The sequence below is a fragment of the Diplotaxodon limnothrissa genome, linkage group LG18 (genome assembly GCF_057381915.1).
Source record: "Diplotaxodon limnothrissa isolate DT_005_m linkage group LG18, D_limnothrissa_male_GT1.1, whole genome shotgun sequence".
Classification (NCBI taxonomy): Eukaryota; Metazoa; Chordata; class Actinopteri; order Cichliformes; family Cichlidae; genus Diplotaxodon; species Diplotaxodon limnothrissa.
The window spans coordinates 10,478,184-10,766,541 of NC_140613.1; the positions used below are offsets into that span (position 1 = coordinate 10,478,184).

At 40.5% G+C, this 288,358-nt stretch overlaps 9 protein-coding genes across 10 annotated transcripts; 7 read left to right on the top strand and 2 right to left on the bottom strand.

The window, feature by feature from the left end:
• The first annotated feature begins 1,509 nt into the window (after positions 1-1,509).
• On the top strand, positions 1,510-86,044 carry mtcl1 (microtubule crosslinking factor 1). Its single transcript, XM_085377221.1, has 15 exons — positions 1,510-2,343; positions 7,066-7,290; positions 7,997-8,155; positions 44,754-44,813; positions 45,449-46,837; positions 52,521-52,661; positions 55,221-55,322; positions 56,273-56,497; positions 59,439-59,609; positions 66,008-66,175; positions 71,545-71,817; positions 74,916-75,257; positions 75,772-75,851; positions 76,301-77,894; positions 85,841-86,044. Exons 1-15 carry the CDS (start codon positions 1,510-1,512, stop codon positions 86,042-86,044), a joined length of 5,967 nt encoding a protein of 1,988 aa, XP_085233347.1.
• A 19,227-nt stretch (positions 86,045-105,271) lies between these two features.
• On the bottom strand, positions 105,272-119,353 carry acss2l (acyl-CoA synthetase short chain family member 2 like). Its single transcript, XM_085377887.1, has 18 exons — positions 119,106-119,353; positions 118,758-118,953; positions 117,125-117,216; positions 116,862-116,965; positions 114,748-114,820; positions 114,045-114,120; positions 113,058-113,142; positions 112,625-112,762; positions 111,892-112,062; positions 111,672-111,805; positions 110,080-110,212; positions 109,167-109,223; positions 108,809-108,889; positions 108,322-108,430; positions 108,101-108,169; positions 107,770-107,946; positions 105,877-105,951; positions 105,272-105,794 (listed from the first exon to the last, which is right to left on the bottom strand). The coding sequence occupies exons 1-18, from the start codon at positions 119,227-119,229 to the stop codon at positions 105,667-105,669; spliced, it is 2,022 nt and encodes a 673-aa protein (XP_085234013.1). The 5' UTR covers positions 119,230-119,353; the 3' UTR covers positions 105,272-105,666.
• A 1,497-nt stretch (positions 119,354-120,850) lies between these two features.
• On the top strand, positions 120,851-129,456 carry ndufv2 (NADH:ubiquinone oxidoreductase core subunit V2). Its single transcript, XM_085377951.1, has 8 exons — positions 120,851-120,973; positions 123,832-123,885; positions 125,835-125,897; positions 126,557-126,673; positions 126,748-126,916; positions 127,340-127,449; positions 129,100-129,176; positions 129,266-129,456. The coding sequence occupies exons 1-8, from the start codon at positions 120,932-120,934 to the stop codon at positions 129,357-129,359; spliced, it is 726 nt and encodes a 241-aa protein (XP_085234077.1). The 5' UTR covers positions 120,851-120,931; the 3' UTR covers positions 129,360-129,456.
• Positions 129,457-131,245: 1,789 nt separating this feature from the next.
• On the top strand, positions 131,246-172,945 carry ankrd12 (ankyrin repeat domain 12). 2 transcript variants are annotated; one of them, XM_085377153.1, is made up of 13 exons: positions 131,246-131,403; positions 156,112-156,226; positions 158,619-158,769; positions 160,052-160,123; positions 160,537-160,677; positions 163,028-163,231; positions 163,460-163,602; positions 164,954-165,101; positions 165,217-169,625; positions 170,443-170,541; positions 170,728-170,871; positions 170,973-171,068; positions 172,336-172,945. In XM_085377153.1, the coding sequence occupies exons 2-13, from the start codon at positions 156,167-156,169 to the stop codon at positions 172,519-172,521; spliced, it is 5,853 nt and encodes a 1,950-aa protein (XP_085233279.1). In that variant the 5' UTR covers positions 131,246-131,403; positions 156,112-156,166; the 3' UTR covers positions 172,522-172,945. The 2 variants fall into 2 exon arrangements, with proteins under 2 accessions (XP_085233279.1, XP_085233280.1); XM_085377154.1 differs by lacking the exon at positions 160,052-160,123.
• Positions 172,946-176,072: 3,127 nt separating this feature from the next.
• Positions 176,073-196,020, top strand: twsg1a (twisted gastrulation BMP signaling modulator 1a). The gene is made up of 5 exons (XM_085378282.1): positions 176,073-176,167; positions 176,858-177,018; positions 188,030-188,129; positions 193,190-193,450; positions 195,683-196,020. Exons 2-5 carry the CDS (start codon positions 176,893-176,895, stop codon positions 195,862-195,864), a joined length of 669 nt encoding a protein of 222 aa, XP_085234408.1. The 5' UTR covers positions 176,073-176,167; positions 176,858-176,892; the 3' UTR covers positions 195,865-196,020.
• A 2,405-nt stretch (positions 196,021-198,425) lies between these two features.
• Positions 198,426-208,776, top strand: ralbp1 (ralA binding protein 1). The gene is made up of 10 exons (XM_085377867.1): positions 198,426-198,488; positions 200,426-200,728; positions 202,832-203,263; positions 203,353-203,702; positions 204,207-204,368; positions 205,127-205,258; positions 205,587-205,697; positions 205,778-205,899; positions 206,758-206,878; positions 207,051-208,776. The coding sequence occupies exons 2-10, from the start codon at positions 200,479-200,481 to the stop codon at positions 207,351-207,353; spliced, it is 1,983 nt and encodes a 660-aa protein (XP_085233993.1). The 5' UTR covers positions 198,426-198,488; positions 200,426-200,478; the 3' UTR covers positions 207,354-208,776.
• A 1,967-nt stretch (positions 208,777-210,743) lies between these two features.
• rab31 (RAB31, member RAS oncogene family) lies at positions 210,744-221,471 on the top strand. The gene is made up of 7 exons (XM_085377903.1): positions 210,744-210,912; positions 213,152-213,231; positions 214,365-214,446; positions 216,498-216,569; positions 216,884-216,990; positions 218,559-218,668; positions 219,537-221,471. Exons 1-7 carry the CDS (start codon positions 210,877-210,879, stop codon positions 219,632-219,634), a joined length of 585 nt encoding a protein of 194 aa, XP_085234029.1. The 5' UTR covers positions 210,744-210,876; the 3' UTR covers positions 219,635-221,471.
• A 2,672-nt stretch (positions 221,472-224,143) lies between these two features.
• On the top strand, positions 224,144-239,837 carry LOC146613133 (vesicle-associated membrane protein-associated protein A-like). The gene is made up of 6 exons (XM_085378219.1): positions 224,144-224,315; positions 231,285-231,437; positions 233,162-233,265; positions 234,250-234,330; positions 237,916-238,095; positions 239,421-239,837. Exons 1-6 carry the CDS (start codon positions 224,258-224,260, stop codon positions 239,580-239,582), a joined length of 738 nt encoding a protein of 245 aa, XP_085234345.1. The 5' UTR covers positions 224,144-224,257; the 3' UTR covers positions 239,583-239,837.
• Positions 239,838-245,104: 5,267 nt separating this feature from the next.
• On the bottom strand, positions 245,105-266,827 carry LOC146613134 (protein APCDD1). The gene is made up of 5 exons (XM_085378319.1): positions 266,788-266,827; positions 258,168-258,351; positions 256,944-257,469; positions 246,562-246,883; positions 245,105-245,568 (listed from the first exon to the last, which is right to left on the bottom strand). The coding sequence occupies exons 1-5, from the start codon at positions 266,825-266,827 to the stop codon at positions 245,105-245,107; spliced, it is 1,536 nt and encodes a 511-aa protein (XP_085234445.1).
• Positions 266,828-288,358: the final 21,531 nt, after the last annotated feature.

Consider the following 288,358-nt stretch of genomic DNA (forward strand, 5'->3'; position numbering starts at 1 on the left):
TAATAGGTCCACTTTAATTCTTCCGTCTTTGTTTCCTTATATGACTTCAAGTGTAGCGCTGTGTTTGTGTTTCGTTAGATGTTGCAGTAAAAGCTCGAGTCTGAGGGTGAGGAAAACTGCTCAAATGAACCGATTCAAAAGGAATGACTTTAGTTAATATTTTCTTGCTTTGTTGTTGTTTTTAGATTGAATTTTTATGTTAAAGTCGAGCTTTTGTGGTAATAAAATGGCACATTATGTATTCTAACAAATGAAAACGTTCATCCCAAAACGGAGATGTTGAAAATGCGATGCCGTCTCCGTCATCCAAGCACATCTCGCAATAAGACCATCAGCCAGCAAAACAACCTTTGAATACAAATTATCAGAAAATTTGGGGTTTTAAAGGTTGTGTTTTGAAATGTTAGCTGAGGATTTCTTGAGTTTTTTGGAAGGAAACATTTGATTTGTCCCTCTTCCTTTGACTTTTTGCATTTCGCACTAACCCTGTGGTCTCTGTTTTAATAGCCCAAGCCTTACTTTACTACTCAGTGTTTAAAATATACATTAAAAAAGTGATTTTGTTTGAAATATGTATCTTTTAAGATGGAAGACTGTACTTTGTATTAAACCTGTTTTTGAGAGGTTTTGGCATGTTTAAAGCAGATTTATGGTATTTATAACTTGTGGCATTCTTGAACTAATGAAATACAATTAAAGATGTCTATATTTATTACCAGATTATGGTCTTGATTTATTTGACTGTCTCTGTTCTGTTAAATTTTGGGTCTGGGAACTTCCAAATGTCGTCCAAGATGCTATAAAAAGTGATGTTTTACTTAATACTAAGGATTATAAACGTGGAGACTTATTGGTCATCTTTGCTCCTCGCGTGAAGGTGTTCAATAGCCAATAGTGTGCGTGCCATTAGGACATGCGCACCAGAGCGTGTCAGACCTGGTCCCGCCTGGTCCCGGAGAAAACAAGGGGTGTGCTTGGGTGCTTGTGAAGCAGCAGCAGCGGCGCATGCGCCCAGGAGAAAATCACGGGCGTCGTGCCTCGCCGCAGCGATTGCAGATTTTTGATGTCAGATTGGAAGGAGTGAGAAGGGGTGAGAGACACTGGGGTCTAACATACCGAGCCCGGTGGAAAAGAGGAGTGGAAACCCGGAGTGTGTAAGAAGAGAAGAGGCGTGTGTGACTCCGACTTAATCCTTTCTTTCCAACTTGAGTCTTACAAGCCTGTCTGCAGATGCAACCTGTCTGTCATCCCATCCGTCCCAGTAATCCCTGTTTATTGCAGCGTTTCCTCCAAAGGGGACTACAATGACACCCTGGTGAACACGCTCAGGATGGAGTAATCATACAAGCACCCAGCGCAGCGCAGGATGCGCATCTCCAACCCGACGACGGAGAAGAAGAAGGTAGAGAAACCTGGCTGTTATTCTGCTTTCACATGTCAGAGATTTTCCGCGGCGCTGTGGATTGATCGTTTCCGTCATCAGCCTTCTGCTGCCGGTGTCGGTGTATAATGGAGAGCTCCAATGGCTCTGGCAGCGACACCAAACCGCAGAACCACCAGTTGGAGAAGAAGCGACTGAACCGAGCGCCTTCACCGGCCAGACCTTTCCTCAAAGACGTGCACACCCGCGGTGCCAAACCACCTGCCATCGTACCGAAATCCCCCAAACTAAGCAAGCAGCAGCAGTCTGCCACAGTGCCCTTAGCCCACCTGAACCGCAGCTCCAGACGCACCCCGGCCGGAGCCAAGGAGAAAGCAGCCACGGCAAAAAGTAACACCAAGTCTGCCGTCGCGAAAAAACCCACCAAGGTGCCACAGCATGCCGCAGCTGAGCCCAAACCCGCCAGCATCAAGCCGGACTGCACCAGCAGTCCGATCTTCGCCAAAGGCAAGAAGGGAAAACTAGCCTCCGGTTCTCCGGGCCCTCTCAGCCATGGATCCCCGATCCGGGTACCGACCGGAGCGCCTCTCGGCCGAGTCAGCCAGACCGACAGCAGTTCAGACCTGTCAGACTGCCCGTCCGAGCCGCTATCGGATGAGCAGAGGCTGGCACCAGCCGCTAGTAGCGACGCCGAGTCTGGTACCGGCTCCAGTGACCGGGATCAGCTGGGAGCAGAAGCTACCGCATCCACAGCTGCTGCCCCGCCGCGCACAACCGAGGCTTCCGCCGCCAAGGGAAGCAAGTCTCAGGCTCAGCTCGCTCCGGGCTCGCACGGAGAGAAACACAAGCAGGAGAAACCCTCCGCAAGCGCACAATCCAAACTGCCAAGCACCAAGCAAGCAACCGAGGAGGACCTGCAACGGGAAATTGAGGACTTGAGATCGGAAAACGACTACCTCAAGGTATGACAGCCTGATTTCAACAAGTTACAGAAAAATCACTGTTTTTGTGTGTGCATTTTTCCACATTCCATCCAGAGCAGCTATCCAATCAAAATCGGTCCCGTCACAGGACATCTATGGGTTCTTTTTAAGTGTCCTTGAACTTCCACCTGCTCACTAATTGGAAGCATAATTACAATCCTAAGACATTTCCCCATGATGCACAGCTGTCATCCCCACGAAATCCCCGCTCTCCATTCATCATGTCATCACTCGTATTTTTTTAACCTTCCCGGGATTCCCTGCTGGTTTGACCTTTATCAATAGGATTACATTGATAGTGGTTTTTATCCTAGTATGCCCTTTAAAATTTAGGTGTTTCATATTGTTGCTGTCAAATCACCAAAGTCTGTTTTGACAGAAAGTCTCAACATCCATTTTCCACTCTGTTGCATTTGGGGCATACATAAGTACATCTGTGTGTGCGCGTAATGATGCGAACACACTGTAATCAGATGCGGTGCAGATCTTATTTCTGCTATTTCTTAACTTTTTGGAGTTGTGTTCAGAACATAAGTGGATGACAAACGAATGCATGTGTCTGCGGATCTAACCAAGAGTTAGATCTCAGAAACCTCTGTTTTTAAGAGGGTGTACGTATATAATGCTTTGTTTGCAGCTTCAGTGGACCTGATTATACGCAGAATCCCCCCCCCCCCCCCCCCCCCCTTAAGTAGGTTATCCACATAATTTGGGGAGGGGGAGGCAAACAGTTAATGCGGCATACACTCTTGCAGCCTTTTTTTTTTTTTATTCAATGTTTATTTGCATGTTACTGATGAGAGTATTATTTCAAAGTTGATCACGCATGTCTGCGTCTCTCTCTGGCTCGGTGGAGACACAAGAGAGTTAATCAGCTTTACTGGCTCCCGCTGTAATGGCTTTATCCCACAGGACTTGATAACAGTCAGATGTCCCATGTGTGCAGGGTTCAAACACCCTCCTGCTTGGCTGTCAGCCTGCCAGCTGGGTCTCTGAGGTCCTTTACCACGCCCCAGCCCCCATGGCCCAAAAATGTATGGGAGCCCTCATCTCTGCTGCATCTTATCCTCATGGAAAAAATGTTCAACATATTTATTTTTCTTGGGAATTTATTATTTCTGATGGTTTGGCAGTTTTGATTGGGGTGAAGGGAGACAGGGGAGATATAGGGGAGCGATATTTGATAAAAATCTGTCTGTTTATACGGTATTTATATACATGACAACATTACATTACTACCAAAAGACAAAAGAGTTTTGTTTTTTTAATTAGAGCTGCAGTGATTAATTGTTAATTAAGAGCAAATTAATCAGCGAGCGATCTGATTGTTGTTTTTCAAGCATAAATGTGGCGGTTTGCTGTTTTTCTACCCCGTTCAATATTATTTGATTTTGGAAAGTTGACAAGATTAAAAAAAATGTTTTTTAAAACCTTTTTATGAGCTTTTTAAAAAAATAAAAATAAATTCAAAGTTAATTATAAAATATATCTGTTTGAGAAGAAGAATAGCTGGAACCTTTTACAGATTATCTTATTATTATTATTTAATTATCTGACTGACACTTCTGGAAAGATTACTTGTTTGGTCTGTTATTAGTCTATCAAAATTACTTTCAGCCCCATCCATAAGTATTTCAAATGTTTATAAGCATATAAAATGTACCTTTTTATATAGTATAAAAATATAGTTATTTTACTTTAAAAATGTACTAAAATTTCAACTTTAAGATCATGAAAAATCAGTGTTGTTGCTGTTTGTTTGGTCTGTCAATCAATTGGTTGTCTTATTGTTTTAGTTCCACTGGCTTTTTAAAACTTATAGAATGAAATTATATATTCATTAATGATCATAAAATTTTCCATCTATTTCGCTTCATGTTAACCTTTATGTAAATCGATAACATTAGTGTTCTGGATTACTGATTTGACAAAGCATGCTAAAAATGATGGTAGTCAATGTTTAAATATGTCTCCAGCTTTCTGGATTGAACAATAAATCAATTACAAATAAAATAACTGTCAGGTAAACTGATACGTAAAATCATCTGTTCCAGGTCTTCACTGATCGTGAATACAAGTCCAAACAAACATCTCCAGCTTTCTTAAAGCAGCTGGTAATTCAAAATATCCACCCTTCCAAGAGAGGAAGAAGTAGTGCCGGTGACCCAGCATGCACACCCTTCATAAACATCAGCGATTATACACATGCTCCCAGGATGTTGCCTTGCCTCTGACTCTTTTAACCTGGCCATTGATTGGCTCGACCCCGTACGAGGTCATTAGCTGCTTCCTCCGGGGCCCTCCTCGTATAACAATGGACTGTGTGCTTTTCCAATCCAAATGAGGATAGATTTAGTTTTCATTAATTGACATACTCATCCCCTCCCTCTCTTTTTTCTCCGTCCAATTGTCTTTTCATCTAGTGGCGCTTAAGTCCTAGGACGAATCGTCTCGGGGGAAATCTACAGAACAAACTGATTCGTCGAGATGGGAGGCAAACTCAGTGGTCACCAAACAAACCTCAGTAGTGCCTCGGTACTGCAGATAAATCTCCCTTTTTCCAGACTGCGATGTTACGTTGATAGGAGCTGGAGAATATGAGTGCATCCAATCCGAAGATAAGATGCTTAGAACCAACTAGTAATGTTACATCATCAGCCCTAATAGTACCTGCATTACTGGAACTCATGTAATCATATAAAAGTATTAGTGTAATCTACCACCGTATATTACCGCAGACTGTATCGCCTTTCTTATATTTTTGTATCACACACCATTTAAAATTGATAGTTTAGGACTAAAATACGTGTAGCTGTAAAACGTCATCTTTTTTAGAGTAATGAGAAGAACCAACAATTTCCGTTTTCATTGATGGTTTTGTCAAGTGTTCCACTTACGTTTTTATTACTCCGAGACTCTGGTCAACAGAAAAATAAACCAAACTATTTTCTGTGACTATTTTCTAATTGGATATTTCAGCTGTCTTGTCTGAACTTTCTTTTTTTTTTTTTTTTTAAGTCCAAGAAGATGAAATCTCTTATTTTGTTCTGAGATGCCGTCTGAGGGAAAAATGACTTATTATTAAAATCTAGCTTAAAGTATGCTTTGAAATTTAATAGTATTTTCTTGCTCATCTGAGGCTGAATATTTTGCAATTTTCTTACATGTTGGTGGTTAATTTATAGTCAACAAAAACACAATATTTTGAGACGATTAAAAAAATAATCCCCCATAGTCTTCTGTTTGCCACTGTGTAGGATAAATCTTAAACTCTAGTCCCTCCTCTGGATAATACAATACTGTCAGCATATTGCAGGTTTAATGTGTGTTATATAATGTAGAGGAGCTTAGATCTGTAGTTTTACATTTCAGCGTCATAACTTGTGCCAGATTTATGTATTTATTGCTGTATCGCAGATGTACTCCTATTGGCGTGCATGTTGTCTGGTACTGGTTTAACAAAATGATGCAGGAAAAGAGTTTTAGGTTGGTTTCGAAAGGGTTTGATCATATTGTTTGTCTGCTGGAGTCGCTCTAACTAGTTTTCTTGGCACTGTCTGCAGCACATGTAGCAGAGCAGCATCACAGCTGATCAGACAGTCATGCAGAGTCAAGCTGGGTCTTTACAGCAGGCTGCTCACATGCATGCTAAACTGGAAGTTATTGTGTTCCTTGCATCATGGAAATCCTGGGTCCATACACATCTTTTAGGTGAGGACTTTGTATGTTCTCACTCTGCCTGTGTGGGCTCTCTCCAGCTTCTTCCCAAAGACATGCATGCTAGGTTCAGCTAATTAGTTATTCTAAAGTGGTCGTATTTGTGAATATGAGTGCAAATCGTTGTCTGTCTTGATGTGTTAGTCTTGCAATACAATGACAATCTGTCCAGGAGCCCCATCACAGGTGGGATAGCTCCACTCCGACCCTGAATAGGATAAGTGATTAAGAAAATAATGGATACAATTTGGAATCAGTGTAAGAGGATTTTTGAGGAATTGGAATTATCTGCAAAAACGTTTTCACCAATAAAAACATCGATATAACTGTAGAACATCTGAAACAGATTATTTTGTCTGTCAGAATTTTTTATTTTTTTTTAGAAACTCAGGAGTACGTCTAACTTTCCAATTCAGCATTGCAGTTGTGCTGGAGCCTGTTCCAGCTGTCACAGGGTGTGAGACGGGCTACACCCTGGATACATCACCAGCCTGTACGCATAGAGACAAACAAACATTCACATGCATGGCCAATTTAGAATCACCATGCATGTCTTTGGATTGTGGGAGGAAGTGGGAGTACCCAGGGAGAACATGCATGCTCCACACAAGAAGCCCCAGCTGGCCTGAGCTGGATCCTAACTCAGGACCTTCTTGCTGTGAGGTGTTGGTGCTAGCCACCAAACCACCATGCCAGTCCCATAACAAACCATGAGAGGCATTTTTGTTTTTGTTTTTTTCTCTTAAGTAACCAGATTATAATTTCTGGAAAGAAACAGCAAGGCTATTTTTTTTTCTTTCAAAGTGATTTTTGGTGCTTTTTGGCATTTTAATTCAGTAAAAGCAAGCATCTGGTAAATGGTGAATGGATCGGAATTCATATAGCGTTTTTCTGCTTTTCTACTCTAAATGAACACTCAAATCATATCAGTATTATTAATGTGCATTATTAACATAGTCGGCCTCTGTTTTCCGTCTTTCTCAGGATGAAGTGGACGAGCTGCGGGCTGAGATGGAGGAGGTGCGCGACAGCTATCTGGAGGAGGAGGTTTACCAGGTACAGGAGCTGCGGAGGGAACTGGACCGCTCTAATAAAAACTGCCGAATCCTGCAATACCGCCTGCGAAAGGCAGAGCAGAAGAGCCTACGGGTTGCTCAGACCGGACACGTGGACGGAGAGCTGCTGCGTAGTCTGGAGCAGGATCTGAAGGTCTGCGAGCTTGTCTGTGTATTTGTCAGTGACCGCAGTAACACCTGTCATCACTCAACACTTTTACACTGACATTTTGTCATGCCAAAGTATTGCATGTGTTCACACATAACGCCAAAGTTATGAAGAAGGATTTTTATCTTTAGGATAATTAATAATCTGAGCTGTAAGTTTATTCACAGCATCTTTTCAGTGTGGCAACATTATGACTCTAAGCCAGTCTTTCTTTTTCTGGCATTTTAAAATTTGGGAAACTGAAAAAAAGTTCAATCCTCAAGCTCTATATTTTTAATCAATCAATAGCAATAAAAAAGCACAACATTTAATTTTACTTAAAGGTCAGTGTTTGCTTTACCAAAAAACCCCATATACCTTAGCTTAGCTTCCCTTCATTATTTTCACAGTGGACCTGCACCTCCCTAGAGGGTGAGATTTAAGTCCAAGAAGTCCAAGTGGAAACTGAAATAGTTCAATGACTGATAGTGTCACAAGATTGATTTAAGAGAGAAACTAATAATCATTGTCATTATCAACTAATCTGTCAGTTTAATAGTAGTAATGATAAAGAAAGTTTTTCCTATAGGGCAGCAAATTATATAATAAAACGTGTGTGGATGTGTTAGGATGTAAGTCAGTAGAGGAGTACCTTAATCAACATATTAACACGTGCATTATGTTTGAACCTTTTGGGACCGTGTGACCTTAGGTGGCCAAAGATGTATCGGTACGTTTGCACAACGAGCTGGAGATCGTGGAGGACAAACGCAGCAGAGCTGAGGACGAGAACGAGCTGCTCAGACAAAAGATCATCGAGGTGGAGATCGCCAAACAGGCACTGGCCAACGAGCTGGAGAGGACCAAAGAGGTCAGAGAATAACAATGCAGTAGTTGAGAGTTTAGTTTGTGGCTTTGCTGTAAATGAACAGCCTGTAAATATGGATTTCCACATATAAACAAGGAGGAATTTTGGTTAATGTGACCATGTTTCAGATGAATGGTGATCACTGACCTGATCAGCGGGAGGGTCACTGCAGTCAAATTTTGCCTTTAAGTGCAGCATCTTTTCTCAAACACTCGCATCAGGATGTGTGAACACGTTACTTTCACTGTATTATTCAAAAATAAGGCCAAAAAACCACCCCTCCCACTCACAGCTCAGGTGTGTGAACAAGTTGTTCCCCATAAATGTGCGTTAGGAAAGAGGTTCAGCAACTTCTTTTAGCCAACATTCATAACAATAAACAATGAAAGAGCTCGTCAAAACCAGATGTCTTGCTTCTCGTGCTTCTCTTAGTTTAGACATTTTGACCTCGATGGCATTTCCCACTACACGGTTTGGCACATAATGAATGGCTACATCCCAAGAAGCAGTACATAACATTTTGATCTAGATGTTATGAGCTTCAGACTAACTAAACTGAAGGTATGTGATAGCTACGAAGTCAGAGAGGAAATTCCAAGTAATGTCTGAGCTCTATTTTTCTAGTTTAGTGGTGAATCTGAATCATGGAAAGTCATGCTTCTTTAGGTGGTAGGAAGTACACTCCCACTTTAACTGCAGTGTACCCACACTCCCAATTTACCCATGTTCTTTAAATATTTTAATTTTGTGTTTTTGCTGCTGTATCAGTATAATTTAGGCTTTTGTTATACTTCAATATCACTGTTTACTGCATCTGTGAAGTAAGGCCGTCTCACAGGTAACGAGATGAGCAGAAGCTATTCTCAGTGCTGCTCAGCTTCAGTTGCTTAGACTAATCGATTCTGACAACGGGAGGTAACATGCCATCTGCCAACAAAGAAAAAACTAGGCTAATACCAGACCGGTCAGTCTGGAGATGTGGCTTTCTTTTGGCAGCAGGATGACACTGTTACTCGTTTCCTGTCGTTATGTGCACTGCTGAAGATGCTTTGATTTTAAGCTCATGCCACATTGTCTCCGTGAGACTTTGCATGCTTCTGCGTACCCTTCAGAAAGGTCTACCACTGGTTCAGAATCTATATTCTAAAGATGTTTCTGACCTTAACTGTCAGTGCTCGCAACATCGCTGTTTTCAAAGACAGCTTATCAGGAACTGACTGAGAGGCAGAATTCATGTCTACTATGGATGTGCTAATGCAGTCAACGCAACTCTTGTTGCTGTAATCCTGATAACCTTTTAAAAGAAAGTTATTGGGAAAGAGCGAGAGTGCAGTGTGAGGAAGCTGCACATTGTTCTTTTGACATTTTTCAGATATCTGTAATGCGGGGCGTGCTGTGTAACTCTGTAACTGTGGCTCGGTGCAGTTTTATGCAGCTCGGTGGTGGTGGGACGATGCATACATTTATGAGCATAAGATGACACAGACTGTCTTGTTCAAAGAGGAGGAGTGGAGGGAGTAGTAAGTAGAAAGGCTGAGACAGCGGCTGCTCCAAATGATTTTTTTGTGTTTTCCTCCGAGCTTTGTCTCAGAAAAACATAAACCGTCTCTGGCTCTTTTATAATACAGCACCCCCAAATGTGTTCAGAGTTGGTCCGCATTTCTTTTTCCGTGGGCTCGCATAAAGTCTTTTGATTGCTTTAAAATTCAGGATAACCATTTCAGGAAATTATTAGAGTGTTTACACGCAATTTATTTGGCGATCAGCTTCAGCAACTGAATCTAAGAAACTGCCCTTTGCTCTCAGAGCTGCTCAGTCACAGAGATAACATCAGTCATAGACAGGAAAGGAGCAACACACTTACTGATAAGAATGCAGCTCAACTGGATTGAGGAGTACTTCATTTCCTTTTCAAATTTAATTACACCTCGTAAACCATGACTCAGGTGTACCGTGACGCAATTTACAGAAGAAAAGGGAAGCACATAATCCAGCACTGCTTTGAGTTTTGTTCTAGTTTGTATGAGTCAGCCCCATTACTTTTCTTAGGATATCTTTTCAGCTCCTTTATCACTAGTGTTGAATGCTAACATACACTTTAAATGCAGACGAGCACCACTGCATGAACAAAGCACCTTAACGTGGGCTTCTCAAATAAAATCATACTGTCGATCAAAAAACCCCCAGTTCAGCTCAAGTTCATTATAACCATCTATTCAAAAGAACTCTTCAGAAATAAAGAATTAGATTAAAAATTTTATACACATAAAATTTACTTTAAATAAGAGCAGAGATGGCTAATCCAAAGAGCATTGGTTGGATCCCTGCCTCCTCCAGCCTGTGTATTTAAGTATCCTTGGTAAAGATAGTGAACCGCAAGTTGCCTCTGATGTGTCCATTGGTGTGTGAGTCTGTGTGAATGTTATATAAGTACCGGTCCCTTTACCGTTTCTATCAATACATTGATCTGTTACATTAAGCATCTTTTAGTAACCATACAAGTATTTATGAAAGCAGGAGTTGCTGCACTGATCCTAAAACACCAAAGTTACACAATAGTACAAACAAACCAACCAGTCGAGACTAACAACTACCATTTTTTGTGGGACCTACAAAATCAAATCGCATTTTATATTAATTGATCTACTTTAATTAAAGTTTTTGTGCTTGCGTAAAAGATACTGAGATGTATTGTGTAATCTGAGAGTAAACATCTTTGTCTCTGTACCTGAATTTGGCTTTTATACAAGGCGATCTAAAGAGCCGTGCTACAAACCTCATGTTTGACACGTTTCCCTAAAAACCTCTAGTGAAACACAAACATTGATATAATATTCTGTGTGTAAAAAACAAAATCAACTGTTTTCTTCCTCATTCTGTGTGTGTACATTTAACAGCTTAAAATCCAGCCATCAGTAAATGTTGTCGTATTTGCCAATAGTTATTCTGATGTTGGGCATATGTTATATTTATACACATTAATCCTCAATTTGTTTTGAAAAAGTATTAGTTTGAATCAGTTTGAATTTTTTCACTGCATTGCTAAAGGTCGGCTAATCTCCAACAGTTTGTGCATCTCTGCCCTTTAAAACCCAAGTCCTCATGTCCCTGCGCCTGTTCTTGGCTATTGGAGGCTGCACAATGTGACGCTGGCCCAGAGATTGGCACCCCAGCATGGATTAATCCAACAAGAAGGGCTGTTATAAAACAGCCTGGCGTTTTTCCGTACGCTCAGATGGGAGGGGAGAGCGAGGGAGAAAAAGACAGAGAGGTATGGGATGGCTGTAAGCAGATGGCCATAGGCCACGTGTGCGTGCGCTATAACAACAGCTTTCGGCCCTGATATCAAACAGTTTAGCAGAGCTGCCTGACGGGATCTTCTTCACTTTAAATTATGGTCTCGTTGCTGGTCAGCACGAAGACAAACTGTGATCAGTTGGGAGATTTTTCATTCTGACATTTGAAGAAAGGCCCACTGATGTGTGTAATGAACTGGAACTAATGAAATGCCAACACGCAGAACACGAGCATCAGGTGATTTATCTGCAGTTCCTGCTTCGCTGTGATAAACTCATCTTTCATTAGGCCAAAGGATAATCCTTTGTGCGGTGGTTTCCCCCTCAGTGACTCCCAGGTATGTTGCACGTCAGATATTTTCATATTGAAGCATTAACTTGACATCAGATGTCATGAAAGCAGTGATCAATAAAGTCTCATTGAGGGTTATGCTGGTAAGATGAGGCTTCTTTTGGAGTAGGCAGAGAGCATTTAAGTGTGATTTTGTAGCGTTTGTTCTGCTGAAGGAGTTCTAATAAAAGCCGTTCACAGCAGTATCTGTGGATTATTCATCTTCTTAATGAATTTGAGTGGAGGACATATCTAAAAAGGAAGGTGACCAAATAAAGGCACTATTAGTGGGTCCTACTATATTCATTTTGATTTAATCGAGTCATAGCGAAGCCCTAAAAAAGAGAATATATCTGGAACTAAGAATCTCTAATCACTTGATCCCAGACCCTGATGTGATGTTTCAAGAAAGCCTTTCTGGTCTGTCAGACAGCCCAAATTAATTTCACACTGGCCACTTTCTTTTCAAATCAAATCAAATCACTTTTTATTGTCACATCACATGTGCAGGTACACTGGTACAGTACATGTGAGTGAAATTCTTGTGTGCGAGCTTCACAAGCAACAGAGTTGTGCAAAAATACAATAACGTAAAACAAGCAAAATATAAGAATGGCTAAATCTGAGACTAATAAATATATGTACAATATATAATAGTATATGCATTACTGGATGTGTATACTAATATGTTTTTCTATATATGTGTGTGTGTGTATACATATTTTACAAATTAAATAGATTAAACAATAAAATAAAATATATAAAAAATATACAGAGTTGGTTGAGACATGTGCAAAACAGTGGCATTAATGTACAGTATGTAGTGCATAATGGGTTTTTTTTTCAGTCTAATTGATTATTAAATAAATAAAGAAAAACATCTGCTGAGGATCATTTGAGATTGAAAGCTGCCATTTTTGGGAAGTGGAAAAGGGTATGTCACCTGAAATATACATTAAAATGAAGAGCATGTGCAGGCAGAATGTATTCGAGTGAAATTGTTTACACGATGCAATCTGTTCGATAAGGGTTGTATTCCAAAGGCTGATTTGCTTCAAGTGCTTGTGGATGCATAGAGTCGTCACCTGTGCTCATTAGCAAGCTTCTGTTTTGTGTGTTTTTGGGGGGTTTGTTTAATCTTTGCAAAGCGATGGTGTGTTTTTCCTTTTATTGCCTTGTTTCATGTGCAGGTTGCAGTGGAGACGAATCAAAAATTTGCAAATGATGAACTGATTTGATGTGCATTATCAGTTTAACTACTAACTAAATGCAACACAACTCTGCTGGTTTTTAACTATGAAAGAGCCACAATAACTGGGTTCACTTATGCAGAACCAAAAATAAAGACTGAAGGTGTCTACAAGAGAAGTTCCAACCTTTCAGTTGTTTTGTTGCTGTGTTTTCCCCACTACAAAGATTTCAGAGGGAAATGCCTGCATTCTTAATAAGTCACATCAACAGTATCTGAGCGAGAGTCACCACAGACATTTGTTTCATGTCAGAGCTGCTGCATCGTTCCCCCCCTTCCTTGGCAGAAAAAGCGTTGGCTTTGAAGAAGCATCTCCTGATCCTTCTGTTCTCCTTGCTTCTCCACACCTCTCTCTTTCACATCTTCCCCCTCTCCTCTCCTCTGCTGTGGTTCCCCTGTTGGAGGAGTGTAAATGAATCTCATTGACCTAGTTAGTATCTTGTGTCTGACTCCACCAATAGGAAGGAGAACAGGCGTGAGGAGAGGAGCAGCGTAGGGACTCAAAATTTGCTGCAGTGACACACATCCATATAAAGCTTATCATCGCGCAGCCACTGTGCAGTTTGCTCAATGTGCAGAAATTCTTCGTAGACGTGATTGAGAGGAGGACGCCATTACTTGCACATTTCTGCTGTTTTCAGGTGGAAACCACATCTTCAGCTCCGATTTAATGAGAACGGCATTAGAATAACACCATAAACGCACGTCTGAAATCAAGGCTGTGCTTGACACATAGCTTTTTATTTTACAACAGTAATGTGTATCATGAATGCCTAAACTGTGGAGTAGTAAATCATTTTAGAGGAGACAATATTGTTACCCTATAGGCAAGCTATGGGAGACCCAAAGCAAGTAATGGAAAATCGACAAGTGCATGAAACCCTGGAGTCATGTGTTACAACTCTGAGGCATTTGGCCTTTGAAGTTAAAACCCTTGCAAGATGGAATTTCTCCTTTTCTATTTATTTATTTATTTTTCATGCACGCCGTCGTGTTGCTCAAACGTTTCAATTTGCAGTCGTATCCAAGCCGTCGTTTTATAATCAGAAAACATCCCGAAGCATTCGCCGTTCCAGCATGAAAGTGTGTCTTTAAATGTCTTCAGACACATGAAGGGGCATTTGAAAGAAATTCAAAAACATATTTGTCGCCATCCTAAGTGCAGTCTTCAGAAATCGTGAGCCTTGGCATGTAGTTCACATCTGATTTGCATTTAAAGTGCTCTTACAGGCATCAAAGCTGGTAAAATACTTTATCTAAAACAGTTGATATTTGATGATGAAATTAAACTAAATGTATCCTGAGTTTTTCGTAATGTCTATAAAATTAAATCTGTATTTATGGAAGCTACCTGGCAACTAGCCATGGCTGGTTGAAAATTCAGATGTTTCCACCTTTTTTGGGTGCCATCATTTGATGTTTATAGTTGAAAATGGGGAAAAATCTCTATAAAGGCAAAGCTAATCTTGCATCTGTGCTTTGAGCTGGTAGGTTAACCCTGGCCCAGTTGGGTGTTTTTGGAGAATGAATATTTAATGTGCTGCGAGATGATTAAGTAAATTAACTATACAAGGGGGAAAAAAGAAATGAAAACAACAAGTCCAAGACAGAGCAGTGGTGCAACAGAAACGTGGCTGAGATACAGGTGCAGTGGTTTAATACAGTTTAAATATAACAAAACATCTGAAAATGCAAATAAAGCAAATAAAGCTGAAAAATTCCTGAAAACATCACCTCATTGTCTCACAGTATTTTGTTCAGCTTAACCCAGATCTGAAAGCAGGAGAAATCCAAGGTTGGTATCATGGATGCTTCTCTTCTTCACTGTAACAAATGGTATTAGCAGTTATATTTAGGGTGTTTGACAGCAGCTTGGCAGGCTGTAACTCAGGCTGATTCATTGTGTTGCTCACCTCTCCTCCAAACACAAGGAACAGACAAGCCATCAGGAAAATAGAGCTCCCACTAGTATGTTGGGGGCCATCGCCTTGAGTGAAATATAGTCAGAAAAAACTGTTCTGGCCTCGCCTGAGGGTATGAAGAGAGACGATGTCAGTTCTGATCTACATTATCCTGCTGAATTGTTTTGGATGCTTCCAGACTATAAAGATTTTTGCTCAAAAAAAAAAAAAAGATAAGGCGATAATCCTGTTAAGGCTCCAGTAATCCATATTTTCACAATAACAAATAATATATATTGACTACGTGTAATGCAAAGTGGGTCACTGGTAACTAAATTCAGACATTTTCGTACTAAGTTTGACTCTTGTAATCCTGTAAGGATCATGTGAGAACGTTTTAACTTTGTTTTGATTCTGCAAACAATTCTCCCACCCACAGCCTGAATAAAACAATAAATACAACTGTAGTGTATCACAAGCCTATTTCATGTATAAATAAAAAATTATCCCTCGACACCCATCTGCCGTTTTCTAACAGCTCTGTTGTCTGGAAGAGCAAACGGGTAAATTTCTTCTGGTGCGTAGTGACCAAAACAATGAGCTAATGCAGCTTAAAGTTATATGGAGAAGAGCTAATATTCTTACTAGGTCTAAAAATTTCCAGATGTTTGAGCTTGAGAGCAGAAAAAGGCATATAGAGTGATCCTGATGAAGCAGGAACTCTTGCCATAAGGCATTACAAGGAGATGATCTATGGTGGCCCAGTGTTACATCTTATCAGGATGCTTACAGCAACTCTGTGCTGGCCAGTTTCCATTTCTTTTACTCCAAAAATAAGCCCAGTTACATGTTCCGTGCACACCTGCAGTCCTACTGTCAAAAGCTGCTTGTAGCCATGTTTATAGATCAGGCTACAGGGACTTTGTGGTGTCAGTGAGCTTCGCTGTAGTCTAAAAAAGTTCATTTGATGAGGCAGCGGTCAGAGATCGCCTGAGTCACAGAGCGCTGTCACCATGTCCTCACCGACAGCAGCAACAGGGCGAGACAAGGCTGCATCAACATAAATGTAAACTACAAGAGACTAAAGTGACTTATGGGAGGATTGTGCAGCCCTCCTGTTGCAGAAGAACACGTCTACTGTCAGGGAAAAGACGAGTATATTATTTAACACGACTCTTGTGCAAGACATTAAGCTCTGTTCTGGCCTTTAACTAGAATCTGTTTCCAGAATGAGTACAAAGGCACATAGAGATGCAATCATATCCAAAAAAATGTTTTCCTTATTTTCCTTGTTGTTATATAACATGTAACATTTCGAAGAATGTGTTGGCTTTTAACATTTCCAGTAAAGCCAGAGAAGCATTATCACTCATTAGGAGTCCTATTTCTGGCACTGGATGAATATAAGTTCAATAATAACACATCTTTTAACTTGTCCAGGTCTCTGTAAACTCCTTGGGGAAATACCTGGCTGAAATATCTAGTTGATAAATGCTTCAATATGTACTTTATACAGTGAGTCTTTCATAGTGTTTTTCACAGAAAACAGCTGCCTGCCACAGCTGAGAGCACTGAAAGTGACCAGAACAGTAAAGCTAGGAGTTTTATAACTAACATGATCATTTAAGGTTCCTGATTATTCTGTGTGCTCATCACTCCCTGCAAAATCTTAATTATTCTACATGAAAGGCTTAGTGTTTTTTAAAAAAAAATATGGCACTATGAATATTAAAAATGCAACTCAGGATATTGCATATGCACAGAAAATATACGGCTACTTTCATAAATAGAATAGCTTGTTTCTTTCCAAAAAGAGTTCGATGCACATTTTGATGTACACATTTTTCATCAAGATGGACTCCAATAGAATCACAAAGCTGTTTATGTTTTTACAGTCCAGGAGTGTATAACCTTCCTGAGAAAATAAAGAGCTGTGCCTGGTCAAGCTTGCAGTATCCAAGTGAGTTCTCTATCATATTTAAAGTGGTCTATTTCAGGCAATGTATTAGTCTGGGGGGGACTGTGTGGTCTCTCACTTGAAGTAGATGGGGCTGCATGTGTCTGAGAACTGTGGGAGCCTATAGATCTGTTTGTGCTTTAATCCACAGTGCTTGTTACAGAAGAAACTATGAGACTGGGAAAGAAAACAGAGGCTGTCACTGCTTCCTCTCCGAGGTTATATGTTGCACGCAAACAGTCATAAGCAAATAATGACTTCGGTGATATGGACAGAGACCTGCTGCATAGCTTGTTAAGACTGAGGGAGACTAAATCAGAAAGCTGTGAAATCTTGGTGACTTATCCCTCCTTTAATTACCTCTTCTATTTGCTTTCAATCCCCTCTTTGTTAAGTACCTAGGGGGTTTTAGTGTAGCTTCCTCGCCCTCCTTTGCTGGCCTTGAATTTCGCTGCACTAATGATGACCTGGAGAAGAACATCATCACCGTTTGACTATACCAACACATAACGAAGGTCGAGGTATTGTAGTTTCTAGAGAGCTACTGCAAGCCTGTCGTTTCCATGTCATGCTGTGATATTCAGTACTAGATGAAGTTGTTTTTTTTTTTTTTTTTTTTTTGAAGCTTCAAACTGCTCTTTAAGCTATCAGCAGTTCACATGATAATGCACATTGCCTGTGAACAACCATCTGAGATAGAGCCATTCTTTTTATGCTTAATTAAGTGTGATTCAGACATAGATGTTTATAGTGATAGGAACGGATATACTGACCGCTAGGCTTTTAATTTTAAGTGAACTTTAAAATACCAATTTTAGGGAGTTTGTACTGTGTTGATGCTTAGATAACATGGATAACATTAGTTTTGTGAGACTTAAAGTTAGACATATACCCCAATTACCAATATATCTCCAATAACCTAATATTGGCTGATGAATTAGCTGGCTCACGTGGTTGGTTTTAAAATACAGCCCTGGAGTTGCAAAATGTTACAGGTTATGAGTGTAAACTACAGTGTTTAGAAATCAAACACTGGTTAACCTTTAATTAAATAAGCGTATCAATGCCTTAGACCCCCTCTAAGGAAACTGAGAAAAGGCAAAGCTCCAGCCCAGCTGAGGGAGGAAGGCGGTCATCCCAGAAGAATCAGTTAAAAGCTCCACTTCAGGAGCTGTGACATGACACAAACAAACACTACCCCCCGACTTAAGCCATCATCTGGGCTAATAACAAGTCCGGGTAACAACTCTGTAGATTACTGCACTCCTTGGCCGCCACCTGAGCTCAGACTTCGTTATCTTGTACAACGTCCTGTGGCAGCTTGGTAGTCTGCTGGGATTTCATAATAGTTCAGTATTTCACCTCTCACTTTGCTCCTTTATTGGTTCCCCTCCTAACATTTTCTGGCCACGAAGCTCCCATGTGTGCAGAGGCGAAAGCCCCTCCTTCTTATTACCAACCTTTTGTGAACCTTTTGATGCACACAAGGGCACAGTGAAGTGCTGGGTGGTGGAAAAGTGGCGCGGGGGTGAGGCCGACCTCATTATCAGCCAGCTGGACACTCGTACGCATCGTTTTGACCCTCATCCCCCCCTAACCTACACCCCCCTCCAACTGTGCGCTCATTCAGGCTCCTTCCATAGATTATAATAGTGCTCTGTTGTATGCTGTGTGTATGGTTCCTATTAGTGAGCAGAGGAGACATGGCTGATGCCTGAGGGAAAGCTCCAGATAAACAGACCCAAGTTTATGATCATGGGGTTGTAAGGTTTTTATTTATCCTTGCTTTGTTACCATAGACACATGCTTGATGGTAACAGAACGAGGAGTCAGAGTCTTGAAAAATAACTTGGTTCCTGCTAATTATGAATTGCAGATGATGTGAGAAGAGGCTGCCGTTCCTAACTACATGATAATCATGGGCTAAAGGATAATAAGCCGCTGATAAGGGCTTAATTGGGCCTGGAAGCTATCTTGAGAAGTCTGTTTACAGAAACAATCAGATGCACCAAAGTCTAAATGGGCTTATTTCTTTTTGCACTGTTGCATTGGAGTAAGATTTGAGGGAAGTATCTGATCTTTTGATTGCACCAAATCTCAAAGAAAGGGATTTTTAGTAACAGGAAATTATATATCGACTGATCTTTTAAAATGCCAATTTAAAAGATTTTTTGTTTTTACTGGTTTTTGAGACTTAACGTTAGACATATATCCCAATACCAATATGTCTCCAATACTCTAATATTGGCTGATGAATTGGCTTGGCTTGGTTGGTTGATTTTACAGGACAGCTGTAACTGGAACAAAGTTTAAATGTCCATCACACAATATCATTGCTGCTATAGCCTAAGTTTGGAAACCCATTGACTAGTCTGCTGGCAAAGTCTCTGAAGACAAGGAGCAATTTTTCAGGGCTCCTGATAGAGCTGATGCGTGTCTGAGCAATGACTTCCTGTTGTATTCAGTGATAGTTGTTTCCAAATACTCAGTTTTGGGCACAACTTTTTTTCTATGCTAAATAGTCAATGTTTTCAAGATTGCATTTCAGCAAATACTCCCCCAGTCTCTCCTTGCTCTTTACACAGAGTGTTTACCTGCACACAATCAAAGGTTGCTTAAATGTGTTTGGTCAGCAGAACTCAAGCTGACTGCATAATGACACCAGAAAACCTTTGCCTGCAGGTTCTACATATTCATAGGCAGATATCTGTTTATGGAGATTACTGTGACCTACTTCCACCATTGTAACCAACCCATTAGGAATGCAGCATGAACTGGTGTGATGATCAGCAAGACACTGGTGGCATTGTGGAAAAACAAAGCAAGCCTGAATGTTTGGACTTTTAACAAAGAGGAAAAACCAGTTCCTTGTTTCTATGATGTTTCCTCAAACTGTGACCTCACTAAGGAGGATGGCCATAAACAAAACCAGTACACGAGTTGTAGCTGTACATTATATTCAATGAGTTAGTAGTTATTAGTAGGTATCTACATAAGTCAACCTTGAAGTTGTGTCCAAGTGTGTTAGAGCTACCTCTCACGATGAAGTAAACGTAATCCTCATCTCCCTCAGAGATTTTGGTTCATGTTGACACAATAGCCTCACACAGTTGGTGCAGAATTGGGCAAAAAATGTGCCAAGAAAATGTCCCTCACCCCACTATATCCCCAGCCTGAGTGGTTGGTTTTATGCTCTCTTGTTGTTCAGTTCTGACCCTACCATCTGAATGTTGGAGAAGAAATTGTGACTCATCAGACCAGGCAATGTGTTTCCAGTCTTTGATGAGCCTGTATGAATTGTAGCTTCAGTTTCCTGTTTCTGGTTGACAGGAGTGGCAGCCAGTCTGAAGATGTTCTTCTGCATACCTTGGCTGTAATGAGTGTTTATTTGAGTTACTGTCTTCCTGTCACATTGAAGCAATCCAACCATTCTCTTCAGACCTCTGATGTCAACAAGGCATTTTTAGTCAGAGAGCTGCCGCTCGTTGGATATTTCTCTGTTTTTTTGGACCATTCTCTACAAACCTTAGAGCTGGTTGTGTGGAAAATCACAGTAGATCAGCAGTTTCTAAAATACTCAGACTAGACCATCTGGCACCATTTCACTACATTGGTGGACCATGTAGTGGAAAGGGATGACTCAGAGATTCTGTTCCCACTAAATGTATGCTGTATGCATGTACACATGAGTAAACTGCACAAGTGAGCAGGTCGTGGATGACTTCAGTTCTGAGATGCTAGAGTTGGGAAGTTGTGAGTGATCTCCAGAGTAGTTCTTTACTTTTCAAGAGTTTTGATGTATTTTTTTTATGTCAGTACAACTTTCTGTTTTTCTCTGTTTTCCATTAAGAAAGACAACAATGACCCAGTTTGTTAATTTATCAACATAAAACACCCACTAATGATATTCAGACAAGTGAAGACTTCCTACTTTTTCTTCTTTTTATATATTCGATCAAAGGAATCCCCCTCTCTGTTCGGCTTGCGTGGGAGTGGGAATGTAATTTTGAGCGGCATCCGTCTAGGTCACGCGTATAATCACTTTTGACTCAAGTAAAGGAGATTTACATGCCAAATTGAAGCAAAGGTTTGGAATCAATGTAATGAATGGTGCTGAAGTGGGTCAGCTATGAGAAATACTGCAACGGGCTACATTTGTTTGAGTTTTTGGTCTTTTCATCATATTTGTTGATAATAACAGAGATTCATCTGTGCGCTGCTTTGGACAAAAGCATCTGCCAAATACATATGAAGGTAAAATATCACCAGCTTTATCCCTTATCCTCCCTTCAAAGATGAATTCTTAATCTCAGCTGCACCAACTGGTTCAAGATGGGTTGCACAAAAAAATAAGAGAGGATCTTTGTGTTCTGCATGTCTGTGCTGGAGAAATTTGTTCTGGCAGGAACAGCATGGGAAATGTAGTATCTCTTTCCATTTCTGATTTGTCAGCATTAATTTGCCCGAGGGCGGGGTCGCCTCCGGTTGAGTGTAACTCGCTGATCTTATCCGTCTTCTCTGTATATCTTGATGAGTGCAGAGCGACATTCGCCTCCCTTGCCTTCTCCACATGGCTCGCTTTCTTTGTACTGCACACTGCACAGCACTGGCACGCAGCCAGTCTGCTTTCCCAGAATACTCGCTGGACCTGCTGAAGAGTTTGGAGGCAGCTGACATGGCAGCTCTTCCCTCCTCCTGGCCTGTCTGAGCCACAGTGTCACTAATAGCTGTTAGTGGGTTGACTCCTAGTGACGCTTTAAATTATTATTTTATATATGTATCCATACAGTAGCTTCACTTAGACTCTGGGATGTTTGGGAGTTCAGGCTTTTTAGGCTGGATGTGCACTGGATGACCTCCAGACAGAGCAGTAGTATGCAGCGCCAATGCCTTTCAGGTGTATTGTGTATTTTTCACTTGTCTCTAGGGAAGAGTTTTGCTGTGTCTGCAGGCTTTTTAAAGCACTGTCCTGCAGCTCATTTTAAGTTACACACATTCCCACCTGGGAGCTGCCCTGTACAGTCTCATGACTTCACCGAGGGCTTTGTTATAAAGGGGTACAAGGGTGTCCATTCATTTTTCTTTGATTCACAGGTGATCTCAAACAAACAGTCATCTAATATTTGTGGGATTGCTGCTGTTGTCCTCAAGCTTTTGTAGACTTCGGCAGTAAGACCTCACAGCAAGAAAGTTGTGGGTTCGAATCTGGACTGGGGCCTTCTTTGCATGTTCTCCCCGTGTCTGTACGGGCTTCTCTATGGTTTCCTCTCACAGTCCAAAGAGATGTATGGGGATGGTTTAAGTGGTGGTTCTAAAGTAGCTGTTGGTGTGAATGTGAGTGTAAATATCTGTCTCTGTGCATTAGCCAAAAGCCACAGCATGGCTTTTATCCTGCCGTCCTTCTCTCACACGTGGTCGTGGCAGATGGCCCCGCCCCTCCCTGTGCCTGGTTCTGCCGGAGGTTTCTTCCTGTTAAAAGGGAGTTTTTCCTTCTCACTGTCAAAATAAACTATCATAGCTATGCAGATGACACACAAATATATATCACAATGTCACCAGGAGACCGAGGCCCTGTACAGGCTCTTGGTAAATGCATTGAGGAAACTAATGACTGGTTGTGCCACAATTTTCTCCAGCTAAACAAAAACAAAACTGAAGTAATAGTCTTTGGCGCCAAAGAAAAACGATTACAGGTCACCAGAGAACTTCAATCTATACACCTAAAAACCACAAACCAGGCGAGAAATTTGGGTGTAGTGATGGATGCAGACCTAAACTTAGAAAAACACATTAAGACAATAACAAAATCAGCTTACTATCACCTCAAGAATATTTCAAGGATAAAAGATCTGATGTCTCAACAGGACCTGGAAAAACTAGTCCATGCATTCATCTTTAGTAGGCTTGATTACTGTAACAGCATCTTTACAGGTCTACCTAAAAAATCAGTCAGACAACTACAGCTCATTCAGAACTCTGCTGCTCGAGTCCTCACTAAGACCAAAAAAGTGGACCACATCAGTCCAGCTCTGAGGTCTTTACACTGGCTGCCTGTCCATCAGAGGATAGACTTTAAAGTTCTGATGCTGGTCTATAAAGCTCTGAATGGTTTAGGACCAAAATACATCAGTGACCTCCTGACCCAGTATGAACCTTCCAGATCCCTCAGGTCATCTGGATCCGGTCTTTTATCAGTTCTCAGAGTCAGAACCAGACACGGAGAAGCTGCATTCAGCTTTTATGCTCCTTATATCTGGAACAAACTCCCAGAAAGCCTCAGATCAGCTGAAACACTCAGTTTATTTAAATCCAGGTTGAAGACTCACCTGTTCTCAGCTGCATTTGAATAAAGCACCAAATCCAAACTTTTAAGCTTAAATTTCAAAACTAACATTTTAACTACTGATTTTATCTGTGTTGATTTTATATACTGTTTTGTTTGTTTGTTAATTAGTTTGTTTGCTTGTTTTAATCAATTTTAAATCATGCTTTGTATTGGTTTTTGTTTCTAATGTCTCTGTAAAGCACTTTGAATCACCTTGTTGTTGAATTGTGCTATACAAATAAACTTGCTTTGCCTTGCCTTACCAATGTGCTTGCTCATAAGGGGTCATATGATCCTGTATGTATTATTGCAGGATCTACCTTACAATATAAAGCGCCTTGAGGTGACTGTTGTTGTGATTTGGCGCTGTATAAATAGATTGAATTGAAACAGATTGGCGATCCATCATGGGGTGCCCAGCCTTAGAGTCACAGGGCAGAAGAAAATAGATGGATGCCCACACTGCACAGTTTAGTTTAGTTTAGTTTTTTGTTTTGTTTTGTTTAGCTGAAAGTTCAGAATAATGACGAATAAAGACGAGTGATGAGTTATGCAGTTAGAGCTAGGAGGCGATTAGGTGCATTTTAAATGTTACTGTAAGGTTATAGAGAATTTTCAAGAGTGTTTATTTTGTTATCTGGTTAATTCATGCTGACATTTCATTGAATGCTAATCATTTTTGTAAATAGACACTTTAAAAGATACTAATTCAGTGCAGGGCAGCCTGTGGTATCTACAGTTACTGTTAAGTTAGGTCAAGGATAGCTACCCATACGGAAAAGAAATAGTAAAAACTTATATGTGATTACTCATGAAAGTGGCCACTTTCTCATTACTTTCATATATTGTTTTAGTAAGTATCCAAAACATACAAGTTTCATTATATAATTTTTCAAGGGATCTTATATCTGTTTTCACTCTTGTATGCTTTTCATACAAGTTTCACACAAGACAGATACAAACTTTATAAGATTTATATATATCTTTTCCATATGGGTAGCATTGGTTTGAAATTAAGCTCATGATGCTCTTTAGCACCATTTGCCAAAATGCATTTTTATGACTTTATGGGGACTGGACATCAGCCATGGCAGCATAATAGTTCACATCACATCTGCATATATAACGCATTAGACTCAGAGCTGCAGCAGAGCAGGTTAAGTTGATCATATTAGGAAGTTCATAGTGAGTCATTAATGTTTCTCCACCTGCCTAATCCTGTCATGTAACATGTCAGTTGTACCATCATAGTGTCAGCACAAACAAGGACATTAAATAATTTCTAAATTATAAAATCAGGTATTAGGCTTGGTAGCTGAGTCTTACAGCAAACAAATGCAGCTACAGCTATGTAGTTTTAGTTCAGATCATTTGTACCTTACTCAAAATGCAGTGTTGACATAGTCAGGCAAACTATAAGAAGCCCTACCTTTGCAGCAGACTTTACAAGAAAGAAAATAACGAGTTGTTTGGACTTGGCACTCCTCTCCAGGCTGGAAATGTGTTCAGAACAAAATTCACTTGTTCTCTGAAGCTGGTTCACTTTGCCAGACTGTGTGCCTTTCATAGCAGAAATATCAATCACCACTTCCCTCCTCTCGCCTTTAGCGGTCGGGTGCAGTCTCCCCGTTCGACTCCACCACCAGCTCTCTCACCGAGCCACAGGGGGAGGTTGCCAGTTCTGCACTTGTCATCCTTCCATAGCAGCGAGGGGGCTAAATCAGGCCCGCAGTCGCTCAGAGTTTATCATTAGTTCGATCCAGTCTGTCAGCTCGCTCTTTTAGAGTCGCAGTGTTTGATGAAATTTTAAGGCAACTCACAGATACAAATTTTGTGGGACAGCGTGATGCACTCTGTCAAAAAAATGTATTTACCAAAAAATAAACTCAGATTCTTTAGAGCGCTCGTGGCAAAATAAATAAGTAAAACAAAACTTGGCTTATTTAAGATGTCCTTTGCAAATATGTTGGTTTTAAAATGTATGAAAATATTCATATTTACCTAACTAACGTACCTTCTTATACCACACTAACTATGAACATTTTTCCATGAGATATAACAAAGAACTACAAATCATGGCACCAAGAGCTTTACAAATAGAGCCAAAAGTGACAGAATGGGAGCAATATCGCTTGAAGTTTTTACACTGAGCCCCTCTGCTTGTGAGAAATACTGTTCGAATAGCAATGTTTAAAACAATATTTTAGATTTGGATAGCTCATTGCTGGAGGAGATGTCTATGGGGTTTTTGTTTTGTGTGTATAATATTATTTTTTTTCTTTTATGTTGATTTTCTTTTGTGCCAGTGATGATATTCATTGTTGATGTCCTACTACTTAATTTGTGTGTTTCTCAAACTCATGTTTTATATCACAGTAAAATTAACAGATAAACCAGAACATTTCATTCACTAAATGTACCTATTAATGTGTCAGTCATTCATGCACAGACTAGTTTTTTGTGGATAGACTCTTATCCACCCCAGATGTTTAAGTCTGATGGCAGTGCGGCTTCACCTGTGGACCCTTTTTTATTACTTGTTTACTTCATTTCAAAAGTAGAGAAGTTTATAATAGTTATAATAAACAACAAAAAACTAAATAAAAGTTAATGCACATGCTCACTCTATGGGATGGTATTTATGTCAATATGTACGCGCGAGCAAAAACATAACCTGAGCAAATAGTTTCATTTCATGGGTGGAATTAAATTCCTCGCACATAAATGCAACATCCACGCCCAGAACTCGGCAGCAGCGTGCACAAATACGCCATCCCACACGCCAGAGCGTCTTCTTTTCACATGCCGCTGCTGTTTCACAACTCTCTACGCTCGGACATAAATTCTGCTCGCGCGAATCGACTCACTTTTGACGTGTGACTGGTCGCTTTGATGGACTCTTCAGGTTACTGCATTAAATCGAGTTACAATGTGGCAGCAACAGAAGCCACTGTGTTTTTTCAAAAGTATTTCTTTACAAAAGCAACCCTGTATCCACAGCTACCAGATAACGATAAGCGGAAGCGAACGGATGGATGGATATTTGAACTTCAGCCTCCACACGGAGTCTCTTCAGCATACATTAGAACTTCTTACTTTACCACCAACCTTAAAAAAAAGCTTCATCGCGTAGAGTTTCCTTTTAATGTTCCACTCAGCCACTGATCTGTTTAGAGACTAAACTGAAGATGTGCTTAATAAGGTGGATGGAAAAGTGCTCACGGAGATAAAACAATAACACAAAACTGCGCTTCTTTTTAAAAGCGCACATTATCGGTTGAAAAACACCTGATCAGAACATTGAGAGCAGGTGCTGTTAGTGTAATTATAACATCCGTCTGTGTTCAGAAGCTCCCGCTCCTTGTCTCACTTCTTCTATTTCCAGGTCAGATTTTTCGATTTGGCTGTCTAGAGCTATCCGTTACCGTGGCAACCAGTGATGGATAGCACAGCCAGCCACGGGTCATTAATTACTGTGAGAAGATTTTCTTGCTTTACTAGCTACTGTTCACAGGGCAACCAGGCGGTGTGTCCTTTGACTGTGAGCCAGCTGAGACATCTTTACCGTGAGTTAGTGGAAGCATTTTTGTTTGATGCTTTGAGGACTTGAATTCTACATTTCCTTATTATCTGCTTAGTATTATGATGATGGATGCTCTTATTACAAATGGTCAAAGCTTCAGACAGTGAGTTCAGTTATGTGCCATTAGTGTGTGAAGATCGAGCTTCAGACTGTTTCAGGCGCTGTTTCTTTTTTCTTCATACTCTTGAACGTGTAAATCAGAGGCCATCTTAGACACAGAGCTCTGAATATGAGATCATAGAGGCTCCGCTGACCTGCTGTTTGACCCTACCAAGGGGCAGCCAGTTAGGAGAAAGCTCTCTTAAAGCTGGTGGTCTTAAAGACAGAGGAGCTACTGTGTCTAGTGTCAGACAGCTGATGATGCTAAGGCTCAAAATTAGATAATCAGGTGATATTTTGAACTGTGAAACATGCAAAGCTACTTTAGTAAAGTCAAGGAATAGAACATGTGGAGGTGAAAATGAGGAAAATTCGCCCACTTTGAGGAAAAAGTAAAAAATAATGTAAATATTCAATAATCTCAATGTCAACCGCCTCATGTAGATCCGCTAGTTCCTGACCTGGAGATCTGGATCCCATCACTTGGCCACAAGATAAACCAGAGTGTCTCAAACTTTTCATCGCATTTCTAATTGTTACTGAGATGTTTGTTGAATTTGTAATCCTTCAACATTTCCCATTTTAAAGAATGTGTCATGTCTGACGTTGGACATCTTTATGTTATTACCTCAAACTTCCAAAGCTCATGACACAGCAGGTTTTTTTAATCCTTAGAGTAAAATACTAAACAGTTGGTAGACAACGTGATCTCTTTGGTAACTTGACCATTTTGAAGCTGAATTTACACTGAAATTAAACATCAGTGTCTACAGAAGCAGCTACTTGTCCCGCTTCTGGTTTCATTATCAGTCTCATCAGTTATGTGTACATGCTGCAGACTCCTCGAGGTTGACAATAAGGAGACTACCTTCCTTTTCTCACTCTTATCTTTCTTTACCTGCTCTTATATCCTCATGACAAAGATAACAGGGGATCATTGCTGCCTGTCTTTGCTATATTAAATATCTTTTCCCCTACTATACTGCTTATAAATCAGCATTGTGCAACACAGTACTCTTCTGCGCCCTATAAGTTTTCATGCTTGGTCTCTGAAGCTTAATAAAGTACTCAAATGAATGTGGCCTGTCTGTGTTTCATGATGGCACCTTGAGGTGAAGCTGATTGTAATTATACGTTTGAGAGAAGCTTCTGATGCTAATGGGAGCACTCACTGAAGTGAAGCCTCTCCTCTCTCTTGTTTCCTCTTACCGTGGGATCTGCAGTGTCAGCACTGCACCTCAGCCATTCGAGAGCCAGCGTGCATGTTAATGTATGACACGTGCAACACAAATGCACACACATAATGACTAATGCATGTCTTACATTGCGAAATCTGATCTGCTTGAGGAAAACCCTCTCTTGCACAGTTATTTTGTTTTGCTAAATAGTTTCAGCACTCGCGCAGTGATTGACATAATTTGGTAATTATTAGCAGTTAATTGCAGTTTTCTGTTGATTTATTTTGAAGCAGCATGTTCTGTTCTGTAAAAGAGATTAGCAGGAGTGTTTCTGCTAAACTTCTGCCGAATTTCTTAATGCCCCCGTAGGTTGTGTCGAACTTGTGTCTTTGGATCGTGCCAGCTGGCAGAGTGGCATCGTGTTTTCCACGAGCAGCATGCCAGGCCGTCGGGTTGTTCAGGGAGATTTGTAAAGCGTGAGCGAGAGCGGTAGTGACATGCCCCATAAAAGCTCTTTTGTGCTTCTCTTTATTGCATGTTGGGTCTCAGACAGAGGTCAGGGACGGCTTAGTGGAGAGCAATATGGGAGTGACCTATGAGGTGCCGTAAGGGACATTATTACTGAAACGCTCTCACACACACAACTGAAACGCTCTCACACACACTATTGAAATTTTAGCTCTCACACACACTACTGAAACGCTCTCACACACACTACTGAAATTTTAGCTCTCACACACACTACTGAAATTTTAGCTCTCACACACACTACTGAAACGCTCTCACACACACAACTGAAACGCTCTCACACACATTACTGAAACGCTCTCACACACACTACTGAAACGCTCTCACACACACTACTGAAATTTTAGCTCTCACACACACTACTGAAACGCTCTCACACACACTACTGAAACGCTCTCACACACACAACTGAAACGCTCTCACACACACTACTGAAACGCTCTCACACACACTACTGAAACGCTCTCACACACACAACTGAAACGCTCTCACACACACAACTGAAACGCTCTCACACACATTACTGAAACGCTCTCACACACACTACTGAAACGCTCTCACACACACTACTGAAATTTTAGCTCTCACACACACTACTGAAACGCTCTCACACACACTACTGAAACGCTCTCACACACACTACTGAAACGCTCTCACACACACTACTGAAACGCTCTCACACACACAACTGAAACGCTCTCACACACACTACTGAAACGCTCTCACACACACTACTGAAATTTTAGCTCTCACACACATTACTGAAACGCTCTCACACACACTACTGAAACGCTCTCACACACACTACTGAAACGCTCTCACACACACTACTGAAACGCTCTCACACACACAACTGAAACGCTCTCACACACACTACTGAAACGCTCTCACACACACTACTGAAATTTTAGCTCTCACACACACTACTGAAACGCTCTCACACACACAACTGAAACGCTCTCACACACACAACTGAAACGCTCTCACACACATTACTGAAACGCTCTCACACACACACTACTGAAACGCTCTCACACACACTACTGAAATTTTAGCTCTCACACACACTACTGAAACGCTCTCACACACACTACTGAAACGCTCTCACACACACAACTGAAACGCTCTCACACACACTACTGAAACGCTCTCACACACACTACTGAAATTTTAGCTCTCACACACACAACTGAAATTTTAGCTCTCACACACACTACTGAAATTTTAGCTCTCACACACACTACTGAAACGCTCTCACACACACAACTGAAACGCTCTCACACACACAACTGAAACGCTCTCACACACATTACTGAAACGCTCTCACACACATTACTGAAACGCTCTCACACACACTACTGAAACGCTCTCACACACACTACTGAAATTTTAGCTCTCACACACACTACTGAAACGCTCTCACACACACTACTGAAACGCTCTCACACACACAACTGAAACGCTCTCACACACACTACTGAAACGCTCTCACACACACTACTGAAATTTTAGCTCTCACACACACAACTGAAATTTTAGCTCTCACACACACTACTGAAATTTTAGCTCTCACACACACTACTGAAATTTTAGCTCTCACACACACACAACTGAAACGCTCTCACACACACTACTGAAATTTTAGCTCTCACACACACAACTGAAACGCTCTCACACACACTACTGAAACGCTCTCACACACACTACTGAAACGCTCTCACACACATTACTGAAACGCTCTCACACACACTACTGAAACGCTCTCACACACACACAACTGAAATTTTAGCTCTCACACACACAACTGAAACGCTCTCACACACACTACTGAAACGCTCTCACACACACTACTGAAATTTTAGCTCTCACACACACTACTGAAACGCTCTCACACACACTACTGAAACGCTCTCACACACACAACTGAAACGCTCTCACACACACTACTGAAACGCTCTCACACACACTACTGAAACACTCTCACACACACTACTGAAACGCTCTCACACACACAACTGAAACGCTCTCACACACACTACTGAAACGCTCTCACACACACAACTGAAACACTCTCACACACACTACTGAAACGCTCTCACACACACTACTGAAACACTCTCACACACACTACTGAAATTTTAGCTCTCACGCACACTACTGAAACGCTCTCACACACACTACTGAAACGCTCTCACACACACCACTGAAACCAGAGGCATTTCTGCTGAACAGGAAGTTGTTTCCTGACAAGGAAACTGATGGAAAAAGTGGTATATTTCAAAACACTACAAGGATTTCTACTCAGCAACCTGCTAGTACAGCAGTCCCCAACCTTTTTTGCGCCACGTAAACAATATAAAAAAAAAAAAAAACGATAAATACCATGAAAACCATAAATAGAAATGTGTTCGAATTTTTGTGGAGGAATAAAACCCATTACATAGAAAGATCTCAGCTTGTGAAGGGATACAATAAAGGTGGTATCAAAACTCCAGAATTGGAATTTATGGTTGGCACCCTTAGAATTAAATGGTTAAAATCTTGTCTGTCACAGCCAGACTCTACTTAGCTCCACATCCCATGATTCTTGTTTAATAAAATAGTATACAGGATTAGACTTTATTTTGAAATGTGATTTTGCGGCAAATAAAATCCCCATAAAGATATCAAACTTTCCAAAACAGACGTTGCATTTTTGGGAAAATGAGATTTACCCACAACTTCTCCCCATAATTCAACCTTATGGAATAATAGGGTAATAACACTTAATCAAAAATCAATTTTCAAGAGTGACTGGTTTGAACAAAAATATTATATTCATAACAGATTTGTTGGATGATAACGGTGTCATTCTAAGTTACACAGACTTTTCAGAAATATATTGTCTAAACTGTTCTCAAAGAGAATATAACAAATTTTGTGAACTGGTCCCACTGCCTCTGCTTCATTTGATTAAAATTTTTATGATATACAATAATTTCTCATCAGTGCTCCCAAATTTATTGCTAGGGCAATGTCAGCTGTTTGATAAAAATGCAATAAGAAATTTGTTAGTAGTTTCTTCAAAGACAAAATATTTCATAGTTACAACAGAATGGTTACATGGCATGGTTCTAATTTAGTTATTTCATATACACTGGATAAAGCATACTAAAAATTTATGAAATAGCCTATTCTACCTAAAGTTAAAGAAACACACTTTAAACAAAACTAATACTGTGGCAGAATTTCTAAAAAAAGAGATTTGGCTTTGAGGTGGATCAGTGTTCTTTTTGTACTGATGAAAATGAAACCCTAGAACATCTTTTTTTTTCCTATGCCCTATCACACAATGTATTTGGTGCAACTTAAAAAATTGGATTTCCCTAAATATTAATGATGTGCCACTGTTTGAATTACATCATAATTTTTTTTATATGGATCATCTAGCATTGGATGTCTCAGACATTATTAACATCATCATACTTGTTGAGTATTGCAGCATCAACAGCGATCAACTCGAAGGAAAATGACGACGGAGGCAAAAATGTCCTTAATATTTTTGGGAACTTTATTCCTCATCAACATGCGGCAAAACTTTTCTCATGGGTGCCATTTTCGTTGTGGTATACTTTTTTTGCAGCATCCGTGCTCTTACAATGAAACAGTGCCTCCTTGTGGTAGCAACTAAAATACTGTCTCTGTTAAACCACAGTAACCATAATGCAGTTAAACACTGTACAACATGAGTACACACAATGAATATCTTAACAATACTTTTGAGTAAATATCATATCCATTGTGCTAAATGGAGGAACGCTAAGCCTTCTCTCCCTGGTTTTTTTTGATGATTTTAAGATATTTTTCTTTGCTAAAAAAAAGACAAAAAGCACATATGCCAAAAAAATAACCAGGATAATGCACGTCTCCCGCTATTCTAAATTTTGACTTATGCTGAGGCTAATATATTGTTAAGTAATGCAGCTGTCTCACTAAGGTTCAGAATCGATTTGTTCCACGATTCGATTCAATTCAATTCGATTTGATTATGGGGAATTTTGACAGTCAGAAATATTATAATTCAGATCAGTACATTTACATATTTTTGTATTTAAAAAAAGGAAGCTGACACACGCAAGACTTTATCAAAGGTGTGAGCATCACAGCAAATGCCTTTGTGTCAAAGTAGCTGAAGATAAAACACATAAAAACATGAAGGTGGTTTTCCTGGCCTGGGATTTTATAAAAAATATTCTGCAGTACATCAAAAACGAAAGAAAACCATTAACATATGAACGTTACCTCTGACGTTACAGCGGTTTTATTAGAGACACGGCTAACGTTTTGCATTTTGCATAATTTTAAAAAGTTTAAATTTATTCAGTATTGAACGGCAGAAATTAGGTTTTCTTTTCGGAAGTATGTAAAATGAAACAAAAAAAAACAGCGGCCGACTGCGCTGTAAACAACAGTAGACTTGTGCATAACAAGCAAGCGAATAATACAGAAAACAGATTTTTAGACGGGAAACTGTTCTTGAAGTACAGAGAGAGAGAAAGAGAGAGAGAGGGGGCTGTGCATGACGTGCGATTTTATCGTGGTGGAAGCAAAACAGTGAGGGAATTCATGACGATGTTTATGTGAAGCGCAGTTTGGATCTTCTTTTGCTGCTGGTTCAGTCAATATTGTTTGGAGAGAGATAAAACTAACAGCTTTAGAATCGGCGCAAAAACGGCGTGAAAACAAAGCGCGGACCTGCCGACAGATCAGAGTCAGCGAGCTGTCGGCTTTCAGCCCCGACCGTGTCCGTGCTGTCGGGTGAGAAAGGCGACATCTCACTGATTCTGATCCGCGCTGTGTGTTTACGTCTTTGTGCAGAAGCCGTGTACCTGCTCTCATTTACTGTCTTAGCTGTTTGGTGGTTGTTGAAATTTTGTGAGGTTTCACCAGAGATTCTGGCATTTCGGGTAAAATAAATTTATATTAAAAAATCGATTCAGGATTTTAATGAATCGATTTCACGTTATCCAAGCCAGAATCGATTTTAATCAATAAATCGATTATAAAAACCCACCCCTAACTAACAGGTTGCTGAGTAGACATCTGTGTGGTGGTTTGTTTGAAATCTAACACTTTTTCCTTCAGTTTCCTTGTCAAGAATTAACTTCCTGTTTAACTGAAATGCCTTCCTGTTCAACTGAAACGCCTTCCTGTTTAACTGAAACGCCTTCCTGTTCGACTGAAACGCCTTCCTGTTCGACTGAAACGCCTTCCTGTTTAACTGAAATGCCTTCCTGTTTAACTGAAATGCCTTCCTGTTCAACTGAAATGCCTTCCTGTTCAACTGAAATGCCTTGGTTTTTCAGTAGTGTGTGTGAGAGCGTTTCAGTTGTGTGTGTGAGAGCTAAAATTTCAGTAGTGTGTGTGAGAGCGTTTCAGTAGTGTGTGTGAGAGCGTTTCAGTTGTGTGTGTGAGAGCTAAAATTTCAGTAGTGTGTGTGAGAGCTAAAATTTCAGTAGTGTGTGTGAGAGCGTTTCAGTAGTGTGTGTGTGAGAGCGTTTCAGTAGTGTGTGTGTGAGAGCGTTTCAGTAATAATGTCCCTTACGGCACCTCATAGTGACCCTTCGCTGCTCACGCGCGACCTCCTGCAGACACTCATCCACAAACATTTACTCACACACACACTCAGGTAGGCATATTGTATTCCTGCTGCCTTGCAGGATTTTGCAGGATATATATATATATATATATATATATATATATATATATATATATATATATATATATATATATATATATATATATATATATAAATATATATAAAGCTCAGCGATTCTCTGCGCGATCAACCTCTCACATGTTTAAGCTGGGGGAGATTTCACTTGTCATGTTTGCGTAGTAAGCTAACGATTAATAAGACGATGTCAGAGGAATTGGTGCACAAATTATCATCACTCACAGATCAGTGCTGTCGCTCTCTATACATAGTTCGCACGATTGCAAAGTGAAAGCAAAAAAACAAGCGCAAATTCAAACGCGACTTCAATATGTCACATATTGACAGTGGATCACCGATGCCAATGACATAATTACCCAGCTACATTTCTGAAAGAATGCAAAAGCATTGACATATATTTTTCCTACAATAGCCCGACGGGCAGGGAAGAGATAGATTTTGGTAGCCCGACTGAAAAAATCGCTAGCTCCGGGACGTCGGGCTAGCGATATTGCAAGCCCTGTATCTGATTGAGGAATCACTCATCTTTGGAAAAGAGAGTTTATTACAGAGAAATGGCTCTTTCCAAAATAAAAGCTATACTATCCGCTTCTTCTGGGCTATATTCTCAGCAGCATAAGGAGAATCATGTGCTAACAGCTGTCTAAATGACTCGGCTAAAGTTAGTAGCATGCTTGCTTTTTTTTATCTGCTTCCACTTGTCTTTGCACTAGGATGATGTCGGCGTAAATGTGCAGTCATATTCGTTGTGTTCCCACTAGTGCTTTCAGGTTAATCTCGTTGAAATGACCTTAACGCCACAACACGGCAAATCTCTGTTAACGAGCTACCGCCGATCGCTCCGTGCATGGAGCTAGACGGCCAACACGTTAACGAGCTAACTGCGCTAACACACTAGTTCACACACGTGTAATTGAGCATTGCATGGCACATCCAACATACTGTTTTACTTTAGTCCATGACTAGGTCTATGTTGCAAGGAGACCTTAACTTCTGTCTTGCTAGCTTGCCCTGCGCTCTTCCTTCTGACTATGCTGTCTGTGTTGAGCGCTCAGTGGATCTGCGCAGGACAGTGCAGCCTAGGCGGAGTAGTCGAACACAGATTCACTGAGCGCTCAACACAGACAGCATCGTCAGAAGGAAAATTGATAAAATAAATTACAAATGTTGTATTGTTCGATACATATGCGTACCGAACCGAAAGCACTGTATCGAACGGTTCAATATCGATACGAATATCGTTGCACCCCTAATAAATATATATATATATATATATATATATATATATATATATATATATACATACTCTGCAAGTCAGCATAGGTTGCTACAGCTACCGGTGGTTACTCCTTTGAGAATTCCTGGCCTGTTCTTTCTTTTCCCGTCTACATGCTGCTGTAGGACCTGGAAATCTCTGGTGGGCATCCAGGAATAGCAGCACTGTTGATGCTTCATGCAGATCGCCTGATCTTTTCTTTTTTATATATTTTAATTTGTCTGCAACATTGAAAGTCCTGTGTTTTTGCTGGAACATGCATCAGAGAATTCCAGTCATTTTAATGGTCTATCCATCCAAATTCTTCCACTTGTCTAATTCAGGGTCGCAGGGGGGCAGGAGCCTATTCCAGCTGCCATAGGGTGCAGGGTACACCCTACAGAGGTTTCATCTCCATCCCAGGGCTAACACATTCACAGTTGCAGGGGTTTGAACCTAGGACCTTCTTGTCATAGTGCTAACCACTACACCACTGTGTCCCCCCCAGGTTACTGTTACTAAAAAATTGATTTCTAGTTTGTAAAATGAACCACAATAGAAATATTTTTAATTCCTTCTGTAGGTGCTCTATTTGGTGTTTTTGTTGGGTGTTGGAATCTATTAACTTCTCTAAATATATAACTTTACATACTGTGTAAAGCAAACAAACCAACATCCTGACAAAGATTGGAAATACTCTGAACACTTTGCCACTGAAAAATATTAGAAAAAGACGACCGAAATCACACAGAGCTGGTTTCAAGTGTTTTGAGCTGAAGAAGATTGGGTAATGCTGCAAAATAAAATAATAATGTGTGTGTGTGTGTGGGGGGGGGGTCATTAAGACTCGGATACAATGAGTCTATCATATTTCTTATAGAAAGAATAAATAGAAATGAATATATGTCGTAAGTTTGCAACAAAAATAAAAATTCTGTACAAAAATCACACAAGAGGGACGTGATGGTAACAACAAGTCAGAGGAAGAAGCTGTTCGTTCTCCTTTTACCTCTCTCTCAAAGAAAACATCTGACTGTACCTGTGAAAAGCGAGAGTGCATTCACCAGAAATGCTGCCTATTTTTTTTGTCTGGTTTGTTTGATAATGGGCAAGTTACAGTTTATCAGCGTTTTGACTGAAAACATCTGTGTCTGTGGCCAAACATGGTACTGAGTAAAGAACAAACCAAACAGTAAGATGCAAAACCTGAACGTTAAGCCTCCAAAATGCTAAAAAGCTTTGCAGGACTGAGGGGACCCATATGGAAAAGAAATAGTAAAAACTTATATGTGATTACTCATGAAAGTGGCCACTTTCTCATTACTTTCATATATTGTTTTAGTAAGTATCCAAAACATACAAGTTTCATTATATAATTTTTCAAGGGATCTTATATCTGTTTTCACTCTTATATGCTTTTCATACAAGTTTCACACAAGACAGATACAAACTTTATAAGATTTATATATATCTTTTCCATATGGGGAACCGCAGGGTTTGATGATACTTTTCAGTGAATTTGTCACCGTGAAGTGGCAACCTCTGAGGATGCAACAATAAAGGCAACACAGAAGGTGGCATTAACTGGCAGCTCCCCGAATGGCAGTTTGCTTGAAAAATGAGTCAGTGCCCACAGACTTCTCCAAATTTAGAGCAGAAATTTCAAAACTAGCTTGTTCTCTGCAGATAATTTCGTCCTTTGTGACAATTGTACATGGGGTGAATTTTTATATGACTCACCCATTTAAAGCATTTGAAATTATACATGATTACGGATTTAATGCTTTGAGAGACAAGTGGATGGTGTCACTGCAGCTTACCAGAGCATTGCCAGGTCTCAGCTAACCTGAGTCACTGAACTGGACCTCTGCACTGTGTTTGTAGTTTTGGCACCTTCTGGAGAAATGTTCATCATTTAATAGTCCCAAAAATGGCTAACCAAGTTAGCCTATAACTTGGCACACCACCCTGAAACTCAAGGTTCACTCTTGCTACACCTGTTTCGTATAGTCAATCTAGTTCACTACAAGCAATTACTTTAATAACACACAAATAAATTTGTTTCATTGCTTTAAAAAGCATCACTGAGTACAGTTTTAAAGTCTTAGCTGATGGTTTTACTTACACCAGCGCCATCCTTTGGCCCAAAACATGCCCACTTGGAATTTTACCAGCTTTATAACGGCAGTTGTGTGCATTTTCTTCCACCTGCCTCTCCTAAGCTCTGCTCCTGCATTCAGGCTATAAAGACCTCTGAGGTGGATCAAAATCTCTGGACAGCTACTGATGTTAAGACAAAGGGGAGATGGAGATGCTTGAAGCTGTTTACAAGATCACATCCGCTGGGGGTGCCCTGACATTGGAACGACCTCAGAGTGCTGCATGAAGCCTGTCTTACTGCCGATTATACGGACAGACCAGCAACCGCCACAAACGCAGTCGCAGCCACAGACGCACCAGGATGCCCAGACAAAAAGCACAAAAACAGGCACCCACACAATAACACGCTGTATGGATGTCTCGACAACGCATGCGTGTGCAGACGAGCACACACGTGCATCATATTGGAAGCCCACTCTGCTAGATTGCTTTAATTCATTTAGCTTTGATTGGTGAAAGGTTTTTTTTTTTTTTCCTCAAAATATCACCGCTGCTCCTGTTTGCAGCAACTTCACTGTAGCCTTGAGGAGGAATGGGTGGCGGTGCACCATTTTCAGCAGCAAATTGAATTTCAGTGGGTTGCATGGTGCGTATTTGGCTGATGGAGCATATCTAGAAGCTGTATATTTAGACTAATGCAGGTGCTGCAAGTCACAGATTGATTACCGGTTTAAAAATAAAACAGCTGTGTGCATCATGAAGTAGCAGGAGCAGCAACAGAAAACACTTGTGCATCAGAATAATGTCCTTGGATGGGGTGAAAAAAATTAAATCAAGTGACAAAAAGAGAGGGCGTCTGACACTTAAATATATTCAGACAAGTGTGTGTGCGTGTGCTGTATTAATTAATTTATTGAAACGGATTACAGTCCAGATTGAGGGCTCATTCATCCAGATCTCCGTAATATAATCTGCCTCTAAACATTTCATAGCGACTTATCTCTCTGAGCTCTCCCGCCGGGTGAGCGATATTTATTCTGTTGTGTCGGAGTCTTAGCTGCCTCTATCAGGGCTGAGAAGGGGTTTATCTGCATCCAGCGGCAGTCGCAGCTGCGTTTGTGCTCCGTTACCACCCCCTTCCCTGCCAGCCCCTCCATCCCGCCCCCCTCTTTCGCTGGTCACACCACACTTCCTGTTAAATCCCATTACCAGAGCCAGACGCCCCTCTCTGCAATGTGTTACGGTCTTTGAGCTAAATCATAAATAGGCCAAGCTGTTGAGTACAGATGCTGCTGAAAATACTCTCGCTGTGTTCCCATTTTTACTCATCCTCCACCCCCAAAATGTTTTTCTGTTTTTTTTCCCCCTTCCCACATTGGGATGTTTGGGGTGATGTCACTGTGTATGTCAGTCTGCACTTGTTCCAAAAATGCCCGAGTGTATTACGCAAACAGGCGTGTCAGAATACTCCATATTGTTGTGCTCCAACACTTGTTCCAAGACTGTAGTGAGACTGCAGCAGCAACATGAAAAATGAAATTTTCTCAGGGAAATTGAGTTGTCAGGATTTTGCCCCACATCTAAAAAAAAAATAAAATAAGATATCGCCAACTTGTGATGCATTTTTAATTCTAAACAAATGCTATAAACACTTGTTGAACATAAACACTGTCGCACACAACTTCTGGGATACAACACAGACGGTAGCAGTTGATCGTTTCTTTATTTTCGAGGGTTATCGTTAGTTCCCAGTGTGATACCATTTTTCATTTTTAATGAGAGAGGAGCATAGACTGTGTAAAAGAATTGCCTTAGCCACAGTGATGCAACTCATTGGTTTTCAGCCTCTTGACCCTCAGCTGAAGAAAGTTTAGTAAACTGTAGGCATTAACTATACATTCAAGGACACAAATAAATGTGAGATACAAGTAAAACACCAGGATTTCACTCATTAAAACTGAAAATACAACTTCTTGGATGGTCTGTACCACACAACAAGCTAAAATATTCATATTACACCGATGATTTGACATGTTAGTTTGGAGCCAGCTCTATGTAAGCATTCGCTAATTGTGAAACCAGTTAGAACGAGTGGTTGTTGTTAAATTTGCAAGTTCAAAGTTGTGGAAGCCTGTTTCTCCACCTGCAAAAAACCAGGGGTCAGTCCTGGGAGGATATTTATGGAATAACTTCAACACTATTCTTATAATGTTAATGCCAGACATCATCTGGCTAATAAGAATTTGGTGAAATGTGAACATACTAACCCGTCCAACCACCAATTTAACATATCAAACTGAAACACTCAAACCCTACATAACTGTTTATCATAGTTTTATTTATTTTTTTATACTGTTTTAATTTGGTTGTACCTACATGGGCATTGTAAAGCACCGTGTGTACTTTGTTCTCGAAAAACACTATATTAATGAACCTTACTTAGTTACTTAATCCAGCAGACTAGTGCGCTGTCTCAGCTGGGGCTATCAAAAAAGCCACAGATAAAGATGGCTGCATCCCAAGACGACTCTATTCACCAATCAAAACATTCCAGAGCAAATTCTGATGATGGGAATTTTTAGAATTTGTCGACTAAAATTTAAAGAAATGTCTCGGGACTTGCTGGATTGTACAGTCCAGTGTACCGACTCACTGAGGGTTTATAAGAGTGGAGATGTTATTTTTCAAAAATCAGCTTTTTGTGTCTTCTCTTTTTAAGAACCTGTCGCCCAAACTCCTCCCTGACATCCTTAAAGTGTCACCTCTAAATTCCTGCCCCTCATATCTTGTGCTAAACCTTATCCTAACTCTGTCATCTTCAAATAAATCAAATCAAAGTTTTATCTGACCTCAAACTGCCAAAACAAATCCTAAATCTCATCTTAGTGCTCATTTATAATCCTTACCCAAGTGAAGCCTTTAAAAGAGATTGAGAGGCTACATTGACCTCACTTTGATGATCTAAACTCAAGGTGCTTCTCAAAGATAGAACGGCCCACTATGAGCACACACATATATAACTTTAGTTGCCACATACATTTCAGATGTCATTCAGGGGTGATTTATGTGGAGCTGGAGTAAAGTAAGGAAATGTGGAAGAAAGAAAGAAGCAAGAAGGGAGTAAAACGGGATTAGGGAGTCCAGGAGGGAGGTACATGAGAAGGCCAGTGAAATACAGACTGGCAGTCAGTCAGTCAGGGCCTGCAGCGACTGCTTCACTCGGTCCCACCAGAGTAACGACTGTGTAACTACAATCTGCTAATCCTGCAGGCTGGCAGAGGTCCAAGTAAAAACCAGCAGCACCAGTAATGCAGCCAGTTCTCACACCAGCTGGATCTGCCTGCCAGACTGCATGCTGCTCCTGCGTGACTGCATGACTGACTCTCACTAACCCGAGCTAACCGGCTGTTCAGAGCACCACACGTGGATGATGATGATGATGATGGGGGAACCTGTGTGCATGTTTGTGCTTTTGAGCGTGCAGGAGGACGAATGTGTGTTGAAGTGGAAGAAAAGCAATCACACAGAGGATGTGAAAATGTGGCAGAGCTTTCAGGAGGCACAATTAATCTCAGTGGTTGAATCAAATTTTAAAAAGTAGAGCAACAGTCATTCACACTATCAGGGAGCAGTAAAAGGTCTTTTAGAGGTGCAGATAATTATTTCCATTATGGAATAACGTGGTGATTATTGGAGCTAAATATTTGGTCTTTGCCGGTCCACGTATCCCACACCAGGTGGGGAATGATTACTGCCTCAGGTGGAGGAGTTTAACTATCTTGGAGAAGTATTGTTGTTCATTTCATGTTATTGATCCTTAATAACTGGAAAATTTCAGCAGGGAACTTTGAGTTAGCGTGATGCTGTAGTGTGGTCGGGATATTGTCTGGTGACGGGTTGTGATTAAAGTTTGAAATCAGCAGGTGTGGAGAAAGAAGTGTTTGCCAGATCTCCGCAGCTTGAAGCTTTATTAGTGATTATTTGCATAACACACCTGAATCTCAGTTCAAAAGGTCTCCACACACCATAAAATTGCCCTGTCCACGTACAGATCTGTGATATGAGTTTTAACACGATTTTTATTTTTATTTTTTAACACAAAGTTTTTGCACGCTCGAATTTTAAAGTGACTACAAAAACATATCAATAGCTGCACTGGCGTTATTTTGAGGATTTGGTAATTTCAGAAGAAGCAACATCAATTTGTCAATTGTAGCGTCGGATTTATGGAACCATGAGTGGAGTGCCAAGTTATCAGTTAAAGTTAGAAATGGGATTGAAAATGGCCTTCATTTATAGGACACTTGGTTAACAAACTGCTCCTATAAACTATACAGGTGCAATGCATTGATACTGATACCTGCTGATGGCTTTGAAGCAACATATAAATAAAATATTACAATTTAATTCACCAAACTTCTGTGTCTATGAGCATGGCTCGCAGTGTCAGATAACTACAATAAAACAACAGTTATAGCCAAGAGGTCAGCTACCTGCCTAGTGGGAACCTACTTGCCAGTAAAAACAGCCATGCCTTTAATAATTCAAAATTTAAGCTGTAATAAAATTCAAATGGGTATTTTATTAGAAGGAAATCAACCTTTATAGTTTTCATGAAGGAAAGAATTAACGAAAAATGTTTATTTATGCTCTAAAGTTGTACTTCAGTGTTGTCTTCTTTCAGCCCTGAAGTTTTCCGCTTCTATGACCCACTTGAAGCCAAAAAACTAACAGCTCAAAAAAAACCAAACCCTGTTACTTCAGTTTTCGTCATTAGATTAGAAGAATAACAATGCCATACAGATATCTGACGTTTAAATGACTACTCACTGTTAATGTAAGTAATATAAGGTCTGTTTGTGCAGTTATATTTGCAAGCGAATCGCAGATGAGTGTCTTTGAGTTACTTGATCACGTTGTTGTTTCTCTGACTCTCACATTGGCTTGTGTGTAGAATAAACGGGGATCCCTGACAATGGCAGTCTGAGGAGCTTTGTACAAGATGCTGTCTAATCCGCTGTCTCCCCAGAGAGATTAGCCCCGTCACCAGGGTGGGGAATTAAACCACGGCTGGTGTTGGAGAGACCCTGAAAACAAAGCTGAAGTGAGACCCGAGGGGCTGTGGGGGTGCAGATGCACAATTTTGATGCAGCTGATCAATAAATAAAGTAAACTATGAATCTGTCAGTAATTGTTGTATTTAAAGAAAATGGATTTCTGAGAAACATTGAGGTCTGGTTGTAGGGAAAGATCAGAAGAGGTGTAGTTTCCTTCAAGGGCAAACTGTCATCTTCAGTCATTTTGACATTTAGCTTTTTCCAGTGTCTAAAAAAATCAGTTTGACAAATTAAATTTAGGGACATATTTAAGAAATCTGTCTTTTTTCCGAGGGAAACCCAGACAGTTGGTGCCACAGTTCGATCAAACAATCAGATCTTGTAAAGGCAGCAGGCCAAGGTTACTCAGCCTATAGAGAAAATGTTTTTTTTTTGGAGAACAGCAGCTCGGAGGTCAAAATGGACTGAGACTGTGGAGAGAGCAACGGGAGCAGATAAAGAAACATGTTGATAAAGGGAATCGTACAGCAGTTAGGAAATGAAACAAAACTATAAAGCTCTTTTGAGCAGCAACAGAGAAATGTGTCTCATCTGTGCCCTGCTTGAACTTCTCTGCACGCAAACCTTATAAAATAAAATAAAGTTTCAAATCAAAACAGTATTTTCATTCAAATTTGTCACGGAAAGCAGCAGACACAGACGTCTCTCTGTAACCGTTGCCGCCTGCAGTTTGGTTATGCTCATTTTTGCGCCACCGTTTCTAAGCGGGCGCTCCCTTCCTGTCGCCGAGCCAGCGACTGAGTCAAGGTCCGTTCTTGCTCTGGGCAAAACAGGTTCTCCCTCACACTTTCCATCCGTCTGGCCATGAATGATTCACACTGTCCTTCTGGTCTGTTTAGGATGGCAACAGAGCTTCTGCAGGGAAGAATCTGCTGTATGCCAAGTGAAATGAGAGTGAGTGAGTGTGTGCTGAAAGAGGAGTAGCCAACACTGATTCTGCTCATTGAGCTATTGCACATCTTTGGTGGGCAGGACAAAAAAATCAGTTTCGTTCAATTCAAATGACATGTTCATCCCACCAGTGAACATCCCTCGTGCACCTTTCAATCTCTGCTACGTGATTCGACATGAATATGCGATTGGTTAATTTTAGGTTAATGCAATGGTTTGCAAGCTTTGGTGCTTCAAACCACTAAAGGTTGGATTTTGATCAGCAGTGGATGAGTGGAGCTAACAGACCATCTCACTCAAGCTTGCAATCAGAGTAAAGCAAAAACAGTTTTCCCAAAAAATGAATAAGAGGAAGCAATATGCTTAAAAACTCTTGTTGCAGTCGACTGCAGTGAGTGACTGTGCTGCTGCTTAGCTCGACCCCAGTGCAGTATTTTTCATCAGTGACCTGCAGTGGTTTATATCAGACAATTGGCACTATATAATGTATATATACAATATGTGCCTTTCTGAAGACTAATCTGAATGCTCAAGTTTTCTGAGTTGAATAAAAGGCAGAATCGTCTCAAGGGGCATTTTAGTTTATTCATATAAATCATATATATTGTCTGTTCAATCTGCCGCTCCATTCAACCACAGAAAGAGTGACATGCTAGCCAGATGTTAGCCTTGGATGCAGGCTATTACCAGGACAGTCTCTGACAGTAATTATGTCATGATGTGCAATGTGATCTAAAGTAAACACTTCCTTATTAGATCTAGCTTTGACCTGATGATGCCAATGTTATATAACACATGCAGATAGATTAATGCGCTTCTTTTTTCCAGAGTCTTCTTCACATTAGGGAGTTGGCATACACATTAGCAAACGCCATCATCATGATTGTCTATATAAACACTGGCATCGTGATTTATGGAAATATCAATAGAGCTGCAGAGATCCTCCCTAATAGCCTTCTTATGTCTTTATCACTCTGCTTTAATGTTGGCATGTTTTAAAAATTTCTTTCCTTTTGTGCAGCAGTGAAGAAGTTTGTTTCTGATGAGGCGTTTCTTCTGTTTTGCTCTTTTACAGACTGCACTGAGGCGACGAGGTAGCAGGGAAACATTTAAAGACAAAAAATCCACAAGTCAGGTAAATAAGAAAAAGATGTCAGTGTTACTCACTCTGCAGAAAGAGAATAAGGCACTTTTTTCAACCCTTTACAGGCGTGGATTAGCAGATTTAAAGAGAAAAGCAGCTTTGATAAAATTAAAGAAAAAAACACATCCTGAAGGTGGAAACAAAGAAATCACAACAAGAGGAAAGAAAATAGAAAAATAAGTGTGAAGTCAAAAGTTTAAAATGAGAAACCGTAAGTGAAGATAACAGGAAAACAACCAGGCTGCAACATTTAAGCTGAGCCTTCGGCAGAACATTTACTGTAGCCCACTTACTGCTTTTATCCAGTTCAATAAATGTACTGTTGCCTTCTGGGCTAAATTATGTATCACAGTGATTTCCAACCTTTTTTTCAGTCTGTGTTTAGTCATTTTGGTACATTTTGTAGTCATACGTCCATTTGAAGGCAGTAAAAGTTACAAAAACCGCAATAGAATAGAATAAGATAAAATAGAATAACATACTATACAACACGAATAAAAATAAAATGCTCTGTTATAATAGGAAAAAATTGCTCTTGGACTGGATTGGAACTTTTATTGGATGTTTTTAGACAATAACAAAAGTATGAGACAACAGCAGCTTTACTGTCATTTTTATTTCATTAGGAGGACAGTGCGGACCTCAGGTGCCAGCTGCAGTTTGCCAAAGAGGAGTCCGGCCTCATGAGGAAAAAGATGGCCAAGCTCGGCCGTGAAAAGGATGAACTTGAGCAGGAGCTGCAAAAGTACAAATCAGTTTACGGGGACGTGGACAGTCCCCTTCCCCTGGCGGAGTGCTCTGGCGGCGGCCCTCACACCACTCGAGAAGCCGAGCTACGATTGCGTCTCAAGCTGGTGGAGGAGGAGGCTAACATTCTGGGCAGAAAGATTGTGGAGCTGGAGGTGGAGAACCGCAGCTTAAGAGCGGAGAATGAAGACATTCGCTGTCAGTATGAAAGAGACTGCTTTGGGCGCGAGCCTTTCTCCAGCATGCCCTCGTCTCCATATGGCGGCGATGCGCTGGAGTCGGCCAGTGAGCTTCGTCGCCATCTCCAGTTTGTCGAGGAGGAGGCTGAGCTGTTGCGCCGCTCCATCTCAGAGATTGAGGACCACAATAGGCAGCTTACGTCTGAACTCAATCGCTTCAAATTTGGTCCAAGCAGCACCTCTGGGGCCGTTGGTGAAGAAGGCAGTGAGGGGGTACTGTTTAAACCCGGGAACGGGGGCACGGGTAATGGCTCCAGTAGTGGGATGTTGATGGAGGAGCTTAAATCAGCCAGGATGCAGATCAACGAGCTGAGCGGAAAGGTGATGAAGCTGCAATATGAGAACCGTGTCCTCATGTCTAATGTCCAGCGCTGTGACCTGGCTGCACACTTGGGCCTGCGAACCGGCAGCCCTCGAGACAGCGATGCGGAGAGTGATGCGGGCCGGCGAGAAGCTGCGGAGGATGAGGAAGCAGGGCGACTTCTCCTCCTCCAACCGAAGAGAGAAGGACCTATTGGAGGTGAGAGTGACTCTGAAGATCTGTTTGAGAAAACAGCGACCACCTCGGGGTTTGGAAGCATCAAACCATCAGATGGCAGCGAGCTCAGTGCCACTGAACTGGCCAATCGTAGAAGGGAAGAGCGGGAGTCATTCGCTAATGTGAAGCGAGAGGCAGAAAGGCTCGGGAAGACAGTGGACCGTTTGATCACGGACACTGACAGCCTGATCTTTGAGGGCAGGCTCCTGGTGACGACAGGAGAGAGCCTCGAAGGCGGGGCAGCCTCTGGATCCAAACCAGACACTCAAGTCCTGGACACCATTAACACCCGCATGAAGGCTTTCCGCACTGAGCTGCACATCTTTATGGAGAAGCTGGACCACATAGGGGAGGGGCTGAGAGAAAGGACAGATGATCTGTCACCCATGCCAAACCTCACAGAGTCCAGCAGCTTCCTGTCCACCGTCACCTCCATGTCTCGTGACTCTCCCATTGGCACGTTTGGCAGAGACCTGGTGACCGACTTCCAGGTAAGTTCAATGGATAGCCTTCTTCTGACCTTTTCAATGCCTTTCTGTACTGTAAGGTGACATGTTTTGGTACACAGAGATGTTCTTTTCACTTTTGTTTGTCCAAAAAGAAAAATGTCTCGTGTTCTATAAAAATTGTGAATAAGAACATCAATTAGCATTAAATCTCCTGATTATTCCAGACAATCTTAAGCTTATGAGAAGCAGATATCAAGGCTTCGTTAACTTGAAAAGCAGTAGGAAACATTAAATTGTCCAAAAAATGACTTTAACTAGCAGGCAAAATTAAGATGGGTACGAGTATACCTAGTGGTATATTGTAAATGTGAGAATTCATTTAGGTTTGAGTTAAATGTCCCTAAGTGTGCATTCATTAGTACACATTTATGGCCAAAATAAACTAAATGAGAGTCCAAGTCAGCAGAAAAAGCATCTCTAATTAAAGGTGCAGCTCTAATTGGCGGCTCATCTTTAGCAGGACACACACTGCACAGCCGTGCCTGTCAAAAGGAATCTCATTAAAGAAAAACGGCGTGAAGGATGGGTTCGGACTTTTTCATTGTCTATCTTCATATAATGCTCGTATGTTGAGTTATGAGAGTGAAGGCCCAATATAATCTTTCAACTCCAATGTAAGAAATGAGGGGTAAAATGTAGGAAAAGTCCCTGTTCTGTGTAAAAATCTGCTTATGAAACTGCGCATGAAAACTTTGGGGAGTTCTGCTGCCGCTGTGGCTGCTTCATATTCTCGGCTCAAGGCTAAATGAGCTGCCACCAGCGTACCACACAGGATGGGTCGTAGAGAAGACACTTTTACATTCACTATCTTGGGTGCATAAGTATGTTCATACTGACAAGTGAGACTGCATGAAGTGCTCTAAAAGTACGTGGCTAGTACTCATGACCGGCATAAAGCTTTGTGTGGAACTCTCGCGTTGGTCGCCACGGTTGCATATTTGGAAAAAGAGAGAATCTTCAAATATTTATCAGACAAACCGAGGACATGTGGGGTTTCAGAAAGGAGATGACAGTGCCAGCTAGTCATTGTTTAATATTTGTGTGTCAAATTGTTTCCTTCACCATAGAAGAATTTAATATTAATTCTTATGTGAAGCTCGACAAGTTGCAAACATTCACAAGACATGACGCTAGACGACAGTTGTGGTCAGAGTTCTCTCTTGTCATTTCCAGTAAGTGCAGAACTTTGTTAAACCCTGTCAACATTCATACAGTGCATCACGTGTCTGCCTAGTAAACTATGCACAGTGTATATATAGTTTATATACTAACTAGGGGAACTATAGTGTCCAATTTGGGGAAACAGTGTCTCTCTCTAATTGCATTAAAGTACTATTTGAGTACTTTTAACTGGTTGAAAAAATGTCTTACGAAGACCCAGTACAGACTAAATTTGATAACGTTGATTCCTGAAGCTTTTTGCATAGAGTGAGTAATGGATGTTATATTTTTGTAGTGTGGTTTGGGTTAGTGCAGGTTTAAAATGGTAGTAAACGGGAGGTAGGGAAAGCAAAAGCCTTCATCTGCTATCTTTGGGTATTTATCTTGTTGATTTTCAGTATCATTGAATCCTCCGGCCTGTTTACATTTAGTTTTGAAATATGTCTTGGAAGGTCAGATCATAAGTGGGCAGTGGTTAGTACCAGTGTAGATGTAGATGAGACGCTTTGTGATATGATAGCTTTTGTGTTTTGGCTAGGCCACAAATCTATTGGCGTATTAATTCTAATGCGTCCTTCAACATTTTCCAAGGCAGAAATTAGGTTCCCCGCTAATTTCAATAGTTGGAACAGTTCGTTTAGCATTTTATTTTCTATGCTAGGACTTGCAACACAAATTGGGCACCTGATTGGTGTACAGGGACCTTTAACCTCTAGTGCCAGTATTCACAAAGTGTAGGCCAATGACAGCCTTTGCTTGGTGCATCAAGATAGGAAATAATGAGCTTCGTGTCATACTACACCAATTCAAAACAAGATTAAGAGAATTTGAACTGTTCTGTTTTATATGTCATAGCACTCTAATCCTTGGTACCTGAATACAGTTGATGTAAATAAATGCCATAGGTAATGAATAAAAAATATAAAACTGTAAAAGAATTGTAATTACAACCATAAACCACCACTCTGGAATGATTTGTTACAAGTAGAGTGAGGGGAGTTTTCGCAAATGTTAGGCAAATATGTAAACCACTACACTGCAGCTCTTGGCTCCCTAAATTGGACCTCCGTCCTTGACAACCTGTTTATGACTTGGACAGTAATAAAACACCTGAGAGGCACATGATAAACAAATGCCCAAGATGGATTTTAAAACAAAGTGTAAACAGGCTCTCTGATTCTTTAGATTAAACACGAGATATCAAAAGTTACCTAAGAGACAATGAGCTTGTTGCAGACAGACGTTTGGCAGTTAAATGCTTTGAAGCATCTCAACTGGTCAACCAGCAACAAGGAAACTGAGCTAAGGGTTAGATAAACTGGAAAAGATCCGAACCGTAAGCTTTAAAGGAAGATTGAGATTGAGGGCCTTAATAAACCTCCAGGGCTTTAGTAACACACAGCGTCAGGCCCCACACTCACCCCAGCTCGACCACACTGGCACCACCGCCACCCCTCCCCAGACCCACTGCCACCACCATTGCTTCCTGCTGCTGCTGTTGCTGCTGCTTTCACATCTGCATCTTCATGCACATCCTCATAGCCAGAAGCCCTGCCTGCCTGCCTGCCTCCCTCTCCATGCACTCACTGTCTGCAGCTGCCCTGCTTTCAGTCAGCCAAGGCCAAAGGAGAGTGGCTGGCTTAAGAGGGTGCTTGAAAGGGTGCTTGGTGTGAATGGAGTAAGTACTAAAGGAGTTTAGCAGCTTCTTCCACTTGGCCCGACTTTCTTGACACTACAAATTGCCGCATGAAGTTCAGTTGGTATTTTTCTCTTTATAGCTCCGCTGCACGATACTATCATTACTGTGACTCATTATGACACAAAAATGGTGTAGCTGTTATGTTTGCACAACATATCATCACGCATACACAGACACACGTGGGATTGGATACTCCATGGTGTTGTCAAGGAGACGAACCATAAAAATGTGTGCACTCACTAAAATAACCTGTGCTAGACCAAAAAAAGAGTCTGAAACGTTGTTGCATGGCAGTGTGAGTTGCCTGTGGAAGAACCTCACTGGCTGGCATCCTGCTTTCTGTCCTTGTTTTATCGCGTCCTTGTTTTATAGTGTAAATCAACATGTCAACATACAGTGTACTCTACCAAAGCAGGTTCATTATTCCTGTGCTGCATGATCAGGCCGACATCTTGGATGTCATTTCTAATTAGCCAGACTGTCGTATGGAATAAAACAATCAGCTCTTTAAACATCTCTCCCTTGAAGAACCCAGTGTGCTTTGTAGAGATAATAGAGTGAAGCTGCCTCCATACTCATTCTGTCCAAGGACTTGTTTCTGCTTTGCTCCTCTGCCTGTAGGATTCACTTGTTAGTCTGGGTGAAGCTGGGTGGGTTAGTTAAAGCTAACCGCTGAACTAACAACCTTGACTTGTTCCAAAAAAAGAAAAGAAAAAAGCCTTCAAGCACTGAGAGCTGCTGAAGGTGGATTAAGCTTGAGAATGTAATTAATGTAGTTAATGTGTGTGTAATAAATTTAAATATGAAGCTCTTTATAAAAGTGCATTCAGAAAGGAGTAAAAATAGGCATTTTCATGTAATTATTTTGTAATTTTTTTGTAATTCTACCTGAAAATTATCATTAAAACGTCTCTTTATGACTAAGTATGTTGTGTCAATAAGAAGCATATTTAATGAATTATACAATTTAAGACGTGTTCTCAATTAAAACATTCATATGTATAAATTCACCCTTAAAAACACTGATTTTTTTTCCTACATTTAAACTAACCATCTCGGTATTTTCTCATTCTCAGATTTCTCTCAGTTATAATTATGACAATTTATCTATTTGAAAATATTTTTATTAACGTGATTTCCAAATTCCAAAAATGGCTCGGCAGTACTGAAATTTTGTAATAACATTGTGATAATGAAACCTCAATTATATTGAGAGCAAAACACTTAAAATGAAAAATGCAGGTTTTGTGATTATGGGAGTTTTATGATATTAAAATGTTATAATAAAAACAACAGCTTAGTTTGAATATATTCTTGTAATAATGACAAAAACCTCATATACTTATTTATGAGGTTCTGAAGAAGTTGTTCTTAACTTAGAAGATAGTTTCTGAATGATTCTCAAACACTCATGGAAAATATTGTCAACATTGCAAGATATAGAAAGAAAAACTATAAGAAATTAGAGCACATCCTGCATTAGGATCGCAACAGCTGTAACACCAATTATATCTCACACTGCAGCCATTTAAAATATTAAATGTTAAATATTCTCTAAACTTATTTGATATATAGAATAAAATGCATTAAAAGAGAGAGACTCTGTGACAGAGGCGTAAAGAGGGAAAAGGACCATGGGCCCCCTGGTGCCCCTTATTCAGTAATCATAAGATGGATCCCATCTATCTTTTGACCCCAGCTACCTATTTATTAAACTTTTGGGAACAACAATTTACAATGTTGCTGCATTTTTGCATTGACAAAACCCAAACAGACAAACACACATGACAAAATTCCCAAAGCTGCATTCGGGGGATTTCCTGCTAAAGTTTCGTTGGCAACGCTAAATTTTCGAAAGACGACACAGACTCACAAGGTGGAAACAATAAAAGTCGCTCTGTTGTAGCATATAAACTTACCATTGTTTTTTTTTTCTTTGATAAATACCTTACCTCTTTGGTATGATGACTTAACTGCTTGCTAGTAGCAATATTACACTCAAAGAAATGTGTGAGCACTGCTACAAAGGAGGCAACTAGCATGTTGCTTCAAAAGCTTGACCGAAGCCTCCAATGACTTCAGTGTATTTTCAATGCTGTACTGTCTGAAAACAATGTGCATCATACAGGCTCAAGATGCAACTTCCCTTTAGTTTACTGCTTCTACGACACACACGGCTGTGCACGGGCATGTGTTGAAAACCTTTAGCGTGCTAGCTCTGCAGTTTGGCGCGGTATCTCTCAGCTGTTGGTTTGGACTCATGTATCCCTCATTGCATGCGCTTCATAACAAGTGTTTTGCATTCTTTTCCTCCCCGATTCCCTCTCTTTGTTCCTCTTTGTGTTCCCGCCAGATGTTTCAGCCCATGATTTTGTTCATCCTCATTCTCGTTCTCTTCTCATCTCTCTCATACGCCGTCATCTTTAAGTTGGTCTTCCTCTTTGCGCTCTTCTTCGTACTGTAGTCCGTTTGTTCTTCTCCACATCGTGTAGTCTGTTAGTCGATTATTACCCCCCCCCCCCCCCCCCCTCGGCTTATCTTCTTTACCCATTTTCTGTTTTTGTTTTTCTCTGCCCGCTTTCTCGTCCCCCTCACACTGTTTGGTGTCTTCTGTCTTTGTTGTCCACAACCCACCTCACACATCTTTCCCTCTCCAATACCACCATCACCACCACCACCTGCACCCCGTATCCCGCACCTGTCACCCATCTCCCTAATCCCTTACACCCACCATCCACACGACCCCCCACCCCCTTTCCCCTCCCTTCCCTCTCCTTCCCTCTCCCCACCCCACGACACTCACAGTCCGGTCAGAGGGATGAGCTGGAGTGGCGTCTAGGACAGGAGCGAGGCGTGGAGCCCCAGAGCCAGGGTGGGGGCCAGGCCCAGAGCAGGGGAGCCACTGGACTCACTAGGTACCACAGGCCCCTGGCTTTAAAAGTAGAGGTCAGTGCCTCCTCCATCTCCCTTCTGCTAAGTCTGAACCATAAATCTGGACAGTTTTTCTTTTTCTTTTTTTTTTTGACCTGAACACTGTTTTTATATTACTCCATTGCCAACTGATTCAAATGCTCCGCAGGGTGAATAACTGTCAAGTGCAGCTCTGCAGGATGAATGTAAACTCCAAACAGCAACTCCAAAACTAACTCAAACATTTAGATCTCAACATATTGATATGTGCAAAGCTTTGAGACATCCTATTTACATATTTTATTTCCTCTCCTGAGAGTTGCAGCTCTCTATCTCCAGATTTTTCTAGCGCTAACCTGACACAGGTATTTAAGATACAATGAGTGCGGAGCTTACCTTTGAAATGGAAGTGATCTGTGCATGCCAGCTGATGATATCTGTTCTGTTACACCTGTGACATTGTTTGGTGATAGTCAGGGGTTTACAGTTTGGAGTTGATTTTTGGAGTTGACTCAAGTTGAACACTTGTACAGGTACAGGTCAAATGTAACGTTCGATTTCACAGATTACTTATAAATTAAAGAAAAAAAGCATAAGTTATGTTGATCCCTAACAAAGGCATCTTACATTACATCCAAATACACTCCAAATTTGGCTGATTGTAAATGACAGTGGGTTAAATTTGAACTGTCCAGAAGGCCTCTAAGTCCAGCATGTCTAGTGACACTCCAGCCACGGTCACTTCTTGATGAACACGATGTCACTTCATCCACTCGCTCTACTTCCACACTAAAATCCACTCCCACGGCTACTGATGTTCAATTTATTTTATTTCTCCTTTGGTTTCACATTTTCGTCTTTCTTTGAAAATTTGTATCACCCCTAGAAGTAGGTTTGATTACCGATAAAAGTTCAAAGGAGCTTGAAAACATTTTGCTCATTCATTGCAGCAGATTTGCTGATCCTGTATGCATCTGCGGGTGGGCGGGCAGTTTGTTGCTCTTTTAAACAGCAGCCGTGTACAACTGCAGTACATTAGGATGACTTGTTAGGCCTGTGTGTGTATTTAGTGTATTATAGCTGAATTTGCAGGCAGTGCACTCTGCAACGATGCCCTCTGGCTCTGGTTCATCACTACCAGTATTACTTTCGTGATTCAGCATATTTAATGTATGTAAAAGTGCAGCTGACACAGGGGAACCACAATACCCACACCCCTCCCCTCACACACACAGAAGATCAAAGACCTGAGCGCTACCAGCACACATCATCTCAGATCTGGTAGCTCGTTCGGTGACTCGGCTGATTAATAAACTGGCTGTGTAATCGCAGGACACCGTGATTCATAATCGCTGCCTCATGTTTGTGCTCATAGAGAAATTGCCGGTTGTTATGTAATGCAGAGCACTGGCAGCAGCGACAGCGATGTGACACACAACTATTACAGTTACAGTTATAGCACATTCGTGTGGATTTCTTTTTATCCCCGCGCTCTCTGCTGCAGTATAATCTGCGAGGTGCAGTGAATGAATGGGGAAAGCAGCTTGGATATGGCAGGATTAGCAGTGCACTGTTGGCCTGTGTGATTTGCATTTGACATTGGGCTGACAGGGAGGCGATCCAGGGTCAGTACACGCTGAACAGCTCAACTCGCTGTTGGAGGGTACAGTATAGTCCCAGCAAAGGATAGAGAAGAGAAATCGCATTATAAATTGCTGGAATTTCCAAATTGTCAGTCTGCAGTTTGGGGTATTTTTAGAGGGAAAGATGCGGATGTCTTATGAAAGAGCTGAAGACCGAAGACAAATCATCACATTCAAAACCATAAACATGGACATATCATTTCCCTAAGAGCATTTTTATCTCACTTGTAGTTAAACAAATTTTGCCAATTCCTTTTGCAGTTGGCATGTAATATTTTAGCTTTAATTTTTTTAGCACCACATTTTTTTCCAGCATTTTAATTATTTTAATGCACTTTATCACTTGGTAATTTTTGCAAGTTAGTTAATATTTAATTGGATATTAACTCATTTTCATATTTAAAGATGCGCTTTCAGAAAACTTTTACACAAAAGAATCAGTTCAACTGCAAATTCTCCATTTATTAGTGCATTAACAATTTTCGCATGTTTAGAAAGATTTATTTTGGAGATAGAAATCATTCTACACCTGCCCGATTAGACGTGAAGCAACTCTTTGGTAATTCACAAAAAAATGAAAAAGTCCAGTGCTTGAAATTTGATCATAAAGCTTTGATGCTGCTAAATAAAGAAACAGTCCAGCCTGAAATGAGCAGCATTAAATCCTAATCATTTCTCGAGATGCTGCTGAAGAAGCTTTAATGGGGTTTTTGCTTGCACAAAACTCGGATCTCATTTGAGGGTTTTTTTTTTCCCCCTCATCTTCCTTGGCGAGTTTTTATTTTGCAGTGGATTGAAAATTATAAATATGATCAAGTAGAATAATCTCGCCCACAAATCCCTGTTTGACTTTCAATTATAGCTTCAAGACCGATCGTGAGACATCGGTATGTGTGTAAATTTATCCAGGGATATGGTTAAATAATTGTTTGCTGTGCTGTTGTGGGTTCAGCTCCGGGACACGCCTGCTTCTGACATCCAGTTTCGTCTGGATCACGAGCGAAGGATGAGGGCGACAACGGAGGAACGGGAGGCCGTCGCTTCTCTGCCTCAGGTACGGTTATTCAGTCTGAACGCCTTCAGAGAATGAGCGCAGGAGCAGCGGCATCACTCTTTGCTGGGTTTTCTATCTTTGCTGGCTGAGCAGAATTTTAAGTGCACGACACCATCTGATGGGAAAGAAAGTTTCAGTATTTTTATTGATTGATTGAATAGTTTTAGACCAACACTGATGTGATACAGTCTTCAGTATGCGTTATCAATGAAACTGCTCTTCATTTGATTCAAGTTTGAGTTTAATTCTACTTAGCTTTGCAACAAAATTTGTTTTTGTTCATAATTTTGTCTTTTTTTCTTATGTTTTGTATTCTTGGTACTTTATGATTCATCCCCAACTGTCTCTTGGGTAATTTGATTCCAAATCATCAAATTTCTGACCATTTTCTGCTCAACTGTCACCAATTTACATATAAACTTCATGGTCCAGAGTTTGATGATATGTACTGATTGGTGTGAAATTTTGGCTTTATATATCAGATACTTTTTAAGATATAGTTTTTGAAAAATTTCCAACACACACACACAGATCTCAAAAACTATTGAACATAAAAACTTGAAGTTTTCACTGGCCTCTTTATTACCATCAAAATGAATCAGGATCCATAATCTGGCACATAATACATTTTCTTTTAAAAACAAGTTTGTGAATTGGCTGGTTAAAATGTGAAAAATTATTCCGATTTTTCAGTGCTGTAAAGCATTCTTGCAAAGCCTCATATTTGACGACACACTAAAGAAAAACTTCACACTGGAAAAGACGACTAGTGACAGTTTCTCAGGTGTATTTTACAATACCATAAAATAAAACATACGTTTTAGCATGCTGGAGTACAAAAACAAAGATATTAGTGGAAGGTCGAATCCAAATAAACAAAGATTTTATATGTATGTATGTATTTGATCTGTTTTGTTTATTTCACTATATGAATGGAGGTTTTTTTGCAGCAGGATGATGAGCGTTTACGTCTGGAGGCCCAGCGTGAGGGTCTGGAGCTGCAGGGCCTTCAGACTCACGAGGTGCCCTGGGCTCAGGAGAGAGCCATGCTGCAACAAGAGGTCCGCCTCTATAGACGCAACATCATCATCATCTACATGAAGCTCAGGTGGATCCTTATGCACTGGAGGCTCGGACGCAAGGAAGACTCTGGAGACGACGCGGTGCACCCAGAGGTGAGTCCGACAGGGGTTTTGTGGACTTACTTTTTACTTAAGCTTTTATCGATGAAATGATTCTCTTCATTTTTTGAGCGCTTTGACTCTTCATTGCACCAGAAACCAGACACAAGTGATGATGAAGCAAAGAAATAATTGTTAAAAAAAAATAATAATTAGGGAATGAAAGGGAAAGGATCAAAGAGTTAAAGCAGGGAAAAAAAGTTTTTCTTCTTTTTTTTAACTTTTGCCCCGCAGCCAGCTGAGTCTGATGAATTTTTCAGTATTTTTCGCTTCACTCTCTTGTGGGGGACTTTGCACAGAATCCAGAAACAGTTGTTGGTTTTACCTTTTGCATCATCCATGAAGATGATCTGGTGCACAGAAGTCAGCATTTTGGATTCATTCCATTACTCTCATCATCCAGTGAGAATTAAAGGTAACCGTGGATATACTGAATAATAAATAAAGTTCCAGGAAGCTGTAGTTCAGTGCAGATATGCTGTCGGAGTAACCCAAATCTCTTAAAAATGCTGCAGATAAGGTGGGTTGTGGTTTAAGTCAATCATTAGGAACAACACGAGGAAAACGACAACAAACAAGTGACTCATCCTGATTCACTTCCAGCCCCGTGCCTCTTACTGGTGTGTACGTCCCACCTGCGATGGTTAATTGGTTGGCCGGCTGATTGAGCGACTCCATTAGTTGCTCACCTTGTTGATTCAGCGGTCGATGTTTTCCTTGTTATCTTCTCCTGCCCCTGGTTGATTAAACTCCTAATTTATAAGATTCATGTGTTTAGTTTTGTTTTTCTTAGATGAATACACTCACTGGATTACTCTATGCACCGCAGCCAGCAGCGATAACTTCTTTTCCTTTAATTTTCTCCTGATGGACAATTTATTTTCTTTCTTCGAATGAGCTGTTTTTGCATAATTCTGTGCTGCTGTTTCTAAATCCCTCGTTTTTTCTATCCTGACTCATCGAAGCCTAATTTGTGTACAGATGGTGGAGCAGCGAGTTACCAGCAGGTTTCTTTCTGTGTGTTTACATCGTCCTTATCTTACCTTGACCTTAAATCTTAATTAAACTTGATTTTTTTATATCCTTTAATCATCATAATACCCTCAAAGAGCTTTACAGTCCTTAGATTCAGAAACCGTAAAGCAAATTGATGCTTCTCACCTTTAAAAAACAAAAAAAGGTTGAAAAAAGAAAGAGCTGCTGAACTTATTTTCGTGTTTAGTCTGCAAAGGCTCAAGGCTGCTGAGACCATGTGTTTGAGATTGCGCTGGCTTTGTTGTTAGAATAACTTCAGTTTATTGACGCTAAACATGATCGGAGAGGAAAACTCTCCAATCACGTGGAGAGAATAATTAATCTACTCAAATTCAAGTAACTTCATTTATTCACAATTCTGTATTGAGAACATCTCATTTGCACATTGTCCTGTGTCAGGACACTTGAAACAAAAGCCATCCTAGTAAGAATAATAAATACACTCAAATTTACACCACCAATAGAAGATGGTGTAGTTGTGAATAAGTTTACTTTACTTTGAGCAAGTTTTACACAACTGTAAATCCTGGATGGGGTCAGCCTTCAATCAGAACATCCACCTGCAGGCTGGATAAGCCAAGGAATGAGTGTCCTCTAGCAAGACGGTGAACCTCAGATTGCCCTGATTGGTGAATGCAGGGTGTAGTGTGAACCATAAAAGGTTTAAATAGCATTAAAGAGCATTAAATATAATTTAAAAAGCATTAATATGGTATAAGTATAACACATGAAGAAATCAAATGAGTCAGCTTCAGTTGCTTCTGCTGTGTTTTTTCTGTCAGAGTGTCGAGAAACATTTGAAATATTTTGGATTTCTTTTGCTTGTTTCTTTTGGGTTTTTTGAGGATCTTCTGATTGATGCACTCCATAGACCTCAATGAATGATTTTTGCCTCTAGGCTGTTTCCCTGGAACAGAAAGCATAAAGAGCACTGAGCTCCTCTAACTGACAGGGAAGGCCATACTACACTTCTGTACAAGTCACACTGAGAAGGCTGTGATATGTAACGTCTAAAGCACAAAGCAGCAAGCACTCTATCCGCCTCTTAATCGTGCAGGGGCATTGTCATTTTAAGTGTGTACAGTCCAATGCCTCAAATACGGAAAGATCTGTAAGTGCACGCTGTTCCTTCTGCAAATGTTCTCCATGATTCCCTTCACTGCTGACCTCGGTCAGACGTATGTCTTTGCTGACATGCATGCAACGATATAGGACGAGCATTACACCACGCTCGATCATTTGTTTTGCTTTCTATCTGTTGCATCAAATTTATTAGAGTTACAGCCGAGACTTTTTGGAACAAGTTCAATAACATCGGTATCTGCGGCGTTACAAAGCTCCCATTTATTAAAAATGCCTTTTTTCCTTTTTTCGTTGGAGTTTTGCCTCACTGTCACCTGGTGATAAGGAGACGGCGACTTATTGTGTTTCAAAATTCTCCCAAGTGTCTCTTATCCTTGGAGCCCAGAGATTTTCATTTGAGGGCTTAGAGTTGTGGAGCTTTGACTGACTGAATTTCGAGGATGTTTTTCAGGTGGAAAATTAAGGAATTAAATGGGTGAAGGAGCAGATTATCCAGCTGTCAAAAAAGGGAAAAAATAATAATAATTTTTGCATAACTTAAGTGTGAGTTCATTTCCTCCAAAATAACCCAGACTGAATACGTGTGTGGTTTAAACTCACGGGTATGGATTTTGAGCAGGACTTGTTGTTCGTATTAGATAGCTCAGATGTGTTGGTGAAAGACTTGGGTGTGTCACTAGCTTCTGTCTGTTGCATGCTGGGAAAGGCTCAGCGATTGTGAGCCTGAAACAGAATGTGTTGGTACACAACAAAAAAACCCACAAACTAAGCGCACGAATGAAAACATGGCTTTTTGTTGCTCTATCATCTGTTCCAGTTTGAGAAGTTGGAGGGCTTCCCAGAGTTGGGAGTGATCATGGAGCAGGCGGAGGGGGAGTCAGACCGAGACGACAGACTGTGTTTACCACAGACTCCAGGGGACGTCCCCGACACCACACCCATCATCCCTCTGCCGTCACCTGACCGTCACCTGCAGCATCAAAGACAGGTACAGCGCCTCTTACAGCAGCTCCACTGTCACACACGCTTTATGAAATGTAAAAAGGCAAACACCGTTTTAGAGACACCTGTTCAGCTGCTCATTAACACGATTAGTTGATTAGCCAATCATATGGCAGCGACTTGGTCTTTCGTGTCATGTAGGCATGGTCAAGACAACCTGGTTTAGAAATCGACGAGTCTCGACTTCTGCTGCAACATTCAGATGGTGGAGTCAGAATTTACTGTAAACATGATGAAACCATCCTGGCTTGTATGAATAGATCAGGTTGCAAGTAGGGCTGTAAGGGTGTGGGGAATTTCTTTTGGCACACTTTGGACCCCAAAGTACCAACTGACCGTCATTTACCTGCCAGAGTTGACCTGAGTATCATGTCCATCCCTTCATGACCACAGTGTGCCCTGATCTCTATCCAGTTAGAGCCTCTTCCCATCTTGAATCCGACACTCATTGCAAATTCTCCCAAACTGAGCCCCAATAATGTTTTAATTTATTGCCATTTTAATCCGTGTGGATAAGATCGTCTTTTTCTGTTGCACGTTTAGGGCAAAGATCTGAAATTGAGTCATTCGTCCGGTGGAGTCTTTCTGGGCACTTTAAAGAGCAAAAGCTTGTTAATGCTCCCTCACATAATGACTCTCACTTACTGTGTTCAAAAGCATGAATTTGGCAACCTTATGAGTATAATATGAGCACAGCGTGCGTCAGAAATGTAATAAACTTGGATAGGATGTCAAGTTTGAGGCACGATGACTGTACGATGGTATTACTGAATGAAAAAAGGGCTTTGGCTGCAGTTCTACTACTATTTGTTTCAAGCTCCATCATCCTTAGTGCAGTTATGATAACACGGTTTCTTTGTTCTTTCTTCAGCACAGTTTTCTGGATGAATGAATTTATATTTTCAGAATGACCGTGAGCTCTAACACAAACAAAAAGGTTCAAAGCTGTGTTTAGTAAAACAGAGTGGAATACAGTAAGATGTAATGGAGACTTCAGTAACTGTAAAAAGAAAACACATCAAAAGTTATACCCTTTTTTTTTTTTACTCTTTCATTGTGTGCAAATGAGTGTTTGGCAGATATTCATTGGAGCTGCTTGGCACAGTATGCAGATGGGAATTTTGACCTACATAACTGGTTAGAGACGGTAATTATTTTGGGTAAACCCAGTTTTATGCTTCTTGTTTATGCAAACATCAGGAGACAAAAGGAGCTTCCTTTTTTTGAGTTTCTAGATCTTTCATGTGATGAAATCTCCTTTCAGTACCTCAGCTGACCCCCCTTAAAGTAAAGAAAGCAGCTAGACATTTTGGGTCGAATGCATTATTAAGCAGCACTAAGTGCTCTACTTTGTCGTGTTTTGATTTTTCCCAGCATCTCAAAAATGGTGTGTACAATGATCTGACATTGTAGCTTCAGTATATGAACAAGCGTGCATAGTAGGTTAACGTGAGGGCAGAAATTCAAATTCAAATTCAAATTTTTATTTGTCACGTACACAGTCATACACAGTACGATATGTAGTGAAATGCTTGGACAACTGCTCGTGACCTAAAGAAAACAAAAAAGGAAAAGGCTATGAATAAGATAGGAAATAAATATGAAAAATTAAAAAGGGTAAATTTAACTAGGAAGGAATAAAATATAAATTAAGGTTAAAAATGAAATAACTGTACAACACAAATTAGAATGAAGGGTAAATTTAACTGGGAAGAATAAGATAAAATATATAAATTAAAGTTGAAAATAAAATAACTGTACAACAAAATACACAATATAGAACTATATAAGAATGTATGAAGAAATCTAAATATAAATAAATATATACACAATAACAGCAGCTGTACAAGTATTAACCGGAAATGAGAATATAGTGACCAGTGTTGTGCAAAACCAAAGTCCAGAAAGTCCAGTGTGTGTGTAAGAACCATATGTGTGGGTCAGTACTGTGTGGTGGTGTGATTGAGAGACCGTATCGCCTGCGGGAAGAAGCTCCTCCTCAGTCTCTCTGTGTTGGTCTTCAGGGAGCGGAATCGCTTTCCTGACCTCAGCAGAGAGAACAGTCTGTTGTTGGGATGGCTGAGGTCCTTCACGATCTTCCTGGCCTTGGTCCAGCACCGCCTGCTGTAGATTGAGTGCAGGTCAGGGAGCTCGGAGCGGATGGTGCGCTCAGCTGACCGCACAACCCTCTCTAGAGCTCGTCTGTCCTGCATGGTGCTGTTCCCGAACCAGGTTAAGATGTTTCCCGCCAGGATGCTCTCTATGGTGCACGAGTAAAAGTTCCTGAGCACCTTGGAGGGCAGTTGGAAGTCTCTCAAGCGTCTGAGGTGGTAGAGACGCTGTCGGGCCTTTTTCACCACAGTGTTGATGTGACAGGACCATGACAGGTCCTGCGTGATGTGAACTCCGAGGTATTTGAAGCTGTCCACTCTCTCCACTGGGCACTCGTTGATGACGGGGGTCTGGTAGTTCCTCTCCTGCTTAGTGCTGAAGTCCACTATCAGCTCCTTTGTCTTACTGACGTTTAGAAGGAGGTTGTTCCTCTGGCACCAGTTCTCCAGATTCCTAATCTCCTTCAGGTAGGCCGTCTCGTTGTTATCAGAGATCAGGCCCACCACGACGGTGTCGTCAGCAAACTTGATGATGGTGGTGGAGCTGGTAGTGGCCACACAGTCATATGTGTACAAAGAGTACAGCAGGGGGCTCAGAACACACCCCTGGGGGGCTCCAGTGCTGAGAGTGGTGGAGGCTGAGACATGTCCGCCCATCCTTACTGCCTGTGGTCTGCCAGTTAGGAAGTTGGAGATCCACTGACACATAGATGAGCTGAGTCCCAGATGCTCCAGCTTGGTGGTGAGTGTGGAGGGAATTATGGTGTTAAATGCAGAGCTGTAGTCTATGAAGAGCATTTTAACATAATTCCCCCTTCTAGTGTCCAAGTGAGTGAGTGATGTGTGGAGGAGATGAGAGATGGCATCGTCTGTGGAACGATTTGGACGGTAAGCGAACTGTAGTGGGTCCAGTGTGTCTGGTAGTGAAGAAATGATGAAGTCTCTGACCAGGCGTTCAAAGCACTTCATCACTACTGAGGTGAGGGCTACAGGGCGGTAGTCATTGAGAGAAGCAGGGTGGGGTTTCTTCGGGACAGGAACAATGATGGACTCTTTGAAGCATGTGGGGATCACCGACTGAGATAAAGAGATGTTGAATATCTCAGTGAACACAGGAGCTAGCTGGTATGCGCAGTCTCTTAGGATACGACCTGGGATGCCGTCTGGTCCTGCTGCTTTCCTGGTGTTCACTCTCTTGAAGGCTCTCCTTACTTCATGCTCGGAGATGACGAGCACGTTTCCGGTGCTGGCAGTATCTTCCTGTCTGCAGCCGTTAGCGTCGCTAACACTAGCATTGTTGGAGACCTTAGCTGCAGCCTCGAAGCGAGCATAGAAAGTGTTCAGCTCGTCTGCCAGAGTCACGGCCGCGTTCGTCATACCGGTTGTTGGTGCTTTATAGTCCGTTATTGTCCTTAGTCCCCGCCACAGGCTCCTAGAGTCACTCTGTTGGAGTTGTGACTCTAGTTTCCTCCCGTAGCGCTGCTTCGCCTCTTTCACCGCCCTCCGCACGTTATATGACGCGGCTTTGTACGGGTCCATGTCCCCCGTCATGAGTCCCGTGTTGTAGGCAGCGGTGCGGGATCTCAGAGCGTCGCGGATGGTTTTATCCACCCACGGCAGACTTGATATAGTAAGCATTTGCACACGTGCAGCAGAGCAAGCACAGATCATAGGTCCTGCAGCCAGAGTGAGATATTAGTGACATAAGATTATTTTAAGATGTGAAAGGGTCATTCTCAGTTCTCAGTGACAACCGGAGAAGAAAGTAGGCAGATTGGTGATGAAGAAATCCTTCATTCCTTCGGGTACTGCAGTTGGCTGTTATGATTGAAGTGCTTAAGCATATATGAATAGCCTACATACGGCAGATAAGTTCTGCAGTCGTTGTGAACTTTCATCACATTTCTGGTAGGGAGAGCTCCTCCTTTAATTAGACTAAGCAGTCTGTGAACGTGGTGTTTTTCCAGCAGCTGAATGTTGATGTCTAACCGTTGACTTCACAGCACTCAGATACTGACGTCACCGGTTTTGGCAACGACGTTTGAACCAGATTGTGGTTTTTGTGTTGCTGCTTAAACATGGGCAGGATCTTCCATTCACTCCACTTTCCTCAGTCATTCATACGAGGTTTAATCGCTGTTTCTGGTTGTTGATGCTGAGATTGATGCTAGAAATTCACTGCTGTTGCTAGCATAATACTAGCTTTAAATCACAATGGTAGATGATGTTGTAAAGTGGCTCATTGTGCTGTGACAACCTACATATTTAAGGGAAAGTAAAGAAATGCTTCATAGGAGCCGATTCATTTCTTTAAAACTTGGCCTGTGGTCCTCATTCTTTATATTAAACTCACTTGTAGAATTTGTTGTGTTTTATAGCGACTTCTGAGTGAAGGTGATTGCTCACTCTTGTAGTTATAGAAATGTGAGACCTGTGAAACCTTGATTGTTTTTATCCTGTGGCCTTACAAGCACAACAGGAGGCAGGCTGTAAAGGCAGAAAGGGAGTTTTACTTCAATAGTACAGGTTCAAGGTTACAAAAACAGGCAGACGGGGAGCACAGGGAGGATCAGGCTGAGGCAGAACCCAAAGTATGAGGAAAGGTTAAGAAAACAGAATGCTTGAAAGGTCAGGCATCAAGATAATCTACCAAAGGTGGAGGTGTATGTACTGAGGACTGGTGGGAGTGGCTGGTCTGAAGAAGCATAGGAGCAGGTCATAAGAAAACAAAACCCAGGCTGAATGATTTTTGCGACTGTGACGTCTGCTAGATATGAGCTCTTCTGGTGAAAGTGATATAAATGGTCAAATGGCCCCTTTGTTTTTAATCTTGTACGGGTGAAAATGTACTACTATGAAAACTGTAACAGCTGTGAAGGATATGAACACACAGGGAGTTAAAAGAGGGGAATAGAAAATAAATGATCGATGAATCTGAATCACAGGAAATCCACCAGCAGGCTAAGCCAATAGCAGCATAACTAAAAGCTGATCAGCCTTGATTAAATCAGACTCAGAATCAGTTCCAGGACTAACTTTACGTGTTATCAGAAAGGAAACTTTTATGTCTCATCCTAAAAGTAGAGAGGGATATCTGTGTCCTAAATCCAAACTGGGAGTTTGTTCCTGATAGCTGAAGGCTCTTCCTCCCATTCTACTTTTAGAAACTCCAGAAACCACAAGTAAGCCTGCAGTCTGAGAGGGAAGAGCCCTATTGGGAAAATATGATACTAGTAAGTCTTAACAATATGATGGAGTCGAGATCAAGATTTTAAATTCAGTTCTGGGGCTAATATGGGAAAAACATGTCAGGTTCTTTTCTCAGATCATTCATCATGTACTCCGTAGATGGGTTCTTCATTAAATTTGAACATTTTTTATTGTTTTACACTAAAAGCAACGGGAAAATTATGAGTTTACTGTGCAAGAAATTCTCTGACATGGCCCACTTAGGATCATATTGGGCTGCCTGTGGCTCATTAATTAAAATGAGTTTGACTTCTGTTATATAGAGTATGCTAGAAAGGTAAAAGCACAGCTATTTATATTCCTTTTATAATGAGAGCCTCAGTCTTTGGATACTTTTTTCATCTTATCTTTGTTTTGGTATTATTTACCCTAAAAACATAAATAAAAAAATGAACTATAGAAGACTCAAGCAAACAATAGTTTGCAACTATTGCGCTCATGTTATGTTCTCAGATCCGGCAGCGCTGTATTGACACCTCGAGGTGATCAGACTCTTTTTGTGATTCACTGCCTCCTGCCAAGACCTGAAGCCTCTCCACAGCAGGACCACCAGAGGCAAACAGCTCTGCAAACACCTCTCTGAGCAGACAGCTCAGGCAAGCACCGCTGTTCGTTTCCCTGTGCTCGACTGGATGCTGCTGCTCATGTAGCCATGAGCCATACGAATCCGAATCCAGATCCTGGATGACGAAAGTTTTTGTTGCAGCCATAATTAGCGCATTGCTCAGAAGTTCTGAAGGAATTTTAAACAGTTTTTTATTCTCACCCAGCTTTCAGCTCTTTACTCGACGAGGTCAAGAAAAGGACAAGGATAGAAAAAAATAGAGTAGAATAGACAAGAAGAAAAGTAAAAATGATTTTATAAAACGCTCACAAAGCAGGTTCATCCCGAGGTGATTCAGAGAAAAAAGGACGCGGGTTGAACGAATCACAGTTTTCAAGATAAGGATTCTGAGTGTGTTCGTTCACAGTTTGCCCAATGTGTGTTTCTGATGATTGTTTTGTCTACATCCTGTTCGTGCAGTTCGGCGAGACACGTCGAGTGCTGCAGGTCTTGCGGACGCTGCTGGAGGAGTTTCGAGAGGAGCTGCGGGAGGAGGAGGCGCGGCGATGCCAACTGCAGCAATCCTACGCCAATGACAAAGCCGCCTGGGAGGTCAAGTGGGCAGAGATGAAGTGCCATGTCGCCCAGGTACAGATGGCGTCTCAGCACCCACCTTTAAAGGGACAGGACACAATCTGCTTTTTTTTTTTTTGCCTTTTTGCACTCAGAGAAAACCTGTTTTGTTTTCCCTTTTTTCTACCTGTGAGCTCACTGCTCCTCTTTGGCCAGTTTTCTGATTTGAAAGTAAAGCGCTGGAATGAATAATAACTCTAAATAGTGTCTTAAACCATATCACATCTGACAAACAAACGAACATTTATAATCTCTCCTCACCGATTAAATTTAAAAAAAGAACCGCATCCAAGGAAATAATGATGAATCACACTCTTGGCACTGCACAATGGATATAATCTGTCTTTGCGCAAACTAATTAATTCAGCTTTGAGCCTAATTGTTCAGTGTGACTCTGTGCACATCTTACAGAACTGAAAACAGCTGTTAAAGCACTCATTCATATTCCTAATGAGATAGAAGTGCTTTGTACTTTGAAAGTATACCATCCTCATCTAAAAATGACATGGCTGTGTGTAACCTGATGTTTGTGTTGGTGTCATAAATGCTGAAGTCTGCTGATATAACAAACACATCTAGTTTTATTTGCTAAAGCATGCTTTCCTGCATCAACTATTAACTATTAAAAAGACCAGTTTTAGTAACGGATCGACGTATCTGATTAGTTTTGGCTAATCAAATGGCTCAAAAAAGAAAACTGTTGTTGGCAAAGCCCTGTGTGATAGCATGGCTGCTGTCTGGCAGAGCAATAAATAAAATGATGAGGAAGCCGTTTACACAGTGCTGTATGCTGTCTGAAACCGACTGTCTGACAATTTTAATGCCAGATTGTGGTGGATTAGCGAATCTGTAAGTGTAAATCTAGTGTGGATTATAGCAAAGACGCATGTGGCTCAGGTCTGCTAATGTCACAAGCCTCCTCAGTCTGCATGTCGGAGTACCTTGGCCCGAGATATTGAAGGGATCGTGTGTGTTAGCGTGTGAATGGGTGGATAAGGCTCGTAGTAAGAAAGCACTTGGACTGCTTTCTCACAAACTAATTGAGTAGAAAAGCATCATGTCAGTACCAGTCCATTTATCATTTTATATTTGCTGAATAATGAGACATCCCAATAGAAAATAAAATCTGCACCTCGCTAATAAAGTAATAAATAATTCTTCCAAAATTAAATTAGATTGTTTCCAGAAGTTAATCTTCGATAAAAGTCTTTGTAAATCTGTCTGTTAGGAGGATTATAGATGGTTAACACTCCTGGTTTAGCTCGAGGGCTAGAATCTGCCCAGCAACAACTCCAAATTTGGCCCATTGGACAGCTTTAAAAAACATATGGAGTGCATAGATTTTGAACTTTTAACTGTATTTTCATATTTTTTAACAGCTTTTTGCATTAGTAAAGACCCCCATCTTATAGTGGAATCCATACTACCCAAAAATACAAGGACATTTTCTGTTACCTTTACACGTTTATCATGTAGCTTCACTGATATGACCCACTTCACATCAAAGTGGCCCGTATGTAGCCCACGATGTAAAACGAGTTTGGCAACCCTGATCTAAACCAGTCACTTCCTTAGAGGAGGTAATTAGTGTTTTATAAAAATGTAAAGGTTTGTTATAAAAGCACTTTTAAAACCAGCTGATTGGTGAGCCACATATTTTCTTTATGACTTGGTGGAGGGCAGAAGCTAAAAGAGCGAGTAATGGACCTACCCCTCTAAAGCAGGGGTCCCCAATCCCAGTCCACGGGGGCCGGTGCCCCTGCAGGTTTTAGATCTCACCCTGGGTCAACACACCTGAATCACATGATTAGTTCATTACCAGGCCTCTGGAGAACTTCAAGACATGTTAAGAAGGTTATTTATCCATTGAAATCAGCTGTGGTGGGACAAGGACACATCTAAAACCTGCAGGGACACCGGCCCTCGTGGACTGGGATTGGGGACCCCTGCTCTAAAGCCACGAGTATCGTTTTAATCCGTGTGTTTTTGTGAGGTTTTGAGACCCCTATAGCATCAGTGTCATTTTCTTTTCCTTGGAAAACCTGAACAAATTGCACAACAAATTTTTAAGCAATAAATTACACAAAACTGCTGGCTGTAGCAAAAAAAGATCTAAATTAAAACTCATATTTGCAAACTGATATTTTTTTTCTTTTTCATTTGTCAGAAGATTCAGTAAAAACTCAAGTTTCAAGAAATTATAATTTTTTGGGTATTATTTCATGGTTCAAACTTTATAGGGTTTAAAAAGGGAAACGTTTGAGGTATACGTATCTAGATCGATGGCTTACTCTTCTGATGTCATTTTTCAAAACTCCCCTCACAGTCTGGCGGTCTAATTAAGATACCTGTTGTTTGATTCCCTCCCAGCTCCCATCTGTAGGCTCAGAGGAGATAATTAGTCATCAATCACTCCTAAATTTTGTTGTAACAGATTCAAAGGAAGCGGGGAACTCTGCTGCAACAAATCTGTCATTTTGAAAAGCAGTTCTCTGACTGAAGTGTCGGGATTGTGTTCACAGCGTGTTTCTAAGAAAAACTGTTATTAAAGGTCAAACATAATTAAATCGTTTAAATCTCACATGAGGCGAAATAAACAGCAACTTTATTCTGAGAAGCAGCACATTTGTTTGGCAGCGTTTGCTGAGTGTGTTTTCTTTGCGTGCGTCTCTGTGGGTACCTCGCTGTCGCCGCGCGGGAAATCTAAAACTTTCTTTCCCGTTGAGAATCGAACCGGGTCCTGAATGTCCTCTCTGACCACTTTGCTGAGAGCTAAAAATTTGAAACCCTTGGTGGGTGGAGAAGTGTCTCTTATAAGCCTGAGCTGATTTTTTTTTTTAAAGGAAACTGCAGCTTTGGGAACCAATTAAGAGGCTCGAGTCAAAGGAGGAAGATTATCTTTTTAACTCTTGTGCTTTTAATCTGTAAATCTCTTACACGGTTCAATCCTTCCACAGAGGAGAGGTCGCTGAAGGCCACAGTGGGAACTAATGTACTTATTTGCTCTGATAACTGTGCAGAGTTCTTTACTTGCTTCACTTATTAGGACTTTAGAAATATACTTCTCATTCAGGATTATTATACAGCCCAGTAGACCAGAGTCGAATTGGAAATTGCTCTCACCTGTGGACATAACCAGTGATTATGTTATTGCTTACGCTGCCTCCTGTTTCATGCTCTGGTCTGGCCACCTGCTCGCCCCTACAGAGCTGCCTGTATTAATAATACCGCAGAGTCTGACTTATAGAATTCATTCAGCAGCTCTAAGTGTACTCATCGTCTCCTCCGGTGTCAAATTAGGCAGGTTTAAAACAGATAAAAAGCCTACAAGGCAAATATTTGTGAATGAGAGAACGGAAGCTCGTGTTTGAGGAGGTCCGTGTGCACGACTCTCCTGCTGCAGACTCTACTTTGTACCATTATGTCTTGGAATGAAAGCATGTCTGAAGACTACAAAGCTCCGCTCTGCAGAAAGAGAAGCTTCCCTCTCGTTGTTCTGCAGCTTTGAAGAATCTGCAGAATGCCTGATTCCCTTCTTCTTCCTCCCCCCCTCCCCGCTATTGTGTGGTTAGACATATAAATTCAGGTTTGAACTGTCTCTGCCTGCTGCAGAATAACCGCTTCGTCATCCTCTCTTGTCATTTCTCTGTGTACAGCAGAGATTCAATTCATTTTAATTAATTTGAACTGGTTTTAAGTTGGGAAAAAGTCACCTAGCAGCAAGAAGGTCCTTGGTTCAGATCCAGGTGTGGTGTTTGCTTGTTCCACCTTGTTCCTATGTGGGTTTTCTCCGGCTACTTTAGGTTAGATAGCAATTCTAAATTGAAATTAAGTGTGAAGGTGAGAGTGACTGATTGATTGGACCCCCCTCAGACCTGTGACCTGTCCGGGGGATACCCCCACCTCTCGATCCGTGACAGCTGGGTTAGGCTCCAGCCTCACTTGGGCAATAAAGTGGATGGTTTTTATCGCTTATCGTGCCATTTTACCCTTTTATTTGGCCCTTAAGTTATAAAAGAAGATCATTCTCACCTGCATGTCTGCACAGTAATTGTGTAACGATAAAGAGTTCAGCGTGAAAAGTGGGAAGAGTTGGACCGGCACAAGAACCGTGCTGCTTTGTTGTGTTGATTAGGTGAGTGAGCAGCAATGCTTCGGAGAAGGACCCAGAGCCGCAGTGCAGTGAGAGAAAAGTGAAAAGCCTTCTGCTACTTTTAATTTTCTCTCTGCCTCGTCCTTTTTTTTAACTTCTGTGTTTGGTGACTTTCACCCTCAGTTCAGCAGAACTTTGATAACAGGCTGTTGAATACTGCTACAGCCCGAGTAAACGGACAAAACACAAGGAATATAAAGTTAGAGAAGACTGTCGTCAGTTTTTTTTTGATACATACAAGAGTAAAATGTTTCTAGGAAGCACTGAAAATATGATAATATAGTTGTTTTGTTTAATTTTATTTATTTTTGTCCTGTAGGAAGATGTGGTAAAGAGTTCTTAATTAGCTTTTGTTTCGTTTTTTTTTTTTTTTCAATTTGAAATGCACTGAGCTCTGAGCTCTCAGGATCAACCTACATTCCCTATCTTTTCAGTTTTATTCTAAGCTAAGCAAACCGTCTTCTGGCTACAAGTATGTATAATAGAAGCCTGAAAGTGATATTGATTCTCTTAAATTTCCCAAAGGTTTTTATCGACTACTCTTTTATTTGAGAATATATTTCTTCAAGCTGCTCTTTGAACCAACGTCATGCCTAAAATCTTCCTTTGTTGATTAGGATTCAAACAAAAATTTGCATTGTAAAAGTTTTCTCTTACTTATTAAAGACTACAGCGTCTGTTTACATCTTCATCTAACACGTATGCTGCTGCTGGCATAACACTGTGATTTTCAGCATTGCAAAATGACACCGATCAGTCCCAGTGAGCCGTTTAATTGTTGGCTCGTCCGCACGTGTCGATCATTCGTAGTGTGAGAGTGAGCGTTTGTTTCAGCCAACGCCTTTTCATTCGTTTTTCTGTTCTGTTTTGACATTGATTTATTATTTTGTGGTTTGGTGACCTGCTTGGCTGCACTCACGTTTGTATGTTACTGAACTGACAGAAAGTTTGGAAGAAGATCTTTTAATTGTCTGAAAACTTTCTATTTACAAATGTTGTGCTCTAAAATTAAAGCAGTCTTTCACAGAAATTACAAAACAGTAGGATGGTTTTGTAATAAGTGTTTTGCCTTCATGTTAATAACGTTAAAGCCAAATTAAACAGAAATGCTATCAAAAATTTAACAGCAAACTGCCACTGCAGAGACTTTTACTATTCTCTGGTATTTTCTCTTTTTCTGTGTTTTTTATTTATCGTCTCTTTTCAATATTTGTGTCTCATCTTCGACCAGCTGGAGGAGGAGGAGCAAGGTAAGGTGCGAGGTGAAGCGCAGGGAGGCGAAGGGGAGCCAGCTGCAGACACCGAGTGGGCCCTGAAGCTGGAGCGCGAGGAGCATCGTCGTCTGCTTGCCGAGAGCCACAACACGTCGCTGGATCTGCGCTGGAAGCTGCAGCACGGAGAGAAGAGGTGGAACCAGGAGAGGGTCGATCTCCTGGAGCACTTCGACAGGGAGCGGCAGGAGTGGGACAGCAGTATGCGGGAGCTCCACCGGAAGATGGAGAGGGTGAGAGAAGGGCGGGAGTAAAAACAGACAGAATAGTAGTGGTAATAATGGCAAAGAAGGAAAGATTTGACTCAATCTGAGGTCTTTGCTGTAATGTAATCATTGGAATCATCTGTTTACAAGGTTTGAAATTAACTTTAAACTGGACTACAATTTCCCAAAATAAATGTGAAGATTTACAGCTCCATGACAACTTCAGCAGCTCCTCCTGCTGAACGTTATCAAGAAACAACAGTAGAAGTTGCAGGTTTCATTCTGGGATCGAACTTTCCTGATAACTGATCAGCAGTTCAGTTTATTGACCAGTAAGTAAGTTAAAAGAAAACTCAGACATTTCAATTCTTAACTCTTACAAATAGCCAAAACATTTTTCACAGTTAATGCCATTTTATAGACGTGTTTTCTCTTGTTCACAGGCAAAAAAACAAAATATTCCTTTTATACATTGATATAAAACAGAGAAAAGCTTTAAATCTTCATATTTGAGAGACGGTCTTGTATCATTTTTTTTGTAGCACGTCGTCACGTTACTGCTTTCTGTGCTTTGACATAGAAAACATGAAGCAATTTTTTTTTTTTATAATTTTGCCATATTTTTATATTATGATCATTGCATTCATCCGAGTCCTGGCATTTCTGCTAGACAGAAGTTCTTAAAGTTTATCTGAGTTGCCTAATATCCCTCTTTTGTGAGGGAGACTAGGCAAAGATGGCAGCGTATAATCTTTATTTAATCTCTGTGAGCTCTGAATGTCTTTTGCATGAGTCTTAGACCTGAGACATCGGAGATAAAGAGGGAAAAACTAAAGCTATTTAAAACTTTTTAGAAATAAAGTTTTAAGGGGAGACAATCAACAAAATTATAGCTAATAGATTTTTTTTATGCATTTCTTTTGCTGCATCAGTGTTTTAATAAAGGAATGAGAGAAAGAAACCCAGACAAAGGACTCAGGGCGATTATAGTAGATGCAATAATTGAGCATAACTGAATAATTTATGTCCTTTGTGCGATTTAATTAGACGAGCTGTAGCATTGCACTTTTTGCGTTTTGATGTTCAGGGCAGGAAGTAGAACTACACACTGATTAATATGATGTGTGTGTGAGCGTATTATCATTCAGACCAGGGGACAGGAATACACCTCTCTGAATATAGTTTACGCTTTCCAGCTCAGAGAGGGGGAAAAACTGCTGATGCACCTCTGAATGGAGATGCAGAGCAGGAGGTGGAAATGCATTATTCAGCAATGTTGCAGGAAACTATAAAGCACAGGACATCCACTGAACTGCTCAGACTGGCAGGCTGAAAGTGAATGAGTAATGTGGCTGTTCTTCCTTAAACTTCAAGCCAGGAACAAGGTGCTTAACCTCAAGTGCTGCAGGTGGATTACTGTGCAAGTGACATTGGAGTAACAGAGCACAAGAATATAGCGCGTGTGTGGTAAAAGCCTCCTCTGCTTAACAGAAATGGATAATAAAAAAAAAAAAAGAGAGAGGTGGAGATATGTTCTGGAAAGAAGAGGAGTGATCAGAGAATACATGGTTGTGAATGAGAAGAACAGATGGAGATGTACATGTGCAAGGAGCAGAGGTAGTGAAGGCGGTAAGGAGCGTTGGTGTGACAGAGGGATGCTAGGGACAGGGTGAGAGGGAGGTGACCCCTAAAAGGAGCAGAAGAAGCTAAATTAAAGGATAGATACACTTTAATGGGAATTCCCATTTTGGAGCCTCGATTTAGGCATCATAGCATCACCAGGTTGGCTTATTTCTGTTTTTTATTTTTTTTTGTTTTGTTTTGTTTTTTGAGCTAGATTTAATGAGAGAGTTGAGTGCTGTGTACTATCAACTAATAATGACAGACAAGCTGCATCCATGTACAGATGTAGCCTTTCTGATGAAACCCTCCCTTGTATCCAGGCACGGGTCCAGCACTCCGAGTGCACTAACATGTGATCGGACAACTTTCTGCACTAAAGTTGTGCATTTTAAAATGGGAGCTTTTTTTGCACACTTCCCTTGACTGCAGGACCACATGAGAGGTTTTGCATGCTTTATAGTGCTAAACCTGTGAAGGAGCCAGTAGGGTGAATGGATGAGTTTGGTTAAAACCATGCAGTGGCAATGTTTCATGTCTAAGAGAGGTGTGTCTAAAGATCACTCTTCAAAATAAATTTTAAGGGAACTTGATGTCAAATAAAAATCTGTTTGCTGCTCATGAAAAGAAAAAAACTTGTATATTATCTGATATAATTAACTGACTTTTTTATTTGAATTTTATTTTTTATTTTATTTGTATTCTTTCACTTATTGTTGCATGTGTGTTGTTGGTGCCTGTGTTTGAGTAATTTCTGTAACTGTGAGACATCTGCTGCTGCCTATCTTGGCCAGGTCTCCCTTGAAAAAGAGGTTTTTAATCTCAATGGGATCTTCCTGGTTAAATAAAGGTTAATAAATAAATAAATAATTAAATATAAAGCTGTAGAGCTTTTTAAATTCTTAATCATCGACCTCAAGATTCATTATGGCAAATGTGCCACTTTCACTAGCAGCTGATTACGGTAGCTTAGCATACATAGAGTAAAAAGTCAGATTGCTTTTTTTATACCTTTGTACAAACTTAGGCCGGCTGGTCTCTGTGGTTCTGCCAGTCTGTGTTACTGTTTGGCACCTCAGTTGGTTTAAACTTGGCATGCACACATGAGATCTGTGTCATTCTTCATTGAACACTCAGCACATGCCAGTGTTTTCCAAAATATCAAGCTGTTCTTTTAGTTTAGCTTCTTAATTGGATTTTATTATCCCATAAATAAAATATGTCACGTGGTAAAAATTTAATTTTTGCATAAAAAAAGAAAAGAAAAATTAATGAGATCAGCACATCATGAATATACGCTTAACACTGTGCGTCTGAAAAAGGAGCATCAGGAAAGAGACACAACTCAAACCTTTTTCGCATATTTATTCCGCTTATATTTGTTTAAAATTGTCCTGACACATTTAGTAATTACAGTTTTATTATGTTTGATGACTGCGCTCGCTGCATTTACAGGTAATAAGCTCCCAGACTCTTATCCAGCACATGTGTCGTACTTCATGCAGATGCAGAGGGAACTTAACTCTCGGCGAGGTGAGGGCTCTGACGTTAAAGATGGCAGCACATCCTACAGAGGCATGTTTTCACCTCAGGACAGTCCCTGCCAGGCTCCCCGGTCGCCTCACACCCCCCGCTCCCCCTGTACGGCTACACCTGTCCTGATGCCCCCCACACGTTCCCACTCTGACTCCGAGGCCATTCTGGAGGAGCAGGGGGCTGCGATGGGGCTCAAAGGCTCAGCAGACAACCTGTTCCTGGACGCACTGTCTCTGGACCCCATGAGTGGACCGGAGGTCCCTCCACCCTCCAGACTGGAGAGTGAGAAGAGGTTTCCCTGTATGAAGGAGGTAACGCACATCTGTATGAGTTCAATATGACCTTTGAAGAGACAAAGGAAAATTTGTGCATGTGTGTGATAGCTACACTATGTGAAAAAACATCTTCCTTAGATTTTGAGCTGTTACTAATGAAAATTCATCTTAATGTAAATTTGAATCTAAAATAAAGGTAAAAACAAGTTATGTTATGTTTTCATTTTAGTTGATAGCGTAATCTTCATTAATACGTGTGTTTCATTTCTTCTTTCATTGTTTTATATTTATTAGTTCATTTAGCTATGAAGTGTGAAACATTATTCACAAACACCAGTTTAGATTTTAAGAGGTTATATTTAAAAGTATATTAAAATCTAAGAAGCACAAATTTATCATTCAGTGTCTGTTTCCAGGAGAAGATGCACTTACTTCTCTAAACTGTGTTGCACAAGTGAGCCAAAATTCCACAATATTTAGATTAAATAGGGTTATGCACTGAACCCCCTTCCCTCAACATGTTTTAACTGTTGTGTCTGTTGCCTTTCAGGCCCTAAATGAGATTTCGGAGAGAGAAGATACTGCTGCTTACTCAGAAGACAAGATGAGGGAGGGTGGGAGTCTGCTCAGGTAACCACCAGAGACAGAATTATGTTAAACTGAGTTCAAAAAGCTGGAGTATTGTAAAGTCTGCTGTAAATTTTTAACCAATAACTAACTGGCTGCAGATTATCCGGCCTCCTGCAGTACTTTCTTGCTCGTACGTACTGATCGGCCCTGCTGATTCTGTTAAGTGTGACTTGTAGTGACGGGGAGACTGGTGATTGTTCTTTTATGGCAGCGATGAGATCCAGCTCACTACGCTGTTAAATAATTCACAAAGTTTTAAAACACAGACCGAGTTCCTTTGTAAAAAAAAAAAAAAAAAAAAAAAAAAAAGCAGCCACAGATTTTTGGGGGTTTTTTGTGGGAAAATAAAGGAGATGTTATGAAGATCAGTTTGAGACATTTGACTTTAGCTGTAGTTAATGATCTCTGTGTGTGTGTGTGTGCGTGTGTGTGTGTGTGCGTGTGTCCAGAGCCAAGTCGGTGTGCTCCATGAGCGACTTCCAGCGGTTAATGGACAGCTCACCGTTCCTCCCTGACAAGACGCGTCATGGCGATCAGGGCCAAGACGACGTCACCCCGCCTCTGTCTCCAGATGATCTCAAGTACATCGAGGAGTTCAACAATAAGGGCTGGGACTTCCCGTCAGCCACCTCTGGTCCGGGACTGTTGCGGGAAGTGTGGACAGACAAATCAACAGAGGCCCGGGAAGGAGAGGCCGTTCCTGGTCCATTCCAACCCGCTTCCTGGTTCCTCACCACCAGCGCCACCCTGACCACCAGCGCCACCCTGACCACCAGCACCCTGAGCAGCCCTGAGCACTGCCACAAGTCCCCACTGAGAGGCAATGGAGCAGCAGCAGCAGGGGTGGGAGTGGAGCACTACGGGGTGCACATCCTCCACAGCCCCACCAGACCCGGGGCAGCTGAGCACACCACTGCCCAGGATCCCGATTTCCTGTATGCAAAGGGGACCAAAGCAAGGGGAGGAGTGGAGGCTGGGGTGGGTGCCAGTGGGCCGGATGAAGTGTTCAGCAGTGCAAGGTGGCCTTGCCTTCTGGAGGGTGGAGGACTACGGACTTCTCCTAGTCAGTCTCCTATCTGCCCCACAGTGGGCTATGCATCCTCTCTGGATCTTCAGCTCTCCAGAAACATGAGTGACGACATGAAGGAGGTGGCCATCTCTGTGAGGAACGCCATCCGCTCTCCACCGGGGCCTGTTGTCCGGGACACCGCCTGCCAGACCAACGGATTCACCACAAGAGGGACTCAGACCACCCAAACCATCAGCGTGGGTCTGCAGACAGACCTGCTGAGGAACCTGACCAGCAGCCCCCACCGCTGCCTCACCCCGAAAGGTGGCAACACGCCCATCTCGTCCCCATCACGCAACACAAGGAAAGTTCAGTACTCTCCTGTGGTCCAGAGCAAGTTCGAGCGACCCTGCTGCTCCCCAAAGTACGGCTCACCGAAACTTCAGCGCAAACCATCCACGTCCAGTAAAACCGAGCTACCCAATAACAGCCGCGCCCCCATGCCCACAACGCCCCAGAAAGGGAACAACGAGTCGGCATGGGCCCGCTCCACCACCACTCGCGACAGCCCTGTGCACACTACCATCAACGATGGGCTGTCCAGCCTCTTCAACATAATCGACCACACCCCTGTGGTCTATGACACCATTCAGAAATTTAATAAGTCCCCAAGTCGCTCCCGCCCCACGCCACCCTCCACCACTGAGCCGAGCCCCGCTCACGGGCCTCTGTCTGCAGACCCCAGGAACGCGCAGGAATGCCTGCGGCCTGCTCGCGGGCGCTCACCAAGCCCTGTGCAGCTAATAGTGGAGACGCAGGGCGACAAGAACCCAGAGGTGGTGAGCATTCGGCAGGATCTATCGGCCCCGCCGGGCTACACGCTGGCTGAAAACGCAGCCCGCATCCTCAACAAGAAGCTGCAGGAGCAGAACTTTAGGGAGGAGAGGAGGCTGCAGGCGGGAGGACCGAGCAGCCACGGCAGAGACAACAGCAGGCAGACCGAGTCAGACAGAGGACAGTCAGGATGCATGGAGGTAAATACACAGATGCACTGGATTCATCGCTTCATCATTCATGTGATGTGGGGCCCATGTTTTATGACACGGTGATACTTATGGTACCGCCTTGGAGTTCCCGTGTAATGTCTGAAGACATCTGTGTTTAATCAGACAAACGATGATCAAGAATTCACCTTTAAAATGTGCACAATCACTAAAATGTTCATGCTCTTTCCTCAGATCAAAAGCACTGACTGATGCAATGGTAATGTTATAAAACATTTAACCCTCCTCTGCAACACACTGAACTTTCTCTTATCGCTGCATGTAGAAACTCTTGAAGGTTTCTTCTTCTGTACTTTCATCTCTGCTGCAGTGGCTTCCTTGTAGTGTGGCTTTTACCTCTGTGCTTAAACCATCACTGAGGCCCGACTGAAGTCTGATTTATGTCTCTGATAAGTGGAGAAGTGAAATAAATGGTCTAACAACTGCGATCTGAGTGGGATCACTATTACACAGTTCCTTAATTAATCATTAACAGCGCCTTCCAATCAAGTGTTCAAGCAGAATTTTAAGTGGCTCCGGTTTTTAAAGGAGTTGGATCCCCGCCCCCGCGTACCAAAATAAACCTGGGAAAGCGCTAACTTCACTCGATGAAATCAGTTCAGGCTGTTTTCACCACCCATTTCTCTGACCCGTGCAAAAAATGTGACAGACTTTTAATTAATTAATATATGTCCTGAATGAAATAATTACAGTATCTGCCGGCACGCCTCATATTTGACTCTCCATAAACCGATTAAAACCTATGAAAAGCAGGTCATGCTGCATTACAGCTGTAAAAAAAAATCTGTGTTCCCCAGACCAGTTGTATATTTGAAATTGTGTACATGTACAGGGAGCAATATAATCGCACATATGCTGGTTAATAACATCAAGAGTTCACCTGCTGCTGTTCACTGATGTGCAGGAGCAAGATTACAGTCTGATATGTGACTTTATGAATGGCACTGGAGCGTGCGATCATTCATGAAACAAAACTGTGACTCTGTGGATAATGATTACAGCATGATAATAGCACGAAAGTAATGGATTGCGATGGCGCGTAACCACGCGTTATGTCAATTTTTTAGAAGAGGTATGAATGTGGATTTCGTTTTGGTGTCTCTGTTTGCTTTGTAAGAACAAACTCACAGAAAATACTTTTTATTTCTTGAAGTGGCAGGCAGTATGGAGCAAACCTCGTCTTAATGCAGCCTTTGTCTTATAATTCAGAAATTAATAAAAGGTAGCAGTAAATAAGCTGATATGAATGAGCTGCTGGTGACTGTTGCACAAATGTGGCCATTTCGATCAATTACCTGAGGAGCTTATGAGTTTGAAAGGGACCTTTTATGCTTTTCCTTATTTTCAGCCATGTACTGGTAGATGCTCATATTAATTATACCCAAAGTTTTAACTGTTAAGGACAGTTTGGAAGTAATCCAGGCTGCTCTTTAATGCTCAATTTCACACATTTCTTTTCTATTCCTCTTTCTTTATTTTGAATAAATATATTTTGTGAGTTTTTTTTAAAGATGTAAGCTTTTAATATCTATTCTAGTCACAGTTAGCAATAAAACTGACTCTCTGGGCTGCGAGTGGTGAAGCTGGACCGTAACCATGACATTGCCAAACTAACAAGGTGCTCCCAGCCTAAATGTTGCCGTGCATTCTTGTGCTTTCCAGATTTGCTGCTTGCAGTAGGTAGGTTAAACTGGTCACAAAGAGGGTGCCGCACCAAAAACCTTGTGATTCCTTTGCTTGTCAGATTGCCATGACTCACCCACAATGTGCACTAAAGACACCAACTTGCTAGGTAACCATCAAGTTTCAATGAACCCTGAAAAGTTGTGGAGACCTTTCACCTTCAAAGTAAAACTTGTGCCTCGCTGCTGAAAAAGGTGCAACCTTTACTTTGAAAGTAAATGGTCTCAGTTTCTAGTTCTAACTTTGCACTCTTGCTTTGATGTTCACTCTTCATGAGCACTTAGTGAGTAGTTTGTGAATGGGGACTTTCTTAGCAACTAAAGAAACGAGGTTTTTGATGTATACCACTTTGCAACCGACTTCACCTAACAACAGCAGGCAACCACTCCCTGGTTGCCAGGTGGTTGCCAACCAGTCTCTAGGCCTGCCCCCCTCCTCCCCTTTCAGAAGTTCCAGGTTTTAAGTGAAGCTGTGTGCGTGTGTTTATTGGGTGGTCCGCCTTATTTCTGCCTTCTGCCTTCGACATACCTGACTTTTCTTTGATCTCTTCCCCTTTGCTTGATTTTTACCAATTAACATTTCCCGCTCTATCTTTCCTCCTTCTCCTCCCCTCCCTCTTTCCTCCCCTCTGGGCTTTATCTCCTCCTCCCTGTCCTCTGTGCTCTGATCCAGAACCACACTGTCATACTAACAACTCCTTGGGGACTCTAAATCTGCTAGTCTCCATGATGTAAGTTCCTCTTCCTCCTCCTACTTTGCCTCTATGACCTTTGGCGGTGGGTTCACCAACCACAGGAACCTCACGCCCCGCAGACCTCAGCCCCCCCCCACCTCCTCCCTCTTCATTAATGCATGCTTCACAGGATAGCACAGTGACAGTGTGTGAAGCCATTGGAGTGGTGTCAAAAGTCGTGCGACGGCCATGCATCTGTTTCTCCCAGTTAATGAGTGCATGCTCATATTTTTTGGTGGATCATCAGTTTTTTGTAAAGTAATCCTGCAGAACATTACCCATGATTCCCATCCACTATTGTAACTAACACCATACTATATGTTCTTGGCTTATCAAAATTTTAATAAAAATGTCTCTTTGTACTGTAAAAAAAAAACACGTTTAAGTGACTTGCATAAAGTGAGAGATGGGGTTTATTAAGCAGCACAAATCAGTGAGTTCCACTGCAGCAAAAGCAGCCAGAGCAGCAACTTCATACAAGTGACCTTACAGGTTCTTACCTGTATATTTAGCACTTAAAGAATAATCTTTTGCAGAGAATGAAATCACACTCCTTCTGTGTGTGTATAATCTGTGTGTCTTCTTTTTATGTTTTGGTAGCCATTCGGGCAGTTTGTGCATTTTGGTACACATAACTTCCTCAGTTTGAAACTATTAGCCCTCCCGTTTTGTTTATGAAGACAATTTCAGACATACACTACAGCCCTAAACTTTTCTAGACACTATTCGGTTGAGGTGCATGTGAGAAAATGCATTTCTGATGCATTTGAATCGGACATTAGTTGGGAGGTTGGATTACACAGTAATGTCCAATTGAGCCCATGTCTGAAAAGCACAGCTAATAGTCCTGGAGTAATTTTCATGCCCATTTTTGCCTCAGAATAGTAAAGAATCCTTCCAGAAAAACTTCCTGGATCAACACAGGTGTAAAAATGAGTGCTTGCAAATCTATTCATTACCTTTTGAGTAATCCTGCTGTAAACACATTTCATAAAACCTTTGCAGACATAAAAATGAGATTAGATTTATTACACAGTTTCTGCTCTCTGTGCTGGATTTTTACTGCAGTATGTATCTAAAGAAAAATTCAAGCTTCAGCGAGTAGCTCGTCACACTTAAATATAAAAGCTAAATAGTTTTGTGGTAACATAAAATATCTGCTATTTGCCACTGATTGGGGGGAAAAGAAGTCATGCAAAAACACTGGTATGGTCCTTAAATTCATGTAACCCAAAGAGTCTTCGGTCTTGATCACTGGTGGATTTTAATATTTCTGCCAAAGTGTTTGCCAGTGAACATGACATAAAAGACGACTCTTGGACATTTCACACATTCACAGGTCGATTGTTGTCTGTTCGGGCTTCATAAGGCATTGCTGGATTATTCTAACACTGTGTTTCTACCAGGTCCTCCTTTTTACGTGCACCGCTAGACGGACTGTGATGTTTTCTTGTAATATTGTACTTTTTTTCTCACGTGTTTGTCCACACAGCGCTTTCTTACGTCTTCTTACCATTTCCTCTCAGACTAACAAAGATTAACCAATGAAGACGGGCTGCTAACACTCGCCATTTCCTCTGCACTGTCTTGGTTTTGTGTCATTTCTGGTAGAAATGAACTAAATATTCTGGTACACTGTGCATGCTTAAGGAAAAAATCCACTGTTAGAAACTGCAGGGAAGTGTGTCTATTCTCACCATGTCATATTGGTCATTTCAGATGTCGTGTTGGAACGAAGTGTTAGCAGGTCGTAACTTCTGATATTTCTCAAATGCTTTTGAAAGAACAGTGGCCATCGGTAAGCCTGGCTTATAGTCACTGCGTTCGTTGTGACAACCGCCGCTTATATCGCCACTTGAGGGTACATCAGACTCACTACAGTCCTGTCACCACTCGTATAGGAACAGAAGAGGTGAAAAATACCTTCAGAAGTTTCCAAATCAACATTCTTAAAAAGACAAATAAACTAATGATCACAGAATTCTTTCCGTGGTGAAAAATCTCCTTCACAACATCCAACAAAGTGGAGAACACTCTGAGTGATGTCGGTGAACAAGATGCCTTCATGGATATAAATACAGATCCTTTACAGCAGGCCTGGCACAAAGGGAGGAAATGCAGCATTTGGTTAAATTTAGAGGGGTGTTAAGACATTTCTCCATTTCTCAGTAAGAATAACAAATAATCATCATATTTTTACACAAGTCCCCAACAGCTGATATCATCAGTGACAAATGTATACGAACCTTTGTGGGCTCCCAGACTGCTGTATTGCTCCTTGAGTAATACCGTTGGTCGGCCTCTCCTGTGGAGGGAAACGATGCTCCTCACATTCCTCCATTTGTACACAATCTGTCTGAATAACTTCAAAATCCTTAGAGATGTTGAGCAGCAAAAACTTTTCTAAAGTCCTCAGGAATCTTTTGCTCGTACCACGATTCTCGTCCACAAATGAGTTGTAAAAACCAGATTCCTTAGATAACACAGGATGTGAGTACCTGATTACGGTAGTATTCCACTGAGCTTTAACTACTGATTATTTTCAAGGTTGACATAATTTTCCCCCTCACATATATTAAATACTTGACTGTTTTCCTCAGTAAATAAATGACAGACTTTAAGATTTTTATTTAATTGTTTTATCTGGGCTCTTTTTTTATCAACTTGTGTGAAAATCTGATGATATTTTAGGTCATACTGTAACTTCAGGCTAATTAATGGACATACATTTGATCTAAAACGGATTTTTATTTATTCTTGCACTAGAGGGTTTTAAGGTGGATCTTTTTTTAAGGTCAAAAACTTAGAAGCTGTGGTCCATGTACAGGTGTTGACTTTGCTGTTTTTTAATATCCGCTCGTGTATACTGACTTCCTGTATACAGGTGCCTGACTTGTGGGATTGTTTGATCTGATGCTTTGGCGTCACATGGGAAATCTTGCACAAGCAGTATCGTCTGTATTCCCATCAGCTGTATTCATAAACTAATGATTTATTGATGGTTTGGCGCAGACGCCTCCTGTCAAACTCTGCGACCTGTTTTTCTGCAGGACTTGCTGCAGATTGTGTAGCACATCTGTCCATCCTCCATCCACGTGTCCATCCATCCGGTTATTTTTCCTCCAGTTCATCTTCTCACACCACCGCAGCCTGACTGTCATGTATTTTTAGCCGAACTAGATTGTTGCTTTTTGGTCTTCTTGTCCTCCATCCTTCAAGTGAAATCTAACGCCTGGAGATGAGCTATTAATATTTTAGGCCAGTGGTGTGATCGTTCACTCGATTCATGCTCTGACTTCACTCGAAGGGGGGAAAACAAACTCACTCATAGTTTTAGTTTTTTGTGGCCTTTTTTTCTACACTTTCTGTTTTCATCCAGGGGACAGATGCATAAAGCTTTGTTGCCAATTAAGCACTTAACAGGTTTAAATATTTAGACGTTACAATCAATGCAAAATTGCACAAATGGACTGCATGTATTTATGGACTTCTATCACCTGATGCCTGCAGTGACCTCTGATAGCAGATTTGTGGCACGCAAGTGATTCATCTGCAGTTTAGGACTTCTTTAAACACTGAGATGACATCAGAGTCAGGGTTTAAAATTCTGAATTAAATCTAATAAACTTCTAATTGTGGTCTAATTATGCCACAGTCATACTCAGGAAAACAGTGGTCTGAGCAGTGCCACCGTAACATTGCCAGCTCTGTGGAATGAACTTGTGTGATCTTGTTCCCTTTGAAATGGTTGCTTTGAAGATTGGGACCAGGTATCCAACCACTCGCAGTCAGCTGCCATTTTCAAAGCAGTTTTTGTATGTCAAGATGAAAGAAGATTATAAGTTTCTGTTTTTTTTAATGTGGAAAATGATAAATCTTTTGCCATCTGTTGGACAATCCAGTGATTTAATGCTCTGATTATATTATAGGAATATGACCAGAACACAACCAGTTGGCAACCAGCTGAGTTCCTCATGAGACCTGTCACAGAATTAGAGTGACTGCAATATGTTGGCAATCTGTCTACATTTATAAATTAGACAGCAATTATTTGCTAACCTTTGCTAAGTCTGTGAGCGACTATAGTCAGTCCAAGTAGGATTATTTGGACAAATGTATTATTTGAAGACAGCTTGCCTCCTACCAGGCAACCTGTGTGCAGTTACCTCGTAACTGAAAGTGGTCACCTACAAGAATTGTCAACCTCTAGGTAACCAGTTGGTTTTGTTTTCTTGTTTTTTTCCACGTGGAGGTTGGCATCTGATTTTTACTCTAGTGTACCTGAGACATTTCTTTGAACCATGGATTTGGCTTTTTCAGTGTTTCTGTATATGTTTTCTGCATTATAAAGCCTGTCAGTCTTAAGCCTGTATTCTCTCTAATGGCCAGCAGGGGGTGGCTTCTCCAGTTGCAAAAAGTAGTTACATTGAATAGGAGTCTATGGGAAAATAGACCTTCACTTCCTGTACTCTAAGACCCCAGTAAATGCTTCTCTGATAAGTTTAGATTTGCTGGTTTTAAGTTTTACTGAATATAATATAATGTTCAGTTTGGAAAGTAAAGCCCTCATTAGACTGGAAATAGACTGGGCAGTAAGGTGGCCTTACTTTCCCCTTAATGAGTCTCTACCGTACTGTGTCTGTCAGTTTCTCAGTCGGTTTTTAAAACACCAAGAGACTCAAACGTTATGATGCTTGATTGCGGAGAATTCTTAAATTATATCTGTCATACCATTTGTGTTTTGCCAGTGTACCAGCCAAATATAACAAATCACTGAACAGAAGCTTCTTTAAAATGTGTCAAATGAAGTGATGTTAGGCGCTTGCACTGCTCGCTCAACCAGTGATGGTGGTAGCAGGTGTGGGTCATTAGCTGCTGTGTCTCCTGAGTAACTGAGTGCTATTAAGTGGCAGAGGGAAGGTTGAAACAGCTGCTCAAATTGACTCTTGTCTGCTTCCGTAGCTAAATGTCTGCAGTAACTATGTAACCTTTTTTTTCTTTCTTGGTTTGTTTGCCTTTTTCACCAGATTGCACATTCCTGTTAGGTGAGAAGGTTAAACGTCTGTCACTTATTTAAGTTATTTAAAGGCTGACCTGCTGGTTTTTGCTCCAGCTTCAAGCAAACAAAATGAGTTTTAAGTTAAATCCTTTCAGATAAGGCAGGCAGAACAGGTCAGACTAAAAACTGCATTAGGAGCAGTATGTTAGGGGTTGAAGTTCTTATATCCACTGAAAGAAAACTGCAACAAGAATAAAGTAAGAAACAAGTGAAAACATAAAAGTTCCTCATGAAATGGCTTTCATTTAAAATTCTTTCATTACATTGCTCCTTATTTTTGTTTCATGTGCACGTCACTTCTACATCAGCACCTTTGCTCGCTTTCTTTCACTCGCTCCCCTTCATCTTTCTGTATGAATCTCCTCACTTCCTGTTTTCCTCGGTGGCAAATGGCTGCAGGCGCCCCGTTGCTCCTCTCTGACAGCTCCTTGTCGTTGGCAGGACCTGCCTCGCTCTCCGGTGGCTCCGCCTCTGGATTCCTGCTTCCTGAGACCGGCGCGCCCGGCCAACCGCCGACCCCCCTCGCGCTGGGCCGCACGCTCCCCCTCCTCCTCCCCAAAGTGGAGCGAGGGCTCGAAGAGGAGGTTCACCTTCCCGCCGCCGGGACACCGGAAGACCATCCTGGAGGGTGAGGAGCCGCCGTAAAGCCGTCCTCTACCTCCTCCTCCACCTCTGCCTAAACAGACCCAGTACCTCAGAAAACCCCCTCCAAACATATGGACTCCCTCTAGAGGAGCCTGAGAGAGGGGTTGGGATCTAACCAGTAGCACCAGCTGACCATCAAGGAACCAGAACCTTTTTTTTTTTTTTAAGAACCTGGAATGTACTGTATTTAAAGACAACATACAGAAAAATAGGTTTCCATAAGAGGTGCCTGTATACTTGAGTTAACCATCACCCACGTGTGTGTGTGTGTGTGTGTGTGTGTGTGTGTGTGTGTGTGTGTGTGTGTGTGTGAACCTATTTTTCAGGTAAAAACTCCTCCTGTGTTTACATTTTTATTTTTCTTCATCGCTGTCCCATAAACATTCATGCAAACTTTTTTTAAATCCTTTTTTTATTTATTTTTATTTTGCCAGCCTTTAAAGCTTCACTTTACTTTTCTGTTTACCTTCAAGGAGAGTAAAGACAACAAAAACAAGGAAGCAAACAAACAAACAAACAAAAAAACAACTTCTGCTTCACCGGGTCTGAAGCGGAGACACATGATGTCATTTCTGATGCTCGTGTCCGTCTTTATTTTTACGTTGAGATGAATGTTTGACTCTGTAGACATGTAGAAGATGGGTGACAACAAACATAATAACCTTATGCATATTTGGAAGGCAGTTGTATAAATATGGGTCAAATATTTGCATGCCTTTTGAATACTAGCACTTTAGTGCATGTACATAAAGAGCTATAGTCATTTGTGATTGCTCAGCTCAGCTGTTTGGGGGAGGGGACTGTTTTGTTGTCACATGATTTGCATTGATGAAAATAAGATGTTTTTAAGTAAATTATTGTACTTATCAGGCTGGCTTTGTACAGTTGTTACTATTGGATAGGAAAAACCTTTTCTTTTGACAAGAAAAAGGGATTGTGGAAAACATGAATGTTTTAAATGAAAAGTCTATGTCAAAAAAAGTCTTAACGAGCTATAGTCCTATGTAAATACTAAATGGTAATAAATATGAATGTGTATTTCCAAGACCGCCTCTTTTCTTGTATCTCTCCATGACATACGTTAGCTGTAGCACATGATGGATTGTGCGCTGTTTCGTTAGACCCAAGTTTGCGTTCTTGGCAAACACCCCATCCTGAACCGTGTGCGTGTGGATTACGGTGCAGACCACAGGGTTACAGCGGGTCGGGGTGGGACGCACACAAGAGAGAATGCGAATAAGAAGATTGTGTCCTCCCAGAAGTCAAATCCTCTTGCATCACGTTGTGCCATCTTACTCTTGTTTCCCAGGTTATTGTGCAAGTCAGAGACCATTACTACTACCCCCACTAGTTTATTTAAAGGTCTGCAGGACCGAATCTGCTGTTTTACCTACCCCTGGCAGAGTCAGTCACTGTAAAGAGATTATTTTTTGGACATTTTGCCCTTATTTAGATAGAACAGTAAAGGTCAAGCTCACTGGAGTCACACTGGGGATTCAAGCTGCTACACACCATATCTGACCCAAGTGGTGACCTCAAGAACTTGGAAAAAAAGAAGAAGAAAAACAATAACAACAACACCAGCGTACCAGTTTCTTGTATGAATACTTCAGACTGACTGCAAAAGGGAGTTTCCGGCAGGACAGGATTAGAAGAGTGTTTCAGAAGGACGGCTCAGGTTGATTAGTTTGGAGACTAAGTTAAAGAGGCAAGGCTAAGATGGTTTAGACATGTGCAGAGCAGGGATTGCGGTAATATTGGACAAACAATGATGAAGGTGGACCTTCCAGGCAGGAGGAAAAGAAGCCCACAAAGAAGATTCATGGAAGTAGTGAAGGGGGGCATTGAGAGGGTCGGTGTGGCAGAGGAGGATGCTAGGGATAGGGTGAGATTGAGGCAGATGATTTACTCTGGTGAGTCGGAAAGGAAGGAGCTGAGAGAAGAAGAAGAAGACTAAGAGCAGTTCAGGCCTTAAGATAGTTTCCTTGTGTGTGTGTAACCCATCCTTATGGGCAAAAAACTCAAGTCAGGGGTGTAGACACTCTGAGGGAGAGGAGTGCCAGCAGAGGCCACTAGTATTTAGCACTAGTTTACAGATATGTGTTTCTACACCATTATAACTTATGGATGTAATTGACTCATCAGGTTAGTTAGAGTTAGCAGACAGCAGTAGCTTCAGGTTTAAACAAAGCATGAGGCTGAATTCACCAACCTATAGCCTGTATTATTAAAGCAGGAGTTCACCAACACACCGACCCCTCTGAAAGCAGCTGACTTCCTTTTATGCTCTACCTGCCTCAGGTGAGTATCTGGATAACCAAATGAGAAACTAAATATCTACATTAACCAGGTCCAACTAAAAAATAAAGAATAAACACAAAGAACTGATATTTACATATATTTCTAAAAAGAATTGAGCAGCACATATGGTTACTAGAAATACCCTGACTAAACTCACCTAACCTGTAAATTCAGTTTTGCTAAAGGGGCTCTTAAGTAATTTATTTTGCTCCACATCCTGCTATGGAAGCAAACAGGAAGCCAGGATAACAATTATATTAAAACACAAGCAGAATTTATGTTGTGAACAGTCCTAATTAAGGTTTTCTTTTCAACACAGGCCTGTGCTTTTCCCTCACATTCCATAGACGGGATGGATAATACTCCCAAAATTCTCTCGATGTAACATCCCTAAATAATAAATGTACGTTTTTTCATTAAGTGTCCAGTATCACCTATTCATAAACTGGTGAAATGTTGGTAGATGTAAGGGGGAGCTCTGGTTTCTCATTATATTTATATACTCCACATCCAAATATGCTGACCTCCGGGTCCGGTCCACATTTGTCTGGGGCATCCATTTACAGTTTAAACAAGCAGAACCAAAGCGCAAATGACCTAAATGAGAGTGAGAAGGAAGAAAATGTTTGTGTTAATTGAACTGAATACTCAGTTTTCTCAGTTTTGATGGGTCTGCGCTCCATCAAGTCAAATTGTTTGGTTATTATTGTCATGGTCCGGGTGTGTGCCAGTGTGTCTCCCTCCGAGCCGGCGTCTCCACCCCGGGGAGGGGCCTCAGTGTTTTTGCTGATCGCTTACACCTGTGGGTAATTTAGCCGGGGACTCATAAGGCCAGCGTACTCAATCTCTCTTCGCCAGATTCTCTGCTAACATCACTACACCCAACTGTCAACCCCTGTCGAAGAGCTCCTACTTGGATGCTGGACCATCTGGCAGTCCCACAGGCTATTACCCGAATTACCTACCTGCCTCTCTGCCTCCACGCCAGGAGTTTTTTGGATTTCACACCCGGACTACTCACCCCTCTACGTCATCTCCGACCTCCTTTGGCAAGTACGCAGTACGAAGGAGGATTCTGAACCAGCAACATATTCATATGTCTCCTAATCCGTATCTGAACATCTGCACTCTCTGACCCGGACCAGATCATTACTTAGTTTCAGTGGTGGAATGTCGTATTTGTCTACTCTCACCTTTTTGTTTATGAATATTTGTGGAAACATTAAACATTATTCTTAAAATCTACTTAAGAGCTGTTCGGCGTCCTGCGTTTGAGTCCTGTCACTCGTCCAAAACGGTCTCGGCCGTAACAGTTATATTAAAATTACATGTTGGGTACCTGAAAATAATTGTTACTAACTAAAACTTTAACATTAAGATAACCTGAAATTTTCACCTATGGATGGCAGAAAATTGTTTTTATTTTTGTTATTTTCAGTGACAGAAACAAGCTTCCATACATTAAAGACACAGGACCTAACCCCATTTAACAAAATATATAAATGAGAAAAAAAGTCTTATAATTTCAGGAATGTTTAACAAACAGGGTAAAAATAGCTTTGGGTCTTTGGCTCTAGTAATCTTCTCAAATGTCACTCTGGCTTATTCCTAAAATTTTGTTAATTAGCCTGGTAGTTTGTTTTTTAGTTTGCTATCATCTTATGAAAAGTGATCAGGAAACGTGTTTATTGTCAGCGATAAAACATCTCTGCATGATGTCATAGGGACCCTAATGTGGTCTGCTGAGGCACACAGCTCTGGCTTGGAACCAAGAAGCCCCACCCACCTGCTATTCAAGCCTTTTACCTGCTCACGAGGGGGAGCCAATCAGTAATAAGACCCTTTAAGTGGTGTTAAAGGGAGAGGACTTAAAACAGCTACTTTTAAACATTGGGGGGGCTGCACTGAGAATCATGCAAAGCTACCCTAGAGTCCTACAATACAAACATGGAGCTGGAAATGTGCCTAATAGTTCCCTGTACAGTGCAACAGGCTCTTTAAAGTACTTGACTGGCAGCTAATACAGACAAAGGTCCTATTTCTTCTCTTGTTTATTTGACTACTTTTCAATGTTTTAATTCCAAACAAACAAAGTTCAAGAATTTAATCTCTAAACTGAATTTTATTTATTTATTTTTTAAACTGGAAAACACTGGGCTTTTATTGGCTCAGAGGGACAGCGTGTGATGGTGGCAGAGAGGGGAAAGAGAGAGTGATGAAGAGGCAGAAGCAGAGAGCTGAAGGCCTCCGTATACCTTTCACTGAGTTATAAGAATGAATAATTAAAGCGTCCCGGCTGCACGCTGGGAGCTGCTGATGGCACTGAGTGGGTCAGCGGCTGGAAGGAGAAGATGCTCTTCTTTTACTTCCATCCACCCGAGAGGAATCCACCACAGCTGAATAATTTACTCCAGCTCTGAAGTCCCTGCTGAAACACACAGACACGCTGCTAAACACCGGCCACGGCAAGAAGGGTGTGACCTCTGCAAAATACAAGTAATACCCAAATACAGTACATATCCTGAAGCAGACACTGACATATGATGAATTTTATATCACTTGAAGGTCAATGTGATATAAATGGATGGTAATTTTACTAAATATTCAAGCCATTACAAGCTGAAGAGGAAGTTTTTAGCTTTTTACCATCGTGGTGGTGAGCTGAAAGTCTGTGTTTGATTGTTTTTCATACATTTTTATGATTTCAGTTAGATTTTTTGCCATTACCTTATTTTCCTTTCATTTAAACGATTTGTGTAGAGTAGGGTGAGATTTTCATCATCCTCAGTGTAGATCAGGGCTGATAATTTCAGATGAGAGATCAGCATTTCTCTGAAGTAGGCAGGACGATTTCCAGTATTATGCACATTACTGCTGAAATGAGCTGAAGGGGACAAGATGGTCTGTTTGGCATTTTTCTTTCCGCCCTAGTTTAATGTCTATGAGCAGAACGATCATAACACTAACCAATATACAGGTGAGAAATGTAAAATATACAAAGAGGATTTCTTTCCTACTGTCGCGCATTTGTTTGGTTAGGGCCATATAGTGCATTTCATCCAGGTGACGTGCACTGGCTGAAAAACACCTCAAAACATTCCCTTTCAATACAGACTCAATAAATGAAACACCTGGACTCAAACCAGGAGAATATTTATTTCTTGGGAGCAGTATTAAAAGGCAGATCAACACATGCAGTGTCTGATTTTAAGTGCTTTTGAGTATGTAGGGGAGCAGGAATTAAATGTGTGGCGGGACTGAACCAAAGTGCCTTGTATCCAAAGATCAAAGATAGAAATAACCTGTCTGTGTGTCTTTGTGTGTGATTTAACATGTGGATATTGTGTGTATATACACGATAGTCTATTTATTAATAGATAGTAAAAGTAATAAAAATTCAGGCTTTTATTTATTCCACATTAACTGTTCAGAACTATAGATACTGGGCTTGATTTCAGAATTAACATATACTAGTTATGGCAGGATCAGACAACCAACTTGTCCTCTCCCTTGTCTGCTCCACTGACATCAGGCTGTAATGGCAAACACGTGCCTGCTAGCTGACCTAATAGCTGATCAGTGTTGTGTTTTTAGTGTTTTTAGTGCTTTTAGTGTAGTGAAGTGTTTTTTATGGATTTCTGTTTCTGTGTTGCTAGGTCAGGTTGTGGTTGGCATGAATCAAACCTCCTGACATGTACTTCCTGTGCCTGGTAGGATTCTCTCTGGTTACTTTCCCCCCCACAGACTAAAAACATGATTGTTCATTTCATATATAATAGAGATTCTAAGATTGAGAGTGCAGGGTTGTTTGTCTCTCTAGTTTAGCTCTGTGATGCACTAACACAGAAAGACTGGTGGCCTGTGAAGGGTATGTCCTGCCTCACTCTTTAAGGTATATGAGATGGCTACAAACTCCTCTATTTCCCTGTAAAATAACCTCAGTGCCAGCATTCACACCGACATGTTCACCTTCAGCCATCTTTACGCTGCCAGATTGTTCCAGTCTCATCATTTATGCATTTCACGTTTGGCTTGAATTCTGCCTGTTTGTGTCCCTTGTGTATCCTGACTCATCCTCTACTACATGTAAACAACTCTTTTCTTGTTTTACTGAGCTGCACGGTGCACAAAGCTAAAAAAAAAAAAAAAAAGTTTGACTGATGGACGATCGCTTGATTAGACTCATCGCATCCTGTGTGATGGGTTTTCCAGGAAAAGATTTACCAGAAATCCTGTGTTTGGAACTGCTAATGTACTTAATGTGCAGATACCAACAGAGCATACTGCAGGAAACAAAGGCTGCGATGGGCATTCATTGGCTTTTTCATCATCCGAAAACTCGTTTTGTGTTGTAACTCATTTATGCCTCATTCTCTGGTGCATTTGCCACATGTGTTGATCAGTTTACATGTGTTAATTTATAGCCTCTGCGAATGCTGTCTGGGTAAGTAACGTGAGCTGCAAGTGAGACATTGTGTGAAAATTTGCTCATTTTTTTATTGTTCTATGGTCATTTTGCTGTAGATGTTTATTTTGGGGAGTTTTCTCCTCTGAAAAAACAAAAAAGCAATCACCGCTTGAACAAAGAAATTAAATATAAAGCATTCTTTGCTAAATTTCTAAGATTTGCATTTTAATGCCACCACCTCCTAAGATATTATGCTCCAGAAATGCAATATTTAGCAGACGTAGTGTAAAAACAGGATTTTATGCTTTTGTTTGTATCTCTCTTTGCCCTCGCTTTCTTAAATGACACTCTGCTTTACAAAGTCACTCGAAAATGTTCCAATTAACTGATAAGAAAAATAAATCAGTCATCAAAGAGGTCACTGGATGTGTTTTAGGATTTTCAGTGACAAACATCTGCTAATGTGATTTTATCACTGAGATGGCACAGCACCAAAAAAGTAACTGTTCCAGCCGGATTCTTATTGCAAACAAATACTGTAAAGAAACCTCTCTCTCTTTCTTTCCAGCCAGCAGCTGTGATATTAGTTCAGGTTATTCTATGAAGTCTGCTAAGTAAAACTGTGTATGTTTATTAAACCACTTCTATAAATGACACTGCCTTTCAATGTTTGCTCTGACATTTGGCTGTGATTGAAAAAGATAAAAAGATCCACGTTTTCCATTCGGGCTGTGATGAATAATGCAGCGGCGGCTGTCTGGCCGTCTCTGAAAGATTGTCTAGAGCCATTTCCCCCTTGAGTTCTCAAATCTCCGTGCATCTCACTGAACAGATGAGACGAGCTTCGTGCTCTCTCTCCTTTGTGGAGTCTTGCAGCTGATGTCTGAGGACTCAGCTGACAGCTTATAGAAGTCTGAGCGCTGGGGATCGACGTGCAGGGCTGAAGCAATGATACTGATTTTATGCCACTGGAAGATAGACAGATGTGCTGATTATGCAAAGGCTCCTGAGGATGGCTGAGCGTTTGTGTAGTAAATGAACAGTCTGAGTAACAACAAAGTATGATGCAGGAGAGACATGTTTCCAGTGACTTTCTATTTCTTCCTCAAGGAGCCCCTTTAATGCTGAGTCCTTATTTTTTCAGATGGTTAACTAAATATATGTCTGACTGACAGGTATAACTACTTGTCAAGGTTTTTCCTTTTGCGTGGATTGGTCATACATGAGAGAGTAGTGGATTTCTAGATGACGGCTGGAGGGAGAATTTCAAAATAGAAAACAGCTTTGTAAAATTGTAGACCAAAGCAGTGAGATGGTGTATATATTAGGCAGAGCAAAGTCTGAGGAATACAAAGGCCACTGGTCATAAACAGAGCAAAGCAAGACAACATCAGCTGATAGCAGGGAGGGAAAAAAATCCCAAAACAGCAGAGGATCAGATCAGTGCCAGTCCAGAGAACACAGGTATAAGTGTCAGGGTCCTGGGACTGGGTGACCCAGGACCCCTGGGCAGTCATGGACCTGTGCTATTGTTGTGTATTTTGGTGTTGCTTCCCCTTCTCTGTGCTTGTGTATATGTGTGTGTGTGGGTGGCTGAGCACTTGTTTATAGGCGGCGTCAGGCCTGGAGGGTGTGGCCCTGCAAGGGGACTGGCCACACCCGAAGCCACACACCTGCTGCTGATCAGGCCTCGTCGGGGGAGCTACTTAAGAGAGTCTTGGAGCTCCCACCGACGCGGGATCATTGCTTGGGACTCCACGTTAGTTACCCAGTTTAGGTTTTGGTCGTGTAGTGTATGCCTGCCATTGTTCAGTGTCCTGACTGCTGCCGCTATTGTTTCCCGCAGGAGGAGCGTGGAAGGCTTAAGGAGCAGCGAGCACCGGGAGTGCAGACACGGGAGCAGAGAGCACTTGGAGGACACGACACGGGAGTCTGGGGAAAAACACGGGGATTTATTGTTGTTTGATATCACCCTCTGTAAATAAACGCACTGCTTGAACTTTGAGCTCCGCGCCTGGGTCCTCCTTCCCCACATTCCCACAGTCTGCCAGCCAGACCGTGACAATAAGTGTCACAATCCCCAGTGTTTAAGAGACTGTAGACAGCAGAGACGCTGTGCTGCCGGATGTAAACATTTTATTAGACCAACAAATTTCTAAAGTAATTTTTTGAATGCAGGTGAGACAAAGCCTTAAAAATGTGTTGCTGAAGACGTGAAGGATGGAGGTGTATGCACAGTAGTCTTGCTATGTGCTAAGTGATTTCTACAATCCCATCAGCTGAATTTCTTCAATCTCACTGGATAGATTTCTTTATGTTTGCATCTGTTGAGTATGGTGTGCCACAGGGGTCATTTATGGGACCCTTTTTATTTTTTTTAATGTACACTCTGTTCAGGCATGTAATTCAGAGACAGAGTGTTTCTTTTCATTTTTATGCTGATGAAATGCAGGTACTCCTGACCATTAGATCATCTAACCTTTGTTTAGATGAACCCTAAGTTATTATCATTTGATCACGGCTCATAGATAAACAAATTCTTCCATCAGCTGGTTCCCCATTGCAAAGAACACTCTTTTTACTTGCATTAACAGAAAATCATTGAACAGTGCACAGATGCAACGGTTTAAAGCAGAACTAAAAAAAAACAGGATCACACCACTTAGGTTTTAGCCCTTTTACATTGGCTTCCATTATGTTTAAGAATACCCTTAAAGGTTTTTATTGATCCTTCATGGGCTTGCTCCTCCTTACTCACATTTGTGACCTCTTAGCACTAGTGCATGTCTTGCCTCTGTAGGTGAAGGTCTTTTACATGTTCCAGGCAAGTTGCTGCAACATAAACAGTATGTTAATGACTTTGGTCTGTTTCTAGATTGAAGCTTTGGATTGTGGGTTTTACTCAACCTCCTGGATTTGGGTATTCTTCTGTTCGGTGACTGTTACACCATATGTTACGGTGCTATTATATCACAGAGCTGTGCCGGAATCATGCACAATTTACTTATGATCAAATATTCAGATTTGTTGTGGGCATTCTGCCATCCTCCCTGTGCCATCCTACTGGGGTGGTTGGGAACTACTTTTTTTACTGTGTTAATCTCCTGTTTTCAGGTTAGAGGACTTTGTTTCTTCCTTAGTACTACTGTTTCATAAGAATCTGTTACATTCAGGGGGGCTTTAAATGACTGGGATTGTTTTAAAATAAACCAGTTGCATTGCTGAAAACTGAAAATTGAAACTTAGTGATGCATCCACATTTAATGCACCAAAGACTACAATCTGCCACTTTTTAAATTAAATATGTTACCCTAAAAACAAAGAATATATTCATCTTCAGTGTTAAGCAACTCCCTGTCTTTGTTCACATTTTAAACCTGTTAACAATAAAATGAAATGCTCTCTAGAAACTTAAGACAGCATGTACAATCTTTAAAAAAGACATGTTTTATTCACTTTTACTTAACTACCTTCATTTTCCATGTGTCCTGCTGACAGCATTAACCTTTCTGAGGGCTCCACGCTGCGTTGTTCAGCATGCAATCTGTCAAAAAATTGGACCCTAAATTGCACAAGCTTGCAGCTGTGCGCAAAGGCCTCGAACAGACAATGAGTGACACAATGGGCCTGGCTGTGCCATTAGCTGAGAGGTTGTCATGCCAACAGTACAAAAAGCCCCACACTCGGTGCAGGCGAGAGGTTTGGCCCCAAGGAGAATTCATGGAGAGCGAGAGCTTTGCTTAAAGGCCCTCCCCTTCTCCTCCCTCCCTCAGTTACATCGTTATTCATCCTGAGGTTCCCGTCTACAGCCGCAGACCCGTAGTGCCCATACTGGGGAAGCAGCATGGCTGAGGCTGGGTGTCAAGTTTTTGGGGGTATTTGCGCCACAAGAAACACACCATTGTACGAGTAAACAGGCAGACCCTTTGTGTGGAGGAGTGTGACAACCGTTTGAACCCTGAACTGAAGCAGCAGGGCTGGCGCTCAGGCTGGCGCAGAATCAAAAACACAATGTCCACCAAAGAAAACATCTACAGGAAATGTGAAAGAGTACAGCTGCATTATGTTTACAAACGTAAACATAATCTAAAAGTGAAAGTGTTTACAAAGTATTATTCCTAAAACATAAAATATCAATCGTTCTCTTGTTGTTCTTTTAAACCTTTAATCAGAAACATGCTAAAATGCCTTAATCCTGTATTCCTTCTAATACTAAGAGGCAGGCGACTCCTTTGCTTTCAAAAACAAGTACAGAGAAATTAGTGTCCCATCAAATAAACAGTACATATATTATGTTTTTACTGGCACATTTCAACAGCTTCGGGTTGTCTAAATCCAAAGACGTTATGTAGGTCTTTCAAAGTTGGCTACTTTTGGCTACTTTTCTCCTACAAGCAATCTATGTATGTTGTGCAGTGTGTCCTCAAAAAATCTGAGGAAACTGGACAAGTGTAAAAAAACATCTTTAGCAGATGAACAGTATCTGAAAATCATCACTGAGGAAAAACTTGAGAGATGCACCTGTACCTTCATGTACTGTTGATCCATCTATTGTTCACTGAAGCCTAATCGGAAATGCTCTCAGTGGAAGGGCAGCTGTGAAGAAGCCTTGAGGATGGGGAGGTATGCAAAATGTTTTAAGTCATCATAATATGTACGGTGGAGGTCAGGAGAGAGGTAAAACAGTCAGTGTCTACAGCCACCTGTCAAACACAGTGGAGGCTCCGTTGTGGTTTGCGGTTGACTTTTAGTTGGTGGTTTTGGGGATCTTATCAAATTTGTGGAATTTCGAACCCAGAAGACAGCGTTCAGATTTTGATCCACCTGAAAAGTGTCCTACTGGCAAAGGCTTAACTTTTTAGCATGACAGTGATTCCATACACACTGCCAATGCAGTAAAAGTATACCTGGATGGAAAAAACACACAATGGAATAATATAGGTCATGGAAAGAATCCAAAACATTACTGAAGCAGTGTGGGATTATCTCGGCAAACAACAGGCAGCCAACATCCAAATAAAACCTGTGAATGTCCCTCAAGAAGCCTGGAGAGCTATTCCTGAAGACAACTTTATTAGAAGAGAGCTTTTCTAAGAGATTTCAGGCTGTGTTGAAGAATAAAGGTGGTCATGCTACAGTAAATGCTGACAAACTTTGACTTTTATACTGTATTGTTGTGTTTGTGCGTTTTAGTAAAACACTGCACCTGTTTTCCATTTTCCTTGCAAAATGTAAAGAAATGAGGGGTGACTTAGGATTTTTGCACAGTACTGTAACTTTAAGCAGTTTATCTGATTTTTCTATGCCATTCAGCTCTTTTCACATGCGTACAGATATCGCATCTGCTGCGCGTCACACAAGACTGCTGCTGATCCCAATCAGGTTATCTCAAAGTTTCCTCGCAAACACAAACTGAGAAGAAAAAAAAGTCCAACAGCCTTCAAGTTCAGTTAGACCATCTGTCCGTCTTTTGAGGAGCAAAAACAAAAAGAGGCCATTCATTTGGTGCCTCCTTGATTCTTCCTTTGTCTGTGTAATTTGCTTTGGATGTGCCCAGTCTTCTTCATGGCACTGGCACAAACACACATACACACACAGTTCAATTCAATTCAATTCAATTCAATTTTATTTATATAGCGCCAAATCACAACAAAAGTCGCCTCAAGGCGCTTCATAGATACAGAGAAAAACCCAACAATCATATGACCCCCTATGAGCAAGCACTTTGGCGACAGTGGGAAGGAAAAACTCCCTTTTAACAGGAAGAAACCTCCGGCAGAACCAGGCTCAGGGAGGGGCGGCCATCTGCTGTGACCGGTTGGGGTGAGAGAAGGAAGACAGGATAAAAGACATGCTGTGGAAGAGAGACAGAGGTTAATAACAGATATGATTCAATGCAGAGAGGTCTGTTAATACATAGTGAGTGAGAAAGGTGACTGGAAAGGAAAAACTCAATGCATCATGGGAATCCCCCGGCAGCCTATGTCTATTGCAGCATAACTAAGGGAGGATTCAGGATCACCTGGTCCAGCCCTAACTATATGCTTTAGCAAAAAGGAAAGTTTTAAGCCTAATCTTGAAAGTAGAGATAATGTCTGTCTCCCGAATCCAAACTGGAAGCTGGTTCCACAGAAGAGGGGCCTGAAAACTGAAGGCTCTGCCTCCCATTCTACTTTTAAATACTCTAGGAACAACAAGTAGGCCTGCAGTGTGAGAGCGAAGTGCTCTAATAGGGTGATATGGTACTACAAGGTCATTAAGATAAGATGGGGCCTGATTATTTAAGACCTTGTATGTGAGGAGCAGGATTTTGAATTCAATTCTGGATTTAACAGGAAGCCAATGAAGGGAAGCCAAAACAGGAGAAATATGCTCTCTCTTTCTAGTCCCTGTCAGTACTCTTGCTGCAGCATTTTGGATTAGCTGAAGGCTTTTCAGCGAGTTGTTTGGACATCCTGATAATAATGAATTACAGTAGTCCAGCCTGGAAGTAATAAATGCATGAACTAGTTTTTCAGCGTCACTCTGAGACAGGATAATTCTAATTTTAGAGATGTTGCGCAAATGGAAGAAAGCAGTCTTACATATTTGTTTAATATGTGCTTTGAAGAACATGTCCTGGTCAAAAATGACTCCAAGGTTCCTCACAGTGTTACTGGAGGCCAAGGTAATGCCATCCAGAGTAAGAATCTGGTTAGATACCATATTTCTAAGATTTTCAGGGCCGAGTACAATAACCTCAGTTTTATATGAATTAAGAAGCAGAAAGTTAGCGGCCATCCAGGTCTTTATGTCTTTAAGACATTCCTGCAGTTTAACTAATTGGTGTGTGTTATCTGGCTTCATGGACAGATAGAGCTGGGTGTCATCGGCATAGCAGTGAAAATGTATGCTATGTCTTCTAATGATGCTGCCTAAGGGAAGCATGTATAATGTAAACAGAATTGGTCCTAGCACTGAACCCTGTGGAACTCCATAATTAACCTCAGTGTGTGAAGAGGACTCTCCATTTACATGAACAAATTGGAGTCTATTAGATAGATATGATACAAACCACTGCAGCGCAGTACCTGTAATACCTACAGCATGCTCTAATCGCTCTAATAGGATATTATGGTCGACAGTATCGAACGCTGCACTGAGGTCTAGCAGGACAAGCACAGAGATGAGTCCACTGTCAGAGGCCATAAGAAGATCATTTGTAACCTTCACTAAAGCTGTTTCTGTGCTGTGATGAGCTCTGAAACCTGACTGAAACTCTTCAAATAAACCACTCCTCTGCAGATGATCTGTTAGCTGTTTGACAACTACTCTTTCAAGGATTTTTGATATGAAAGGAAGGTTGGAGATTGGCCTATAATTAGCTAAGACTGCTGGGTCTAGAGATGGCTTTTTGAGTAAAGGTTTAACTACAGCCAGCTTGAAGGCCTGTGGTACATAGCCGATTATTAGAGATAGGTTGATCATATTTAAGATCGAAGAATTAATTAATGGCAGGACTTCTTTGAGCAGTTTTGTAGGAATGGGGTCTAAAAGACACGTTGAAGGTGTTCACATCTTTGTGTCTCCCCCAGCAGGCCTCTGTCTCTACACGGACTGAAATGTATGGTGATGAAATCTTTGGGTCACATGGCATCTAATCCCACTTTGAGGATAGCTGAATCCCTGTCTGAGTAAAAGAACATGAAACAATGATGCCAGATTTTTGGACCATAATCCTTAAAGGAATAAACAATCCTGCATATTCTAGATGTTAAAACATCTTTGCGATGTTTAGCATTTTACCATATTAATATGTTTCGTGTTTAATATGAGCTCCAATTCTTTTCATGCTGATATTAAATGAAGAAAATGTTGCGTGGAGATCAGGGGAGGTACCTCAGGATTGGCAGACCGGGGTGGTGGTTCCCATTTTTAAGAAGGGGGAGTATGGGGTGTCTGGCCTATGCTACGGGCCATTCGATCCTTATACAACCGTTGCAAGCGCTTGGGCCGCATAGCTGGCAATAAGTCGGACTCGTTCCTGGTGGGTGATGGGCTCCGCCAGGGCTGCCTTTTGTCACCACTTCTGTTCATAATTTTTATGGACAGAATTTCTAGGCTTAGCCAAGTGGCAGAAGACAGAAAAGGGTGGAGTGCCCACTCTGGGCCAGGTACGAGTTCTTGCCCCAAGTGGAAGAGTTTAAGTATCTCGGGTCTTGTTCACGAGTGAGGGGAGAAGGGAGATCGACAGTCGGATTGGTGCTGTGGCTGCAGTGATGCAGACGCTGTACCAGAGCGTCGTGGTGAAGAGAGAGCTGAGTGTAAAAGCAAAGCTCTCAATTTACCAGTTGATCTATGTCCCTATGCTCACCTATGGTCACGAGTTTAGTTTAGTGTAGTGTAGTTTATTTATTTATATAGCACATTTAGTTAAACACAAGATCGCCTCTAAGAACCAGCCTTGACCTTGGTGTGGCCAAGAGAAAAAGATCGCCCAATCTAAGCGCTCTAGCTGTGGGTAGTGACCGAAAGAACAAGATCACGGATACAAGCGGCAGAAATGAGCTTCCTCCGAAGAGATAGGGTGAGAAGTTTGGCCATCCGGGAGGGGCTCAGAGTAGAGCTGTTGCTCCTCCACATTGAAAGGAGGCAGTGGAGGTGGTTCGGGAACCTGACAAGAATGCCTCCTGGCAACTCCTGCATGAGGTGTCCCGGGCATGTGCCACCAGGAGGAGGCCCTTGGACAGACCCAGGACACGCTGCAGAGATTATATCTGGCCTGGGAACGCCTTGGTGGAGAGGGAGGTCTGGGAGTCTCTGCTTAGACTGCTGCCCCTACGACCCGGAGAAGATGGATAAATGGATATATGAAGAAAACACAAATGCATAATAACTACACATTTGCTATTTATTCTTTTTATTTAACAAAAGGTGATGTTGAAAAAGAAGCTGCACACAAATGCAATAGATTAAAAAAAGATGTTGCTAAAACAATTTGAATTTATTCTTCATCTTTTTGAATTGATCATTGTGGTGGTGTCACTTCTACAAACATTTGAGAAACAACTACAGTTACAGTGATAGGATGCCACCTGTGCAACAGGTAATGCTCCCAACTTTATGGGAACACTTTGGGAACGGTTGCTTCCTGTTCCAACTTGACTGGAAGGTCCATAAAGACACGGTGTTCGGTGTGGAAGAACTTGACTGGCCTGCACAGAGTTCTGACCTCAACCCAACATAGCGCCTTTGAGATGAATTAGAGGTGGGACTGTGAGGAAGGCCTTCTCGTCCAACATCAGTGTCTGACATCGGAACAACAGTCAAACATTCCCATAAAGACACTCCTTGTTGTGAGGTGGAGACTTTAAAATATTTAAAAGATAAACTCACTGATAAACCAGCTCTTGAATCGGAACAACAGTCAAACATTCCCATAAAGACACTCCTTGTTGTGAGGTGGAGACTTTAAAATATTTAAAAGATAAACTCACTGATAAACCAGCTCTTGAAAACATAGCAAAAACTGTTGCATTCTACTTTATACTGTAAGTACTCCACTTGTTTTCTCTTTGTTTTTATTGTTTTCCTGCTCTTCTCCACAAAAGGACGGAGTTTATTTGGATTGTGCCACAGGCAAAAATATAATTTAACTAACATGAAAAAAAAGTCTGTGCTTTTTAAATGATGGAAGAACACAAAAAATCTAAGCCTTTTAAAATGTAAACCAGAGAATAAGAAAAAAAAACACAGTAATCAGGAAAATTAAGGAAAAAAAACATAGAATTGAGATATTTGATTAAATAAAACCATCCATTTTGTTCCACTTATCCAATTCAGGGTTGTGGGGCTGTTGGAGCCTATCTCAGTTGTCCTTGGGCGAAGTAAACACTGGAGAGGTCACCAATCTATCACAGGGTTAACACGGCGACACAAGCAACCATTCACACAGCCAACCTAGAACCCACGCAGGCACGGGGAGAACATGAAAGCTCCACTCAAAAAGACTCCCAGGACCTCCTTGCTGTGAGGCCATATTGCTAACACACCAACATACTCCCATGAATACATAATTAAATAAAATGAGCACATTTGTTCATAATATTAGAACATTTGCCTGAAGTAGAAAGAACAGTGGTCACTGAGAGATGCAACCATGTGTCTTTAAGCTAATAATAGTAAAATATAAGAAGGGGTAGCATAAAGAATAATACAATAGTGTAATAATACAATGCACAGCTTCTGAAGGTTAGAAATCATAATTAGTATGGAGAGACAGATGGTGTTTGGAGCAATGCAGATATCCTACATCACAACATTTGGATGACGAGCGGCTCATTAATAATTCATTGCCTGTTGTTTGGAGGCTGGATGGCTTCTGCCTGTTGCTGCCACGCTGACTACAGCTTTTCAGAGTGCTCTGTCAGCACTGACAGCTCGCCTTTTAAAGATACAGTTTGTGCAATTTAATCATTTTAAATGACAGCGTTTGAGAGTGTTTTTTGTGTGCGCAGATTGCGTATGTCACTCAGTGCTGCTGGTTTGGAGGCTGTGGAGAGCTGGACGGGATATTACCTTCTGCCTGATTGTTATATTTGAATTTTATATGTGAAGGTCAAATCAAATTGTTTCCACATGAAGAATACACATAAAGACTTTCTAAGCTTGTTATGAACAGAACAGCGTGCTGCAATAATACAAGACCTCAGTAAGCCATGGAGAATTAAATAAAATGTAATCTTTCTTATTGCAGTCACAATCTTTTTTTTGTTATTAAAATGTTTTTTTAATCTAATGATGCATATATTTTTGATTTATTTTATATATTTTATATATTATATATTTATTATATATATTTAGTCATGTCACATTAGAGTCAGAGTTTTTCCTGATGTTGACCATGACTCAAAAATCTCAGTATGAACCAGATCAGGGATTTAGAGACATGTTACACCCCTGTTAGTGTATGATTCTGAGCTCGAGTTACAAATCACCATCATCACTCCAACAGCTAAATCCTGCATCACCGGCATTGCAGTTAATACTGTTTTAACAACTTTATTTACTCAAAAGAAGGACACTTTATTCCCCTAAAATGCACAGCTATCTGTCTAAGGGGCTGGGATAGATCAGTAGGTAAAGTGGTTGCCCCATGATCGGAAGGTTGGGGGTTCAAATCCATTGAACGGCTACCGTGAGGTACCCCTGAGCAAGATACTGTCTCTACACACTGCTCCCTGGGTGCTGCACTATTGATTAGTAATAATACACATTATTATTAATAAAGCAACACGTGTTCGTTACCTTTATAATGTGCGGCCCAATCATGGTTAGTACTATCACCGTCCATAGTTTTATCCCAGGTAAAATCCTCAGGCTGTTCGTTCCTTAACCCTTTAAACCCTGAACCATGAAATAATTTACAGAATATTATTATTATTATTTATTTAAATGGACTCTTTAGTGAATCTTCTGATGGAATAGAAATTTGCATATACGAGTTTTAATTTCATTTAATCTTGTAATATATTTATTTAAAATGTATCATGCAATTTATTTATATTTATTTATCATTCTTTTTTTGAGGGGGAGGGGGAGAGGGGTCACTGACGATGTAGACAACTCAAAAAGTCACAAAAACTCATTTATCAAATATGACACACTTGACTGGTTATTTTGAGAAGTTGGACTCAGCTAATTTGGACTCAATAACTACTGGTGTAATGTACAGTAAACCTGTAAACCTGTATTTGAATTATTGATATATTTTGTTTCTTTTCTTTTTTGTGAAATCATAAAAAAATACATCTGAAATTGCTTGATTGCGTTACTAATCCTCTAAAATGTCAGGTTACAAAACATCTGCAGACTGCTGATGGGACCAAACGAGGGGGAAGAAAAGGAGGGTGAGCCGGAGAGAGTTGAAGATGTGGGGCGGTGGTGGTGATGGTGGCGAAGAGGTTGTCATGGTAACCACTTCTCCTGCTGCTGGGGGTGATGATGTAACACTGCCCATAGCTGGGTCTCTTTTCTTGTCCTTGTCCTCCCCACCTACGCTCTCACACATGCCTGCATGTGTGCGACGTGGAGGAGACACGCAGGGACAAAGCCAGTGTCCACTGACTCTACACGACCCATTAACATTAAACGGCCCCTTTGAGCTAAAACCTGCTGCAGCCTAATCTCTCTCTCTTTTTTTAATGAATAGATTATAGTTGCCTTTTCTGTCTTTTTCAGAACAACAGATGCTTGTAGTTTCAAAAGAATCCACTGCTCTTAAGATAAAACAGCCCTCTCCTCCCTTTGGTCTCCCATAATCGCTGCTCCCCGCTGTACAGATCACATCATCAAAGCTGCGTGTGTGTGCACTCCTTGCATCGTTAGACGACAAAAGGTAGAAAACCTCCGCATGGCAGTTAAAAGGATGTTGTAGTAACCCACAGTGCAGCCGATGCAGAGGATGATTCCTGCCACTTGAGGGCGTCGATCAGCTGCTGTGCTCAAAGGCAAAGAACAAAAACAACAGCTGGATTAAACACTTTATTCATAGAAATGTACCACAGGTTGGAAATATACATCAGTCGAAAAGAAGGCGTAAATAAGGATTAAGGTCATCCTTCAACATCTTCACAGGAACTAGTACGTGTGACATTTTGGCCCAAACACAAACCATCAACACAACCGCATTCATACATCTGTTTAAAAAGCACATCTGGGATTCAATTTGACATTTTCAATTATGTTTTGTTTTCTCTCATACATAAAAAAAATCAGAACATTTTAATGTCTGCTGTATTTTTGTGCTGTGTGATCCCATTCCCATCATTCACACCCAAAAAGCAGCAGTTTGTGATTGTCTTCATCTGTACAATAGCATAGTTTGAAGCCAGAGAGTTTGTTGTCTTCTTCTTCTTCTTCTTCTTCTTCTTCTTCAGGCTGCAGCTTCATATCTCTGGCTAAACAGAACCTCCACCACCTTGGGGTCAGCCAGGGTGGAGAGGTCCCCGAGGTCCTTGTCGTTGCGAGCAATCTGTCTGAGGATTCGCCTCATGATCTTTCCTGAAGTGGATGAGGACACGATGTTACACAGGAGGCAAGTAGAGGAAGATGATGTCGATTTATAAAGGTGTTGGACTGTTACCTGAGCGAGTTTTTGGGAGTGCTGGGGCATTCTGGATGAAGTCTGGTGTAGCGATTGGGCCAATTTTTTCTCTCACTGAGAAGAGAATGTAGAAAATAGGAAAAAAAAATCAATCAAAAAAAGAAACAAAAGGCTGTTTTTATTTTGGAGCATTTCCTTAGCTTTTTTCTCAATTGCATGCAAGTGGGGCGATCGTGGCTCAAGAGTTGGCAGTTCGTCTTGTAATCGGAAGGTAGCCGATTCGAGCCCCGGCTCCGACAGTCTCGGTCGTTGTGTCCTTGGGCAAGACACCTCACCCATGGCCTACTGGTGGTGGTCAGAGGGCCCGGTGGCGCCAGTGTCCGGCAGCCTCGCCTCTGTCAGTGCGCCCCAGGGCAGCTGTGGCTACAATGTAGCTTGCCATCAGTGGGTGGATGACTGAATGTAGTGTAAAGTGCTTTGGGGTCCATAGGACTAAGTAAAGCACTATAAAAATACAGGCCATTTACCATATAATAAAATAACTTACCCTGTAACATAAACAGTTGGCTGTAAATGAACTTTCATATTTGGCTATTCCAAAGCCAAATAATAAAAGTATTAAAGTACGATGTTCTGTTGGTGCAGAAACAGGAAGCATAAAAAAGTTGGGGAAACTTATTTGAAAACCCATGTATTATACCCTCAAAGGGTATTTTTTTAGTTTTTCAGTTTGTTTTAACTGTTATTAATTTTTCAAGAACATATGGAACATGCTTGAAAAATGTGAAATTTTACAGCATGTAGTTGACTTCGATGTCCTGAGTGATTTAGATACTATAATAAAGACACTTTAACCTTTTGACAAAAGTGTATCCCTTACTGTTGGTCTTTCTTGATAAAGAAGTAAAAATAAGAAGAAGAATTAGACCAGACAATGTCTTTTTTCCCACAACTGGGCAAGTTTTCTTAAGCTGTATTAATTTTCAGTCCTGCAAAAAACTGAGTACATCCTTACTGCTTCCATAGCAATTAAGTGGGTAAGTAGCATTTAATTACCATCTGATTGACCACCTCAATAAAACAAATTCACCCCAAGGCTAGCAAAAAAAACCAAAGAGCTGCATGTCAGAGAGTCCAGGCCTCGATTAATATGTCAAATGTTGAATGTTCTGACTGTACAGTTAGAAAAAGACTGAATAGGTATACCTTTGGTTAAGAGGAATAGCGGGAGAAAGCCTCTTCTATCAAAAAGAACATGAAAGAACAGCTTATGTTAGGAAAGTTGCATCTTAACAAATGTTCTTTGGACAAATGAAACCAAAGTGGAGATGTTTGTCCAAAGTGTACAAACCCCACATTGGGAAACAAAAAAAACACAGCACGAACACTTCGCACGAACTGTCAAGTGGAGATGATCTGGGCTGGTTTTGCAGTCACAGGACCTGGGCACCTTGCAGTTTCTTTATCCACCAAGAACTCTTTTTGTATATCAGGCCATCTGTCCAAAAGCTGAACACTTGGCTAAAATTGTCCAAGCACACCAGCAAATCCACAACAGAGTGGCTGAAAAAGAGAACAATCAAGGTGCAAATATCGGGTCAAAGTCCAGACTTAAACCTGATTGAAAGGCTGTGGCGGGACCATAAGAGGGCAACAAACCTATCCAAACCTCAATGAACTGACACAACGCTGTAAAGAAGAGTGGGCCAGGGTTCTTCCCAAAGGTACGAGAGATTGATAAAGTCTTACAAAAAACAATTATGCCAAGTTACTGCACAGTTACTGCTTAGTTTTTCACAGGACTGAATCCAGCAGAAGTTGTATTTGTATTTAATTTAACATTTTATTTTAGATCAAATGCAAAACAAGAGACCACTGATACACAAAGACGCATGAATTTTAGTGGACTTTAACCCTAATCAAAGGTCTCACCCAGTCTCTTGAGCTCATCCACCAGCGTGTGACTGAACTCCCTGCTGTCTTTGAGGGTGACAAAGCAGTAGAGGGACTCTCCCTTCACCTTGTGAGGTCGACTCACCACCGCAGCCTCCGCCACAGCCGCGTGCTCCGTCAAGGCCGCCTCAACCTCCGCTGTGCTCATCAGGTGGCCTGAGGGGGGGAAAAGATATGCAAGGCCATTGCAGAGATGAATAGCACAATTTCCTGGAGAGGCTAATAAATAAAAATGTGCTGAGGATATTTAAAGTTATTTATGTCAATTAGATAACAGCCTTAAAATAAGTTCTGAGGGACAGCACCGTACCTGACACATTCAGCATGTCGTCTATTCTCCCTGTGATCCAGTAATAGCCGTCCTTATCTCGCCTGCAGCCTGAGAGAGGACAAAACAAAACTTTATATGGGGTCTCGTGGTTCACTTTGGTGCTTTAGTGAGAAATTGTTCATGTTGAGAACTAAAACTCTATCCTGAGTAATCTTCAGCCTGGGAGTGATAGCCAGCTAGGGCTGATTCTTGGATCTCACCATCTCCAGTCACATAAAAGCCTGGGAATTTCTTGAAGTAGGTATTTTCGAAGCGCTCATGGTTCTTGAACACAGTGCGCATTATTCCAGGCCACGGCCTCCTAAATACCTGAAAGAGAGGTGTTACTGCCATTGCTATTTTGAAATTTTATTTGCATCCATACACTGAAGAGTTCAACGACAAAAAAATACACTTCTTCTAATTTTTTATATAATTATTTAAACTATTTTTAAATAAAATAAACGTCACATCCAGGAAAAATACTTCCAGAAAGCATAAGAAGGTGAAGAATGTAAATGAAAATGTAAAAAATCTAAAAGTATTTGATTACATTCAGATAATAAACATGCTGCTGGTTCATTGGCCAACATTAACAGTGAAACATCGTTTTCGTCTTCCTCTCCTCTTTACCACACATGTATTCGTTGTTGCTCGATACGATCACTGTGACAGAGAGAAATGAGGCTGTGTTGAATTGAAACTTACCAGATAACCCTCAGCTTCACCTTCCAGCTCCTCTCCGTGCTCGTTGAGGATGGTCGGCTCCACCCCAAAGAAAGGGAAAGTCTGAAATATGAGTTTTGGATTTAATGTGAGATAACTGTTTTGTTTCATTTAATAACTCCCCTGCAGCTGCAGCGTTTCTTCCAGATCATTATCTGGATCATAATAAGGAGAACCAGGCTGCATTTCCTGCCCTGCTTTTGTTAAATCATGCTCGCCATTTTCATGCGCACAGGGAAAAACCCTTGCATACCAGCACGACTTGAACTAATGACAGTCCTCACATGCAGGTATGTTTTAGATTTAGAAATGTCAGCGTGGAAGAACTGTTATCACTTACAGCAGAGCCTGGTTTCAGCGGTGTAGCAGCAGGTAGAGGAGTCAAGACATGACCTCCCTAAGGAGAAAACAAACATAAAATATCACAGCAACAAAGAGGTAATAAAGCAAAACATTTGATATGCCTTGTATATTGTTCACATGTTGAAATAAATTATCTATCAATCAATCAATCAATCAATCAATCAAGAATATAATCAATCAGTGGTGTATCTATGGGTGGGCTGGGATGCCTGTTGCCCACCTATGAAAAAGAAAGCAAGCAAAAAAAAAACAATCCCAGTCATGGCTTTTTTTAAAATGTCATTGATTATCAAAAGGACTACTTTCCTATTGGGCATTTTAAAGGTTTTAGCATATGCTCACTACAATTCAATTAAAATTATTAATACCTTTAATTCTTCTACTACTACAAGACTTTATATAGTGTAGTTTAACTGTTGTATTTCAATATTGTGGGAGCAGTGTTTTTCTCTTATGTTACTTCCATGTTCGTTTCCAAATATTTTATTCAATTTTATTTATATAGCAGCAAACCACAACAGCAGTCACCTCAAGGTGCTTTATATTGTAACGTAAAGACCTTACTGTGATATAAAGGAAAACCCCAACATTCAAATGATCTGCTACAAGTAAGCACTTGGCGACAGTGGAAAGGAAAAAATCCCATTTAACAGGAAGAATATGTGACTGGTTTGGGAAAATCCCGCATTGAGGTACTATATATTTTTATCGTTTTATCCCTATTGACGCATACCTAGCATCATCTTAGAATCTAAACACCTACACATCCTGAGAAGAGCTATCCCAGCTCATCATACAAAAGTTGTTTCAGACCCTGCAGTTCTTCTGAAGCGATACGCCTGAGTACGACTTCCTAATAACACCTCTGTAGTCAGTTTCTTGTTTCTTACCGTTTCTGTTTGCCAGAAGGTATCAACGATGGGACATCTGCTTTGACCAACCACTTCATAGTACCACTGCCACGCCTCTGGGTTGATGGGTTCACCCACAGTACCCAGAATTCTAAGGCTGGAGAGGTCATACCTGACAAATCAAAAGATTTCCCTTAGATCACGTCATTGAGTGGTATTTATCATGCTCTTTGTAGTTCAAAGTCTAAACTTCCTTACTGACAACAAAGAAGGAAACAATCTCACCTTCAAACTACAACTTCAGTGCTCTATGTTGTTTTAGCCTTACCATAATGTTGATACTGTGCTCTGTTTAAATAGTGAATTAAAATCTGACTTCGGTGAGACTTTGCATTTTTAAGCTTTCATAGCTGATAATTTTAATTTTTCATAATTGTCTATAATGACTCATTTTTTGCATGTATTGTTGAGAATGTTTGTCTAAGTAAGATTATTTTAAATTCTCTTGACAAATAGACTATTATTTGATTATGCTAAATATTTTCTATCTACAGTTCTACCAAACTTGTAATTAGTGATTTGGAATATTTCTTTTTGTCGCTACTGTGCCAACACTGTGTTCCGATTAATTATTAATTTTGAAAAATATTCTTATTAGTGCTGAGAGCTAGATGAGAGGATTGACCCTCCCTTCTATACTCAAATATGCAGCTCCAGTAACTAGAAGGTTAGCTTAGCTTCACACAAAGACTGAAAGCAACTCCTAAGCTATGCTAACTGGCTGCAAAGCTAGCATAGACATTAATCCTTATTAATGTAAACATAGTATATTAACAAACACGATTTCAAATATTAGTACATATGTTAACTCTCACTAAACAAAATAAATTAAGCCTTTATTTTATCACTACTTAGTAAATATTAAAAATGTGCTCATACTAATGCTTGGCTAATAGAGTAGTAGTTAAGGCATTAGCTTAGCAAGCAAAAGGTCGCTAGTGGGATTCCACTTGTGGGCATCAGGAATAAAATTGCCAAATTAAATGTGGTGGTACCTATTGTGGGAACTCTTTGTGACAAGGCAGCAGCTGAAAGTATCACATAGTTAATATTAATAATATGATAAATTAATAATCTGAAAGAGGTCTTTTGTTGCCAATGCTTACAATAAGTACTTGGCTAAGATGTTAAACTTAGCTTTAATTTAGTACAAATATGACAGTCTATCAATAGTCAGATTAAAGCCCTTAAAGTTTTTGTCATACTACTCAAGTTAGATTTGCTTAGTTAAAATATTTCGTTAAAATAAACCATTTGTTTGTTGTTTGTCTCTTTGTTCAGAGAAAGAAAAATCTATTTAAACACTCAGTGTCTTCTGTTTTTATCCTGTAGTTTATAAGAAGAGGTTTCAATTGTTCCCATATTGGGTCATAGCTCTAAATCTGAAAACACACTAACCAAATTGTTATATAAGAAGTGAACAAGTTGACGGAGGTCTTTCCAAATCAAGAGAGGCACCACATCAACTGCACCACTTCCCCAGTAAAACTGCGACCTTAAAGCCAAAATATCTTGGCGCTAATGCTGTTTGTAATTATTTATTTATTGCAGCAGATGATGTGTCCACATACTTCTGTAGTGGCTCTCGTCCATACTTCATCAGCAGGCGGATGGCTGTAGGAGCTGTATAAAACTTGGTCACTTTGTACTTCTCAATTACTTCCCAGAACCGGCCAACATGGGGGTGAACAGGGATACCTTCAAACTGCAAAAACATGCAGACACATGCACACGGAGGTTTGGTTTTTGTTTAATGTTCTATACATGTGACACCTTGCTGATTTGACTCACTAGGACGCTCGTAGCACCGTTTGCAAGTGGACCATAGGTGATGTAGGAGTGTCCGGTGATCCAGCCAATGTCGGCTGTACACCAGTACACATCATCGTGGTGATGATCAAAAACGTACTTGAAGGTCATCGACGTGTAGAGCAGATATCCAGCAACAGTGTGGAGAACACCCTGTTTCAAGTGAGCAAAAAATAGGTCAACAAGGAGACAGAAGACAGCAAAAATAAGGGATCTGTTAATGCTGGCAGAGGAGATGTGTATGGAGGGGTGTTTCTGTGTGCATATTAGTCAAGTTCTGTTTACACGCTCTCATAGTGGGAAAGCGAATTCCTGTTTGGAATAAAAAACAAGTGCCCATAAGGTAAACCATAACATTTTAAAGTTAAAGTTTATGTCTTGAGTGAAAGAAACATGTCTGTGTAAAAGAAAAATCCATAAATTCTGTGTTTTCTATAACAACGCACACACGCACACACACAAATAGAATACACAAATACAACAGTGGAGCTTGCAGATAACTTTCAAGGATTACATTTGTGCCTCTCAGCAACAGAAAACCATTAATTCTCACTATTTCATGGCAGATTATGTAAACGCTGGCCCGGTTAAAGTCATTATAGGCTTATCATTGTAATAAATAGATGCTGCGATTTGTGTAAATGATAAGATTTCCCTCATGCCTCTTGCTGTGTTTGTGGAAAAAAACTCGCCTGCATGTGAACGTCTGCCTCACCTTGGGTTTGCCGGTGGAGCCGCTGGTGTAGAGGATAAAGAGCGGGTCCTCTGCATCCAGCCACTCGGGCTCACACTCCTCAGAGGAGTCCCTCATGGCCTCATCCCACCAAACATCACACTGTGAGTCCCAGGGGGTCTGAATGCACCACAACAGGAGGGAACAAATCAAACTCATAAACCGGATCATTACAGCTGCTTGCCAAGCACACCAGCAGGAGTGCAACATGCCAATTTCAACTCTAATTTAGAATGCCCAGAAGAGCTAAAGGCTAAATATTTGGAAAAATATGACAGAACCATTTTTTTGGTTCTGAAATATATTTTTCCCCTTGTAGTTATTCAAATAAAGACATAAATATGTATATAGAATCGTTTTACAATGTGACAAATATGTGTTTGTCACTGTGTGTTCATTTTTCGAGCTGACGAACCTGTAGTTTGTTGCATGCACCTCCACTTTTTGTCTTCAGTGCATGGTGCTTGATGACGAGGCATTTGGTGACACTAGCTGACCCTCTAAAAGAGAAAAAAAAAAAAAGCAGTGAAAGGTAGTAAAAGCATAAAGTCTTTGCCTAATGGATACTGAGTGCATGCATGCTGCTCTGCTTTCCAAGGATTTGCAAATACTGGATTGGGGTCACATCTTGGTTCTTGTAGGTCGAGCGCCTGAAGTCCCATGAGATGAAATATTTTGTCATGTGTCCACAAGTTATTTATCAAAAAAAAAGTTTCTTTTTGGAAGTGATTACTGCTGTTTGCTCCTTGTAGACTTAACACAGTTCTTTCCTATATTAGGTCACTGTGAACAGCACAAATCTTGTATGTATACTTTGTGCACAAGATTAAAAAGCATACATTATATAATTTCAGGGGATCCATAGATGGGGGACCCACATACACGTAAACGTTCCTGAGCTTTATGTTTTTTTCTCATGTTTCTCAACTCTGTATTAGTATCACCATAACAGTAATTTAAGTAAATAAAGTAAATACTGTGATTTGATGGTAATTATAACAGGGGTTAGGGTTGGTATGAAAATTTGACATAAAATGATTTTTTTCACATATGGCCTCAAAGTTACCTCTAACCACATCTGTACCCCAGATACTCCCATAATCCTTCCCAGCATGCTTTGCTTCTCAGCTAACATTCCTCGTAGTCATGTTGCTATAGCAGATGAGCAGCTTGGGCCTCCCTGATAAAGGTGCTCCATGTTGCCCGGCAACCTCGTTAATGTAAAAGTCTTGCTGTATTATTCTTTAACATCTCTGATATCAGCTGACTGCTCTGTGTGTGTGCGTCTGTGTGTGCAATGACTCATATTCCAGGGGCTGACTTCCATTACCAGCTGCAGCCAGTGTAAATAAGGGTGGTTACTGAAATCTGGGAAAGTGTAGGCTTTGTAAGCAGGAGCTACCTTTCCCGGCACTTCTCCAGAGCCTCGGTTGCAATCTGCTTCAGGTTGATCAGTTTCTCTCCTCTGTAAACACCATCTGACAGGAGACAGAGGGAGGAACAGGTAGAGGCAGAGAGCTATGATGAAGAAGTAAAAGTAAACAGCAGGGAATCATCTTTGCAGCTTCTGGCAAAACAAAACATCTCATTGTGGTGCTGCCATTTGGCACACATGTTTTAAACAGACACATTAGGAGCTACTGAATGAGTGAGGACCACAAAAGAACAATGTACACATCAAGCACAGTTAATCAGTGTTTAGAATAGAGATTGGTGGTTTTTGTTTTTGATCATTTTTAATTTTGTGCTGAGTCCTACTTTTAAAACCAAAAACAAAGCTATGTTTGTTCCTTTGTATATCTTCATATAACCAGATAGTGAAACTCTTAACATCAAGAGCTTCTTTTGCAGGAATATCTTGGATTAACTTGGGCAGCATTAACCTAACGTTCTGTTTGACACATCAGAGCTCACAGAGAAAACTCAAACAGAAAGGCCCTGCAAAGGCGTAAACTTAAGATTGTCTTGCAGAGTGGTAACAGTGCTTACTAGTCAGCTACATCGTAATCTGATGTGTGCAAATGGATAAAATGTACAGTTTATCCTTCTGCCACACCTTGGGAAACGCAGGGACAGGACAAACACTTGGCTGCCTGAAGACCTACCTGCTGTCACCAGTACACTACTCTGGGCATCCACAATCCTTTCACACAGAGACTCACAGGAGAAACCTGCAAACTGAACAAGCAAAGAGAAAAACAGAGGACGTTAGATAACAGAAACAATCATTTCAGGAGCATTTGCACGATTTTTTTAAAGAAAGCACTTTTGAATTCTTGTTTTTTTTCTCTAGTGAGAATAGGGACCAGGTGAAAGAGCAACTGGAGAGGAGGAGGTGAAGAAGCCAGGAGTAGATGCAGTAAAGCTGGATGAGTTTATATACCTGGGCTGCTTTGAATCGGATCATCCGAAGCACGATGGAGGTGAAGAAAAGAGTGCAGGCAGGATGGAGACGGGATGAGTTGTTACAGAGTAAAATAAGATGGCAGCATTGACAAAAACACATGAGGGATAGAGGATATATTGGATAAAAAGGATGCTGAAGATGAAGCTACCAGGCATTAAGAAAAGAGGAAGATCAAAGAAGAGGGCCATGGGTGTAGTGAGAGAAAACATGGAGGCAGATGATCCACTTTGGCAACCCCTAAATGGAGACCAAACGAAGAAGAATTCCTGGTTTTACCTCCAAATAAAGTTGTTTTGATAATCTTAATGAAGAACTGGCTAAATAACTACATTTTAAGGCACTTGCGGCAGGTGTAAATAAGGTTTTTACACAAAATCATCCAACCAACATAGAGCAACATTTAATGTATATTTGGAGCTGTGTTTGTAGCAATTCATTCACACTGACTGTAGCGTCGTGTTTCAGCTGTACCAGATCTTGAGGGAAATAACTGGCTCTTGATCTGCCAAATTCTCCACTTTAATGCCTATCAGCTACTCAATAACTGTGTATGTTGCCTGTTTGGGACTGACTAGGTAGCAAAGGATGGCTGCTGAGAGAGTTTTTTTTGCAACTTGTTTCAATATAGCAGCTTTAAATGCTTTTTATTTAGTGTGTGTAAGTTATTTTAACTAACATGAGAAATAAATCACAATTATTAGGAAACATCATTTACAAATTTAAAACTGAGTCAGAACCCTTGAGCCAGACTAGCAGATGTTGCTGAGTACTGAGCCAACATATTCCTTTTTTTTTTAAAGGCTGGAAGTTGTAAGAAGTGTGGAGCCTTCTAAAATCCTAAACTAAGCTGTTATGTCTCTGATATTACACCGTGATGGAGCATGCTGCTCCTTCTCATCATCATTTACAGATTTAGAAACCTTGTTGAATTTTACATAACAAAGCAGACAGACATTAACTGCTCTTTTCTATGACTGTCATTCACATAGAATCCAGACAGGAGGTCTGGATATCTGGACAAGGTTAATGGTTCACAGAGCATAAAGTTTCAGTGTTGATGAAGCATTATGAATCAGGTCACTAAGGATTCTGGACTCAGCAAAATGTCACTGCATGATTGGCATTGGCTCTCCTGCAAGTTTCCATGGACCAATCCTTTTTGCTCATTCATGATTAATATTAGCAGTCACGGGATAATCTAAAAGGCTGGCGCTGTCCCAAAGATTGTTATGTTGCCATGCCAAGTGTTGTTCCTGTCGAAAGTAAATTAATCAGATCAAAACTGAGAGTTGGACGATATACAACAATGACTAAGCAAAGACAAGGTCACTTATATCTAACTCTGCCAGCCTTTGCGAGTTATAAAAAGCGCCCACTTTGGAGTCACATTCTAGAGTTATTTTAAGCAGAGCTACTAACCTTTGCATGGAAGAGCAAGGTTAAATATCTAAAAGAGTGTTGGCTTGCTTGCAGAATTGCAGTGACTCTAGTGCCTTCTCAAACTGGAAACAGCCAGCAACTGTCTGACCTATATACTAAGTGCAGGTGCTGCTGGTGCTGTGTTCATGTAGAAGACAGCTGATAAACTACTGGAGCAGGGCAGTCTGCACTAACAGAAGCAACAGCTCGGGTTCAGACAATGTTTTCTTGTGGAAATCAGAGCAGCAAGAACCAGCAGCCTACTTTCTGACAGTCTGCAAAAATGCACCATGCAGATGGCACATATGATATTAGAGAATGCTGGACAGGAAAAAAAGACTTTTCAGTTTTGTAAAATTGTTGCATATGGTGCATAGTCATAATAGTACTTACCACAATAGAGTGAACAGCACCTATCCTGGCACAGGCCAGCATTGTGTACACAAGCTCTGGGATCATCGGTAGGTAGATAGACACTCTGTCTCCCTTTTTCACACCTTAATAAAAATATATATACATATAAAACAAGTTACTGCCACTCTATCTCTGAAACTAAGTTTGTCAGCAAAATCTGTAAAGCTATACTTATGTATTATAATCATGGACTAAATAATTATGGACTAATCGTGGACATGACCATAAGCTCAGGTTCTCACCCATTTGCTTCAGCACGTTAGCACAGCGGCAGACATGGCTCAGCAGCTGGCTGTAGGTGATGGCCATTTGATGATCAGGTGAGTTTCCCTCCCTGATAAGACAGCACACAAGAGAGAAACTTTCAAATGTATAAATGTATTACAAAACCTGTCTGTGATTCTACAGAGGTCTCTTCGTCTGTTTTGGTAAACAATTGCACACAAAAGTACTTTCCCACTTTCCCCAACAGTGTTGTCCGGTGAGTTCTTTGAGTTCACAGTAGAGATAACCTGTTCCTGTTTTTGCTAAGTCTATATTAGGCTTGGATGTTTGTCAGGATAGTTATTTGGAAAACAATTTGGCACACTTGAAGGGGCAGCAGAAAGCATGGTACCAAGCCAAATGGGAATGATGAAATAAATGACTGCACAGATGAAATTCTGCAACTGAGAAATGACTTCAAGATGTGATAGCAAATGTTGTAACTCAGCTCTATGTGAAATAGCCTGCATATATGTTGTCAAAGTCTTTATTTATTTTTGGGAAAATGTACAGCAGAGCAAACCAAATTCAGACATGGCGTTCCGCAGGGGTCGATCATGAGACCTCTTTAATTCCAACATTTATATGACTCCACTTGCCAAAATATGAGATAATCAAAATTTCCCATATTTAATCTATACCAATCTATACAAATACTATAGAAGCAGATTACTTTTCATATGTGTTTATTTTTGATTTGTCACTTAAACTTCTTTCACGGCCCCAGATTTTTGTTGAAATGGCACTCTTTGCAGCATTTTTGCTGTTCTATTTTTAAAAAAATAAAATAAATTTTTGCATTCTTCTACCAGTTTAGACAGTTGTTCAAATTATACTTGGACAAAGCGTGAGCTAAAGTCACATGAGTGATCAACTGTTGCTCAAAACAAACCATGTGGAAATTGATAACTTGTCACCACAGCTGATAGTTATAGTTTCCTTACAGAGTGTACTAAAATAGTCACGGCAAACACGTGAGCAGGTATATCATACAAGTGCTTTGTTTGAGTGTAAATAGCATTAATGCTCTCCTACAGGTGATTTCCAGTATGCCAAGTTCCACTGAACCCTTACATTGCTGAGCGTGCAGAACAACCTTCCTGCTTGCTAAGCTTAAACAGCTGACAGAGCAAATAATAACTGTCATAATATAATAGTAAAACATCATAAAGTAGAGGCTTTATTGTAATATGACAAGGACGTGGGGTCATCAGCACGCAACTGCAGGTTCAAATCATTTAAATGACTTAAAATTTAAAGCTAGAATAAGTTTAAAAATGTAATGTGTGTACATTCGTCTATCAAGTGAAGTTAGTTGCTCTAGTTAGACTTTTTGTAGTTGATTAATCAAATAGAAATAGATTTTTGCATTATAAAACAATAAGAAATTGTTGGACAGATAGTGTATAAAATCTGTAAATTTTTATCTTCTGCTTCTGACAGGAAGAAGAAGCACTGCTGTAGTGATGTGCGCTGCCTGTGGTTTGTTTTGGTGTTCTGGGGTCAGCACAGGGGACACAGCAGTTGTTTTTGACTGGAATACTTAGCATAACTCCAGGCAGCATTTCCCATCATAGCTATTATTTCCTCTGGGGGCATGCTGGTGCTTACCAGTAATAGGCAACCTTTTCACCAAGGCTCCCCTCCCTCACATGTCTGTCCAAGACATTATAGCACATGTTGGTTTTGGCTCCCTCCATGTATTTCACATAAACGCTCCCTTTCGTCACATCGAAGTTGTATTGCAGCATCGGTGCTGTTGCAGGCTTCTTCCAGAAGAACTCATCAGCAACCTCTTTCCAGAAAGCTAAAACAGACGATACCTTTTATCAGTGTTATGGGATGCAGATAAGGCAGATTAGCACAAAGAGATACTGTATGCAGACAGGCTCAAAGAGATATGAATGGCAAGGAAGGGCTGCAAGTGCTGCACTAAAAATACAGACAAGTTTGACCTACCTTCTGGATTCTCCAGAGACTTTTGGTACAATGCCAGATATGAGTTAAAGTCAGGCACATGAGCATCCTTCTGCAGGTCATTAAGAGGGCAGTACATTTTGTCCTGAGACTCAGGAACAACCATTTTGGAAGTACAGATGCAGACAGGCCTATATCATTGGAGAGTGAGTCAGAAAATGGTATAATCTGAGTCCCTGCTGGTCTGTCTGAATCCTCCTGGGTGAGGTAAGAACACTACAAGGCCTGTACTGAACCAACACAATTCAGCATGCAGAAAGACCCACCCCTAATCCCTGATCTGCAGGCTCTGGCTCAGTCTGCTTAGAGTCAGGGCAGCCAATCAGCTCATGGAGTGCAGCACTCCCACTTTTTCATTGGATGAGCCATCCCTGGCCTGCTGATCACATTATGTTTCTAAGCAAGTGGGTGGTGGAGGAGGACAAGGAGGCGTCTACCCCCAGCAGGATAAATGCTGCGGATTCAGGCAAACATTTTTTTGAAGGGAGGAGACTGATGGGTGATGTTGGTGAAAAGAAGAAAATAATAATAATAGAGAGGTATGCAACAATTATTCACTTTCAGAGTAAACAAACCCTGCCCAATCCCCAATGCATGTCTGCTGTGAGAGACAGCTCCTGAATCCTTTTAACACTAACATTTAATAAAACTTAGTCTTTTAAAACATAAATTGCTTATGGGAAAGCTCACTGTAAAACCCCTGCTTCCACCCTGCTTTGCTTTAATCCTCTGACATTGCAAACATAGCACAGTTAAAAAAAATATCCTTAGAGAAAAGAAAACAATATTCCACTAACAAAACACATGTGAAAAACTTAAAAGAACCAAAAACAAATACAGAAATAATAAAAATATTTTATACTCGGTAGAAAATAAGTCATAACAATTTAACCTGAGACAAATTATTATTCGCAATTATATAATGTCCGCTTCTACTTTCAGCTGCTCCCTTTAGGGGTCGCCACAGCGTTTTATCTTCCTCTCACCCTATCCCGCCTATGTCACGTCAACATTCTCCCTGTCCTGCTTCACTGCATCCACGAATCGCTCTGCTGATGCAGTGATTTCCAGTCTTGTTAATCCTGGTCACTCCCAACGAGCATCCTCAACTCTGACACCTCCAGCTACCTCCTGTCTTTTTGTTACAAACACCGTCTTCAAATACTGCAGGTCTCACCACAGTCTTTTTCATTCGTGCACATGTGTTCTATTCTGACTATAATTCATTTTCCCTGGAGTGCATACCTCCACTTCTCCAGGCTTTTCCCACCTGCTACCAACTCTCACTACATCAGAATATACGAAGACTCCTGACCTCTGTCTGTCAACCTGTTCATCACCACAGCAAACAAAAAGAGGCTCAGAGAGATCCCAGACGTAATCCCACTAAATGTATATCAGTATTTTTACTGCAGTATGTTGTCTTTTTAATGAGCACGTTTATTAAAGTAATATTAGATATTACTTAAAAGTTTGTTGTGAAGCATTTTGTATAATTTTGTTTGACCGTTTTTACTGCGTCTTTATTTCTTGTACTCTTTAATTTAAAATATGATAACAGAAAAACAATGTTCATTATATATTTGCATAATTTTGTTTTTTGAATGTAGAAGAAATTTTCGCAAACACTCAACGTTGACTGACTTTGAGCTCCAACTTGAATCTGGGATCGATTAAGCGCAGAGACGTACAGACGTCACGTCGTGCGTCAGACAGTATGCATCGAACCTGAGCGCGCTTGTGTTGATGGTGGCTACCGCTGTCCCGTTCATTTCCTAACGCACCGGGACCAAACTTCAAGCGACAAGATGTTTCTGTCTGCTGCTGTTCGCTCTGCAGTGTCGCAGGCGGTACGGTTGTGATTTTTTATGGATCTGGGGAAAGGTTTGGGTGCAATTTTCGATAACTTGGAGAAAAAAAAATGCTATGACTCTTCACAAGGGCATGCAGTGGAGGCCGCTCAGCAAAATGACGTTGGGTAACACTAGCATGCTAGCTAAATTAGCTTTCTGCTGTCAAACTTTTAAAAGGCGATCGCTGGAAAAATGTGCAGCGAAAGGAAAACATAGCCGCTAGAATGGGTTTTTAGCAGGCTCGTGTACATGCAGTTGGCTTTAACTTCACCCTATATAACTGCTTGCATGGCTACTGTAAATTCACAGTATGGGAAAACACAGCAATATTAATCACTTAATATTAATCTAGCTGGAAACTTGGATCAGATAACACTGTTTACAATTTACATAAAGCAATGATTTACGTAAAAGTGGCTCAGCACAAGAAGTTTTGTGTATAATAACAGCTTGCAAAAGCTTTAGATCTGTTAAATATCAATTATACTGCAAAGTTTCTACTAGTAAAGTAGTAATTCTACACATTTGTTACTGTACATGTACTTAAGCTATCTAAGGTATTCACTATGCAGAATGTCACATTTCACAGTCATACACATCGTACTATCAGATCATAAATTTTGATTATATAAGTATAATCACTCCAACATTGCAACTGGGACTCATTTTAATTGTTTTATATACAGCTGTGCAGCTTAAACTTTAATAATAAGGCATAATGTGTTACAAGATGTATATTTAATATTATGGTGATGTAGAATTGTTCGCAGCTTCAGATTTCAAGAAAATTCAGTAGTATAAACGTAGTACAATTAATTTCTAAATATAGTGGACTAGAAATATAAATCTATAGATTTGGGGTTATTAAGTTTTCATATCTTCTTTCGGACTAGTGGGAAACGTTAAAATATACACGAAGAGGTTTATTTTACACAACTTTACTCACCTTTACACTATTGTGTCATACTTTATGTAAATAAGATTTTCCAGTAACAAACATTTTAGTTTAATTCCACTTCATCGCTTTAGAGGAAGATTTCTCAAAATAATTTTTTCTCATACTAGAAAACAAAAATCTTGACTTTAGGCGCAAACTAGGGCTGGGCGATATATCGAGTTTAAAAAAAAAAAAAAATTGATATATTTTTATACGAGATATAAGATGTGAAAATATCGTTTATATCGATATAGTATATGTTACGTTTTAATTATACTTGTGGAGCAAGTTTGCCTCTCTTTCGTCCACTTTTGTCTCTACGCAACGTTACTCTGGCTCGCCTCTCCTTCACTGAACACAACTCCTCCTCCCCCATAGCTTCACCTACAGGCAGCGACAAGATGGACACGGCAAATCTCCGTTAACGAGTTACTGCGCATCGCCCCGTGCGTGGAGCTGGACGGCGTCAACGTGTTAACGACCTAACCACGCTAACGCCATGCAGCCCAGAGGGGCTGCACAGCCTACAATCCTTGCATTTTCTCAAAAGTTGACAGCGCGCCTGATGTATGAATTCTGGTTGTGCTTGATGACCGCGAACCGATTTTATGTGGAACACAGCGCTCAGCAATCTGTCAAAAATGTTTGAGTACGACTTTGGTAAACTACGGAGCTGTGGAGTAATACGTACTGTGCTTCAACGTAATATTACCGTACTTTGTGTGTATAAGGACCATAAATGACACCTGTTCAGAGTCATGGTTACATTTCAAACTCCAGGCTGTCAGTCACGCAGTAGAACTTGGGAATAGAGCAGCTGTGAAATCTGTCGTTGTTATTATGCTCAGCGTCCTTTAGTTTACATTTTGACTGCACAATTGTGAGCTTTTTGTTATGCACAAAAACAACATTGTTTTAGTTTATTTATGGAGCATTATTAATTAACAAATGCTCATAATATATTTTTGAGTAATTTTTTCATGTACACCTATGCTGTATGTTAATAAAAGTGCCTGTGTGACATCTGGGAAACAGCTTTAACTAAGAACTCTCTTTCTGTTCTTACTTTATGGAATAAAAAAATATCGAGATATATATCTCATATCGCCATCCAGCTAAAAAATATTGAAATTTGAATTTTGGGTCGTATCGCCCAGCCCTAGCGCAAACCTTCCATTTTATTGCTGTATGTATTTTAAAGTTTTATTAATAGTATAGTTGTGTACAAATCAAGGCAGGCGCAGCAGTCACTATAAATTTGACCTTTTACATTGAGCCAGTCAGTCAACAATTACCTACAGTCTTTAGTCTTGCAATCTTTGGGTCATTGATGTGAGATTCATATTTTATTATGTCTAAGTGCATCAGTTCTGTTTAAAATATGACTTGAAGGAGTTTAATCTACAGACTAACATTTAAATAAAATAAATAAGAGGTTTCGAAAACTAACAGATGATCTTAAATCACAATGTTAATTTGACATCTGCAGTTTAACTCCTCCCAGTTCCTGGTTCATTTTAAACTTTAAACACTTCAAACTTTTTTACTCGAACACCTGTATTAACTTCCCAAGGGCACACATATAATTTTAAAATGAAATTTAAATTAAATAGAAATTAAGTTAACGTTTACTTCAACATTATCCTAGTTTTACATAAAAACCTCATGTTTTTGGTTGCACCACCTGATATTTTGGGGTTTTAGTTATCGCTGAACTAACACAACTTAAACTTGGGTCTTAGAGAATGAACTCCTGCAAGTCATGAATTAGATTCATTATTTTTAACATATGTTATGCACTCAAAAGTATTGCATGTAAGTAGCATGTTTACTGTAAGAAATGTTGGCATTTGAGATCAGTTTGAATTTAGCTCCATGACATCACTAGGTATTTTACCTGTTTTCTTCTGTTTTGTAGGCCAGGAGTCTGCATCAGTCTGCTGTACGTGCTGGAGCTGGTGGCATTTTTGTGGTGAGTAGCACTTTCCGTTCCTCAGTGCACAAAATGTGTAGAAGGTGACAGACAAAAACAGAGAGTACATGCGGATGCTGTACACGCTGATGCTGTACGGGCTTTTTTTTATACATTGTGTGAGCTCATCATGGTGGGTTACTATAGATCAGCAGCTCATGGAAAATTTTGTAAATTACAGCAACAATTTGTAGTCATTTCTAATATTATCTATATCTATATTACTACTAAGTTTAATTGTTACTGCTCATTGTTCAACGCAGTCAGTCTAGCTGTTACTATGTCACACTAACATTGTTTTTTTAGTTACACTGGGGCAGAAGTTCACTTACTTCTGCAATTTTTGTCTATTATTGGAAAATGAATTATTCATGTTAATACATTTTAGAAGGGTTAAGAAAAAGATTTGCTGATGGGCTTCATAAAACAGGATTAAACAGCAACACCATATCAGCTTTCTTTACTTGGTGTATGCATAAACAAATTTTCACAAGCATGGACTTTAATCACGAAACTTTTAGAAACTGTATTTATCCTCACCTTGTCTTATTTCAAAAGTGTATTCTGTCTTAGTGAGTGCTGCTCCAAAACCAGGGTTACACAGGTCACGGGAGAAGTGGGAGTCCAATTTGCATGTAACAATTGAGGCAGAACGATGGTCGGAATAATGTCAGAAATGTTTAAATGTAACCATTAATATCAGATACAGACAGACATTACAACAATCTCCATCAAACTTACATCACGCCACAAAAATTAAATAAATATAAACCAGAGTTTATAGAGCATTGAGGAGCGTTTGTGTTTTTGCACAAAGGTAAAGGCATTCTGGCATGAATTTTCCAACATTATGTCAAAGGTTTTAGAGCTACTCTTTCCATTAGATCCTCAAACATGTTTATTAGGGGATTTTAAAGGTTGGTACCCAATTACGAAAAAAGCCAACAGAAGTTCCTGGAACTGTCTCTATGCATTGTTAGAAAGTGCATAACCATTATGTGGAAGTCCGACTTCCAACTACCTATTTTTAGATGGATCTCAGAGATATGTAGATGTGTCCCACTTGAAAACATCACCTACACGCTCAGAAACGACTATAAAACCTTTGTTAACACTATACCAACTCCTTTATTGGACTGATAGGATCAAATGCAAAGGTTTTTAGAACTTATAAACCTACTGTCACCAGTGTCAAGTATTGTCCTTATGCTGTATTTTTGTTATCCTGATCTGTTTGGGTGGGTTTGGAGTGTGTTTTTGTCCATGCGTCACTAACTTGAAAATTTTGCACAAAAAAAAAGGCTCAGCCATTAATTGAAGACACAGCTCTGCAGTATGTTTGTGCAGGATTGATCCCAGTGGTATCTGTTTTCCAAAAGACCTTAATTTATCCAGGGAGGAGCCATTACAGCCACACGAAAACATCTTGTGATAATTTCATGCAATGGAAACTCTCCTTGGTTCCATAGTCCCCCGGTAGTAACATTGTTTTTAACCTGTGCTTGATTTAAAAAAAAATTCTTATGACACTCTTTTTTTAATTAATGCATTGGTTGGCTGCTTTAAATTAAAAAACAAAAAACATTAAATTTCTTCCCTCCTCAATTTTTCTATTGCACAAAGGAGCTTTGCTGCTCACAAGGGGGCAGTGTGTGCAGAAGCAGAAATAATAGTTGTCTGTGTTGAGTCTGTTCTCTCGTTGGGTAGTAGCACCTGTTTCCCTCTGGGCTTACATGATGAACTGTTAATATTTTATCAGATACTGTTTGCAGCTCACAGATCTGTTACTCACGCATGAAAGTGGTAGCTGTTAAGGAAAAATTCAGCCTCAGTAGAAGCTTCACAAGATTTAATATATACACAGATAATTATATACCGAAGACGGTTATGTGTGTGTCTGTTATAAATAAAGTTTAATCTACTTTAATGTTATCCTTATTCTTTTTTAGCACAGAGATACTCCTGACAACAACCCTGACACACCTTTTGAGTTCACTGAGGAGAACAAGAAGGTGAGCCTCGCATCTGTGTTGAACAGTATTTTTTTTAATGCACTGATGTGGTTTTCATTACCAGTAATAGCAGATAATTGCAGGTATTGATTTTGTGTTATTGTACAAAAGCTGGAATTTCTTTTCAGAAATACCCAAGTTGATTGGGTATTTCTGGGTGCCCAATCCCGGTCCTCGAGAGCTACTATCCTGCAGCTTTTAGATGCATCCCTACTCCAACACAGCTGAATCAAATGGTTTGATCTCTTCAGCATGCCATCATGTTTGGCAAAGGCCTGATAACAAGCCATTCATTTGATTCAGGTGTGTGGGAACAAGGATGCATCTAAAAGCTGCAGGACGGTAGCTCTCGAGGACCGGGATTGGGCACCCCTGGCTTAAGATGTCTCTAGCTTTATTTTGTAACTAATTTAGTAGTTATTTAATTGCCTTTCCACCTTAATACACCAGACACAATGTATTTTCCTGGTATTTTTGTAGAAAAAAAGCTCAACGATAGATGGCCTACCTACTACTGTACTGTACTCTACAATTATAGTATCATTTAATTCATGTACATGAATTATATTAGGACTATTTCACTGTATAAATTGGCCTTATTGTTAAAATAAAAATGGGAAATACAGTTATGGAAAAATATCTTTTTCTGTTCACTGTAGAGGATTGAGGCGATCACTTCAATGTACCCAGAAGGACACAAGCAAGCAGCCACCATCCCCGTGTTGGATTTGGCCCAAAGGCAACATGGATGGCTCCCTATTTCTGCCATGAACAAGGCACAGTCATATTTTTAGTGTTTTCCAGCAGAGTGATGCTCGTCAACACATTTTATATAAATTTTGTATTTCAGGTTGCAGAGGTGCTGGAAATCCCTCCAATGAGAGTATATGAAGTAGCAACGTTCTATACGATGTTCCTACGTAAGCCTGTGGGAAAATACTTCATTCAAATCTGCACGACAACACCCTGCATGCTCTGTAACTCAGACAGCATCGTGGAGGCCATCCAAAACAAACTTGGTAAGAGTGCTTTTCCATTTTATGCTGAGAAACCAATGAAGAGATGAAAACAGATGAAAACAAACTTTTTTTTATTGTGTATGTTTGAGATAAACAGAGACTGAGAACAAATGTATAAATATACAGTTGCCATTGGTATTCAAACAATATCAAGCTGTAGCATCAAACAAGATTGAAATCAAGCAAGGAAACTGTCAACACACTTGAGCCTACGTTACATTTAATAGAGGACAAGGTTTGTTCTTCAAGTCAACCATAGTGAAGTTTTACTCTTCCTTTTAACTCGTATATGTGGCTAACAGCTGTGGCACGTCAGGCTTTAGTGCTCGAGTTAAAAATATTTGTTGTTTTAGTAAGACAATCTGTAGAGTGTCAGTTGAGACTAGCTGAATATGAAGCGTCTCTCCATTTGGTTCTCCACAGGTATCAAAGTTGGGGAGACTACTCCAGACAAGATGTTCACTGTAATAGAAGTGGAATGCCTGGGTGCCTGTGTGAATGCTCCAATGGTTCAGATCAACGACAACTATTATGTGAGTGCTCGAGTCGTCTGTGCAGATGAACGTTTTAAGTAAATTAACCAAATTAGATTAAAGCTCAAACGAGTTTCACAAAGAATGTGTACAGAGCACCGTTTCTGGAGTTCTCCTCTCATGTGGAAAACTCTAAAGGAAATTAAGAGCAGGGAGAAAAAAATAGAGAAATAATCAGCTATAACACGAGTGTTTTCTTATTCATTATATTAGTTTGGAAAAATATCAACTTCTTGAACCAAGTGTGATGTCAAAATTTTTCTTTTTGGATTCTTTTGTGGTTAACCATGTGAAAATAATTCTACCATGGGACATTTAGTTATTGCAAGCCGAGCTGAAGTGAATTACCCAATTAAAGATGACTGTGAAGGAGGAATTCTCCGCAACACCTCAGCTTGCTGAGGTATCATCATTAGCGAGAAAAGGCACAATGTGTTAATACCAAGAGTACCTTGTGCTGAGGTTGGCATTTTCTTATGTGAATAATTAACACTCAAGCCATACACACAGCCTTTGGAGATTAGATTAATTCAGTCATCAATTACACATTTAGTTTTACTCAGGATGACACAGTTTGCAAATAAGAGCTTGAACTTGTGTCGGGTTGTTCAGGGGCTTCTAAATATGAAGGTAGAAGCAGCTTTGGAGCAGCACACAGGCAGTATTAATTAAGCAGACCACCCGATTCAGTCTTTGTACTTAAGAACATTGTGAGATTTGAAAAAAATGCCATAATGGTTTTGGGCAAGTCTATATCATTCATTTTTAACACTATGGTTCAGCTCTGCAATATCATAAAGTAGCTGTACTGTAAATAAAATAATTAATTAAAAAAAGCACTATTTGACACTTGTATCCTCTTTAGCACGACTTGGAAAAAAAGCTAAATCTGTCAGAGCTGGTTTGAACTTTACTGACAGTTAAAGTCAGAGTTATTATTGGCTATAGTTATTAGTGGCCATAAAAAATAATTGATTGGAAAACTGGGGATGCGCTGATCATGAAACTCTGGCCCGATACTGATGTTTAAAATAAGCTGAAGACGGTATATGTACTTTTTTTTTTTCCTTTTTATCGTTTTTCTGTTGTTGTTTACTTCCTCTTCTTGGTTTCCTCTTGCAGCCAAACCAAAAAAAATCTTCATTACAAAAATCCTTTCCTGTTTTAAAGTCGATTAGCTGTCTGTTATGCTGTATACTTTATAGTCAGGGAAAACTGATATGATACAAGAGATACATATCAGCCACTGATGCCTATAAATATCACTGCAGATGTCAGTATTCTTGTTTTAGTGAACAAGGCTGATATTGGCTCATATTGGTAGGCTCATAGATCTTACTATTGATAAATTGGTGCTGCCCTGCATGTCCTAAAGATCAACAATAAGATATTTTGAAAGTTGGGAAAAGTTGCTGTTGGGTGAAATACAGTCACTGACTGACATGGTCAATCTGACATTGATGTAGTATTTATCCATTTATTCAATTTAGAATAAATCATCATAATTTCCTTTGAATTACAAAGATAGTATTTAAAGTATTCCCCTGTCTTTAGAATATAATAGATCTTCTTACAGATTGGAGGATGTGAAAATCAAAACATGGACCATCAGATGACCAAAAGCTAAGCTGCTCTCATCCCTTATTCTAGGAGGACCTTACACCAAAGGATATCGAGGATATTATTGATGAGCTTAAGGCAGGCAGAGTCCCTCCACCAGGACCCAGGTACGTGCACAATTTGCATAATAGATTCTTATATAATTTTAAAGTCATTGAACTGATTGTAGATGAAGAAGTTTGTTCTTTTTCTATAGGAGTGGCCGATTCTCCTGTGAGCCTGCAGGCGGACTGACTTCCCTGACAGAGCCTCCTAAAGGACCAGGATTCGGTGTAAGATCGGACCTGTAGACATTTCTGGGCCACTCTCTGCTTGCTACAAAGGCAAGCTGTCAGTGAAACTGTTATGGTTAAGTCAGATATATTGTGTAAATAAATTGTTCCTGTACATGTTCTCAAGGTGTCAGTGTCTCACTTACATGGATTCCAACAAGGAAAACAAAACTGGAAACATGAAATGCAGGATTTGTAGCAGTTGTTATATTTCTAGATACTTCTAAGCAAAGCTGGCTAAAGGACTGGAATAGTAAAGCTTCTTAATACGTCAATGTAAGCCTAAAGCTAAATATTTTTGTGCATATTGTGATACTACATAAATAGTATGTATTTCTACCTCAGTAAGTTATGTGACAGTTTCCACTGTCATTGCCACTTCAGTGATGGCCACCTATGGAAACCTTATGAAGGGTTTTTACTTAAGTATGAATCACATCCTTTGTACACTCAAATTCATTCAAATATGACATCTCAAAATTACAGCATAGCACATGCACAATAAGATGCATATTCCTACCATGTATGCCCCTATGGAAAAATCATGTAATTAAAAGCTCACAGTACAAGCTAAAGCTATTAGATGTTTATTGAAGTACTACACATGCTAAAACAAAAAGTATAAAGCCTTTTTAATTAACACTAGCTCTACCAAAGTCATTTTTGGTCCTTAATATTTTGTTCTGAATTTTACTGGATGTAAATATATTTTAGTGGACCAATTTTAGATGTCTTTCAATTACTGTGGATCAGTGACATTTAAATTGTTTATTCATAAAGAAAACCTTTGGTAAACGGTAAATACCACCAGATATGCTGCTACGCATGGTGTAACAAATTATGATTAAATTGTAAAGTTATTTTACTACATGTTACCTCTATTTAGTTCATTTCAAATGTGGTTTATTGACATTGTTTCATTATATTTGGTTCTGGACATACATTTAAGACATTAGTAGAGACTACCTGATGGTTCTGACAGGAATAATATAAAAATTATTTCATCTAGTACATGTCCAATTAATATACTCCAAACTAGACTGTGGGTAGTATCATTGTGACTGACTTTATTAACAAAAGAACCACGTATTGACCTTAAGATTCCGCCTGCTTAAACACCTTTAAAGTTGATTCATTCAAGACATTACATGATAAACACAGCCCCCTTAGCCTTGAACAGCACCCCACTTCCTACAACTGGTCCTGTCGTTTCATTTTCATCCCATCCCGAGGCCGTTTTCATGTCTAGCCGGTACCCCTCCCCCACTTTCCTCGTACCAATACGCTTTCAACCCAGCTCTTCTCTGCAACATATAACATTATGCACGGTGACGCATGCGCAATGCATGCAACATGATGCAAATGTCACTGCGCAACCAATTCTAAGCTGGCTCATACACTGAATTGGCGGGCTAATAGGTCGACTTAACCAGATCGGCTAATTACTGAAACTGCGGCCTGAAGTCCGCAGCCATGCTCACGACAAAGAAGGAAAACGCCATTCCTCTGTTAACCTCAGCCGTGATCTTCGAGAAAGTTCCCACTGACCGCAGCACAGCAGCGGAAAAGATGACGTCAAGTGCCCATTCCTGTTCTCTCTCTCCCTCTCTCTCCCTCCTTTCGGTTCAAATACACACGCTCAAAAGCCACTTTGAGGTGCTACACACACCGCTAACGTACAACATGTCTCAGCAAAAAGCGTATTCTTAAAATTAAAGATGCGAATTTACTCACGGCTTCGGTTAAATGAAAGTTAAACCGTTTGACACATACCCATCTACAGTCTATCCAGCAGACGCAGACCTTATAAGCTCGGTGGTGCTCTGGTGGTCACATGATTTCTCCCTACCAATGAAAATGACGCTTGCATGTTTTGCTAGGTTTTTCTCCGAGAGGACGAGCGACGAACGGCTTGGATGTTTTCAAAACCAGCGATGAACGTCACACAGCCGTAGGCTACGGTTAACGTCCAGTATTTAGGAAATTAACTGTTAATATTGCGCAATAGTCACATATAGCGGAACCTGAATGAGTCGGTGGGAACGTGTAACCCCTTTTAAAGGTAAGCGCAAAACGAGGTTTCTTGTTTGACTGCCTCGGATCAGGATGGGTAAAAAAATCCTAGCAATCTGGCTAAGTTGTACTGCAAGCTGGCTAACGTTAAGCTAACTTGACGTAAACTGCGTGCGAAAATGGGAATGTTATGTGTTTGCGTGGGCTTGGTATAGTTGTGCGCCACGTGCGTTACACACATTGAGGACTTATTCTACGCTAACTGAAATTTCCACCCCAGTAACTGCCTTTAGTTGCTCGGTGCTTTCAAAGCGAGGATACAGAGCGCTGATAGGAAAATGTCGGGGCGAAGCAGAGCGAGCTGGGTTAGCTTCAGACAGCCAGACAGCCAACGGGGCTGTGTAGGTCTGGGAACAAGCTCGCTAGCTAGCTTAGATTAAGCGCTGGGGAGGGGGATCGTTGTGAGGGCAGTAAAGGAGCTGCAGTGGGCTTTTGTCTCGGGCTGTGCTGTGCTCCCTGTGTTGACTGTTGCTGTTTAATCGCGAAACGTGAACTTGAATTTGCCTTGTCCTGGCCAAGCACTAGCATTAGACAACATATTTACTCGCAAGACGAATTTCACCGCCAGATTAATCAACTAACACCACAGCTCGTGTTTATTATCTATGTCCAAGTTGCGAATTTTAGCGCTCAACAACATTACTTTTTGATTATTGGAAGCACGAGCGGCATTAACGTTGGTGGGTGGTGGTTTCTGCAATGATCGAGCCAACGCCACTTCGTTTATTTACAACCAGCGTAGTTTGGCGGGACAGTAGCAGTCAATATGCTGTAAAATGTAGTTATGATTTGTAAATTCTCTCAAGGAACTAGCATAGCTATTAGAAATCCGGAGCTTGCGCCTCCCAGGCAGTGACTGTGACATCTTGGGGGTGTGTTGCCTGATACAAAAGCTGCTTGTCTTTACATGGCTATCTGTGCAGCAACCCGTCTGAATCAACCGAAACGTCAACCTGAAATTGAACATACGTTAAGTTAAAGAGTTTTATTGGATTGCAGCACGTCTACACTGTTAAATTAAGCTTTAATTTTTTTTAGAATCAGTCCGAAATTGGTCCTAGTGGCAGTATTTTTAAGTGACATCTGTCTCATACAAAATACTGTGTATTCGTCTTATACTATTATATTGAATGCAGTATGTAGACAGTGTAATGGTCATATTGTAATGGTGTTTAATTAATCTGTTTTTTCATACAGTTAAAAAAAACAACAGTATTAAATGTAAAATATATTTTTTATGTCTTTGTTAAGGAACAGCACATGTAAATACAGTTAACTGGCCATTTTAAAATAATTGTTTCATTTTCAATATTACAAGAAATGTTCATTTTGGGATCATGAAGAAGAATGCTATTTAGCACCACAATTCAAACATGAAAACGTGTCATATTTAGAGATTAACTAATCGAGCAGCTGCTTAAAGGTTTTGGGGGGCTTATTTTAATTTTGGAGACATGAATATTGACTTGAATACTGCTAGTGTTCTAGAAACCTCCATTTACAATTTGAGAGTTACTAAAATAAAGCATTAGTTGTTACAATTCAACTGTTGTGCTGACAATTGATTGTAGCATCAGCTTGCGTCTGTGGCCTTTTAAATAACCAAATCTTACAGGAATGCATGAAAAATACTCTTAAAACAGGGTGATCTGTTTGTCATTTCAGTTAAAGTTATATTTAGTAATTTCACTCTTTAGCTGACCTTAAACCAGGAACTGATTAATTAAACTGAATTTGTTAAGATTATAGAAGGTTGTATAACAGCAAGCATACTTCCAGTTCGCCATGACACATCATAATTGACCTTACTACTAAGGAACAGCACTTAAATACCTTAAATGGTGAGTCCTCAATGATGAGTAAATTCTTGCGCAATTGTAATTACAATTCCTTTAGAATAAATCTTGTTAAATCATTTTTTAAAACTTAACCTTAACCTCAGCTGCAATTTAGATAAATCACCAGGACCATGCTGCAATTATTTGCTTATTAACAATGTACTAAGGAGCAAGTTAGGATGTAGTAATACATGATACTTTTTCATATTAATGTTTTGTTAAATGTAGTCCACTGTTAATCTGCTATTCCTTTAGATACATTTTATATAGACAGAACAGTAAATAAAAATGTTATTCATAGACTTAAATTGGCAGTAGCTGATTTTTATCAATAGAACATATCACTCTCATATTAGGGAACATGATTCTTCAGGCATTAAAGTGCTGTCTTCTCCCTTGATTGATTGATTGGTCACTGCTGTTTTGGACTCAATTGTACGTGGTGGGATTAGTAGGCTTTTCATTAGTGTGCTTGTGTCACCTCGAACTTTTGTTTTTTAAAATACTCTTTTACTTTCTGTAATGAGTTTGTACTAACATCTCTCTCACTGGCAACTGAGTATCATGTGATGATGATTTGCCTGAGGATGAATGAGACCTCCCACGGCACTAAAGGTTATGACAATACGAGTAGGACACATAATTGACACTGCAGTATATTACCAAGCTCTTTCTTGCAGTGCGTCATGGGTGCCTTTTTTGTGGTGCCATTGAAGAGAAGATGCTTCTTTTTGTTTGAAAGGGTTTTCTTTGTTCACTTCAGTCTTCTGGTAGTTTAGTAGCTGACACTGATGAAGCAAATTAAATGATGGTGTCCAATAATAAATGTCAGTTTTAAGTAACAAAAAGGCACTGCCCTGGCTTTTGTTTATCGTTTTGTTCATTGCAAACAACATTTATTTAGTTGTATTACTTAATTGGTGATTTTAAAAATGCATAACCTCAGTGTAACGGTGTGATTCTCTACAAAAGATTAGGTTCTTTGGGGCGTATAGGTTTAAGGGTATATTAGGGCTCTCCAGTTAATCAAAATTGACATTCAATCTAATGATTTAAAATTAGATTAAACAATTAAGGCAGTTCCTTCTTTTATCACATCTGTGCACTCATTTGCCCTGTGTTATAAATCCATGGCACCTTTTCCTTTGCTGCGTGTGTATCAGATTCATGCTCCTCTGTTAAAGTTAAGACACAACCTAATGTGCACATCGCCATTGACACAGTCAGCACAAGCACCGGCATATGCTACATCCTAAACTCTACATAAATTCCCAGCAGAAGCATAAAGTCAGTGTTCTGTCCTTCTATTAACCGCCAGACGTACTCCTTGACATGCTGTACCAGATTTAGATCATCTTTTGGTCAGCACTAATATTAAAACAATTTTAATTGTCTGAAAACACTTTGGTTTTAACAAGTAGAGAAAGGAGAATTAAATTTGAAAAAAGCTGCTTTCATCTGCTCCCTTATTCACGAGGAATCGCTACAGTGGGTAACTCCAGATGTTGAATTTGGATGAATTTCTTTTTGTACTGGTTGCCCTTCATGACACAACCCCACAGGGATTTGTGTTTCTTCACAGCACTGAACCGGGGATCTCAGGCTTCTTAGGTGAATGTGTAAAGCACTACTGTGGAGCCACTGGAAAGGAGCATCAAATGCCATTCCCGGCTTTTGTACTGGCAATCTGTGCTTGATGCTTTTGTCTGTGATCTCAATGTGAATTGCCATAATTGAGCAGACTTGGGGTATGGGCTCCATGGACTGGACTTGTTGTGCTGCATCAGATAGAGGATAGATTGCATGGGGATCCAGAGAGTTTGTAGGTCAAGTCAATACTTTGAACTCTTTGTTTTTTGTTGTTTTTTTGTTTGTTTGTTTGTTTGTCTTACTTTTCATGTTCTTCCAGAGAATACTGGGATACATTGTCCTGCTGTTAGCTGCTACCAACAGCCATGGTGGCTGCTATTGGAGGTGTTGTGTTACTAATCAGCAATTTCAAAAACAATAAGTTGCTTGCTTGTTTGACTTTTCACCTCAAGATTTTAAATGAATCAGTCCCAAGTGAAATTAAAGATAGCATTAGGGTTAGGGTTTGGTATGTTCTACTGTTAACCTCTGTGCATAGTGTAACAATGGTTGGGTGGGTGGTGGTGTCAGTATGATATTTTTTTTAATTTATTTTTTTAATAAATACATTTATATAAAGGTTTCCAGAAAACATTTCATTGTTGACCTGTTAGTGGTTTTGATGTTGGGGTTTTAAAATAATTAAATTTTTCGAAATAGCTGCCCAAACAAGTACTTAGGAGTAATAAAAGACTTGCACATGTGCCGGATGACACACAAACAACACAAAAGGACAAGAGAAAAGCTGTGTAAATACTACTATCCCCTTCAAAGTTTCAGCATGTCAAACTCATCAAGACATACTCCAATGTCGTGTTTGTTTTGTTGTTATGTCTGCATTGCTGATGCACCAGTTCACTTTCTTCTGTTTCTGCCTGGCTACCTTTGTTATTGGTGCGGTAAGACAGCTCAACATTTTTCAACTTAGTCTTTTTTTGTGAGTTTTATTGACCTTTAGATATAATTTAAAATGAAAAACAAACACCTAGAAAATGTGAGGGAGGTAGGGAAAGGTAGGCTTAGTACATTAAAAACATGAATGGTTGCATGTCCTGACCAGTGGGTGTTTTTTGATAGTAAAGTTCCTCTTCAGTCTAATTGCATAAAGTCTGTGGTTGCATGTGGGGGTGAAAAGAGCCCCAGGCTCATGAGGACTCGCATGTCTTGAGAGGCCTGCAAGTTGGCTATGGGGTGAACAGCAGAATCTCAGAGCAAATGGTCAAATGTTACAGTTTGCCAAAAGTGGACCGGGCGATCTGGAGACAAAGGCAATCATTGATCCTTCCACAGGTTGATCTTCAGAAATCTAGCGGGTTTTACTTTCCTGAGATAGATCTTTCTACCAAAGGCTCCATTTTGGCCATTTTGGTTCATGGTCCACTAAACAGTAAGTTAGAGTTTTTAGGGAAGGACTAGAGCAATTCTTCCCCAAATTCCCAACAAGCTGAATTTACATTGTTGTCAAACTGCAAGGTAAATGGGCACCTTTCTGCCATTAGTTAGCAGGCATTAGGGCTGGGCCATATTATACCGTTCACGGTAATACCGGTATAATGTTAGGCAACGATAGGAAAATGAAATATCGCGATAGAATGGGAGTAAAACGCGCATGCGCAGTGCCTTTGTTTTCATACGCACATGGCCGATTGTTGAGTGAAATAGATGAACCAGAATTGGTTTGTAAAAATGGTGCAACTTCCGTGATGTGGAACTGGTTTGGTGTTTGTCCGTCAGATACACGACAAAGCACATTTTTTTTGCAGAACATGCAAGCGGCCGTTGTTATTGTCATATTTGTCGGACTAAGATGCTCTTAAATCTGGGAGTAATCTGGGTCCTAAACTCCGTATCTTCAGGTCAAACAACACTGCAGCATCACTTAGAGTTAAAAACTGTCTAAATTCTTTCATCTTTAATAAAACGATCAGCATTGCTGCTTTACCAGGTGTAACTATGAAGTTTAACTTCCAGGCATCCATGAAAACTAAAGTTATTACATTTAACGGAGTTAGACGTTAGCAGGAAGCTAGCGGAAGTTAGCTCGCTAGTTTCGCTAGTTACCTAAGCATGATATTGCATGTTCTGACTGAGAGATTTCTGAAAAAAATCAAACGTACAGTTCTGCTATCACTTCCAACATAAATGAAGACAGGAAACTAAACAGCAGTGACGTTTGTAGGGTTACTGAAGTTGGGCTAGCTGGTATATAATGATGTGCTACGTGATCGCTAGCGACACAGCTATGTTAGCATAACATAAACAGTGAAGCTGGAGGACGAACACTAACACTTTTCCACTTATAAAAGTTAACGTGAAGGTTCTTCATGGTTAGAGACAAATGCAATCGCATGGCAGGATGTTGTAAACGGACCAAACTTCAGTCAGGAGAACAACTGAGATAATCCATCCACAATATGAGGTTAGTCATTAATAGACTGCAACAACATGGGAATAGAGCAGCTGCCAGAGAATTCAACATTAATGAATCAATGGTACAGAAGTGGAGGAAGCAAGAAGAATGAGTTTAATAAAGTTTGATTTATCTGACTGCTTTGTTTCGCTTAATGTGCCTTATAATCCCGTGCACCTTATGGTCCGAAAAATACGTACTGCACACTGCAGTTTAATGTTGCAAAGCACCTCTTTTTAACTTCAGTGGATATTATACATGGTTATGCTCAGGATATGTCAGCCCATTTCTACTGGAAATGCCTTTTGGTTAAACTTTCAGCAAGGAATTTGCATTTGCACTGTTACATTTTTATAAAGCTTTAATGTACATAAAAACCAGCTTCTTGTTTAAGTGAAAATAAATGGAAGGTTGTCTTTTTGCGCTAGTAATGTTGTGGAGTTGTATTTTGTCTCGCATCAATTATATCGTCGGTTATATCGTTATCGCAAATTTTCAAATATATATCGTGATAAATATTTTTGGCCATATCGCCCTGCTCTAGCAGGCATTGCCCATTATTCCAGAAGCCGTTGAAATTATAATGACATTAACCTCCTAAGACCCGAACTCTTCCACGGCATGCATTTTTAATTTCTCTTTGATATTTGGGCATATTGGGGCCCAATGAATGTAAAAACAAAGAATTACCAGATTTTTTTTTTTTTTTTTTTTTTTTTTTTTTTTTACCTGATTTGTCTTTTTATGAATCAGAGCCACATATGAGGATATTCATTTAAAATTTTGATAGAACAGTAGCAGTATAATGTCCTCGTAAATGGATATCAGGCCCCGGTTGAGCAAAATTGAGTATTTTGGTCTAAATAACCCAAAATGTGATGTCCACATATGTGGACGGCAGGTCCTAGGAGGTTAATGCACTTTGTCTGCAGTTGCCAGTCTGCCCATCCTATCATTGCATTGACAGTTCTATTATAGTGTATTTACTCACAGGCATATGACTAACTTTACTTTTAAAAATCTGCTTTTGATAATAAGCTGGCTGACACCTTCATCAAAAATGTCTAGCACATGTATGGGGTGAAGAGCCAGTGGGCAGATATCGGTTGACATGTAGCTTGATGACGATCAGTTTCACAAACCAGCTGGCAAATCTTTTTTTTGTTTTTCTTTTTTTATTTAAAATTCAACCAGTTTCCGCAAGAGAATATGACCTGTTGTTCTCTGAGAGTATTTTTGTTAGAACTGGCATATGATATGTTAATTTCCTCTTTCTCATTGATTGGATCTTGTTTGTGTTGCTCTTCCAAAGCTTTTGCTTTCATTTTCACTCATCCTTCTTTCCTTCAGACACTAAATTAGCTTTTATTGCTCGTCTACAAATCCCTTACAGAGTTTGTCTCATGGCGTAGTCAATTGCAGGTGAGACTTTGCCATAAAGGAGGGGCATGTTAAACAGCAATTCAATTGTGACTCAACTGTCACAACTGCGTATCAATCCATATGTCAATGTGATATGACTTCCTGTAACGATGAAGTGTTTGATCTGCAGAAAAACTGTTATTTAAAAGTAATGTCATTAAGCAAGTTAAAACTACTTATGTTTAGACGGAGCATTTTGTTTTTGTATTTAACATTGTAGCTTTATGTCATATAGTAATAAAGTGATCATCTGAATAATTGCTTCTTGCGGTCGCGCTGTGGTTGAGACATTAATTACAGAGCAGTTTTGGTCAGTTTGAAATATTTTCTCTGGCTGTCTTGGCAATATTTAATGCCAGCATTTATCTTCTGATCACACTCGCATGCATAGTGACAGGTCTGGATTCTCAAAAATCTAATTTTCCTCTTATTTCTGCCAGATCATGGAAATCAGATGGTGGGAAAGAATCTGCAGTCACATCAGTTTTACACATGCCGTCGAGGCAGATCGTCATAAGAGGCATAGACAGAAACGTGCTGAGAGCCATGCAGACGCTTGTAAAGAAATGCAGCCCAAGTACACAGTTAATACTGAACTGAAAGTCCAGCTACGTCAAATTTTCAGATTTCTTAGATTGTTATTAGACTCCTTCCAATATTTTCTTGCTTAATAATGCAAGCACAAAGAGGGCTTGCTCTAAAAATAACTGGAAAACGTTAGCATGACATCTATAGTATAAAGCCTCTCCAGACAGACTATAAGCTTCTTAGAGAATAGGGTATTGACTAAGGTGCTGTAATGCCTGAGCAATTATGTAAGGGCATACGTTATTTCCTCTTTACAGTGCACTTCTTGAGAAAATTTGTTTGCATTACAGTTGTTCATTTGGATTATTTTTCATACAGTGGAAAGTACATAATACTTATTTCCAGTTTTTATTGTTTTTGTCTCCAGTATTATACAATATTTTGTTTTTGTAATTTGTTTTAGTCCATAACACAATGCCTAACTTGCCATATCAAATGTTTTGTGCGTTATGCATTTTTTGGGTGAGAAGTAATTTAAGAAAGGGGAAAAATAAGAGGCGGCAGATTAAAGGAGTAACATTCACATGGAGGTGGAGGGTTCTAAATGCAGATCTGTGCAATGGAAAATGTCTTAAGCTATTTAGAAGACATTCTCTTAGAGAACAAGAGAGAAAGGTATTAACCCTTCACGGGTTTAGGGTTAAGCCTAGACACAAAGTGATGACTTGGACATCACTGAGTGAAGGAAAGTAATGATTTCATATGAGCTTAAGCTTACTAAATGTATTGGTTCATTTCATGTGAAACATAAGCAGTCTGTTTAAGACCTAAACTTGTGCCTTTTGTACTCGAGTCCTTCACATTGAGAGTTTTAGCTTGGCTATCTTTGGTATTTTGGGCCTATATGTTGTCTGCTTGGTCTGATCTTTGCCATATTGCAGCATTTCACAGCAACAAAGAGCAAGAATGACTTATGGTTGTAATAAAGCTGTTTTACTTTACTAACATTCTGATTGGGGTTCCTCTTTTTTGTTTTGAGTGCTCACAGCAGGGCCATATCTTCAGGGAAATCCCCCCCAAACAGTCATTTTTTTTTTTTGTTTTTTACTCTTCACTCTTCAGCAAAGTGAACACCACTGCCCACTGAGTATTGATAAATTGCCATTATTGGTTATTGAGGCTACTGTGGCTGTGCCGTTTAAGCTTTGTGATGGTGAAGATTGGTCATCTTAGAAGATGGAGTGAAATTTAAAAAGGTTACAACAAATGTGATGGGAAAAACTCCAAGCACAATAAGCCAAAGAAATTATCTGTTTCCTCTATTTGAGGCAGCTTAAAATTCTGTTCTGTATCACTTTCACTTCATCTTGTCGACTACACTTATTGGGTTGCAGTTCAAAAAGGGAGCATGAAAGCAAGCAGTGGTCATGATGTGATGTGCCTCAAGCTAGACCAGAACCTGCAGTTGGCTCCATCAGCCGAGTATATGCGTCTTCAAGAGGCCTAGCAAGCGTGCGCTTGTGCATGTGTCTGTGAAGAGGGTGGAGCCTCCTGATTTCACAACATGTGCTGGCCTTTGCCAGCAGCTGAATGTGTGCAAAGTGTTGTTTTTGTTTGGTACGTTGAGTGCATTATCTTTGTGTGTAACGGCTTGATAATCTATTGTATGCTTTTAAAGGCCGACAGTTCGAGAGCCTGTGACCTTCCTGCGTGACTGTGAATGCACCTCATGCGCACAGGAAGGAAGGAACAGACTGGGTTGCAATATTACAATGCTGTAGGTTTTTAAATTATTAAAGAGCTCTTAAAGTTTTATTTTATGAATGAGCAGTGAGAGATATATCTGTCTGTTGCTAGTTTATTGTGAAAAAAGACAATTTGACAGTGGGTGTGTTCTTTGCATTCTTCATGGACTGCTTTCACTTCACTGATGCCAAAGAAAGCAGTCATATCCTGTTTACTCTGGCTCGGTTTTGTGACCATGCTTTCGGAAGGCTGAGGACCCTCCTGCTGTAAAATAGGTTAATGAGATTTTCATTCACTGGACAATTTCAGTGGATTCCTTTTGGTTGTAGAATAAATCGCGTCACTGAGCTCTTTTTGAGTGGAGAAATGTGATCAGATTGTGCTAATCATTGGCAGTACTCTGCATGCTGCTTTATGCTATCCATGACTGTGCTAGTTTTCATTTTAAATGGGTTTAAAGCTAAGGTGAAAACAGGCTACAATTGAGATCGCTTAGGGTTATTATACAGGAAGTAACCTATACACCTATCATATTCTCCACTGTATGTTTACATAAGAGTTAGGGTTGCCTTTGATGATGGGTTTTATGTCTTACTAACTGTTTAAAATATTTGAAGCAACGGCAACATAGCAATGTTGGCACTGTTTCTACTCTACCTGAGCACTCAAAGCACTTTATACAACTTGCCTCATTCGCCCATTCATAAAAGGGCTATTGTCTATGCTTTTTCTACATAAGTGCTTTCTGTCTAACCTTCACACACATTTATACTCCAGTGGATGCACTGGAGAGCAACTTGGGTTTATTATATTGCGCAAGAATATTTGGCATGCAGACTGGAGCAGCCAAGGATCGAACCACAAACCTTCCAACAAGTAGATGACAGCTCTACCTCCTGAGCTACAGCCAGCCCATTAAATTTAAAGGGTTTTTTTGTTATTAAAGTTAATTGCACATGTAGTAATAAGGAAAGACATTTTTATGTGGCAGAACCTATACATTAATCAGTTTCATTTTGTTTTTATAGACACAATTGAAAACAAACATTATTGATTAAATAACATGAAAGCAAAGCATGTGTTCAACATGCTTGTTTGAAGTATAATCAACTGTGGCCCTTTTCATGCACAAAACAGTTTAGAGCAGTTCAGATATGTTTAGAATTAACCTGCTGAAATTGGGCACAGTTGTTGAAATTCTTCATGTTTCTGCATATGATTACAGTAAAGATTAAACAAACTTGGAAGGGGCTGACTTATATACACTAATAAACCACAAAATGAAAAATGTAGGCTCCTTTTGTGCCACCCAAACAGACATGGGAACTTTGGCAGATTCTGAAGGACACTCCCAAAGATTTCTTTCTTTTGATCTGCATGCAGCCACCAACTGCTCCAACAAGATTGTGTAATACAGCCCAGACTAGGGCTGCACGATTTTGTGTAAAATGAGAATCACGATTTTTTTGGCTTAGAATTGAGATCACGATTCTCTCACGATTTTCTTTTCCAGTACAAATATTTATTGCACTTATTAACTGCACATCAACTTCGTAACAGTTGAGACTGAACATAAAAACAATAAATGTCTCACATTTTGTTGTTGCCGCAAAATGTTGTACTGCTTGAAATTCCGTCTCCACCGTTGGTTGACACTGCGTGTATAGAGCAGGTAGTGCAACAATAGAAAAATAGTTGCGGGATGGCACTGTGTAGCGTTTGTCTAGAGTGTTGATCATTTTCCTAAATCCCTCGTTTTGCACAGTGTTGATGGGAGCCATATCTTTGGTCAGGTGATAAGTGATAGCCTCCGTAATTTCTTTGTGCCTGCGGGAGTTCGACGGGTATAGGGAAGCGCTGTATAAGGTTCCCGTTATTGATGTTTGGGTGGTTGACTGGGACGGATTTTCTCCTGTCACTTTCTCGTCATCCCTGACGTGCTCTCAGTTGTTTTTTCTCTGCTAATTTTAGCATCACACGGCACAGCTTCTGTATCACGTGGTATAAGGCTCCGCCCTTGTCATTTGTTGAGCCGGAAGAGTGAGCGCTTGTTTTCGTGCAGACTACGTCCCGGATCAAAATGCGGTACAATCGTCGTCGTGTTTTTATTTATTTTTTAATTTTTTATAAAATCGTTGTCATTTGGAAATGAGATCGCACATAAGTATGAATCGAGATCGCGATTTTCTAACGATTAATCGTGCAGCCCTAGCCCAGACTGCAAACAGAAACCAGAAATCTTGCAGTGCAAAAAACCTTTTACCTTGTCTGCAGGTTCTGCATGTTGAAGATATCTGTTAAAATAAGTTCTTACACATTCTGGGGTGGTTCAGTTAGACTTGGCTCGTACTCCCACCTTGAGTTTCGCTCAGCTGGTTTTGCAGTTTGGTGGGGCACGTTGTCCAGACAGGGAGGCCTTTTGGTACTGCTCCCAGCTGTCTAAAACAGCATTAAAATGGTGGAACATGTTAACATCAGACGCTCAGTATGGCACTGCATTGGTGATGGTTCATAAATATGTGGAACAACATGCAACGTGGGCTATGCAGTTTGTTTGTTTTTTGTTTTTGTTTTTTCTGTTCATGCTGTTCATGTACTACAGCTACAGATTAGCCTGTGCTGTACAGAAGGCGGAAGTAATAATAAACAGAACTTCTTCACATTGAAGTGAAACCGAGTGTTAAAAACAGTCGAAGTAGCATCTCTTCTATCTAACGCTAACTTTACAGCCCATAGCAAAGCATCATTGCCATCAAGCTATACACTGTCACCTTTTTGGAGGCCTGCACAAAGGTGCGTTAACATAGGCTTTGTGTTGGTTGATTTTATAGCAACAGAGATGTAAAAGGACGATACAGTACCTTAAATTCCCCATAACACACACGTGAATCCCCAGACCTAAGGTTTCAATGCAGAACATTACATTGAACCAATGTTATTTACCTCACCTCTTTATGGTTTTAATGGTGTGGTTGTGGTGTATTATGGTCCATGGATTTATGTAGTGCTCCAGTATTGACCACTTCATCAAAACACTAAAGCACAGTAATATGAAATCACGCAGGAGCACTGAGTGCATTGTAATGGACAAATCTAACCAAGTGTCCTAAACGCTGTAAAACCTCATGTAATTGTTAAGCTAATTGATGTATTTTAGTACCAAGGTCATCCACTTTCAGTGTAAAATGACCGAGGGAAGGTAAATGGTTAACTCCTTTCAATGAATATCTAATGTTTCTGAGTTTGTCCTTTAGCTCCACACAGCCTCACTCTTTAAATGAAACACTTTAGAATACAAATTGGTATAAAAAAAAAAAAACATTAATATGCTGCATGTCTTGTGGGGCTGACTGTAAAAAAAATATACCAGCTCTGAAAATGGTTGCTGTCTCTGCGTTGTTGATTCAAGGCATCTTGTGTCTTCTTAAGCATTAAGACTATAGTGTTGAAATAAGGAGAGGTTTAAATATTTTACTCAACCAGGCCTTCAGACAATTAACTGATTAACTTCCAGCTATTCAAGAGCAATTTTGGTATTTCATTGTTGACTTAAGAGGTTTAAATCAAAGGTAAAAGGTTGGTGTGCTATGTAATCTGTAGACTCCTCGCAGCATGAAGCTGAAGTTGCTTTTTCAACCTCTCCGCACACACTGGTCTCATCTAAGCTTAGTCTGGCACTGCAGAGCTGTGGTTTTGGCACTGCGCAGGCAGCCATGTGTCGGGCTTGTGATCGGATCGGCAGCTCATCGAGTTTAATAGGATTTGACAGGTGTAGATGGAGTCGTATCTTGAATGTCATAATGAAAACTGACACAATATTTGCCTCACAGTTTATTTTTCAGACTGTGGCCAGCTAGTTGCTCATATGGAACCGAGTGGATAGGATTCCTTGTGGCTGTGACACCTTGTTAGCTGCAGATGTGTTTTGTTTCATAGTCATGTAGGTAATGTCTTTGCCACCAGGGGCTTTAAATCATTGCCTACAAATTCTCTGAAAGGAAAAGGAGGGCGTTTTGTTTTAGCAAACATGTTGCAACAGTGATGAGGCTTTTTTTAATTCATTTTTTTAACATGTATTAAACAGGATATTTTTCAGTTAATAGTTTTTGTTACCAACTAGGGCTGCCACAAACGATTATTTTGATAGTCGACTAGTCACCGATTATTTATGCGATTAGTCGACTAATCAGATCATCATCCACTGGACGTAAAACTACAGCTTATTGCACCAGCAGCATCTGCTCTTATATAACTATCATTAGCTTACAGCTTTAAGCTTTTAAGGTGCTAACTAAAAATAAAGACAAGATGATAGTTTATTCAATTTTAATGAAATTTGCAGATTGTTTCGGTGAAGTTTAATGAACTCCTTGCTATCTAAAATATAACAGGACAACGGAGTATATTCTCCAGCATCTCACACTTCTGATAATCAGCTGTCTGCTTGACGTTTATTCAGCTGTGTAAAAACTATAACTTTAATCTCAGCCAAACCGATTTACTCAGGAACAAATAAAATACAAAAAAAAAAAAAAAAAAAGCCAAACAACATTTTTAATTTATCTAAGTGACTCATATATATTTAACCTGAGTCGCGAAAGACGGCGGTGGGTTTGAAAACAATTTGCCGGGAGTCCGGTGTTCTCACGGCGCTAGTGACCTAGCCCCCGGCTAGCTATCGAGCTAGTGGGTAACAGACGTCTCCGAAAACGTCGGAGCGCTTTTGAAAATATGTGGTGTCCTGATAAACTGAGCCGATATTTGAGGTTTACACAGCTACATTCTCGCCTGAAAATATGTTAAACGTTTATTTTGTGACCCAGAAAGAATAATAAGAGTAATATTAAAACTAACTAGCTACCGCCATTGTTGGAAACTAAGCTGGGCCGCGCTATGAATTCTGGGACACAGCTGCTTCTTCTTCTTCGGGGTTTAACGGCAGCTGGCATCCTTGTACATGCTGTGCTGCCATCTTCTGTTTCAGTCCGTTATTACACTCTTAAATCCTGCTACTTATTCCTGCGTCTTTTGCGATCTTACAAAGCTTCAAACGACACGTCGACTATTAAATCAGTCGTCGACGATTTTGATAGTCGACGTAATCGTGACTAGTCGACAAATCGTGGCAGCCCTATTACCAACATGAGATGCATTTCTGTTGCATATAGCTCACTGTTATTAATGCCAAGTCTGATAATTGCTAATTCAAAGTCAGATTTTTTTTTTTTATTAAAAATTCCCCAATTCTCCATCCATACTGTGGATATCAATATTTCCTCGAGCAGCAACAGCTCTCCAGTGTTTGATTGAGTCAAGTGAGCTTGGCCATGTGGTGGAAATGAGAACAAGACCTATGCCTGGGTCCTAACCTTTGGTCTAATCCCTCCCACATTCCCTCCCCCTCCTTTTAACCCGTAATCAGCAGTAAAGGCTTCATTGTTCTTGTCCTCTGCTTGGGTATCTGATCATTAACCTACATTCGGAGCAGTGGCGGTAGGCTTCTTAAGGCTGTCAGACTCTCTCGAACCAGTTTAGTGGGCATTTTTCATCAGTCCGGGTTAGAGCCTTATTCTCGTGCCAGTGAAGTTAACCCTATTTACATCCTCTCATGTACAAACATGTTATTTGACGAGGCTTTTATTTGTGTGCAAGCCATGTCCCGAGCCTCGCCCTTGTAGATTTAGATGAGTTATTTTTTTTTTTTTTTTTTTTAAGTGATTTAAGTGAAGGATAAGACTGAAATTGTTCAGCACTCTGTCTTGCATAATAAAGCTCAAAAAACAATTTCTGGTCTTTAAATGAATTTATTATGTCTTTCATAGTATTGATTTGGCAAAAGAATCTGGTGTTATAATAGTATTTGACATTAGCAAAGTAAATGCTGTATCTAATGGAGATGAAACATGAAGTGTACTTAGTTGTACGACAAAACTTTTTTTTGTTGTTGTTGTTGTAAGTGACTAAATATACCTATAAAAGTTGCTGTCGTACTACCAAAAAGCTATTAGCTTCATTGTAGATTTGGCAGCAGCTGACTGGTACAGGTTTGAACAGTTACTTAATATTAATATCCACCCATGTTTTTCCCATGCCAGAGAGTTTAACCAGTGCTCTCCGCCTCTTTCCAGCAGTGTGCCCGTCTTATTTATGAAAGCCAAAAACTACTGGAACGAAGGCCAGACGCTCTGGTGGGAGGCAGCGTGTTTCGCCTGTCTGGGGTTAGGGTAGTGAGAGGTGAACGGCCTCCTCGAGGCATCCAGTGTCTCTTTTGCTGTTTGTCGAAATGCGCCTTCAGTTAAGATGACCCAGTGATGGGAGGAAGAAAGCTGCACTTACATTGTGCTGGAAATGTTATGCTGCTTTGAATTTGGTGCATAGTTGAGTCAGGAGAATGACAAGAGAGTGACTTTAAGAGCCCAAAGATATGAAGGGCTTATACAACCTCTTTTTGTGACTCTGCATTTAAAAAATAGACAGGTTGTGATTGCATTTTAAAGTCTGTGGCTGCAGGTAATATTATTTCTTTTTATGAGTTAAAAAGTCCAAAATACCTCTCGTCAGGATAATGTGTCCAGAACCCAAATTTGTTGTTTTTGCAATACGGCACAATATTTTTTAAAAACTGTTTTCTAAAAGAAGCTGTTTAAGGTGTTGATTATACCTGTAATTAATTGCTAGTATAATAAATTAAGTAACTGATTGTTGCTGCTCCAGGCACAGCTGACAATTATAATTTACATCTGCTTATTCCCGGGTTCCCCCCCCCCCCCCCAGTATAAATTTTGAGCACCATTTTAAAAATATCAATTATACTGGGTAGAATAGTAAGCTAACAGCTCTTTATGCTTTTTAAATTGCTTGCTTACTTTGACCAGACACCACAAACCCTTAATTTGAATATATGGCCAGGCATTCATTACAGATACAAATGATAGACTCTTCCTGATATACTGCTGTTTCTTCTTTGTTTTTTGTTTGATTTTTTTTCTTTCTTTTGTCTTTTGAAGGGGCAGAAAATAGAAGAGCCTTTATACCTCATAGATTTTGTGTAAGGTATTTAAGAACATCTAATTCAGCTTCAGTCCAGATATTTATATGTGAGAGATGGCACTTTGCTGGATATTGTTACCTCCCCTACCCCTCCAGTATCGGGCCTTTGCGGTTGGCTTTGTCCTGCTACTCATTAGGGAGTCGTTGTTGGAGGAGGAGGATGGAGGGAGCGAGTGAATGTACAGCTGAGAGAGACCTCCCCCACCATTTAGCCCGATGGCGCGTAGGACCACAACCACGTGACGGGCTGTTTACCGTTGCAGCAGGCGTCGAGCGTCTCCTTGAGCATGTCACAGTCTTCCCTACATCCTATTGTAGGAAAAGCTGAATACATCTTCTCTGGATTTGTAATATTCGTGATAATAATTAAGCAGTTTTTATTTCTACTGCAGTGTAACCCAGTGGTTTAGTCAGAGCTCACTTTTCATCAGGGGTTTTTTGTTGTGCGTGTGCTTATGTGTGTGTGTGTGTGTGTGTGTGTGTGTGTGTGTGTGTGTGTGTGTGTGTGTGTGTGCCTGCAGTCGAAAGTACAGCCACATGGGAGAGCAGGGGAAAATCACATGTATGTTCCACATGGTGTGTGCGAGAGCTCACAGCAGGCAGTACTCTCGCAGCTGGAGTGGAGTAATGTTTCTGCTGCTGGTGGCGGCAGCGTACTCTGCTCTGCAAGCTGTGTGTCAGGCTCGGTGCTATTCTTAGCCCCCTTTCCCTCCCTGTCCCATCCTGCAGTCAGTGGATCAGGTTACCATACTCTGTGTGCTCGTCATCCTTCCTGGCTACATCTCCACCATACACTCTCCTCCATCCTCCCCCAGTGAACATACCCCAACACTCCCAGAGTCTTTTACCACAATTCCCCTGTCAGACTGCTGCACTCATGCAAGGACACGCACTAGCAGCCGCTCTGCTGTCAGGGCCGGCGCACCCGAACACTACAGGGAAATGGTTGTTATTGTTGTTAGTCAGGAACCAGTGGAGTTAAAAATGCAGGAACGCTAGGTTATAAATAAATGGAGACAGAGACCAGCAGTGCAGCAGCACACTTGGCTTGGGATTTCGCTGTCTTCATTCATTCAGATTTAGAATTTACTTCTTTTGAAATCACAAATTTTGCAATGTTATAGGTAAAGAAGGATGGTTAGTAAAGGGTGATATGTTGACCTCCAACCTTGATGTTTAGTTGCAGTTTATTTTTATGGGAATGACTACAATACATGAACCATGCCACACACCACAGCATTTATGGCCTAAGCTATTTTTCAATGCCCATCCTTAGGTTGAGCTTTTAAAACACAGACATAAAAAAACAACATACACAATCAGTGCACACATTAAGAAGCAAAATAAGATTTTTAGTGAATATGTATGTATGTATAAAGTGTTGGTCATTCTACTATATATATACTATAATCTACTATACTTTAAACCTTTATAAACTTAATATATCAATTAAGGCCACAGAAAACTGTCATTTTAATTTGATAAATCAGTCACAAATAATCCTAAAAATCATTTGCTTTCTAAAACATAAGAGGAAAAATCTTCCTCCCAGTATCGGAGTTTAACATATTAAATTGAGGCAAATGATTGGGAGTGTGAATATTTGAATTTCCCTCTAAGTTGTTTTACTTTGGCATTTTTGACTGCTGTTCATTTATGAGAAGATAGGGCTGCTCAATTAATCGAATTTTAATCACGATTACGATCTGGGCTTTCAACGATCATTAAAAATGACTGAGCCGATTATTAGCCCCTCCCTCATTTATCCGCGACACCTTAAAGGCCGGTCCGTGAAAATATTGTCGGGCATAAACCGGTCCGTGGCGCAAAAAAGGTTGGAGACCGCTGATTAAGAGGACCCCAGGGAAGCTCGGAAAGCTAAGCAGAAGTTATTTGGAGAGGAGAGTGACTGCTGTTGGTTGAAAAGAGGTAAAAAAAAACTTCAGTGGTGTTGCACACTATTTTATATTATTTTTTTAAAGTCATTGTTAACCCTTTAAAGCCGGTCAGAGCAGCACGCTCCGTTTTGTGTAACTATTTTTAAATCCCTGTAGAACCTGAACCCTGTAAGCTAGCGCAATAATTTGTTTTGCATATGAAACCGGAGGAGTTGTACTTACATCTGATGCCATCAGCTTGTCCTCGGTCACGGTTTCCTTCCACATAAAGCTTTGCAAATATTGCATAAAAAGCGCTTGCAGGAACAAAAACATAATATTCCAGACACACGCTTTGCCGATCCGATCAGCTGTTCGTAACACTTCCCACAGTGAAACAGACGTCAGCGCAAACTGTCGCATGTCCGCCATTTCCTGGCCGAAACCGGAAGTGACGTCATTTTCGCGGAAATGTAGTTTTTTACTTGTAGGCCTTAAAAGCCTATACTGGTCATGTTTGACTTTTCTGAATAGTTGCTGGGATGCTTAGAACTCGAATTGCACTGCTGGAAATAGTTTATTTTGATGCACCTGCTGTTTTCTTTGCAAATTTGCATCATAGGATTGTTTTTTTTTGTTTTTCCTGCAGTATATAAAAATTGGTGTATCTCCAAAATAAAACTATGAAGACACTCACAATAAGTTTCCTGTTGTTGTAAACTATTTTTTGCAACTTTTTTTGTATTTAAAGTTTTGAGGGGTAAACCTCTTAAATTTCTCCAAGTAGAAATATATGTAAACAAAACAAAAACGATTTTCAATTTTTTTGTAGTTTATTGCACTTTTTTGCAATTAATGTAGTTACTATGGACTTAATGCATACATATTATTAAAATATGGGCTATAACAGTTGTATAGCAACTTGAAATGCTCCCACAAATGGCACTACAACATGTAAAAAAATAATATAAGCTCTGGCGGACTTGGTTCTATGGTAGGTCTTAAAGGGTTAAATAAATATCGTCAAATAATCGAGATCTCAATTTCAGTGAAAATAATCGTGATTATCATTTTTGCCATAATCGAGCAGCCCTATGAGAAGAAACTGCTAAGTAATTATAACCGAGATTTTTAGCTGGTATTTCAACAGATATATGATTATTGAAAATATTTCAAAGTGGCCCATGTGTTGTTAGTGCTCATCAGTGTCCTTTTCTGCTGAATTGTTAACCACAGTGATGGCGTTGAGACTGAGAAAATCAGCCGATGATTTTTGTAATCACATCTCTCAACCTTTTCCCACTCGTGGGTTGTGTTTTTTTTTTTTGTTTTTTTTTTTTGTTGAGGGGGGTAGTTTGATAAATCTGCTTTAGTGATATTAAGTGGTTTGGAAAATTTTTGCTCACACTGTTTGCCACAGTATGACATCTCATGCCAATCTAATCTCCGCTTTAGTCTCAGTGAACTGTAGCAGTCATCAAGGCGAGGTTTGATCTGGACTTGAAACAGCCTGAGGTTAATGGCAGAGCGTGCAGGGGCTTATGCAGCCCTGAGCTGCACATGAAACGCAGTAAATGCAAATGCCAAATTGGCGAGTGCCCAAATACCTCTGTAATTATAGTCCCACCCTTCTCGCCTCCTCTCTGTGCCAGATTGGAGTCCTGTCAGCGTTTGTTTTCTGGTTTGGTCCTGGCCTGTCCACACTGCTTTAATACCCCCAATACACCAGCCTCTTTACACCAACAAGTTGACTGTGGGCAGCTCAATTCTCCCTTTCAGCTGCGTGAATGACAATGCTGCTGCTTACTGGCTATCTGCTGACTAATGACCTCTCACTGGCCTCGGCTGTGCAGTTGGTCCATGTGTTTGGACAAAACTACCTGTCAACACCACAGTATCACACAGGATCGGCAAAGATCATAAAAGGTATCAGAAGAAGCAAAATGTGGGATTACTGAAAGAAGTCTAGTTGCCTTATTAATGTTAAAACCAGCACGACTGGTTTCTCCCCGGAAAGGTGAATAGCATGTGTAACATGTATGCTGCTTTCCAATAGAGATTATTATGAGTGATGATGTTATGGAGAATCACGTAGTCAGATTATGATTAAACTGCACGACGAGAATCGAAGTTTAAAGCCTCACAACAGCAAATTATTTCCTTTATACATTAAGTCAGTAAGTAAACACAAAAAATCTGTATAAAAATTTATTAAAAAAAAAAAAAACATGTTGCAACTTCTTAAGAATGGTTAGACTGAGCAAAGTTTGGTTAGACTCTAAGAAGGCATCATATTCAGTACCTACACATTACAACAATGCCATATTCAAATAATTCATGTCAACCTGAGAGTTGTACGAATACACGAATACATAAAAAATGTCAACCACAGAGCAGATTACAGCAACAGCAGTTTCCTCCTTAACGTGCGTCAGCGTTGTCACTTTGTTTATGACAGGCATGCCTTTTGTCTTGGAGTAGCTGATTAAACTTTCAGTTGTGGTTTTTATATACATCCTAAAAATGGCCCCTCGTAAAGGTGATTACATGAAACATTGTGTCACTGTCAGAGCATGCTTGTTGCTCAGCTTGCATCTGGATGGTGTCTAATTGAAGGCTTTTTATATGTTCTGATCCCCACAGGCTGTGCTTCTTAATGCTAAAGGTTTAAATTAGAAGAAGCCACTTGCATTCACTTTTCTTCAATTTCAAAGGCGATATTTGCATCCTGTTCAGCATCCTTAAATGCTGAACATTTGGTAGTTGAAGACTCTTAAATATGACCACTTAATTTTAGAAAACTCACAAAAACCTCACCTGACCTTGAACTTGTGATTAGCGTTTTGTAGACATGGAATGTAGTGGATATTACCATCACTTGTATACCTACTAACAGTGGACTTTTCACTACTAATAGTGTAGAAGCAATGCCAGTCTTTCAAGGATACTGGTTGCCCTTGTCCTTCCAATTTTAACCCTGTACATGAGGACAGGCTCCCATTAGAGCACAAGTTAAAGAGAATGAGGCCAAACTATGCAAGCAACAGTTTCGTTCCCAAGTAATCTTGACAGTTAATCAGAATTTTTTTCCCCCTTTTATAATATGACAATATGATGATTAAAAACGCACAAGTTGACGTCAAGTTGACGTTAACATGTAAAATTGATATGTTAAATATGTATGCATTTTCCTGGAGAAAAAAACTTGACTCAATTGCTTGTAATTGATAGATAAAGTGGGTTTTTAAAGCATTTGAATGGTAGAACCTCTGTGTTAGAAAAAAAAATGCAAACAGCCATAAATTTTGAGGATGGTTATGATTTTCAATTACTCGAATAGTAAATAAATTATAAAATCATTTTTAAAGGACTGTTTCTTGTCTTATATCTTTCCTTGTTAGTACTTAAGTTTTCAATATACTCTGTTGAAGACATAAGCAGCTAGAAAGATCATGTCTGAGCAGTCATTCCTGTTATACTTCTTTGAAATCTGCTTAAAGTCTCATGCACAGTCGGTGCATTGTAAAGTCTCCAGACGTCTGTGCAGTCATAAGAAATTGGCAAGCATGCGTACATTCTTATGGACCTTCGCACTCACCTAATAATGACATTTACATCACTTAGACCCTATCGGACTTGTAGACCAGGCAGGAATAATCAAGGTTTTAGTGTGTAACATGCCACTACTGTTTGAATATGGTGGCAATGCAAGTAAAAGCTATTTGTCAGCCACTGAAAGTAGAAGTTGGTACTACATACCAGGCTTTGGACCTGTGATACACATGTGTCAAGGTTAGATTAGATGATACTGTGTAAACAGGAGAAACTTGCAAAGGCAAGTGCAGCTGTCAGAAAGTTCTCTGCGGAACATCTTCAAAATGAAAAAGAAAATGCAGTCCAGTTCAAACCCAGGTAAAGAGAGCCTGTCGCAAGTAGTCCACATCATAGACAGTATAAAATATGGATGAAGATTCTGTGTTTGTAAAGTGAAGCCAAAGCAGAAGGGCCACAAACCTGCATTCATTCTAAACTCCTTTTGAAAACAGACTCACAGTTGTATAAAATCTTTCCTGTGTTTATGGGCTCATTTGCTAGTTTTAGGACATATTGAATAAAACACGAAGTTCTTTTTGTAAATTATGCAAATTTTGAGTGGTTAAAAACAAAGTTTATCTAGGATATCCTAGGACTGGGTAATATATCGAGTTTTTAAAAAAATATTGATATATTTTCATACGAGATATAAGATGTGACAATATCGATATAGTCTATGTCACGTTATAATTATACTTGTGGAGTCGCAAGTTTGCCTCTCTTTCGTCCACTTTTGTCTCTGCACAACATTACTCTGGCTCGTCTCTCCTTCACTGAACACAACTCCCCCTCCCCCATAGTTTCACCTACAGGCAACGACAAGATGGACACAGCAAATCTCCGTTAAAGAGTTACCGCAGATCGCCCAGTGCATGGGGCTGGACGGCGTCAACGTGTTAGCGAGCTAACGCGCTAATGAGCTAACCGCGCTCTGTTATGCACAAAAACGACATTGTTTTCTTTTATTTATGGAGCATTATTATTTAATAAATGCTGATAATTTATTTTTGAGTAATTTCTTCAAGTGCCTGTGTGACATCTGGGACACAGCTTTGACTAAGAACTCTCTTTTTGTTCTTACTTTATGGCTTTAAAAAAATATCGAGAGATATATTGTATATCGCCATCCAGCTAAAAGATATCGAGATATGAGTTTTGGGTCATATCGCCCAGCCCTACGATATCCTATTATTTAATGACTTAACAATCACGGGTCTTTACAAGGATGTAAGAAATGCTCTGATCAGGGCATTATAATGAGACTACTATTCACTGGATTGGACCATGGTGGCTATGTCCATACTGTATATTGTCTATGGGTGGGAAGTGATCTTTAAAGAGTCATTAAATAGTTCCCAGTGAATATGGGCTAGGATTCTTCCTGTGAAATGTCCTTTCCTATTTAAAAACCCAGAAAACATGCTAGCCAGTGCCAAACACTTTGTCACATTTTGTTGTCAGAACTTTCCTGTGAGAGATTGCTGATCTGATTATTTAATCATAAATTATTCAGCCTGGAACTTGCCAGAATTGTTGGGAACACCAGAGCTGTGCTATTTACTGAGATGGCTTACCCCTTAACACAAAAGCCCTGGTTGTTTTATGAATAAGTGCAATACTAAAACTGCTATCATGCTTGTTCTCTTCTTGGAAAATTAAATGTCTACTATGAAATTTAGAGTTCCCTTGTATTTTTGATGCCTATGAGTAATGGGGGCTGCCCCAATCATTTTGGAGGCTGCTTAACAACTAATCAATGGCTCTCAGGTTTCTTAATATAGAGTAAGAGTGGGACTTTCATAAGCAGCGGGAGGCTATTTCTGCTCAGTCATCATGGTACTGGGTGTGTATATGTGAGCGAAAAAAGGAAGCAGGGAAAGTTCATTCAAAGTACTAGATAATAGAGGGTCTCATGACTGAAAGCTGCAATCTTCATGTGGCAAGATAACTGACAGATGCCATGTTGGCTTCAGGTGCAGGCTCAGCTTCAGTGTTGTACTTTCTCTAAAGTGCTGGCACCCACAGTGCACCCCAGTGACTCTGCAGCTTGTGTTACTACACCGTCACAAACCACATCAGAAACTAGCTCGGTTACACTGATGAGTAGGCCGCAGGGACAACATACAGAGGGGGACGTTTTCCTCTCAGAAACCCAAGAAGTCCCTAAAGCTGTGATTCATGCTGCCTCATGTAGTTTTTCCTGCCGGTGCTTTAAGGTCAATCTCGAGAGATGCAATGGAAATTTCAATAAAAATCCCTGATTACAGATCCACTCAACCTACATCCTGAAACACAGCTGAGTTGCGCTCTGTGGCAGCACTATTTCAATACCTGCCCCTCCATTGCTCTGTGGGGGTTAAGTGACTTTTCTTTACTTGGCTCGTTTCCTCTGTAACACAAACATTTGCTGAAAGCCTATAAACAGTCTCTGAAAAAAACGTTATTTAATTGTACCTGCATTTTAAAACCATCTCCTGCTCTTGCCACTGTCTCGTGCAGGCGTGCTCTGTTTGCAGCAAGAATTACTAGGTCAGCCTTCCATACAGGCAGTGATGTGGCAGGGTTGAAATCCTCCTCACTGCTGTTGTGGTCTCTGTCTCCAGGTGCATGATGAACCTACTGTGCTGTAGCTGTCTAAGCTAGTCAGGTTGCCTCACCATGGCAAAACCTGGGAGCGACAGAGATGGAGCCATGGTGGATAAGCAGGCGGGGAAGAAGGTATGTGACTCTCTTACTTCAAATAGAAGCTTCTATTACCATCCTGTGGTAAACACAAGGAATAGTTCCTGCAAGTTTACAAAAGTGATACTTGTTTTCTTTACATTTTCTTGGGGAAATACTGTACAAAATTGGACCCCAAATAATACACAGGTGATTTTAAATACAACTAAACGAATTCAGAGTTTGGCAGAAACTGTCAATAGGATCACATGATCAATGAAAATGGCATTTGAATAAACAAAGATTGACTGCTTGGTTCACATGATATTGTAGAACAATCTGGTTCATTCACATTTTCTTTCATCGAGCAAACCAGGTAAAATAAAACTAAATTGAGAAGCTGTTATTGATGCTAAATCATGTGGCATGCAGAGAGTGTTGGACTCCAAGACAGCTGACTTCTTTTAATGCTTCTTTAGAGTGTGTGTGTCACTTTTTGCTTCCTGAGTGACAGGGGTTTTTTTGTTTTGTTTTTTTGTTTCAGTTCTCAAACATCTGCATGAATGTTTCTTGGGTTTTAGAGCTCTGATGTGTAAACACTCATCACCCACTTGCTGAACACTAACATCTGGGCACCAGCAGGGAGCACATCTAAGCTTGTAGCGGCATTATTCATTATATCGGCTTGTTCTGTAAATGTCAGTGCACTTCAGCTGCCGTACATGTTGACATCAATGCGGTTATGTTCGGCCAACATTGTGATTTGATTGTATGTAGTTTACCAGTGATAGAACGAGATAAATCTTGTGGTTCATCAAAAGGATATTCTTAACACAGCATATTTCTGTGGGGCTTTTTTCTATTGTGATACAGTATTCTGCTTTAACCCAGAGATGCACTCGAATGTTGTGCGTGAGAAATATCTGATGTACTATCTCCTATATTACCATGCAAACAGGGCTTAATTGCCCTTTTCTACATAAATGCAAGGAAGCATTTGTGTCTGCCTTTATTTTCAAGGCAAAGGTACTTCACATCTTAGCTCTCATCTACTTTCAGCCGTGCCAGACACTTCAGCTTTGCACAGCTGGCACATTGCTTCACTGAGATCAAAGAAGCACCATGCTGCAGACATTTTCCTCCTGCCAGAAATGTATTTTACTGCACCAAAGTGCAGCACACTAAAAGTAATGGTTCTGAAAAAGCTTTGTCTGCAGATCAGAGTGCAGAATAACCCAGTAACTGAAAGACACTGTGATAATGGCGAGATTAGTGGTATTGCTGTGGGTTGTGTTTGATGCTGGAGTGTTTTCGCTCCACCTCCACCGTGTGTATTTTCTGTAGAATCAAATAGTTTTATATGTGCATGGAGTGGCTAAATTCAATTCAGGCATTGAAAACCAAAATTACAACCATAGAAGCAATCAGCAGCTGCAAGTGGGAGGGATAAAATTTAACATCTTGTGTCTTTTGAAGTGGGTGTTGTCGTCTTTTCTGCTCAATTATGGCTCCGATTTTGGTCACCAAAGAAATGCAAATTACCCAAACGAGGTGGTACTTGTGTTCAACAGGAAGCCACCCTGTATATGTAGGTAATTTTCTTGCTTTATCGTCCCATTTCAGGCTTTTCGTGGTCAACCTTGCTTTACGTGTTTTCAGTATTATAGCTATTAAATTTGAAGGGTTTGAGTTAGGAATTAGTTGTCACTGCAACATCAGTTAATCTGAGTGTCTCACTCAGTTTGTCTATAAAATGTCTGAAAGTTGTGATGCAAGTATGAGATAATCTACCAAAGCTGTGGGGGACGACCCTAAACAATTTTTGTCTGACCAGCAGGCTATATACAGATTATAATGCAATGCATTTGAGGACTGGGACTGCAGATATATTTTTGAATCGGATATGATTTAAATTGATGATCAGTAAAGGTGCTGTTGTGCATTAAAAAGAAACTGTTAATCTATGAAGTCTGATGGTATTGAATGCTTGCCTGGCAGTGCAGGTTGCACAGGTGTGAATATTTTCACACTCCCACAGCACAGTGCCATAATAATGGACTTATTTTTCTTCCCTTTTTTCTCTTTTGTGTGTAAACTGATGGGGGGGGAGCTCCAGATCTTGTATTCTTCCCTTGAGACTTCGCCTTGGGAACAACATTTAAGTGAGCCTCGCAAGCAGCACCCAAATACCGTATTGCAGTCGGTGTTATCTCTGCAGTAGAAGTCACGTAAAGCAGGAACTACCACCTGCGTACTAAGCTCGATCCTGTTAGCTGTCAAACTAGTTGACATGGCTTTTAAAATGAGACTGCCAGGGTTCATTTGAGGCCATTGCTCCTTTGTTTACATATCCAGGCACACTCGGCACTCAACTGAGGCCACACCTCTGCCTCGTTTGACCCGATTTTAATTCTTTGTGTGTGTTTTATTTCTTCCTCACCCTTGACAGAGCAAAGACAAGTTGTCGCCTTTCACCAAAACTCCAAAGTTGGACCGGAGTGAATTGCTGGGGAAGGAAGGGAAAGCAAAGTCTTCCATGAAGCGCAAGCTCTCCTTCACTACCAGTCCGCCCCAGGCAGAGGAGCGAGACTCCGACACGGGTAAGGAGTGTTGCTGTTCCTCCCTCCAAACAGCCATGCTGCTGGCTCACTGCCATGTCTGTACACTGCCCCCTGGTGGCCTGCTGTCAAACAGGTCTTCAAATAGTCAACAACGGGTCAATATTGTTTTGAAAACGGGACCTAAGTCAGGTCTCACTGATGAACTTGTGGCCTGTTGTGTGTATTCTGAGATGGATGAAGAATCATTCTATGAGAATGTATTCATTTTTTAGTGTTACAAATAGTAATCAGGGCCTCCTACCCCACCTCCTAATATAACACCATGTTTTGTTTAGTTTTTTTCTACATTCAACACATTATGTCCTTTATCTACAAAACCCATTTAAAAAGAAAGACCAAAACCAGCAGTGAACTATGTAGCCGTAGATATCCAGTGTATAAGTGAACTGTAAAAAGCCCCCCAAGAATCTTCACTGTTTTACATCCTCAATAGTAGAATAACCCTCTACAAATGCACTGCAATGCTGTATTTAACATTTGTTTGTTAAGTACACTATTTGTATTTGTATTTTTATATGTTTTTATAAACTGCGCTGTAGAAAGACCTTTGCAGTTGTCTTGAACCTCACTGATGGTGTACAGATTTCCCAATAACTGTCACTATGTTGACGATAAAAATGCACTCATCTTAGCAGTGCAGACATGTCGTTCTTCCTCTCACTTGTGTAAACACTGTTCTAACCCCCTCTTTCAGTTAAAGTTTAACTATATGTTTATCAGATTCAAGGCCTAAAAATAGGTTACTGTATCGTACAGCTGTAATTATAATAAATAAACTGCATGTTTATGGACTGCTTGAAGTCCTGCAGGTTTGCCTTCATCTCCTCTGTAGAGCAAAGCTCAACATGATCGTTTTCATTGTGTGGTCCTGTGTCATTCTAACAGATGAGAACCCTCAATTTTGGAAGTATAATTTATGTCGCACACGTAATAAACTAGCGCGGAGAGTGGCTTTGCCTTCCAGCAGCTTCCCCCGGTCCTTTTGTTGAGCAGCTGTAGGACGAGGCGAAGAAGCGACCCCAGTGACCGCCTCGGACCGGATCTCCTCTCCTGTCTGCTGTGTTGCCATGACTCATAATCTGTGCGTGGAGTGCGAGTGTGCCTTTGTGGCTGTCTGTGTTTGAGTTCATGTGAAGCGAGGAGGGTGAGAGAGAGCAAGCGAGCGTTAATGCAGTGCTTTCCCACCCTTCCACCCCCCCCACCTTGCTCTCCTTTTCCTCCCCTCTCCCCCCCCTCCCATCCTCTCTGCTTTGCACTGTAGATGACTCAGACCCAGGCCAGTCGAGTGAGACCTGGGGAGAGAGATTAGTGCCTCCCTGCAGGATATACGCAGGTAATCGCTGCAGCCCGATCCTCAGCCCCCGCGCCCATCCACTTTGCGCTGCTATTCTGCTGTAAACACACATGCACACATGCACGCGTGTGTGTTTTCGCCTTGCATCTCCCCCCTATTACAGCTCACGCATGTCTGTGTTTAAACAACCGACCGGAGACTGGGGGGGCCCGAGGAGTGCCATGGGCACTTGGCTGGCTTAAGAGAATGCCATCTTCTATTTGTTTTTGTTTTTTTAACTGTTTGTTTTTTTTTGTTTTAAACCTCATGCTTGTCATCTGTTTCTCTGCGCGCTCAACAGATACAAGGGGAAGAGGAAAAATGCGATGCAGTCACAATGAAGTTGCATCTTGTAAAAGACGACCTTTTTTGGTGTTTTTTGTAATTTGTCTCCAAACTCATTCTTGTTACAGATAAAGATGGACCAGACAAGAAGAAGGTGAAAAAGGAAGCTGGGGGCAAGAAATCCCAGGCACCCAACTTTTTGTTTGGGTATCCGCTGTCGGAGCGCAAACAGATGGCTCTCCTAATGCAGATGACAGCCAACAGTCCAGGTTTGTGAACTCGCCCTCTCACCTTGTCCTCAAGAAGGGTCAGTGTGTATTTGCTGCTAGATGAGTCATACTTCAGAACGTCTCTTGTTTTTGTTTTGTTTTTTAGGAATAGGATAAAAATCTTATCTGTGGTGTTTGTTAGTGATACTGTACCGCTGCTGTAGATTAGATCTGAAAATAGCTGACTTGGAGAGGGGTTAGGGTTACTGTGTTGTAGGGCTGTTCGATATAACGATATATATCGGATGACGATATAAAAATGTCTATCGTTTCATTTTACGCTATCGTTTGTTTCGTAGTGTCGCAAAATAAGCAATATTTTTTCATCGTTTTGATGGTCACTGCAGTGGCTATATTCATTTCTTAAAGTTCTCTCTTTCTCTTATATTTTATATAACCACACTACGGACGGACAAGCGCCTGTTTTTATGTGTTGTCGTTAGCAACAACGATGGTAATAGCATCGCGTGTCCGCTTGTTTATGTTCCACAAACCTTTCACAATAAAGCTCAAGATCCTGTTGAGACTTTTCAAAATAAACTGAATCACGTGAAAGAGCAGATTATTTACGGATGAGAAGTAAAGAAGAGCCGCCAGGTGCTAAAAAATAAACCTTAGACTCAAACGTTAGAACAGGCTTTTCCCCGCAGCACGCCGTGTAATAAATACTCACAAAGAAAACGGTGTCTAAATGTCTAAAAATGTATAGTTTCATGCATCGGTTAAAACACTCGACTCCAGCTACAGGACGCCCAGCTGGAAATACTTCCACTTCCAGCAAAGATTCACAGAATTTACAGAAAATGTTACATTTTTGTGATTTATATCGTTATCGGGACGATAGAATTGTTATATTGGGATATGAGATTTTGGTCATATCGCACAGCCCTACTGTGTTGTTTGGTTTTGTTTTGTTTACATGTTTTCTAGTAGTTATTGCAGTTTGGTTTTGTTTGTCTTTTGCTTTACTCATTAAAGGAGCTGTTTGACAGTGTTAAGCCTACAAAAAACTGACTCCAAATGAATTTGAGAGAATCGGGTCAGGATATTTGGGAATTAAGCTGTGGTGCTGGAAGGGGATGAAACTGCATTGTGGGGGGGCGGTACCATGCGACTTCCTGCTGCCGTAGTCTGTCTACTACAGGAGATTTTTGCTGTACCCTGTGCTATGTGAAAAAGTTACTTCCTCTTGATAAGTTGAATAATATTTATTTCCTTTCCATTACGTTGTTGGCAGTTTTGAGAATTTTTCTTTTCCCCCAAATATGGTCTCTAGTCACTAGACCTTTTTTTTTTTTTTCTTTCTTCTTCATTTGTTCATGTATGTCATGCTTCGTCACCGGTGCTCATCAGCAGTCAATGAGAAATTGGTGACTGTTACAGTAGACAGTTTGAGGGGAATGATAACCCTCATTTGTTAGGAAAATGGTCTGAAATGTGCACACGTACCTTCTCCATTGCACAGTCTGACTGTGCTTTATATGATGCTATCTGTAATGCTGTAGTAACGGACTGCTCTGTTATTGCCAACAAACGGGATATTCAGTGGTGGAAAAAGTACTCAAATGATCTGATGTTTGTCAGTTAGTCCATTTCCATATCTTATTAAAGTAGCTCTGATAAACATTACAGTGCATCTTCCGGAAATCACGGAACTGCATTTGTCTGAATTTGCATAGGTATACATATGTGCATGTCCTCCAAAGTAACCGACATCATGTAGCCGATGAAGATGATGGTGTGCACAGATAAAACGGAGGGACTGCAGAGTTCACCGCTAAAGGAGAGAAGTAAAAAATGAATAATAACATCAGTATTCAAAAAATGTGACTGCACACAGATACATTTTGTTGATGACAGTCTGCACAGCTGTGTGTAGGTTCTGTTTAGCACCAACACACAACCATGCCAGTCCCATGAGTGCTATTCAGTTTCCATTACTATGGCAACCCCCATTTCATGTTTCATAGACCCATACATGTTCTTTCAACTATTGCTGTTTGTCTACAGCCTGAATTTGTAGCAAACGGCAGTAGATCTAGTTTGCTTTAGGTGAAGGTGCTGTCTTTCTGTCTGAGTGGACCAGGATGTTGTGAATTCAGTGAACTCTGTACTGACACCATGCATTCAAACGTGCATGTGTAATTCCTAGAAAGGTCCAGATGCATGTATGCTTACTCAGACATGGGTTTAAGCAGTCTCTCGTTCCCAGTAAAACTGGATTCACTGTAGTTGTTCAGTCTAGAGAGAAAAGCAGTTGTCTTAGTGTATGATGTGCTTTTTTTTCTGTCTCTCTTCCCTTCGAGCATCATTTAAGTCTTTTTCGCTCTCTCTCTCTCCATGTGTCCAGACTCTACACCGAGTCACCCCTCACAAACGACCCCTGTGCAGAAGAAAGTCCCCAGCAGCACCTCGTCTCGGCAGAAAGACAAGGTCAACAAGAGGAACGAGCGAGGGGAGACTCCCCTTCATATGGCAGCAATCCGGGGAGACGCTAAGCAAGTTAAAGAGCTCATTAGCCTGGGAGCTGATGTCAATGTCAAAGACTTTGCAGGTACGACGCCCCAGGAGATGATCATTTAACAGCTTTCATCATGTCCCAGCAGTTGTTAATAATGACATTAGACTGAGTAACAGATGCTGATGCAAAGGCAATGTCTCAACATGAGCTGTAATCAGTCTGCGCATTACTACTGCTTATGCAGCTGTTGGTATGTCGAGTAGTAGAATTGAGAAAACAGCTGGTAAAATTTTTTTAAGACTCTTCTCCTGTCCTCACCAGGTTGGACACCTCTGCATGAAGCCTGTAATCTTGGTTACTATGATGTGGCCAAGGTCTTGATAGCAGCAGGTGCAGAGGTGAATACACAGGGTCTGGATGACGACACACCACTTCATGATGCTTCCAGCAGCGGGCACAAAGATGTAAGAGCTTTGAGTTAGTCTGTAACTGAAGGTCTTAAAAGTATATTGCACTTAAAAATTTTGATTAAGGACTCTGCACAGGTCTGATGTGTGAAATTGTTACAGAATGTAAGAAGGACATTGTCTCAGTGCACTTACAAAATTTGATTAAACATTTCTGAGAATCAAAACAAAAATACACAAATTGATTTAAATTTGGCTTATCACCAAACTCGGACAGCTTCCAAGCGACTGCTACTTTTAGGTCGCTCAGCAGAAGACCTGTTTTGTCTTCCTGCACTGCCTCTAAGATACATGGTGCATCTCCTTCAGCTTTTCAAGACGGTGACCTTTCAACTTTGTGGAATTTGTGGATTTGGCAGGGAGACATATTTGGCAAGTAGGGAGGTTGGTGAGCCAAGATTATGTCAACATAGCCAGAAAAACGTACGTGTTCATAATGCACTCTGTGCCGGCACAGGATGGCACGCATCACAGTTCAGGTCGTTTGTGCTGAATATTTTCCTTAGACGTCTCAAGATGTTAGATGAACTCGAGCGAGGTGTCAGTGTCACCTTGGGGGATAAATTTACAGTGAATAACAATCTTGCGAATGTTGACAAGCATGCTCCTGTTCGCACTCCTGTTCGCTCAGGAAACTGTGGACTCTGTAACTGAAACCTGCAAAAAACTTTTGTCATAGCTGGACACCCAGACACCACCCCCCCCCCCCGACACCCCCCCACCACATGAAAGCAGAGTCAGTCTGACAGATAGAAGTTGGCTGCTTCAAGTTTTGAGGGCTGCGGTGAAATCGTAGACCACACATGCAAGCGATCAGAATCTAGCCTAAAAACGAGCAAGCTAAAAATAGCAGCAGCACTGAAAACTGACCCAAGAGGATGACTTTAAAAGGGAGATCAGCCAAATTTTTATCTGGTGTGCTTGTATGTATTCATGAGCCAATTCTTTTTTTGATCGCACCTCTAATATAAAGGTTGCACAAGTCCATCCTTAATGCAGGAATAGTCAGAGTGCTGTTACATTTATATGTGGACATTGCATACATGTTTGGGGGTTTTTTGGCTGTCTTTAAATGTTAAGTCAAATATTTATTTCTGTTGCATCAACTTGCAGAATGTAGTATTTTATGATAATGATAAGAAGACGGCCACTCTTAGGTCATCAGCCAGTAAATTTGTTTTTAAGTTGTTCGAGTTTAAAAATGATCAAAATGCATCAGATTGCGTTAAAGTGCATTTTGTTACAATTTTAAATGCCTTGGTAAAATGTTATATTTTACCTTTAAAAAAAATCTAAGGCATGTCTGTCTGTCTAGGATTTCTCAGTGTAATTGTTGTGTTTTCTGTAGATTGTGAAACTTCTGCTTCGTCACGGTGGTAACGCTTTCCAAGCCAACAAGCGCGGCGAGCGCCCGGTGGATGTGGCCGACTCTCAGGAGCTGGAACAGCTATTAAAGGGAGAAGGAGCCGTGTCGGACCATGATGACAGCTCTTCAGGTGATTGTCCCTCCTGTGTAATATTTATGTTTTGTTTTGTTTTTTTACTCCCCTGTCATCGACATCCAGTAATGTGTCCACTGTAAATGAAGCTTAAGTCTACTGTACTCCACAGAATCTGAAGACCCGCCATCTGTCAATCCATCCAGTGTCGATGACAACATGGAAGACTCTGATACTGAAAAGGACTCTGCCACGAAAGCATCGTCTTCCATGCCAGGGATGGATGAGTACGAATTTAAGGACGAGGAAGAGGAGGACAATCTCGGTAAAGCCCTGAATGACAGACACATCCTCAGGAGGGAGCTACGACAGCCGGAGAAGGAGGACAAAGACAGGAATCACGTTGCAGTAAAGCAAAGCAACAAGGGGGATTCCTCATCAAAGTCCAAGAAGCAGAAGACGTCTCGTGTCCACTGCAGCTCGGATACGTCCAGCGACGAAACGGAGAGCCTCTCAGAGAAGAGAAGCTCCCCCACCTGCTCTCATAGCTCGGAGAACGTCAAGCCGGACACGAGGTCGAAAAAGGACAATACTGAGCAAAAGGACAAAGGTAAAGTTAAGAGGAAGAGCAAGAGCCAGAATAAAAACAAGGAAAACCAAGAAGATGGGAAAGAAAACAGTAAAACGCTAGTCCTCTCTCTGGCAACAGTGTCTGAAAGCACAGAGAAGGGCCGGGAGGAAGACTCTTTCAAGATGTCTTTCAGTCCCAAAGATGACTCATCCGTCCACCTCTTCCACTTGTCAGCCATCAAATCTCCTAAACTGAACCACAGCCTGACAGATAAACAGACACCACTCAAACAGGAAAATGCGAAGATGTGCGTTTCCATCACTGACAGCTCGTGTCCAGTGGACGGTGTCAAATACAACCACTACACAGACGCAGACTACTGCACTGAAGGCTCCAGCACGAAGGGGTGTAAGCACAAGGAAAAGAGCAAACATCAACAGAAAGACTCCAGTGTGGACGGCGACGACGGCCACTCGAGCCCCTACAAAGACGGCAGCATAGGAAACAGCATAGACAGCGAGGGTGCCTTACGGAAGACTGATTTAGACGGAAAAGTCGTGAAGAAGCATAAATTTAAACACAAGGAGAAAGACAAACACCGCAGGGAATATGAGGCAGAGCGGAGCCGCCAAAGGCAAAAGGAGGCCAGGAAAGACAGCCACAGGAATTTGGAATTTGACAGAGAGTTCTGGAAAGAAAATTTTTTCAAAAGTGATGAGACAGATGAACCTCTGCCAGTAAAAAAGGAAAGTGAAGACAGCAGCTCGCTTCAGAAGACTGCTGATTCCTCTCCTGTGAAAGATGAGCGAAACCCAAAGGAGAAGCACTCCGGCAGCAAGGAAAAGAGGCCAAGAGAGGAGCGAGAAAAAGACAAGAGCGTGAAAAAAGAGCGGAAGGAGGCGGCAGGAAGAGAAGAGAAGGTGAAGGATTCAAAGCTCAACGAGCATGACGAAAAGGTGGACTGCCACGGCTCAGGGCGGATTCCTGAGGAGTCGCTGCAGATCAACAGCATGAAAGAAGAGACAGAGGAGAAACCCATAAGTGGGATCACAGCTGATCAAGAACAGCTGGAGCCTGCAGAAAAAGGCTCACGCGAGAAAACTGACAAGAGGCTCCCAGGAAAGGAAAAGGACTCAGACAAAATGGAGAAAAGGCATCTTGACAAGGAAAAAAAGGTCAAAACAGAGCACTCTGACAAAACCGAACCACAGAACTCAGTGGATCGTTGGAAGGAAAAGGAGCGAGCGGGATCCATCTCTTCCGTTTCGCCTGGAGAGAAAAGCTACAAAGAAAACGAGAAGCTGAAATCTTTAACCACAACAAAAAAGCATGAAGACAGCAGGAAAAGTAAAGATAAGTTCGACAAACGGTCTGATAAGGAGAGGCAGGACAGAGACTATAATGCCGGGGATCACAGAGAAAAGGATCGCACAAGCTCTGATAGGAAAGGAAAACCTCTGGAGAAGACCACGGATCACAGTAAATCTGATCGCGCCAAAGAAAAGGACTTTGACAGGAAAAGAAGAGATAAAATAAAAGATGGAACGCTGTCCTCGACCTCCAATCTGAAATTACTTTTAGAGGAGAAGAAAAGCCATCTCTCTGAGAGCGGCAAGTCCTTATCTACAAAATCAAAGGAGGAAGCAGTGAGAACGCCGGAGAAGGATCGCGATAGGCGAGACCGTGACAAAGACTCGGATAGACACAAGGATAAAGAGCGACACAAAGACCGCTCTCAGCAGGCCAAAATCAGCAAGGCCAAATCCAGTGAGACGGAGGCAGACAAGGCCAAATTGAAAGCCCCGCCAGCAATACGAGACGCCAAACCAAAAGAAAAGAGACTTGTGAACGATGACCTGATGCAGACCAGCTTTGAGCGCATGCTCAGCATGAAGGACCAAGAGATTGAGCTGTGGCATCGGAAGCACCTAGAAAAACTCAAACAGAAAGAGCGGGAAAGGCTTAAACAGCGGCCTGTGGCAGATCCGGGGAAGTCCAAGCCTAAAGACAGAACAAAAACAGAACCATGTTTGAGTAAGGAGCTAACACGCTCAAAAAGCTCTGATACATCTGATGTCCACAGCAGAGATAAATCCCTGAAGGACGGCACTAGCCCCAGAACGGTGTCACTTGATGGGAAGAGTCTGCCCTCTATCAGCGCAAAGGTCATATCAGCCGTGGAAAACTGTCTGACGAGATCACCCCGTCCTGAGAATGACCGTTGTGGCATCATTTCCAGGTCTGTTTCTTTAGTCTCTGTTGCCAGCTCGGAGGATTCATGCCAGGCAACGACATTAACTCCCAGAAATGCCGAATACGATTCTGATGTAAACATGGAAGCCTCAGACTCCCAGCCTGCATTTCTCCAGTCTTCCCTCGTCATTCAAGCTACAAGGTCGCCGTCTGTTCACGATAAAGACTGCAACAGTCTTCCAGATGTTTCACAAGGTAATCGAGTGATGTCCGGCAGGCATGAATCTCCTTACCTCAGGGCTATTCTGGATGAGGATGCCAACTCATCAACTGAAGGCAAAGCTGTTGAAAATCTGCCAAAATCCAACCTGACTGCGATCCCAGGAGAGGAGCCGAGAATGAAGGAGGCCTCAGAAACCGCAGAGAGCCTGAGTACACAACAAAATTCAAATTCAGTTACCGATTCAGTCACAGAGAGGGAAGGAAGCACTGCTGGATGCTCGACAACGCAACTGTTAAATAAAGATCTTCCCAGTAAAAGCGTGACTCTTCCACAGTCCAGCAGCTCACAGTGCAGTAGTTCTCAAAGTGGGTCAGAGGAGCCGAAACCTCTTCCTCTATCTGAGCCTCCTGCTGTCCAAGACATCCAGTGTCAGATGGAGACTTCACAGGCAGAATGTGTTACTAAAGAATCTGATCAGCCGTCAGTACCTACAGCTTCTCAAGCTGCTGAGCTGTCAGCACTCACAAACACAAAGCTCTTCCAGCATAGAGAACCACTCCCGTCTTCTGGTATTGAGAATCAGCAGCAGGCCGAGTTAGTTACCACGGAGGTTTCTGACCAAAAAGACACACTCGTGGAGACCGCTCACGGAACAGAACCAGAAAATATGGAAACGGATGCAGAAAACTTGACAACAGAAGCGGCGGGGAGTCCCATACCGTCCACCAGCTCGCACATTCCCACCTCTGCTGCCAGAGAATCCTCAACGGGTTTCAGCAGATCCGATGAGTGCAGGCCTTCTCAAGAGGATGCAGATGCAAGTGGCCAAGACTGCAAGAAATCACAGCCTTCCAGCGACATCTCAGGCCCATGTCTCGATGCTCTTACGGAAAAGGAAAGCGTGTCCTGTTCGAGCCCTGAACACAAGACTGAAGGGACAGCAGATGTACCACAAAGCTCGCACAACAGCGGTGGTGGTGCTGCTGTCTCTGCTGCAACTGAGAGTTCATCCGTTGAAGGCAGCCTGAGTACAGACTGCTCACCTGAATCCAAAGCAGAGGCCTCCTCGGAGCCCATGGAGGTCACGCCTGCCGAGGAGAAACCAGAGTCGTCCTCAGCTCTAGAAGAGCAGAGCCAAAGCGCCGTCCAGTCAGCGGATCCAACAGACGTCAGCAGCAGCGCCTCAGGGAGTTCCTCTCCGCAATCCGGAGACCGGGAGTCCGACTCCTCAGGGGCGAAACTCAAGATTCGCGTAGCAGACGAGGAAATGGACATTCACGTGCCCCATCCACGCAAGAGGAAGATGCCGAAGGTGTCGCTCTCCCAGCCGTGCTCCACCACTCAACAAGAGAGGGAACAGCAGTCGCTAGCGGCTATCGTTGACTCTGTAAAGCTGGAGGAGATCGAACCTTACCAGTCGGACAGAGCTAACCCATACTACGAGTTCCTGCACATCCGCAAGAAGATCGAGGAGAAGCGTAAAGTGCTGTGCAGCGTCGCCCCGCAGCCGCCGCAGTATTATGACGAATATGTGACCTTTAATGGCTCATACCTCCTAGACGGGAACCCACTCAGCAAACTCTGTATACCAACTGTGAGTCATCATTGTTATTATTGATTTGATTTGATTTTTTAGACAAAACTGCAGCAGGGATGATGTGCATACTCTTTTATGATTCAAAACGAAGCTAGTGACCATTTGACCTTTAGTGCAAAGAACGGAGCACAATGATGGTTTGATCTCATTATGTTGGCTTCATAACATGATCCATAACTGCAGTTGAATATAAATTTACACTAATCAGGCGGCTCTAATTGATATATTTCTGGGAAGAAAAATCATTTGCTCTCCCTTTCACTGCATGTCAACGTTAACATTAAATTTGTGTCACATCCTCTATCCCCGTTTTTGGCGGTCGTGTTAATCCGGCACGTTGCACCGCTGCAGCTGTGTTGAAGACAGGGGGGTCAGTCATAGATTATACAGGGGGAGGTTATACATTTTGAAGAGATGAGACTTTGTTGGAAAGATATTGAAAAGAGAATTAAATCTCATCAGTGAAACAGAAGAGTGACAAAAAGAAGTCTAGTAGTCAGATGAGCTAATGCCAAGGCGAGCCATCCATCCGTCCACAACACAATCATTTATGTTTTCACCCAAACTGTGAGCACGCTATTGATGTCTTGCTGTTAACTGCTCATTTATTAAGGCTCAGAGCCTTAAGCATTTCATCCCCCATGTTTACCAGGACAGCTGATGCTCAGTTTTCTGCATAGACGCACTGCATCACTGCTACACACCAGTACTAAACTTTAAATGATAATATTTTCTCATCTCTCAGATGTCAAACTGCAGTCCTGACCAAGTTTGTAAAAATCTTTCTCCTTTTTTAAACGGTTCGTTTGGACAGATAACTCCTCCTCCGTCATTACCTGAGCAGCTCAAAGAGATGTTCAAACAGCAGGAGGTGGTCCGCATGAAACTACGACTGCAGCACAGCATTGAAAGGGTACGTAGTTCTGCTGTTGGAGCTTCGCATTGTTAAATGTCGTCTGTGTTATGCCTGCAGTTATATTAACCATGACTGTGTTTGGTGCTGTGCTACATGTGCTTTCTTAAAAAGATTTGAGTTTCACGCTAACACACAAACGTTGGATTTATGACACTGACTGGATTTCTTTTTTCCTTCTTTAAGGAAAAGCTGATTGTTTCAAACGAGCAGGAGGTCTTACGAGTCCATTACCGGGCAGCAAGAACACTAGCCAATCAGACTCTGCCTTTCAGTGCCTGCACCGTTTTATTGGATGCGGAAGTGTACAACATGCCGCAGGATGTCCAGGTAATTAACACAAGGACATCCATGGGTTTATGTTTTACAGTCCAGTGTTTTTAGTGTATTTTGGGGAGAATTTGAGAGTTTATCATTTGTTTGTCTCATAGAGTGATGATGGCAAAACATCAGTAAGGGACCGATTCAACGCCAGGCAGTTCATGTCGTGGTTACAAGATGTCGACGACAAGTTTGACAAACTAAAGGTGAGCAATGAATCTGAAATTATAAGGAAATGGTCAGAAATATCATTGCAGGAGATTTTTATGCTATTCCAAAAAATGTAGAAAGAGTTGTTTGCTTGTTTTAGATGGTCTTATTGTCTCATATGTGAATGCTTTTAATCTTTCAGTGATTGTATCCTGCTAGTTGTTGCTTTTTACATCTAAGATGCAGATCTCTGCCTTTCATGCATCTGAGATTTATCTTGTGACATCTTGGCGTCCGTGCTCAGGAAGCCAAGAGGCAGCCAGGAAACTAAGAGAAGGGTTAGGGGTAGCCAGAGAGCAGCGACTTCCAAGTTTAAAGCAAGGGGGATGTTTATACCGTAAGTTAATTAATTGCATATGGCTATTCTCTGGAAGGAATGAAAAATAAATGTGCTAAAAGGAACCACCAACTACACTTCCTGACCATTTTATTAGGTAAACCTAACTAGCACTGCATTGGAGCCCCAGAACTGCTTTAATTTTTCATGGCACAGATTTAATAAGGTGCCTGAAACATTGCTGAGATTTTAACCCATGTTGACATGATAGCACGACACAGTTGCTGAACATCCATGATGCTCACGGTCCACCATATCCCAAAGGTGCTCTTCTGGATTGAGATCTGGTGACTGGGGAGGTCATCAGAGTACAGTGAACTCATTGTCAATTTATTTTATTTTTTATTTTATTTTATTTTATTTTTGAGGTTTGTAATATGGCACAAATACGTGGTCATTTGAGTTACTGTTGCCTTCCTATCGGCTCGACGTGGTCTGGCCGTTCTCTTCTGACATCAGCAACCCTCAAGGTGTTTGTGTGGTTAAATGTCTGCAGATGGGCAGTTTCTGAAATACTTGTGAATCAACAACCATGCCACAATAACGTCAATCGTCTCACTTCTTCCCCATTCTGATGCTCAGTTTGAACTCCAGCATCTGACCATGTCCGCGTACATAAGTGCACTGAGTTTCTGCCATGTGATTGGTTAACAAGTAGTTGAACAGGTGTACCTGATGAAGCACCCAGGGAAAGTTTCTCTGGTGTCGATCGATGGTACAGTCCAGTTTTTTGTTTTGAATTCAGCGTGGCGGAGAGCGTTTTTGGGTTTAGCAGCAGGGTGGAGAAAAACGTTTCACTTCTTGGTTGCCTTTGTTTTTTCTTCCTACCCTCTCCTCCACCAGTTCCTTCTTGGAGACGGACGCTCTTGGTCTAAATGAGAACAGCTGTTGGATGAAGTCACGACCTCTTTTTCTTCCCTCCACAGACGTGTCTTCTGATGAGGCAGCAGCACGAGGCAGCAGCTCTGAACGCAGTGCAGCGCTTGGAGTGGCAGCTCAAGCTGCAGGAGCTGGACCCGGCCACCTACAAGTCCACCAGCATCTTTGAGATCCCCGAGTTCTACATCCCGCTCGTGGAGGTCAACGACGACTTTGACCTGACCCCGATATGAGCTGTAGGACAGACGCGCTTTGCCACAGCGGAAGCTAAATTGCTGACACGAGCGGGCAGCCTGCACAATCGGGGAACAGGAAAGGAAAAGATGTGAAGCACTTATAATGAGGCAGTGATAAGAAAGAGCACTTAAAAAAAGAGACCATTTTAATTCCAGAGCTCTTAGAGTCCAAAACAGGCCTCCCGCCCACGAGGACGGGGAAGGAAGACCGTCCAGGCAACAGACGTAGCCGGGGAGCCGAGACGAGAAGCAGGGCCAGGCGGTGCAGCGAGAGGAGGCGCCGTGTGGACAACAACACCTCATCAAGCAGGGTCACACAAGTGAAAGATTTCAATTGTTTTCAAACTGAGTGTTCATACATTGTGTACAGACTGTGCTCTTAATTTTTTTTAACTTATTTTATACATAAATTGTGCATTTGTAAATAGCCATGTAATTATTGTTTTAAACTTGTAAAACAACAACAAAATGATAGATATTTTGATTGTAAACTTGTTCTGTCTGATGTTTTAATGGACCAAAGTTCTTTTCCCCCCCCTTTTTCCCCCCTTTTTTTGATATTGAGTGTCCTCTTTGTTTGTGATGTTGTCGTTGGCTTAAAATCTTAAGCATGTGTTGGCTTCAGTTGCTTCTTCTTTTTTTTTTTTCTGTTTTGTTTTTGCTGTTTCTTCCTTCCTCATCTGGACATCCACGCCACAGCTGGTGTTCTTTGACTTTGGCAATTAAATGCTGTGCATGCGTTGCATTGTTTGTACTTTTTCCCTAAAGAGCTGTACTGTGGACTTAATTGTGAGGTTTACTGAAGTGTTCAGACTTTTTTTTTTTTTTCTTGTTTTTCTTTTTCCCCTTTTTTGCGCCATTGTGTTATGTCCTTATTGTGGCCTCACTCCTCATGTTGTTCATTGTGTCTTGTGCACATTAAAGTCTGTTGTGGCTTCCAAGGAAACAAAAAACAACAACAAAAAAAAATCATACTTTTACAGTTTCATTGTGAGATCACAACAAATCCTATTTTTTCAGCATAATGCCTTTTGAACGATAGTTCTAAAAAAGTCTATTTTAATATTTACTTGTTACATGACTTGTAGATATTTGTAATATATAATTGAATAAATTTTATTTGTTGTGAAATTAAATTTTTTGTTGGTGTGATTCTTGGTAAAAACCTATTTTCATAGTACAGCCACCTCAGCTGAACACTATTTAGTGGTAGTACTATGTTTAGCCAGTAGATGTCACTGTAAGCAGCGCTGCACCTCCAGCTGTGACTTTATTATTTTTCCTGTTGAAAAACAGATTCAGTAAAATAAAAAATAGCCCCTCGATAAAAGAGCAGTTTTCTTTATATTATTTATTATTTTATTTTAATCATGCCCTTATTGTTAAGCACGTTGCTCAGCACTTGCTGTTTTTAAACCACTATATACATAAAGTTGGCTTGGCTTGTGTTATCCTGCTTAGGCAGCCATCAGAAGGTGGGTACATTGTGGTGATAAAGGGGTGACATGATCTGCAACGATACTCCGGCTCTGGCATTAAAACAATGTTTGCGTAAATGTTGCAGATGAATTCATCAGACCAGGCAACATTTTCCCACTCTTGGTGAGTCTGTGTAATGGCCTCAGTTTAGTTAACTGGAGTGGGACCCGGTGTGGTGTTCTGCTGAAGTAACCCATCTGCTTTGACATGTTATGCATTTAAAGACGCTCCTCTTGGTGTTGGTTTGTCATCTAAAACCCGAAAGTCATGTGACTGGCTTCAAAACAGTTTGAAATGTTAGAGCAGTCCTGCTCATACACGCATGTTTTTAAGCTCAGCTTAAAGCTGAGTTTAAGTTTCCTCCTTTAGCAGATGAAGGTGAAGAGAGTCCCTTAATGTAAAGCTCTGCTGAAGCAAGTAGCTTGGGTGGAACATAACAAGCTGCTTGCACACGATTGCATCAGCATTATTATTCCAGTAAGATGATATTTAAAGGAGTATAATTAACATGATAATACTAGTCCTACATGGACCATTAATACTGACGAACATAATGTGTTTTAATAGTTTGGTTTTATTTGGCTTCAACAGATTTTATTTGTCACCTCAATCATTCCTGCACATCAATTTTCTGAATAAAGGATTTACTGCGGGACTGTTACCTTCGACACCATAAGTTTTATCAGTGTGGAGCTTTTCCACTGCTTTAGTCTGTCTTTAAGGTATATTTATACATAACAGTGAGGAATGATGTGGCACCAACCCTTCCTAAAACATTTTTTAACCTGTCCTTGTGTTGCTCTGTCTTCATCTTGTGCGTTCCCCACTTTTTCACATATTCTGGCCCTGAGAAATGCAGTTTCATGCCACAGTATTTTACATACGGCTGGAAAGACAAACTTGAAGCTTGAAGCACAGTTTAGGATATGTAAACACTATGCTACATATAAATTGTCTACTCCGCAATATTTTGGATTCAAATATTATAGTTTTAATCCTTATCAATAATTTTAAAGCCTTGGTTAATTGGTTTTTGTTTTTTGTTTTTTTGCAGCTTTTAAAATACAAATCTATTAATAACTTGCTGTGTTATAGGTAAGGGTTTAAAATCATCTGCAACTGTAACAGTAAAGTTACACGTATCCGTCAATCAGTAATTATGATTCAATAATATAATGTGTAGGATTCTTAAGAGGGACACTTTGGATGAAAAGTATTTTTACTATAGGTACATTTTCGTATATTTTGGTTTGGTTATACATCACAATAATTCTCTGATTTTTTTTACACTTTCTTTGACATATTCATATTCCCTCTGACACCCACAGAACTCATAACAAATGAAAATAAAATAAAATAAACATAAGCAATTGATTAAACTAATCTTGACAACTTTCAAACCTGACTTTTAGTCCAAAACATAATTTATCACAAATTTAAAGTTAATTAACCTTTGTTAAGATAAAAAAAAAAAAAAAATCCGATTAAAATTGTAATTCGCCTTCCTCCCCTGCAGCTATGGAAGTGGTGGCCAGTTGGGTCTTTGATGAAGTTTCACAAAAAACACCTGTGGAGTTAAACGCCCCATCAGAGGGTTTCCGCGGCGGCAACAAATGAGCGAAGGGTGGCGTCGCGGCTGGAAGTCTGATCAGCTTCACGGCTTCAGATGACCTAATGAGCAACCCACAAGGCCACTAATGAGAGTGGAGACAAAAGGGGGTATGTAATTGGGCAGGGGGTGGAGTGAAAAGTAAATACTTCCTTTGTTGTTGGGGGCGAAAGAAAAAGGCAAACATAACCCACCTGCGTTGGAAGAAGCGAATTTTACGCACGACACTTTTACGCACCGACCTCTCAAACTTTGCTCCGGGCTCATATTTACGTTAAAGGTGAGCTGAATGATTCATGCGCGTCACCCGGTGACTGTGTGAGACCCGAGACCCGGTGTTTTCCTGCACAGACGCCGGATAGAAAAGGGAGTGTGTGTGTGCCTTTAAGGCGCCCGACTGCCTGTCGCTTTGTGCTGCGGAGAGACTGACGCCCTCTGGACACAGTGGACACTTGAGCGGCGGCAGAACACCATCCTGGAGAGGTTCAAAGAGAGCACAACCCCAGTCCTCCTTAAAAAAAAAAGGAGAACCTCGAGCTCGTTAACTGCGTTGTGGTAAGTTTGAGACTCTCTAATATCTGCATTTACTCGCTGTTATTTTTTTTCTTTTCATTTTGCGCACTCGATTCTCTTGTGTCTGCGTGCGAGTGAGACAAAGTTTTGAGCGGAGCAGGGGAGGGGAAAAAGAGAGGTGAAGAAACGCGTTCAGGACTCGGGGAGCTAATGTTCCTCACATGTTTTCTCTCGCCGTCATGCGAAATGCAACAATGTGCTGCAAGTGTTGAAGTGTAGGAGCGAGATGGGAGAGAGTGTTAAAGCGCGACAAAAATAGAAGGGGGTGAAGAAAGGGGGGAGAAAGGGAGCTGATGTTGCCAGATGTGTGTATGTGTGTGTTGTTGTTGTTCTTCAGTAAAGTAAGCAGTGCTGGCTTTGAATGAGATGTGACGCGAGCGTTTTAGAAAAGTTCAAATTAAGACTTTACAGAAAGGCAAAGCAGTGAGTTCCTGCACACGTGACAGCACATTTGCATCTACTTTAGGATGAAACTTTATTCCTGTGTGTGTGTGTGTGTGTGTGTGTGTTTAACAGTAGAAGTTAGATGTTAACTCTCACACAAAATGGAGGAGAGCTCTCCAGTCGAACAGAGCTTCACTTTCCTCTTTTGGAATTAAACTGTTGTTGTTTGTTTGCCTTAATCCTCCATTCCTGATCCAAGATCCTGTGCTGTGTCTCTCATTGATGTAGGACTTTTCCCAGTGCCTTGCTGGTGAGCCGTCAGGATGAGGCCCGGTGAGCTGATCCTCCCCGCTGTCGCCGTTCTCCTCTTCCTCCTTTCAATATTATCTCTGACCTCCGGTTGCAACAAAGCCCTCTGCGCCAGTGACGTCAGCAAATGTCTCATCCAGGTAAGGGATGCTGAGGTTTTCCCATGAGCTGCTTTTGGTTTTTGCACCTTAAACGTGGAGCCGAGTCCTGGATGTTTGTGGTGAGGCGGTGTGTGAAAGAACGAGTGTTTGCAAACAGGCTTCGCCTCCCTGAGGTAACTCTGTGGTTGCAGACACATAATCTCAGGTGCACTTAACTCACGAATGTGATGATCTTCTCTGGAGATTAAAGCGGCGAAGTGCAGCCAAGTTCAAGCGTTTCATCCTCCAGGGTTTACAGCTGTTTTGTGTAAACAGGCACAGTTGTGTCTCTTGGCTAAAACACAAGTCAGGAGTTTAAAGCGACAGCAGTAGGTGGACGAGGAGTCCGCTTTTTTGCCGCTTTGCTTCCATAAAAGCAGCAAAACTGTACAGCGGCGCTTCTTTGAGCGGTAGCTGAATTCACTGAGGGGAAATAATGCCTCCGCAGCCGGTCTGTTTTATACAAGTTCTTCTAACAGTAAATATCCAACAGCAGCCAAAATCGAGTCTAAAAATCTGCCAGGATAAGATGAAGATTTGGACCTGGGAGCAACGATGGAATCTGTTGTAAAGAATGCAGATACATTCCCTAGATAATCCTGGAGGCGTCTGAAAGGGAGCGGACCTGTGAAGCTATCCAGCCTTCAGCTGATAGGGAGTTGGATGTCTTTCTTTCATTCTGTTTCGTTTGTTTGTATTTATTTATGTCAGGTTCTTTTAGCTCTGCTTTTAAAAATCTCACATCAAACTCATTCATGCTTGTTGACTTTTTAACATCGCTTCCTTCATGTCACTTTTTTCCTCACACGTTCGGATGGGGGGTTCAGCCCACGCGTTAACACCGATTCCTTCATGAATTCTTGTTTCGAGTTGGTTTTAGAAAGGCCAACTCTTCTCTTGATTTGACTTTCTTTCAGCTGTCAAGCTAGATTTTTGCTTGGCTGCTGTCCTGTAGGTCAGAGCTGTGTGTTTAGCTTTCCTGCCTCTTCCATTACAGTCTTTAAAGTACTGTCATTAACCTCAGTGGCTATTTCACCTGTTTAACCTCTTGTGAACGTGAGCTGCAGCTCTGTTTTGCACCAGACTCTATTCTTGGAGCACGATGTTTGCAAGTAAAGAGAGGAAGCTGTTGCTGTTGTTGTTGTTGTTGTTTTTCTTTGTTCAAGATTTGGCTTTTAGATTGTTTAGCAGAAAAATTAACGTATCCAACAAAATCCCGAACATATTCTGCTTCCAAAGTTTGTCTTTTCTTGGATTTAGATTTATTTATTTATTTTTAATTTAGCTAAAACAAGACATTTTGAAGGTCTGGCTTTAGTCATGAAGACCAAACTCATTGCTTAATTAAATGAAATAATTAAATGTATGCAGTTTCGAGTTGATTTTAACCACTAATGTGGGTACCATGCAAAAAAAAAAAAAAAAAAAAAAAAAGCATTGCTGCAGGATTGCAAAATACATCAGTACTACAGCGCCGGCTTTAATGCAAAGGTTCAGGTTTCTGCAATTAATTAAGTTACCAAAAAATCTGCTTGGCATGCTGTGAATCAGAGCCCAGAGGGGTCTAAGCAGCCCTGTGCTCTTCCTCCGTTTTCCTGGTTGGTAATCCAACCTTTCCCCCTTTTGATCACTACGTTGCTTCAAGGAAAACTTTTCGTGCAGCAACTACCAACAGTACAACAAGACATGGTTAAATGTAAGCTGTGAGCAGTGGGTATGAAAAGAAACAAGACTTAGAGGCAGGAGATGAATCCAAACTGTAGATATCGAAAATGACCATAAATCGCCCTGCAAGATCTTGTCTCATGGGGTGAAGATGATCATGATGGTGGTGGATCAGCCCAGAACTACAAAGGAGGAGCTCGTTGACGGTCTGAAGGCAGTTGGGACCAGAGTCATCAAGAACACTATTGGTTACACATACTACCTTATAATGGACTGAAATCATCACTTCATCAAACTTACAGATTCGTCAGAGGATCGAATACTTATTTCCCACATTGTGTGCAGCTTTAGAAACTGTTACAAGGAATTTTATCTGTGCTGTTTTCACACATGCACCACAGCCCTCAACTTTTCTAAGAGGTACCCGCCGAGGATTTGTATGAGGGCGCGTAAGCATCTGATACAGCCAGAAGAGACGTCCTTTGGTCTTTCAGAGTTTGCTTTGTGTGACTGATGCACTGATGTGAGAGTAGTGCAGGTGATGGTGCGATGAATACAGAGATACTGATATTTTCAGTTGGGGAAAATGTGGCTGAGGCGAAAGGAAACTTAAGAATGCGTCCCAAACTGATTCTACAAACATCTTCCTGAGTTCATGTGTGAAAACGCCTCAGGAAAATTGAGAAATCCTCACGTGAATCACTGTAGCCAGGAAATTCCTGGATTTTGTTGTTTTGCAAAGGTCTTAAATTGCTAAGTGATCTAAAAACAGTTGAGGAAAAATGAGCTCTCTTCCAAAAATCTTCAGAGGAAATACAGCCTCTCGTGGCTTTTTTTTCTTTTCTTTTTTTTAAAGCTTACTTCTTTTTGGATTAAACTCCTAAACAAATCCCTTCTTCCTGGCTTGAGTTTCCCCAGAACATTTGAGGCCCTCTATTTGTTCTTTACTTCCAGGTGGCTTGTTTCGCCTGATGAATCACTGCTCCGGACAACAGCTCTGTAGCTTCCGCGACCCCGTCGACACCAACTCGCTAGCTGTCAGAGGCGAGAGCGATTTATGTGTGTGTGCGCCGTGAAGGAGAAACTTTTCTGCCTCTCCAGCCCCTCTGTAGACGCTCCATGTTGCTTGTGATTAGTGGGATTTGCTGTCCGACGCTCACTTTTGCGCTCTGCTGCCATCTCAAGTCATTTGTCTTGAATTCCCTAAACCCCCACCAAGGGGTGGGGAAACATGAGAGCAGGAGGTCGAAGAGGAGGGAGGGGAGGTTAAGGTCAGGAGGAGGTGTGTGTGCGTCTGTGTGGAGAGAAACCTACAGTTTTGAGTCTAAGATGTGTGCAAAACTTCACAATCCAGCTCTGTCCAGGACTCTGCACACCAGGCTGTTTAGCAGGGTGGGGCAGCAGATTTCAAAGCTGAAACACAATAGCGGTCGCTCGGTGGGACGAGCGCTTACTCACTTTCCCTCCAGAGCCCTTTTGTCTCGCTGCAGCCGGGCTTTGACTGATTGCAGCGGTTTCCACTTGAGAGCAAGGGTAGCCTAATAAGAGCTCTTTAAGCCGTTAAGATAACCTCATCCACCTCAGTGGGGAAATTGTTGTTAGTAGGGTTGCAACTACCGCTGGTTCTGATTAGTCTGTCCATTCGTTTTCCAGCTGTTTCCCAACAGCGTCAGACAGAGGTGAAGGAGGTTCCTCGAGCCCAAAGCGATGTCTTCAAGCTTCTTTTGTCAAACAATATGGTGAAAAAGCAAAGAGGTTGAATTTACTATCACAGGAGATGAAGAGTTTAAGAGGCTTAGGCAAGTAAATCTTTAGTGTTTTTACTCGAATTTATATGAAATCTGCTTTAGGGTGATACCAGCCAAGAAAGAGAACTTGAAAAGAAAATAAATGGGACGAGATCTTGTTTCCTTTTTGTTTTCCTTCAGTAAAAAGAATGGAAACTCTACTTTTGGACGTAGTTATATTTTAACACTAACAGACTAATTATGTCTGTGCGTTAACTATAAAGGTAGCGCCAGAAGACAAATTGCTTGTCTCAGAATAAAGGCAGAAGTGGCTGTGTCCAAATCAGTTTGCATGTTAGCTCATTTTTTTCAGTCTTCACTTTTTTAATGACCTGTAATTTAAAGAATAAATCCAGTGTCGTATCACACAGTAATGAGGTCTGAGTGCAGGCCTTACAGATGCCATCTTTGAGCTGTTTCTCCAGACAGCCATCCCGTCCACTGTGATATTGTGCAGCAGATTAAGGCTCTTACATGTACAGATGGATTTAAGAAGTTGCCATTTCCAAAGACGAACTGTATTTTATGTCGTCTTCTTTTTCTTTGTGCTGTTGCTGGTGTCCTTCAAACCACTGGTGCTCTGGGAGAGAATACATTTATAAAGATTGTAGCTATAAATCTGAGTCTAGCTTAATGTTGGTTTAGACAAATGATAATAAAGGGCCATTACGTAACCTTCACACTTACTGGATGATGAGGTTGTGCTCACAGATGCTAGGTGCTGCCTCTCAGCAGGCTTCTAGAAGTCAGCTGGTTGAGACAAAGTCGGTTTTTTTTAATACAGTGGGGCAAAAAAGTATTTAGTCAGCCACCGATTGTGCAAGTTCCCCCACTTAAAATGATGACAGAGGTCAGTAATTTGCACCAGAGGTACACTTCAACTGTGAGAGACAGAATGTGAAAAAAAAATCCATGAATCCACATGGTAGGATTTGTAAAGAATTTATTTGTAAATCAGGGTGGAAAATAAGTATTTGGTCAATAACAAAAATACAACTCAATACTTTGTAACATAACCTTTGTTGGCAATAACAGAGGTCAAACGTTTACTATAGGTCTTTACCAGGTTTGCACACACAGTAGCTGGTATTTTGGCCCATTCCTCCATGCAGATCTTCTCGAGAGCAGTGATGTTTTGGGGCTGTCGCCGAGCAACACGGACTTTCAACTCCCGCCACAGATTTTCTATGGGGTTGAGGTCTGGAGACTGGCTAGGCCACTCCAGGACTTTCAAATGCTTCTTACAGAGCCACTCCTTTGTTGCCCGGGCGGTGTGTTTTGGATCATTGTCATGTTGGAAGACCCAGCCTCGTTTCATCTTCAAAGTTCTCACTGATGGAAGGAGGTTTTGGCTCAAAATCTCACGATACATGGCCCCATTCATTCTGTCCTTAACACGGATCAGTCGTCCTGTCCCCTTGGCAGAAAAACAGCCCCATAGCATGATGTTTCCACCCCCATGCTTCACAGTAGGTATGGTGTTCTTGGGATGCAACTCAGTATTCTTCTTCCTCCAAACACGACGAGTTGAGTTTATACCAAAAAGTTCTACTTTGGTTTCATCTGACCACATGACATTCTCCCAATCCTCTGCTGTATCATCCATGTGCTCTCTGGCAAACTTCAGACGGGCCTGGACATGCACTGGCTTCAGCAGCGGAACACGTCTGGCACTGTGGGATTTGATTCCCTGCCGTTGTAGTGTGTTACTTATGGTGACCTTTGTTACTTTGGTCTCAGCTCTCTGCAGGTCATTCACCAGGTCCCCCCGTGTGGTTCTGGGATCTTTGCTCACCGTTCTCATGATCATTTTGACCCCACGGGATGAGATCTTGTGTGGAGCCCCAGATGGAGGGAGATTATCAGTGGTCTTGTATGTCTTCCATTTTCTGATGGTTGCTCCCACAGTTGATTTTTTCACACCAAGCTGCTTGCCTATTGTAGATTCACTCTTCCCAGTCTGGTGCAGGTCTACAATACTTTTCCTGGTGTCCTTCGAAAGCTCTTTGGTCTTGGCCATGGCGGAGTTTGGAGTCTGACTGTTTGAGGCTGTGGACAGGTGTCTTTTATACAGATGATGAGTTCAAACAGGTGCCATTCATACAGGTAACGAGTGGGGGACAGAAAAGCTTCTTACAGAAGACGTTACAGGTCTGTGAGAGCCAGAGATTTTCCTTGTTTGAGGTGACCAAATACTTATTTTCCACCCTAATTTACGAATAAATTCTTTACAAATCCTACCATGTGAATTCATGGATTTTTTTTTCACATTCTGTCTCTCACAGTTGAAGTGTACCTCTGGTGCAAATTACTGACCTCTGTCATCATTTTAAGTGGGGGAACTTGCACAATCGGTGGCTGACTAAATACTTTTTTGCCCCACTGTATGTCCCATCTTCATGTGGGTGCTAAATGGAATTAAATAAAGTAAAAGGAAAAAAAAAGTTTGAAGTGAATTGTGGTTTCTACTCCCGTAAATACCCAAAACAAAAACATGGAGCTCTAACTTAGTCTTTGCACATAGCAAAGATTGTAAAAACAGAGAGGTGCTTATTTTAAAGCTAGCTCCCTCTAAGCTTGAGCTCATTCTTAACAAATATAAGGTAATTAACATCACTTCTTAAATTCTTACCCCTAAACATGTGAGCAAGTTTTCCACAAAACACTCCTGAAGCGAAGGCCGGCTGGAAATCTGACGTGTAGATTTGCAGCCGGCCTTCCTTAAGTTTTGAAATGTAAGCTAATCAGTTATTTTAGCTTTAGCTTTATATTTGACACTTCCCTCCTGTTTTGCCTACATCTTCATAATAAATAAGCAAATTTACTAGTAACTGTAAATTAAGCTAATGAAAAGCATTCTTGCTTTAGTGCCATACGTCACATAAAGACATGGTTCTTAGATAAGATTCACTAAAACGTTTCTTCAAAAGAAAAGGTGATTATGTACTGTTATGTACTTTTTATTTATTTTTATTTCTTTAAGTGGATCCAGCTAAAGTAGCAGTTAGTAGGCAGTTAGCCGTTACTGTTTTAAAGCCAGGCTAAATGCAGGTCTATGAGTCTCCTCCATCCTTTTTTAAAAAAAAAATTAATTTCTATTTTTATACGTTTTGCCTGATTTAAGGCTGCATGTTTTCTTCCCAGGAGCAGCTGTTTAGTTTTTCATAATTTCACCCTTGAGAGTCATAATTACTCATGGGATCTGATGTTGATCAGAGGTTTGGGGATTGAGAGGCCAGTGATTAAGTGAGCTCTGTGTGTTTCTTGCAATCCCTCGATGGTGAGTCACTGAAGAGAGACTGTCTATGTGTAAAACATGGTTTCTGCAAAACTGCAAAGGAGACTCTGGAAGAAAGGAGTCATGGAGGGAGCAGCCCTGTCCTGTTCTCCAGGTGTTTTCTTCTCCCTCCCTCCTTCTGTTCCTCCCCCATCCCAGTGACCTTGACATGGAGGAATGTGCTCCCTGTTTAGTGTCATGGGGGAACAGGAGGGAGGAAGAGGAGCTCCTCTGGCACTCTCACTTGCTTTTTAAGCCCACCAACTGCGCTTTTTTTTAGTTTTGTGTCGTTTTAACTCTAAACGCAAACTGCACTGCAGCACAGGAGTGCTGTTTCCCTGTGTTTGTACAGGAGGTATTGCATCAGCAGTGGTTTCATGTTTTTGGATGTTTGCAGAAACTTGTAGCTTCCATCTAAGAGAAAGGAAGAAAAAAAAAAAAAAAAAAGCATCGTGAGCAGTTGAGCTCAAGCCTGTGTGTGTGTGTGTGTGTGTGTGTGTGAGGCCTCTGTATGAGATCATGTCATACAAAGACTTTTATATTTTCTTTCTTATTTGCACAGCTGTTGTTTTTATTATAGTTTTTTGTGTACTTTAATAAATGCTTTAGATTTCACTTCATGTGCCAATATGAGGACCTGAGCTGTGAAAGTCTTTCAGGACTCCGGTCTGGAAAAGACTTAAGACTTTAAAGGATAGTTTGTTCCAGTTTGAATGTTTTGGACATTCAAAAACATCCACATGAATGTTTTTGAATGTTTGTGTCTGTTTCATGGAAACTCTCTCATCACTGTACAGATATGTAGAAAATGAGTGGGACAGGAAAAAAAACACAAGATCTTTGCACACGTTCAACTTTTAATAATTGTTGTTCATTTTGTTGTTTGTTTGTTAGTTTGTTTAGTTTTTTTAAGTCACTGAAAATTGCACTTCTTGAAAATTTTTCAAGATTTTTTGGCATTTACCTGCAGACAAGCAAACCAGAGATTTTTGTCTTGCAAGGTCAAATGTGTGTGCTTTTATTTATCTTGTTGAACTCAGTGTGCACTGTGTGTTATTGTTTGTAGGCTTCTGATTGGCCTGCATGGTTTGGGCTGTATCATCACCTGTTGCTTTGGCAGGGTTTTTTTTTTTTTTTTTTTTGGTTTTTTTTTTTTTTTTTTTTTTTAATTTCCTAAAGCAAAAGATTTATTTCCTCTTAGAAGTTAACCTGGATCTTTTCCTTGTTAGCAAACATGAAAACCACTTTAATCCTCCTCCTCCTCTGTGAGAATTTGGCAAAACCTTCCTAACAGGCAGAAAAATGAGTCTTAATAATTGTCCTCAGAAAGTCTGTGGGCCAACCTGGATGTCACCAGCGAGCATGTTCAATATCCAATTCTCCTTTAAGTGTTAACTCTCATCTGATGGGCTGGATTTGATCTTGTGGATTTCATTAGGATTCGTAGTTTCTGTAGAAAAACTTCTTTGGGGATTAGGGACTACATGAGAAGTGGAATTTTTAGTTCCACTATAATCAAGAGAAGGGAGATGATGCTCTCTACAGCTGGCGTCTCTAAAATTGGTCAGCTTGCATAACAATAATGGCACTACTGCAGGAAAAAGGGTTATTTTTGCCCTAAAGTCAAAAAGAAGACATAACTGACTAGGGCTGTTCGATATAACGATATATATCGGATGACTATATAAAAACGTCTATCGTTTCATTTTACGCTTTCGTTTGTTTCGTGGTGTCGTAAAATAAACTGTTTACGGCAATATTTTTTTCATCGTTTTGATGGTCACTGTAGTGGCTATATTAATTTCTTAAAGTTCTCTCTTTCTCTTATGTTTAATATAACCACACAACTGACGGACAAGCCTGTTTTTTATGGGTTGTGGTTAGCAACAACGATGGTAAAACCATCGCGTGTCCGCTTGTTTATGTTCCATATAAACCTTTCACAATAAAGCTCAAGATGCTTTTGAGACTTTTCAAAATAAACTGAATCACGTGAAAGAGTATGCGGGGGAAAAAATAAAAAATAAAAAGCGGAAATATCCTTAGTTTTAGTATTTGTTTGAATATAAAATAATTTCTTACCACTTACAGATGAGACATTGATGGTGTGTTTGAGCTTTGAGATCTCAACAAAACTGTGAGTCAACTGCTTTTGGTGAAGTGGGGTTTTTTGTTTGTTTGGGTTTTTTTTTTATATCACTGATTTTCCTAAATCTTGCCGCTGACACGTCCTCCATGCAGTAAAAATTTTAAAAGGCTAAAACCAACACTTTTTTTTTTTTTTTTTTTTAAATGATAAAATATGAACAGAAATCCAAAAAAACAAAATAAAACAAACCCATCAAATTAGAAAATGCTGAACCATGGTAACCACTGTTATTGATTACATTAAGTAAATTGTTAACATGTGGCTACTGATGACTACAAGTACAAACATCATCAACATAATTAGCTACTTTATTGTGAATCAGTTGAATTCTTGGTTTAGTAAACCAAAGTTGTAACAAAGTGCAGTTTTTCTTTAAAGAACGTGTCAAATATTTAACTCGATCATAAACCGAGACCTGTGATGTGAAAGTGTGGATTAACGTGTCCGGACCTGCTGCGGTCATGAAAGGAAATGCCGTTTCTTTTTCTTTTTTCTTTCTTTCTTTTTTTTTTTTTTTCAGTTATTCGAGTCTGCGGTGACGTCTCGCATTCTTCGATGAATGCCACACGCAGAGCGCAGTCTTGTAATGGCCTGTGTGGGCCCTGTAATGTTTTAATGGCACGTCTGCTGTTTGAGCAGCGTGTTTGCTGTGATTTGAAGCTTCTGCTGCACCTGTCAGACACCTCCACATCAAATTCATCAGGACTGAGATGAGTTTAGTAGTCGGGTTTTGTTAAGCAGTGTTTAATGCATACAGTCCTGTGAAAACGAGGTACACCCCACGATTCAATGGCTTGTAGGGCTACTAAATAATTATATTGTGTATGACTTTATCAGACTGCTGCATCACTGTTGAGGAATTCTTCTTTACGGCATTGCTTCAGTGCATGTAGGGTGAGGTCCAGACTGGGCTGTAGAATCTTTTCTTTTTCAGCCTGTTGTAGATTTGCTGCTGTGTTTGGAACCATTGTCCTGTTGCTTAAGCCAATTTTGCCAGATACTTTCAATTCAGTTTTATTTATACAGCAAATCACAACAACCGTCTCCTCAAGGTGCTTTATATTGTAAGGTAGACCCTACAATAACACATAAAGAGAAGAACACAACAATCATATGACCCCCCTATGAGCAAGCACTTAGGCGACAGTGGGAAGGAAAAACTCCCTTTTAACAGGAAGAAACCTCTGGCAGAACCAGACTCAGGGAGGGGCGGGGCCATCTGCTGCGACTTTTTGGGGAGAGAGAAGGAAGACAGGACAAAAGACATGCTGTGGAAGAGAGACATAGATTAATAACAAGTATGATTCAATGCAGAGAGGTCTATTAACACATAGTGAGTGAGAAAGACTACTGAAGAAGACATACAGAATGCATTGACTAGAGTCATATTTGACTGTAGGAAACTTCCATATACACAGGAGTTTGAATGAGGTGTTTGTGCATTCAGGTCAAACATCTCCACTTTGGGCTCATCTGTCTAAAGGACATTGTCCCAGAATTGTTGTTCAGAAGACGCTTTGCAAACAAAAGCCGTGCTGCCGTGTTCTTTTAAGAGAGAAGAGGCTTCATCCTCCAACCTTTCCAAACAAGCCATATTTGTTCAGTCATACTTTCATTGTCACTAACTTTAATATTAGACATCCTAACCAAAGCCTGTACAGTCTGCGGTGATGTCTGTATTGGACACAGTGGACATCAAAGTCACTCTGCTGGACAAACTACGTGATGACACTGTTCCACATAAGCGTGCCATTCTGCATTATAATGTATCAGTCGACATCTCACGTCTGTGGCTGGCATTATTGCTGCCATTCCTACATCATGGACAAAGTGTGTTTGTGGTGTATAGCAAAGGAAACATTTCGGTTGGTCGTGGTTAAATTTGTTCATTTCCATATTTTACCTTCATAAAATATAATTTCCAGTTTGTGCACAGGTCTCTGTAATGGTTTGCTTCTATGCTCGCTGTCCACACTCTTTATCTCAGTGGAAAAAATTACTGATGTGTAGCAAGTATGCTTGTACAACCAGTAGCATAATAATCAGGACAGCAGCCAGTACTATCCAGTGTTTTTGCAACGAGTCACGAGCTGTTTGTGCTTTACTGATGCACGTTTGTGTTTTCTCCTGCAGGAGCTGTGCCAGTGTCGTCCGTCTGATGGGAACTGCTCCTGCTGTAAAGAGTGCATGCTGTGTCTGGGGAATCTTTGGGAGGAGTGCTGCGACTGCGTGGGTGAGTGCAGGGGACTCCGTTTTTATTAGCAACGCATTTTAAAGCTGACAGAAAGTTGGTCCGTGTTGTTTTAGGTTTGGAGAACTTCACTGTTAGTTCAGGCTTCTGCACACTGAGCAGGTTGGTGATATCTGCTGAGCTCAACATGTGCGTAAGACATTAGTGTCAGAAGCGATGGATGTGTGTACCGCAGTGCTGAATTTGTTGTGAAGTTTTGTTTACAAGGATTTATTTCCATCGGTAACCAGCGACGCAAGACTGAAGTGCAAACACGCACACATACAGCACCACGTCACATCAGTGTTTTTGTTTTGTCCTTCTGAACTGTATGACTCAACTTGAATCACCTCATCGCTCACTCTACACTCAAAAAAGGTGACATGAAAGCGCTGCCGTCCCCTCCTCCGTCAGAGAGAAATGGGGTGAGACATCAGGCCCAAGGTCTCCTGCTTTTTTTTTTTTTCTTTTTTTTTTTGCTGCCTTTTCTGAAGCAGAGTTTTTGTTTTTTTTCCTCCATGTTGAGAAAAAACATGGACAAATGGCTAATCGTGCATCTTTCACCACTGATTCAGGTTTAACATGAGGCTTTGGGAGCTATACACAGTGCTGGTACTGGACTCTGTTGTGAATCCTGCCTATGTTCAGAGGGTTGCATAGGGAAAAGTACCCATAACAATGAGAATACATGGCTTTAAGGCCAGCCCAAGACAGAGCTTGTTTCAGTCAGAAGTATTACACAAGTTCCTCTGTGTTTGGAAAAATGACTCTGTCCTCTTTATAGATCAGATTGACTTGAAGAAAAATGTGGTGAGAACTGTGCAGACTTCTTCTGAAACATTCATGGTGTGATGTGAAGGAGGAAGCAAAATTTGATGAAGTGTCGTGGCATAGAAGCAGAGCCTGTGTCATGCTTAGTTTATGCTACCCTGATTGTTTCGATTTATGGAGGGATTTGTCCACGAAGAGGGGTTTTCAAACCATGTAAATATGCTCCCGACAGTCGTCCAAAATCCATGCTGCATGGTGCTTGACATGGATGAGTGTGTTCGTTGCTGATCGGTTGATGAGTAGGCGGGGACAGGGAAGGTAGCAAAAAGGTAGAAGTTCAAAAAAATTCCACAAATTTCCCCAAATCATCTTCGTGTGCTAGAAGTTTACTATTCTCTGCACCTGATGGACCCACAGCAACCTAATCTGACCACAGGCGTGCTCTGCAGGTAGCCATGCAGTCCCAGGCTGCCCACACTGCCATTGGTGAACCATAATTTCCCCATAAAGATGAGCTGAGCTCATCAGGGAACCCAGAGGCTAGCCTATTAGCTCAATCATTTAGCTTGTGTGCACCAAACATTAGTTACGAATGTAGATGATTCCAAAGATCTCAAGAGCTAAATCGTTGTCAGATGATCATCAGTGGTTCCAAGATTGCATTTTGTCAAATGAAATCCCAGTTTTGTTGTAAGAAACCCTGACGACTTGTCACAGCAAGTGTTAAACTCCCCCCAGATATTTTGACTCGTAAGGTAGTTCAAATAATTCTGACACTGATCTGTATCCATACCTGAACGTGCCAGTTGAAGTCTCATCTCTGAGCTCTTTCTCCCAGTAAAAGCCTGAGAGCTCGGCTGTAATGCGCTCGACAGCTGAGAAGCACACAGGTTTAAACCGCTGCAGTTTGCTCAGGGTGTTGCTGCTGTGATACCAGAGTGTGAGGTGAGCAGAGCCAGATATCAAACGTGTCTTGGCCTCCGTGCGGAGAGGACGACTGTTTATCAGAGCACAGGAAATTAAAGTAGCACTTCCACATATGGACAGAAGTCTCGAGGTGCTCCCGAAGATCAAAGGATGAAGAGGCCCCGAAGGGACAGCGAGGCCGAGCTGCTTAAACGAACTCTTGACTTTTGGTTAAAACTGTAACTCACTTCAAAGCAGCAGGGGTGGTTTGAAAACCAGACTTAAAGGCAGATTGGTAAAAAAACAAGAGAAACAGTGAGCAGAGTCAAAGTTTAAGAGCCTGACTCGGAGCTGTTAAAGCTATCCCACCTCCGCTACATGGCTGCACGACATCCAGACTGTACGAGTTTTTTGTTGTTTTTTTTAAAGCTGTAATTTAGCTGTGCATCTCATTATTCTCATTTTGTGTGTTTGACTCTCGCAGGTATTTTTGTGTCACTCTCACTGTTTTGTGTCCTTTTTGTATTTTATCTTGTAGTTGTTTGTGTGTCTGTTCTGACTTTCTTGCTTATTTTATTTCTTTGTGATGTTTTTGCCTCTTGTTTTGTGGTTGGACTGTTCCTCTTTAAAGCTGCTTTGCACATTCTTTTCTGTGTCCTTGATAATTTGTGCATTTGTGTGTGTTCTGCTTTCCATTTCGCATCTCTCGTTTGATATTTCTTTGTTTCTGTCTCTGGTGGTTTTGCGGCTCCCCCTAAATTTGTTTGTTTTGTAATTCTGTATGTAGCTTAGCATGTGGATTTAGCTTATTTTGCACTTCTTTTGGTTTTTATTTATTTACTTATTTATTTGGTGGAGGTTGTTTAACCCCACCCCCAAAATCCCTTCCTGTGGAGGGTGCCTGCATCTGTTAAGAATTTTATCCGTAGCCATTTTCACACGCTGCACTTGCATAGATTGAAACGCTCTTAATAACCTTCCAGATCCCACAAAGTCTGCGTGGCGTAGGAGACTCCCTCATCTAAATAAAACAGATTTCCAGAAGCGATAACACTCGCGCGCACACTGTTGGTTTAACATGTTGAAGCTGTGTGCTACGTGTGAGAGAGGACACCTGTTGACACGTCTCGATTCCCCTCACGCTGTTTGGAGTTTGTGCGAAAACGCAAGCACGAGGTTTGAGCTCTCGCCCTCGTAAACCAGTCTTCTCTCAGATCAGCTCCAGCAGACAGATATTGCTTCACGTGCTGACAAGGAAGCTTTATTAAAGCTCTTTCATGTGGAACACGAACACAAGAATCTGACACTGAGCTCTGAACTCCATCCTGCTGCTCCTGCTGCTGCTGCACAGATGTTACGTGCCGTTTTCCTCCCGGACAGGCCTTTTACAATACACCGAGGATGGCTTTTAGCTTTGAGCAAGTTTATACTCCTCATTTATGTTTTTGCTTTTCCTCCTTGCCGCTACCCTTATGTCTACTTTAAGTAAGTTTTCACTCTAAACACGCTCCCTGTGCCAAATTCCATCTACTTTGAAGTGTGTGTCTGAGAGCCGTTAGAGCGGCCGAGTGGAGGGGAGAGGACTGTTTATATTTTAGAGGAGGGAGGGAGGGAGGACATGGAGGGAGGACCCATGTGTACATTTTATCGAAAACAGCTGTTCTGGCTCTGCTTTTAGCATCAGTTTTGTAATCCAATTCCTCTGTCAAACTCCGTTCTCCATAAAATGATTTAGTCATTAACTATAATTCACTTTGACTCATTTGAAGGCTTAGGAAGATCATATCTTGATGTGGGGACTTTGTCGAGTGATTACTACTGTATCTGGAAATTAAATGAAGTGTTAAAAAGGCCTTAATTGAGACGAGACGTTTTTGACAGTGGTGTGGTTTTACAGAACTGCCCTTTCTGAGTTGCTGTGTCTGTGTGTGTGTTCGACCGTTTAGCCTTTAAACCAGTCTTTTTAAGATTTAACTGGATAATTCAAGACTGTAAAGGGGGAAAAATGTCTTAATGCTCAAAAATGCATATCTATTTTTGACATTACCTCACTCAGTTTTTCAAGTAGATTTGCGACCCACAGTCACGTCCTTGGTGATATATCTGAATAAAAATGCCATAAAATGTTTACTCTTCACTTGAATCGCACAGTTCTCAGTGAGTAGGTTCATTAAAAGACTGTAAATTATAAAAGAAGAGGGTAAGTTGTAGGATTTTTAATTTTCTTAATTATGATCTAACATTTTTCTTAAGATCAAACATCAAAATATTAGACTTAGATTTGCTTTTTTTTTTTCTTAATGAGGGAAATTAACGTTGTGGATTAGTGAAGGAGACAAACGTGAGAGAGAGAGAGACACACAATTTTGTTGCCTCTCAGGTGTTTTGGAATGGTCATGATTCTCAACTTTTTTTTAATAAAGTAGAAGTTTTATAGGAATGAAAGTATGAAATTTAGGGGAAACCCACGGAAACCTCAGTCTTGGCTGTTCGTACGTAGGATTAAGTCCTCCGTGCTGCTGTGTAGGACTGATAAGTCACCAGAAAGCGTTTAACTTCCTGGAGACTTACCCCTGTGAGAGTATCAGTCAGATTTCAGTAAAACAAGATGAATTTGTCCTGAGGACTGACTGTGAGCCTCCTCAACTTCTCACCAGATTTGAATTCTTATTCATTTGTGCAAAATGACAAGAAAACCTCACACATTAAAATAACCTGTGATTGTGATGGATCGTGAGCCGGCCCGTTCCTTCACTGCTGTTCTAGTTTTTTGCTTCGGTCTCTTTTTCTTTTTGCTTAAACTGTGTGAAAGTCTGCTGCTTTACGCTGTATTTACACTGAAATAAACATGATCTCAAAGATTTCACGAGTTTTGCAACTATACAAAAGCCTCCATCAGAGAATTGTTGATCACAGCAAACACTGTATCATGTAAACTAATAAACCTGATTCCTTCCAGGCTACTGAGTGTAGTAAATGACTAGCATAAGGTCTAAAATTTGAATGATTTCAGTTAAAAACAAAACAAATGGCTCTGCATGTAACTGAATCCAATGAATACAATTGGACAACGTAAAAAATTGAGGGAAAAATTCTTTATATGTAAATTAATGGTCTTTGTGCCCTATTTTCCAAGTTTCATTGTTACTCTGGATAATCCAGTAACTCCAATAACTGTTACTTTTGTATGAATTAATAAAACCTGACAGTGATGTCTATGGATTATCCAGAGAAGTGGGGAAATTGCCTCGTGAGCATCAGTTATTTAGCTGCATTGTGTTGGTGAAGTCAGAGTTTCAATCAAACAAGACTTCCAGCAGTTTCTGCTTTCTGAGATGATTCCTGTGACCTGATCCTTCACTGTGCTCTCACTGTTTTCACATCAGGGATGTGTAACCCAAAGAACTACAGCGACACTCCAGCCACGTCCAAGAGCACCGTGGAGGAGCTGCAAAATCCCATCCCCTCGCTGTTCCGTGCCCTCACGGAAGGCGACGTGCAGATCAACATGATGGTCGTGTCCTTCCCCGTCTCAGAGGAGCTGTCGCATCACGAGAACCTGGTTTCCTTCCTGGAGACGCTCAACAGCCAGCACGAGAACGTGACCGTGCCTGGCAACAGCATCCACGGCAGCCTCGACAGTCAAGGTAACGCCGCTGCGTTAGCGTGGAAAAGTACCTGTTCACACTTTACTACATTGAGGTGTGATCATAAAGTTTGAAGGAAAGCATATTTCTGTCACTGAGGCCAAAAAAATAATAATTAATTGGGGGGGAACTATTGCAATCCAATCAAAATTTGGGCTTATTATTATGTCAAAATTTTAAGTTGGAAATCTAAAAATTTCAACTTTATAATGAAAACTTGAGTTATTTTCTCACAATTTTGGTAAGTTGAAATTTTTCCTTCCCTCCCCCCCCCCCCCCCCCCCCCCCTCGATTGGCGGAGGTTTGTTTCATCCTTAGAATGAAAGTGTGTTTTGTTTTGGGGTTTTTTGTGTCACTTTGATCAATAGAGGGTCCTCATTAATGCTTCTCAGCTGAATAGACTCATGAATGGGCGTCAGGTCAATTACACGAATACTTCAAGTACAGTTTTGCCGTAATGTTTTATGTTGCTTTAATCATGTGTTTCGGCGTGCTTAAAAGCAAACTTTTACTGGCTTTTCACAGATGATTGATAAGTTGCTAATGTAATAAAAGAGAATAAAAATAACTAACTTAAAGCACATAAAGAGAAGTACATTTAGAACATAAAAAGGGCAAAAAAAGGAATAAAGTTATGCCAGTTACTGTAGATTAAAAAGACAAAACATGAAAGTATATTTTTTATCTAATAATCAGTAAGTCCTAGTGAGTGAATAACATAAAGCAGCAGATTTAAACAGTCAAAAAAATGAATTGGAATAAAACGACAGTGTAGCAACAACGAGATAAAGAAATGTCTATAAATTATGTTTCAGAGATGGGTTTTAAAAGTTTAATGCTTCTAGCTGCTCTTTAGTTCTTTGTAACTGGCTCGTTCTTTTAATCTGAAGTTTAAATGCTGTATGCACACCGATGTATCAGCAATCTAGTCTGATGACTCGTCCTCGGGGGGGGAACGGCGTGTTTTGTTTGCTTGTTTCTGTGGCCGGCAGATATCCAGGCCAAGACTTCCTCTTCTGTCTGCAAATTGTTGTTTACAAAAGCAGATAACTTTAAAAAATGACTTTTTGACAGATGCAATCTGTCCGTCTCCCTGCACACAGATGACTTACCTGCACGCAAGCAAAGCCCGCTCAAATATGATTGGTCAGTAGAACCAGTTCATTCAGTAAAACTTGGACTAGGAAATCGAAGCGTGTCCAGTAATAAAACTTTTTGTCATGCCTACAGATGTTCGTATATTAATATACAGCTTTCTGATCATAGAGATTCATGCTCACGTAAGAAAATCGATTCAAATATTTGAATAAGCGGTGATGAATATTCTAGAATGGCTCTGGACCTGACATGGCAAAGGTCTGTTAACTTCTTGTTATTAATCATGGTTGACTGCTACTACTACGCTTTGCCAGCAGAAAAAGGTTTTCACAGCACTCATCGGACTGACGATACCGGGATCTGCACAGAGTTCCTTGTACTTTCAATCCTTGTTAAAGTCGTTAAAGATGTATGCTGTCCAATCATTCTCCCCTGGAAAGAGAAGGGTTCAAAGGAATGATTAAAAGCCTAAAATTACCATGACATTCATGCCTGAGATGAGTGTATGTAAACCTCTGACCACAAATGTACATCAGCGAAACCACCGTATTCCACAGAAATTGTAACTAATGATGAGAAGCCACATGGTCCACTAAAAGCAGTCAGTCTTTTCCTAAATGTGCCGTCTCATATTGCTTTACGTTTTTGAATGGCTCACACAAAACAAGACTTGCTACCATTTAATTTTTCCTTTGTTCCCATCGTCTCCTTGTTTTGTTCACATTTAGGCTCACTCACTGAGGGTAATAAAATGTGACCTGACGAGTCAGTCTTGAACTGTGACCAGTTTCGGTTGGATCAGACTTTTGTATCATTACAGCAGGACTGTGCTGCCAGAAGATCTCCAGCTAAGGGAATTGGAAGTGTTACATTGCCATTTTTATTTGAATTTGAGGCCATTTTGGCTCTCAACCTCTATTGCTTTATTTACTATAAAGCAATAATGAAAGCAATCCCTCAGAGCTGAGCTGTTAACTCATTAAGCTCACCAGAACACACAATCATACTTGACGCAGCAATTTGACCTCAGCTTTTAAGGAAAAGCAGGAAATTGAGGGTTAAAGGTTTAGTTTTTTCTCTTTACTGGATCTGTGACTCACACCATCATCTTTGCGTGTTGTTCTTTAATTTCAGAGAGCATGTGCACTGTGGTCTACTTTGACGACTGCGTGTCCATTCGTCAGTGTAAACTATACTGTGAGTCAATGGGAGGATCCAAGTACCGCTGGTTTCACAACGCCTGCTGCCAGTGCATCGGACCGGAGTGCGTGGACTACGGCAGCAAGCTTGTGAAGTGCATGAACTGTCTCTTCTGAAGTGCGGGCACATATTGGTACCAAATGCTTGCCCCATACCGCAGGACTGGGGACAGAGGAAACTATGACTGTTATGTGCTAGCATTCCTCAGTTACCTTGTAAAATGCCCCCTGCAGCCCTCCTCCTACCCCTGCAAACTTTTATTCTGCTGTTTTTGTTTCACTGTATATTTTTAGATTTTTTTTTTATAGCATTTTCTTTTCTTTTTTTTTTTTTACTAGAGTTGTATATGAATAATGTATTTTTACAATTATGGTCCGCTAAATCCCAGTCTCATGCCAAATAAAGATACGTTTTGGTGACTGTTTCCGTCTCTAAGAAAGTCTTTCATTATATATTCTGGGGAGGGGGGAAAAAAATGTGTGAAAAGCTTATGGCATGAGTGAAATGGTAAATATTTGTCTTCCTAGTTGCCTGTCTCCAGCTCTTCTGTTGCCCAAGTCAGGAAACGCATCATTTCCTGGGGAAACAAAGTTGTTATTATACCATTCTGGTCCACAGGTGTTCCACTGCTCACCGACCGTCTCATGCAAGCAATGGTGTGGGGAGGGTGGGTGGAGAAGGGAACATTTACCGATGCCAATCTCTCACCGCCACACACAAATGCTCTTTGTAATGCCAGTACATTTTCAAAAGGCAGCAGGGTGCCCTATCACTGATTGTGTTCCCAATTGGCATGCAACAGCAGTTTGCACAGACTCCTCCACCGGCCGACACAATGAAGCCTTGTTTTTTTTTTTTTTTTTTAAATATTGAATCACGACCTCATTTCACCACTGCAGCTGTGTGGTTTGGAGCCGACGGTGCCAACAAAGATCATCAGAGGGATAATGTGTTTCATATGTGAGGATGACCACCAGTCTTCTGGGTCCGACCGCAGCGCTCGGGGAAAGTACACATGATTGAGAATAGCATGTGGTTTCACCAAATTTAGATTCTAGTTGCTTTTTAAAAACACAGTTTGACAGTTTCTCTTGTACACTGGCTTGAATAGCAGTGAACTTGTGGCTAAGATCAAAACGATACCACAGCCTAAACATACGCCATTAGTTCCAGACTGTTTTCAGCCAGGAAACCTATAAAGAAAATACGTTTGTGGTAGGATCTCCAAATAAATGAAGCACCCACTTCTACCAACTACTAGGTGTATTTTTACCACCTACTTTGCCAGAGTGTTGCTAACAGACTATATATAAAAAATGAAGTAGCTTCTGGATGTTGGCAGACATGCCTTAAAATTGCATTAATCCTTATATTGAAGTCTATGAAAATGGTGTGACTTCTGACTTGATACAAGAAATGAGTAAATGCTTTAATGGTGAGTTTATGGTTTCCATGACTGGTTTGCAGTCTTAATGAATATAAATTAATGTTTCTTTTATAAATTATTACTTTAATCTGTAATTCAGGGGAATGAAAAAAAAAGTTTTGCAATAAACATTAAGGAATTTTTGCACGCACTCTAATCCTTTTCTGACACTCAACGGTAATTAATTAGCAGTTTCATGGCCAGATTATGTCTGCACCCTTGTTTAAAAAATGCAAACAGATGTGTCATTGTCCAAACACCTATGGACATAACTGTAGCACAGCAGTGTGTGAACCGCTGGGATAGGTTCTGTGCTGCATTCAGGAAAAGCAAAGGCAGATGGAAGATTAAGGAAAAAGAAGAGATGCTTTAAAATAACCTGTGACTGAAACGAAGGCTGTGACTGCTCTTTGGAAGTTACAGTAACAACAAACTTGCTGAGGAAAATATGTGTTAGTCAAGGCATATATATGTATGTGTGTATGTACTTGTGGTTATCTTTTTTTTGTGCATTGATGTAAGTTTCAGTTCTACCTAATGACAGAAGAATGAGCCATTGTAAGCTTATAGAGGCAAACATATGCTAATAATGTGAGTATGTCAGGGCAATACAGGGCATGTATGTGGAGCCAGACAATAATGAGGTCTGCAACAAGCATTTCAGATACATCAGGAATCAGCTCTGTGGCCATTTGTGTTTGCAGGGGTGATTGTCAGGCAGAAGTCTCTGTGGACTATTTTTGCAGATGGCATTGTGATCTGTAGTGAGAGTAGGGAGCAGGTGGAAGAGAGCCTGGAGAGGTTGAGGTATGCTCTTGAGAGAAGAATGTGCGTGAATGAGAGGGAGACAGGTATAACAGTGAAGGTAGATGGGTTTAAGCAGCAAAAGTTTACAAGATTCTAGTGGGTTCTCATATGGTGTATGGTTTGGAGACAGTGGATTTGATAAAAAGATTTTCACTGACAGTGACCAGGATGGACAAGATTAGAAATCAGTATATCAGAGAGACGGCTCAGGTTGAGCAGTTTGAAGACAAAGGTTTGGTGTGATAGAGGCGGATGCTATGGATGGGGTAACATGAAGGGAACACATGAAACAAGAAGAAGAGGACCATGATATTTCTCAGTTATATTTCTCCTGTTTTCCCTCACAGATGTTTCACTATTTCTTTCACTTGAGTTAAACACGATTCTATTTGCGTTTAACTCCATTTCCCGACACGCACTTGTGCTTGAGCGCAAGCGCAGATGGGTTTATTATATACAGGCAGCCGGAAGCTATACTGTGAAATAAACGGAACGGGATAGTACTTGGTAAAGTTTCTCGCCTTTTGTGTTTTGCCTGATTAAACATAATGCAGCGGTTAGCAAATATAGTTTACCATCTGTAGCTAACTGTGTATCAGATGTTGGTTTTTGTTTGGACGGATCTTCGGTTTTTATCGCTACTGATAGGCTGGCTAACCAGCTAGCTTAGCAGGATGGCAGCTAGCTGAACTGTCGTTAGCATATGGGGCCCTACGTTCACAGGAGGGCAGCTCTCTGTGACAGTTTGATTGTAAATTCATCGAAGATACAGAAACGAACCTTGCCATTTAAACAAATGAGCAGATAATAAGTAGCCAGCTGTTCTAACGTCATTTTTAAGGAACCCAGCAGAAAATGGTGATTTAATTTGCCCAAAGCGAAGGAAGATTAAAAGAGAGTCAGGCTTGAATAATCTGTTTGCAACCAGAGTTAATTTAGGATACTTTAAAGGAACATGTGGCTGCTTATTTTCTTGAAAAACGTGAATTCATTGCACCCTAAATAAATTTCTGTTATGTATTGTTGTCCATCATCTAGGAGATGTTAAACATAGTTTTCATACCTGTATATTTTTCATCAGTTGTCTGTCTTCAAACGATCATTTTGTCAGACCAGGTTAGTTGTAGACTAGCTTCCAGAGTAGGTTTGCCAGCTTCAGCTTGGTCTTTACTATTGAACTATGTGTAGCTTTTATTTGTTTCAGTCTTAGTCTTTTATATATGTAATATGATGGGTATTTGTAAGTAGCTCTGATAAGACCAACACAACACTGATGAATCATCTAAACATCACAGTCTTTAAAAAAAAAAACCCAAACACTTGCGCTGAAGCCTCCTCATGTTTCTTCAGAATTGACTAAATTAGGGGGGGAAAAATAACCTTGACATTTCCTGTGTGCACTTATTTTCTTTTATCTCCTTTTATAGATACTCATGACTGGTTTAAGATTAAGGTTTCATTTCTTATTTTATATCCCAGTTACCTAACATGTTTCTTTTTCACATCTAGTTTTAGTTAACTATAATAATCATGATGTTCAGCCTACAAAACCTTAGAATCAATAGGTGCAGTCACGTAATTTAACTCACTTCCTTAAACACGTGGAAGTACTCAGCACTTCCTTTTTCTGTTTACCGTCCACAGTGCGGACAGCCATTGGGCTGTGTCAGGTAGCTGTCTGCATACAGCCCATCACATGATTTACAGTAATGTGAGATGATGAGCTTCAGATAAGTCACTGTGTCTCTGACTGGTGAGGTGATCGTTTGGTTTTTTCCTACTCCAGCTGTCTGGATTGACATGTTGGATGCGGGATTGTTTGAATGACAGAAGCCCCATCTGGTGGGTGGACATTACTGGTGCAGTTGCATTTTTTTAGGGATTATCATCGTACTGTTTAGAAACAAAGGAAGACAACACAGGAAAGAGTTCCAGCTTGTTTTACTGTTCTGCTACCTTAACATCTAAAGATCGGTTACAGATCGTGATTATTTTACATACATTCTCTCATCTGTCTGCAAAGTCTTATGTTAAACATGTTTAACTTTAAGCGGTAAATTGTGTTATAACTATGTTGTTCGCTTTAACAACTTGATCTTTGTTTTTGGTGGTAGACATACTTCTCTGACAATGATTGGATTCTGTTTTGAGTTTATCTGCCTTGCTGTGAAAGCATATTTCTATCGTTGCAGTGTGCTCTAACATAGAAAATTAAGCTCTGTTATACCGAACAGGTTTTAAAAGACAGCATACGGTATCCACAGGATATATCTAAGTCACTGGTCCTGAGATTAAACTACAACATTAACAAATGAGCTAAGTGCTCTAGTCTGATTATATGGCTGAAAAGGTGCACAATTACTGATGTTTTTGTAGAAAAGATTTTTGAACAATGAGTTGAAACACTGGTTTGAGTCAGAATTTTGTACTTCTGCCCACTGCAGGTGTGATGGAGGGGTGACGTGTGAATCAGAGGAGTGATTAGGCCAAAGCAGCCATGACCGAGTGCTTCCTGCCCCCCAGTAGCAGCCCCGCAGAGCAGCGCAGGGCCGAGCACCCCGGGGGCGTGGCCCGCACCCCGAGCTCTGAGGAAATCAGCCCCACCAAATTCCCCGGGCTGTACCGCACCGGGGAACCATCGCCGCCTCACGATGGACATCACCACGAGCCTCCCGACGCCTACGTCTCCGACGATGACAAAGAGCACAGCAAGAAGAAGAACAAGTTCAAGAAGAAGGAGAAAAGGAGTAAGATGCTTTTTTTGGGAAACATGGATTGAGGGAGGGAAGGACAGTATAGCACAAGTGAACTATTTGAGATTGCAGGCTTATTTTTGACTCTGAAAATAGCACTTTGAAAAAGTTTTTTAGCACCAGGTGATCTAAATATGTATACCTGTGTAGAAAAAAAAACAGTTTTCTTGGATGTGGAAATATGATAATCTGGTTCTTCTAAAACCTTTTACTTTTCCAGGCATTACCTGAAAAAACGTGCACATGAGAACCCAAATGTTAGATCTAACATCTAAACTTTAGCTCCCTAACACAAAGTGTGACTGAAGTCCAGTCTTGGGAAAAAAGAACTTAATTGTTTGCTGACTTCAAAGAGAGTGAGTGTGTACACTGAGGACATTCTAATCTAAACTCCAGTAGTGAGAACTTCCCTCTTATCGTCTCCTGCTGTGTGCTATGTGGGAAAAGGCGACTTCAGACAGTATCGAGTTCTGATTAGACATAAACTCTGATGTTGTCCAGAGTTTACATAAAAGGCCTCGTGTTTCCACGTAACGGTAGCCAAGCAGGGTGGCCAGAGTTTACTGAGTATATCCAACTCTGCAGTATAGATTGTGTTATCACCACTATCGCTGTGTTTGCTTGTGCTTGAGTTATCATGCAATAAACTGTAGTAGCACCTTAATTCTAATTGCATTGTAGTATTATGGCAACCAACAGAGTACACTGTACAGTTGAAAGAAAAAGGTGCTTTTATAGTGGGTGCTAAACTGTGACACCCATCTCTCAAAATACTTCACAATACCTTTTTTTCACTTACTTTGTGTTTATACACCACTTTCCCTTTAATGATTAGTTCTTATTATCGCCTGCTCTATTCCGCAGTGTTTTTCTTTTTTTGTTCTGTCTCCTCCTCACCTGCAAATGGTAATGGCAGATGGCCCCACCCCTCCCTGAGCCTGGTTCTGCTGCAGGTTTCTTCCTGTTAAAAGGGAGTTTTTTCTTCCCACTTTTGCCAAGTTCTTGCTTAAAGGAGGTTGTTTGAGTTATCTATATTATTGTGGGGTTTCTGCCTTACATTATAAAGTGCCTTGAGATGATTGGCAACATATAAATAAAGTTGAATTGAGACCAAGAGGTTAAAACAGTGAGATAAACAGAAAATACTGACAACAGTAGAACACAACAGGACACACATTTATAATCAGACTTGGGCTGGTTTATGAAATAAGGACGATTTTATAGCTTTGCAACCATTTCCAAACAACCAGGAAATGAAGTCTGGTAATAAAAAGCTGTCAGATGTTGTTCTCACAGGCGCAGCAGGACAGGTTTTACATAATAGAAATCACTACAAACCCTATAATCTAGTTTAATTGAGCCAAAGATTAGATTACATTTTCAAAAACATTCCAACATTTTTTTTAATATATGTTTTAGAGGGCGGCACATGGCTGTGTTATTCATCAACAAGGAGAAAAATGTAGAATATTTCAAACCTTGTATTTTAACAACTGGGAGCTACCGAGGGAGCTAAAGGTCACATCAGTACTAATGAGGCGAGCTACTCCCACGTTTCCATCCTGATGGCTGCAGTGGTGTGAAATGTTCCTCTGCTGGGGATGTTTTTCACCGTCGTCCACTTTGTGTCATGATTTTTCCATGCCTGGATTTAGCTCCTACACCAGGATATGGTGGGAGAGAGGAAGAGATGGACAGATTCAGCACACACCCACTGAACCCAGTGAAGGTGTGTCTCAGGCAGCGGTGTGATACACAGAGCCCATTCTTGGGGAAACCCAGCGTAGATAAAATTAGGAGGTTGAAAGTGACAAGGGGCCCCTCGCTATCACTTTAAAAAAAGCTTAGAGTGAGCTGTTCTGGAGAGGAGCGTTGTAAGGTGCAGTGGGAGCTATGCTAAATCAGTGGCTGACCTCTTTTCCTAGTCCTCATTCTCCCCCTCCTCTGCTATCTTCTCTCTCTCACCCGTTTCTCTTCCTCTTTCTGTTTCGCTGCTATCATAGTTCGGTTATAGGACGGAGATTAGAAAACAGAGGTGCTACTCCCTTCAGATCTAACCTGATTTCTGCCTCTTCTACTCTTTATTTACTTTCACAGCGGAAGGATACGCCGCCTTCCAGGAGGACAGCTCGGCAGACGAAGCAGAGAGCCCGTCCAAAATGAAGCGCTCCAAGGGAATCCACGTGTTCAAGAAGCCGAGCTTCTCCAAGAAGAAAGAAAAGGATTTTAAGGTGAAAGAGAAGGGTCCCAAAGAGGACAAAGCCAAGGATAAGAAGTCAAAGGACCTGACAGCTGCAGATGTGGTGAAACAGTGGAAGGAGAAGAAGAAGAAGAAGAAACCAGCCACAGAGGCAGAACCGGTCCCAGTGGAGACCCCCACCTTCAGGCCCATCTTTGGAGCCCCGCTGGCTGAAGCTATCAAGAGGACAGCTCTGTATGATGGCATCCAGCTACCAGCCATCTTTAGAGAGTGTGTGGACTACATTGAAAATTATGGGATGAAGTGTGAGGGCATCTACCGGGTTTCAGGTATCAAACATTTTGATTCTACCTTCTTCCTTTTTTTTTTTTTAAACAACGTCTCTGATTACTCACATTGGCTCTTTTTTTTCTTTCAGGTATGAAGTCCAAAGTAGATGAACTGAAAGCTGCGTATGACCGAGAGGAGTGCCCATGCCTGGAGGAGTATGACCCTCACACGGTCGCCAGCCTGCTGAAGCAGTACCTCCGCGAGCTGCCCGAAAACATACTCGGTCGAGACTTGGCCCAGTGGTTCGAGGATGCTTGCGGTCGGCAGGTCGAGGCCGAAAAGGTGACGGAGTTTCAGAGGCTGCTGACCGAAGTGCCGCTGGAGAGCCGACTGCTTCTGTCCTGGCTCGTCACACACATGGACCACGTCATTGCCAGGGAGGCAGAGACGAAGATGAATATTCAGAATATCTCCATCGTCCTTAACCCCACCATACAGGTCAGTGGGAAGGAGATCAATCAGTGAAAATGCAAATGCACCGTTACATGGGAAAGGGAAGAAATATGCAAGAAGATCATGAGCTGGGGCAGAGAACATCAATTTTCCAGCAACAGGCAAACTAAACATCAAATAATGTGGCGCTTTGGCTCAGGCTCAGATATAGCTAAAAAAAAAAAAAAACAACCCTCCCCCTAGCAACAAACCAGTGAAATTTTATTGGATCAAAGAGTCAGTTCATCTCTGAAACCCTGGCCCAGTTTAGTGAAGCTAATTTATTCCCATAGGGGACATCTCTGTAGGTGCTCCACTTATTCTGAACCAGCAGCAGCAGCCGCCACAACTCTGTTAAATAAATACTTCTCCCACTTAATGAGCACAGTCCAGGGCCAGTTTAATCAGGCTAAATAAACATGCAGGAATTTGTATTGTGGAGGAACTGGTGCAGATACAATTCAGCTTTGTGCTCGTTTCCCTCTGGTGATCCGTGTGCCTCCTTTCCAGATTGGGAATCGTGTCCTTTACATGTTCTTCACCCACGTGAAGGAGCTGTTTGGGGATGTAGTCTTGAAGCCAGTGGTGCGGCCACTCCGCTGGTCCAACATGGCGACGATGCCGGCTCTGCCCGAGACCCAGGAGAGCATCAAAGAGGAGATCAGACGGCAGGTGGGTTCGGTCCTGTGGCAACTAATGACTGCCTATTTTAGTGTTTGAACAAATGAGTTTAAAAAAAAAAAGTTTCTTCTTTTGCTTCATATCTTAATATCTGCTGCAAAAGGAAATTATTTTTTTTAATATAAGCAGATGATGATTTTCCCTTAAAGCAGGTTTTAAAATGTTACAACATAGTAATGCAGCTTTAAGGCCTTTTCTATTTATATTAAAGTGTCTTGTCAGCAGTACACATCTTTATCTTGGGTTTGTTTCTCAGTGTGCCAGAACTCACCTGTATATAAAAGAAAATGCCAGAAAACACGTCAGCTTCAGATGGTTTAGTCTGTCGATTTGAACCCCAGTCTCTCGGCTGAAGCTGTTTCTTTAACATTAAAAAATGTTCCTTCGTGGCCTGGATTTCCAAAACAATAAAACATCCCAGAGGAGGCTCACACATCTCAATCCCTCCTAGATCACCTAACTTAGAATATACTGAAAAGTTATTGTAGATTTTTTTGTCCTATGATGCTCAAATCATGTTAATTATCCATGGCAACTAACTTTATTTGTCATTTATAAGTGGTTATGCGTGAATCTCAGACTGCCCTTTTTAAAAAGATTATATGGTTTATTTTGCTACTTAATACTTGGACTTTTTTATTCTCATATTGACTACGTTTTTAAATGTGCTTGGCTCCTCTACTTGTCTTGAGCGGATTGTTGTCATCAAGTAAATTTCAGCCAATATTTATGAAGGTATTTGTGTGTAGGAGTTCCTCCTGAACTGCCTGCACCGGGACCTGCAGGCAGGGGTGAAGGACTTGTCCAAAGAGGAGCGGCTCTGGGAGGTTCAGAGAATCCTGACCGCTCTGAAACGCAAACTGAGGGAGGCCAAACGTCAGGTAATCTGTCTATGTCAGTATTTATGTTTCTCTGGATACAATAGCTGTTCGTATACCCAGTAATACCAGTGAGGGTTTGAATTTCCACCTCTTCTGAGATGTATAGAAATTATAACCTTCATTAAGGTAGGAAACAGCAGTAAGATTGTTTCTTTAGTCTGTATTAAATTGAGCTGGGAGTCCTTAATAAACTATAATGTGGCCCTACACAGTAACAACAAAAAGGCAAATGCAGATGAATCGACCAAGATTAAAGCATTGTCTTGTTATTTCAACTAGAACTACTTTCTAACTGTGCTGTATGTGTCTGCTCTCCGTGGGGCTTTAGGAGTGCGAGAGTAAAATAGCCCAGGAGATAGCAAGCCTGTCAAAGGAAGACGTTTCTAAGGAGGAGATGACTGAGAATGAAGAGGAAGTCATCAACCTCCTTTTAGCACAGGTGAGTAATTCATAAAAACACATCGATCAACAGCTTGCCAAGAAAACCTTTAAATGTCTTCTCGTTCTCTCGATAATCAGGAGAATGAGATCCTGACGGAGCAGGAGGAGCTGATCTCTCTTGAGCAGGTGCTGCGTAGACAGATTGCTACTGAGAAGGAGGAAATCGAGAGGCTGCGGGCAGAGATTGCAGACATACAGAGGTAAAAGAGGACAGTGATTAAATATGAGGTGTGAACAAAGAGTTCCAGTGTTGGAAGTGTAAAATTTATAATCTATACCTGATGTAAAAGTGGTCAATGTCCCAGTCAGGTACATTTTCTTGCGGATCTTTAGATCATTTTCAGTGTGACTGCTGATTTCAGATCCCTCAGTGGATGTCTTGTTGTGTCCTTTGATTTGTGCGTGAAGGACCATATTGGGCTGTTTTCAGGACAACACTCTGGTACCATTGCATTGTGTGAACCCCTGTGAATGTCTCCTCATTAGCAGCAATACCCCTGATGACATTTGAGCCCGTTTGAGAGAAAAACATGATGTTTTCCCTCTGGTTTTATGGTCGAGCAGAAATGGTGCATTCGCTGTCCACTCAAGTCCAGGGATTGTCCGTCTGCCTGGAGTGAGCTCTGTTGCCAGATAGAGGCATTATACAAGTATGTGGCCCAACAGGTGTATGGGCTACTTGGGTCTATGGGCCACTCTTGCTTGTGCTGTTGTTGGTCCATCAGCCAGTCACAGAGGAGAGCAAAGTGATAACACACAAAGAGCTGAAGTGAAACAGAGTGTTAAAAGCAATGAAAAGTGTCCACTGCAGCCACTGCCTGTGCTTTTAATACTCTGTATTTTGATCTTTGAAGTTTTTTTCCCATTCCCAGTGAACTCCAGTATCCCTCCCTGCTCTATTCCAGCTCACCTGTGAACCAGTCAACATTCGGCAGCCACTTTAAGTCTTGCTTTAAGTTGCTTTAAGACCGTGTATTTGGTCGGACAAGTTTATGGGACCATGAAGTAAAACACGACATTAGATCCTAGCAGTAAGCCAGCATTGTGTTCCTCCGCAGTCGGCAGCAGGGTCGCAGCGAGACAGAGGAGTATTCATCAGACAGCGAAAGTGAGAGCGAGGATGAGGAAGAGCTGCAGATGATACTGGAAGATCTGCAGAAGCAAAACGAGGAACTAGAGGTGAGAAAGCATCCAGCCTCCACTACCTGTTGCGGTGGTCCTGCGGTGTTTGACAAAATTGTGGTTATTCGTATTCCAGAAGCTCAGCATGCTTTTGTTTCTGGTAATAGTGAAAGTATTGGCTGGAGTTTTACAGGATCTAACTCTGAATGTGTACTTTGTTGCCCTGAAGAACAAAAACACTCACCTGAACCAGGCCATCCATGAGGAGCAGGAGGCCATCTTGGAGCTCCGCGTTCAGCTTCGCCTCCTGCAGAGCCACAAGCTACAGCAGGAGTTGACCGCCCAGCCGCCAGCCGAGCAGGCTCCACCCACACAGCCGAGCCCGGAGGCCCGCAGCGATGAGCAAACCAAGCGCTCCGTTGCTGCCGTGGCTCCTACCGCCGATGCAGCTGCTGCCACCACCAACGGAAAGGCAGCTAAGGATCCATCAAAGCCTTCACCAAACAAAGACAAGAGAGACACCAACATGTGAGACCTCTGTGATGCTTTTGATGGTCGTCTGTGCTGGTGTTCGTCTCTACCGTGGGCCAGTTGTCCTGCAGCGTTGCTCGCTATCCTGCTGGAGATTTCACATTGCAGAGCTCATTAGTGACCGTGTCCACCAAGTGGCAGACAAGGAAAAACCTTTTATATCATCTTTGGTGTCCTAACCTTCTTTTTCACATCCTCATGCAAAAAAACCACCCTGAAAAAAACAAACAAATGCTAGGTTTAGCTGGTGTAGCGGACAACTGACTACCACTGTAAGAGACTAGCAGGGACCATGTTTTCAAATATGCCGTGCCAAGCCTGTATGAAGGAGGAAGGAAGGGGCAGGAAGGGGAAATGAAGGCAATGAGAGTAAGAGAGGGTAGATTGTAGATTATTTCTCACTGGTGAGCAAGTCAGGAAGCGATCACTAGACCACAAATGTCATCAGTCCCTGTCGCTCAGATTCATCCCTTACCTTGATGCAAATTTGACTTTTTCTTTTGGATAGAGACCACTGTGCCATAACTTGAGGATGCCCCAGAGAACCACTGATAACAAAAGCTTTTTGAATGATGAAGAATTTATGATTGGTCTATCTATATATTATATATTTAAGTAGTATTCTGAAGTACACAGATGACTATTCAAGAAGTACATTAATTTTAAGTTGCAGCTTTTTAGTAATATATAAATATACAAATAAATATATTGTAGAGTCTCTGGTTCGTTTTCTTTTTTTGAACGGCAGATTCATACAGAGAAGTGTTGCACCTCGCAACTAACCGGTGGATGAAAACACGAACAGCCAAATAACAAATGTGTGTTCATCGCTGCAAAACGCAGACAAACAGCTGGAGGCCACACTTTGCTCCGTAGTGCAGTCGTCTTCTCAGTTACCTTTGCCTGCGCTGCACTAACGAGGAAGAGCGGGAGATCATATTTGTCCAGTTTAATAAGGATGTAACAAGTCTGTGCTGATGATTTATTTTTTGCTTCCTATATGGGTGGAGACACTTTGTTTTGTACTCTTCATGTGTGGAGGTTTTCTTCAATCCTTTCATTTCACAGCTGATCCGTGTCTGCTGCAACCTAATGTCATTGTTCGATAATATTTAAGGCAGAGATGTGTCCTGATTTACTTTTTCTGTATATTATTGTAAAATTGCAAACATACTGTATTTTCAGCTCTTCGTGTTTTGTCTTCTTGTTGTTGTTTTCTTTTCTTTTTTTACCATTAATAACCTGTATGGAGTTACGCGAGTGCGACTGCCCTGCTTTGGTCACAGGCAAATCCATGCAATCTCATCTGGACTCCCGATTCCATGAAACTAGAACAGGCTCAGAAGCTTCTCGTGAGGTTATTTTCATATTGTTCTGAGCTTTTGTAGCTGATTGTTACAGACAGTAATGCTGTGAAGAATAAAGTGTCAGTCTAAAATAATTATCTCACTGTCTCTTTTCCTCAAGTTTACCTTTTCACTCGACTATGTCTGGCTGGACATGTATTCCATATTTAGTACTTCTCATTTTCCATTACACAGTATCTGCCTAAATACAAACCTGAGCATCTCTGAGAGAATAGAAAGCTGGACTTTGACTCTGAAAACAAATTACTCAAGAGATAGTGGAGCCACCCAGCTTTTTTTCTTTTTTTCTTTTTTTGGTCAGGGCTTTAACTGGTTTCCGATTTGGAAACTAGGCTTGTCAAGTAGGACTAAAAAAACTAAGAGAACAACGGATGTTAGGAACTGTCTTTTCAAAATTAAAGCTTGACTTGAATTCACATAACATAATGACCATTTTCTCTTGGAAGGAAGCAATGGTTGTAATTTAAAAGAGTAGATTTACATAGTCTACTGCATTCCAGGAAATGTTGGCTCTATAGATATACAATTAATATTAACCATAGAGCTATACATACCTTCACTGGGCATTTTATTAGGTACAACTTGTTATTACAAGGTTGTAACATTTTTGTTCCTTTAGATTTGGCTTAATTCTTATGTCTTCATGGCACAGATTGAACAAGGTGCTGGAAAAATTTAACCATAAAGATAATGACAGCATCACACAATTACTGTTGAGTGGTTGGCTGAGTCTCCTGTTCCACCACATCTGAAAGGTGCTCTATGAAATAGAGATCTGGTGACTTTTGAGATATTTGGAGACATCTGAGCACAGTGAACAAAAAAAGAGATTAAAAAAAGGGATGTCTATAAGGATATGAACATGTCAGCAACAATACTCAGTTAGGTTGTGGTTACAAAGATGCTCTCTTCACCCAGCGTGTGCCAAGAAAAGATTCCCCTCATTATTACAACAGCAGCAGCTTAAATTGTTGATAGAAGGTGGGGGATGGATCCATGCATCCATCTTACCTGGTGTTCTTTTTCTTTTTTAACCATAGATTTCTTGCAACATTTACTGTGTCACAGTCATTCCTCACTCTTCTATGAAAAATAATAAAATTACAACTCACAAGACCATATGACTGAGAATTGCCTTATAAGTAGCTTATTCAGTCTTGATGGTTGTATTTTCTTTTATTTGTGGTCATTTCTATCATGTACCACAGAAACCTGCATAGCTTGTGACTCTGTGGTTACTGTCAGTTTTCCTCGGTGCCCTCCCCATCTTTCTTTGTTTCGTGATGTTGTAAAGTATGTTAACAGATTGGCCAGGTATACAAAACGGCTTGGCACCTTAATGGCCAAAATCAAGTTGATTTATAAGAAATGCCTTGGCCCATATATGGTAGTAGTTTGGGTGCTGAAAGTGAACAAAGTCTTTATCTTGTCAAAAGTCAGACTACCAACCTTGGTCGGTTTTTCAGTCCTAATGCAGTGTGCGTGCATTTATTCTGCCAATTCTCAGTCCAAACTGGCCCAAGCCCACTTACAAAAAACCCACCCAAGCCTGGTAGCCATTACTGGGCTGGAGCCCAGTCATTTTTGGCTGCCAGGGCACAGCCGGCTGTGTGATGATCCTACTTTAGGCTTTTATTTTTGAAACAAAAACATCATTGTCACAGTTGTCATGTCATTGTCTTTGGTTAAATTAGTTAATTGCAAAAATATGTTAAGAGCAGACCGACATTTCCCGGTCCTGTTATACTTTCATTGAACTGAAGACCATTGTATGCACTTTTATCTATTCTTAACTAAAGAACACTGTTTTTTTAGGGTAAAATAGGTCTAAAATCTTTCATCTCTTATTTCAAAATATAAACATGTAACTGACAGGCAGAGATAAAATTGCAAACGAAGTTGTTTGTTGGAGCCTTTTCGCATTATTTGTGCCAAAACGGCTGTAAGATACCTTTATTTTGAAAGTCACTGCCGGATGTTGTAAAATTTATTTTATGCGCCTTGTCAGCCGCTTAGTGGAGATGTCTGTCTGTATCAGGGGCTGGGTTTCTATTTTATCCAAGAAGAGGGGAAAATAATAGAGTTTCAAGCATGAAGAAAGAAATACATTGAGTGTACACTGACAAATGATGATTTAAAAACTTTCCAAAACTTACCATGGCTATAAGGGAGCTCAAGGTTTGCCTTTTAGGGGTAAGTGGTTGATGTTTTTGTTGATCCGTTTTGGGGGCAAATTCCTTTAGTCTGCTGCGAAACTGAAAAAGCCGACAACATGTTGATGTTAACAGCTGCTCGTTTACAACTTAATGGTAGAGTCGGTACTTTGTCAGTTCCGGTATTTTATTTAAAAGAACTCTTTGTCGTCTTCGTGAAATAAGTTGGGAATTTAACTAATATTAGTAGCTAGTAGTTGGCTTAAAACCAGCCTCATCGGTCGGCAGTCATTTTGAGTATGTCCTCTCGCATGTATTTTGTAGTTCTTAACAGATTAAGCTCTGCTGTGTAGTATAAATCTTTACTTTATAACGGCTCTGACAGTTTATCAGCCATTACGTCATCATCGGAGCCAGCGAGCCGTTAGATTTCTTGCTGCGTTAGCGAAACACGTCAGTCTGTCTTTATAAACGGTGACAGGGACGGCGAGTGCGCTTTGGACCGCAAACTGTCGCTTTATCGATGATGTTGAAGTCGGGAGCTGGGAACTTTTCAGAGCCTCATAAGGTTTTTAGGCCCTCGCATACCTCCTCAGGGCCCTGACATCCTCACTAAAATATTTTTTTGAGTCAGCCCAACCATACGCTGACCTTAACCCATCTTTTGTTACACCTCTGCATGCTTATAACAAGCGGGAGGAGCAGATTTTATGCACATTTAAAGTCACATAAAACCGTACAGGGGTGTTTATACGATTAAAAAAATGGGGTGCCACATTAGGAGACTAGGAAGTGGGTGGGTGGGGGGTCCTATTTTCTTCATCAGATGTGTTACATGAAAAGTGGGACTGCATGAGAGTTTAAATTATAGACAGACTCAAAGATTAATGTAGATACAATGAGTTGAGCATTATTACTGTTGACATGTTGGTCTTTTGGAATCAGAGGTAACAATTGAGAGGGGGGGTCTATCCAGATATCGGTAGTAATGATACCAGCACTGGTTTTGGTATCAATACTAGTGCGATAGAATTGATACTTAGTTTCTATGATCTAAATTCAGTATGTAGTCCATTGAACTGTATTAAATGACTTTTTGGGGAAAGGATAAAACAGACTTTAATGTCTATTTTATTTTTACCCTATAACCCATTTAAACAACAGAAGTCTTTTTGAGACAGGCACACTTGCGCCTTTTTTCCAATAGTACCAATTTGACTCAACTCTACTCATTTTCAGTTGTTTTCAATTACAACTGAGTACCACCTAAAAACCGAATTGAGTTGAGCCATGCTGAGCCCAGTAGGTGCTAGTGGGGCAAAAGGGCATTACGTTCCAGGTCTCCAAAAAACACAGTTTCAAGATACACAAAAAGCTGAAAGGTGTGTTTTATTGTGTTATCCAATTACTGTGGTCAATAAAATGTATTCAGAATTTGCAAATTCATCTCATAAGTCATGACACACCACTCTTCTCTACATAAGTTGATGTTATAAGTTAGAAGTATCGGTATTGGTAACAGCGATACTGGCCTTGTATTTACTTAAAATCTGCAGTATTGCACAACACTAATAAGAGGTGGCTCTCTCTGTGAACCACATGCTCATTTGGCTAACACCTTGTGATTGTGTTGGGCAATTAGTATATTCTGAAAAGTCAACTTACTAAATGGAGTCTGTAAGTAGGAAGTGAGTCTGTGATATCAGTAAAAAAATGTATACCGGTATTATCTCGGATGATGATGGACATGATATAGCCACTGTTTGCAAGGGAAAATGTGTATTCCCAGAGTGGTTGGTGAATAGTTCCCAGAGGTTGCTTGGCTGTTGCTACAGTAGGTGAAATCAGTCGCAAAGAGGACGCTGTGCACAAAAGCCTCTTTGTGATTGCTTTGGTGGCTAGCAGATTGTTGTGCTCACCTGGAGTTAGCATGGAAGATGCTGATTACAGCTGGAACCTTTTGCAACCACAAGAGTTGCCCCCTGCTGGCCCTTAGTAAGAATGCAGGTGAAGTATTCATTGTGAAAACCCTTAATAAGTAAAAGTGATTATAGTACAAAAGTTTTACCATCAAAATATATTTAAGAAATCTAAAGTGAAAGTACGTGTTACACAGAGTCATACACCGTGTGTTACTGGATAATTTCACGTTATCATTTTAATGACTTAAATACTGCTGTTGCATACTCTTGTATTTGCTATGGTTGTATAATCCAGTAGGTTCAATAGTGACCGCTCACTCTTTGTGTGCATGTCCTGTGACTGATTGATGTTTGCAGGACACTGGAGTTGGGAAATCCAGCATTGTTTGCCGATTTGTCCAGGATCATTTCGATCACAACATAAGTCCAACCATAGGGTGAGTGTTAATCAGCAGAAGGCTTAAGCAGCAGGAAACTAATCAATCGTGTTTGGACACAAAGCTGAAGTAAAGATGTACAGAAATGTACAGGGAGATTCAGCCAGTTAATCAGTAATTTGGCTGAATGAAACTATGCTCAAGCTCAAGTTAAGCTTGTGTTTTTTAGTGATCTCAATCCACATCATTTGTACTAATGGGTAGATTGATAATCCTATGAACTGTCTATAAGCTACAGAAGTTAAACCTAATTATAGAAGAACTGATTACTCAAGAGATAAAAATGAATGTACCTTATTTCATTTGGGTCTTTTATCTTAACTGAATACTTATATATACATATAAGGAATTGCATAAGACACTATTGTCAGACTGTTAAAACTTAACAGACTTTTATTACTATTTAATATTTCTTTAGTCCACAGTAAAATTGGGCGGATTGGTGATAGTCATAACCTCTGAGACAATGTAGAACATGTACAGCTCAGCCAAAAGGTCTCCTTCCTGTAAGGGAAACCTCAGCAGGTAACACATAGCTTATTCTAAACAAACTTTAGCAACTGAAATAAAGACAAACCCACGCGGGAGTCATCCTGCTTCAGCTCCACAACTCCAATAATTCTCATAAGGTGTTTTCATTTTATTACAAATATGTGATTTAATTACATTTTTGAAGTACAAATTTTAGTTAAGTGTTTGCAAGCTTTAATGCACAAATAGGGTACGAGTAGTGGTTGAAAACAGTGTAAAAAATGTAACTTATGGGAAAATGGGTTCAAATGAATAATTGCAAATCCACCTTCCAACTTCTGTAAGCCTGTGAAAAAACCTTGATTTTACTATGTCATTGCATCTGATTTTTTTTTTTTTTTAAAAACCCTCACTTTGGAGTAACACTTTAAGGCAAAAAGATTGTAGAATTGTTTAAAAATTATAGTTTTCTTAGTACTTGGTGCAATAAACACTGAAATAAAGGAGGTTTTACATGCCTCTATAGCAACAAACATGCTGTCCCAAACATACTTGTTTTCAGTGTTCTTACTTTCCTGCTGACATGCACAGATTTTTTTCCCTTTGTTTTTAAAGAGTGACCTAAAAAATAGCTGTTGTGAAATGCTTTAAATCATCCACAGAGCGTCATTCCTGACCAAGACAGTGCCATGTGGAAATGAGCTACACAAATTTCTAATCTGGGATACAGCTGGGCAGGAACGGGTAAGTGTACGCAACAGAAACTCCGCATGGACTCGCTGTTAGCTTTAAGTTAACACATGTGATGTTGATTTTCCATTAAACTTTGCATCAGAAAGCTGGTACTCGTGATAGGTAGATATTTATAGGTTATGAAACAGGATGCTTGACACAAGAGTTCAAAGGTCATGAGACATCACGGTGATTAATTTGATGGCTAAGAGGGGGAGGTGGGTTATAGCTGAAGCTTGCCAAACCTGCTTACTGCATGGAAAAAACTAACGCGAGCATTTCCTGCTTATGTGTGAAAAAAGTATGCTGGGACTTCTGCTGTGAGCGTTCTATTATTACATTTGACCGACTGATCTTGTGTGATCAGTGGTGCTGATTGTAAACATCTGTGAACAATACAACTGTGGACACTCTTGAAATATTGATGTCACTGTAGTGTAGTGTTATCATCATGACTGTGAGCTTGCTGATTAAACCTGTGACGTCTGAGTAATTAATATAATTTCAAAAACATGCCATAATATTTTTTTCTACATTTATTATCATTCAAACACCATCTGCTTGTTTAAACACACGCTTCCCTTACCTGACATTTTTGGGGTTTTAGATATCAAATATAATTGAACATGTCAGTGTTTCTCAAACTTTTCAAAACGAGTACCACCTCATAAAATATATGGCTCTTAGAATACCACCCTTATGACCAACATTAAAGTACAATAGTATACGCCTATTTAACACCATATAGTTTACATGAGACAATTTTATTTCTTATATGAATGTTATTTATTTTAACTGTCATAAACAGGATGTGACAAGTGATAATAATAACAAAGGTACTGCATTAAAACATTCACAGCAGGTGGGATATCTGATTGATGACCACAGTTTGAGAACCACTGGAATATGTTATTTGAAGGCACTGATAATGTTTTTAAACTGAAAAGGGTTTTATAAAATAAACTTCTGCAAGCCATAAATGTAATGAATTTTTTAAAACGGAAATGATGCACTCATTTGATTTCTTATTTAATTGGCCACACATTGTCTACTTTATTAAAATACATACGAGCGATCGTGGCTCAAGAGTTGGGCGTTTGCCTTGTAATCGGAAGGTTGCTGGTTCGAGCCCCGGCTTGGACAGTCTCGGTCGTTGTGTCCTTGCGCAAGACACTTCACCCGTTGCCTACTGGTGGTGGTCAGAGGGCCCGGTGGCGCCAGTGTCCGGCATCCTCGCCTCTGTCAGTGCGCCCCAGGGTGGCTGTGGCTACAATGTAGCTTGAAATCACCAGTGTTTGAATGGGTGGATGACTGGATGTGTAAAGTGCTCTATACAAATACAGGCCATTTACCATTCTACCGATTGACTTTTTTTTTTTATGATTGTTGAGTTAACTAAACTGCTGCAACTTTGAGATGAATTGTATCTTCTCTTCTCATTGGCAGTGGATATATAGTTGTACTGATGATAGTTGCTGAGCAATGTGTCTGTGCAGAGGAGAAGAAAAGCTGCGCAAGCTTAAGGGAATGGTGCCGGTTTTAACTGATAAGAGAAACCAACAGTAACTTCAGTACAAAATAGAAATAATTTTGATACAGATGCCATACATTGGTATAGGAAATGTAAAAGAATATAACCTGAGTGTGATATTTATTCTTAAATTGACATTCGTTTTTGGATTCACTGTTTATAAATGATCTCAAAGTTTGGCACGTGTTGGTACATTATTAGCCGATGCGTTCACTCATCGTTTATCTGCAGTAGGCTAACATTTAGTGAGGTGATTTTTACATTCAGCATTTCTTTACAAGCTACCACAGTTTGTCAAGTCAAAGTGAAGGTAACTGCTAAAAGTTAGAAAGGCCTGGGGACTTGAGGAAGTAACTGTTTCCATAAACTCATCATGTAAGAATGTATGGGCATAGTACTCTGCCAGGCTTTTATAAGCTTTTTTTCCCCCTTATTAATCATAGACTGAGCACTTTGGATCATATTTATGTGTGATATACCAAAAAATGAAATCAATCATGCTAACTAATATAAATGTGTCGTCTTTTTTTAGTTTCACTCGTTAGCTCCTATGTACTACAGAGGATCGGCTGCTGCTGTCATTGTCTATGACATTACTAAACTGGTAAGTGTAACAGCAAGTTTACTATTGCTAAACTGGTTAAAGTGTCAGGGCTGTTAGCTCCCTGGAAAAAATGAAAAACATCAGTAACAGCTGTCCTGAACATTTGTAAGTGAAGAATTTTTGCTACTTTTCCATCACTGTGAGATGCTGTGTTTCATGACCTACAAATGTCATTCTTTCCTGGTTTGTTAATGGAAACTCGTCTGGGGAAAAAAAAGCAATGAATATATGACAGGAGACGGAAAAAAACTGCTAGGCATATTCTCATAAACGATCTATCCCAGGATTGACCCCAATTTCTTCTTGTTGTCCAGGATTCGTTCCAGACGCTGAAGAAATGGGTGAAGGAGCTGAAGGAACACGGTCCAGAAGACATTGTAGTAGCTATAGCAGGGAATAAGAATGATTTAGGAGACATCAGGTGGGCTTCTTTTTTTCATCTCTCTTTTTTTTTATATTTGTAGTTTTTATTGGTGATCTTGTACAGAAGGAACTTTACAACATACATGGGGACAAAGATCAGATAGCCATATACATTGTTGGTCAACATATCCAACAGAATTTCAATTTCTCAAAACTGTAGGAAGATGTAAGTAATAGTTCCCAGTTGTATTTCTCTAACTGGAGGCAGTTGATCCAATCTTGGTGTGATGTCCACCTTATAGTTGCTTACCTAGGTAAGGAGAGTCACTTAAATAAAATCGCTTCTCAGCTCTTTAATGTACTGGGTCCATCTGGAACAGAGTTTGTTGAATTTGTCTCTTTGAAGCTGCAATTTTTCATCTCTTTTGTTGCAAATATGTTTAAAAAAAGTTTCTACAGACACTGTTAGACTGAGTTAACAAACAAATGTGAAAATGGAAATAATTTACCTCAAAAGGGGTCCAAAGTTGAGGGATTTTCACAGTGAGCAAACTGCAGAGAAGAAGTACAAAGTATTGTGTTGCAAGTCTTTAAGAGTGAAACAGGACAACTGTTAACTTAATCCGGGCAGAGATCTGAATCATCGTCTAGCCACGTCCTGTCATACCACACTGAAGTAAGGTGGTTAAGCCAAGGACTTGTGCATTTCTTGAATTTACAACCACTGGGGTTCTTTGTACTGACAGCAGACTGATCTCTGAGGCTCTTCGTCACATGTTCTGTCAATGAATAGCTCGTTAATTGTGGTCGTTTTCAGAAAGTACTTCTATTTTTGTTTTATTGCCTGACAGACTTGAGACCAAACTAAAATATATATGTGGCCTATGAACTAAAATAATTTTGACACCCCTGTTATTGGAGGTCTGTGGCATCACTTCAAAGGTCTTATTTGTTCCAAAGCAGCAACATGACCTTTCTCTTTATGTTTAGTGATGAAGAAGTTGTGTTATTATTCACTCTGGTCCCAATTATAAGTCTTCTTTTATTGTATCCCTTCCTTCAACAATATATGTGCAGTAAAGTCACACAATACTGTGCAAAGGTGTGGAGTCGCCACTTTATTTCTGTACATTTTGTACGTTCTTGTACCTGACTATTTTCAGTGGACTGACTTTGTTGAGCCACTGACCTATGAAACAGTCAAGTTTAAAAAGTCCTTTTTTAAGTGTTGCCTTCACATTACAGACAACTTAGCAAATAAACAATTTTCAGTTGTATCTGTAGACATTTTGTTACTGGCAGCCTGTCACAAATATACATCTTTTGTTAACATTTTTAGTTGAATTCATGAGAGATTGCAAAGATAACACAATTTGACAGGCATAAAATGGCATTTCTACCCCAACAAACTGATTCCCAAAGTGTTATAAGCTGAAACCCCGATATATTTTGGCACGGTGTGCAGTTTGTCCTTAAAAAAAATGGAGGAAACTGCACAATCAGAGGTGAGAAGAAGTGTCAGGCCTGAAAAAAAAAAACATGTCTACATCCAGTTAGAAACTCAACTGGTGAAAGTGACTAATTAAAATGCAGATTTTCCATCTGAACTGTTCATCTTTTTTACAGGGAAGTTCCTATGAAGGAAGCTAAGGAGTTTGCTGAATCAATTGCGGCTATTTTCATTGAGACGAGTGCCCGAAATGCTGTCAATGTTGAGGAGCTCTTTCAGAAAATCAGTAGGTTTTGTGGCTTTTTGTTTTCTCCATCAGAAGTACTAGTGTGTCCTGTCTTGTGCTTGATTTAGAGTGGCCTAAGCAGCCTGCTGCACCTCCCCAGAAAAGTAACTACACTTTTAGAGCGGATCAGCTCTAAAATCTTCTCTCTTGTCTGCATTTCAGTGAAAGTAACTGTTGGTCATGTTAAACACTAGTCTATGTTAATACCCTAGTGAACTCCAGCTTCCTCTCATAGTCCAAAAACGGATTTGTTAGGTCAACAAATCTAGATTGGCTACAGGCCCTGTGATTGAGGGTGTCCTGTCTAGGATGTACCTGGCAACTTGCAGTATGACAGCTAGAATAGACCCTGAAGTGGATGATCAGTTAACAAAGTGGATAAATGTGACAAGAGACAGTTTTTTTTTAAATGTATCTTTTGTTTGTGCTCAGAATGGAAGCAGAAAAAAATCTCTGACTTTAATTATTCAGTTCCAAATAAACCTGGACTCTACATTACCCTGGAGCCTGCAACACAGCATGACTCCAAATGATGATATGAAACATGCAGTTTGTAATGCACATTTTCTGTTTTAATTGCATTAAGGTTCTGCCATAATGTGGGGGATACATTTTAAATCAAATATAACACAGTGAAAGTTTTATTTTTATTCCGGCTAATTGATGCTGGGATGTTTTGGTTCAACGCTGTGTATCCTAAGCTAAGCAAACTCCTTTCTTTCATGTGGTCATCAAAAAAACTGCTCTGCCTTAATTTTAGTAGTAGTGAAGCAATGCCAAATACAACTCAGCTAAATTTATAAAACTCTTTGTATGCTTAAGATGACTAAATCTGATGTGGAATCTCTTTAAATGTCTGTATTTTTAGGTAAACAAATTCCACCCCTGGAAAATTCTGAGGTGGACAGCAATGATTCCTTTAAACTCACACGACAGCCTGCTCCATCCACCAGGAGGTGCTGCTAGTACCAGCAGCGGCTGATAAGATTACTTCCTTCCGCACTAAGGACCCACCAGCACAGCAATCCACACGGCGTCTTACCCTAGTGACAGCACAGTGAGCAGACTGAAGTTGGCCTGCACGTGTGGTTGATTGCAACATGAAACAGAAAAACCTGCCAGCAGTATTATATGCGTCAATCCACCAGTTTTAACATGCATGTTTATTTAATTTATTCCTAGCAGTTTCAGATCTGCTGAAGTCATGAAGCAGAAAGCCTTCAGTTTGTCCCCCTCAGGTGGTGTTCTGGCTGAACTACTGTGTGGTGTGATACATACAGAAGCTCATTCTAAATTTCAACTCATTTTATACTCTGACTTTAAAATTGAGCACAAATTAAAAACAAGCGGAGCTGACGTGTTTTCTAAAGACAGGAATTTAATAGTTGTTTTCATCACTCTCCTTCTCTGTAGACTATTATAGCACTGTGGCTCTTAAACACATTGAAATTCTTAATATCAATTTTTAGCAAGTCTAACTCCTCCACCCATGAAGCATTTGTGCACATGTGCCACATTTAAGTAAGAGGTCGTTAAGAACAAACTCAGACGAGCATTTATCTCTGTAGCTCAAATGCGACAGGTTTACATTCCTCACGTGTTTTTCACGCACATTTGCTTTAGAAAGGTTTTAACTGTAGTGCTGCAGTGGGAACAGCTTGAATCACAATTACAGCATGACACCCCCGGCTGAAACACTGTGACCAATGCTAGAACTGTTTACATAGTGATTTGTTAAAGATGTTTTCTACGTGCTGAAGTGTATTGAGATTTCATTGCAGGGAACGACTGTATACAGCTGCCAGTCGTGTTTTTGTTTTTTCATGCATTTTACCTGTAAAAGGGGGTCACTTTTGTATTGTTGATAAGAGACAAGAACTGCATCTATTTGACTTTAAACATGTGTGCAGCTGTTATATTGCATATACTAACCAAACTCTAAAAGAACTGTGGGAGCGCAGCCCTAACCGTTTAAACCGTTCATCATGCAGCACTTTGCATATTTACACAGTATCAGCTGGGAGTTGCTTTAATAGTAAAAATGTTAACTATTGCAGTTCTCCTTAACTTCAGCATACAGGAGAAATTATTTGAAGGAACATGAAAATTAATTACAATACTGACCAATTAGTTTTGCATTGTCATAGCTTACATTTGTAGTTTACATTTGTACTTGAGTTACTTATTTACATTATAACGTGTACAGTTTTTATCAACAGGTATGATGGGATAATAGAATCAAATGTTGACTTTGTAATGCCATAAATATAATGATATTTACCGCCCTATATATGGGAAAATATACCAGCCTTCATTCAGAAATCTTCTAGTCTGTGTGGCCTTGCTTATCTGAAAAACATACGGTGCATACCTTTAGGTATATGACGCAGTTTTTTAGCTCAGAGGTTAATTTGGAGCACATGTGCGGCATGGGACTACAATCTTTCACTAAAATGCACCACTCAGTAATTGGCTTAAGATGAAAACTGAAATGAACTTAAGAGCTTCTTAGTACCAGATATAAACAAAGTTATATCAGCTGGAAGAGTTATGATTGAAAACAACCTTCATACAATGTAGACTGGATTTCTCAGTGCGCATTGTTTGGACCCCCTTTTGTGTGTTGAGATGGCGACACAAGTGCCTTTTGTATGTTTTTCTAAACAAAATGTATGACATGGCTAAAATGTGCATACTGTTAGAATTAATTACTCATGTCTGACCAAATATATACATAACACTGCCATTCCTTTACAGTCACACTCATACTGTATGCTGCAGTCATGCTTCTCTGTTTACTCTATAGACCAGATTAACATCTGTATATTAATCAATGTAATAAAGAAGTAAAGATTCAATTTCTCTTCAAATTTTACTCTTTCCAATAATGAAATACTGAAGTGTCATCAAAGATCTCAAACACTGTCAAAGGATTACAAACTAAGCTGATGTCTGTACAGTTTCTCAGTCATCCAGTAGTCTAGAGAGCTTGAAAACAAAGAGGCAACTGAACTGATGATATTTGATCTATCAATCATCCAAGAGTCTTCTTCAGCTGTAAAAGTAAAAGGGGGTGAATCCCGCTTGCTGTCAAAGAAACTGGAGAATTTTAGCCAACAAGCTTGACATCCCAGAACACTTCAGACCCAGCGACACACTTGACAAAAGCTGGTTCATGCCAAAGACAAAACTCCCAAACACAAGCTAAGTATCATAGTGTTCTCACTGGAGAAAACAAACAGCTATTCCATAAATGCATGGCACAGCGTAGAAGAGCCACCTCGACAGGACAAGACTGAGCTACACATCTGCATCTAAAGGATAAAGGCCACTCTTTGAAGGATGCCAGAGTTCAAACTTTAGACTGAGAAGACAAACGGTTTGAAAGAGGAGTAAAACAGGCCATCTGTCCACTGATGTGGATCGTCATTGAACAGTGGCTTATGACACCAATGAGGTCTCGCAGTACTTTCACTTTTAACCACCCTTAAGGTGTTGGTAATGACCCATACCTTTCATTTTTAGAACCGAACAAGCCTCTTTTCTCAAGATCTCTATTAAGTTTTGATAATAGGTAAATGAGTGAGAAAGATGCAGTCACTAAAAGAGGGTTGTATCATGACATTAACATCTTGACATTGTGAAAACACTCTATGCAGCCTCATTTAAACCACCTTATACTGGAGTCCTATGGAAATGACTGAACATGATACTGGTAGGGAAGAACAAATGTCTGGCTTTCACCTAAAAAACCCGATATCACTATAGAACAACCTTTTATCTTTAACAGCAAGAAATGATCATTATTTCTGAACATGCACAAGCGTGACACTCTGAACTGCTTTAAACACCTCAAATCACATGTAGACTGCGTCCTATTCAGTACAGCTTACTGAGGAGAAGTCCTCAATTCCCATAAAAGTGATGGATCGCAGTTGTCAATGGTCTCTAAGAGAGCAAACCTCAGATATTAATAGTTCACAATGAGTACACACACTGCACAAAATCGCTGGATTCCTCGCAAATAGCATCTTAAATTCCCCTTTTTAGCATTCCCCTTTTCATCTACGCTCACATGATGGCCCAAAATGTGTTAAGTTTCATCTCTCGAATAAAAAAAGTTTTTCTTTTTTAGAAAGAGTTCTCCTCAACCAGTTGGTGTTTTTCTGCACTGACTTCAGTATTAACTAAAAAAGAAACAGCTGCAGGAAGATTTTCAAACTAGTTAGGTTAGTTGGCAGTAGGTCACCAGTCTGCGTTCAAGCAGCACTGCCTTAAAAACAGTCATGATTCTGTCATGGAAATCACTACGTGGGCTCAGGAACACTTCCAGAAATCACTGTCTGTGTCTGGGAATTAATGCTTGTGTAACTGGGAGCTCGCACACCTTTTTCCAGGTGGAAAAGCAATCATCACTGCTGAAAGGTATATACACTTTTTAGAGCAACATAAAGCTCCCATCCAGATGACGTCCTCTTTCAGGGAAAGCTTTGCATATTTCAGACTATGCTAATCTGATTACTGCCTTAGTAGGAGAAAAGTCCAGGTGCTGACCTGGCCTGCCTGTATATCAGACTTTTCACCAATGAAAAGCATTATAAGCATGATGAAATGAAAAGTAAAAACAAAGAAGAAGACCTGGAATTTTTGAGCAGCTAGAGTCATATATCAGACACGAACCAGACGACATTCATCTCTCAAAAGTCCTACAACTGGTCTCCAAATTTTTCCCAGAGGGATACAACTGTTGTTAAAAGTAGTGGTTAAAATCATGGTTTTATAAGATCTCCAAATCTAAAATAGTCTAATGAAATTTTGCATTGATGGAAAAAAATCACTTCTGTGAAAATAAGATAATACTAAGGGCCTATAGTCCCTTAGTATCTGTATACTCAGTATACTGTTATCAGTATACTGAGTATACAGATACTAAGGGCCTATAGTCCCTTAGTATCTGTATACTCAGTATACTGTTATCAGTATACTGATTAAGTAATCTGTGGTTTAGTTTGATTGCACACATTGATTACGTCGTAAACAAACATCTTTAAAGGGTGACCACTCCGGTACTGTTACCAGGGCAACATGTGACCCGTGCTACACACCAACCTCAACATGCCCTTTAAACCACAAACAACACTTACATTTACGTTACATGTACGTTCACTAATACTTCTAACAGGTTTAACTAGACTACTGCAGAGTGAATTTACTGCGTTAATGTGCATGTATACACCGCAGACATGCGATTATCATACGTCCCTGATTAAAATTCTCGATTAAATCAATAAAGCACAATTTAACTTGGTTCTGGATTTTATAAGATTATTTTATAACATGTTTTTCCTTCCCCGTACGTCTATTTCAGTGTCCACACATTATAACTCGTTTATTGTACCATAATCGCATCAGTTGCCAGACCACGAGTGCGCGCAACAGAGGGCTGTGCACTCGCGCGTTCAAGTATTTGTACCCACATGCTCGCTGAGCTCAGTCAGCGTTTGACTCAGTAGTGGCAGAAGGGATCCAGGATTTCCACTTGTTAGTAAACTCCACGATACCGAAATCAAGTGCATCCCTTCAGCCAACATGTCAAAGTTGGATCAGATCCTTATCCTCGACCCTCCGTCTGACCTCAAATTTAAAGGTATGTGAATGAAATATTATTTATTTACTTGTTGTCGTGTCAAATGTCCAGCGAGTAGTAGTGGTAGTGGTGGTGGTGAAGCAATGATTTCACACTCCCTCAAGCGAATTTCGTTGCTAGCAAGCTAGCTAGCATTCACCGCCATTTTAAGTTAGCCAGGGAGCCGGACGGGCCGCTGCAGCCTGGCGCTATAGTGACGTGGATAGCCGGGCAGGCGTGCACCCAGGTGGCCTGCTATTCAGTACCAGCTTACTGACAGTACCAGGCAAAGAGCTGGAAGGATGTGGCTGTCAGTGACTGCTTAAAAAAAGGAAAGTTAAAGTCTACACGTTAAGAAGCATGTTTGTGTATGTCTTCACTTTTAATATCAGCTACTATGCTGTTGCTAGTTGTGTTAGCAGGAGTAAACTGTTGTTTCTTGTGGCTTAGGCTATTCCCTGGAAAGAAATTAATTTCAGAATGAAAAATCCAGCGTTCATCTTGATGCACCTGTGGCAGGAACTTGTGAAGCCAGTTAAAGTGACTGACAGTTGGAATGACAAACTTGGTTAGCTAACGTGAACTGTAACAACATGGATAGTTTATTTTTTTTTAATAGCAACACCGGGCTAACGTTAGTTCAGTTGACCTAAACCTATTAGCTAGATATTGGCTAATTTTAAGCGTGTGTTCGCATCCTGGGCAAAACAGGACGGCACATTCATGGGAAAGCAGGGTGCTTCGCGCATTCAGCACTGATTGCTTTTCCTGGTAGTGATAACGTCCAGTGATGTGTCAGTTAACCGTTGGCTAATGATAGCTTGGCTAGCCAGCTAATGCCAAAGTTGATGTGTAGCTGTGTAGTTGTATAACCGTGTTGTTTTGCGTCTGACAGACCTGAAGAGACCCATATCACATTTTTTAAAAGTCCTAGATAGAACATAACTTTTGGTCATTTGTGAGTCCAACTGTTGCTCTTGTGGGCAAGTGGATGAAGTGGCAGTAAACGGCGCTGATTTCAATGAAGCTAGCCCTCCCAGGCCATGGGTGACACAACAATCTCCACAGTTGGACTATTTATCCTCATCATTATTCATTTTGACCCAAAATTCCGCACAGCACTTCTCGTATTTGTCCCAGTTACCAAGCTCTGTGCCTGCTGGAAGCATTTTTGCGAACTAGACAGTTATTTCTCTTTCTGTTGAATGTACCACTGTCCTGGACGAGGTTATAAGAGGACACTGGTGTTTGGACAAGGTGTGAATTGATACTGGTTGTAGTCTGACAGGATCATTAGGAAGGACACAAGCTCACATTCCAGACCCGCTGTGTCTGTGGGTGGGGTGTAATAATTAGAATGTTTTGGTGATGAGGTGTCCAGGGTGAAACTAATAATTTTTAGTTTCACCCTGGACATTATTATTTTGCCTGTATTTGACGATGACACAGGTGAAATAAAGGCCCCCCCCCCATGTTAAAACTCTGAAACTTATAAAATTTGTGTACATTGATTAAAATCCAGGAATGTTTTTATCATGCAAGGTGCAACAGAAAGTGCGATGGTGAATGGAGCCTTTTCCAACAGGCTGACATTGTAATTGGACAGGGGTATGGATGTAAATCAGTAAAAACTTGCTCTGGCTTAAGTTGAAAGACATCTGGAAAAGGTAGTAACCATTTGATTAAACTCACATTTGTTATGTCATAATAACAGCATCAAACAACAGGTTAATGGTGCTATTATGATAAAATTCTTCAATCATATGGTTGGAAAGCCACCAATAGTCTTATTTGTCTCGGACAGGTTGTTTTTTGGGAGCAACGAGGTAAACCAGAATAAATATATGAAACTTTCTCCAGCTGAACGTTAAAATTTCATGGGTATTTAGCCTGATGGTAGACACATGGTTCGTCATAATCTGATTATGGACCTCTACTTTTTACCCGATTAAGAAATTCTACTCTAATTTGACTTATTCCTGTTACTGATCAGTCACACGGTTTACATTTTCCCTCATCAGATTAAACTTTTGGCTTTTTATATTCTGGATTGGACGCAAAGCTAAATTGCATCAGTATGATGCTGTTCATACTGATCATTGTTTACTGATCCTCATTGACTCGTTTTGTTCTTTAGCACAGAGGCCAAAATGTTTAATCCACTGCACATGTAAGAAAATCCCAATTTCTGGGTCATAAACCACATTCTAACAATTTGATATAAAATGTAAATTATAATGAAAATATGTTTATGTCCTAGCAGTAGAACCTGGAAGCATATTGTATGTTGTATATCAGGGTTTTGGTTGTATCAAAATAGTCCTTTTGTAGGGACTACACATGTTTATGACTCTGTCTTACTTAACAAAAGTCTGTGAACCTTCCTGTTATTTATGACTATCTAATAAACAAAAGTGTATTTTATGCTGTGGTAAATTAAACCCTAACTTAGAACATGTATGATAATTCCAGTATAGTGGCCCATTTGCTTTCACACAAACCAGAGTTTTGTCATACTTTTAACCGGTCGTGTTTAGAGACTCAAGTCTTTATACCTGTTAAGCCCTTTGGCCACTTAACCTGTTATTGAACCAGCATCATATTAAATCTTACATTGGGGGGGGGACCTCTAATCCCAAGTACTAAATCCCTAAAGAATGCATCACTTAAATTTGGGAGCTGTCCCCCCCACCCTTGTTTTTGTGTTTTGTTTTGTTTTTACATTTTTGTATGGCCCACATTTAAGTGGCTTCGGTTTTTCATGTGAAGAAGCAATCTGAGGAGAAGGACGATGACCACAGCTTCTTTACCTTCACAGAGACAGAGCTAAATCGGTCTGCATGTATTGGAAAGCTGGACTGTTTTAGAGCCTCTGCTGGGACTCCTCCAGCAAGCTAGAGGGGGCAGCCCTCCTTTCCTTGGTTGGTATTTTTAGAGCAGGACTGGCCTGGGGGGACCCTAACTCAGCATACGTGCAACAAGATGAGAGAGGTGCTGCTAATGCTGCTTGAGAAAAGGTGGCATCTTAGTGTTGGGCAGTGGATGCAAGCTGCAGTATGTGGGTGGGATATCTGATGCACACAACTGTTTTCCAGTTTTAGGCTTTGGTGTAGTAGTGATCATTGTGTAAAACGCACGGAAGGTAGAAATATTTTGGGCTCAGTTAATTTCGAGCTTATAGAAGCAGTTACTCATCTGTGCTAGTTTTCTGTTTAGGTCTATAAAATTAAAAAAAAGTCATGGTTTTTACCTAGTCTTTCCAGCATCATAGTGCAAAAGCTAGTATAGCATAGTGCTGAAGCTATAATAGACATTGTTTCTGGTTCTCATACTACTACAGGTAGGCTCTGTTTAGAACAACCTGGTATTGTTCTGTCAGGAAGCAAGTCATTCTTTATAACTCATCTGTGTAGCAAGAACAAAGATCCTCGAAGTACACGCCATTAACAATGAGGTTTTTCAAGTTTGTATGAAGGCATTTTGTGACTCACCTGTGATTTTTGAAAAGCAAAAAAAAGCCCCAGTAGGCACACAAGTGTACATTCTGGTATTAGCTGGGTGGAGCCATTCTGCTCTGGTCACGCATTCCTTCTTATCTTTCAGAGCATGAATCAAGGCTAAATGCTGACTTTGAACTCCAGAAATAAAGCCAACCTTTAGAACTTGTGGAAGTAGAAAGAATATTTCTGTTTCTTGGTTTGTTCTGATATTTTTAGAAGTGTTAAAAAAAAAATGCAGATATGGGGGAACTAGTTTGGATACCTATGTAAAATTTTTGTACTAGTAATTTAAATGATGAAAAAGGTGTATTTCAAATTTTGAAGCCTGGCAGCTATTGGGTAACAGGTTTTATTTATTGGTAATATATGACTCATTTAATATGTTAGGTTAGGTTGTTACCTAGGAAACCGTAACCTGGACCCGAGACCACCGTCAGCTTCAAAGTAATACACAACAAGCAGTTTGGTCCTTGTCTGGATGCAAGTTTGCAACTTGTAAAGCACAAGTTGTTAGCCAATGACCGTGCGGCATTAGATCCACCCTCCATCATTATGGCCAGGCTCAAAACGCCAAAATCATCTGCTGAAAATCCTGAACTTGAAGCTCCATAAACGGTGGGTGACATCACTGTAGTAAAGCGCATCTTTTATACTTTTTGCATGCATGAAGATGTACACCTGTTAACAGAGCCCATAAAAATATTAAGTTGTAGCTGTGTCTAAATTCACAAATTTGGATATTTTGACATATGTTACATCAGAATAATCATATGAGCTTGCAAATTATCTGGCAGGTAAACTCTATAAACATGATTTATAACATCCATGCTGTGCTCCCAGCTAACCAAACATCATGAGACATTGTCCAAACTCCCAGCCTAATTGCGCTGATCGAGTTTGGGGTACCTCTGACTTGGCAAGAAGTGTGTTGTTGTTTTGTTTGTTTGTTTTTTTTGTTGTTGTTTTTTTTGTTTTTTCCAACATGATATGTTCAATCCGTGCTCGATAGTGCTGACCGTGGTTAAGGACCTAATTTAAAGCCAGTGGTGTCACAAGATGGTGGGCTGTTGTGCAACTTTTGATCTCCTGATACGTAACCAGTCAGCATCATCATGGGATGTCTATATGAAATTAGCTGTTTTGGAGACATGAAGGGTAATTGATTCAGGTGATCACTTGAGCGACATACAGGAAAAAGAGGTAATCTTTGATATCCCAAGCGAAACTGTGCTTTCATAGGTCGTTCCACCCCACCATCTGTATTGGATAGGCTATACAGTTATTAAAAAGAACAAAAAATAAGTAAAGATTCTTATTTTAACATCCCCAAATAGTGAAACTTGGTGTCTTTCTCTCAAAGTTTCTTTGCCGTAACCTTGTATGTAACCTGACGTGCACCTCCTGAGAAATGTAACTACATGTTGGGTCGACACAGCCCGCAACGTTAGTTGGACATAGGACATAGATTTCTCGCGGAAGTCTAAATTAAGCTCATGTCTTCATAAAGCCTATGTTATAACGAGGGATGTACAGATGACTCATCCTTGTTGACTGCCATCAGTTTATCGATTAGGTGTGAAAAGGAGCAGGAAGCCTAAAAACCTGTTTATTCAAGTAATAAAAATGATATGAAGATGTGCAATTCTCTAGCAAAAAGAGGGATTTAAAAAAACAAACAAAAAAACTTGCATCAAAATCTGTACAGAGTTTCACAGCTGATGGATTTCTAGTTGTTGTACTTGTGGCAAAAACTACCCTACAGTGTAGCCTCAAGCCAAGAAACCTGCTATTCAATAAGGCTTCTTAATCATGTTGTTGTAATTGAGTTACATGTCAGTATTTTTCAGCTAATCCTTTTTAAATGTCTTTTTGAAGCTTGGCGCCAAAACGCAGCATGCCTCTCTGTCTTCCAGGGAGGAGGTGTAACCTGAAATGTTGAATTTCTGAACTGCTGTGTAAACATGTAGCCATCTTCTTCAGTATTGTGGCATTTTTTTAATCTAGCAGACTTACTGGGGGGAATAAAAGCTTAATTCTAGGAGTTTCAGTCATCTAGGGCTGCTCAATTAATCGAATTTTAATCACGATTACGATCTGGGCTTTCAACGATCATTAAAAATGACTGAGCCGATTATTAGCCCCTCCCTCATTTATCCGCGACACCTTAAAGGCCGGTCCGTGAAAATATTGTCGGGCATAAACCGGTCCGTGGTGCAAAAAAGGTTGGAGACCGCTGATTAAGAGGACCCGAGGGAAGCTCGGAAAGCTAAGCAGAAGTTATTTGGAGAGGAGAGTGACTGCCGTTGGTTGAAAAGAGTTTAAAAAAAAAAAAAAAAAAAAACTTCAGTGGTGTTGCACACTATTTTATATTATTTTTTAAAAGTCATTGTTAACCCTTTAAAGCCGGTCAGAGCAGCACGCTCCGTTTTGCGTAACTATTTTTAAATCCCTGTAGAACCTGAACCGTGTAAGCTAGCGTAATAATTTGTTTTGCATATGAAACCGGAGGAGTTGTACTTACATCTGATGCCATCAGCTTGTCCTCGGTCACGGTTTCGTTCCACATATAGCTTTGCAAAAATTGCATAAAAAGCGCTTTCAGGAACAAAAACATAATATTCCAGAAACAGGCTTTGCCGTTCCTATCAGCTGTTCGTAACACTTCCCACAGTGAAATGATGCACATGCTGTTTTCTTTGCAAATTTGCATCATAGGATTGTTTTTTGTTTTTCCTGCAGTATATAAAAATTGCTGTATTTCCAAAATAAAACTATGAAGACACTCAAAATAAATTTCCTGTGGTGGGAAACTATTTTTTGCAACTTTATTGTATTTAAAGTTTTGAGGGATAAACCTCTTAAATTTCTCCAAGTAGAAAAATATAAATATATATATATATATATATATATATGTATGTATGTATGTATGTATGTATGTATGTATGTATGTATGTATGTATGTATGTATGTATGTATGTATGTATATGTATATGTATATATGTATATATATATATATATATATATATATATATGTGTGTATATATATATATATGTGTAAACAAAACAAAAGCGATTTTCAATTTTTTTTGTAGTTTATTGCACTTTTTTGCAATTTATGTAATTACTATGGACTTAATGCATACATATTATTAAAATATGGGCTATAACAGTTGTATTGATGTATAGCAACTTGAAATGCTCCCACAAATGGCACTACAGCATGTAAAAAAAATAATATAAGCTCTGGTGGACTTGGTTCTATGGTAGGTCTTAAAGGGTTAAATAAATATCGTCAAATAATCGTGATCTCAATTTCAGTGAAAATAATCGTGATTATCATTTTTGCCATAATCGAGCAGCCCTACAGTCATCTGTGAAGTTTTCAGAATTTTGGATTTGAACCATACACCAGTGTTGGAGACTGTGCTCTGAAATACAAAGCTAACGCTGCTTTTTTTTTTTTTTTTTTTTTTTGTGTGTTGTTTTCCAGGCCCTTTTACAGATGTAGTCACCACCAACCTCAAACTGAGGAACCCTTCTGACAGAAGAGTGTTTTTCAAAGTGAAAACAACAGCGCCACGTAGGTACTGCGTACGGCCAAACAGCGGCGTTATCGATCCTGGATCAAGCGTCAACATCTCTGGTAAGTTTTTATTTGTTAACTGTCTTTTTGCCGCCCATTTGAACATGTAGATTCGGACTGAGTGTGAGCGAATAAAGGAAATGTTCAGTCATAGGTCAACAAGTTGGAGATTTCAGTTAGGGGGGAAAAAAGTCCAAGTGACCTATGCTGTTTTTACAATGATTTCTGTATGATGTTTTTCTCATGACCCTTAAGGCCACAAGCAATGAAGTTGTTCTGTGTACAACAAGAGTTCCTTTAGCTTTAATTTCTTCAGGCTTTATCGTCTTCTCTGTCTACCTTTTGGAGTAGATCAAGTTGTGCCAGAGACCTTATCTCAGCAGTTTTCCTTTAAGCAAGTTGACCTATCTAAGATGCTATACATTACTATATCTTTTGAATGCTGGTTTATCTTATGTTTGCTGATGACATTAAGGTAGCTTGGGTACCATCAGTTTGTTGTGTTTAGGCTCCACAATTGTCCATTCAGGGTGGCCACTGGGGCCTAACAGAAATATTGGAGTTGAGATAAAGCAAAACTTCTTATAATGAGGAATATTAACAGAACACATCTGAAAGCAACCCATATCAGCATCTTAATTGAAGTAATACATTACTCTGATTAGTGGTTATAATTTCATCTTTTTTGGTATGTAAATTTGGCTGCAGGCAAAATGGGGTTTATTGGGCCAGATTAGTTTCAATTTGGCTGGTTATTAAGATTCATTAGTCATTTTAAAGACAGTTGCCTGCATTGTCTACAAGCACTGTTTCAACTCACTGCAGTGAAAGGGGAAAATGGGTTGCTTGTTTTTAAAACGGTGACCCTTTTCCTCCAGCAGGTTTAGCAACTTAAAGTTATTTGAGCTCCAGCGTGCTCAGCATTACTACATGTGAATGTCTGTAGAAACGTCTCAAAGCACTTTTGCACCATAGTCCTGGTAATGTTTATTGTGCTTTTAAATTCCATAATGGTTAAATGCACTGCTTCTGTTTGTTCTTTGCAAACATTGCCAGTTTAGTGTATGACAAATGGCATTATTTCAATGTTTGTGTGCAGAAATATCCACACATTAAAGTTTCAGAGGGCTTTATTTCTTTGATGCTTTTAGTGAACAATGACATTGCGAGCTTGTATTGAATTAAGTTGGAAAATGAATGACATCCTCTTGAAACTCAATAGATCCTTTAATGAACCTATTTAAGAAGGGAGGGAGGATGCCAAAATGGATCTCTTGTGAATGTCTGACTCGCTGAAGTGTGTATTAATTTAATTCAGGCAATCAGGTTTTTAGGAGCTACGAAAGTTAGATTCTTATTGGTCCTTCAGTGTCATTGGGGAGGTACCCGTTTGGTCTCACACAATCACATTAAAGTACAATAAGGACTCCTTCAGAAGATGGTGTGCCCCCCTGGTCTTAACAGCATGAAGTACAAAGGAACACTGAGAAGGTCTAAAGATGCTTTGGAACAATCATCCTCCAAAGTACCTTGAAAAACTGTAAATTTACCTTTTTGTTTAAAAAAAAAAAAATAATAAAAAAAAAAAAATCTATTTTTAATAAAAGTTGAGAAGAGGAAAAAATCACTGATAAATTAAAAAAACATGCTGTAAAAACAATGCCTCGGACGTTTTCACAGGTCATTTCTGGTGTTTAGTATGCTGACTGTTTATGCGATCTGTTTTCTGTGTATAGATGTGCTTTTATTCAAACAGTTCTCCATTGATCATTTCTGTTTTACAGTCATGCTACAGCCCTTTGACTATGACCCCAATGAGAAAAGTAAACACAAATTCATGGTGCAGACTATTTTCGCCCCGCCAAACGTCACCGACATGGAATCATTGGTAAGTGACTGGGATTTACTTTTGAACCCATTATTTTGCTTCTAATGTTGCAGCGAATAACACAGAGGTGTACCTTTGGTTACGTAGCTCCGAAGTCATTTAAATGTGTCAAAGTGGAAGCATGACTATAGTATTTGCACAAACAAAACGGTAAACCTTACTAGTTAAAATCTGTTGAACTGAATAGTTTTTAATACTTATTGAATTCTTTCACATAAAACAGTTGATCAGCTTAAAAAAAAATCCCCATTTAAATGTTTTGTCTTTCTTCCACATTTCCTTTTATATGTAAAAACAAACATTACTGTTCGGTCTTTATTGGTAAAAGGAGCCCTATGCATTCCAGTATCACATGCACATGACTTGTGCTTTAAAATATTAACTTGATTGACTCAATGAAAACATTTCATGTATGATATTTGATAGTAGAAAGTCTTTTACTGTTAAACTTTAAGTTGAAGGGTTATCATCATCTGCCGAGTTAATTTCCTTACTCTGAAGCATTTTCCAGTTATCCACCAGGGGACAGCAGAGACTCGGTCAGCCAGTAAAACCTGTACATACCTTGTCATTGTATTCATGAACGGACTTGTTTTGAATGAGGTTTAAAATTCAGGAAGTATAGTATAGACAAACCGAGGTCTGACTGGTGCTGATGTATAAAATGGAGTCTCATGTTGTGACTTAATCTTTTGTTTCTTTTCTATTTTATCGTCTGTACTATACTTTTCTACTTTATTTCTTTATAAATTCAGAGTCTGGGTGGTGCCATTTTGAAATATGTTGAAAATAGTTCAAATAAACAGAAATAAAAGGAAATGAAGCTGCGCCTGTGTTATATAGATTTTAAGGCTAAATTGCTTGTACATACAATGTGAAGTAGTTGGCACAGTTTTAATATGTGCATGTGTGAACAGAATCTAATCTGCTAGAAGTTCAAGTTGATGAATAACATGCTTTCATTTGCTTTTAAATCCTCACTAGTGGAAAGATGCAAAGCCAGATGATCTCATGGACTCCAAGCTGAGATGTGTCTTTGAGCTGCCATCTGAAAATGATAAAGTGGTAAGGTGCAATGATCAGAGTCCCTCCTTGAACTGGATATGCGCTACTAAAAACTCTAGAAAAATAAAAATTGTCTGGCATAGTGTTAGCATGACATTCCTGTGTCGAGAGCAGAGTGTAAGATCTCTGCAGCATCTTGCAGCTAAAACAATGTTCAGCAACTAGGTGCAGTTAGAATAGCAGTGTGATGATTTACAGGCTGAGACACTGCCCATGGAGCAGTGGTTCTATATGCTTCTGAAACTATGTCAGGTTGGTAAAGAGGATGAAGCTTAAATGGGTCAGATTAGGGCTGTGCGATATGACCAAAATCTCATATCCCGATATAAGACATCTATCGTCCCGATAACGATATAAATCACAAAAATTAAAAATTTTCTGTGAATCTCAGGCAGCTCGACTTGCGTGAAGTGTTTCCAGCTGCGCGTCATGTACCTGGAGTCGAGTGTTTTTAACGATGTATGAAACGAGGCATTTTTAGACATAAGTTGTAACGGCCGCCGTTTTCTTTGTAAGTATTTATTACACGGTGTGCTGCGGGGAAAAGCCTGTTCTAATGTTTGAGTCTAAGGTTTATTTTTTTAGCACCTGACGGCTCTTTTCTTGCTTCTCATCCGTAAATACTCTGCATACTCTTTCACGTGGTTCAGTTTATTTTGAAAAGTCTTAACAGGATCTTGAGCTTTATTGTGAAAGGTTTACGTAGAAAATAAACACGCAGACACGCGATGGTTTTACCCTTATTGTTGCTAACGACAATGCATAAAAACAGGCGCTTGTTCGTCAGTAGTGTGGTTATATTAATTATAAGAGAACTTTAAGAAATTAATATAGCCACTACAGTGACCATCAAAACGATGAGAAAATATTGCCGTAAACAGTTTATTTGTGACACCATGAAACAAACGATAGCGTAAAATGAAACGATAGACGTTTTTATATCGTCATCCGATATCTATCGAACAGCCCTAGGTCAGATCAATACTGCAACGTAGCCAGAAAACCAAAAAACTGCGAGTGAACGGATTCTTATTATCTGACTGATAGCAGGCTTTACTTTTTCACAGCTAATCAGTGTTGACTGATTAAATAAGTTATATTTTGTAGGACCAGTGTTGCTTAGGATAATTTTTCTATTTCCAGCAGCTGACTGTGAACTGTGTGTAAGTAGGAGCACATTTTCCTCATCTTAATAGGACATACCCCGCGATATACAATATCAGGGTTAAGTTCCTAATCCAAGATATGCAAATCTGAGTAGGATTCACTCTTATTATGGGGACCACTGAAGTAGAAACTAGATGATACTTTCCTCTTATTTATGTCAGGACATCAGTATGTGTCACTTTGAATCATAACCTTTTTTAAAACCTTTTTTTTTTTTTTTTTTTTTTTTTTGTGCAGTTTAAAAACAAAAAGTCCAGATCAAAGACCTGGCCTTAATTTGATCAGTCTCATGTACTGCAGCGGTTGTTTTTATCTAGACCTGGTCTGATGTGGTTTGGATCGAGGAAAATGGGCTATAAAGACTATAAATCCTAAATTGTGCTATAAATAATCAGTTTTTCCACTTGTTTTAATCAAATTCAGGTTTCATAAGTGTAAATGTTACGCATTAAACTTAGATTTGGTCTCATTGTTGTCTGGATGGAGATGAAATTTTCGTGTGTGTGTGTGCGTGTATTATTATTATTTTTTTTATTAAAAAAGCACAGACAGTAATGCTTCATGATGGGATACCTGTTACAAGACCCCTGCTCAAAAGTGAGATCTCTCCCTGTACTATTCAGCAAAAAACAAAAAGCTTTTAACTTTTTGTCTCTGAGAAGTTATTTGTAAAAGTAGCCATAGCTGAAATCTCTGTGCACGCAGTTATGTTTATATCGTGATATTTACTCGGATGATATTCGCAGTTTTAAATGCCCTGAATGTCTTATTTTTCTCTCGTCGTGTACTCTCAGGCACTACTACATGATACTGAACAAGCATCTGGCATCTGTAGGACTTGTACTCTCTGTTCCACAAGTTCTTTTTGTAGCTGAAGGGAGTTCTTTATGAATGAATTGAGGACCGATCAGGCCACGTGCCTCCTGGATTGTACTGTGTGAGTGTTTAAAATATGGAACCTATTCACAGAGTACCGAAGGTCATCTTCTGCTTACAGGAACATGTTAGCGTGGGTCATGCCAGCCTTGTGTCAATGAAAATATCCCTAAACTATTTATTGAAAACTTGGGAAATCTGTGCTGCTTAACACATAAAAGTAATCAGAACCTGAAGTCTCTCCTAAAATACATTAATTAATACATTAATTGTGTTGTGCTCTATTGCCAGTTTTCCAAACTTTGAAAAATTCATTTTGTTGCCCAGATCAGTGAAACCACCGACTGTTATGTAAATGTACCTTCTGGTAGCTCCAGGTGTTGGCAGTGACGGCAGTTGTGTGCACCATGTATCAGGGTGTAGCAGGTCGCACAAAGAGAAAGACACAGCAACATGTTTTACTGTCACACCTCTCTACTTAAATAAAGACCAAAGGGACATGTGTAAGCAATACTGACGTTCCTGAGCATAGGAGAAATGTTATATGTAAATGTTTAATTACTAGATGTATATTTTTTTTTTAGCATGCATCAAATTCTTGTGGCCCACAGGAATCGTGGCTCGTCAGTGCGTTTTGCATTTCAACAGCTAACTTTGTCTTCGCTGCTGATGTGAAACACTGAATAACAAAGGCAGCTCTAACTTTTTTTGTAAGGTGAGAAAAGGTGAAAGCTTTAATGAAAAAGATGTTAGTGTAGCTTAGTGCCTCCACTGTATGTCCTAATAATTTAAAGAGAAGTTCAGACTTTTTGTTTTTGTTACAGAGTTACCTAGGTTAGTTAGGTTTTGTGTGTGTGTGTGGTCCCCCAATATATAAGTAACTCCTCTGCAGGCTCACATTAGGTCATTTTTAAGACTTAAAAAAATAAATTCAGTTTGTGTACGATCAGTCATCCTTGTTTTCATTGCTTATCTGAGCCTTAGTAGGCCTTGTTATAAATGCCTGACTTGTGGGAGCGATATGATGTCCAGAGGGTTTTATTTGTTACCCTCCAGGAAGATTTTAATTTTAATGTAGTTTTATTTACTCAAGCTTGAAATATGTTTTTGTTTAACAAATGGCCCAGAATGATCAGGATAAACTTCTATTAAGTACTCAATGCCTTAACTATGTGCTGGCCAATCATCCTCAAGAGCGTAGTCACTCCCTAAAGGTCTGCTTTTGAGCCAGGAAAAACCCAGATCCTGCCCTCGTACTGATTGTCAACGTTCATCTGCTACTATGCAGCACTCTTTTTTTCTTCTTCCTCCACCCCTCATGTTGTCATGCTGTCTGTGCCACTACACAAAGCCACATCCACCATGACTTTTGGAAAGACATGTTTTTTTTCTTTTTGCTTGTCTCTTTCATCTGGCACCATGAGCCTCGGGGCCCTCGAACAAGGCCGCCTTTCTTTTGGCTCATGCGTCCGTCTAGAGGCTAACCTCCATACTTAGTCCAGGGCATACTGGGCCTTACCTCATCCTCTCTTTGTTGGGCAGAATGACGTGGAGGCGACCCGAGCCGCCCCCGTGATGAACTCCGTGAAGGCGGAGTCGTCGGCAGCCGCGGTGCCTATCGCTGCCGGAGCGGACGACGCGGAGATGAAGAAAGTGGTGGAGAAGTGCAAGAGACTGCAAGCTGAGATGAACAAGCTGAGTGAGGAGAACCGGCAATTAAAGGTTGGATATGATTGGTAACTAATTGTAGTCAAACACTTGGATTTTTAATGCTAATGCATTCCACACAGAATAAAACTGAAACAAAGTGTGAATAGGGATTTACTGTCAAATATAATTGTACGAGCCTGTGAGTACACACCAACATCATACTACTCTCTGGTGGTTTTGAGTGTGTTTGTTTCAAACTCCATAGAGGCTTGTGACAGCAACATGTTTGAATGCAACACAGCATGTTGTGTGGGTGTGTTTTGCTGGGTACTTCTCACCTCTGGCTCTTCCAGAGCGTTGAACTGAGGATGAGAGGTTTGTTAGAGCAGTCAGAGTGGAAACATGAATTTTGTGTAGTTGTATGAATGCAGATTTTTATTCTAATGCACGCTTCACAACAACCAGGCAGTGAGAAGGGACAGCTACACTGAGGGCCTAGCAGTCAGTCTCAGCATTAGCAAGGGAAAGACGCGTCCCTCTGCTGGAAAACAGCAGGATGAACGCACCTCTTCTGTTTGAAGAATGCAAGATGATATGCAAAAATCAGTTGAAATAAAAGATTAAAATGTATGGATTTGCATGTTATTGCTCTGTTTGTGGTATAAGCTAGATAAGTGACACAACAGGAATTTTCTGAGGCAAACTGGAAAAGGGAGGGACCGTTTTCAGGGTATTGGACACTCATTTGAACTATTAGATGACTTGTTGGCATGTATGTTGGAGTATGACAGGATGTGCATCTAGTTTGATGCTCTTGTACTTAAAAGTGGGAAAATTACACATTGTCTTCTCCTCAGTGAGGTCACAAAGTAAAGAGAAATTTCTCAGTTTTCTGCCAGTTTCAGTTGTCATTAGTGACCTCTCTGCAAATATATAAGAACAGATTTTCAGCATCTGCTCTCTCACTGTGTGAGATGAGGGGAATGGCCTTGGAAAGTGTGTCTTAGAGTACATATGTTAAAAGGCTGAACAAGCTCAAAATGCGCATCCAAGTTGCAAATTTAACTTTTTTGACTTTGGAGATGGTTTTACAGCAGCCCAGCAGGACGCTGGACACCTTTTTTCTCTCTGTTTACATATACAGCATTGTTCCTTCCTTAGTATCACTATGAAATTCTCCAACTCGACTGCTATGTTGGAATATTGTGGTTGCTTATTTCGTAGTCCGTCTCTCAACAATGGGGAGTGAACCATGAGTTTAAGTGCAGTAGTCACTGGGACAGAAAACTGCAAGTCTGGGCTCAAAGTTTGAGAATTTCTGTAAACGTGCTTGTGTTTTACTAATCTTATTACCTTATTCACTCCTCTTCTTTATTTGTTTTCTGTTCTTTACACAGGACGAAGGTTTGAGAATGAGAAAGATGCCCCGCTCAGACCACATGACACCAAACTCGACCAGCCTGCTCGGTCGGGAAGCCAGCGCCGCCTCCCTACCATCCCTCCTCGTTGTCATAGCAGCCATCTTCATCGGATTTTTCATAGGGAAGTTCATCTTGTAGACTGGGAGAAGCATGCCAGCCGTATCCCACGCCTCGGCTCTGGAATTAAAAAAAAAAAAAGGAAAAAAAAAAAAGAAAAGGAAAAAGGCCTGGAAAAACCGAGAAGTCTTTCTGTTGACTTTTGCCATATCATTGGTAGTGTGGCCTACAGTGAACACATCTGTACAGTATCATTTGAAGGCGCCGCCTTTTTACAATCTCACACAGTTAGTATGCACAGAGTTGAGTGAGGAAAGGCGACAAAAAGCGATTGCCCCCCCCTTCTTCTTTGTTTTTTTTTTTTTTTTTTTTTTTTTTTTCTTTGCCTGTATAATCCAGATATCCAGTGTGGTGGGACAATGAAAGTTGTATACTATCAGTCAACATGGAAGATGCACCTAGAGTTAACCATGGGCAAGAAGCGCTCAAAAGAATAATATCTCTTCCCCCCCTCTCCCTCTACTTCTGTTTTTAATAGGAATTGAATGGAATGTTAGGTGTCTTGTAAATGTCGTTTTAAATCCTTTTAAACAAAAAAGGAAAGAACTTCCATCATAAAGACGTTGCTACCTGTTGCTGGATTGCCTCTGAAGTAAAATCTGTTCGGTTTGTAATTTCTTCTACTTGTGTTGGAATGTTCAGGCCCAGCTGGGGATATAGGTGCCTCCTTCTTGTACATTTGTCTTGATCTCACAATACAAATACAGACTTATTATTGTTATTATATTATTATTATTATTATTGCTACTACTATACAAATCGTATATCCTTCTGAGGCAGTTATTGACTGAAATAACGTTTCCATTCTTAAAGTCCTGTCAAAGGTATTCAACATTGAAAAATAAAAATGAAAAATGTGGTTTTCATAGCTGTCTTTTCCTGCTTGTTGTTGCTGCCAATGTTTTACTTTGTGTTTGTACAATGCAGTACAGTATATGAATTACCCTGCGTTTCTAAATTTGCTTTATATTTCTGCTTCATAGGTATTGCAGTGGATATATATGTATATATTTTGATGTAACCTAGATTGGTCAGATGAATCAAGATGGAAGTTTTGGGCTGTACTTGAGTTAGCGAGGAAGGGATTGTTGTACATTTCTTGTGGTTTGAGCTCCCACAAACTAGGCGCTGTCACTGTCGGTTACGCCAAGGTAATTTTATGCATTTCTGGTACATTATAGTATTCCAGATGAGGGGGGAACATCTGTGGTAAGCTTGTTCCTAAATTTTTTATTTTTATTTTTTTGTTAGCCTGATTGGTAAAATGAGAAAGCGTTCTTTACAAGATGCTGATTATTTTACTTTTTTCTTTTTGCACGGAGTTGAAACCTACAATTATTCTGTTAAAGCACAAAGTGACGTGATTCACTGCAGCATTGGTAAAAGACCACTTTTTTTTTCTCTCTCTCTCTCTCTCTCCCCCTCTCTCTCTGTTTGGCGCTAGAGAGTTGGAGAATTGCATGTTAGACTTTGGCTGTGTGACTATAGTGTTAAGAGACGAGCTGAAAGTTGCATAATTGTATGCTTGAAGTACAGAGTGGCCCCTTTGAGTGAGACGTTGCTAGTACTGTTTTTGTCTTCATTCTTTATGGTATATATCTCAGAGATTCTCAGACATATTGAATGATTGTATTGCATAGTTGCTGCTCATTTGTCAGCTGCACATCCATGATGTGAATCTCGTTCCACCACATCCCAAAGGTCACTGTTGTTATTGTTACTGTGGTTAAGGTTGCCTTCATTATCAGCTTGAAGCAGTCTGGTCATTCTCCTCTGACACCAACAAGCCATTTTTACCCAGAGAACTGCCGCTCGCTGTACGTTTTTTGTCTTTTCAGACCATTATCTGTAAACTCTAGAAATGGCTGTGTGGGAAAACCCAGCAACTATGTTCAAAGTTGTAAATCAACTTTCTTCTCCAATCTGGTGCTCTGTTTGAAGTCCAGCAGGTGTTCTTACCCATGCGTTGCTGCTATATGATTGGCTGTAGTAATGACCAATTATACCACCAATTATTTTAAGCTGTGGGTAGCTTCTCCCATCAGCAGCACAATCAACCATATTTATGATTTATTCTTTCAGGTTTGAGCATAGTTAATTTGTTGCTATAACAATACGAACATGTACTGGCTTAAATTGAGCGGTGAGTTGGAACACTCGATATTTGGCTCACAGATGGAGGATGTGGCTAATGTAAGTAATATGTCACGGTGTAATATCACTTGAATTGCGTGTATATGTTTCTATTCAATAGAGCTAAGGTTTTTGTCATCACCTGAATGGATTTTTTATTTTTTATTTTTTTTTTCTCCCCATATTTTTTGGGGGGTTAAATCCTTTGTTTTTTCCACCTTACTCATTGCGCACAACAGAAGACCTTATCAAATGTGAGTAAATGCTGCTGCTTCACAGTAACTTTGTACTGAGAATATGTTACAGACCTGATCATATATGTCTGAGGATAAATTTCGCCTCCATCTGCTCCTTTAAAGCTGCTCAGTGGACAGTTTGTCCTTGGAAACTTCCATGTAAGACTCCCTCGTACATCCACTTTGCAAACCCATAAAACTGGGGCTTTTTAAATGCCCTGCTGGGAACCATAAAGTGTAACAAAGGGATTAACAAAAATATGTTCCCTGTTAAATGTTCAGTAAGCTACAATATACAAAATCTGGCTGTAAGAGCAGTAATGAACACGAAGGAGTATCAAACCTTTGTAATCTCATACATGTATTCAGTTATTGAGACATTTCTTGGAGCCCGTTAAAGCTTCTTTAGCCTGGGAACACTGAGGAAAAACGATGCACTATTAATGATGACACACAAAACCTCAAGCTTAAATTTGACAGAAGCATGCTGGGAAACTCCAATCCTTGTCCATGACCGAGAGGGAGATCGAAATGACAACATATGATAATGATGAGTGAAACCCCATGAGCTTAATTAAGGCTGAAATAAAGATCCCACTGGAGGAGTGGAGTTTTGATACTGAGCCACACATGAGGACTTTAATCCCATTAAGGTATTTAGAATTTATTCCACCCTCAGGTTCAAAAACCACCTGAAAGAAGCAACAAACACTAATCCCTTTGTTTCTTATATTACAGAGGCCTTTGCTAGAAGACCACAGTTACAACTCCACGTTGTTGACGGGTAACACAGCTGACTACACAGTGATGCATCATCACAGTCGATCCTTTGTGATTGCACAAACATCTTATTTGTGTTAGACGCAGCGAGAGTCTTCGGTAATATCACTGAAGTGATTATATACAGTAGATTTTCTTCTTCACACAGCCACAGTGGAAACCAAACAATTAAGATGTGACTAAAGGGAAAATTCTCAGCTTTAATTCAAAAAGCTTGAAGAGATGACATTTTTATACACAGTCCCATTTTTAGAGGCTCAAAATTAGACAAACAATTTTTAATATAAGGTTAGTTTCTAACACTTAGATAAAAATCTTTTGGAGTCGATGGCTGCCTGAAGTCTAGAACTCATATATAGCTAAATGCTGATTCCTCTCTTGGCATGCTCTGCTAGGTCTTTACTGCAACATAACTTCAGCTGCTGCTTATTTTGGATTTCTCTGCCCTCATTATGCACTGTTAGGTTGAGATCAGGTGACGGAGTTGGAGCCTCACAAATATCACATTTCTTTACCTTAAAAAAAAAGAAACTTTTGGAGTGATCAGATCAACAATGTTGTGCGTTCCTGCCAGCACTGCAAAACCAACCCAAGACTTTTTAAGCCTAGCAATGGCCTCTTTCAGTGCAGTGTCTCCGTGAGTTCTTGTGAACTGATACCAAATGCAAGTTCTGCACTTGTAATGGAATAATAGGGAAACAAGCATCACCTGGGCAGCAAATTGTCCAATTACTTTGCAACTTTACTTTTCATTAAACCTCAGAGCTGAAGTCAGCACTTCAATCACACATTAGTTTGATTTTAAAAATCCACTGAGTTGGTTTACAAAAGCAAAACAAAACATTTTAATTGTCCAAAATGTCTGGGTCTAACTGTAGTTATTTTTGGTTGTAGAGATGTAAAGTTTCCGCTCTTCACCGATGAGGTATCATAAGCATGAACAGTTAATTATGATCAAATTGAAACACATCCAAGTGCTTGTTGATTTCTCACTGAAAAATAGCTTAAGATTCCAGAATGGATGGAGTGAAACTGAAACTAGCATACTGAAGTATTACCCTTTAAAAAGAGAAAAACAGTTTTTAGTGACTGCAAATCATAGAATTGTCATTTTATTACACAAGTAGATTTCCCAAAATTTAAGGGTTTAATTTTATTTTAAGAAAGGATAATCCTCTTAACCTTGACAAATGAGTTCCTATTTATGCTTGAAAAGGGAGTAATGTAGTAAAAATCCTTTCTGTAGTACTAGCCCAGAAGCTGTAGTTCAATAAATCCATGGATTTCCAGTTCCATTAATAGCAATTATAAATGTAAAATTACTGGCAGTATAATTTCAGAGCTAACATTAAATACATTGCAGGGATGTTTTAGGTTGTTTTTCCAAGAGAAAATTTTTCCAGATGTCCAGTTTCCATCTCATATGGATTTCACTGCTTTCATATTTGTTTTAAATAGAAGTGGACCTCTGAATGTTTATTAAATGTTACGGCCATTTGATCACAGGTTTTATAGACTCAAGAAAGTAACTGGCAGAAGAATCTAAACCTGCCTTTAGATCTTTGCGTATAGTCAGAGAGAAATAAAACAGTCATCGTTCACAGTTGCAATAGATTGATAAAGAACCAAAATATCCACTTTATTAGTAGTATAGAGAATGACTTGGACAAACTAATGTAGCTCTCACTTGAAGTGATCTCCTGCATTCTCGGATGTGGTAGTTTGTCACTTTTCCAGGTGTCGTTCCCACTGTGAGCATTGCGTAACTACAAAACCGCCTCGTTGGACTCAAGGTCGAGTGTCTGCCAGCGAGGAAGCAGCTGTCTGAGCGGCGAGGGAACAAAAACATCTCTCTAGATTACATGGAGGGTAACTGTTGGCACATGAAAGCGTTTTATTTCATTCAAGACAAGAGCTTGGTCATTATTTGGAATAGGAGGCCAATACCTGCTGCCGACTTCACCATACTTCAAGGCTATATGTCGAAGAAAAGAGAAAAAAAAAAAAAAAGATTCTAACACGTTAAGTACATTTTATTGTAAACGGTGACGAGCGTGTCCTCCGATGATAGATCATATAAAACAGTCGCAGGTAAATAGATCATATATAACATATTCTCATGTCTGTGTGTGGATATAAAGACATCTTTGTATGTTTGTATAAACACAGGTCAGTCTTTGGTTCCACTCTAAAGTGCAGTTTCTGTGGTGCAGCAGTCTCAAGTCTTTGGTAAAGAGTTCAGAGGTTTAGGGACCAGTCTTTATGCTCCTTTATTCATTAAAACAACAAATGTAAACTTAGTCTACCAATGCAGTCTCTGTGACCCCCTCTGGGTCTCTGATGAATCCACACTCCTCTTTTGTGTCTTTGTGGATAAAATACTCAACCTGCTCTCTAGCTTTGCCAGAAAAGAAGTTGAGCAGTAACGAACGCGGCGATGGCCAGCGCGGCGCGTTTCTGGCCGCCTCTGTGCCATCCTGTGCAGCCGTTGGGGTGCAACGGAGGCCTCTGTGTGTCATCCCTTTGGCTGGAATCTGATGGCTGGCTGCTGGATGAACACTGGACCAGGGGCATCTGGTAGGACGTGGCTCGCTTCTCCGGGCGGTCCGGACTGGAGCCGTCGCTGGGGCGCTGGCCGTTGTAGAGCAGGTAGCGTCCATGAGCGTCCTGCTCCATGCGGAACAGCTCATACTCTGTGTGCGGCAGCCGGATGCCCAACGCCACGCAGCCATTGGTTAGGGTGACATCCTGCTCCACACCGACCTGCCAAGACCCCTGCACTCCACACTCATTACCACTGAAGACATTGAGGAGGGATGTGGTGGCCACGTCCATGGGAGTCACTCTCATGTGGTTCACTAAAAGAAGATGACATAAGAAGACCTTTAAAGCGATCTATTGTGCTTATTTTAAGCCTTTTTATTACTATTACTGAACTTTTGTCTCTCAAGTATTACTTGTTGAAACCCTGGCTGGCCATTTCTTGTTTTCACTGTGATCTAGAGCAGGGGTCCCCAACTCCAGGCCTCGAGGGCCAGTGTCCTGCAGGTTTTAGATCTCACTCTGGGTCTACACACCTAAATCACATGATTAGTTCATTACCAGGCCTTTGGAGAACTGCAAGACATGTTGAGGAGGTAATTTAGCCATTTTTAATCAGCTGTGTTGGATCACAGACACATCTAAAAACTGCAGGACACCGCCCCTGCCGTAGAGTAACATTGTTGCGCTCTGTGCACAGTCAGTATACAAGATGGGCATCGCTTTTTAGAAAGTCAAGTCTACTAAAACTCCATATCTTTGAGGGTGCCCCATCTTTAAGAAATGTGGGAAAGAAACAAAGAACTACATTCTTTATCTAAAAAGTGATGCTAACACAGAAGGGACACACTCACTCATCATATCAGGTTTAAACAAAAAAAACCAACAACAACAAGATCTTGAGGCCTCAAAGTGAGACTTCACAAACCAATGGTCGATATTAGGGTAGGTGCATCCATCTTTCATTACAGCCTGTCTCCAAATGGTAGATAGACTTGAGTTTTAAATGACGTGTCATTGAACCAGTTTATTCTGCTTGTTGAAACAACCTTGTTCTTATTTCTGTCCTTTCCTTCTATCGATTGTGAAAACACTGTGTCTGCGAAGTCAATAGGGATCACATGGATCATAACACGACTACCAGTTAATTAAACAAGCAACAGTCTAACCTTTTTATTCAAACACTGCTCAAAGTGAGCACGCCAAAAATGTTAGGAACTGCGTTTAAACTACACTGTATCAAAATAGGGTTTGGTAGTGTTTTTAAGAATCAGCATTACGGTAAAAATGCAATTACACCACTAAGTTACCTTTGAAGACAAAATCTGTTCCTCCCACGACGCGGGTTGAGTGAAGCCCTCGACTGTAGCGGCCACGGGCGTAGATGGTGAAGGTGGGGTGTTTACAGATGGGGTCAGAGTAGTGGTAGTAATGGCCCTCCCAGGTGTGGTTGTTATCGTGGAAGATGAAGTGGCGGGTCAGGAAGAGGACCTCCGGGCGAACTTCGCAGCGCTGGCTCACCCACTGACCGTACAACCCGACGGTCAGGTCGGCCCGCGGCGGCAGGATGGGAGGGTGGAACTCGTCCGAGCGGTAGATGATACGACAGGCGATGCAGCTGTGGTCGTGGTTCTAAAGAGAAAAAAAAATTTAATTTAACTCATAACAACTGATTTCATTTTACCAATAGTAAGTTTAGACAAAAAAAAAAAGTCATAGCACTAAAGCACTAAAGATTGAGATTTTTCACATGACTAAAGTCATATTTACTGAAAACATACAAACTAGGACTATAAATCTCAGTCAGTCAAGCTTTAGTCACAATTGTAGTTTTGGCTTCCCACAGTTAAATGAGCATAATCGAGTGATATAGAAGATACATGCTCTGCTATTTGGAATGAAAATAAATAAATAAATAAATAAAACTTCCTAAATCACTGCCTGATGACGTGCCTTCGTGTGTCATCACAGCGGTTTCCTGCAGAGCTCAGCTGGATGTTTCTTGGACTAGTCTGGATGAGTAACAATGCATTCAAAGACAGATATACAACAGAAATCAGATGTCTGGCAAGGCGGAACGTGAAGAGCTTGTCCCTCAAAGAGGATCATGATTCTTTTTTTGGAAAAACTCGTGCAAAAAAAAACAAAAAACAGTCAGTTATGTTATGTGTGTCTACACTACAAAAGAACACAATTTATTTAACTGCCTGAAGATACCACAAACTGCAATAACGTTAGTGCATAAAGGGCAAAAAACCAAAAAACAATCCATGAATTGTTGCCAACACCGATTGTCCAACATAAACTCTGATCTCCATAAAAGCGAGCCTGCACAGCTGGTCACTATATCCACCAACATACTGGACAAAAGATCTGTCATCCCCTCAAGTAGTTATTTTTGGCAAAACCTGGATTATCTGCAAAACGTTACATGAGGGCATCCATTGTGTTTGCATTGACAGATTGTGCCAATAATGTGCAAACAAAAATGCCAACATGCCAAAGATGGCGAGGTCTGCTAGCAAACAAACAAACGCTGATTTGCAAATGTCAAGAATAACATTTAAAGGCTCCAGATGCCTGAAATACAAGTACTCAGTATAATCTTATAGCTAACAATAAAGTCTTTGCTGTTCTCTGCGGGATATACCATGTGATTAAAGGGATGTACACACAGGAAGAGACTAACAGCAGTGTGGCCTCCAGAGGCCATTGGATGTCAAAATGGATTCTGGCGACTCATAAGTGATGACAGTCCAAATAACCATTGGCTAAACTAAGCGAGTGGGTACTGTGTCCTGAGTTAAACCGATTCTGAGTGGAAGGATTGGTGACTGAAGCTATAAAATAAAAACAAAAGGGGGAGAAAAACAGGCTGTTTTTGCAATGATACTGTAAAGTGGAGAATATATTAGAAGGTTGTCTAAATATTCGAGACCTTAAATGTCTAACCAGTGACAAACTGTCGGACACAAAGCACTGGAAGATGAGCCAATCTCTTCATATGTTGACAGTGCTTAATATGCTGTTTGTAAAGCCATTTTTACATTTTTTACTGTCACAGTTTCCGTTAAGCAAACTTTTTTTCCCCTGACGGAGACAAGACGATGTAAACACTTGAGAGGAATCAAAGAGTAGACATATGGCGCTATTTCACATTTGATGTCAATAAAAATAAGCCATTTTCAATTCAATTCAATAAAACTTTATTGATCCTGAAGGTTGACCCCGAAGGAAATTGCTTTTGTAAACCATGTGGAGCAACTCTCACTGGTAAAAACACTTATATTTACTCTACTACAATCTTATGATCTTTGCTTGACTAAAAGTAAAACAACTGATCCTTAAAATAGAACTAAAACTAAATGACGTTTTAGTCAAAAGACTGAAATGAAATCAAGATTTGCTGTTAATACTGACACGGTTTATATGTCATTTTTGGATGTGTGATAATCATGGTGATAGTGTAGGATCGTGTGAACAAGTCTGATCTGCAACCATCTTGCAACCGTTTGCCTTCAAAGTAAAAGTTGCACTTTATGAAACATGTAGCCAACAGTAACAGTAAAAGTTGTTACTTTAATGGCAAATTTTCTCAATTTCTGGTTTACATTGCACTTTTTCCAAGTTTTACTTCCTCTGGGCTAGCAGTTAGCAAGTATTTGAAGACAATCATAAAAACTACAGAAGACAGTGACACTCTACTAGCAACCAAAACAATCCCAAGAAGCCTTCTTTGAATCCAGTTTCCACGGCAGTCAGTGGTCACATCATGTCTAAATTGGTACACAACATGACGTCATGTGAAAAATCTCAATAATCAGAACTCCACTCATCATGTCTGAGTTCAAATCACGAGATGACAATGGTGAAAACACTGGTGGTGAGTGATTTCACAGTGGTTACGTCTGTGTTTTATACCGTCTATAGTCCGACTGCATCCAACATTTACATTTATACAGGTGGGTGATGTGAGAAGATTTCAAGGCTGCACAAGAAGTGGTCAGATAAAAAGAAAAAGTGAACCATTTATGAGACAGTCAGCTTATTATAGTGCAAACTGTTCACGAACTCAAAGTTTAGCCTGCTACTCAAACAAAGACAAAACAGAAGCATGTTCACTGAAATCTGTTTGTCCTGAAAACCTTTCATGACATCAGCACATTGTGTCATGAAATTCACACACAGAACTACTGGAATCTGTTCGGAGGAGAGTAAGGAAACTATTTCATTCAGTCTGACCCTCTGGAGTGTTTGGAGCCAAAGAGAACACATTGTTTCACAGTACAACACAGATGTCGGGACTACTTAAAGCCATTACACAGAAAACAGCATGCTGAGTTTTAATGCCACACACACACACAACATTTGTACATGCATAAAAAAAACAGTTAATCATATTCAGTTAATATCACTAGTCAGGTGGAGCAGCGTGTGTCCACAGACAGGACGGCCGGGGCTCTCCAACAGACTCAGAGCTGGAAACTACATCCCATATTCCACAAAATCTCTTCCAAAGACTGAACTCCAGGGAACCAATTCAGTTTTTTGTTATTTGAGGGTGGTCAAAATTTAAGACCTGACCTTCTCAACTCAATCGCTCTTTTTCCCAGACAACATTATGTCTGCATGAGATTTATGGGGAGTTTTAAAAGAAAGAAAGAAATGGAGAACGGTAAAATGAGGAGAAAAAGCTGGAGTATCACTACATCCTGCAGATGAGATAATCCCACTGCAGCTCCATAACCGCCTCAGAGCGAAAGGTTAATGGGACGACTGGGAGGGAGGCCTCCCACCAGAATATGTGTGAGAGAACAGTGTGTTTTTAAAAGCTGTGCACTATGTGTGTGTTTATATAAGAGTTGCATATGAAGAGAGGAAAATGCAGCATGTGCGTATATTTTAGCATATATATGTGTGGACATAAGAAAAAGAGCCGGAATCCGGAGAGTTTCAGTCGCAGGTGTGGAAAATGTTTTGTATCTGAAGGGACTCAGAGCCCATAAAATATAGACTTCCTGTCTGGCCTAACAATGAATATGTCCTCCTACTGATACCAATCTGTCCCATATATCATGACACTACCAATGATTTAAACCAGTGCAGGGTTTTGTTTTTTTTTGCTTCTTTTCCTGATAATGTTATCTGAAAATATAAATCAAACAAAATGACACTACAAGCTCAGAGTTTCTTCCAGAAAAGTTGTGAGTGGGGGGCTGGAGGTGCTTCATTAATATAGCAATATTTAACTGTTGTAATCATAATCATCAATTATGAAGGAAAAAAAAATGCTCACTTTGGACAATGGATGAAGAGAGAGATGGACCAGGGAGTTTATTTCCCACATCCACTGCATAAAGAGTAAAGTGCATAAAGGAGAGCATTAAATCACAGATGGCCTCATTCACAAAGGATTATGGGTAATTCATCCTCTCTTGATTAGTGGACATAACTGTACAGATATCAGCTCTGCAGCTAATGATTTAAACTGCCTGGTGAGACGGTGAGGTGTACCAGGGGAAATGTTCAGGAGCAGAGGGAGTGAACGTGGATGAGTTCAGATACTTGGGATAAATCATCCAAAGCCACAGACAGTGCACAGGAGAGGTGAGGAAGAGAGCGCAGCATCAGGGGTGATTTAAGACAGAAGGATAGCGGCAAGAGTGAAGATGAAGGTTTACAAGATGGTAATGAGATCCGCTACGGTGTATGGTTTGGAAACGGGGGGCAGAGTTGGAAAGTCAGAGGTTTCAAATGAAAAGAATTTGCCTGGGAATGCAGCTCAACAACCGCTTATTTTTAATCCGGGATGTACAGGATTAGAAATTAGCATATCAGAGGAATGGCTCAGGCTGCTTTAAAGAAGCAATGCAGAGATGGTTTGAACATGTGCAGAGTAGGAGAATGCTGAACATGGAGATTTCTGGATACAGCGAAGGAGGACATGCAGAGGACACTAGGGAGAGGGTTAGATGGAGGCAGATAGTCTTCTATGGCCACCTGTGAATCTGTAATAATCATAAGAAAAATATGAGAATATGAAAAAGATTAAACTAACCAAAAATGAATCTAAATTTTGTGTAAAAATAAATGAATAAACCCAGTGCACAGGTGTGACAGGGCTCATCTTAGCCAGAACAAGGACAAGCCATGCTTGTACTCGTCCTCATCTAAACCGTGTAAATGCAGTTAGTTCAGTGTTCAAAGAGACTTTCAGTAGAAGACTGAAATAACACCAGAGTGTGAGAGGCTGCGTTTCTTGACCAAAATTTGGAATTTTTATTTTTTATTTGAAACTCTGATTTTAGTTACAATTGTTGACAATGACGAGCATTAAGAAATTCTGTACGTAATAATAACGGTAGTGTCATAAAGCATGTGTTAAATGTTTATAAACTATTTACTGACAAACAAACTGGTGGTGGTGGAGAATATGTGATTGAATATTTAATTGTTCAATTAAAAACTACATTTAAAATAAAAGGCTGCTTCATCAGAGTAGTTCCCTTTTATTTACTTGTAAACGGGTTAATTATGTTTGATGTACAAGTGGGATAAATGCCCTCATAACCAGCAAAAATGCTGAGAAGTTTAAGTGGATCTGAGCATGGATGGGTTTTCAGTGTGTCAGTGACCAAAGACTCCAGCCAAGAGTTCAACCTTGTATTTAACAGGAAATCATTAGCAGGCAGGTTTCTTTGCCGCGTTGAGCCTACAGTGTCCGGCTTGCCATGAAATGCTGGACGCACTTTTAGGTAGAAGCAAAGTATTTTATAACTTTACTGGAAATGAAGAAAATAAAAACGGAGGAAATGAGGGAGGATATTACTACCCTTGCTACATATAAGTGACTTTCCCCCCCCCCCATTTCATTTCATTTTTTTTTTTACTATACTGAACAGAGGTGACGTACAAATAAAGTGCAATCCAAGTCATGGCAGATAAAGGAGCATTAGAGCTGAATTCTTCCATTTGGGACGTAGTTCAGGGAAAGCTGATGTCCAGGAGCAAACATTTTATGAGAAACTGAAACCATATCAGACTTTCAAAACCTTCCGTAGAGACCTGTTGGCAAAACAGACAGTCCTAATACTTTGATTTTTTTAAACTGGCATCCATTGAGCTATACCAGTATCCCTTCTGTAAGAAGACTTCCTGGGAATTCATAAAAAACCTTTCATCTCAGATTGACCGGCTTTATTGCTCAAGTTTTGAGGTACTTTCATGAAAGAAATGACCAAGAGCAGCATAACAAGTACACACACAAAATGAGCAAACACAACACTTTAAAAACAGCAACAATATAGAAAAAACCCCAAAACTGATCCCTTCTTAACAAGGATCATTATCAAGTGGTCATTACGCCGCCTCAGTGACGCAGCAATGAGCCGGGGCGACAGAAAACTTAAAAACACAGTCCCCCGCTTTGCTCTTGCATCACTGCTGAGTTCCACCCAGGAACCACAAATGAACATGCTGGCACCAGCAAATGTTCTGGCCTGGGACCAGTCCTGGGTACACTGCTCAAGATTAATGTATTGGATCATCACCATGGCAATAAAAAAAAAATAAAAATCCCTAAAAAGAAACCATTACAACCTCAAGAGATGGTCCAGTTGAGTGCTTTTCGAGTAAGAACGAGTGCGGTACTCTGTACTGCTGCTTTACCAAGAAAATATACGAAACTTAATTTACTGTAACTGAAAAATGCCGTGAAAAACAATACTGTAATGTAGACATTTGTGTTATTATAGAAACAAATGACCACGTTTACCCAAATAGGGAGTTACTAAGGAGCTACTTTTTTTTGCAAGTTTTATAATGTTCACCTTCAAGAGTTTGGTTTCCACTCAAATACAGTGGAGTTTCAAAGAATCTATTCTGCATTAAATCAAGTTAAACTGTATTTTATTACCGTCATGTCCAGTGTTTATTCCTTGAGCACTGTTCTGGTCTCCAACATCTCTTTTTGTAAATACCTTTAGCTACTAAACGCTCCACTATGTTTGTGTCTGAATGTAAATCAAAGCAGTGAAATTGATGGTTTTAAAACCAGCACACTGAGTTGAAAGATGCTGAAATCACAGCCTGTGTATCTGAGATGACATCATACATTGGTCTGTGAACAACACCCTCAAGATAGGAATTTCAGCCATCACCATATTTGTTTTTAAACTAAACTAAACATGAGAGATTGCTGAATCTGAGAATACGATTAAAACCTTGGAGCACATATCTTCTATTCTACTTCATTATTTAGCAAGCGATCAGCACAGTGGACTGATCTGCATGTTTGTTTTGGCACAGATTTTATGCCGGACACCATCCCATTCATTCAGGCTTAGGATTGGAGCCATGAAGATATCAGCTTGTGAGTCTCTGGGACTTTTGTCTACACCCAATCTCTAACCGTAGGTATTTTGCGAGTATGGTGAATGTATTTACCACTACATCACGGAGAAGTAGTTTAATTAAACGGGACAAACATCAAGTCATGTTTAATAAAAACTTAAATGAGTGATTAAGTTGCAGAGTCATTTTTAAATTTCAGATCCGATTTCTATTTGTAACCTAAAGAGTCGCCCCCCTGTTGGTCATTAGAAAGAATGCAGTTTTAAGGCACTTTGACACTGGATTCACCTTTTAAGGGGAAATTATGGTACAGCAGTGGCTGTGTGCTGGCAGCTAAATACTGCCCATCTACCTGCAGACAGCATCTTGTCAGATGGGGGCACACCCATGTGCGCTACTCTTGCTTGTGCTGTTGCTGGTCCATTAGCCAGCAGTGCAGAGGAGTCAAACTGAGTGTTAAAAACTATGGAAAGCCAATTCTTGTGCACTTTCCTGGTGCTCCCTTCCCTTTTCTGGCACATTTTTCAACCAATCAGCATTCAGCTGATACACAGAGTCATCCATATAGCGCGCCATGCATTTGGGATTTTGGAGGACTGTAGGGGAGCATGTTGGCATTGGCTGAAAGGCTCTCTATAGGTTCTTCATAGGCAAACACATACATAAACTGGCATAATTAAGCATTAGGTGCAAAGACTACATCCATTTTTTTAATGTGATTAAAATGATCTAAAGTGCAAAGTGCAGCTGTAGTGATTGGCAATAATCTTCTGTATGTAGATGCATGCACCGTTTTGATTAATGCATTTAATGAAAATCCCACAGTCCAAAGACATACCATGGGGTTTTGGTTAATTGGTGACTCTAAACTGCCCTTAGGTGTGAATGCAAGTGTGAATGGTTGTCTGTCTCTCTACGTTAGCCCTGCATCAGGCTCGTGACCTGTCCAAGGTATACCCAGCTTCTTGCCCTATGGTAGATGGGATAGGCTCCCCCCTGAAAAGCATAAGCAAAGAGAATGGATGGATGGGATTTAAAGAAATTAAGAAGAGTATTTCTGTAACAGAAACACTCTTCAGGTTACTGAGAGACAATCTTTTGTTTCTCAGTAATCTGAAGAACACACTGAAGAGTTTTTATTGGAACTGCTTCCTGGCAAAGAAACAGTCCCTGTTCTAGCTTGACAGCAGGATGTTTCGAAAATACACAAAAAGACTGGCGGTGTTTCAGGGAAGAGAATACTTTTTATAAGGTTTGTTAAAAAGAAACTTCACTGACATTAACTGAACCGGAGTGGTAACAGAAATGAAAGAGACAGAAGCAAAAACTCCCTTTTTTCCCTTCAAGGCTGCAACTCTAGGACTGATTCCCAGTTTGGAAGTGTCACTGAAAATTCCGCCAACAGTCCAACTTCCTTTTTTTATTCCAAAAAGATTGAAGACAAAACGGAGCACATGCAACAGTTTGATTTGAGCCCCAGGCACGCATAAGATCGGAGCTGGTATGTGCTCACTGGACTAATTCATATGGCCGCATCAATCCAAATTCCAGGAATACCGCATGATGATTGCTCCCAGAGATAGGCTCGGTTTCACATTGCATCTCTGCAGGCCAGAGGGGCTTAAGGAGAGCAGCTCTGGTCATTACAGCGCCACAGGGGAGCTTGTCTGATCACAGCTCGTCACCCCACACACTGTTTACATTCTGATCAGCAACACCAAGCCCCGTCATCCCCATACATATGAATGTTTATTTAGACAGCGGACCCGAACAGGATTTCATTGTGATCTCTGTAGAGGGTGACAGTGAAAACATCACTCTAGGGTTTCAGCCAGCGGGGAAACTCCTTTTCAGCAGTGTAAATACAGAAATTATATCCTGTAAGCACAGTGGAGATGAAATCAGTATGTAGATAGTTTCTGGTTTCTTTCAGTGCAAATATTTAGTGTGCAAAGGTCTAAGCTCAAGATTATTGACTTACACAGAGATCCTAACACAGACTAGGGTTTTCTAAATAGATATCAGTTAGGTACAACAGATGGGCTTAACCGCCTCAGAATAATTTGGATTATCAATAACTCGATAATTCAGCAGAATAATGTAATTTCCCCCCCTAAAAAAAAAACAAAAACAACAGGCCTTCCCTCTAAAACACAATAAACACAATTAGTAAACAGTTTATCCTGGTCTCCTCACTGATTTTGGTTAAATTATACATAAGATAGCTCCCAAATTAAAATGTATGTTTTTCAGGTCAGCTCAGGTTCTATCTGGTGTGTGTGGTCTTTGTGGCGTGGAGGGTCAACACAGCAGGGATGGAGTTCAGCTGAGGTTGCACACTGAGTTGCATGCTCGGGACAGAAAACAAAACCCTACCTACGATCCAATGAATACAAACGTCAGGTTTCTGGGTGGGAAGAGTTCTCATTCCCGTCGCTCAACTAAGGACTCCTACTGGTAAGTCATGGTTCCTGCACAGTGAGGCAGCTATCCCCTGCAGGTAATAACTGTTGTTACTGGCAGAGATTCTGCACAACTACAAACTTCAACATAGTCCCTGCCTTACCAACTTTAAAATAATACTGGCTGTTTACTGACAGAGAAGCCTAGTGTCTTAACCACAGACTGTGCATAAAAGATGGAAGTAGCTTCCAGTTGTGACATTTGAAACCGAAGTGGGTGTGCCTTAAACTTGCATTCTTTCTAATGCCCTTAAGGGGGCGACTGCTGGTTTCAAAAAGGAGCCTGGTTGCAAAGAAAGTCTGTTGGAAAATGCTAAACAAACATTCTGCAGATCAGCTTTTGAGCCGAGTTACTACTTTCAAGCTGTCTTTAATACAACATAATGTTCATTTTGTAAATTACAGTTCCCACTAGAGTCAAAAGAGGATCAAAGGGTGCATGTTTCAGAATGAGATTTCCGTGCGAGGGTTCAGTGTCTAAGAGCTTCACAGTCTATCCACTCCATGTCTGGTTACAAAACACAAAGATGGCGACAGTGATGACACTCAGCTTGATGCGTCATGATGGTACTTAATTGACTAATGAGTGTTGCCATCTTTTATATACAGTCACACTATTGCTGATTTAAAAAATGTAGGCTTTTAGACAACCCAACAGGTTGTGCTGAAGTACAGCAGTAGACTTTTAAGGCTATAACAATAGTTCAAAGTTATGGACGCCCCAAAACTTATTTTTTAATGTTTTGTAATTATAAAAACTCTTTAATTTAATATTACGACCCACAAGTGGACAAACTCTGTTCTAGAATCAAGTCTAAGGCTACATAATAGCATCAATGCACTAAGCCCTAAGCGAGGGAGGATCATTAGGGACTTGCCTTGGCGTTTTGCAAAGCGGTCTGGTAGCTGGACGGCTTGTAGTACAACCTCTGCGATGGTTCAGTGTGTATGTCTCCTAGAAACAGCTCCTCCACCAGGTGATCCAGGTTGTGGTGCAGGTACTGCTTCTCCACTCTCAGCAGCTGCAGCTCATGCATGGCAAAGTTAAGCTCTCTGGTGCAGTCGTAGTCGCCCTCCTCGCTCACCAGCTCGTACATCGCGTTGGGTTCCCAGGCGCCCTTCACTGCCCCTCGGCAGCTGCGGTTGAGCCTCTGGCTGAGCTCTTTGTCCACGGTGGCTGTGTGATACACCATCTGGACACGATGGAGCTGGTACTCCGCCTCTGTGCCACCGCGGATGATCCAGGAAGCCTGGCGTAAGCGCAGTCGACCCCGAATCACCAGCGTGTAGATGGGTTTGGTGCAGTGGTTGTCCTCATAATAAAACTGGTGAGCCTGGAAGGTGTTGTTGGGGTAAAACCTGTAGGAGCGTGTCAGGAACTCTGGGCCTGGTCTGACCTCACAGCTGAAAGAGAGGACAGATGGCTGTTAAAAAGAAACAAAAAAAAAAAAAAAACCCTTAAAAACATTTATGTTTGTGTGAAGAGCTGAGTGGTATTCATGTTCCTTGCCTTGAGTTTCACAAACAGCATGTTTGAAATATAACCCAATTAATCTGCACAGAAGATTGACTAGCTTCAGCCTTTTTTATTGGTTGTACGTCTTTGGTTTATTCTTTTGTGAAGAATGTCACGAGATCAGCGTAAGTTTCTGTCTGGTGGTGCATTCAGAGAAGCTCAGACATGTCAGACCTGACAGTAGGAGGCTGAAACTAATCTGTATCTATATATCTATATATAAAGAGCAAAAGCCCCACCCACTTGCTGTTGTTCTTTTTTAACATCATAACCAATGAGTTTGTCTATTACTATTTGTGTTCCTGTTTCCCCATTGTTGAGTTGCAACCATTAGTTTAAAGGAAGCCTCCAAACCACTCCCATGTGCCTGTGAACCACATCAGTGGGCGTAAAAATAAAGAAATGTGGTGAACACACATTGACTCACAGTGAAAGTAATGTAAGCTTTAATTAAACAAAAAAAAAAAAAATCACCTCCTGCTAAGAGTTTCTTACTATAATGAAGTGAAAGTAGTAGCTTGCTAGAGAGTAATGCAAACTCTTAAAGATTTTGGTTAGGGGGAAGATACAGAGAAAAGACGCCAACCTGGTGGACACCCAGTGGCCCTCCACGCTGGGAGGCATCTGCACAGTGATCCGGGCGCCATTGTGAAGGTGCTTTAGCATGTGCTGGCACTGGGAGTCTTTGATAGATCGGCCAAAGGTTTTCTCTGGATAGAGGCGACTTGAGCGGCTTTCCGAGTAGTGAAGAGAGGAACCTTCAACCCAAACTGTGGGAACAAGACGATGAGAAAACAAAGATGATGATGACGAGCCTTTACGTACAATAACAAATGTAAAACAATCAAAACGAAAAATTACATTGTAAACAGCTGTTGAATTACCATTGAGCAGCGTTTGAACATCAAATGTTGGGGTCACCGAGTTTGAAAGGCTGGATAAACCACAGAGGAATCTGTTTATTCTGGCATATCTTTACCTTCTAAAAAATTACCGCTTTTAGGACAACTGGGAAGGCCAATTACGCTGAGATCAAACGGAACAGCAGTCTCCCTCATGCTTTCAATCTGCCAGGCCTCTTTGAAGTGTTTAGAAGGTTTAAGTTTGTCATTTTAACTCTTGTCATTGCCAGAGATTACATGGCTGCTCCAACAACCTGTAACACCTGGTATGAATGAAAATGAGCAGATCATGAGACAGGTTGAGGGCCAATTAGTGAATTTCGGCTTCCACTCACTTTTAACAACAACATTCAAACGAACCAAGACAAATGACGAAGATTTGTATGCTCAGTTCCCACACCGCCCGCGTGCCCTTGACGCACCACATGGAAAAACAATACCTTCAGCGATGGACTGAGCTTAAAGGGATAAAATGTCGGAAATGAAAGCACTTAAAAAGCCTACAGCCAGAGAAAAGCCCCGAAGCTCACATTCCCTCAAGGATTTATGCCATGTAATACTCCGATATCATCAAAATCTACCTTGAAATATGAAGACTTTGCCATGAATTCTTTCTATCAGACCCGACTTGCCTGGCAATATCATTTAATGCCTAGGAATGCCACTGCGGTCGCCTCTGAGCTTTTAATTTGAGACTAATAACACTGAAGGAGGGAGAAAAACATCTGATTAAAAGAAGCCAAAAGCTCCATGAAGAACAAAGCTCCATCCAGCTGTTTTACACCCAGTCGGGCAGCTCCTATGAGAGCTAGCCCAGGCTTGTGTGCAAATCACCACATCACAGCACTGCTGAATGGAAACACTGGACAGTGGGAGAGACTTGATCCCCCGACTCAGCTGGTGGTATTAGTAACGCTGCTCTGTTTGCTGTAGCTGATCTTAAAAATCAAAGGAGACACTTCACAGTTTGCTGCATGTTATGCGTGTATGTATATAAATGTTTTTTTGGTTTTTTTAAACACCTGCACTCGGCTTGGACCACAGCAACGATCTGAGCGGCTGCCAACAGCTTGTTTTCACTATGATGAGAGCAAAAACTAACAGTGTGCGCTTGAGAGTGTTAAAAAAGGAAACCTGGTGAGATGTATAATCTAAAACACACTTAACACTTTTATGCAACCCCTTGGGTTTAATAGCAGGTGAATTTAAGGGTTGAGCACATCCAAAAGAAAACTAACAGAAATCTAGCTGCGAAACTGTTACCCGGTTATAAATTAGGTGAATAGAACATAAAGTGGTACACCGTGCCATTATGTATTTAACAGAAGAATTTTTTAAGAGAAAATGCAAAAGCAGTTCGGGGGTGTGCTGGTGTGGAGCATTCAAGCAGGAAAGAAGTCAGAGATGATCTCAGAGAAGCTTTTGTTGCTGCCCATTAATCTGGGAAGGGCCATTTCCAAACAGTTTGAAGTCTGTCATTATGCAGCGGAAAGATTATTCACAAGTGCAAATCATTCAAGACTGTAACCAATCTTCTAAGGAGTGGACGTCCCAGCAAATTCACCCCAAGGTCACAACGTGCAAAGCTGAGATAAATTGCAAACCCCCCCCCAAACCCAAGCGCTACATCTTAGACCGCACAGGCCTTAATTAGCATGTTAAATGCTAAAAGTTCAGGACAGCACAATCAGAAAAAGAATGAACAAGTATGGCTTGTTTGGAAGGTATGCCAGCCTCTTGGCTCTAGAAAGAACAGGAAAACCACAGGACCTCTTGGACAGTGTCCTTCAAACAGATCAAACCAAAGTGGAGATGTTTGGCAACAACACGCAGCAGCACGTTTAGCAAAAAAAGCAAAGGCAATATAATAGAAAAAACAGCTTATATCAGTGTTGATTGAAGGTGATGATTTGAGCTTGTTTTGCAGCCAGGACCTGGGCACCTTACAGTCATTGAGTTGACCGTGAACTCCTCTACTCTACAGTCAAATGATCCCCATGGCTGAATAGCTGAAAAAGAAAAGAATCGAGATGTTGCAACAGCCCAGTCAAAGTCCAGACCTCAACCTGATTGAAATGTTGTGGTGGAACCTTAAGAGAGCTGTGCCTAGATGAGTTCATGGAAACCTCAATGAACTGAACGAAACTGTAAAGACGAGTTGGCCAGAATTCGTTAGCAATCAAACGAGAGCCTGATCCAGTCGCACAGAGAACGATTACTTCAAGTTAAAAACTGTTAAAGATGATTCTACAAGCTAAAACCTCAGAGGGTGTACTTAGTTTGTCACACGCTTCTGCATTTTGGCTTCGTTTTTGTTAAACAATGACAGTGTAATATGTCATGTTGTGGTTCATCTGAGATTTTATTTGCTGATTTTTTTTTTAATTATATCCTATATGTAAAACTAATTTTATCCATCAGTCTGCTAACATAATGTTTTCTGAAGTTTGTGCTCAGTGGAGACCCGGGGATTGTCTGGAAAACTGGGGAATAACACTATCGGATCATTTTTTCTGAGAAAAATGAAGATTGGAACGGGAATTTCAATTAGATATACTAGTTGATATTGACAGTGCTTTTTATAAAAAAAAAAAAAAATAAAAAAAAAAGGTAGATCTGTGATCTTTTAGCTTTACCTGGCAGAGTTGGGTCTGGAATTTGTTCAGAAGCATCATATAAGCCAGAAAAGTGGAACTAAGAAGAATCCTGAATAGAAATTTGCCGTTTTCACACCTCATCCACAAAGAGCCAATCAACAGCTGAACTATGAAACATTTGAGCCAGTCATGTTGCACTGAAGCATGCGCACAGCAGAGACGGAGTTTCAACTGAGTGGTGGGACACGAATCTGCTGGCTATTGGAGTAAAGATGGTACTTGGTGTACTTTTTTCTCACATTACTGTGTGAGCATAAGTTCATTAACCAAAAAAAACCTCCCCAAAACAAAAAAGAAACAAAAAAAAGGACAGAACTAATTTTTTTGAGGAGGGAGTGGTTTCTAAAGGTTACTGAAGCTTAATGTCAGATTTACACAACAGCCTGAGAATGAAGGAGGAGAATAATAAATCTTTGTTTCTGTGAAAATCTGCTGTTTCGTTAGATTAAGACATAATTTGTTATCTCCAACAATGTTTTCCTAAGTCGTGGTCAAATGTTTTTTTTTTTCTCTTTGTGATAAGATTGTGAGCAACATCGCTGATATCTTTCTGTCATGACGTTAGACAGACCTGATCCAGAGTCAGCAGTGTCATAGGGAAGCCTGTGCAAATATCAAAATTATAATGAAACGTGAGCTTCGTTTTGAACCACAGTTACAAATCTTCTTACATTACATCAAAGACAAATGTGGACCTACTCGAAATGGAAAACAGACTCAGACAGGGAAATAAATGAGGAAATGATTATATTGAGGTTATGCGTAGCTTGTTAAAAGTGACTTTATAAGAGGAGGCATCAGACGCCTGCTTCTTTGCACTTTTTTAGTGTTGAATGTGTGACTTTCTTCCACTAGTTTTTTTTTTTTTTTTTTTTTAACTCTTCGTTCGTGAAGGCAATAATCAGAACGGCTCCACTCAAACTCTTTCTGGCCCTTCGCTGCTGCTGCTTTCCCAAACTGCTGCTCTATCTAAATCAAAGCACCCACAAAACTCCCAGAGTCCCAAACCACGGCGAACATTTCCAGTTGGCCCGATCCCACTGGTGAGGTAAGAAGGCTGGGACCCCTGACAAGAAGAGAGACTGTACAGTATTTATGGGAAGAGAAAAATCCTAAATTTCCAGAGCAGAGACCAGACAAAGGACTTTTCTTCTTGTTATCTCAGAGTCTGGCAGTGACCGCGCAGGAGTTGAAAAGGGTAGACAAAATGACACTTCAACTTCAGGGCAGCTGCATCCAGAGGTGGGAAGTTATAGAGTACATAGAGCTGGGCGATATGAGATTTTTTCATATCACGATATGTTTTTTTCATTTCAGGCGATAACGATATCTATCACGATATAAGCCAAATAACTATATTTGTAAGATTTAAATGTGCCGTTGCTCACAAGTAAAATGTGAAATAATCAGCAGCTTGTTTTTATTTAAATATTTATTTCCCATAATAAGTTCAACAGGGTAGATGTACTTAAGGAACATGAGACTTTTTCAGATAAATAAAGGCAAATATTGCAAACTACACAAAAGGCAGCCGCTAAAGCGTTTAAGTTTCAAAACAGAACAAACGAAACAGACTAAATTGTCAATTCCACTTAGAAACAAAATATTAATTCTAAAAATAAATCTTAGTTTGTTTTACAGAAGAACAGACAAAACTGACTAACTTTTGTCAATATCAAATAAACTGAGAACTAAAAGGAAATTCTCAATCTCTCCTTGTTGTATAGCTGAGCTTTTCAAACAGTTTTAACAGTTACTTTAGTCTGACAAAAGCCGAATGACGAATTAGCGCTTCCAGTCAGAGACTGAGGCTACGTCCACACGTACACGGGTATTTTTGAAAACTGAGATTTTCCGTTTTCGTTTTAAAAAAAATAATCCCGTCCACACATAAAGGCAGAAATGAAGGAAAACGCTGCTATGAACATGCCAAAGCAGCAGGTGGCGCTAGATTCCTAACCGTGCAGAAATATTGGCCAATCAGAAGTCTAGAAGCCTCGGTGGGAAAAAGTAAACAAAGCTGGGGCATAGAAGCAGAACCGAGTCGTAAGTGTGGAGGGACAGTAACTGTGTGTATATGTAAGCATTTAAACACTGCAGAGAGTAGAATTAACAGTAACAGTATTGTAGAAATTCATTTCACCGAAACAATAACGTGGCGCACAGTGTGACGCATGCACCAGTTTATTGTATTTCCAGACTTGCTTTCGGCACAATTTACAGTGCACGCTACTCTATTTTTGTCAGACTTGAAATAGCCGAAATACCTTCACACTACGGAACTTCTATGGCTCTTCCGTTCGACAATCTCTCCGGCATTGGAACCATCATCTGTTTTCTCTTCGGTCACGCGCGGTTGATTTTTCTAGTCGGCACACTCATTTCCTCCATTATGCGCTGGCTGCTTCCCAAACAAACACACGTGCGGCTTGGCACTTGTGCTGTACGTAACAAGTCACGCGACGTGACGCTGCGGCTGTGATTGGTTCGGCTCTGCGCTACTTAATTTGGATTGGCTGACCTTTTTTTTTTTTTTTTTTTTTTTTTTTTTTTTTGAGGACAAGAGCGGCGAGGTCTATCGCGATAGCTTAATTTCTCTATCGAGTAAAAGTTATATCGCGATACATATCGTTATCGTTCTATCGCCCAGCTCTAAGAGTACATAAAAAAAAAAAAGAAAAAAAGAGAAAAGTGGAGGTGCTTGAGTACTTTGAAAGGCTTTCTACTTGGAGATCAGAAGGAAAATTGCACATTTCGAAAGCCAGTACACATTTATCTAAGTTACTTACACAGATTAGGAAGTAAAAGCCATAAAATACTGCTTTGGTTCAGTAACAAGAGAGTAGAGCCAGCTGTCAGATTGTACTTGCATGGGGGAAATGCCAAAACAATGTCAAAGGAAAGAGGAGCTTTGAGCTACACTTGACTCCCTGTTTTTGTATTTTAGATGCATTTAGGTAAACTTATATAAACTTGAGAGAAAAATAAGTAATAAGATACAGTACAGCCATACAGGCTGTAATTTGGCACAGAAAACGCTCATGTTTAGCAGGTGTAATGCACGCTAGCGGTGAGCATTAAACATTAAGAAGGCTGAGCCAGGAGGGAACGTCATTGCTTCTAGTCTAAGTTTTTACCCGAGGGTGGCAGGAGTAGGAAACCCAGTTTTAATTTTCCTCAGTGGGACACGCATATCTACAAATTTCAAGTTGCTAAGACAAAACCATGATCGTCAATATCACAGTGGTGCCAAGTGAAAAGCCATCAGAAACAGCAGGTATTTTCAGGCTCTGGGGCTCATGGCAATCAGGTTGATGAGATTTTTTACTCTGGACCAAATGTTGGAAAATACATTTTCTATTTTTGTTCAGAATTTTTCTTCCTTTGGGACAAATTAAAGACATCCATCCATTTTCTTCCACTTCTCCAATTTCCTTAATCCAAACCTTTGACTGTTTTTGAAAAATGTTGAAGAAATAAGAAAAAAAGTCACCACCATAATTACTATTAATAAAAAAAATAATACTTTTTTAATTCTGAAAAAATACACCAACATAGACCACACACGAATGGAACAGGAATTTCACAGGGCCCCTGTAGTCTCATTTTAGAGTATTTAGCAGCTGCTTTGGCACTTTAAAGGTTTTTGGGGGATTTTTCTTGGAAGCCATCTGATTCTTCGTAGCTCAACCTTCAAGAGGAAAAATGGAAATGTGAACATCTGCATTTCAGTGTCAACAACAACACCTCCAACAGCTGATGTGGACCATGCTTCACATAAAAGTTACAGAAAAGTGACTAAATGGACCTTGAGATGAGATTGTTTTGTAATCCATCCAAACTTCACAACCAGCACTTTTACTGCATTCCTGCACTGGCTGCTGATACAGATGTGCAGGACAAACCGGGCTACAAATTGTGCCTCCTACTTCCTTTCCTCGCTTCCTTTCGCTGCAGTTTGACTGCATCTCTCTCAGTTATGCCGGCATGACTCTCCCTCTCGCTATGAAATTATTGTGCAAATTGTCTGAGTGATGCTTTGCAATTATGGAAATGGTTATTTGGCGTCTTTGGAGATCTGCTAGTCTCAAACTGCTTTGACTTCCAGACCACTTTAACAGCTGATAAATGCTGGTAACTGGCATCCAACCCAGTGCAACCCCAAATTACAGCAGCTTTTGCAGAGCCAGACCGATGCATCGGCAGACTGACAGCACTAGCTGATACGATATATTATGTTTTAGGCATTTTGCACAAATGCTTTTATGAACCTTCAAGACATCAACACAAACTCCTTTAAATGATTTCAATCACAGTGTGTCAGCAACGTAGCCGGTTTTGTTGGTGTATTACCATTCACTAAAGTTACTTTACAGTGACTACTGTGATGTTAAGTACAGAATTATTGGCTATGATTTTATAATACAATAGCACATCTGTCCAATCTGGATTTCAGAGGCAGGCATGAGATTAAAATGTGTATTTTTTCTTTTTTTTTTTAACCCCTTTTTTGAACCAAAATGCCAATTTTGGCAATATATGTGTAATATTAGTCAAATTATAGCAAATATGGGTGAAATGTGTTTCTATTTTTTTATTGCTACTTTCTATTCTTTCAACTTTTCTGAAAATTTAAAGAAACTATAGCCACATGACCACCACACACAAAATAATATAATGATAAAAAAAAACAACAGCAACTACTCTGAAATGAACATTAAAGTAAAGCTGTCAGTTAAGCCAATATCTATATGCAGATACAATAAAAACTTCATGGCTCCATTGAGGTCCACTGAGCAGAATAGATTAGATTCAGTAAAAAGGTGAAATAGAAGCAGCTGCTCTTCCGTGGGTCCATTTCTTGGCTTTTTTTTTTTAACCTTTCCGTTTTGCTCTCCAAAGACACGCTGAGGTTTTCTCTCCCAGTAAATTTACAGCGCACTCTAATCTAGCCTGACAGTGCATTTTCATTGCCACTCTGAAAGGCTGCAATAACACACCACTTAATTGAACGTTCGGATTCACTTAAACACACTTAAGGATAAGTGGACCCCAAAATGTTTTTTTTTATCTCAACCAGGTTATTTGAAGTTGCTGCCAAATGTTGCCTTCCACTGTCACTGGCAACAGATGGATTGGGTCAACTGCAGTCCCATAATCCTCTGCTGCTCAGACAGGGTTTTCATCAGGATTGGATGTTTTAAGTGGCTCTTAACTCTCGCAGCGCTTTCATCTGCCCAGCAGCCTCGGGGAAGATTTTTATTGCCTTCTAACCTTTATACATCACTATGGCATAAGGCGCAAAGTTAACACAAAGTTTGTCCTGAATGGAGGCAAACATCAAGCCATGATAGTGAACAGGTGTGATGAAGGGAATTTTAACCTATGAGTGACCCACATCTTACATATGTGCGGTTTAAATGATTAGCAAAGTAAATAAATTAACTTAAATGACCGTCTGAAATTGTTCTAACTGTACAGCTTGTATAGAAAAACAAATACGAAACACATGGACATGTTTCCAAGCGCACGTGGAGTAAAACATGCTTTGAGCTCAGTTTTTTAAAAATCTTTTAACACTGACACTTGTTGCAGCGCATGAAACCTCAGAATAACAAACACTAGCACATGGGGAAAAGTTTCTTACCCAAAAAAGCAACGAGAAGCAGCTTAGATGACGGCCCCATTTCAGACTTGGTTGGATTAAAACGAGCTTCACGCTGGTCACAACGGAGATCAGGCTTCCCTTTATTCAGCGTCCGAAGTTATTCCGACAGAAATCCTCACATTTTGGATCCAAAGCGTGGAGAAAACACTTTTGCAAAATCCGAGCATCATATGAAGAATGCTCTCGATACGCAGAGGGAGAGAATAAGAAGCCCGCTGTACTTTCGCATCCGAACAAAGAATCCTCTGGAAATCAAAGTAAAGTTTAAACTTTACAGCGAGCCACCCTGAAACAGTCAGAGATTGTGGTGCTGAGTTCAAAAGGCTTTCTTACTTTAGCGCGCGTGTCCTGTGTGCTGCACCCCGGAGGAGTGTTTGGAAGTGTGTCCAGAGATTGGACTCACCCCGCCCATTTAGATATTATATGGGCGTGGGGAGGGTGCTTAAGCTTCCCCAGTGAAGTGCAAACTCCAAAGAGAGAAAAAAAAGGTATTTTTCACCTTCTCATATTTTTTGGGGGGAGTACATTTTCTGTATTTTCGGGTTGAATATGTTATTTTTCTCATTGCATTTTAAATATCCATGACTGTAAAAATAAGATGCCATAAAAAAACAGATATTGTATTACTGGTCCAAAATTTGAGAACAGTTTTGGTTTTGTCTCTTTTTTCTCACTCAAAAATATCTTCGCATCACCTGATACCTGCCCCTAGTTTCTCCTGCAACTCTCTGGGGTTTATCAACAAAAAGCCAGAAAGGGTCTAATGAAGAGGTGAACTGATCAAAAAGTAGAGAGGTGTATTATATTTTGTGGTTAAAAAAAAGTCAGTTTGTTAGTGATTAAAAATGCCTTGCACCGAACATGAAAGGGTAAATAAATTAAAAAAGAAAAGAAAATCTCATGTTGTTTAGGATGAATTAGGGTTAGCCTTTACTGGTTCCTCCTTCATTAGGTCCCACATCCTCCTTCTTATCATCCATGATGGATGCTGCACATTTTTCTTGACCATGGCTTTCAAATTATACACCTTCAGATCGTATCCTCCTGCCTGGAGGGAGAACAACAGAGGTTCAGTGTCCTTCTCCTAGAACACCTGTTATGTGTGTGTGTGTGTGTGTGTGTGTGTGTGTGTGTGTGTGTGTGTGTGTGTGTGTGTGTGTGTGTGTGTGTGTGTGTGTGTTTGATAAAGAGAGACTGTGGCCTTGAGTTTCCGACTCTTTTCAATTTGAGGTTTTCTTGTCTCTCTCTGATCTTTTAACCCTGAGGCTGCACTCCAGCTCCTCCATCACTCACCCAGTCTGTTGGAGGCTGAAAGTTGGAGGCTGAGGCATCTGTGGTACATTTGCTTTTAAAACTCTATTGTATCACTGCAAAAGCACCAAATCCATTTAAAAATTGAAAATCAAAAACTTACTTGTTAGCGTCATCTTACTAGCTTATAATCACCAGACTATTGATTATAAGCTTATCGATTTATGACTTTCACTCAGTTTTAACTCAAAATGATCGGTTAAAAGAACAAAATTAATAAAAACTTATAGAGTAAATGATCTTGAGAAAACTTTAGAATAATTTAGAAGTCAGTGAAAAAGATCTTTTAGAGATCATCTCTGCAGCTCTGAAAAAGTTTTTTAGCAACTTACTGGGAGGCAAATACACTAAAGTGTCGTATGGCACATCAAGAACAGGGGTGGACCTGCAGGAGTCCTTCGACTACATTTCCCCCACCAGTGTGCAGCAGTGTGGTTTAAATCTCTGTGTATTAGCACCTAATGGCTTCATTTAGAAATGAAAATGGGCTATAGAGGTTTGTATATGTTTTTCTGTTTTTTTACAGAAACTAGCAGCCTTTAGCACCAACCAATTTAACCTGAAGAGGCATAAACTAAAAACACTTCACAGATTTCAGACAGCTTCTTCCACAATCAGGCTTTTCTATAACTTAAACAGTTTAATTTCCCTTTAAAACTTACTAAGCTGTAGCTCAGTCAGACAGTCAAACAGATTTTATATTCATAGTTTTTTGTCACATGTCCATCACAAAAGTTGAACACGCAAGCCAACACTATACTGGACACTGCAGATCTGCAGCACTTGTCTGTCCGGCCCATTCTCATCCTCAGGGTGCCAGTTGCTGCTCTTTCGTCAGTTTTGTGTTATTAAATGACAGTAAAAATTGAAGGGTTGGCCTCTGCAAGCACTGCAAGACATGTTGAGGAGGTAATTTAGCCATTTGAACGAGCTGTGTTGGATCACGGACACATCTAGTTGGGGACCCCTGCCCTAAAGCAACTCCAGGTGGGGAACTCCAGGCCTCAAGGGCCAGTGTCCTGCAGGCTTCAGATATCCCCCTGGGACAGCACGCCTGAATCAAATGATTAGGTCATTACCAGGCCTCTGGAGAACTTCACAACATGTTGAGGAGGAATTTAGTCATTTAAATCAGCTGTGTTGGATCAAAGACACAGCTAAAACCTGCAGGACACCGGCCCTTAAGGCCTGGAGTTTCCCCACCACTGCCCTAGAGGATGGCATCATATCCGTGTGACCTTCTGCATGTTGCCACTTTCTTGCACACTCTTTGATCTTCATCCTCCCTCCAGCTGAATCTAACTCTACTCATCTACAGGCAAGGGGTTAAGTTCTCCTTTGCTTGTTTATTGTTCATTTATTGTACGGCTTGGAAAGGACTGAGAGATTTCTGTCACAAGACACCTTCAAATTAATTTCCTCTGTTATCAAAGAACAAAGTGGACAAAACTTAAAGCGATTTAAAAAACAAAGTAGAAAAAATTTCTCATAGAGAGCTTGATTTCCATTATTTGAGTCAACAATAAATGTGATGTGTTTTGCTTGAGTTTTTTTCCCCTCAACCTTAAAAATGTGTAACAAGCTTTAACTTGTGTTCTGGAGTACCAGGTGCGATTTGTGTCATAAGGTGCTAAAACATGTTTTGCAGGGTGAAGCTTATATCCATGCCTTCAAGATTAAAAGAGTAGCCTTTTTGAAGGAGGCCTCACCATATACAAAAACAGTATTTCATGTGCTTATCCAGTAATCCTCCAATCCTTAATCAGTAGAGCAATGCTCCACTGAGGGAGTTCTAATTAATTCCTATTGTTTGGAGTCTTAACCCTCGCTGCTGCCTCCCCTCGGTATGCTCCACGGTATTTGCTCTTTTTCCTCTAATCCTGTATCCACGCTCTGGGAGAGTGACTCCAGGCCTCCTCTCTCTCTCTCATTCCCCTTTCTCAATTTCTTCTTTTCTCAGGATCCGGAAAAGCCGTTGAGCAAGATCCGGACAAACAGAGTGATGGGATTTAGAGGAAGCCCGGAAGGGGTATTAATAAGAAGGCTGTATAGAGGAGAAGCTGGAGGCAGGGAGGTGAAACTGGGGAGGCTTGTTCTGGTGTGTTGACCCTTGTGTTGTCCTGTGTGGCTAATCAAAGCATCACTGCACCCTCTTTGTGTTGCTGCAGGAATGCGATCTATGAGAGGTGGAAATAAAGCTGCTTTGGTTGTCAAAAGGCTCAATGGGACAGTAAAGCCCCCGAAAGCCTGTATCTGAGGTATTTTGGCGTCTTTTTTTGTCTGCAGGAAGGGTTAATATAACATCTTTAAAAAAAAACAAAAAAACTTTGCCTTGGTCAACATCAATTATGATTTTATCTGCAAATGATAAAAGCTGTTATTCCCTGTTTAAAACACCAAGGCTCTTTCTGACATGTTTTTTGCATTAAGTATCATCAGTGTCGCTAAACATGTCAGAGCAGATGAATGTAAGAGGGGACGTTTGAAAGATGCTTTCTCTCTGTTTCTGATTAAGCCTGTGTTCTGGAGAATTGGATGACTGTGCTGTTTTCTGTTTGCCTCTTTCTTCATGTCTCCCTGCAGACATTTGTGTCATTTCTGGAGAGCGTTGCAAGAGGCGGAATGAGAAGGGAGTGGCACGCAGTGAGCATTAAACTCACACTGAGTTATGAGACATTAATTGTTTAACCGTTGATTATTTGTTACTGTATATCAGGACAGAGGAGATACTGACGGCAGCTTTGTGGTGGGTATATCAAGTTAGAGGGTGGCAGCCAAACATTGCAGAGAACCACATGATTTTTAAATACAAGATAAGTTTGAGGATATGTGTTAAAAACAGAAGAAAGGATGCACAAGACAAGGATTGATTTTAATGGAATTGTGCAATTATATTAAACATAGAGTGTCATGTTTAAAGATTTATTAAATGTGTGTTTCAGATATAAAAAACATACTTCTGAAAAAAAAAACAACTGTTTAACTCGGGAGGATAACAGTGATTTTCTTTGGTGGTACCCTCTCACAAACAGCAGTCAAACATGTGAGGTAGCCCAGAGCCCAGCTGAAGAGGCCTGGCTCCAAGTATAGTTCCAGTATGGCCAACATATGCTGCTGCACAGACAGATGAAGCAGTACAGTTAAGTCAATCCAGACTGGGAGTGGGAAGCAGAGACAGAAAGAAAGGAGGAGGCAGGCGAGGACTGGAGGGAGGTCTTTTCATCTGTGTTGCCTTGGTAAATACTCCCATGTGCAATGAGAGATCCCATTGTGTAGAAGGTCTCTGAAATAAAGTGGCCTGCAGGTTCAAGGATAAACTGTCCCTGAAAATATATGTTAACAACCCCAAAACAGTTAGGAAGACACAAAAGGATGAAAAGTGCCAAAGCTGAAGGAACACATTTAGTTGGTCTGATTTTCTTTCCATCAACCATTTAACAGATATTTTATCATTTGCAAATCGAAGCTTTCGTAGAGGCTTGAAATCTGAAATCTGTCCTCCTTCAGAAAAACCCATATGTTACACCACATTTCTGAGACAACAAGCTTTTGAGCAGGTACTTCCTCCCAGAGACCTCCAGGTCCTCCTGCGGGTGTGAGGTGACTGACAGTGAGCAGAGCGTAACCCAGTGCAGCGCTGATATGAAAACACTCTGCTCGGCACACAGGAATAATGATAAAACCGAAACACTGACAGAACCCATAAGCTGTCATGTTTTCAGTGATGGATTGTTTACCTTGGGCGATTTTCAGGACTGCTGAGGCTGTGGTTTTTTTTTTTATAGCGGATAAGAATGAGCGAAAACATAAAGCCGGGGGAGAAGATTAATCAGTGTGCACAAACCATGAAAAGGTAACAGTCTTAAAAGTCACTGGAATCCATGATGCAGGATGGATCCATGATGCATGCCTGTTTCTCCTTCTACACGGACCTAAAAGAGGGCTAAGCTGTTGCTCTGCCTTGCCAGAGTTGGGATTCTTGTGGTTTCTGTGGCCTCTGGCCCGTCCAGGGGCCTCTGGCCTTCTCTGACAGGCCACTGTTTGTCCTCCCTGGTGCCAACTGCTTGTGAACACACAGGCTGACTTGGCACTATCCTGGACTGCCGGAGCAGATATCTTCAACCAGTGGAAGCTGCAGTTTATGTTAAAAGGTCTGATTATGACATAGATATACATGACAAATGATTTTAACGTGTTTGAAAAGAAGATGTACGAGGAAAAAAACATAAAAAGATAACGATACAAGTGCACTTTATTAAGAGTGAATGTTGGCTGGTCAAGCAGCTTCAATTTTGAGCACGAACAGCTGTGAGGACGTGAGAAAATGTGCTTGGTTTGAACTCCTATCCCACACGTTCTTTTGTCATCTATTGTATAACGATCCCTGTCTCTTTTCTGGCAATATCGAAGGAAATGATAGAAATATCTTTCAGGAGAGAGCCTGAAAACATCAGCCGCACCTCTCTCCGTGACAGATCACTCACATTGTTGTAAAATGTAATCAGTAACTGAATTAGAAATGCATTTCTCACTGCAGCTGGCGTAATAATGCGAAAGGAATCTTATAAAAACACGTAGCCCGTTCTGGACACTTTTGGGTAACTTCAAAATCAAACGCTGACAATTTTGCACAAAGATTCACCTAGCCACAAAACTTCTCACAAATATTTGTTCCGTCTTCACAGATTTTCAGTGCAAAAACTACTTTGCAGTTGGACATATTATTGATACAATCACGCCAAAGAAACATTTTCACAGTACTCTGTGCAGTCCTATTAAAATCCAAGTCATAACTGCCCCATGCTTTGTTCTTTGTGTGACTTTATCAGTATGTCACGTTGTTTTGGAGGAATTTTGGCCCACACTTCTTCACAATATTGCTTCAGTTCATTGAGGTTTGTGGGCATTTGTTTAAACACAGCTCTTTTATGGTCCAGCAACACCATTTCAGCCGGGCTGAGGTTTGGACTTTGACTGGGCCATTGCCTCTCTTTGATTCTTTGCTTTTTCAAACATTCTGTTGTAGATTTGTTGTTTTGTGTGGGATCATTGTCCTGTTGCAATGACACAGTTTGGACCAGACAGATGTCTCTCTAGAGCAATTTGGTATACATAAGAGGTCATGGTTGACTCGGTGACTGTTAGGTGCCGAGGACCCGTGGCTGCAAAACAAAACCAAATCATTACACCTCCACCACCGTGCGCTACAGTTCTCACCAAATGTGCCGCTCTACATCACGGACTATATTGGTCTGATCTCTTCAAAGGCTGACATTGTTCCAGAAGTCCTGTGGTTTGTGCAGTGGCAACTATGCAAAACCTAACCCATGCTGCCATGTTCTTTTTAGAGAAGAAGCTTTCTCTTTGCAGTCTTTCCAAACACTCCAGGAATTTTAATGTTTAACATCGTAACCAAGGCCGAGATGTAGCTCTTGGGGTTTTTTGCCGTTTCTCTGGCTATTGCATGGTCTGACCTTTGGGTGAATTTGCTGGGATGTCCACAACTGGGAATATTGTGGCATGTTGTTTAAACAATCATGGATGCTTTAGACCTGCCAATGGCCAAAGCTTCTGCTTTTATACAAGTCCACTCTTGTTTAAGATCAGTTAATGAAGTGGTTTGATTAGCATTACTTTCATAGGATTAGAATTCCTATGAAAGTATAGTTTTTTACATATGACTGGATCAGATCCTTTTTTTATGAGTACATATTTGTGATTGAAGCCATCAAAAAGTAATCAACCATTTCTTGACAAATACAGCTTTAATTACACAATTTTTCAAATGTAAGCCTATTAACCATCTGTTATGGGTACTTTTTTTTGTTAATCTGATTACGTAAACTTTATGTACTGTCTACTAGTGTCCAATAGGAGAACTCAGTGCACAATCTTTTCTATAGACACAGGGCCAACATCTAGTTTATAAGAGTCAGAGTTTTTTTTCCCCTGAATGCTAATTTAATTGTCAAATAGTGAATGCAAAAATTTTCTGATTCAAATATGTTAGGAAATGCCCAGCAGACATTCACCATATGAATCCTCAGCCTAGAGTTATTAAATTTTCTTCTGTAGTTTTATTGATTGTTGAAAAGCAATTAATATACAGAAAATCTATATATGGCAAGTGGCAAATATTTAAAAAGAAACACATGTTGTATTTGTTGCATGTAGCAAGTTTAGTAAAGACAGGAAAAGAATGATAGATCAGAAGTGAAAAGTGTGTTTTTATAATGAGTCAAAATGATGCAAAACCTAGCCAAGTTGGAAAGTTGGCAGCCTTAATCAGTCTCTTTGTCTAAATCTGAGGTATCTGCAGGTCAAAATGTGTTTTTTTCCTTCTTCTTCGCCACAGGACTCAAAGGTTTGACGGTTTTTAAACAGAAGCACTGGGCACAAAGTCAGACACAAAGATTTCAGCTTGTCGGTGTGTTGGACAGCTGCAAGCATCAAAGAAATGCTTCCTGTCCATCCAGAACGTCCTGCACACAAGTGGCACAAATCACACAACTCACTGACAAGAAGTTATGGCAGGATTGCAACAACGCTGGGAGATGGAGAAAGGCCAAAAGGCATCCATCATTTACATTTAAAGTCCGTGGCACCACTTTTAGGAGATTTAGTAAATTTGTGGAACTTTTTTAAAGATCTGTTTTTTTTTTTTTTTTTTAAAGAACACAAAACCCCCCAAACCCACACACATTGATGACATCCTTATTTATGGCAGAGCTTTAGAGAGATGAAAGTTTAATGTAATAAAAAAGAACTTTCCACATCAATAAATCTACTTTGACGGTTGGTGCCACTCATTAAAGGTTTTACATTTGGATGCTGTAAACATCTATGAGAGAGCGAGAGAGCGAGCGAGAGACCCTTTTTGATGAGAAACATGTTGGAATAAGAAAGCTGAAGCTAAGATTATACACTAAGAGCTGCGATAATTTATTATGTTATATACATATGTAATATTAGGGACTCATTAGTCATAATTAATCATAAAACACCCCACTTTCAGGCTCATTTATTGCTGATTACCCCAATATTAGTTTTTGGCATTAAGTAGTTATTCAGTAGCTTCTCGTTAAACAGGTCATCCATGTTTCTGTCCTGTTTTGTACTGTTACTCTTAAGTATTAACAATATGATAAAATGCACAGTAAATGTTAGTGCATAAACCTTTTTAATGAAATTTGACCTCCAGTTTTGGTATTTCTGTTTTTCTTGTATATGTTCTTGGCTCTGTCTGCTAAAATGACAGCTGGATTTGGCCTTTGCACTTCCTTGATAGCCTGAAACCAGAGGGTTTTTGACCCTTGGTTCCTGAGGTGACATTAGCACATGGCTGCCATTTATATATTTCATTAGCTGCGAATTACTCACGGTTAAATTAAAAATATATCATACATACATTAACTGTCCCCTTTATTAGGTACACCTGCTCGACTGCTCGTAAACGCAAATATTTAATCAGCCAATCGCATGGCAGCAACTCAGCGCATTTAGGCATGTAGAACTGGTGAAGGTGACCCACTGAAGTTCACACCAAGCATCAGAAAGAAGAAGAAAGGTGATTTAACTGAGACTTTGGCATGGTTGTTGGTGCCAGACAGGCTGGTCTGCGTATTTCAAATACTGCTGATATACTTGGATTTTCCCACACAACCATCACTAGGGTTTAAACAGAAGGAACTGAGAAAGAGAAACTATCCAGTGTGAGGCAGTTTTCTGGGAGAAAACCTTGTTGATGCCAAAGGTCAGAGGAGAATGATCAGACTGCTTTGAGCTGATAGAAAGGCAACCGAAGCTCAAATAATAACTTGTTACAACCAAGGTACAGTATGTAGAAGAGAATCTCTGAATACACAACATGTCCAACGTGACGGGCTGAGGCAGCAGAAGGCCACAGCGTGTGCCACTCATGTACAGAAAGAAGAAGAAGCTGAGGCTACAATATACACAACTGACTCACCTAAACTGGAAATAATTAAGTGACTGTTTGCATTATTTTGAAATTCTTAAATGAATATTTACTCAGCCTGGACAAACAGTTTAAAACCACAAAACGTCCTATTGTCACAAAAGACTGGATCAGACCCTTGCTGAGGTGAGTTGACGGGGCTAAACCACCGAGCAGAATTTCATGAAAGCTGGTGGAGAGGTGGAGCACAAGCCCAAGCACCTCAATATTTAAAACTGTAAAATACTGGGTTGGATTTTGGTTGAAGATTTACTGTGCAGTGATGGATTGAACATCTTTCTGGTTTAATCTGACTCACAGCTGTCAGAAGAGATGAACATCTTCACTACACATTACAACAAAAGCGTGCTTGCTGAGGAATCTATGCAGGTATTCTTGCCCAGCAGCACTACAGCACTGGTGGGTTTGAGTCAGTCTTCCCTTTGCTTTTTAGCCCTGCTCACCACTCAGCTTTCATCTGTTACTAATTTAGATGACATAGAGCAGAGCCTAAATGCAATTTAATAGCAATTCATCATTCTTCTCATCAATCGTCAAAACATGTCTGAACAGAGTAAAAAAAACTCTTCTCTCAGATCTCAGCTGTCTCACACGGAGAAGCAGGAAAAGGCAGGTACACTCATGTTTGTGTTTTGGTGCCTCTGAATGACGGGAAAATTGCTGGAGGGTCGAATTTCAAAACGTGCCATCACAGCCCTCAACATTTGATCTCTCAGTGTGCCTCAGTGTGCATGTACGTGCCCAAGCCTGAAGACGGGAAAGGCATTAAGAGGACTTTTGATCGCCGCTGATCTTTTTCACAGCGCAGATTTGTTTGTTCGGGAATTCCTTTTGATTTCTTTTTTCAAACACACGTTAAATCCTGTCGTCACAGTTTCACTCAGACGGTCTGTTTAAAAATGATGCAACACTAATAAAATAAAAACTGACAATAGAAAAATGTCCACCCAAAGCCTGTGAGGCTGTAAAAAGGATGAGCGTGGGAGCCAAACTCAGACTATCTGTATGAGTGAAGCGGTTGCAAAGATTGATGGATTCTCAACGCAACACCACTGATGTGAGCTGCACTTTATTTTTTCCATGAGCAAAGACAGATTTGCGGTATGTGTGTGAAACAGAATTTGTCCCAGATTTTCTCTCTTCTTCTTCCTCCCTCTTTGCTCTCCTCTCTTCTCTGTGGGCTGAATAGAAAGAGCTTTGATGTGGCACTCTGTCAGTGTTGTGACCGCAGGCCCAAGAGGAACCAGATGCTCTTTGGACTGGCTTGTGGTGGAGAGGCATATATATAAATAAAAAAAAGAAAGAGAGAAGAGAAGAGAAGATGGGTGCAGGGCAAGAGGGGTGGGAGCTGCCTTCATGCCAGCTAAGTTTACTATAAAATTACCTTCACCACAGCAGACAGCTTGGTCATCATCTGAAAACATCAGAAATTATTAATGAATACACAGAGATGACCAGAGAATATTCAACTGCTGACACAACAAATGTCAACAAATTTCCAACTTTGTTTTGTTAAGGAAATAAATCACATCATCGGCATACGTGTGTATGTCACATTGTAGTTTCAGGGTTGAAAGATCTTCTGTCTAAAACAAAATTGCAAAGTCAAGACTAAAAATATTACCTATAACAAGAAAACAAATATCAATAAATAGCAACAATTAAGCACATTTGTTGAATTTGTTAGCTCAGGCGGTTGAGCGGATGTTCTGCAAATCACAAGGTTGGTAGTTGGAACTAGATCCAGTACAAACTAGGTTTTTGATGCCACAAACATTCAGGTTTCAGTTTGTAGTCAGGTTGTTGTCCAAGTTATACTGACCAATCATATCTGAGCAAGCTTTGATTTGGATTTGGAGAGCAAAAGGGGAACATTACTTTGCCAAAGTGCAGTCTTGAAATTATCAGATATTTAGGGTTCAGGCCTAGAGAGCTGTTGGCTCCCTAGGCTTGTGGGAACCTAGGGGAAAAATATCTATTAATCAGTCAGCTGACAAGTGGCAATAGCTGGGTGAAAATGAAGAAAGCAGGTGCTGCACCAAAAAGTTCATTGTGATTGCTTTAGCCACTAGAAGGTTGCGAGGACTGGCTGCAATTTGTATGCAAGATGTTGAAATACTCCCTAATTATGCACCAAATAAAACCTGATGACATGAGTTGTGCAAGTTTACATATCAGACAACTGCAACAGCAACCTGCAAACTGTAAAGCAATCTCAAAGGGACTTTTCAGTTCAGAAGATTATTTTTTTTAGCAGTTTAACTTAGCTGTGTGGCTGAAAGACTTGTTGCTTTGGTGTTAGCAGCTTTGATCATAATGAATGGGCAAACTGAACAGTGCAACATAATATCCACTTCCAATCAGATCTGCGTGAAAGACTTTAGACTTTTTTTTTTTTAAATCTTCTGACATGGTCTCTAAAAGAAGCTGTTATCAGAACAAAACTTTAATGTCAGCAGTGAACATCGTCACTTTCCAGCCCCCACAAAAACATTGACAATAGATAGCAGATGAGCAAGTAGATGTCTCTCACCACAAAAACATGACTGCATTTCAAGTGACTCATGGACAAAAAAAGATGTTTTATTGAGGAACAATTTTTAATGTCCTGGGCAGAGTTTTAATGAGAATCGTAAAATCCACATCCAGAAAAAGGCCATTGGAGAATCACAAGAATGGCATTCACGGTTATTTAAACGCTTTAAGCAAGGGCAAAACTTAATTTGTCTACATGTGTTCCTTTGCCCCTTAACTTTCCCTGTATTTGACGAAGTCAGTGGTTTCCTACATTTCCCAGAAGGACTTATGACTGCACACCAGGAGGCAAGCCTGAACTTGTTCCTTGTTCAGCTGTAGCCTTTTCTGTGTATGCGAAGGGAATGATGGCAGCAGTAAAAACAAAGAAGCAGCCTGATCTATTAAATGAAATACTTTAACATACTTTAAAAGTAAAATACTAGAATTAAACAGCATAAGGAAACATGGCTAAAGCTTTGAATTCTGAGGTCAGTGAATGTACAAGTAATTAAACATGAACCAACCACTGCTCTTTATGCTCTGTTACAGATATTTTTTCTGCTGTTGGCTCTATACTTGTAACATGGTTACCTCAGGCACACAGATCTAGGTGCAAGCACTTGCATCTCCACCCACCTGCTGCGCAACCTCCAGTTGGGAGGAGTAACTAATCAATGAGCAGAAAGTTGGTTTAAAAAGAGGGCGGCCTTTGAGTGTGAGGAGATAAAATGGTTTGTTTCACACAGAGGATGAACAGAGGGGGTGCACCCAACTCCAGTATGAGATAAATAAGGATTATTTTGACTTGAGAATCATGTAAAGATTGAGTGCATACATATAGAGTTGGGAATAAATAGTCTGTGTAACTCAAATATGGCACTTCACTAATAGCAGCCATAAGGCTTATGAATGCCATTAGATGAGTTAAAAAGTAACTTATTTAACATATTTCTCAAGTTATTTAAAAATAACTCAAAGTTAAGTGAAAACACTGGAATAAAATGCCCATCATGACCAATGTGTCTCCTCTCTTCTTATTCCATGACAACATCCAAAAAGATAGATGCTGAATTTCACACAAATAAATCAGAGAGTGGAAATATTTGAGTCGAGTTACTGAAAAAATAAATACAAATAAATGACATTAGAAAACAAAACAGACAAAATGATTTCTCTGAAATCCACTGTGCACCACCGGCTGGTGTTTCCCCTTGTTTCATTTAAGGACTCTTGAGCCGGATATTTGCTGACACAGCGGGTTCTCTTCCTGTCTTTGAAGGACACTCTGTCTGACCACAAGGCCACCAACAACCACATCAGCATCAGCTGCATGACGAGCCGAATCAAATCCATCTCCTCCACGACTCTCCGTAACGGCCCGCACTGTACCATTACAGAAACCTCATAATAGTTTTGATTTATGACCCCCATGTGACACCGTAGAGTTTGGCAGGAAACCTATGCAGCTCCGTCTTCAGCCACGACCACAGAAACATAAAGGCTTACATTAAGAATTTTCCTCAAGCTGCTGGCTGTTTCTGTTCTCTCGGAAAGGAAGGAAAGATTACGGCAGAAAGAAAGTCAGTCTTTCCGTTGTTGTCCTCTCCCTACATCGCTTCATCGTTGTTCTCTTTGTGAGGCTTACATGACATGAAGTGTTTATCTTACATGTCACATAACTGTTTATGCAGCAAACCAAAGCATGGCAATACAAGGAGTCTGTAATGGATGCTAGATGCTAAGTACAATGGAATGATCCGGCTGTTTTGATTGGAAGACAACCGAACCCGGAGGAGAATAACCAGAAAAAAAACTAAACTGATTTTGTTTATTAAGATGAAGACAAATCACAGAGAGCCATTTTTTGAGCGATAGTGTTTTGAGCCTCTCTGCCTGGTGAATGTCAAGGCATTTTAAATGATCTACAGGATCAGAATCACTTTAATCATCAGCATTCGCAGAGATTGGGAAACTGAGTGAGGATGACAGGTCAACTAAAGATCTAAATCACTCTGCATCTTAACCATCAGGCCACCAGGATGCGTCAGATTTAATATGCGTAAGATTATATTGCTAAATTAAATAACAACATTACAACTTTTCAGGTTTCTCCTAAATGAGAATGGTTACAGTGAGTGACAATGGGGTGATCAAAAACAAACACACACCATTTAAATTTAACTAATAATTACAGCGATCTCCCTTTCACAGTAGTCTAGTTGTGCACTTCACTGCTCGGCTATTCCTGCTCTGAACACATGTAGTTCATGTAAAGTCCTGCAGAGCACAGTGGGAAACATTACAGTTCACTTGGTTTGTGCTTACTGCGCTCTCTCATATCTCATATTTAAATAGTCAGTCCAAAGACCTTCATAAATGTTTGATCGCTGCCCTCTCATTGTCCCAGGGCAGTAATGGAGGAGCTACCCTGCAGCATGACTCATCTGTATGCTTGTAAATGTATATTTTTATTGGTTTGAGGTTCTCATGGTGAGCTGAACCTGCTTTATGAGCAGGATCAGTAATGATGTTTTGTTTTCAGATTCTTTCAGCTTATCTTGGATTTTAACAAAGGAAGACCACAAATTATTTAGTGATTTCGTTTTGATGGGTTCCTTTGCTTTGGGTTTCATCTGTGTTATGTCACTGGCACAAATATTGCCTCTGATTTCTGACATATTATATGGTCCATATACAAAAAAGCTATATATTGAGAAATTTCTGTCTTGTTGTACCTTTGGACAAAGACATACAGTACAATTCAGCACACGCTCTATTATTCAACTTGTACAATGAAACTGATATAAAAGCAACAGGAAAACCAGGAAATCAAATCAAATTTATTTATATAGCACATTTAAAGACCGAAGTACACCAAAGTGCTTTCTAGTAAAACCATGATACAGATAAAAATCACAATATAAAATATAAAATAATTACATAATCTAAATGCAGACCCAGATGTAAAGGCCCCCATATTAGCCTCAAATGCCAGGTTAAACAAGTACGCTAGACGTGATTTAAAAGATTGAATAGAATCTGATGCGCGGATGTCAAGAGGAAGATTATTCCATAAAGGCAATGGCAAAGGCACGGTCTCCTCTGGTCTTCAGCCGAGACCAAGTTTGCACTAAGAGCAGTTGGCCCGATGATCTTATTGCTCTCTTAGGGCTATACAGACAGAGGAGATCAGCTAAGTAATCAGGTGCCATATTATTTAGGATTTTATAAGTAAACAATAAAATGTTAAAATCAATTCGATATTTAATAGGAAGCCAATGTAAGTTGTCTAGAACAGGGGTGATGGAATCATACCTTCTAGTGCCAGTTAAGAGACGTGCTGCGGCATTTTGGACCAACTGCAATCGCTGAAGGAGGGAAGATTGGAGACCCAAGTGAAGAGAATTACAATAATCTAGTCTTGAAGTGATGAATGCATGAATGAGTTTCTCTAGATCTTTGGTGGTATATAAGGTTTAGCCTTAGAAATTTGGTTGTAGTTGGTGGAAGCTGGTTTTTACCACAGTAGACACCTGTTTATCTAGTTTGAAGGAACTATCCATGAAAACGCCAAGATTCCTAACAGCATCAGTGAGGTGATTAGCAACAGACCCGAGTGTACCAGTTAGTTGTCCCAGAGGCATATTTCTATCAAAAACAATAATTTCTGTCTTCTTTTCATTTCAGGAAAGACACACGTCACTTTCAAAGTAAAAGTTGCACCTTTTGAATATAGTAATAACATTTCTACTATATGAAAAAAAGGAAAAAATTTACTAAAGAATGAAATAATTATTTTTAATGACTTGATGTCAGTCTTCCCTTTAATATCATCATTTGCATTTCTTTGAACAACATAATGTACAACCCCCCCCCCCCCCCACACACACACACACACACAAAATACAATACAACATGTTAATGATACTGACTCACATGAATCTTTGAAAAATTGAAAAATACAAATAAAACACTGAAATTTATTGCATTTTTTTTTCTTTTTTTGAGAAATTCCAGCTGTTTTGTGGACAGTGGCTCTTTCAGACGTTTCACAGAGCTGCACAAGGAGGGGCCCATGCAGGGGAGATTGGCCAAATTTAAATCAGGAAACATTTTACAGGTGTACTTCTGTAATTCTTTGATTGCACCAATGACATCACAGGATTTTTGTTCCCTTCCTTGTGGGTTTTAAGGCTCATACTGTTATTAATTAAGGAAAGTGGCCACTTTTTGATGTATCTCAAAATATAGACATAAAAATTTAATATAAATCAAGTTAACATTATGTTTTAGAGGAAAAATTCAAAAGATGTCTATTCTATTATATTCATATCAGCAGGTAACCAGCTTGTTCAAATACAGAGGGCTTCTTTGACTCCGCCCACTGATAAGTCCTTTGTCCAATAAGATGTTTCCTGCCTCAAACAAATTGTTGTGTTACTGAAACCTATAAAGAACTTGTTTAGAGTTTTAAAATGGAGCTTTTTCCACCAGGCGACGAGTCAGATGAAAGTCGTTGACAGAAGAACTTCAGAACTATGTCAGTGGTTTATTTCATGTGGAAAAACCGTGGCAGTTTAAGGATCCTCTTTGGTTTCCCTCTTAAAGATCAAAGGATTGGGGATAATCTATTTGTCTGGGGCCCGCTGTCTCCACGACAACAAGATCACAGACAGGAAGCCTGTCCTTCCTTCACGGCCCCTTGTCATCAACAATACAGCCCCTCAACAGCGTCTGACTCTCCCATAAGTCACAGTGTATATGCGAGCGTGATTGTTTGCATTTTTGTGTAATGCAACACCAGAAAGCACAAAACGCTTTTTCATTTTTCTTCTGTTTTATGTTTTTGTGCAGTTGTACCGGGGAGTTGCTTGGAAAAAGGTTTTCATTTTGGAGTTAAGCAAAACCCGTTATATCTTTTTTTATCCAAGGGTGTTTGTGTGTCTGTTTCAATGTGTGATGCCAGTGAGAGAAAGCACTGTGCCTCAGTGAACTACAAAGCATCTTTTAACACTTCATGCTGAGGTCATTACAGAGCTGCCCATGTTTGTCCAACACAAGACTAAAAAGCGAGACCGAGCCTTTGTCTTTGTCTCAGAGAAGGCGCAAAACATTACCACAATGTATTGGCATAAATATATCAAAGTAAAAATGAAGTAATGGGATTCTTGCATGGAACTCTAAACACACTATTTTCATATTTCAAACTGCACCACTCCAAACAGTTCACAATGAGATGGTAACCTACGGAGATGAAAACTGAAGCCAACGCAGAAGTGCTAAAAACTGCAGTTGTTCAACGACCACTTGAGTCTGGCTTCACAAGTGAGTCAGTCTCTACAGTCTTCTGTTTTAAAATGCCCAACTCTGTGTAATGTGTCATATGAATAATGATGTGGATTTGTATTAATTCTGCTAACAGACCACCTAGGAGATCTGTGAAGCAATTTTAGTGGATGAAATCTTAGTATTTTATTAGAGTGTTATTAAGCTGTAATTAGTGTAGCTAAAATGAGCTGATAGCGTTACATCATCTTGACATGCCCTTCTTATACAAAAAAACCAACAAACCAAACAAAACTAAGCTGATGGCCCACAAGCCTGAGGCTGGAGCCATCTTTTGTATACAGTCTATGCTTAGAAGTAATTAGAACAAAACATTGCCTCATCGCACAAAGGTGGAATCTTTTTTGTTTCATTTTTTAAGCGCCCATGAAATCATAGAGACTGGTGAAACGTGAACCTAGATATAAACTTTTAGGAAACTTATCTGAAATAACATAAGTGCAACAAATGGAAAATGTTATGTATTCTTTATAAACACATATATTGTAGTTTTACATTTTTAAGTATCTGTTAAAGAACCTTGGCCAACAAAATTAATTTCTTGTTTCTGCTAAAACATTTCTGGCAAGAAAATATTTGGTTATCTGGCGAGATGCATTCATGACATCTAGTGGAGCATTACACTCTGGATCGAAACATTGGAAACAACATGTCATCTATAACTATTAAGAAAAGCATAAACACGTCATAACTGCAGTAACTTGAACTACATCTTAAATTAGGCGCTGTTACACTGTGCAACACGAATTTCATAAGCATCCTTAAAGGTTTGCACTTGGTTGCACTGGCTGTATGCTTAAAAAGTGATGGATGGATGTGAGGTCAGAGTTCAAACACTGCCGTACATTCAAACCACCACATATGTAACCACATCCCTCTGATCTGATGAAGCTCCTTGTTTGAAGCATGATGACAGCTTGCCTTGTCATGTGTCGCTCTGTGGCAGGCAGAGGTGTGGACCCAGTATGCAGGACTGAACTCAGAGGAGGTTTACCGTTGGATTAAAACTAGGTAGGTACTTGAGCACTCTAATTAGGAAACACTGAGCAGACAAGACACAGCATCAAGGGAGATCACCACAAGGAACAGAAGGAAACTCAGGGCTTAAATACACACAAAGTAATCATGGAGATAGAGTACACCAGGGAACACAGGTGAACTAAATCAGACTAATGAGACAGAGGAAGCAAAGCACATAAGACAGGAAACAAACATAGACAGAAATCCAGACTCCAGACATACAAACCTGATGCAGAAAAAAAGGTAAACAAACAGAGATGAAACTGAGTTGATGACACTCATTTAACACAGTATAAAGACACGGCATGGGGAAACCAGACAGACACCAGCACACGACTGGGGAATAGACAGTGATCACAGGAAATAACAAAACAGATGAGACAAGGAAAGACGCATGAGGACAGGCTGATAAAGTGAAACAGGAAATAACTGAACAGAAATGCAAACTTGACGCTGAGACAAATACAGAGACGGAAAACAGAAAGACAGGGAGACAAACACGGAGACGAGACTGACTAAATATAAGGGAGAACACACACAGACAAGACTAAGACAGACTGGGCATGAAAAGGAACCGAATAAACGAAACTAAAGGAACTGAGAACTAGAAATGTAGATAATAAAACGTAAGTATTAGCAAAACCAAGAAGTAGAACCATGCATCTGTAACAAAAACTCAAAACACTGAATCCAAACCCAGGGATCCTACTATATATTATTTATTAATCAGTGTAATAACCGCTTTTTACACTACATTTTTTAAACAATAAGGACTGTGCAAAAAGTCAAAACAGGCAAAGCTAATAAGAGGCTTCGGTAGCAGCTCGATTTGGTATCTTTCCTGTGGAAATTATGTGTAGGTTTATTTTATATGTTTTGTTCCAGCACTCCAACTTCAAGGATTTTTTTCTTTTGCACCAAGTCAGCAAGGAAACAATTTCAAGGGAAATGCAAACAAGGAATTTCATACTTAAAAAGGCTTGGAAAACACCCACTGACCACAGTTAATCTCGGTTACTGGAACTAGATTTTGGCTTGTTCACCAATATTTGCAAACTGGATTTTAAATCAAACTGTACTGAAAATCTTACTACTCATCTGTTCCCAAGTTTCCAGAAATCTAACTTAATTGTCTTTGGGGTGCTCTTTCTTTTGCCCCTTACAGCTCACAGTGCATGGCGAGCAATGTGCAGATGATCACCTCTCTCTCCTCCGAGGCAGTGCCTGATGGGAACAGTGTGTGTATGTGTGTGTCACAGACTTTTGTCATCTTCAGATTGTTTCAAGATGAATGTGAACGATATGATTCGGATGCCTGCAGGCCTTTACAGTGTCAGGGAATGTGGCGTCTGCATCTGATTAAAAATCTGTCATAATCTTGTGATTGAAAGATGGAATGAGGCCGTGGAAGCTGAGGGGATCAGCTGGAGAACATTAGGACTTAAAGCCTCGCAGATCTTGCTCTTCTGGGTTTAAGAAATAGATTCTGTGATGTCCGATTAACCAGATTTTCCCTCTCCTCTCCATCTTGTTTGCATAACTTCAAGGGCTAAGAAAATTGAAAAGATAATCCTCGTTCTTTTATGTGTTACTGTGTGCCTATGAGGCTCTTTGTGCATTATTGGACACTGGACATGAAGGAGAAGCAGTCTGTATGAGGAGGTGAATATAAGCCACACTTATGAGCTGGATCAAACTGCACTCACATAAATAGTTTTTTAATGGCTTGTTTGAGGCACAAGGTGGTTTTGATTTTCCTGTCAGTACATTAACGTTCAGCAGTATCACTCCAGTCATATTATATGAAAGGTAGCCGTGGCTTTAGAAATGGTAATGATCCTTTGTGGGTCATATTGATAAGAACGACACTGTGCTTGGTTTCAACGTAATTTTATTCTTTGAAACCAAGCACACCATTGTTTTTCTTGTGACATTACCAATAAGTTTGATGTGTCACATGGCCCTCTTCCTATTGAAAAAACAAAAGTTGTATCCAAGATGGCCGACTTCTAAATGGCCACCGTGGTCACCACCAATCTTGAGGAGTTTGCCCCCTCACATATACTAATGTGCCACAAACATGACTTTAATATCACCAACCATTCCCATGTTATTATGGTGTATCCATATAAATGGTCCACCCTGTACTTCATATTTACTTGGTCATACCGGAGCCAAAGCACATCCTCCTCATGGTTTTAGCCAAAGGCAATCAAACACTGGCAAAAGTAGCTGCTGAGAGGGTGGATTGCTCAGTGGTGCAAAATGTCTCACCCTGACATCACACCCTCAATTGATGGTCTAATAACCCCAATTTCTGCCTTATTATGCCCAAGAGATGTTGCTGCATGCTATCCAAATTTGACACTGCTTACCCTGCATGACCTGTGGCTAATGCGACATCATTGGCATAAAATGGAAGGAGAAGAAGGTAAAGAGCATCAACAACAAGACTGTAGACAGAAATATCGAGGTAAACTTGCAATCCAAGACTACAATATCTGTGAACAGACACAATTCAATCTAACTGAAGAGCTATAGTGAATGAGCTCCAAAAAATGTAGCAGTGCATTTTTAGTGAGAGATCAGATTGAACCTTTGCTATGTTTCAATACTGAGACGTCTTGTGGTTCACTTCAAGAACCACTCACAGAGTCCAGGTGGGGTTCATTCACCCTCACCACATAAAGTGAAACATTGAGCAAAGATTAAAAGTCAGTTTACAAGATAATGATTGAGAAAAGCGATCGTGAGCACTGGACCTTATTGATGATCAGGCCAAAGTGTTGCATGACTCTTTCTGCCATTAGAAACTTGCAGAGGATTTGTCACTGAGCCTGAAGCCACTCTCGCTCCTTCACTACTCTCCAGCCCACACTGTTTCAAACACTTCATTACTGATGAGTTGCGAGGCAATGGATTTTCAAACACATCACTGACAACATCTCTTGGCAGGCTCATTTTGTCTGGTCTCGCCAGCAGGTTGGAAACAGACTGCAGGAGCGACCGAGGAAAATGCTGGACAATATCTAAACTATCGCAAACACTTGTCTCATTATTTGTCAGGGCGCCCACGAGGATTTTCAAAGAAAGCCACGGCGCAGCTGCAGAACTCAGTGAAATATAGCATGCATTTCTAAAAACGTGAAGTCGTTTCATCTAGACTCCTTTTCTTTTTGGCCTCCCTCTTAAATAAAGGTAATTTATTGCCACTTTCAGCTCTCTTAACCCAAACAACCAGTTACCAAGGCAAAGCAATTTTTTTTTGCTTATAGAGGACTTACTGTGTGCAGCAGCAGATAATTACTTTACTTTTATGCGCTTCAGATGGAGACAGTCATGTTTTCTATTGACACTATTATTTTCATGTGGCATTTT

What these genes read in the sequence shown, in the direction of transcription:
- mtcl1 (XM_085377221.1), top strand. Translation starts at nt 1,510, where the DNA reads ATGGAGAGCTCCAATGGCTCTGGCAGCGACACCAAACCGCAGAACCAC. An exon ending in AGCTGGAGAGGACCAAAGAG is followed by an intron (nt 8,156 to 44,753) that starts GTCAGAGAATAA and finishes GCTCTTTTACAG; the next exon opens with ACTGCACTGAGGCGACGAGG. An exon ending in TGAAGTGCCATGTCGCCCAG is followed by an intron (nt 66,176 to 71,544) that starts GTACAGATGGCG and finishes ATCTTCGACCAG; the next exon opens with CTGGAGGAGGAGGAGCAAGG.
- acss2l (XM_085377887.1), bottom strand. Translation starts at nt 119,229, where the DNA reads ATGGTTGTTCCTGAGTCTCAGGACAAAATGTACTGCCCTCTTAATGAC. An exon ending in GTGCATGCAACAAACTACAG is followed by an intron (nt 112,763 to 113,057) that starts GTTCGTCAGCTC and finishes TGGTGCATTCAG; the next exon opens with ACCCCCTGGGACTCACAGTG. An exon ending in GGACGAGAGCCACTACAGAA is followed by an intron (nt 110,213 to 111,671) that starts GTATGTGGACAC and finishes TTGATTTGTCAG; the next exon opens with GTATGACCTCTCCAGCCTTA.
- ndufv2 (XM_085377951.1), top strand. Translation starts at nt 120,932, where the DNA reads ATGTTTCTGTCTGCTGCTGTTCGCTCTGCAGTGTCGCAGGCG. An exon ending in GAGCTGGTGGCATTTTTGTG is followed by an intron (nt 123,886 to 125,834) that starts GTGAGTAGCACT and finishes ATTCTTTTTTAG; the next exon opens with CACAGAGATACTCCTGACAA. An exon ending in CTATTTCTGCCATGAACAAG is followed by an intron (nt 126,674 to 126,747) that starts GCACAGTCATAT and finishes TTTGTATTTCAG; the next exon opens with GTTGCAGAGGTGCTGGAAAT.
- ankrd12 (XM_085377153.1), top strand. Translation starts at nt 156,167, where the DNA reads ATGGCAAAACCTGGGAGCGACAGAGATGGAGCCATGGTGGATAAGCAG. An exon ending in ATAAGCAGGCGGGGAAGAAG is followed by an intron (nt 156,227 to 158,618) that starts GTATGTGACTCT and finishes CACCCTTGACAG; the next exon opens with AGCAAAGACAAGTTGTCGCC. An exon ending in TCCCTGCAGGATATACGCAG is followed by an intron (nt 160,124 to 160,536) that starts GTAATCGCTGCA and finishes TTCTTGTTACAG; the next exon opens with ATAAAGATGGACCAGACAAG.
- twsg1a (XM_085378282.1), top strand. Translation starts at nt 176,893, where the DNA reads ATGAGGCCCGGTGAGCTGATCCTCCCCGCTGTCGCCGTTCTCCTCTTC. An exon ending in TCAGCAAATGTCTCATCCAG is followed by an intron (nt 177,019 to 188,029) that starts GTAAGGGATGCT and finishes TTTCTCCTGCAG; the next exon opens with GAGCTGTGCCAGTGTCGTCC. An exon ending in CGGCAGCCTCGACAGTCAAG is followed by an intron (nt 193,451 to 195,682) that starts GTAACGCCGCTG and finishes CTTTAATTTCAG; the next exon opens with AGAGCATGTGCACTGTGGTC.
- ralbp1 (XM_085377867.1), top strand. Translation starts at nt 200,479, where the DNA reads ATGACCGAGTGCTTCCTGCCCCCCAGTAGCAGCCCCGCAGAGCAGCGC. An exon ending in TCCTTAACCCCACCATACAG is followed by an intron (nt 203,703 to 204,206) that starts GTCAGTGGGAAG and finishes CCTCCTTTCCAG; the next exon opens with ATTGGGAATCGTGTCCTTTA. An exon ending in AGCAAAACGAGGAACTAGAG is followed by an intron (nt 206,879 to 207,050) that starts GTGAGAAAGCAT and finishes GTTGCCCTGAAG; the next exon opens with AACAAAAACACTCACCTGAA.
- rab31 (XM_085377903.1), top strand. Translation starts at nt 210,877, where the DNA reads ATGGCTATAAGGGAGCTCAAGGTTTGCCTTTTAGGG. An exon ending in AATGATTTAGGAGACATCAG is followed by an intron (nt 216,991 to 218,558) that starts GTGGGCTTCTTT and finishes TCTTTTTTACAG; the next exon opens with GGAAGTTCCTATGAAGGAAG. An exon ending in GGAGCTCTTTCAGAAAATCA is followed by an intron (nt 218,669 to 219,536) that starts GTAGGTTTTGTG and finishes CTGTATTTTTAG; the next exon opens with GTAAACAAATTCCACCCCTG.
- LOC146613133 (XM_085378219.1), top strand. Translation starts at nt 224,258, where the DNA reads ATGTCAAAGTTGGATCAGATCCTTATCCTCGACCCTCCGTCTGACCTC. An exon ending in GTCTGACCTCAAATTTAAAG is followed by an intron (nt 224,316 to 231,284) that starts GTATGTGAATGA and finishes GTTGTTTTCCAG; the next exon opens with GCCCTTTTACAGATGTAGTC. An exon ending in TCACCGACATGGAATCATTG is followed by an intron (nt 233,266 to 234,249) that starts GTAAGTGACTGG and finishes AATCCTCACTAG; the next exon opens with TGGAAAGATGCAAAGCCAGA.
- LOC146613134 (XM_085378319.1), bottom strand. Translation starts at nt 266,827, where the DNA reads ATGGGGCCGTCATCTAAGCTGCTTCTCGTTGCTTTTTTGG. An exon ending in GCTTCTCGTTGCTTTTTTGG is followed by an intron (nt 258,352 to 266,787) that starts GTAAGAAACTTT and finishes TTGTTCCCACAG; the next exon opens with TTTGGGTTGAAGGTTCCTCT. An exon ending in CCGCTTTGCAAAACGCCAAG is followed by an intron (nt 246,884 to 256,943) that starts GCAAGTCCCTAA and finishes TTTTCTCTTTAG; the next exon opens with AACCACGACCACAGCTGCAT.